General features: G+C 41.2%; 1 protein-coding gene, 1 long non-coding RNA gene, 2 other non-coding genes and 2 pseudogenes across 15 annotated transcripts; 4 read left to right on the forward strand and 2 right to left on the reverse strand.

The window, feature by feature from the left end:
- Positions 1 to 72305: 72305 nt before the first annotated feature.
- Positions 72306 to 223810, reverse strand: RNF144B (ring finger protein 144B). Of its 12 annotated transcripts, XM_036255222.1 has the most exons (12): positions 223626 to 223810; positions 220384 to 220611; positions 186323 to 186403; positions 138686 to 138769; positions 137602 to 137792; positions 134272 to 134471; positions 104270 to 104374; positions 92936 to 92996; positions 84344 to 84548; positions 82373 to 82517; positions 75237 to 75326; positions 72306 to 74122 (listed from the first exon to the last, which is right to left on the reverse strand). In XM_036255222.1, exons 6-12 carry the CDS (start codon positions 134434 to 134436, stop codon positions 73982 to 73984), a joined length of 912 nt encoding a protein of 303 aa, XP_036111115.1. In that variant the 5' UTR covers positions 134437 to 134471; positions 137602 to 137792; positions 138686 to 138769; positions 186323 to 186403; positions 220384 to 220611; positions 223626 to 223810; the 3' UTR covers positions 72306 to 73981. The 12 variants fall into 12 exon arrangements, with proteins under 12 accessions (XP_036111115.1, XP_036111124.1, XP_036111126.1 ...); XM_036255231.1 differs by lacking the exon at positions 137602 to 137792; XM_036255233.1 differs by lacking the exons at positions 137602 to 137792; positions 138686 to 138769.
- LOC118627468 lies at positions 79404 to 79536 on the forward strand (annotated as a pseudogene).
- On the forward strand, positions 136299 to 136402 carry LOC118627303. Its single transcript, XR_004959067.1, has one exon. It is a non-coding gene; the product is annotated as a U6 spliceosomal RNA (small nuclear RNA).
- Positions 217762 to 218368, forward strand: LOC118626036 (annotated as a pseudogene).
- Positions 223811 to 234519: 10709 nt separating the features above from the next.
- Positions 234520 to 234625, forward strand: LOC118627293. Its single transcript, XR_004959058.1, has one exon. It is a non-coding gene; the product is annotated as a U6 spliceosomal RNA (small nuclear RNA).
- Positions 234626 to 238342: 3717 nt separating this feature from the next.
- LOC118626909 lies at positions 238343 to 243186 on the reverse strand. Its single transcript, XR_004958960.1, has 5 exons — positions 243084 to 243186; positions 242748 to 243009; positions 242114 to 242175; positions 241664 to 241906; positions 238343 to 238593 (listed from the first exon to the last, which is right to left on the reverse strand). It is a non-coding gene; the product is annotated as an uncharacterized LOC118626909 (long non-coding RNA).
- Between the last annotated feature and the right edge of the window lie 1564 nt (positions 243187 to 244750).

Consider the following 244750-nt stretch of genomic DNA (forward strand, 5'->3'; position numbering starts at 1 on the left):
GCCAGGTCTTCCCTGGATAGCGGAAAATCCCTGGGTCTAGTCATGCAAAAATTAAAGTTTCCCTGAGTACAATGAGCCCAGCCTGTCCTCAATCACAAGTTCAAACCCTTACAACTATTTTGCAGGAAAAAAAAAACAATCAATAGTTAATGAGGCCTTGTTGACAAGAACAGTCCGTTATCAGCAAGCTAATGACCACTCAGGCCAAAGCGGGGCTGCCAGCCTACAATTAGGTCTGCAGTGATGTACACACAGAAAGGGACTCTAGTTATAATTAAACCTGATCCTTTGGCCCAATCACTCATTAGGAAAGAAAACAAAACAAACACAGACCCCACAACAAGAAGGTCTAAAATGGATACTTTGGTCCAGGATGAAATTCTAGGGCATCGCCGTATTATCTGTCTCTGAGTGAACATTCAAGCTTATGTTCTTATTCAAAATACTTTGTAATGAAGGGGGATTGTTTTCTGTTTCCTTTCTCAGCGATTTTTAAAGTCATGGCACATAGCATCGCAATAATCTTTTATTTTCTTCATTTTGCTTATCCGTACTTTCCAATTGTTTTTCTATGAATATGTATAACTTGTATAATTAAACATATTAAAAACATACTGAATCTTGGCAAAATCTCTTTAAGTGATAAAAATATGTAGGTATTAAATACAAGAACACATAAAATAACGAATCTTTCATAATTAGAAGAAAGCAATATGCTCTAAATAAACAGCAACATGATGTAAAAAGTCAGCGTGGGTTCTGGGTTCTGGAGCCAAACAGACCAGAGTTTGCATGGCACTTTGCTAGGTAATGCCTCTGGACACGTGTATAAAATGTTTAAGGAGGATGACTGTGATAAATGAAAGATCTATGTAAAGATCCTAGCAGATTTTTTTTAAGTGATCTATAATTATAGACTTCTTCCTCTTCCCAAAATGCTCCTGTGTTTCCATCTCTTTCTCCTAATAGTATCAAAAGTATGTCTAGCCCTGGTCAGTGTGGCTCAGTTGGTTGAGCATCATCCCATGCACCGAAAGTTCTGTTTCAGTTCCCAGTCAGAGCACATGCCCAGGTTGCAGGTTCAATTCCCCCGTTGGGATGCAAGTGGGAGGTGATCGACCGATGTTTCTTTCTCACATTGATGTTTCTCTCTCTCTCTCCCTTTCTCTCTCTAAAAATCAATAAAACATTTTTTTAAAAAGAACCTACTTTATTTTTATTTTTTAAATATGTTATTATTGATTTTTTTTTTTTTTTTAGGGAGAGAGAAACATTAATGTATGAGAGAAACATCAATTGGCTGCCTCCTGTATGCCGCTACTGGGGATCAAGCCCCAACCCGGGCATGTGCCCTGACTGGGAATAGAACCAGGACCTCTCAGTCCATGGGATGACACTCAATCCACTGCGCCACAATGGCCAGGTAAAAGAACTTACTTTTTTAAAAGAGTATGTCTACATCTAGAAAGACTGATGTCTTGCTGTGAAAGACCTGCCTGTTAATATTTAAAGCCTGTGGTGGCTGAAGAAAGTAGTAAGAAGAGGTGGAGAAAAGGAGGTAGGTGTTGACTGAAAACCGAGCATTGAGAAGATAGGAAAAAGTAAGAGAGTGAAGCTAATGACATTAGAAGAGGCTTGTTTTCTCCACGTCTTCCCATTTAGTGCCCTTTTTCCGATTGCCTTTTAGATTGTCCTAGGGAAATAAATGATGGAGACTTCCTTATGGCTGCCCATTCACTCTTCATCTGCACCTTCTCCTGCCTCCTTAATAAATCTGCCCCGTGCTCCTGTGCTTCCGCATCAATCTCGCCAGCATTTTCTGGAGCCATGTGTCATAAATTTTCTTCTCATTACATTACACTTTCTCGCACACTCCTTCAATCTGTTTGACTCTATTGGTCTCTTATCCATCTGTCTACAAACATTCTTACGTTTTCTCTATACTTAGTATTCAATCCTGCAAGCCCTCCGATTGCCACATTCTCCTTTCTGGGTAATAGGGGAAGCACTGTGAAGAATATATAATTTTTTAACTGGCCCTATGCTCAAGGGGCTTATATTTAGTTGTGGAGACAAGACTGCTACTTCACTAGAAACAGTGGTGATCAATAAAAGGAAGTATATAATTAAGTCCTAAATTGTGTTGTCAGGCTCTGAGTTTCGATAGCCTGGGAGATGCAGGGTGGGGGTGTTCACCAAGGTGGTGTGGTCAGGGATGGCTTAAAGGAAGGACCTGACCAGAATACTGCACCTGGCAATTAATACATGTTGGTGATTTGATTTTCATTTGATTTGATTTGAGATGAAGTGTTAGCTAAACCTTGAAAATAATTATACGATCATCCATTTGATAATTATCCTTATTCATTTAATTTAAGGTCCATGTTATTTTACATTTTAACAACTCTGACGCATGCAGCTTGTAATCAATATCAAATTAATTGGCAGTGCTTTCCTCTCTTACTGGTTTATAAGATAATGGTGTAGCTTATAACTGATGGCTTCTTAGACTCCATGAAATGCAATACTAATTGAGCATCTAGTATATTCCATGCTATTGTTCTGAACTCCAGGGTATGTGAACACCAAATGTAAAGTTTCTCTCTTCCAGAGCTTGCATTGTGATGAGGTAGGGCAGAGATATAATAAACAAGTGAACAAATATATAATCCACTGAAGCTAGGTACTGTGGTAGAGACTGAGCAAAAACTGGATTTAAACTTACCTCCCAATCTACTGTGTTAGAGAGTATTGAAAGGCAAATTATTAAAATTTCAGATTTTACATAAGGAGAAGTAACCATTTTGGAGGAATTGAATTGAATGTGATAATATAACATAATAGAATAGAATTAATACAATAATAGAATATAATACTGTGAACTGGATATAAAGATCCAAGTAGCTGATTTGATTAACGGAAAGACAGCAAACTTGGCAACTGTGGTACAGCCCCACACAGCCTTGTCTTATTCAGCAATTTTGTCAATGATTTGGGCAAATAAGAAATCACATTAGTATCCAATTCGCAGATGATAAATCTTGGAAGAATAACAAAGTACATGAGCTGATGGAGTTAAGATACAAAAAGATGATGACAGAATAAAACAATGGGCTAAACCTAACAATTAAAATAACCCTGAAGTTCTGCTTTCAGATTAAAATTTTCATTTGCAAAAGAATAGAATAGGACATATGTGATATAACGGTAGCATAGGTAAAAAGATTTGGGGATTTCTGTTGCTGACAAAATCTACATGTGATAAAAGTTCTGAGGCTAAATTTTTTCAAGTATTGCGTGTTAAATGCATCTTGTTGCATTTATACTGTTCTGGAGTCAACATTATATTCAGTTTTGACTGACATAACTTAGAGGTTCTTCAGCAAGAATCAATGGGCATAGATTTGCTTCAAAGAATCTATGAACCTCATAAAATTGTGTGTAACATTTTGTTTTGGAATGTGTGTCTCCTATGAAAGAATCTATAATGTCCTTCTCTGTGGAACAAACCATGTGAGAAAAGGTTGGGGGAGGATAAGAAGAAACGATTGAGAGGAGAAAGATAACTGTCTTTAAATACTGGAAGGATCTTCTTATTTAAGAGAGGCTGGATCTAGTTTACGTGACTCTGGTCAGTAGAACAAGAATGAAAAGGTAGAAGTCACTAAAGCATTTCTCATACTGTATAATCAGAACTATCCTAAAATGCCATTGGCTGCCCTGTTAGACACTGAGTTTCTTCCTGGATATATTCATAGAGATGAAACAATATTATATAAATTCTACATACCCTTTTCTTCTTGGAGATTTACAATGTGCACCATGCACGTCAACATATTAAGTTTCTGAGAAAACCTTTGGTAGAGAAGCTGAACATTGTCAACCCCACCTGACGCCTAACACAGTTTTAAAAAATGACTGCTTTAACTTTTACAACAAAAGCAGGAAAACATAGTATGGGTTGAACCCCTGATCTCAAGGGTCAGCAAACTTGTTCTACAAAGGGCCAGACAGTAAATAATTTCAGGTTTGTACATCATATGGTCTTTGACACGACTACTCAACTCTGCCATTGTAGCAGAAAGCAGCATGTTCAACATACACAAATGAGCATGGCTGAGTCCCAGTAAAACTTCATTTATGGAAGGAAACAGGACTCAGGGTGATTGGCTCTTGCTGCAGTTTGCCATTTCCCAGACTAGATAGCTGCCCCTAAACCCTAGAATTCTTTGGCTCTGAGATCTGAACCTAAAGACTATTTACACACAACTATATACAATATCCACACGGTACCCAGATCTTTAGAAAGGCTACAAAAGCAAACCAACAAGAATATGGGGTAGCAATGTGTATAGTGTACAGTGAGCGGGGATAAACCTATTTACAAATTTTTTCTTGAAGACCGAGAATGTACGCTCAGCTCAGCCTTCCAGACAGATTGGAGAATCCTGCGCTAAGAACAGGCCTTTTAAAATGCACAGGTAGGAGAGCAGGCAGGTGATTAGTGAGGTCTGTATCCTTCCACTGCGGTCAATTACACAGCTGGTTACAACTGTGTATTTGCACCTGTTCAAGCCATCAAGTGTGCTGATCTCACATTAATTAAACAACTCCTTAAAAACAGGTTAAAAACAAATTAGACTCTGCCATCCTGTGCCTAGCCCAGCCTTCCCTCTGTGGCCCTTCATCTACAAGGGATCATCTACAGAGGGTAAGGAGCAGTGTTTCTTTGTAATTAGGGAGGGGCTCGTTATCCCCCATCAATTAATGCTGCCACCACTTAGTATAAACAGTTGTTGGTACACAATACAAATTAGTGACTAATTAATAAGGGTTGATTAGCTAAGCTCCCTCACAAGGTAGAACAGGCAACAGCCACTGTCCACATGGGACCATTGATTGACTAGAATGGGGACATCAACAGGCTAAACTGAAAGACAGAAATGATAATGACCATCATCTTTCTAAATGGAGAAAAATATCCCCATTGAAGCCTTGGTTACTGGAAGTCTGGAGGAACAGAGACTTAGATCTCAGTATTTAGAGTCCTGTACTCTAAATGGGTTAAGAAATAGCAGTCTATAGCTAACCAGTAAATAGATCTTCCAGATGTAACATTTTCAAATGACTTGAGTTGTCAAGGATCTATGGCTTAGAATCAGTAAGAGGGAAGAAACCGGAACCATGACAAATGATCAAGGAGCTTGTCTCAAGAAGGTAGGAAAGGTGAGCTGATACACGAGATACTATAGAGCATACAATATTCCTGTTAATAATTTTGAATGTTCTTTTTATTAGGAGCATGGAATAGTGGGTGAAAACAGGAGACTGAGATTTGGGATCATATCAATTACAGATCAAGAAAAATGTTCATGTTTCTATTGTAGCAGTTACTGTATGTGTTATATGTGCATACATCACTTGTACACACAAGCACAGCTTCTCAGCCAATAGTCAATAAATAAATGTGATAACTTGCACATGAGGCACTTTCCCACCTTAATAACTACAATGATTACCATGATCCACTTTTTTGTTGCTGTTAATCCTCACCGGAGGATATTTTTTCTACTGATTTTTAGAGACAGTAGAAGGGCAGAGTGAAGGGGAGAGAAAGAGAGAGAGAGAAAGAGAAATATTGACTGGTCACCTCTACATGTGCCCCAGCTAGAGCTGGGGATCAAACCTGCAAGTCAGGTGCATGCCCTTGACCAGGAATCAAACCCGCGACCCTCTGGTGAGCAGGCCTGTGCTCTAACCACTTAGCACACTGGCCAGGGCACATGATTAATTTTTAAATTTTGAAACACTGTGATCCTGGAAATCAGATGGATTATAGCAGGTCTGTCATTCATTCTCTCCCTTTACCAGGTGCACCCCCAGAAAACATAAAGAAAAATACAGTCAGTGAGCACATTCTATGTGCCCACACTATGCTAAGCACAGCAGCTGACTCTCTTGGGTAGAGTTTATATAGTAGAGTTAGTGTAAAAAAAAAAAAAAAAAAAATTCCAGCCCTGGCCAGTTTGGCTCAGCGGTTAGAGCGTCAGCCTGCGGTCCGGAGAGACCCGGGTTCAGTTCCCGCTAAGGGCACGTACTTCGGTTGCAGTTTGTCCCCGGCCCTGGTTGGTTGTGCGGGTGGCAGCCACTCGATGTGTCCCTTCATGTCGATGTTTCTCTGTCTCTCTCCCTTCCTCTCTCTCATCCCACTCTATCTGTACAAAAAAAAATGGAAAAAAATAAAAAATAAAAAAATTCCAGACTTACATGTGTGTAGCTGCAAAGAGCAACCAAACAGCAAGTACAGGACTCTAAATACTGAGATTTAAGTCTCTATTCCTCCAGACTTCCAGTAACCAAGGCTTCAATGGGGATATTTTTCTTTATTAGATACCATTTGTACCTCTTAATTCTTTCTCTCTTTTGTCCTTTCTTTCTTCACCATTAATACCTTAGATCAGCAATTTTCAACCTTTTCCATCTCATGGCACACATAAACTAATTACTAAAATTCTGCGGCACACCCAAAAATATTGTTTTTGCCAATCTGACAAAAATGGTATAATTTTTACTCATTCACACCAGACAGCTATTGCTGTGTTGGCTGTTGTCATTTTTTTTATTTGAAACTCTAAGGGAAAAGATGTCAGTGCCCCTGACTAGTCAGAAATTACATGTTTTAGAAATTCAAGAGGAACACCAAGGTGCCTCTTGTGGCACACCAGTGAAATCGCTGCCTTAGTAACATTCATAGTATTTTATTATTGTCTATCGACTTGGTAATTAAAAAATTTATAATATCCAGTGTTGACAAGAGTATAAGGAGACAGGTACACTAATTCATTGCCAGAGGAGATGTATATTGGGGAACAATTAGAAAATATATTGAACCAGCATTTCTACTCCTAGGAATTCAGCCTTCAGAAGCACTTTCATACTATGCGGGAAAAGTTTATGAGGGAAAAGGTGTAAAGAGCACAAATGTCCTTCAATACAAAGATGATTAAATAAACCATCATTTATTCACACAGTGGAAAACTATGCAACTCTTGAGCACAATGATGTACAATTAGATGGGCTCACATAAAAAGATGTCCAAAATACTTACAGGGTGGGGCAAAAGTAGGTTTATAATTATGAGTATGCAAGACACAGAGTTAATAAAGCTATTGTAATCATCATAACCTGCATATCTTTTTTCATATAAAAAACTAAAAATCTACTTTTGCCCCCTCTGTACATAGCTAAGTAAAAAAAGCAAACTGCACAAGTGTTATTCCAGCCCTGGCCAGGTGGCTCAGATGGTTGGAATGTCCAGTACACCAAAAGGTTGTGGGTTCAATTCCCGGTCAGGGCACATGCCTAGGTTGCAGGTTCGATGCCTGGTCAGGGTGCATACAAGAGGCAACCAATTGCCCTGGCCAGTTTGGCTCAGCAGTTAGAGCGTCGGCCTGCAGTCCGGAGAGACCCGGGTTCGGTTCCCGCTAAGGGCACGTACTTCGGTTGCAGTTTGTCCCCGGCCCTGGTTGGTCGTGCGGGTGGCAGCCACTCGATGTGTCCCTTCACGTCGATGTTTCTCTCTCTCTCTCCCTTCCTCTCTCTCCCTCCCACTCTATCTGTACAAAAAATGGAAAAATATCCTCGGGTGAGGATAAAAAAAAAAAAAAAAGAGGCAACCAATTGATGTTTCTCTCTCACATTAATGTCTCTCTCTCTCTCAAATCAATAAATATATCCTCGAGTAAGGATTTAATTTTTTTAAAAAAGAGTGTTATTCTGCTGTAATACAAATAAGGATACTAATTAGCAACAGCAACATTAAACATTAATACATGCTCAGAAAAAAAAAAGAGTCCATAGAAACATATCTCAAATGACTGAGCATGGTCACCTTTGGAGAATAGTAATATGAAGGACTTCCTTTTTTTTTTTCTTCACCTGAGGACATTTTTGCGTCTATCTTCAGATAGAGTGGGAGGGAAAGAGGGAGGAAGAGAAAGAGAAAAACATTGATGTGAGAGAGACACATCGAGTGGTTGCCACCCATGCGACCCCAACAGGGGCCGGGGACAACTGCAACCGAGGTACATGCCCCTAACGGGAACCGAACCCGGGACTCTGGTCCACAGGCTGATGCTCCAATCACTGACCCAAACCGGCCAGGACAGGACTTCCACTTTTATGTTACTTGTTAAACAAGTTAATATTTGTAAATTCCTAAAACAGAGATTAAACCTACTACATGCTATATAAGGTTTGTTGAATAAAACAAAAACCGTAAGAATGTGAAAAATATACCCAAATAAACAAAATCAGAAACAAAAGAGGAGAAGTAACAACAGACACCACAGAAATACAAAGGATGTTAACAAATACTATGAACAATTAGACGCCAACAAATTGGACAATCTACGCAAAATGGACAAATTTTTAGAAACACACAGTCTCCCAAAACTGAACCGGGAAAAGAGAGAATAGACCAATAACAACAAAGGAAATTGAAGATATAATCAAGACTCTCCCAGCAAACAAAAGCCCAGGCCTGGATGGCTTCACTGGGGAGTTTTACTGAACATTCAAAGAAGATCTAACACCCATTCTCCTCAAACTATTCCAGAAAATCCACGAAGACGGAAGACGTCCAATCTCATTTTATGAGGCCGACATAATCCTAATTCCAAAACCGGATAAAGACATTACAACAAAAGAAAACTACAAGCCAATATTCCTGATGAACACAGATGCCAATATCCTTAACAAATATTAGCAAATCAGATCCAGCAATACATCAAAAAAATTATCCACCATGACCAAGTGGGATTCATCCCAGGGATGTAAGGATGGTACAATATTCACAAATCAATAAATGTGATACACTACATAAATAAAATGAAAGTTAAAAACCATATGATCATATCAATAGATGCTGAAAAGCATTTGACAAAATCCAGCACCCATTTCTGATAAAAACGCTCAGCAATGTGGGAATAGAAGGATCATAGCTCAACATAATAAAGGCCATATATGAAAAACCTACAGTCTACATCATACTCAATGGGCAAAAATAAAAACATTTCTCTTAAGAACAGGAACAAGACAGGGAAGTTCACTTTTGCCACTCTTATTTAACATAATACTGGAAGTCTTAGCCACAGCAATTACACATGAAGAAAAAATAAAAGGGATCCAAATTGGAAAGGAGGAAGTAAACTGTCATTATTTTCAGATGACATGATATTGTACATAGAGAATCCTAAAGACTCCATCAAGAATCTACTAGACTTCATAAATGAATCTGGCAAAGTAGTAGGATACAAAATTAACATCAAGAAATCAACGGCATTCTTATACATCAACAATGAACTCACAGAAAGAAAAACTAAAAAAACAATCCCATTTACCATCGCGGCAAAAAATTAAGATACCTAAGAATAAAATTAACCAAAGAAGTAAACAATCTCTTCACAGAAAACTACAGGTCATTGAAAAAATAAATAAAGAAATATATTAAAAAGTGGGAGCATATACCTTGTTCATAGATTGGAAGAATTAGCATCTTTAAAATGACCATACCACCCAAAGCTATATATAGATTCAATACAATTCCCATCAAAATACCAACGATATACTTCACAGAAGTAGAACAAATACTCCAAAAGTTTATATGAAACCAAAAAAGGCCTTGAATATCCATAGAAATCTTGAAAGAGAAAAACAAAGTAGGAGGGATCACATCACTAGACATCAGGTTATGCTACAAAGCCACTGTAATCAAAACAGCCTGGTACTGGCACAAGAACAGGCACATAGATCAATGGAACAGAACAGACAACCCAGAAATTGACCCAAGACAATATGCTTAATTAATATTTGACAAATGTGGCAAGAGCCTATCATGGAGTAAAAGCAGCCTGTTTAATAAATGGTGTTGGGAAAATTGGACAGCTACATGCAAAAAAAAAAAAAAATGAAGTTAGACCACCAATTTACACCATACACAAGAATAAACTCAAAATAGATAAAAGACTTAAGTGTGACCAATGAATCCATAAAAATCCTAGAAGAGCCCTGGCCGGTTTGGCTCAGTGGTTAGAGCATTGGCCTGCGGTCCAGAGAGACCTGGGTTCGGTTCCCGCTAAGGGCGCATATCTCGGTTGCAGTTTGTCCCCGGCCATGGTTGGGTTGTGCGGGTGGCAGCCACTCGATGTGTCCCTTTCACGTAGATCCATGGTTGGGTTGTGCGGGTGGCAGCCACTCGATGTGTCCCTTTCACGTAGATATTTCTCTCTCTCTCTCTCTCTCTCTCTCTCTCTCTCTCTCTCTCTCTCTCCATCTCTTTCTCTCCCTCCCACTCTATCTGAACAAAAAATTTAAAAATGTCCTAGAGTGAGGATGAAAAAAAAATCCTAGAAGAAAATGTAGGCAACAAAATTTCAGACATCATATGCAGCAGAATTTTCACTGATACATCACCTAAGGCAACAGAAACAAAGGAAAAAATGAACACATGAAACTACATCAAACTAAAAAGCTTCTGCACAGCAAAAGAAACAACCATCAAAATGGAAAGGGAACCCACTATATGGGAGAACATAGTTGCCAATGATATACCAGATAAGGGGTTAATTTCCAAAATATATAGAGTGCCCATACAACTCAACAAAAGGAAGACAAAGAACCTAATTAAAAAATGGGTAGAGGAACTAAAGAGACACCTCTCCAAATAGGACATACAAATGGCTAAACGACATATGAAAAAATACTCAACATCACTAATCATCAGGGAGATGCAAATGAAAACAAAAATGAGGTATCACTTCACACCTGTCAGAATGGCCACCATCAACAAATCATCAAAACAACAAGTGCTGGCGAAGGTGTGGAGAATAGGGGACCCTACTACACTGCTGCGGGGAATGCAGACTGGTGCAGCCACTATGGAAAACACCATGGTGTTACCTCAAAAGATTAAAAATTGCACTGCCATTTGACCCAGTCATCCCACTTCTAGGAATATACACTAAGAATCCAGAAACACCAATCAGAAAGAATATATGTACCCCTATGTTCATATCAGCACTATTTACAATAGCTAAGATCTGGAAACAGCCCAAGTGTCCATCAGTAGATGAGTGAATTAAAAAGCTGTGGTACATATACACAATGGAGTACTCTTATCCTTTGAGACGACACGGAAGGACCTGGAAAGTATTATCCTAAGCGAAACAAGCCAAGCAGAGAAAGACAAATATCACATGATCTCACTTATTTCTGGAATATAATGAACTAAATAAATTGATAAAGAATATATACCCAGAGTCATTAAAGTAAGGTACAGACTGACAATCCTCATAAGAGGGGTGGGGTAGAGATAAACCACAGAACTTATATGCATGTATGCACAACCGATGGACATAGACAACAAAGCTGGGGATGGGGTGGGGGTAGGATGGGGAGGAGGGTTCAATGGGGGGACAAAGGAGAAATATCTGTAACAAAAATAAATTTTAAAAAAATAATGTGAAAAATTATAATAATGTATTATGCTTGTACTAAAAACAAAAATGAAAAAAATAAAAGTGCTGTTAGATATCATATTTCTTTTAGTGGAAGACTGCCTCTTTAAATGACTATTTTGAATCTTTGCTAGAAATCCGAATTATTGCTTTCAGCTTATCTCTCTCTCCACTGAAAACACTGCCAACGTATTAAGAAGGCTTTGCACACCTATACCTTACCCAGGAAATGGTAGAACTCCAAGGAATGTTGTGAAAGGCAGTTACCTCACTGCCCCGGGATGCTTGCCACTCTTCTGCTTAGAAGTCATTTTGGAAATAGGGTAAAAACACTCAGCTTGTTCTCACTCAAACATTCTTTCATGGAAGATGTTCATGAACTTTTCCAGGCCAAAGACAAGTTCAATTTTGGGGCCAGGTAGATGACCGTGGACATGAGGAAAATGGATAGATTGTAAAACTCTCGAGGAGGTTCAAGTTAGCAGGATTTGTGTAACTTTGCAGGTTAGAAATAACCCTGGAGCCCTTGGGAAGCACAGGGAACCTGCCAAATAATGACAACTGGACCCTGACTGCAGGTCTGAACAGGTAACAAGAAGGAGGGAGGACAGAGGAAGGGGACGGGGAAGGGGAGGGAAAGAGAGATCAGGAGAGGGGCAGAGGAAAAGGAGAAGAAGGATCTAAAAGCTAGTGACATTTTCAGGAAAAAACAGCACTATTAGACATGCTTTCTCCCTATATAGAGAGACCAAACAAATGCTTCAACATTTTAAAAGATTATGAAAGAAAAAAAAAACAGAAAAAAAGTTGATGGTGTTCACTAACTCGGTTATCTATTTTCCAATGCTGGGAGATGCTGGCTGAAGAACCTGGGAACCCAGGAGTGTAACAGCAGGATTCTTCGGGTCTGTTGCTGAGAGCGAGCCAAGTGCAGGATTTCTGCTGGCATGCCTGCAGCCAAGAAATTCTTTCTCCTTTTCTTCCAGGAAAAGAGGTAAAGTGAAGTCAAGGGCAGAGAGAAAAAAAAAAGTTAGATGGCAGTTTGTAGGCCAAATCCCAGAAGGGTTTCTTATCATTTTCAAATTTCAGTTGCTCTTGTCAACACACTAAAAAGAAGGGAAACATTCCCTGGCGTCCTCGAAGGGAAACATTCCCTGGTGCTCCGGTGCAGCCGACAAAGGCGGTGCTCAGCCCCGAGCTCCCAGGTTCTGTGAAGGCAACTGATTTGATTGAAAAGTGCAACACCTGGCGTATCATGAAAGTGCTTGACACACGGTGAGAGTTTAGGAAGATTTTCAATGGTCAGAGGAAATATTTTGTGACATCTCTCTAAAGTTTTGCAAGCTAAATTATAGCAATATGGTTTTTGGCAATGGCTCCCAGATTTTTGTGTGAAAACCTCTTGAACATCAAAATACACTTTTGCAAATCCCCTAAGTAATAGTTCCCATCTATTTCAAAATATTTGTAATAAATAAATTAATAAATTAAGTTTTATATATGTGTGTGTACATATATGACACACCTTAAGAAAATGTATGCCAGCCCTGGCCAGTTTGGCTCAGCGGTTAGAGTGTCGACCTGCGGTCCTGAGAGACCGGGGTTCGGTTCCCGCTAAGGGCATGTACCTCGGTTGCAGTTTGTCCCCAGCCCTGGTCGGTCGTGTGGGTGTCAGCCACTCGATGTGTTCCTTTCACGTCGATATTTCTCTCTCTCTCTCTCTCTGTTCCTCTCTCTCCCTCCCACTCTACCTGAACAAAAAAATGGGAAAATGTCCTCAGGTGAGGATAAAAAAAAAAAGTAAAAAAAAAAGAAAATGTATGCCAAATGCATAGATAGTGCTTAAGAAATATTATGGATGAATGAAAAAATAGCATTCATATATGATATTGAACCTACAGACAGTGCTTGTAGGGATCAGCTCCCTACCTGTAGATTGGGCCCCGCTCCTCAGATGGGAACTCCTTTGCCCATCTGTCTATGTGTCAGAGCAAACCTGAAGCTATTACTGAGCAAGAGTCTGAGCCTTGCCTGGACTCCACCTAATTCCAAATGGAAACTGGGGAGCTTTCCACATGGCATGCGTCCTATTAGACTTCCCAACTTTCACAAACTGTTAAACCTACTCCCTACTTAGCTGTTAAGCATGTGGGTCTGCACTTAGCCTTCAGATATTACTGAAGGGATGGCCTTGAAGTCACTCATATGTAAATTTATCAAAACCTAATTAAGAGTCCAGCTGGTGTAGCTCTGTGGTTGAGCATCGACCCATGCACCAAGAGGTCACCGGTTCAATTCCCAGTCAGGGCACATGCCAAGGTTGTGGGCGGGATCCCCAGTGGGGGGCGTGCAGGAGGCGGCTGATGGGTGTTGCCTCTCATCAATGTTTCTATTTCTCTCTCCCTCTCACTTCGTCTCTCTCTCAAATCAATAAAGGAAAAAAAAAATTTTTAAAACACCTAATGAAGAGATTTAATATTTACAAAGGACTGTTGGGCAGTCTCTCTTTTCCTCTAGATATAAGGTTAATGCTCAGATCATTGATCTCATTAAAAGAGTCAAACTCAGAGAAGCAGAGTAGACTGGTGGTTGCCAGGAGCTGGGTGGCAGGGGAAATGGGCAGGTCTTGCTCAAGGGTACAAAGTTTTAGTCTTAGCAAGATAAGTAAGCTCCGGTGACTGTAGTTAACAATACCGTATTGTATACTTGAAATTTGCTTAAAGGTAAATTTTGTTTATTTTTTTAATTAATTAATTTATTTATTTTTATTACAGGTGTTTCTCCTTTTTCCCCCACTGATTCCCCCCTTCCCCTCCCTCCCCTCCCTGTCCCCAGCTTTGTTGTCCATGTCCATTGTTGATGTACACATGCATATAAGTTCTGTGGTTTACCTTTCCCCCACCATCCCCTCTTCTGGGGATTGTCACTCTGTACCCCACTTCCACGTCTCTGGGACTACCCCATTCCTCAGACTGTTATGTTCATTATACTCCACAAATAAGTGAGATCATATGATACTTGTCTTTCTCTATTTGGCTTGTTTCGCTTAGGATAATACTTTCCAGGTCCCTCCATGTCGTCTCAAAGGATAAGAGATCTTTCTTTCTTACAGCTGCATAGTACTCCATTGTGTATATGTACCACTGCTTTTTTATCCATTCATCTACTGATGGACACTTGGGCTGTTTCCAGATCTTAGCTATTGTAAATAGTGCTGCTACAAACATGGGTGTACATACATTCTTTCTGATTGGTGTTTCAGGCTTCTTAGGGTATATTTCTAGAATGGGATCATTGGGTCAAATGGAAGTTCAATTTTTAATTTTTTGAGGTGACACCATATTGTTTTCCATAGTGGCTGCACCAGTCTGCATTCCCACCAGCAATGTACTAGAGTCCCCATTTCTCCACACCCTCACCAACACTTGTTGTTTGATGATTTGTTCATGATGGCCATTCTGACAGGTGTGAGGTGATACCTCATTGTTCTTTTAATTTGTATCTCTCTGATGATTAGTGATGTTGAGCATTTCTTCATATGTATCTTAGCCATTTGTATGTCCTGTTTGGAGAGGTGTCTATTTAGTTCCTCTACCCATTTTTTAATTGGGTTCTTTGTCTTCCTTTTGTTGAGTTGTATGAGCACTCCATATATATTGGAAATTAACCCCTTATCTGATATATCATTGGCAATTATGCTCTCCCATACAGTGGGTTGCCTTTTCATTTTGATGATTGTATCTTTTTCTGTGCAGAAGCTTTTTAGTTAGATGTAGTCCCATGTGTTCATTTTTTTCTTTGTTTCTGTTGCCTTAGGTGATGTATCAGTGAAAATTCTGCTGCATATGATGTCTGAAATTTTGTTGCCTACATTTTATTCTAGTATTTTTATGGATTCATGAGTCACATTTGCTTGAAGGTACATTTTAAATACTCTTACCACACACACACACACACACACACACACACACAAAGATGCATAACAAGAGAATGGTAACCATGTGAAGTGACGGATATGTTAATTAGTTTGGTTGTGGTGAGATTTCAAAACATCAAGTTGTACATTTTAAATATATACAATTCCTATTTGTCAATTACACGTCAATAAAACTGTTTTTTATAAAAGACTTATGCTCACATCAATCTATTTTGTCAAATTGCTACTTACCTAGTCCCGATGCAATTGTTCGGTTTCTCACCCCACAGAACTGCTTTCACCAAATTGCATTTTATGTTTGAACCATTGGCTCACACTATGGATGTAAAAAGTGACACATTGACTTTAAGGATATTGTTGAGGACATTGTTCTCTCTACAGGGGCCAAGGGAAGAGTTTAAATCAGCACCAGGAAGAGTTTTACTTCTAGGCAATCGCTTTTTTTCTTTAAAGATATAGTAAAATTTATGTGAATAATGGTATTTTCCTACTGTGTTAAGAAAACTCAAGAGTCAATATTGTGACTCTGAGTTACCTCCACTACCTTAAAAAAATTGATGGTACACATTTTGTGTATTCACCTCTCATTCATTTTATTTTTTTTAATTAATTTATTTATTTTTGTTACAGATGTTTCTCCTTTTTCCCCCACTGGTTCCCTCTCCCCCCCCCCCCCCCCCCCGTCCCCAGCTTTGTTGTCCATGTCCATTGTTCATGCATACGTGCATATAAGTTCTGTGGTTTATCTCTCCCCCACCACCCCCTCTTTTGGGGATTGTTACTCTGTACCCCACTTCCACATCTCTGGGACTACTGATTCACTTTCATTGTATTTTTCTAATCTTTTTATTTTTCAATTTCATTTTTTATTTTTTTTCAATTATAGTATACATTCAATATTATTCTGTATTAGTTTCAGGTGCACAACATAGTGGTTAGACAATCATATACTTTATAAAGTATCCCTCCTGAGATTTCCAGTACCCACTTGGCACCGTACATAGCTATTACATTATTATTGACTGTATATTTTGGGCTGAACTTTACATCCTCATGACTATTTTGTAACAACCAATCAGTATTTCTCAATCCCATCACCTTTTTTAGCCACTCCCCCAAATCCCCTCCCCTCTGACAACCACCTGTCTGAGAATTTCTCCAATCTTTTTCATTAGCTCCAATTTCCAGGGATGTTAGGTGCTAGAAATGACAGAACTGGTGACTAAATCCGTAACTGAGAACAAGTCTCCAAGTAGAGCACATTCTAAGTTCTGGGGCTCACTAGGCACTTCGACCTCATCCATGAAGAGCTTCTTGACAGGAGCCAATTCAGCAGAGGTAGCACTAATGCCTCCGTCTTGACAGTCAACGATCCCTCTACTCCTGCTCCATATATTAGGAAGACTGGAGATCATCTTTTGAGAGAGTATAATATTTGGTGTTAAAAAAAAAAAAAATTGCCCAGCCAGTGTGGCTCAGTGGATTGAACATTGTCCCATGAACTGAGAGGTCCTGGTTCAATTCCCGGTCAGGGCACCTACCTGGGTTGCGGGCTCGATCCCCAGTAGAGGGCATGCAGGAGGCTGCTGATCGATGTTTCTCTCTCACATTGATGTTTCTAGCTCTCTCTCCCTTCCACTCTCTCTAAAAAAAGTCAGTAAAAAACATTTAAAAAACAAAACAAGCCTGGCCGGTGTGGCTCAGTGATTGATAATATAAACTGCTCGTTGTTGTACACTTTCAATTTGCCAAGCACAAATCTAAGAAATGTATATTTCATCCTGTAACCATATAATTCACATTTTACAGATAGAAAACCCAGTTAGGAACAGGAAGCCAAGATTCAGTCCAACTCTGGGATTCCATCTCTTAACCATGACTTCCTTCTATAATAACTATGACCTCATTACTCTTGACAAGTTTTCTTGGGATAAGTTTGATGCTTTATCAGAACTGTCCATGTTCTCCAGCTTACCAAACACCCTCCCCACCAAGGTTGAGAAAAGAAGTGAAAAGAGGGGTAGAAGAGAGAAAAAAAAAAAACCATCCTACTACCCAAGAATGTTAATCATGATACTGTTTTAAATAGAGAAAATTGCAATTAATCTTAAGGATTGATTAAATATATAGTATGAAATCATTATCATATTGTTAGTTAAAATAAGGGTTTCAAGGTCTGGGCCATTCTTACTAAATGCTATTCTTATTAAGCTTAAAATGTAACACAGCATGTTGCAGACCAGCTGTAAAAAGGCTGAGCCTGACTGGAACTCAAGGACAAATGTAGACAATTGCAAAGAAGAAATCAACATGTAATTGACCAAATAGTGTATCTAAGCAATGGCTAAGCTTCCTTTCAGGGAGGCCGAGCTTTGGATATGAATCCCCTCTCCTTTACTTGCTGCAAGTAAATAAAACTACCTTGCAACAACCACTTCTCAAATCCCAAGTGGGGAACAATATGATACCTCCAATATGAAATTATTCTATCCTGTGAAATCATTAAACAGTGCTTTAAAAGACTAAGAATATTTAGTGACACTGAAAATACTCCACTGGGATACTGTTTGGAATAAAATATCAGCAGGGTAATATAAAATACATGTATCATATGAATATTTAAAAGGCAGAAGTATATGATTCAAAATATTTTAAATGGCTATCTCTGGTGATGGAATTGAGGTGGTTCTTATTTTCCCCTTTGTGCTTTTCCATTTTAAAGGGAAAATAAACCACAACCTGTACAGCAATATATATTTCAGATGGATTAAATTGCTAAGTGTAAAAACCGTACTCGAGAGACCTAGAAGAAATACATGAGAATTTATAATGTAGCATTTAGAATACCTTTGTAAGTAAAATGCTGAAGGAAAAAAAAAACAAAGAGAAGAAAACACCATTTTCCTACATTTTGGCATATGGCTTCTTCACATCAAAACCACCATGAGTAAAAATTAAAGATAAAAGGAGGCGGAGGGCTTATACCACCTGACTTCAAAACATGTTATAAAGCTACGTTAATCAAAACAGTGTAGAATTGGTATAAAAGCAGACAAAGCAACAAATGGATTCATATGGAGCAAAACGTAAATACTTACGATTTTTTACAAAGGTTCCAATGTAATTCAAAAGAGTAAGATAATCTTTTCAATAAATGTTACTGGAACAACTGGATAGCCTTACTTCATACCATATACAAAAATTAAATCCAAATGCATCATAAATCTAAATATAAGAACTAAAACTATAAAACTTCTATAAGGAAACAGGAAAAAAATCTTGGCCTTAATTTGACAGAGTTCTTAACTAAGACACACACACAAACACAAAGAATCAATAAGTTGAATTTCATTCAAAGACACAATTTTAAAAAGCAGAAGTTAAGCAACAGATTGAGAGGAAAATCTTTGCAAAGCATGTATCTTCTAAAGGACTGATGTTTGAGATGTGTCAAGAATGCTTACAACAACATAATGTTTTAAAACACATGTGAAATATTTAAACAGATCCTTTACCAATAAAGATATACAGATGGCAAATAAGTTCAACAATATGTTCAACAATATTGGTCACTAGGGCTATTAGTCCAAAATAAAACCCCATACAATACCACTGCACACCCACTTCAATGGCTAGAGTTTAAAAGACTGACCATACTGGAACAACTGGAAATCTCATATACTGCTGGTGAAATGTAAAATGTTTCAACCTCTCTGGAAACAGTATATAAAAGTAAGCATCAGCCTGCTACCTGACCCAGCCATTCCACTCCCTGGGTACTTACCTAAGAGAAATGGAATCACATGTCCACACAAATTCATATGTGCATGTTCATAGCAGCTTTATTACTTATAATAGCCAACAGCTGGAAACAAGCTAAATATCCATCAGTAGGTAAGTAGATAAAAATTCTTACAATGGAATACTACTTAGCAATATCAAGGAATGAATTACAGATTCACACAACAACATGGAAGAATCTAGAAATAATTCTGAGTGAAAGACTCCAGAAAAAACAAGATTCCAATGACTTAAAATGTTCAAAAATGCGAACTAATATACAGTGACAGAAAGCAATGGTTGCCGAGGGCTAGGGAAGGGGCACGAGGAAATTTTTGCAAGTGGTAATTATACTCCTTAATTTGATTTTGGTGATGGTTTCACCAATACACATGTATATAAATATATATTAAGATAAGTAAAATATATATATAAATATATTTTAATATATATTTAAATCGGTGAAACCATCACCAAAATCAAGTATATATACACATAAGTATATACTTATATACATACCTCATTAAATTTTATATTTTAAAAAGGTGTAGTTTATTGCTTGTCAACTACACCTCAATGAAGCTGCAATAATAATAATAATTAATTAAAATCTATGGGGGGAAATGAGTAAGAAAATGCTCCTGCCGTCAAGTGAGACCACAGGTAATGACTTCTCAGTGTGGTTCACCTAAAATTAAAAGTCCTTTTGTCCTCAGAGGGGAACGACCTGACTAATAAATACAGAGGCGAACTGGGCCAGAGCAACGCCACTTCTATCACTAACTTGGTATGTTACTTAGCTCTTAATTTTCACTCTTTCTCACAGTTACCCATGGATATTAGAATTATGGATGCTCTTATTTTATTTTTTATATTTTTGTTACGTTCCAAGTTTTCCATAACGATCATATAATCCTCTTACAGTAAAGATGTCACTTTTTTCCCATGTTTGATGAAAAGACTAATTAAAAAGGTCTTATAAATACTAAAACATTGTAAGTATCAAATGCTTAATAATAGTTGAAAACTCAGGAAAAAAATCAGTGCCTAAATATTGACATGGCTATGCAGAAAGATTTTAGAAGAAACCATGCTAAGTCTAGAGGAAAGGGAATGAAAGAGAGCTTAGAAAATAGTTCGTTTTCTTTAATAATGCTCTCGATTCAGCTTTGATATCATCTACCACAAATCCTTGCCTCCTCCTAATATGGCATAATTACCAGGGGAAGGAGGTTATTCTGCTGCACCAGAGAAAGTCAAAGCAGCCTCTTGTAATGTACCCCCCCCCCCAAAAAAAACTCCAGGGTGCAGCAGGGATTAGTCAAGCAACTGCAGTCTTTGTTATTTGTGCACTGTTTTGTTGGGCACTGAGGGATGGCAAGGACAGTCTGACCTTGGCAGCAGGACAGGCACGCTCTAAAAGCAAGCAGCAGTGCCCCTGCTGCTCCCCAGCTCTGGGATGCATGAAGAATCTTCATTAACCTCTTGAAATATTATCACCCTTTGGAGACACTGCTGCTTTTTTTTTTTTTTTATACTTTCACTACCCAAGTACTGCCTGCAGACACAGCACAAACTTAATGACTCAATCAATTCACCTTTGAAGAAAATTCTGGCTCCATGAGATCCCACAAATCCCTCATTACAGAGAAGTAAGGAGGGTGCATGCTCCCAACACACAGCATTGCAGAACCTGAGCCATTAAAGGTGGGTGGGATCCATCACAGTCCCTTGGATCCAGGGATTCCTCCTCTCGTTTACATCTGCATGTGCCTGGCTACCCTCAGTATCCAGATATCCGTGGGAGAGGTGGGAGCAATGCCTCTGGCCTCGAGGTAACTACGACGCCAACTGGAATACTGAGACCCGAATTTCATATTTCCTTTCCAAGAAAGACCCATGTCAAAAGTTAACCTCACCTCTCAACAAATCATTACACCAACCTGAGTTTGCTTGACCACTTCTAAAACAGAAAAAGAAAAAAAAAGTACACTTCAAAATGCTAGAGATTAGGGAACCAATATCCTCTCTCCCTCACTCCCACTGCTCACAATTCTAACCTAGTTAACAAAGTTCACTGGCCCAAATGGCAAGTTTCATTAATAGGTAATATTTCATATCCTTTCAAAACATCAAATAAAAGCAGAGCGCTAAGGCCAAAACTGTACTTCCTTCTTGCATCTTCTTCTTGAAATGCAGCAGCCAGACCTGCAGTCAAGGTCACCTTGGTAAGTGAGGTCAGGTACTGGTAAGGGAGCTGGACCTGATGGTGAATCTGCTGAAGTCTTTCGTCATACAATAAGGCAGAACTAATCCCCTTTGCCCTTCTGACAGATTTGTAAGACAGGCAAAAAGAGAGCAGAGTCGGAGTCTTGCTTTGGAGACATAATAACTCTGCCACTGTGTTGTGCATGGCTCAGTAGAGTTACACGCACCAGTTAGTTATTTGTCTTGCTTTCAGGAGGGTGAGCAAGAGGCAGTCAGAGCGACAAGAACTACTGAGAACGGAGGTGGTCCTACCAATGACTGGAGGCCTGGTAGAACTGGGTGTCCTGACATAAATCTTAAAGACCTTGGCTTACTACGAGGCTCAAAGAAAACATTTTCAGCAAATGTTAATAGAGAACATCAAGCTGAGAAGATGCTAGGGGAGGGAGAATTCCCAACCCTCCTCATTTTCTGACAGGAGATGGGCTCAGGCTGGCGACAACGGTATTCCACCTGTCCAAGGAGACATCCTGCAGGTTGCCGGAAGGCTTGTCATTGTGAAATTCTAAATAATCGCTTTATGTGGCTGTGAAACTAACATTGGTTAGCCACCTCTGCTGGCTCGACCACCCCGTTCTCAGTGCATTGATGTATAACCCCACTGCTGCCGTCTTGCTTTATTTTCCAGGGACGTTACAATAAAAGAAGGGCAGTAACGTGACAGTTATGACATGGCCAGCCCTTGTCATTGCCCAGGTATCTATGAAGTCTAAGAAAAACTATGCATAGCAGACCTAGCCCCATTTAATCATCTCATTTTACAGATGAAGAAATCAAGGCAGAGAGTGGGTACAGAATCACACAACTTCTCAGTTCGTGTGTTGTAAAGGCAAAAATTGAACCCAGTTAATAAGGTTCCAAAGTACCTATCAACCGTAGCACTATGCTGTGTTTTAAAACTACCTATATACGTCTCTAAGGAAAAATACCCTATGCAGATGAAACCAAAGAGTGAGCTTTTCTTTGGTTAAAAAAAAAAAAAAGAAAGAAAAAATTAGCCTCCACTCATATTGCTACCTAAAACTACAAACTTAGAATTAACAAAAGTTTGAGCCATTATCTTGTCTAATCTCCAGTCCAGAGCATAAATCCTTTCTATAAAACTCCATTTCCTAGCACTGCACAAATATTACAACCAATAAGCGATAGTATTTATGGAGCATATACCCTGTGCATGACTCTCCTTCATTTAAGGTATCACAATCAGGTCCCAATCAGGTAAGAAGCACAGAATCCCTATTTTCGGGTTTTTAAAAATTTAAAGCTGAAAGGGAAAGCATTTGCCTAGGATCACACACCTTGTATTAGCAATATATTTCACATATTTAATAGATATTTAATGAACACCCACCATGAGCCAGCCCCTGCAGATAAAGCAGGAAGCAAAATAGATTTCTTTCTCTCCTGGAGCTTACATTCTGTTGGGGCAAGAGGAGAAAGAAGCATGCGAGAAAGAAAGAGGGACAGGGGTGTGCAGAGAAATAGAGAGAGATCCACATCTAAATATTTTTATCTATCCATCTATCTATCTGTCTGTCTATCATCTAGACAGACAGACAGACCTAGAGAGGGGTGGGGGAAGCTTTGGTGATGAGTGCTATGATAAGACAGTAAAGCAGGCTAGGAGGGATTGAGAGTGATAGAGTATAGGGAGGGGAGTTTGATATCAGATGGTGGTAAGGAAAACTTTGTTAATACAGTGAACTGCAAACAGAGTCTTTAAGTAGATATTTAATGTACTTTTGGGTCCTTATATCAGGGAGGGGATGGAGTCCATATGTCTAATTTTAACACCCCCAGAGAAGGGCCTACATATCTCCATTCATTCATCTTAGAGTATCTTAGTGGTTTCATTATGCTAGACTTGGTGGAAGACACAAACATGAAGAACAACAGTCAGCTGTCTGGACTCGTGTTCTCTGGCAACCAGACTCTGAGACTGAGATTTGAGTGCAGAAAGGAGTTTTATTGGGGAGTGCTCCGAGAACAACCCTGTAAGACAAGGGGAAGCAGCACTGTGCAGGGGGGCGTGTTGACTGGTCTTACAGGGAGCTCTAGAGCTGGGCTGGCTCTACAGGGGCCAGGACAGGACTCTGTCACCCAGTCATTGCAGCAGCCCAACCCCAAGGACAGAGCAAACCTGGGTAGACTGCTGCTCCCTTTAGCAAAGGGCAATGGGAGGCGAGGGACTCCAATAACAATAGCAGCCAACACTCCCAGCAACTGTGGAAATGAGTGGATGAGCGCCTTGGCGTCAGGAGGAGGTCTGGGCAGTGAGCCACAGCATCCACCACACTGACTTTGCCCAGTGCTTTCTCAGTAGGCAGTATCATAAGAGAGTTAAGGACATCTTCAGTGGGAGAGCCTGGGTAAATCTCGTCTCCACCATTTATCAGTGGTATGACTGTGGGCAAGTTATGTATTTTGTCCATGCCTACGTTCTCTCGTCTGTAAAATTAAGGTAATAATGGAGTCTATTTTCTAAGGTTATTCTTTTATTTGTTTAAATCCTCACCCACGGACATGGTTTCATTGACTTTTTAGAGAAAGAGAAACATTGATCAGTTACCTCCCATACATGCCTGACCAAGGATGGAACCTGCAACCTTTCAGTATTTGGGACAATGCTCCATCCAGCTGAACCACCTGACCAGGGCTTAGGGTTATTCTTAGAAAAGCACCTTGGTAAGCATCAAACAGATAAAAGATTATATGTTTTCTCTTTTACTCTCAGAACACTCCCTGTACATATTACTTCTGCCATTTTAACAAACAAGTTTAGATGGTTCACTAAAGGGACCCATGTATACTTGCCTACTCAACCTTTCTTTCCCTTCTCTGCTTTGCAATGCCTGAGGTTAGTAACAGGGCTGGTCCCACCCTCAAGCTATCATGGGCACGTGACTTGGGCCTGGTCAATCAGAGCAGTGTATCCCGGGTACACATCCTGGAATCAGCATCCAACCTAAACTGATTAAGAAAACTCTCGCCTGGGGCTTCCGGACTTTTGTGAAAGCTTGCTCTTTTTCCCTCGAAAACCCTATGCCTAAGAATCATGTGAAGATTCTGAAGTTTCTAGGAACCGGCTTCTAAATTTTGGAGAGAGCTGGCCTAAAAAATGAAGCCAACCCCGAAGGAATAATGCCTAATGACTGGGACTGGGTTCCTGAATCCAGCCACGATTGAAACCAGTATTGTGGGTTTTGTAAGAATATGAATCAACAAATTCCTTTTTTGAGTAGGTTTTGAGGTGGACTTTTTCACTGGCTATCCTTAGCTAAGTCAGCACAGCGGAGAGCATGACCCCAAGGAAGTTCAGTAGAGCGCCCTCTCCATCTATTCCACTCCATCCCTTCCACTCCATCCCTTCCGCTCCATCCTCCACTCCCTCCCTTCCACTCCTTCCCTTCCACATCATCCCTTCCACTCTAACCCTTCCACTCCATCCCTTCCACATCATCCCTTTCACTCCATCCCTTCCACTCTAACCCTTCCACTCCATCCCTTCCACTCCATCCCTTCCACTCCAACGCTTGCACTCCATCCCTTCCACTCCATCCCTTCCACTCCAACCCTTCCACTCCATCCCTTCCACTCCATCCCTTCCACTCCATCCCTTCCACTCCAACACTTCCACTCCATCCCTTCCACTCCCTCCCTTCCACTCCATCCCTTCCACATCATCCCTTTCACTCCATCCCTTCCACTCCAACCCTTCCACTCCATCCCTTCCACTCCATCCCTTCCACTCCAACGCTTCCACTCCATCCCTTCCACTCCATCCCTTCCACTCCATCCCTTCCACTCCATCCCTTCCACTCCAACGCTTCCACTCCATCCCTTCCACTCCAACCCTTCCACTCCATCCCTTCCACATCATCCCTTCCACATCATCCCTTCCACTCCAGCCCTTCCACTCCAGCCCTTCCACTCCAACCCTTCCACTCCATCCCTTCCACTCCACCGCTTCCACATCATCCTTTCAACTCCATCCCTTCAACTCCATCCCTTCCACGCCATCCCTTCCACTCCAACACTTCCACACCATCCCTTCCACTCCATCCCTTCCACACCATCCCTTCCACTCCATCCCTTCCACTCCATCCCTTCCATTTTATCCCTTCCACTCCATCCCTTCCACATCATCCCTTCCACTCCATCCCTTCCATTTTATCCCTTCCACTCCATCCCTTCCACTCCAACCCCTCCACTCCACCCATTCCACTCCATCCCCTCCACTCCACCCATTCCACTCCATCCCTTCCACTCCAACCCTTCCACATGATCCCTTCCACTCCATCCCTTCCACTCCATCCCTTCCACTCCATCCCTTCCACTCCAACCCTTCCACTCCATCCCTTCCACTCCACCGCTTCCACATCATCCCTTCAATTCCATCCTTTCAACTCCATCCCTTCCACGCCATCCCTTCCACTCCAACACTTCCACACCATCCCTTCCACTCCATCCCTTCCACTCCAACACTTCCACACCATCCCTTCCACTCCATCCCTTCCACTCCATCCCTTCCATTCTATCCCTTCCACTCCATCCCTTCCACTCCACCGCTTCCACATGATCCCTTCCACTCCATCCCTTCCACTCCATCCCTTCCACTCCATCCCTTCTACTCCATCCCTTCCACATCATCCCTTCCACTCCATCCCTTCCACATCATCCCTTCCACTCCATCCCTTCCACTCCATCCCTTCCACTCCATCCCTTCCACATCATCCCTTCCACTCCATCCCTTCGACTCCAACCCTTCCACTCCAACCCTTCCACTCCATCCCTTCCACTCCATCCCTTCCACTCCAACACTTCCACACCATCCCTTTCACTCCAACCCCTCCACTCCATCCCTTCCACTCCATCCCTTCCACTCCAACCCTTCCACTCCAACCCTTCCACTCCATCCCTTCCACTCCATCCCTTCCACATCATCCCTTCCACTCCATCCCTTCGACTCCAACCCTTCCACTCCAACCCTTCCACTGCATCCCTTCCACTCCATCCCTTCCACTCCATCCCTTCCACTCCAACACTTCCACACCATCCCTTTCACTCCAACCCCTCCACTCCATCCCTTCCACTCCATCCCTTCCACTCCAACCCTTCTACTCCAACCCTTCCACTCCATCCCTTCCACTCCATCCCTTCCACATCATCCCTTCCACTCCATCCCTTCCACTCCATCCCTTCTACTCCATCCCTTCCACATCATCCCTTCCACTCCAACCCTTCCACTCCAACCCTTTCACATCATCCCTTCCACACCATCCCTTCCACGCCATCCCTTCCACATCATCCGTTCCACGCCATCCCTTCCATGCCATCCCTTCCACTCCATCCCTTCCACTCTATCCCTTCCACTCCATCCCTTCCACATCATCCCTTCGACTCCAACCCTTCCACTCCAACCCTTCCACTCCATCCCTTCCACTCCATCCCTTCCACTCCATCCCTTCCACATCATCCCTTCCACTCCATCCCTTCCACTCCATCCCTTCCACATCATCCCTTCCACTCCATCCCTTCCACCCCATCCCTTCCACATCATCCCTTCCACTCCAACCCTTCCACTCCAACCCTTCCACTCCATCCCTTCCACTCCATCCCTTCCACTCCACCGCTTCCACATCATCCCTTCCACTCCCACCCTTCCACTCCATCCCTTCCACATCATCCCTTCCACTCCAACCCTTCCACTCCAACCCTTCCACTCCATCCCTTCCACTCTATACCTTCCACTCCAACCCTTCCACTCCATCCCTTCCACTCTATACCTTCCACTCCATCCCTTCCACATCATCCCTTCGACTCCAACCCATCCACTCCAACCCATCCACTCCATCCCTTCCACTCCAACCCTTCCACTCCCACCCTTCCACTCCACCGCTTTCACATCATCCCTTCCACTCCATCCCTTCCATTCCATCCCTTCCACTCCATCCCTTCTGCACCATCCCTTCCACTCCAACCCTTCCACTCCAACCCTTCCACTCCATCCCTTCCACTCCACCGCTTCCACATCATCCCTTCCACTCCAACCGTTCCATCCCACCCTTCCACTCCACCGCTTCCACATCATCCCTTCCACTCCATCCCTTCCACTCCATCCCTTCCACTCCATCCCTTCCACACCATCCCTTCCACTCCAACCCTTCCATTCCAACCCTTCCACTCCAACCCTTCCACTCCACCGCTTCCACATCATCCCTTCCACTCCATCCCTTCCACTCTATCCCTTCCACTCCATCCCTTCCACTCCAACCCTTCCACATGATCCCTTCCACTCCATCCCTTCCACTCCATCCCTTCCACTCCAACCCTTCCACTCCATCCCTTCCACTCCACCGCTTCCACATCATCCCTTCAACTCCATCCCTTCAACTCCATCCCTTCCACGCCATCCCTTCCACTCCAACACTTCCACACCATCCCTTCCACTCCATCCCTTCCACACCATCCCTTCCACTCCATCCCTTCCACTCCATCCCTTCCATTTTATCCCTTCCACTCCATCCCTTCCACATCATCCCTTCCACTTCATCCCTTCCATTTTATCCCTTCCACTCCATCCCTTCCACTCCAACCCCTCCACTCCACCCCTTCCACTCCATCCCTTCCACTCTATCCCTTCCACTCCATCCCTTCCACTCCAACCCTTCCACATGATCCCTTCCACTCCATCCCTTCCACTCCATCCCTTCCACTCCAACCCTTCCACTCCATCCCTTCCACTCCACCGCTTCCACATCATCTCTTCAACTCCATCCTTTCAACTCCATCCCTTCCACGCCATCCCTTCCACTCCAACACTTCCACACCATCCCTTCCACTCCATCCCTTCCACTCCAACACTTCCACACCATCCCTTCCACTCCATCCCTTCCACTCCATCCCTTCCATTCTATCCCTTCCACTCCATCCCTTCCACTCCACCGCTTCCACATGATCCCTTCCACTCCATCCCTTCCACTCCATCCCTTCCATTCTATCCCTTCCATTCCATCCCTTCCACTCCACCGCTTCCACATGATCCCTTCCACTCCATCCCTTCCACTCCATCCCTTCCACTCCATCCCTTCCACTCCACCGCTTCCACATGATCCCTTCCACTCCATCCCTTCCACTCCATCCCTTCCACTCCATCCCTTCTACTCCATCCCTTCCACATCATCCCTTCCACTCCATCCCTTCCACATCATCCCTTCCACTCCATCCCTTCCACTCCATCCCTTCCACTCCATCCCTTTCACTCCATCCCTTCCACTCCATCCCTTCCACATCATCCCTTCCACTCCATCCCTTCGACTCCAACCCTTCCACTCCAACCCTTCCACTCCATCCCTTCCACTCCAACACTTCCACACCATCCCTTTCACTCCAACCCCTCCACTCCATCCCTTCCACTCCATCCCTTCCACTCCAACCCTTCCACTCCAACCCTTCCACTCCATCCCTTCCACTCCATCCCTTCCACATCATCCCTTCCACTCCATCCCTTCCACTCCATCCCTTCTACTCCATCCCTTCCACATCATCCCTTCCACTCCATCCCTTCCACGCCATCCCTTCCACTCCATCCCTTCCACTCCATCCCTTCCACATCATCCCTTCCACTCCATCCCTTCCACTCCATCCCTTCCACTCCATCCCTTCCACATCATCCCTTCCACTCCCACCCTTCCACTCCATCCCTTCCACTCCATCCCTTCCACATCATCCCTTCCACTCCAACCCTTCCACTCCATCCCTTCCACTCCATCCCTTCCACATCATCCCTTCCACTCCCTCCCTTCCACTCCATCCCTTCCACTCCATCCCTTCCACATCATCCCTTCCACTCCCACCCTTCCACTCCATTCCTTCCACTCCATCCCTTCCACTCCATCCCTTTCATTCCAACCCTTCTACTCTATTTCTTTCACTCCATCCCTTTCACTCCATCCCTTCTACTCCAACCATTCCACTCCATCCTTTCCACTCTCCCTCAGGCTATGTTCGGTTTACTTCCTAACCTTGAGGAAGATGGTTCTTAATTTTCCTTTCAAACTCCATTCAGCCACATAATCACATCGTTGTTCTCAGAGGAGTTAGTGTGAACTGGTTTCTCTCCCTAGCCTACTTCCTTGAGTTCCCCCAGGTTCATACACACATTGCTCCATAGTTCTTAAACTTGAGTGTGCATCACGGCCTCCTGGAGGACTCATTAGAACAGACCACAGATTCCTACATCCACCGTTTCCAATTCAGAGGGTCTGAGGTGGGGTGCCAGAACTTAATTTCTAACAAGTTCCTAGTGCAGTACTTGTGAGGCAGGATAGTAAGAAGCTAGGAAAAGTCCTGGGCAAGTGAAATGTGGAAACTGAAACAATATAATTTAATAAGACCAAACAATCTGGACAACTTACAGACAGCTGGTGAATTGTAAGACCTTATCTTCCCTAACCAAGGGCACTTGAGAGCAAATGGTTTATACCTCCCCTCCTTAACCAGAGAGTCCGTAGCTTAAATTACTTTGATCGGGGAGACGGGTAACAGAGATCCAGTGAGTGCCATTGGTGCCAACTAAACCCAAGGACGGATGAAGCCAGGGGAACAAATAACAAACACCTGATTAGAGCCAGACAGACCCAAAATAAAGATAAAGCAGTGATGCCCGGCCGGTGTGGCTCAGTGGACGGAGCGTTGTCCATGGACTGAGAGGTTCCGGTTAGATTCCCAGCCAGGGCACATGCCCGGGTTACAGGCTCGATCCCTAGTAGGGGGCATGCAGGAGGCAGCCGGTCGATGTTTCTCTCTCTCAAGAAAAAAAATCAATAAAAACATATTTTTAAAAAGGCAAGTAAGGCAGTGAAGCTGACCAGAGAATGATCCCAAACTCCCCTACATGCTCATTTTGATACATCAACAAACATATTGAAGGACACACCTGGAAAAGTAATGAATATCCTGTTAACACCCTCCCCTGAGACCTTCCCTGGGACTCCTGCCACAGCAGAGAGATGAAAGCAGAGACAAAGGAGCCAGCCCAGACTGGCTCTGGAGAACACCAAGCCCTCTCTCAGGCATGCACTTTTACTTCCTTCTAAACTCTAAGGGTCCCTACGAGTCTTGCAACCAGGGGAGCAGCGTGCAGCAGCAGCTAGTTCTGGGTGAACCCCTGAACCTGTCTCCAAGACGCCCTTTTCTCTGACTTTCCAGTGAGTCAAAGTAGCCTGCCTGGGCTCACGTGATGGCACAGGAATCAAAACAGCAATTCTATGAGGGTGGGGAGAGAGGTGACCGTTTGACTTTTTTTAAAGTTTTCAAATTGGAGTCCCTTTTCTAAACACTGTATTATGGAGCTATTGGGGGGGGGGAAGCTTTGCAAATGCTTTTCAAAAGTCATTAAACATGCAAAACACAATTCTCCTTTTAACATACATAACTGCCTGCCAACAAGAAAACCAGAGGACACGGATTCCCTTCCTTCGGGAATTGGGGACATGTGCAAACCCTTGTGAGTTGATTTTCTTAATTTCTCTACATACAGGCCAGTCTAAACTCAAGATATTTCTTTTACATAACCATACATATTTGTTACCAACTCTATTCCTCCATCTTTATCTGACCCACAAAGTCCAGAAAAATCACTCCTCTTCTTCCTCTCTCTGTTTACCTCAATTCTTAGAAGAGAAATGGCCAAATTTGCTAAATAAAAGTTAGTATAACCCTGGCCGGTTTGGCTCAGCAGTTAGAGAGTCGGCCCGCGGTCCCGAGAGACCCGGGTTCAGTTCCCGCTAAGGGCATGTACCCCGGTTGCAGTTTGTCCCCGGCCTTGGTTGGGTTGTGCAGGTGGCAGCCACTCAATGTGTCCCTTTCACATCGATGTTTCTCTCTCTCTCTCTTCCTCTCTCTCCCTCCCACTCTATCTGGACAAAAAAACAAAAAAACGTCCTCAAGTGAGGATAAAGAAAACACAAGTTAGTATAGCCCTGGCTGGTTTGGCTCAGCAGTCAGAGCATTGGCCCATGGAGCAAAGGGTCTTGGGTTTGATTCCTGATCCCTGGCCCCGGTCAGGGCTGCACAGGGCAGCCAATCAATGTGTCTCTCTCACAGTTTGATTGACTTAGATGCAAGAATCAGTGCCACCAATATCTCAAATTCTTGGAGTCCGTCAAGCTTTTCCTTCTTAATATTTCTCTAACACTGCATCTGCTCAAACACCTTGATGATAGCTAAAAATATATTTCTGTTGAGTTTTTAATCATCTTTATAATTTTGAATATTTTAGCAGTATTCTTTTATTTAAATTATAACTTGTATTATTTCATTACATCATGGGTATAATAGATTTCAGAGGGTTTATCTGAAAACCTATTCATGATTTATAATTTTGTAAATAAAAAGGACATGCATTTTTGCCTTAATAAAGATCTACAAGCCAATCCATTTCTTGCTCAAGGACTAAATGAATTCCTATAATCCCTTAAACCTGTAACATGTATTTAACAACAGAAGCCCTTCATCTTGATCGACTTACAGATTATCAAGTAGAACCGTGTGATTATTTACTTTGCAAAATGATTCTTTGCTTTTCTAAAGAATCAGCCAGAGTTTCCTTTAACTAGTTACTTGTAAATGCATATTTTGATTCCCTCACATTTTCATGCACACAGCTGTTGCTAAAAGCAAATGTAAAAATGAAATAGAAATGAAGTATCATCACTCTTATTTTAGGCCTGTAGACTCAGCCTCATTAGATCTACTCCCATTTCCCAACAGAACATCTCAAAACATGTGCCTTTCCATGTGGATATTAGATTGAACATTAACAGATACTGCTACATAATAAGTAGCCAGATCAACAATAAGTAACCAGGCTAGATCAAGGGCCACAAACATTTGGTGATGTCTTACTCATAGGGTTACTAAGAGAAACAATTAAAACATCTAAAGAGCAAACTATTTGTTTCAGACTCTCTCCTCTGTAGCTTATCCTTAGGGGCGAGAGTCGTGTCTCAGGATGCCAGTAGAAAATGATTTCAAATTAGGGTCCATGCCTGCCCATCTCTCAACGAGGGTCCCTGACTCCTATCTTAATTCTGGATATTAAGAATGGGGACTATAAATGGATATTTAACATTCTCTCTGCTTTATGCCTTAAATGGTCTTATCATTTCATATGTCCTAACTGTCCTTTGAAAACAAAATGCAACCTTGTTTCTAGAAAAGGACCGGGTTAGTACTTGTCTCCTAAAGGTGAATGTCCTCCGTGCTCAGGCAACCTGATTCCGTGGAAATAAGCAAAAAATTTCATAACTCACTATCTGAGGGGACGGCTGGCCAGTGGAGTGTCCAGCTTCCTCATCCAGACCCCACTGTGCCTGAACGGCACCGCGGTGCGGATGGAATGTGTATTTACTTTTACCTCTCGTGCAGCAGGTGTTTGCTAGGCTAGTGGTATGCAGATGACCACCTTAGGCATTATCCGCAAGGGGTTCAGAGTGTGTTAGAGGGATCTTGTCTTTGGAATTAATTTTCTTTTCTTTGTAAACCTATTAACATGTACCTACTCACGGCGTAATTTATAACATAGCATGCTATGGATGGGTTCATCAGCTTTCCTTTCCTAAAGGATCTCTGGGAGAGGAAAAGTGTTAAAGAATACAATTCTCACAAACCTCTGGAAATAAATACAATGATTCACAGACCCCAGTTTGAGAAAAACTCAACTCTGATCTGGTAAAGGCAATTGGATAACCAAGAACCACTCATCTGCCATTACTTCAATGAAACACTAGATGGCACCAGAAAACTGCCACATAAGAGTAATTGCACAAGCATCCTTGGCTTTTTACTTTTTTGTTAGTTAGTTAGTAAGTAGTTAGTTAGTTAGTTAGTTAGTTAGTTAGTTATCCACACCCGAGGATGTTTTTTCCATTGATTTTTAGAGAGAGTGGGAGGGAGGGAGGTGGGGGAGAGAGAGAGAAAAAAACATCAATGTGAGAGACCCATGGATTGGTTGCCTCCCAAGGATGAAACCTGCAACCCAGGTATATGCCCTTGCCCAGGAATAGAACCAGCAACCCTTTGGTGCACAGGCTGACACTCTAACCACTGAGCAACACTGGCCAGGACAAGCATCCTTGGTTTGCATCTTCCTTCTCATCAAGGAGTCAGCACTTTATATAGAGAGCCTCAAATTTGACCTCAAAGTTATCTTTCCTCAGAGAAGAGTAAAAGAAACAAAAATTACTGATATTCTAACAAACGAAGCTCCTACCATTACCATTGTCAACTGTCTGATTTAATGCAGAGAACCAGCAATGTGGCTTTGAGCCAAGCCACTAAGTTCTCATTTCCTTGTATGCTAGAGACAGAATTTCACCTAGCTTCCCTGGGAGGAACATGTGAGAACCAACTGTCATGACGGATTGGAAAGCCCTTTGTAAATTGTAGTGGTTATTCATTCATTGCCATTAGCACACATTTTCCCCTCAGATCTGAGCTTGTCCCCAGGCAGCACAGACTGAGGAGGGAAAGGCAGTTTCTCTGCGGAAGGCAGGAGGTGTTCTGCCCGGGAACGCGGCGTTTCCACTGAGCGCGGCCAACATCCTCAATGGCATACAGTGAAGGAACAGAAGTGTTATTCAGTTTTGGGGCACCAGGGATTTGCTCTGCCCGCTCTCTGGCTAAATTATCACCCTGACTTAATTCCAATCTCAGGCAGAAGCCCCCGCACACGCATTCGGGTCCTCTCAACAAACTCCAAGTGAGACTGGCGGCTCAGCAAAATGGTGAAATGAAAAGTCTCTAAAGGCCCTCTCTTCTTCTATATCCGGATTTTAACTTTTCTTCCCCAGGTAATCTTGTGCCATCATTTTTATCCAGGCTGCCCCTGTCCAGTGAGGAAATGAACAGAAAACAGAATGGAAGGCTTACCATGTTACCCACTCCAGGAACATCTACATTTTAACTGAGAATGGTAACAAAAGGACAGCGGTTCACCCAAAGAAATAAATCTCTAATGGTTAAATGAGAGGCACCATGGTTGGGAGAGACTTTAACTTACCAACTCGTCTTACCAGAAAAGTCATCTCTCTTAGACTTTAATAGAAGGCCCAGCCACCTTTTCCTCCTTAGTTCCCCCAACTTCTTCCTTCTGGTCTATGCTAGTGACCACACTCTGAAATGTGCCTACTATTCTCTTTCCTTTGCTGTATGCCCCTCAGCAACCACGTGTTTAAATTTAGAGGATCTTTCTATCTGACCCTACGCTCAATGTTGAGGTGGTCTCTCCCTCCCTATACACACATACTCAACAGGAATCAAGCTAGCCACCATATAAGCACCAGAATTTAGCAATAATACTTGAAATCTCTGTACTACTGTATAATAGACATGTGTTTCCATCTAACAGGTAAAAGGAGGAAAATGAGATGCAGTAAATTGCCTGAGGTCACAGGGCTAACTGGCAGCAGGATTCAGACCAAAATCTAGAACCCTGACTCCAAGCAGCCCAAGGACTGTTCTGGGAGCTATGGAAGAGGAGCCTGAGGCACAGAATGATGCTCCATGGAAATGCCTGACGTGGCAGTCCTATACTTCCAGCTCACAGACTTCCCACGGGACTAAAACAAGTCATACCTACAGCCAGCACCGGTGACGTGGCTCTCACTGGGGATGGGGAAGGAGAGCAAAGACAGAAGTACTATGTCCACTGGCCGGTGTGGCTCAGGGGTTGAGCATCCACCCGTGCACCAAGAGGTCACTGGTTTGATTCCTGAACCGATGGTTCTCTCACATCCATGTTTCTATCTCTCCCTCCCTCCCCCTCTCTCTAAAAATCAATTTAAAAATATATTCTTTTAAATAAGTACTATCTCAGCACCTGACCACTTTTCTAACTCTCTGAGTCCCTTAAATACTTAAGACAAATTCTACCCTGCCTGCCCAGGACCCGGAGTACCATTCCCTTATCCAGACCCAACCTTGGAGCTTGGATTCCTTGAAAAAGCGTGAACTAGGGACGAAAAGAAGAGCTCTATAAAGCAAAGAAATGGGGCCAGTAAGCCACGTTCTTGATTCCAGATTTCTCAGTCCTCTCGGAGGACAGCCGCTGTGGAAAGTGCCCTCTAAGCTGTTGTAAAAGAAGGGACCCACCACAAACTTTTTGCATTTTTACTAAAACCCCCTACTATGACTTCATCTTATACCCACCAGCACCCTTTCCTCCCATTAGACCATTAGATGGTTCCTACCAGGGCTTCCTCTTTGGCTAACAGCAGAGCGCGGGGGCGGGGGGCTCAGACACAGTAACTCTTTGTGAGAGCTGGCATCCTGCCCCTCTGGAATGCCCAAGGCCTTGGAAGAGATGCCCTGACCTAAAATCTAAAATCAGGAGTGAAGCACCCAGACACATTTCAGTCCTGAGTGCTTCGGCACAGAGAAGGCGGTAGGTGGAGATCAAGAATGAAAGAGAGCCCCTGAGAAGGGCCACCCATCTCTGAGGGGGCACAGTGGCCCCTTTACGACCTCTTCTATCCATAGGAAGTGCTGTCACCTGAGAGCATGCTACCCTCCAAGACAGATCTCACACCTGGAGGCGAAGTCCACAGAAGGCAGCCAAGAAGCAGAGATGGCCTGAAGCCCAGTGATCAGCTTAAAGCGTATCAGGAAGCCTTTGTCAGCGCAAGTGCCGCTGCCGTTGCTGCCGCCCGGGACTGCGACACTGATGAGCGGTTTCTCTGCAGGGCCCAGCGCAGCCCTCGCAACCTCGCTTCCAAAGGCCCAGGGGATATACATATACGTATTTGTGTCTATGTGTGTACATGTATGTATGCAGCAGACCCTTGAACAAGAGGGGTCTGAACCTCCCAGTCCACTTATCTGGCCGTGGTTTTTCAGCAAATACAGTCCGCCCTTCCTGTCCTGTCCTCGCATTCGCAGATTCAATCAGCATGGGACCAAAAACAGTCTTCTCCCATTCCTAGCAGCAGGTTCCCAAACATGGGTTAGAAATACTATTTTCCATCCCATGTGGATTTTCAACTTTTCAGGGTCAGTGCCCTTAACTCCCCAAACTGTTCAAGGGTCCACTGTACACACACACACACACACACACACACACACAGTCCTTCATGTGTGTGATCCAATGGGACTACAAGGGAAAAAATAATATCCTACACGTCTATGAAACTTTCTCCCTTCATCAAAAACTTTCATCTATTACTATATTGTCTCATTCCTAAATTATGAGGCAGATTGGGCAGATACTATTATTAGTCCTACTTGGTTTAATGACATATCTGTATCACCCTGCACCTAACAGATATTTCTTTTTTTTTTCATCACTCGAGGACATTTTTTGTTCAGACAGAGTGGGAAGGAGGCAGAAGAAGAGAGAGAGAGAAACATCAATGTGAAAGACACATCGAGTGGCCGCCTCCCGCACGACCCAACAAGGGCCAGGGACAAACTGCAACTGAGGTACGTGCCCTTAGCGGGAACCGAACCCCAGTCTCTCTGGACTGCAGGCCAACACTCTAACTGCTGAGCCAAACCGACCAGGGCCTTACTCAAGGACATTTTTGCATTTATCTTCAGATAGAGCTGGAGGGAGAGAGGGAGGAAGAGAGAGAGAGAGAAACATTGATGTGAAAGAGACATATAGACTGACTGCCACCCACACAACCCCAACCAGGGCCGGGGACGAACAGCAACCGAAGTACATGCCCTTAGCAGGAACCGAACCCAGGACTCTCTGGTCCATGGGCCAACTCTCTAACTGCTGAGCCAAACCGGCCAGGGCAAGATATTTCTTAATAATTGTAAAATAGTTGTACATGGTGTACAGTTTTGGATATAAACTTACAATGTTTTGTAAATTTAAGCATTATTTTTGCTTACCATGCCCCTCCCAGGCTGCCTTTTATCTCTATAGCTGAAATCGAAGGAGAAATGAGCAAAAATTATTTGGGCACTACATATCTTAAAATAGCTATTTGTTCTACTATTCTCAATCTTACCTGCATATTAGGAATCAAGCGAGGATCTTTTTAAAAATATCCATGCCTGGACTTCACCCCTGACCAATTGAAGTGACTGTACTGGGGTGGACAGAGCAAAGTTTTTTAATTGTCACCCAAGGATATGTTTTTCATTGATTCTAGAGAGAGAAGAAGGGAGAGGGAGAAAGAGAGAAACATCAATGTGACAGAGAAACCAATCAGTTGCCTCCCATATGTGCCCTGACAGAGGGATCAAACCCACAACCTAGGTAAGTGCCCTGACAGGGAATCGAACCTGCTACCACCCTTCAGTACACAGGACGATGCTCCAACTAACTGAGCCATACCAGCCAAGGCACCTTCCAATACTTTTGAGGAATCCAGGAATCTTGCTCTCCTGGTTCATCTCACTCCAGATTCCTGCTGTTGCTGGTTTCTCAGTCTTATTTACCATCTTGCTTCTTGTAGACGCTCACCTGTTCCTTCATCCCAACCCCTCACCTTTGGCCACCACCTTCCCACCTCCCTTCAACACCCAGAGCAATTCTACCACCACTACTTCAGTGAACAGACTTTTGCTAAAAGTGTAGGTTTAATATAAGGAGACTACAGTTCCTAAAGAAAATGAACCACTGGGTGTTAGGCACCACGGTTCTTGAAGTTCTGTCCTCCAGAGCAGAGTCCCACCGGCTATTTTTTTCCTTCGCTGTCAGCAATTTCCTGTATCCAACTAGACTTCTTCTACCATGCTCCCTCCACCGGCATGCCAGGAGCCCTCACCAGGAGCCCTCGCCACCCTTCTCCCCACTGCTACCCAAGAAAGCGCTCATTCCCTCCACTTCATTACACAAAGCAACTTAGCACTTTGGACTCCATCTTCTCCTCCAGATCATCCCAGGAAATAATTATTTTTTGTTTTGTTCTGTTTTACCAAAATGGCCCGTTCAGGATTCCCCTAAATAAAATATTGATCATTTTAGAGTTTAATGGAAGCTTTGAAGAGACTGGTTTTCTTTAAGTTGGCATAGACTTTCATTGATCATGCTCTCTTCTCTCACCACTTTATTTATATATATTTGTGTATATGAGTGTGCATGTATATGTGATATATGTATGTATGTATGTAGATACACACTTACTCCAGGAAGCTCGGCAGTCAGACACTTCGCTGGGTACTTTTATTGCAACAAGCTTTCAAGACAGAGGATGAAAGAATTCTTTGGGCAACATGCTTTCCAGACATCCCATTCATTCCCAGATTACAAAATCTTTCTAATCAGTTTTTGGTAGGAGAAGGAAGGCAGCCTCCTACTCATGACCTTCAGGATGTTAATGAACAAAACTGGCAATTTTGGACTGTATGTATTAGCATTGCTTGCACTGTTTGGCAGAGTACACAACCAAATCAGAATGATTTCAAGAATGAGGGATGATCTCGAATTTGGGAGCTACAAGAGAACTCAAGAAATCATTTGATTCACCTCTTCATGACACCAATAAAGAAACCCAGGCCCCAGGAATCGATATTATTCTTGGATGATCTTGGCTTCTTAGTGGCACAGCTGAGACTACGTGGTCGCCTGTCTTCCTGTCAAAGGACTTATTGTAAACACACAACCTGTCTTAAAATGTAACCTTAATTCATCTTTATTTTCCTTATTAAAAGAAACCTTAAGATGTGAAATGGACTATATTTCAATAACAAGACCTTGATGGAGAAAAATAGGTTTCCTGACAAAAATTTCCCCTCTGGCTATACTGCCCACTTCTCTCTTCCTCCCTAATACCACACCCCTCCTCCATCACCCCACCGTCACCCCACGTATATCACAATGCCTGCAGACAGAGCGTCTCTACATACGGCTGCCCATGAAAACAGCCTAGGCAAAGGCAATGTTCCAATCTACCTCCGAATGAATTAATAACAAAACTCAGAGCCCTGAACAAAACGGCCTTAGTTTTGTTGACCTAAGAGATTTTATCCTGGAGTATTTTCTTTGTTTTCCCAGCATATTTTCTAAACTTTATTTATCACCTGCTACTTGCTCTGCTAAAGCGGTAAAATTCATGCTCACTTTGCCTGTTAAACCATGAGCTCGTGACAGTCCCAGCCTTTTGCTAAAATCAGGCAATACTCAGAGGAAGTCTATCTCAACCACACACAAAATTGCAAACACTTTCCAAGCTGGGGCATGGTGAACAGGGCAGTGAATTGAGGTCTACATCTAGGGCCAGCTTTTCCACTGACTGATACGAGACATACCGCCGTGGGCATTGCTTTCATTACCTGGACTAATAATCCCTGAAGGTCCCCCATCCATGAGTTTCTCCGACTCCGTATAATCATATGGAAGGAAACCTTCTGTGATATCCATAGTGATGTGACTTAGGCTGTGTCATCCAGAGGACAGACATGTCTTAATAGGCAACCTTGGCAAAGCATTGTAATAAACCGAATGTTGCTAAGAAAGATGAATGTTGAAATGAGGTATCACCTCACACCTGTCAGAATGGCCACCATCAACAAATCATCAAGCAACAAGTGTTGGCGAGGGTGTGGAGAAAAGGGGACTCTAGTACACTGCTGGTGGGAATGCAGACTGGTGCAGCCACTATGGAAAACAATATGGTGTTTCCTCAAAAAATTAAAAATTGAACTTCCATTTGACCCAGTGATCCCACTTCTAGGAATATACCCTAAGAAGCCTGAAACACCAATCAGGAAGAATATATGTACCCCCATGTTCATAGCAGCACTATTTACAATAGCTATGATCTGGAAACAGCCCAAGCGTCCATCAGTAGACGAATGGATAAAAAAGCAGTGGTACATACACACGATGGAGTACTATGCAGCTATAAGAAAGAAAGATCTCTTATCCTTTAAGACGACATGGAGGTACCTGGAAAGTATTATCCTAAGTGAAATAAGCCAAGCAAAAAAAGACAAATACCACATGATCTCACTTGTATACGGAATATAATGAACATAACAGTCTGAGGAATATGGTAGACCCAGAAACATGGAAGTAGGGCACAGACTGACATCAGTCAGAAGAGGGGGTGGGGAGGGGTGGGAAGAGATAAACCACAGAACTTATGTGCATGTATGCATGACCAACGGACATGGACAACAGAGCTGGGGACGGGGCGGGGGGGATGGGGAGGGGGCTGCCAATGGGGTAAAAAAGGAGAAACATCTGTAACACACACAAAAATAAATAAATAAATAAAAAAGAATGTTGAAAAAAAAAAAATAGGGTCCCTGTACTTGGAATTTTCCCAGGAGCGTGCTTTACCTGGAAGAAAAGCCGCAGAAGCCCAGTGGCCATGGCTCGTTATTGAGGTTGTGGGGTTTTTCCCCACAGCCCCACAGTGCCTTGCCCAGCACAACAGGGGCCTCTGCTGATTCTTGCTCAATGGGCACTCACCCCACCCAGCACCTCACAATCTGCTTTCCCTAGAACTTCCTTTATAAACACTTAATGACAGAACCAGGCCTGCTTATCTTGAATGTACCAGGCATGGTTCTTCCTGGTACAGAGCCAGAGAAATGAGGAGACAAACAGCTCGTGGCTACTTCATGGATGCCTTTCTGAGCCAGGAACAAGAGGCAGAGGAGACGGCTCAAATGGAAGATCTCATTGAAAATCCTGGGTGAAAGACCCAAAGGAGGGGGAAACATGCCAATAATCTTTGGTTATCATCAAGTCAGGATTAGGCAGGCAGGCAGTTGGGAAGGAACTGAGCACCTTCCTGTCTACAACGCAGATGTCAGATTAATTATGAAAGCGGAAAGGTAGGTTTCATGATTTGCCTAACAGAGTGCACATTTCTCAAGTGCATGCATTCAAGAGGCCTTAATACTCAACACATAATTTGGTGCATGGCACTGTGGCTGCCTTCCAACTTAACACTCAGAGCCGCAATTTCAAATATGACAAAAATGTTAAAATCAGTGTGGCCTTGAAAGAAGGGAACACATTGCCTGGCCGGTGTGGCTCAGTGGATTGAGCATGGTCCCATGGACTGAGAGGTCCCAGTTCACTTCCTGGTCAGGCACATGCCTAGGTTGAGGGTTCCATCCCCAGTGGGGTCATGCAGGAGACAGCTAATCCATGTTTCCCTCTTGCATCAATGTTGGTATCTCTCCTTTCCTCTCTGTCTCTAAAAAAATCAATAAAAACATATTTATTAAAAAAAAGAAAAAGAAAGAAGTGAACACATCAATAGATAGGTATAGAGTACTTAGAATTCATTCTCTCTGCAGCAAAGCTCAAAGGTGGCAGAGAAGATGGGAATTCTCTTATGCTTTTCTCTTTCTCCCTTTCATCACAGAACTGGAGCATACCAAGTATTATTGACTGGATGTTTGTGTCCCCCTAAAATTTATATGTTGAAGCTCTGATCCTCAATGTAATAATATTTGAAGGTGGGTCATTTGAGAGATAATTAAGTTTAGGTGAGGTGATGAGGGTAGACTTCCTATAATGAAATTGTTGTCTTTATAAGAAGAGGAAGATAGAGAGAAGACCTCTCTCAAAGAAGAGGTCATGTGAAATGACAGGTGCCTTCAAGCCAAGAGAAGAGACCTCAGGATAAAACCTACCTTGATCTTGATCTTCTTAGCTTCCCAAACTGTGAGAAATATAGATTTCTATTGTTCAAGCCACCCAGCCTACAGTATTTTGTTACAGCAGCCCAAACTGAGTAATACACCAAGATTCAGGACTCACAGTCCTTTGATCTAGTTCTTTACCCAGGCCTCCCTGAGCATGGGAAGTCTTGAAGCCTGAGTTTAATCAACATCACAAAGCAAGTCAATAAGTAATCCCGAGGGTCTCAGGTTACTGAGTAGAGATTTCCAGATAAACAGACCTAGGCAGCCTCCTCATTTCTCTCTAATTTCCAACGTGGAGTTTTCTCCACAGACCATGGAGCAAGTCTGAGCTCCTCTGACTAATCTGACCACTTTAGCTTTTCTCTCATGACCTGCAGCACGCCAATCAGCACCGAGTTATGTGCCATCAGGGACTTTTCACATTTGTTTCCTTTTTTAAATGTTGTTTCTCGAAGATCAATTTTAAGTGTGTGCTGTGCAGAGACTCCATCTCATTTGTTTTCATCCTCCACAAAGCCTGGCACAATACACAGTCTATACCAGGGAATCAGTGTGCGTTGGACTTGTTGGTCAAATGAGAAGCAACAACTTTTGTGGTCAGATGCGCCACAGTTGGTGACAGGTGCCACTTGTGTTGAGGAAAGGCCAGCCATCTTTCGTGGACAGGATGAAGAGCTATGTCATCACACCTATTGACAATAATTGCTCATATTCCTGCAGCTTTCATCCTACAAATCTGACTGGCATGGTCCTTGGAGGGGACCCTCTCAGTGTGGATGGATCATAAAGCCCACCTCATCAAACACCACCCACCTCTCTCCAATTCTCTCAAACACCCGACCACAAACCTCACATTTCAATGGTTAAAGAAAAAAAGTGCTGTTTTAAAAGTTCGATTTACCCACAGGTGGAGTCATAAAGCGGAATCTCTATACATGACCTAGACAATGAAAATAATTTTAAAAAGCAAACATGCCCCTTGACTGGGGGCTGGCTCCTGGGGGACAGGGGGTGACCCTACACACAAGTTAGAGCCAAAGTCTCCTGGAGGCGGGTAAAAGCTTTCACCCTACTTATTTTATGAACAGCAGAGCCAAATAGCCTTTATGGGAAAAATATGTCAGAAAAGGGTAACATCACATCCTTAGCCAGAAGGGTGTATGTAGAAAAGAAAAGAGGTTGTCCAAATTCTGTCCAAAGCTACAAACAAATCTTTTTGTTTTTGTTACACCCAAGGAGTGTTTCCACTGTGCAGGCCACCCCCAGCAGGAAGGTCAAGGCCAGCATTTTTTTTTTTTTTTTAATTGAACAAATGATACAGATTACTCCAATAGAATGACAGAGCACTTCGCACTTGGTAAGAATTGCTTCATGAAACTTTTGAAATGTTATCTATAAAACTGTACTGGGTCTTCCTGTCCTATATATGTCCTACTAAAGCCATGGACCAAAAAGCAGGAGAGTTTTGCCCTAGCAGTAACAAGGGTGCTGGTGGAGAAGTCGTATTTCCTGATATTAGTGCAATGAAAGAACAGCATTGTTTCCCTTCTGACGGAGCAGCGACCAGGCAGGGTGTGATAAGCCTTGGGTTCTGGCCTATGAATCATGGCCTGCATCGCTTCAGAGTAGATGGGCCTGGGGCAAGTTACTTAACCTCTCAGAGTCTGGGTTTCTTCATCAATGGATAGGGTTCCTGCCTACTTCATCCAGGAGGCCTGAGGACTAAATACAGACTGCCTACCAAGTACTTAGCACAGCGCCCCGTGGATGAAGATAGTCAATAAATGTGACTTCCTGCCCTGTCTACACCCCCACCCCACTCTTCCCCCCCCGCCACCCCTTCTGTAGGGTTTGTGGGATCACCTCTGCATTTTCCCACTTTTTTTAGGAGGGGCTTTGACAACCCTGAAAATGTTATCTAACCGCCCAACTGAGTCATCTCCAGAGGCAGTCACTGAATCAAAACAAGTTGAGTATAAAACTTACTCAAGTTTTCAGAAACACATGTCTCAAAGAATATCTGAAATCAAGGACTGTTATTTCTCTTGGCTGGCATAGGGGCCTAACATAAATGTTTTGTTAGGTGAATGGTTTTAGCACATTCAGGGTCTTTGGAAAACACCGGCATCTTATTTTAAGCAATAAAAGCCACTTCTTGTATCTCCTTCACCGGACTCCACATTCCTGTGCTCAGGGGGTTTCCACAGGGTCCAGGAAGGAGTCTCGATAAACATTAACTGAGAAAAAAACAAACCAGGAAAAACTCGATTCTTATTTTCTGGCTTATCTGTTCAATTCTGAAACGTTGGAGGCCTTTGTGATTCATCTGGAAACCTCTAACCAAGAAAAAGCAACTGTCCCAAATGCCAATACCCTGAGAGAAGCGACTCAATCATAGGTAGCCCCCTGATGTGTCACCCACCCTGGCAGAGTTTGTGTGGGGACATTTCCTCTCAGAACATTCTAGTTCCTCGCTGGCAACAATGCTGCCCCTTCTCGCTGCCTCTGTCTGTCTCTCCAGGTCAGTCCTTTCTGGAAACCTCCATGTTTCCGGTCAGAATACTTCTTTTTGTTTTAGCATCACCTATTTTGTGTGTACCTTTCCTGACACATGTAACAATGACTTAACAAGATGCCCATCCTGCCCCGCGACGGCGAGCAGCTGAGAGCGAGGACACCAGCCCTTCCCTGACCTTCACCTGCTACCCGGTGCCTGGCCCATCGCGAACGTTCAACACCGGCGGATGAACTGGCTTGAGCAGCGGCTCCTTAACACGTTAGTTGTTCATTTGTGCCTGAAACCAAGTCCCAGGGACTTCTTTCTTTGCTATGATATCAAGAGAGAGCATTTGCATTGGCAGGAAAGAAACAGAAGGGCCCGAGAAGAAAGGCAGCTGGAGGGAGAGAAGCCGGAGACGCTTTCTCCCGACCCCGCTGAGCCGCGCACCGGGCTGTGCGCCGCGCCACCTGCCGCCCCCGAGCTGCGCGCCCCCTGCTGGCCTTGAGCTGCACGCCGCGCCCCCTGCCGCCCCCGAGCTGCGCGCCCCCTGCTGGCCCCGAGCTGTGCGCCCCCTGCTGGCCCCGAGCTGCGCGCCCCCGGGCAGTGGCGGGCGGACGGGTTTGACCTGAAATGCTGCTCACTCCTGCAGGCGCTTTCACAGGCTTCCCGGGTCTCTAATGAGAATGACACTGCACTTCCGTTTAAAATCCTTCTTACCGTAATCTCAAACCATGTTCTAACTAAAGAATTAATCTTTATTGAAGGGTACGTTCAGTTGCCTCCGACCTGGAATTCCTGCCTCTGAGGTCTTTGGAGGCAGGCTGAGCTGAGACCTTGAAGAGGGAGAGGGTGTTCTGCAGTCATGACTGCTCACACTGCTATCTTGGTCCGTCCACCCTTCCTCTGGTCACTCGCAGGCTGGACCAGTGGCTGCTTTTGGCACCAGTTTAAAGCATGATGCGCCCAGAAAGCACTGCTGGGAGCCCTTGTGCAATGGCTGGAACAGTGTTTCTGACATATGTTCCCACGGCCGTGGCAATGATGAGGGCCCTGTCAATTCCCCTTGTCTCCTAGCCAGATTGGAGAGTGCTCTTCATGAGGCCTGGCTGATCACAGATGGACACAGGGCTCTGGGCTGCCTCCTGTGTCCCTCACCACCAGATGCCTTGGGCATTTGCATACAGGGAATCCTTCTGCCAGGCTCTTTACAAAAGCAAGAGAGGCATGTCTCCCTTCTGGGCTGACAGCGGCTTTAGCCATGAGAACATGTTCCATTAGCAACAGCAGCCAGAAGAGATGAGACAGAAAGACCAAGTGGTTATTTGAACAGGCTGTGTAGCCACAGGCTCTGTGGCTGCTCCTGAGTTTCATCTAGGGCTCTGTACTTCTCAGCACCAGTAGGATCCAAGGCTATATAACCTGGTTACAGACCCTTGCAGAGACCCCACCCTGACCGGAGCATCTTAAACCTGTGTGGGGATTGTCACCTCTATTTGGGTTCTCCTCAGTAAATATACCTGGAAAAATACACAGTACATCTCAGACTCCAACATATGTGTCCTCAAAATCAAAGGCACAGGGCCCTGGCCGGTGTAGTTCACTGGTTAGAGTGTCAGCTGGCACACCAAAGGGTCTCGGGTTCAATTCCTGGTCAAGGGCAGGTACCTGGGTTATAGGTTCAATCCCTGACCCCAGATGTGATGCACATTGGAGGCAACCAATTGATGTGTCTCTCTCACATCAATGTTTCTCTCTCCCCCTCCCTCCCTTCCACTCTCTCCAAAAAAAAAAAAAATCAATGGAAAAAATATCCTCAGGTGAGGATTAACCAAAACAAAAACAAAGGAGGGATATGCTTATTCATCCATCCTAGTGTGTGGTCCGCTATGCACCCAACAGCTGAACTAGAGCCCAGAAGTCATTCTGGTTGTTCACTTTTCCCATGTCCCCAAAACCCAGAGTGGGTTGATTCTACCTAAATGGCTCTCTCCCTCTCCCTCTCCCTCTCCCTCTCCCTCTCCCTCTCCCTCTCCCTCTCCCTCTCCCTCTCCCCTGCCCTGCTGTTGCTGGGCTACATCCAGCTGACAGTGTTGGGGTCACTGCTTTTCTCCTTGCTTCTCCCTGAACCCCTTTCTACAGAGCTGTCAGAGTAATGTTTCTAACATTCAGGTATGATCTTAACACTCCCTTGCTCAAAATTCTTCAGCAATGCCCCATTCATCTCAGAGATGAAAACTGACTCCTCCAGGTGGCTTTCAGAGTTGGACCCTCCCTCCCTGTCCATCACCCTTATGTCCTACCTTCTCCCTAGACTCCAGTGACCCTAAATGGCTGTGGGCTCAGCAAACCCACCAGGCTCTTCCATGCCTCCAAAGGTGTTCCTGTCCCTAGAATGCATCTAATTTTGGTTTGTTCCCAGTTTTCAAGACCACCCAATATTCAATTGACTTGCCTGATTTCATTCTGCTCCCCATGCCCAAACCAGGATACATGCTTGTCCATCCTTACGTATATGTGTTCCGTTTCTTTAACTGGCCACATTCAGTAGAAGTTTGAGGAGTTTATTTTCCCCACTTCACCATCCCCACGCAAGAAAACCTTAAACGCTGTCCCACAGGGTGGAATCTGACAGTGAACATGACCAAGTAGTAGTGAAAACAAAGAGGAGAGAGGAACTGGGTTGTTAGTAACGCTGAGTGATTGAGTCAAGCCCATCTGGAGCCCACTCTGTATCTAGACTTTTCAATTTCATCAGCCGAAAAATGCTCGGTATGGTTTAAACCTGTTTGAATTGGGTTTTTCATCTCTTGCTACAAAGAACCTTATCTGATACAATTAAAATTAATAGTATTCTCTCTGAAAGAAGCAGCTTTTCTTACAATAAATAATAAAATAATTTAAAAAAACAAAAAGGATCAATCAATACAGCATTGAATAGAATCAAGAAACTCTTCTATCTATGCATTGAGTCTATTCCTAGCAACTCCTTTCTTAATTTATAACACAATTGACAGTAATAAAGTCTGAAAAGATGTCACAGTCCGGGCTGCCGTAACGAAATACAGCAGACTGGGTGGCTTATAAACAAACAAATTCGTTGCTGGAGACTAGAGACCCAAGGTCAGGGCACCAGGTCCTGGTGAAAGCTCCCTTCCAGACTGCCGAGAGCCAGCTTCTTGCTCTGTCTTCACCTGGAGGAAGTGGAAAGCTAGCTCTCCAGGGTCACTTTTTTTTTATTAATCCTCACCCAAGGGTATTTTTCCATTGATTTTTTTCAGGTAGAGTGGAAGGGGAAGAGAGAGAGAGCGAAACATATATGTGTCCCAATCGATTGGTTGCCTCCCACACGACCCTGAACAGGGCCTGGAATTGAATCTGCAACCCAGGTACGTGCCCTTGACTGGAAATCGAACCCGAGACCCTTGGGTCCAAAGGCTGATGCTCTAACCGCTAAGCCAAACCAGTCAGGGCTTCAGGGTCACTTTTATAGGGGCACTAATTCCAGTCATGAGGGCAGAGCTCTCTAAGGCCCTGCCTCCTAATACCATCATGAATTTCAACACATGAATTCAGACCATAACAAAAGAGTTCTGCTGTTCCTTCATAATGCATTGTCAGTTAAAAAATTTTGAGCACTTACTATGTGCTTGGCAGTGAGTGTCACATACATAGCCTGAGACATTTTCTAGGCTAGCGTTGGCAAAGGATAGCTCACAGACCAAATCTGGCCCCTTCCCTATTTTTGTAAATAAAGTTTTATTGGAACACTGCTGCACACAGTGTTTTACATAGTATCTATAGCTGCTTTCACAGTACAACAGCAGAGTTGAGTAGTTGCCATAGAGACCATACAGCCTGCGAAGCCCCAAATATTTACTATCTGGAACTTTACAGAAAAAGTTTGCCAACCTCTGCTCTAGGCCATTCACCACATCTAAAGTTCTGGTTACAATAAACCTCCCTTCCCTGAAGAGCTGCAGGGAAATATACTTCACCAACTGCTGTGTAATACAGGCCCAAATATCAAATTAGACTCCTTAAAATAAGCATGAGGGAGAAAAAAAAATGATTTTAAACCTACACTAAATTTAATACATTTTGAGTTTCCAGAATTAACTGGTACCAAAGTGACACGTAGGCCCTGGGAACCACTGTTAGGGTCCTCCTTGAGAGACGGGCAAATCCATCTCAGCCGCTGTCAGCGAGAACCCAAGGGCGAGCAAGATGACTCGTCAACAAAGAAGAAAGGCTTATTTTTCATCTCCTCTCTTCTTTCCTCAGGTGAAGTTTACTTCTCAGAACGAAGATCTGATTTTAAGAAACTATAGCCTAGAACTAGAGAGAAAAATAAACATAGGCCCATTTTTATACAGTCATGAAAAGTTGAAAAGTAGAAATCAGGTCCCTGGCTTATTTTCTCTGTACGGTTCACGCTGAGTCACAGGTAAGCTTCTAACCTAACACCCCATTTCCACTGTGCACCAGAGGCTTTCTCCAGGCTCTCGGGTGCTAGAGGAATTAGCACCATGATGGCTCACACTGCTTACAGTGGAGTAGACCGCACACTGTCAAATCCAATCTGTGTGAATTCGTTTTGCCACTTATTGTTAATCCTCACCAGAGGATGTTTTTCCATTGACTTTTAGATAGAGTGAAAGGAAGGGAGCGGGAGGGGAAACAGCGATGTGAGAAAGACACCAATTGGTTGCTTCTCAAAGGCCACAACCAGGGCAGGGATTGAACCTGTAGCCCAGGGACGTGCCCTCAACCCTTCCATCCAAGGTCTGACACTCTAACTGCTGAGCCAAACCAGCCAGGGCTGTTTTGCCATTTATAATGCGCACAATATAGAATGTATTCTTTATCTCTGAACCATTATTTCCTCAACAGGATGCAGAATGCTAACTCCTTTTTCTAACTGTTAGACCATCGAATGAGGTCGCGTGTGAACGCATCTAACACTGTTGCAGGCACAGAGCTGTTTTTCAATAAATGTGGCATCTTCCCTCCTCCCTTCATCCTTCTATACCTCAGAAGATGACAAGCACACCAAAGTCTGAACAAGGGAATCACCAGCTCCTACAATTTTGAATCTTTCCTGTGGTAAAGAAAAAACAAAACTTAAAATTTGAGAGAGATAAAGAGATGTGACTGTGTTCTGGGGCTTTCTCCTCCCCATTACCTCAACTCCCAACCCCAAGATTAAAGATGAGAATAGGTTTCTATTTGCAAATGAACAGAACGCTGCAGGCATCAATCAGTAGTAACCACTAATGGAAACTTGGCCACTAGTACCCTCTCTGAGGCTGTCTGACACATTTGGATCTAATTGGCAGTCGGCTTCAGTGAAGCCAAAAAATATAGTGTCATACACATTCCAGATCAAAGCAGAGGCAAAATTGTTGGCGGCCCCGGGGCTTTGATTGCCAAAATTAAACAGGCAGGTCTGTGGGTTTTGTTAAGAAACAGGTAAATGTTCACCAGCTTATTTAGAGAAAACCTCTAGAAGACCCTGATTTAGCTAGTCTGGACCCTAAACATGAAGGAACAAGAAAGAGCATTCAGGGTAACTAACAGCCTGGGTGGTCAGAAGGAGAGACCAACGTATTTTTATCCTGCCTCCAAATACGATGGAAATTAATTAATATTCTCTTCTGGGCTTTGATGTAATAAGTGACATAGGCTTTTTGGTAAGAAATATGCCCCAGCCCCAGGCTCAGAAATGTCAATTATACTTTAAAACACTCTTAAATCCATCATTTGCAGGAGAAAACAAAATTTTTCCTTTTAGTAAAAACCAACAAAAAGAATGTGCTTCTCTAATTCCAACACTACTCACCAGAACTTAGTTATTTATTTATTTATTTTAGGTTAATTTATTTATTTTTTTTTTTTGATTAATTTTTGTTACAGATGTTTCTCCTTTTCCCCCCACTGATTCCCCCCTCCCCCTTCCTCCCTGCCCTTTCCCCATATTGTTGTCCATGTCCACTGTTCATGCATACATGCGTATAAGTTCTGTGGTCCATCCCTCCCCCACCTCCCCCCTCTTTAGGGGATTGTCAGTCTGTACCCTGCTTCTGCGTCTCTGGGACTACCCCATTCCTCAAACTGTTATGTTCATTATATTCCACAAATAAGTGAGATCATATGAAACTTGTCTTTCTCTGTTTGGCTTGTTTCACTTAGGATGATACTTTCAAGGTCCCTCCATGTAGTCTCAAAGGATAAGAGATCTTTCTTTCTTACCGTTGCGTAGTACTCCATTGTGTATATGTACCACTGCTTTTTGATCCATTTGTCTAATGATGAACACTTGGGCTGTTTCCAGATCTTAGCGATTGTAAATAGTGCTGCTACAAACATGGGGGTACATATATTCTTTCTGATTGGTGTTTTATGCTTCTTAAAAGTGGGATCACTGGGTCAAATGGAAGATCAATTTTTAATTTTTTGAGGTGACACCATATTGTTTTCCATAGTGGCTGCACCAGTCTGCATTCCCACCAGCAGTGCACTAGAGTCCCCTTTTCTCCACACCCTCGCCAACACTTGTTGTTTGATGATTTGTTGATGGTGGCCATTCTGACAGGTGTGAGGTGATACCTCATTGTTGTTTTAATTTGCATCTCTCTGATGATTAGTGATGATGAGCATTTCTTCATATGTTTCTTAGCCATTTGTATGTCCTGTTTGGAGAGGTGTCTATTTAGTTCCTCTGCCCATTTTTTAATTGGATTCTTTGTCTTCCTTTTGTGGAGTTGTATGAGCACTCTATATGTATTGGAAATTAACCCCTTATCTGATATATCATTGGCAATTATGCTCTCCCATACAGTGGGTAGCCTTTCCGTTTTGATGATTGTATCTTTCGCTGTGCAGAAGCTTTTGAGTTTGATGTAGTCCCATGTGTTCATTTTCTCCTTTGTTTCTATTGCCTTAGGTGATGTGTCAGTAAAAATTCTGCTGCATATGATGTCTGAAATTTTGTTGCCCACAGTCTCTTCTAGGATTTTTATGGATTCATGAGTTACATTTAAGTCTTTTATCCATTTTGAGTTTATTCTCGTGTAGGGTGTAAGTTGATGGTCTAGTTTCATTTTTCTGCAAGTAGCTGTCCAATTTTCCCAGCACCATTTATTAAAGAGGCTGTCCTTACTCCACTGTATGCTTTTGCCACCTTTGTCAAATATTAATTGAGCATATTGCCTTGGGTCCATTTCTGGGTTCTCTGTTCTGTTCCACTGGTCTATATACCTGTTCTTATGCCAGTTCCAGGCTGTTTTGATTATAGTGGCTTTGTAGTATAACCTGAAATCTGGTATTGTGATCCCTCCAACTTTGTTCTTTCTTTTCAAGATTGCTGTGGCTATATCGAGGAACCAGAACTTATTTATTTTTAATGTTTTTTTTAATTGAGTTTAGAGAGAGAAGAAGGGAGAGGGAAAGAGAGATGGAAACATCAGTGAGAGAGAACATTGATTGGCTGCCTCCTGCATGCTCCCCACTGGGGAACACGCTCACAACCTGGGCATGTGCCTTGACCAGGAATCGAACCGGCAACCTCTTGGTGCATGGGTTGACATCAACCACTGAGTCACACAGGTGGGGCTACCCAGCAGAATTTAAGTGATAAATGTTCCATTGAATACTGTTCATCTTTTTAGTATCAGGGACCCCTGAAAATTATGAAGACATCTTTCCAGAAAAATACACATACAACACAATTTTGCATACAATCTCGGTGCTGACAAACTTCCTGAGGTCCCCCCAGGAAACCGCTTGGGCTCTGTGCTTCCTAGGTTAAAGATTCCTGTATTAAATCTATTAAGTGGAAGGACAAATCATTTACTAAGTGACGGTTTACTTCTATAGGTACATCATTGTTTATATCTAACTTATACCTGTGTTAGCCAGTTGTCCATCCTACCACGACCTCCAGCTCACCAGTCAAAGATTACTACAGTCATCTAATATCTTCCAACTCTCTGAACCCCTTGAAATGTCTGCTGTGGAGAACTAGAAGGCCTATGGTACAAACTCCTAATTAATCTTAATATGAAAATATAAGAAGATAATGGAAAGCATTCAGATATGGGAATTATTCATTCACTCAGCAAATTCATTGCACACCTATTCTGCGAAAGACACTATTTAAGGCAGTAGGGGTACCAAATGAACAAGATAGCTATGCTATCTGCCTTCACAGACTTTTTTTACTCAGGTTCAAAACTTGGCCTGTATGTACCGTATCAACTTATCTGAATTTTGTAAGACTCGCTTCATTCATTAAAAATTATTTTTTTTAATTTCTTTCTTTTTTGTTGATCCTCACCCAAGGATATTATTATTATTATTATTATTTTAGATAGTGTGAAGGAGAAAAGGAGAGAGAGAGAGAGACAAACAGACAGACAAATGTGAGACAGACACACCAATTGGTTGTCTCCTGCATGAGCCCCAACCAGGGCCAGGGATTGAATCTGCAACCCAGGTGTGTATGTCCTTGACCAAGAATTGAACCCAAGACTCTCCAGTCTGAGGGCTGACAATCCAACTGCTGAGCCAAACCGGCCAGGGCACAAATACTGTTTTAAATGGTAATGCCAAAGCAGCTAGTACATAGTGGACATTCAAATATTATCCATTATAATTTTTATCATCACTAATATGGAAAAAATAAGATTATGTGGCAAGTATTAATTCTTCAGATTATGTATTTCTGCTGAAAGGTCTTTCAATATCCCCACTGTTACTGGATTCATACATATTACCAGAGAATTCCATAAGAATTGGAGAGAATACCAAAGAGAAAGTTTGGGCTCAATTCTCCCACCAGCCTTGTTTGGGTTACTGTTTCTTGAATGTGCTTTCATTGATCATTGTTGAATTGCCCCTTGGTTACAATGGTTCTTTCAGCATAAATGTTACTCTGTTTCTTCTCTAATGCTCCTGTGATTTCTCTTCTAAGACATCAATGACTTAGCCCCTATATTTGTTAAAGGAAATCCCTTTCATTGAGTTGCCAACTGCAGGTTCTCCACTTCCATCTCTCCATCACTGATACTAATAGAAATAAGGACATTACAAAGATCAGAGCAGAAATAAATGAAATAGAGACTAAAAAGACAAGAGAAAAGATCAATAAAAGAGCTATTTGTAAAAAGATAAATGAAATAGATAAATCTTTAGCTGTACTTACCAAGAAACAAAGAGCAATAACACTAATAAATGAAATTAGAAATGAAAGAGGAAACATTATAACTGATATTACACTAATACAAAGGATCACGGGAGACAACTATAAAAATTACACACCAAAAAACTGGTCATCCTAAAAGAAATGGATACATTTCTAGAAACATACAACTGCTAAGACTGAATCCTGGAGAAATACAAAATCTGAATCAGTTGTCAAAAACATCTCAATAAACAGAAGTCCAGGATCAGATGGCTTCACTAGTGAATACTACCAAACATTTAAAGAAGAATTAATATAAATCCTCAAACTCTCCCAAAAATTCAAGGAGGAGGGGAAACTTCCAAACTAAATTTATATGACAAGAATTACCTAGATACCAAAACCAGACAAGGACACTATAAGAAAAGAAAATTACAGGTCAATATGACTGATGAACATAGATGTAAAAATCCTTAACAATATACTATCAAACTGAATATAACAATACATTAAAAGCATCGTACACTATGATCAAGTGAGATTTTTCCAAGGATGCAAAGATAGTTTAACATCCATAAATCAATCAATGTGATACACCACATTAACAAAATAGAGGACAAAAATCATATGGTCTTCTCAAAAAAAAAAGTATTTTACAAAATCCCACATGTATTCATGATAAAATATCTCAATGAAGTGGGTAAGGAGAGAACGTACCTCAACATAATAAAGGCCATATATGACATACCCACAGCTAGCGTTATATTCAATAATTAAAAGGTAAAAACTCTTCCTTTAAGATCAGAAATAAGACAACATAGTACCAGAAGTTCTAGCCAGAGCAATTAGGCAAGAAAAAGAAATAAAAGGTATCCAAACTGGAAAGAAAAAAGTAAAACTATCTCTATTTGCAAATGAATTATTATTGATTTTTTTAAAAACCCTACTGACTCCACGAAAAAACTGTTAGAACTAGTCAACATATTCTGTAAAGTTACAGGATACAAAATCAACACACAGAAATCAGTTGCATTTTTATACACTAATAAAATATCTAAAAGGAAATAAAACAATCCCATTCACAATATCATCAAAAAGAATAAAATACCTAGGAATCCATTTAACCAAGGAGGTGAAAGAACTGTACACTGAAATCTATAGGACATTGATGAAAGAAATTGAAGAAGACAAATAAATGGAAAGATAGCCCATGTCCATGGATTATAAGAATTAATATTGTTAAAATGTCCATTACCCAAAGCAACCTATAGATTCATGCAATTCTATTGAAATTTCAATGGCATTTTAAATAGAAATAAAGAAAAAGAATCTAAAATATGTATGGAACCACAAAAGTCTCCAAATGGCCAAAGCAATCTTGAGAAAGAAAAACAAAGCTGGAGGCATTATACTTCCTGATCAAACTAAATACAGCTATAATAATGAAAACTGTATACTGGCAGAAAAACACATAAATCAGTGAAACAGAATATAGAGCCCAGAAATAAACCCATGTACAATATACAAGCTACGTGACCCCAATGCAAAAACAAACCCACTAGAAATTTGTCATATTTTTAAGGAAAAATAAAATATACCTGAAAACCACAGCCTATCTAATCACATCCATTGAGTAAAGATTAAAACCAACATGGTGATTATTTTGTAGAAAAACTAACAATGACAACATTATTTATTAAAATTCTTTGGATGCTATCAAAGTTCTACTGAAAGGAAAAGTCATAGTTTTAAATGCTTTTATAACTAAATAAGAAAGAATAAAAATCAGTGAAGTATTCAACCCAAGAAGTAAAAAAGAACAATGTAAAAAATACTAAAAAAAGTAGAAGAAAAGGTTAATAAATATTTTTTAATTAATGAATTAGAAAGAACGCTCAAATAATGGTATTAAATCCAAGGGCTCACTGTTTGAAAAGACTAAGAAAACAAATATCTGGCTGATAAGAAACAACTGAGGGAAAATGAGATAAAAGCATCATTCTGAGAATGAGAGATTGTGTGTGTGTTTTTAATTGATTTTTTAGAGAGAGAGAGGAAGGGAGAGAGAGAGAAACATTGATATGAGAGAGAAACATCTATTGGCTGCCTCCTGCACGCCCCCTACTGGGGATTGAGCCCTTGACCCCGGGCATGTGCGAGGACCAGGAATTAAACCCGGACCTCTCAGTCCATGGGACAACACTCAATCCAGTGAGCCACACTAGCCGGGCCAGAGATTGTTTTTAATTATGAAAGACTTTCCTATATGACTCAATTCCTCACTTTCTCAATACAACAGAAGTATTAACAGAATTGATGGAGAAATATTTGCATATCTCAATATCTATGGAAGAATTTAGAAAAAGTCTCCAAGCTTTTCTCCAAGTTTTACTTTTCCTTCCCTGATGTCAGGTGGTCAGCGTGCAAGAACTGTGGGGTACTGAGCTTTCCCTCCACTATTTGTTAAAGCAGAAACCGTGTTGGTTTCTGGTCATTACGTGCAGCTATTCCTTCTTTCCTCCTAAACTAATAGGTATTGGTTAACCGAAGACCCAATTGCCCAGAATTCAGTATTCCTCCTCTCTCGTGCCTCGTGTCTGTGTTCAGCTGTGTGAGGCGGGCCTCCAACAGCTACTGTGCAGACTTACAGAAAGCAAATGGTTTCCATGGGCAAAGAGCACAAGAATTTACTAATGAGAATGGGCTAATCATCAATTATAAAATAGAATCACCGAGTTAAGTGGTATTGCTACAAGCTTTAGTTCTTCATATACAAAATGCAAGGATATAACCTAAGATTACATCAGTTTATCTTATTAACAGACAGAGTGGCAGCGAAGTTAGGGGCAAGGCCCACCTCGTTTCACTTTCAAAGGGAATTCCTTTCCAAGTAAATTAAAACAACATGGTCAATTAACTTCCTCAAAGCACTTGCAGAATTCAGCTCCATTTCCGGTGTTTGTTAAGTTGGTTATGTGGTTCAGTGCTCCTGGCTCTCCTTAAAAAAAAAATGGTAGTTGGGTTGAAAGCATTTCTTAAATACTAATTAATTCATGAATATAAGAAACTCTCCTATGCCCCTATTTTCAAAAGAATTAACTAAAGTTATAAAACCAAGGAGAAATACATCTCCCATACAATTTTTCTGCATTCAATCTGGTTCTTTTCTCATGCCCTCTGAGTAATTTCATTGATTTTCTGCTTTGTCCCAAAAATGGTTTAGGGTAAGTCCTATAAGTGAGCCTCACAGTAACAAAACCCTGTCTAAGCTGACTCTAGGTAGAAACTCATCGCAAGTGTACAGCAATATGTTTAAGTAAGAAAACAACTGTATAATGGAATACTTTTAGGAAACATGTATTCTGTCGGTGCTATAACCACCAGAATGCTGTTAAATTATATACATGTATGTATGTAAGTATTCTTTTTCATTCACTTCTCTGCAGACACTATTCTGGACCAGGCCTTCATTGAATAATTCACTAGTGCCCTCACTGGTCATGCTACTTCAAGCTTTCTCCCTTACAATTCAACCAATATACTGCTGTCTACAATTAACCTCCGAAAGTGCACCTTTGCACATAACACTTCTCAAGCTCAGAAACTTTTTTTTTTTTATCCTCACCCGAGGACATTTTTCCTTTTTTTTTTTTGTTCAGGTAGAGTGGGAGGGAGAGAGAGGAACAGAGAGAGAGAGAAACATCGACGTGAAAGGGACACATCGAGTGGCTGCCACCCGCACAACCAACCAGGGCCGGGGACAAACTGCAACCGAGGTACGCGCCCTTAGCGGGAACCGAACCCGGGTCTCTCAGGACCGCAGGCTGACGCTCTAACCGCTGAGCCAAACCGGCCAGGACTCAAGCTCAGAACCTTTAAAGGGCTCCCCACCAGCTCCTGAGCCTGGCAGTCAAGTGTCTCTTTTCTGGTCTCGACCTTTTCTGGGTCTCCTAAGCCCTGCGGGTATTCCTTGCTCCCCAAGCCACCTTGTTCTCACCACGCCCTCTCTGTTGTAATGTCTTTATCCCCTTCTTTGTAATCACAGTCCTGTTTCAAAGCCCTGCTCCAGTTGAAACCAGACAATAAATGGGTCTGGGCCACCTGTCACTACTTGAGCCAATTAAGCAGAGACAAGGTTGAATCATATGTGAGCGTTTATTGGAGAGCAGTGGGTCATCCTGTAAAATCTGCTCTCCCCACCCTCACTTGCCAGCTACTTTTATTTATTTGTTTGTTTGTTTGTTTATTATTATTTTTTATCCTCACCCGAGGACTTTTTTGCATTTATCTTCAGATAGGGGGGAGTGGGGGAGAGAAGCATTGATGTGAGAGAGACACACCAAGTGGTCACTACCCACACGACCCCAACCAGGGCCAGGGACAAAACGCAACCGAGGTACATGCCCTTATCGGGAACCGAACCCAGGACTCTCCGGTCCACAGGCTGACGCTCTAACTGCTGAGCCAAACCGGCCAGGGCTATGCCAGCTACTTTCAAAGGGTAAAGAAACAATGACTACATGAGAAAGGGCAGTTAGGGGAAAAGGAAGAAAAATGAGTAAAATGGTTATAGGCAAGCGGAGAGGAATGTGGGCAGGGTTGTAAACGGTTTCGGGAAAGAGGAGGAGTGGGGGCTGGGGTTGCAAGGGCTGGTCGCCAGTGAGTCACAGTCACAGGTCCAGTGTTCTGATAATCAGGTTGTTAATCTTTCCATGATGTCAGCGAGTCCCCCTGTCCTCAGGTTAGGAGAATGGACAGCATTCCAGAGGTAAGTTCCCGAGGCACACGCCTCCTGGCCAGGTCAGAATGGGCTTTTCCTCAATGAGAACAAAACAACCACAATTCACATCGCAAAGGATGATCAACATTTCTTATAACTATGGCTAGTTAGGCCACTGTGATTAATTCTCTCTTCTATTATTCTCTCCCGCCCCTTTCACAGTAACCATCTCTGTAAAACCCTAACCAAAAAGTTCCAGCCATGTCTATCCTCCTCCACATCCTACTCTCCTGGAATTTATTGGGTATGACCTGGCACGGCTAGTCATCTTTCTATAGCCAGTGTGTTTCTTCTCCTAGACCCAACTAAGCCACTTTAGCCAACTCATTGCACACATTTGTTTCTACAAAGAGGGTACTGAATACATACTTCATAACGAGACCAGTCACCTAAAGGGACTTGCCTGATTCAGTGTGTTCTGCTAGGGGCCCATGCTTCTCAAACAGGCTCAGGTGCACCCCAGGGATACACTGTGGGTACTAGAGGAAACAAGATTAACCTTCTCTAAGAAATTAATTTTACTCGTGTAATTTACAATGTTATCTTTAAAATAAAATCAAAGTTATATGGAGATTATAATTTGTAGATAAATTTTAAAGACAAAATTAGAAAATAAAACAGGGTGATTCCAAAATGGCGGCAGAGTGAATGGAAGCTACACAGACCGTCACCCAGAACCAAACCAGAATTACAACTATAACACAAACAAATCGACAGGAAAAACCAACAGAAAAGCAGCTTGCGAGGACCATAGAACAAGGGACACTGACTCCATCCCGGTAGGCTTGCGAAGGCGCGAGACGGGGGCTGGGAGCCCACGGTCATCAGCTCGGCAGCGGCCTCAGCTGGGAGCAGCGCCCTCGGGTCACACTCCCAGGCGGCTCCACAGCACAGAGCCGGGACAGAGGCTGAAACAGCCACAGCCACTCACCTTGGGCTCCGGCAGAGGGAGGGCAGACTGGACTGGAGCTGTGTCAGGACACTCGGGATTTGGAGGGCACTCAGAGCTTTTGCTGAGTTGCTGCCACGCAGGACAGTGGCCATATTGCTCCTTCCCAGGGCTCTGGGGAGAGGCAGCAGCCCCTCCCTCGGAGATCCAACCCCACCCTGTGGGCCATCGAAATGCTAATTGAAGCTCATTAACAACCAGCATCTGCTCCACCCTCATGAAATCCCCTTGTGCCTAGCACCTGAGGGAGTTTTTCAATCAACTGAAAACCCAAAACTCATCAAATAACCTCAACTGCTAGCCTCCAGGCAAAAAGCTAGAGGATAACAGTACGTTTCCTGGGCTGGCAACTTTAACCAGGAAAGTAAGACTTGACAGTGGTGTTTAACGTGGGTCCTCCCTCACTCATCTAAACCCAGGAGAGGGAGCCACAAACAGCAGAACACCAACACCCACAGGGAAAACTTCACAGGCTCCAGAGCCCACTGTGATAGCCAAAATGGTGAAACACAGAAGCAGAAGCCAAATGAAAGAGCAAGAGACCTCCACCGAAGATGAGATCAATGTGGAGCAATTAGGCATGTTAACAGAGCTAGAATTCAGAGCCATGATCATGAGGAAGCTCAACAGCATGAGTAAGGACATAGAGATGCTGAAAATAAGCCAATTGGAAATTAAAAACCATCAAGAAGAGATAAAAAATGACATATCAGAAATAAAAAACACATTGGAGGGTTAAAAAAGCAGAGTAGAGGAAGCTGAGGACTGGATCAGTGAATTAGAAGACAGGGTAGAAAAAAATCAAGCAATCAGAAAAACAAAAGGAAAAAAGGATTAAAAAACAGGAATCCAGCTTAAGAGAACTGTGGAACAACTGGAAATGTAATAATATTCACATCATAGGAGTCCCCGAAGAAGAAGAAAATGAGCAAGGGATAGAGAATATATTTTAAAAAATAGTGACAGAAAACTTCCCTAATTTGGTGAAAGAAGAAGGCATTCAAGCTCAAGAAGCACAAAGAGTCCCAAGTAAGAAGAACCCAAACAGGCCCACAACAAGACACATAGTAATTAAAATGCCAAAAATTAAAGACAAAGAGAGAATCCTAAAGACAGCAAGAGATAAGCAACAGGTTACCTACAAAGAAAATCCCATAAGGCTCTCAGCTGACTTCTCACAAGAAACACTACAGGCCAGAAGGGAATGGCATGAAGTAATCAAGGTCATGAAAAACAAGGATCTGAATCCAAGACTACTCTACCCAGCAAGGCTATCATTCAAAATAGAAGGTCAAATAAAGAGCTTCCCAGACAAAAAAAAAAAAGGCTAAGGGAATACATTAGCACCAAACCAGCACTGCAAGAAATGTTAAAAGGACTGCTGTAATTAGCAGGAGAATTGGGAAGAAAAATAGAACCACACTAAGCAAAAATGGTAATAAATAAGTACATATCAATAATCACCTTAAATGTAAATGGATTGAATGCTCCCATAAAAAGACACAGAGTAGCTGATTGGATAAGAAGGCATTACTCATCTATATGTTGTTTCCAAGAGACCCACTTCACAACAAAAGATTCACATAGGTTGAAAGTGAAGAAATGGAAAAAATTTTCCAAGCAAAGAAATGCTGGGGTAGCAATACTCATATCTGATAAATATATTTCAAAATGAAGGCCATAACTAGAGACAAAGAAGGCCACTACATAATATTGAAAGGATCTATCCAACAGGAAGATATAACCTTGATAAACATATATGCACCCAATATAGAAGCACCAAAATATATTAAAAATCTTCTGGAGGTCTTCCAAGGAGAAATCGACAACAATACAATCATAGCAGGGGACTTCAACACCCCGTTGACAGCACTGGATAGATCCTCTAGGCAAAAAATTAGCAAGGAAACAGAGACTCTAAATGAAGCACTAGACCAAATGGATTTAATAGATATCTACAGAGAATTACACCCCAAAACTACAGAATACACATTCTTCTCAAGTGCACATGGGACATTCTCAAAGATAGACCACATGATAGGACACAAACTAAATCTCTACAAGTTCAAGAAGATTTAAATCATATCAAACATCTTCTCAGATCACAATGGCATGAAACTAGAAATCAATTGGAACAAGAACATGCAAAGACATTTCAACACATGGAGGCTAAATAGCCTGATATTAAACAATGAATTGGTTACTGAGGAGATCAAGGAAGAAATTAAAAACTTCCTGGAATCCAATGAAAATGAACAAACAACAATACAAAATCTATGGGATGCAGTGAAAGCAGTCCTGAGAGGGAGGTTCATAGCACTACAGGCCTACCTCAGAAACAAGAAAAATTTCTAATTGACTGTCTACCCTCACAACTTAAAGACTTAGAAAGCAAACAAAAGGAAAACCCCAGAGCAAGTAGAAGGAAGAAAATAGTAAAGATCAGAGCAGAAATAAATGACATAGAGACCAAAAAAACAATTCAAAGGATCAATGAAACAAAGAGCTGGTTTTTCGAAAAGATAAACAAGATCGATGGACCCTTAGCTAGACTCACCAAGAAAAAAAGAGAGAGAACCCAAATACACAAAATCAGAAATGAAAGAGGAGAAGTAACAACCAACACCACAGAAATACAAAAGATTGTTAACAGCTACTATGGACAATTATATGGCAACAAATTCGACAATCTATGCGGAATGAACAAATTTCTAAAAACACACAGTCTCCCAGAACTGGACCAGGAAGAGATAGAAAACTTGAACAGACCAATAACAACTAAGGAAATTGAAGAGGTAATCAAGACTCTCCCAGCAAACAAAAGCCCAGGCCCAGATGGGGGAGTTTTACCAAACATTCAAAAAAGAACTAACACCCATTCTCCTCAAACTACGTATTTCAAAAAATTCAAGAAGAAGGAAGACTTCCAAACACGTTCTATGAGGCCAGCATAATTCTAATTCCAAAACCAGAAAAAGACACTACAAAGGAAGAAAACTACAGGCCGATATCCCTGATGAACATAGACGCCAAAATCCTGAACAAAATACTAGCAAATCAGATCCAGCAATACATCAAAAAAATTATTCACCATGACCAAGTGGGATTTATTCCAGGGATGCAAGGCTGGTACAATGTTTGCAAATCAATAAATGTGATACACCACATAAACAAAATGAAGAATAAAAACCACATGATCATATCAATAGGTGCTGAAAAAGCATTTGACAAAATCCAGCATCCATTTCTGATAAAAACGCTCAGCAATGTAGGAATAGAGGGATCATATCTCGACATAATAAAGGCCATATATAAAAGACCTACAGCCAACATCATAATCAATGGGCAGAAAGTAAAAACATTTCCATTAAGAACAGGAACAAGACAGGGATGTCCACTTTCGCCCCTCTTATTTAACATAGTACTGGAAGTCTTAGCCAAAGCAATCAGACAGGAAGAAAAAATAAAAGGGATCCAAATTGGAAAGGAGGAAGTGAAACTGTCATTATTTGCAGATGACATGATATTATACATAGAAAACCCTAAAGACTACATCAAAAATCTACTAGACTTAATAATGAATTTGGCAAAGTAGCAGGATACAAAATTAACGTCAATAAATTGATGGCATTCTTGTACACCAATGATGAACTCACAAAAAGAGAAACTGAAAAAACAATCCCATTTATCATCACACCAAAAAAATTAAGATACCTAGGAATAAACTTAACCAAAGAAGTAAAGGACCTATTTGCATAAAACTACAGGGCATTGAAAAAAGAAATAGAGGAAGATATAAAAAAGTGGAAGCACATACCCTGTTCATGGATTGGAAGAATTAACATCATTAAAATGTCCATACTACCCAAAGCAATCTATAGATTCAATGCAATCCCCACCAAATTCCAACAACATATTTCACAGAACTAGAACAAATACTTCAAAAGTTCATATGGAACCAAAAAAGTCCCCAAATAGCCACAGCAATTTTGAAAAAGAAGAACAAAGTTGGAGGGATCACAATACCAGATATCAGGTTATACTACAAAGCGACTGTAATCAAAACAGCCTGGTACTGGCACAAGAACAGGCATATAGACCAGTGGAACAGAACTGAAAACCCAGAAATGGACCCAAGGCAATATGCTCAATTAATATTTGACAAAGGTGGCAAGAGCATACAGTGGAGTAAAGACAGCCTCTTTAATAAATGGTGTTGGGAAAATTGGACAGCTACATGCAAAAAAATGAAACTAGACCATCAACTTACACCATACACAAAAATAAACTCAAAAGGGATAAAAGACTTAAATGTGACCCGTGAATCCATAAAAATTCTAGAAGAAACTGTAGGCAACAAAATTCGGACATCATATGGAGCAGAATTTTCACTGATATACATCACCTAAGGCAACAGAAACAAAGGAAAAAATGAACACATGGGACTACATCAAACTAAAAAGCTTCTGCACAGCAAAAGAAACAATCATCAAAATGAAAAGGCAACCCACTGTATGGGAGAATATCATTGCCAATGATGTATCAAATAAGGGGTTAATTTCTAATATATATAGAGTGCTCATACAACTCAGCAAAAGGAAGACAAAGAATCCAATTAAAAAATGGGCAGAGGAGCTGAATAGACACATCTCCAAACAGGACATACAAATGGCCAAAGAGACTTATGAAGAAATGCTCAACATCACTAATCATCAGAGAGATGCAAATTAAAACAACAATGAGGTATCACCTCACACCTGACAGAATGGCCACCATCAACAAATCATCAAACAACACGTGTTGGCGAGGGTGTAGAGAAAAGGGGACTCTAGTACACTGCTGGTGGGAATGCAGACTGGTACAGCCACTATGGAAAACAATATGGTATTTCCTCAAAAAGTTAAAAATTGAACTTCCATTTGACCCAGTGATCCTGCTTCTAGGAATATACCCTAAGAAGCCTGAAACACCAATCAGAAAGAATATATGTACCCCATGTTCATAGCAGCACTATTTACAATAGCTAAGATCTGGAAACAGTCCAAGTGTCCATCAGTAGACGAATGGATAAAAAAGCAGTGGTACATATACACAGTGGAGTACTATGCAGCTGTAAGAAAGAAAGATCTCTTATCCTTTGAGACGACATGGAGGGACCTGGAAAGTATTATCCTAAGTGAAAGAAGCCAAGCAGAAAAAGACAAATGCCACATGATCTCACTTGTATACGGAATATAATGAACATAACAGTCTGAGGAATACAGTAGACCCAGAAACATGGAAGTAGAGTACAGACTGACATCCCTCAGAAGAGGGGGTGGGGGGTGGGAAGAGATAAACCACAGAACTTATGTGCATGTATGCATGACCAATGGACATGGACAACTAAGCCGGGAACAGGGCGGGGGTGGGTTGGGGAAGGGAGTGCCAATGGGGTAAAAAAGGAGAAATATCTGTAACAAAAAAATAAAATAAAAATTAAATTAAAAAAAATAAAACAAGGGATGTCAAGTAGGTTTCTAGTCCTCAGCAGTTCCCTTGTGCAATGCTTCCAGGTCATCTTCTCTTCCATCCGGGGTGAATTCATTGAGGATGTTTATGTGGAAACATTTTCGAACTACCTTATAGCTTGTGAATGGGTAATAGGGAAGGAATACATCATTTCTGTCTTTTTTTGTCATTTTCATTTTAATATACAATCAACATACATTTTCGTTTTTATTAAAATGGGTAATGGAAATTAAGACTGAAGATTTTTTTTTCAAGTCTTTGTTTTACTTCCTTGGTTATGATACATTTGTGACATCACACAAAAACACTAGAAGTGAGTTTTAGGATGATTACTCAAAATTAAATTTCTTCTCTGAAATGTTCAAAGCCCTAAGTGGAAACATTTTGTCACAAGTGAGAGCAATTATCTGTAAGAACAACTTATTGTGGGTTTCAAATAATACATGGAAAAGTAAATATATTTTAGTTCCAAAATCAAAAAGTTTTTTAAAGCATTTTTTGAATATTTTAATTTTACTTTTGTTGTTGTTGTTAATCCTCACCCGAGGATATTTTTCCATCGATTTTTAGAGTGGAAGGGAGAGAGGGAGAAAGAGAGAGAGAAACATCAATGTGAGAGAGACACATCGACCGGTTGCCTCCTGCACCACTGACCAGGACTGGGGATCGAACCTGCAACCCAGGTACGTGCCCTTGACTGGGAATCGGACCCTTCTGTCTGCTGGTTGACGCTGTGCCAAACTGGCCAGGGCTTAACTTTTACTTTTAATTTACTGTTTTTAAAATCTAGTAATTTTGTGTTCTACTTTTGAAAATAAAATGTATTAAGTCTGAATAACAATTTTTACCTAAGCAGGTGTGCCTATCCATACTCCCAACTACTCTCACACACACACACACACACACAGATGTATATATATGTATACATGTATATGTATACACACACACACACATACATGCAGGTCCCCTCAACAACAGGCTGCAACTAGTTAACTCAAATCCCTTGCTTTATCAGTCCAACTTGAGGGGAAACACCATCCTACACTTTAAACCAGCTTTTTAAAGGAGTTGTCCTTCTTGAATCCACCAAAAGATTTAATCCAATCCTGAATCTTCTCAAAGTTTGTTAAAAATAAATGAGATCAGCACTGTATAACGTATGTAATGGTCTAATCACTATGCTGTACACCTGAAATTAATATAATGCTGTATGTCAACTGTAATTAAAAAATACATTTTCAAAAATACTAGAAAAAATTAAATTAAAAAATGAGATCAAGTTTTCTCCTAAGTCCATTTGTGGAAATCTGTCTCATGTCAAGACCAAGTGTATCTCCCAAGGACACCAGCCAGAAGCAGCCTGGCTGCTAACACCTTGGCCATGCCAGGCTCAGTCGACACTTTAGATCAAAGCTCAATCGACACTTTAGATCAAAGATTTCCTTGTAGGAAGCTCGGTGTCACTCTTCCTTCTTCCCTGAGTTGGTAATTTTTGCTACATGATACTATCACGTCTGTAAACTGTTTAGCTTCACAGGGCAAGAAAACAGAGCAGCAAAAAGTTAAATTTCCTGTTGAAAATGACAAGCATAAACATGTTCCTATTAGCCACTTTAAATTAAAAATAACAGAGGTCATGTGGCAGAAGAGGAGGTCAAAGGTACCTGAAGTATGAGGACTTGATGTGGCTTGCAGATGTAGGGGCCCCATGGAAGGTGGGAGAAGGAACTGAATTCTGCCCACAACAAATGAACTTGGAAGGAACCCTGAGTCCCAAATGAGAATACATCTGGTCAACCCCTTGATCTTTAGCCCAGTGAGACCTGAGCAGAGAGTCCAGCCACTCATGCCGAACTTCTGATGTACAAAACTGAGATTAGTATAAATGTCTTGTTTAAAGCCACTTCAAAAAAATAAAAATAATGTTCAGAGGTCCTGAGCTGGCTCGTGCATCATGTAGGTTCAAATTCCAGCTTTGCCACTAACCCACTGTATGACCCGGTGCCATGTCACCTCGCCCTGAAACTCATCTTCCGTCTGTACAGCGGGAGAAGGGCATATTAACACCTACTTTCTAGAGTAGTTTGAAGAGCAAAATGAAGTGTGAATGTGCTTTGCACACCCTATGAAATCATGTAAATGGAAGTTTTATAGAAAACCTGTCCCCCAAATATTGTATTGATATGAATTCTGCATTTTTCTCTTCATATATCCTCCGTTTTAATTGAGCATAAAATTAACTAAATATGTTTGTGAAATACTCCTTCATGAAAAAAAGCAACATCAAGAAATCTTTTAAATCTAAAAAGCCAATATATTTACTGAGGTCATTCCTTCCTCAACACACTTTTACAGGTTTGAAATCTATTAGCTCCCCCTTCTCCTTTGGGATCAGTGTCTGGCTGAAAACTCATCACCCCACTCACCGCCACAGCACGCACAGCTCACACTGCACAATGCCCCTCAGAGCTGCAACGGCTCCCTCCCCCCACCTCCTAACAAACAACACTCAGAAGTACTGTGACATTTGTGATCTCATCCAGTCCTCCTCAGCCAGGGCTAAGACGGATGAAATGATGCTGTATGATAAATGGCTGGCCCTGGACCACACCACCAGTCAAGAGCAATGTCAGGCCTGGAACTGAAGTCATCTTATTACAAGCTGGGAGTCTGCCCCGCCCTGCCCCTGCCCCCTGCATGGATTAGCAGAGGAGAGGACAGGGAGGACAGAGGATGCTTCCTGCCTGTTCTGTGCCCAGGCTGACACCAGATTGGCCCGTGCTCTCCAACACTCTGTTCATGTGCCCTTGTGGTGCCAAAGTCCCAGGGCCAGGCTGGAATTCAGCACACACCATGCAGGGTGGTGTGTGGATCTCTGGACTTGTTTGCTTTTAGTTAAATAAACTGGCCTGGATACAAAAAATAAGTCCAGGTCGATCAATCAGCAGAAGCCCCATAACTCCCCTCAAGAAAACCTTCATGTTTATTTTATGTGAATGTGTTCAATGCCATTAATGTCAACCACCCATCTACTCTTTAAAAAGAAAATATAGACTGAATTTCCTTCTCACCAAAAGCCTAAATTTTAGTTTTAACACGCAAGAGGAAGATGATAAAATTGCACTGATAAATTAAAAAACATAAAAGCAGAAAAATGAAACTCAAAATACAACCTCTTTATATATATATATATATATACACACACACACACACATCAGAAATTCATTCAGTAAGTTCATTATTCAGAGCATTTCTTGCTGTTGACAGTCAGTCGGTTGATTTGATGATAGGCCAGAAATACACATCAGAGTACAAGCTGGAAGAAAGAATTTGGATCTGCATTAACACTTGCTGGACTGTAAACATCAAAAGGGACCTCTGAGAATGCACTTTGTATTTGTGTGGAAGAGGTAAACATTTTGGCATTTGAAGCATAATTCTAGTTCCAATATTAACAAGTCAGATTCACCCCACCTAGTTAGTTAATGAATCACCTTCCCTCTCCTCCTGCCCTTCTCCCCCAGCTGAGCCCCACAGTGACTGGTTTGATCTCAGGGGGTGGCCATCTGCCCTAGGCACCATGTCAGACACACCAAAACACAGAGTCAAAGTGATTATTCAACATAATAAATTATTCTTTTACATATACCTCCACTGATGCAAATAATTGAGAGGAAAGTGCATTCTCTTGGGACTCACAGATAGGAGCATAAAGGCAGGTTCAGAATTATTGATGAGTGTAAGAGCATTAAAGTACTTTCAAGGAGTCTGGCGTTCTTTTTCTGGCTGCCACTCATCAAAGCGTGACCCTTGGCAAGACACGCACACAAAACCATTGCTTTCTCTGTGAAATAGATCTGATCCCTTCATCTTATAGGATTGTTCTCAAAGTTCTTTAAAAGGCATATGTAAAATATATTAAAACATTGTAATTGCTATTAAATTATTTGAAGAAACATTTTTTTCTCATAACGTAGAGTTGCATACTATCTTTAGGGTCTAAAACACACACACACACACACACACACACACACACACAACCCTACATTTATTATCTAACAAATGGAAATAAATGAATTACAGAAAATCCTAATTATAATTCTCCAAATTCACTAGATTCATAATTTATATTGCGACGAGTCTGCTGGTTCGGCATTGATTAAAATCACTGCTGTACAAAATGATTCATTCAATAATTCTTTGGAAATGCAAATTCAAGTTTAGCAAACAATAACACACTTTAAAAATGAAATAATGTTGACATTCTAGGGAATGATTAAGCAAATTAAAAAACTATCACCCAAAATGTTTTAAAATGATGTTACTGATTTCCTCAAAACTAAAGGCTTAGAAAATAAAATTTCAATTTACAAGTCAATTATAAACCTTTGTACTCAGGTATATTAGAAGCGTAAAATAGTCGATAAAAAGCTATCAACACCACTATACAAATGTGAGCTTTAAGTTTTACAGGAAAACAAGTTCTAGTTGTTAACCAACTTCTGGCACCAGATTTAGGGGAGTCCTTCCTGCCTTGAATACTAATCAAATGGAAATGACCTCGCGTTGACACTCTAATGTAAATCCCGTTTTTAAAAAATCATAACAAGGAAGCACATTCCTCTAGCAAACTTTTGGAAGGTTAGAACTGACCTTAGAGAGCATGTAGTCCAACCCTTGTTTTACAGAACTAATGATTTTGATGCCTGGCAGCATTTTTTACTAGAATGATCAACGGCCTAAATTACTGGTTATTTCTCTGGATAAGGATCAATGCTTGTGCCCTGGCAGCGTGGAATATCACACATACAAGAAAGTCCGCAGCTAGTGAAGGCATTGCCTTTGCTCTCATTTCTTTTAAGAAATAAGGCAGCAAGAGTTACTTCCATAAATAGCATTGCAGATTTGGATCCTTGGTGTCAATTCTGGGCCTAGGATTTAATAGTGACATGGTTGGCACCTAGATGATGAAACTAAACATGTCTAAAAACATACAGCACCACAAGAGTTAACACAATTGTTTTCCTGCTCCACATTTATTGGGGCTAGAGACACAAAAACAACTATTTTCCTCTCACATAATTGGAAAAATATAATATGGCAGCAATTTCTTAAATACATAACAAAACTTTCAAGATTATGAATCAATATGAGATGTAATAGCCTAAAGATATCAATTGTGACAGCTTTTAAAAATGTCATTCACCAAAGGCATTCTGAAATTTTCTCTGAAGCTACACATATATACATGATTCTATACACATAAAGGCATCCATTCATGAACAGAAAGTCTTTTAGAAGCGCTGTGTAGGAAAGGCTAAAGAAATACATATAGTTAGAATCTGAATACTTTTTAAGAGTTATTTTGAGGTTCCAAGAAGCAGTGATTTACATTCAAATAAGCATTTCGATTTTTCAGACTTGGGTAGGTAAGATTTTTGTGATGCAGGCTACAAGATAAGCAACACTGTGAATTATTCATTTCTCAAAGACCTCCTGCAAAAGAGAGATTTCAAGCCCAGAGCAAACATCCATGGCATGAACAAACAGGATGCCTAAGATTCTAAAATTGCCTTCCACATGACTTTCCTCCTCACCTCCCTCCCTAGGAAAAAAAGAAAAATTCCTAGAAGGGGTGACGGCCAGATGCTATGCCATGACAAACCCAGGGGTGTTTCTGAATGGTAAGTTATTGCATCCAGATTACAATTTCAGTGAAGAATTTTTTAAAATTTCTATTTCAAACGGACTATATCACTCCAAACACAAAGGGATGTTGCCACAACATCCAAACACGATCACGTAGACTCAGATTTATTCCTAGTACAGAATGAGAATCACTAGGAAAGACTAAAGCTGACAGAGAGAGGAGACAAGGTTGAATCCATTCATGGGCAAATTATCCAAAATGATAACATCAGTCTCTGTTACAAAGTTGTCGGCTCTCTCCTTTATAAAGCAACTCTTGATCAGCATACATCTCAACCCTAATGCACCAGAGATGGACTTGGATTTCACCTACCAATCTGTTCCTGTTGCTTCTGACAATCGCACACAGGCCAACTCATCTACTTAAGGAAGAAGTCACCAGGTGCTTTTCAACATTTAAAAACTGAAATGCAGTTATTTCACGTCTGTTTGACAAACAACCCCACTCCTTACCCCCCACACCCCCCACACAAAGAGCTAATTCTGTTATAACAGTCTCTGTGAGAATACAATTCCTTCCATTTTTCCAAGGAAATAAGATGTTTTCTTCCACTTTTACCCCAAATTCAGAAGCCCCACCTTTAATAACACAGCCTTTTAGGTTACTTGAAATTAGCCCGTTTTAAGATCCTTTGTGGAAGCACACTTGAAGAGTTTACTAACTGAGGAGTACATTGCACTACTGACATTCTTGATACAAAAATTCAACTTCAGTTGAGTTCCTGTGATTCCCCTGAGCAGTTATAAATGCCTTTTACTGTAATGAGGCAGTGTAAGACAAAGCAAATTATTCAAATATATATACACACTTAAATTTATACTACTATGAAATACATTGATTGAAGAGAGTTGTTTGTTTGTTTTTTTCTGAAGTGTTTGAGCTTCAACGGAAAATAAAGACACTTAACATTGAGAAATTTCTAATCAATGATAAAAATGCTTTTGGTGGCTGCCATTCAAAAGTTTTCCCAGAGTTCTTGTCAATGTTCTATACAAACTGTAAATAAAAATATACATGACCAAAAGTACTATATATATAACAATATGTACGTGTGAATTAAAATTCCTTAAATATACATATCCCCACTGAGGATACATTCCATTACATAGGCAAAGCATTACTCTTTAAAAATAGGTCCAGGATAGCAGCAACTTAGAAATCTAGTTACCCAGGTACTTAGAACATATCCGGGTCCTGACAGCTCCTGATGTGGCAACCCGGCGCCACACACATTTCATACAGTGCTCAGGAGGCACCGGGCCACTCTGCTCACAGCGGTTCTGTCATCCTGTCATTGGAGAAACAAGTTTCTTTTCAAAACCCGTGTATTCAGACTCTAATGGTATAATGGGAAAAATAAGTCATTTTCTTCTTCTTTTTTTATTAATCCATACCCAAGAATATTTTTCCATTGATTTTTAGAGAGAGTAGAAGGGAGGGAGGGAGAGACGGGGTGGGGGGGACATGGATATGTGAGAGAGACACATTGATTGGATGTCTCCTGCACGACCCCCACTGGGGTTGGGAATCAAACCCACAACTCAGGTGCATGCCTTTGACTGGAATAGAACCTGTGACCCTTTGGTCCACAGGTCAATGCTCTAACGGCTGAGCAGAACCGGCCAGGGTTCATTTTATTTCTTATGTAATTTTGTTCCATCAGTGCCTTGTACATGCAGAAAAGTATTCTGGCTGCCCTGACAGATACTGAACTGCTGAGAAGACAGCTGCTCTGAACTCTGTTTGAAAATATGGAAATAACCTGGCCGAGTGGCTCAGCTGGTTGGAGCGCTGTCCCGTACACCATGAGGTCTCAGGTTCGAGTGCTGCTCAGAGCACATACCGAGGTTGTGGGTTTGGCCCCCAGTTGGGACTTATACAAGAGGCAACTGATTGATGTTTCTCTCTCATTTCAATGTTTCTCTCACTCTCTCTCCCTTCCTCTCGCTAAAACAACAACAAAAAAACATAAATAACATGATTATCGATCAGTACTTTTACAAACTGAGATGGCATGATGTCTTACTAAGTATTGTTTTAAAAGAGTTATGTTTATGAGTCTATACTTGCGTAAGTTAAGAACTTGCAACCAAAATTTATATATACAATATGCAAAAAAATGTTTAGGTTGATTTATAATAAACAAGATTAGTCACAGGAGGAAATAGAGAATGGCTTTTACATAGACATTTCTTTTGTGTGTTGCACTAGTGTGTGTAATACACTGTTATTTTGTGTGTCTATCCAGGCATGCCCAGTGGATAGTATTTCTAGGTAGGCAGCGAGATACATGGGTTCTAGATGTACATATGGACTTCAATACTCACTCTTCACGTGTACTTTTAGGTCTAATTCTAAATCTTGGGGGTGTATGAACAGAGCTCAAGAAGGGGCCCTGCTATCTATGACGAAGGTCTGAACCTCTGCCGCTCCACCCAAATACTTCATGTAAAACAAGTTTGCCGACAGCAGCTATTGGCTGCACGAGAAGAGTTTATCAGCTTAAAAAAGTTACACTTGCCAAGGCAGAGAGACTAAATTAGACCATATTGTTTTATATGTTGAAACCCTTTTACTGGGAAGGGACAACTTCCTCTGCACAGCAGTTTCTCCTGCTTGAAGCTGAGATCACACGAGGAGAAACCTATTGTGCCTCTGCCCGGTCCCCGTGGGAACGCTGGGCAAGCACACCCAGTAGCTGGCAGAGGTGGAGCCACCATATCGACTCCCGAGATAAGCAGCCTGCTTTATCAGTCTGACAAGAATGCTCCCTGAAATAGCCTTATCCACGGGGTTTCCCCCACCTCTCCCATGGTAGCCAAATCAACACAGCACAGACCCTGCTTCTCAATTATCATGCGTGTTGCCAACCATGACAACACCTTTATTATACTGAATGTCCACTCAGGCTCCTTGAATGTGGCTGGAAGTTGAACAGTCCCGTGGGATCCTGCAGATGATACGGCTGGGTTAGTTCCTTCCCAAGAACCCGAAGCTTCTGATGTGCTCCACAGACACAGGCTGGACTGCAGAACCCGATGCTCTTTACTCAGGAGTACACACACCAGTGCTTGGCCTTTGCTGATGCCACAGGCGGGCAGGCAAGTTCAAAGTCTGGACACAGAGGCACTTCCAAAATTTGGCAAGAAAAAGGAGGCGAGTTCACTAAGTGGGCTTTGTCGCTGTGCTGTCTCGTGTGTGTGGCACGCAGACACAAGCAGGGATCTTTAGGTTGTGGACGGGTCGTGCTTTTTCTTCTTGCCCCGACAGGACTTGCAGACACAGCAGATGATACACGGGGAAGCCAGAAGCAGCAAGGGTGAAGTCACCAAGGCAATGATGCCCAACCCCACAAGAATCCCAACCACCTGGAAATTTAGAAAACAGAAACAAGATGATTTTAGCAGTTAAATCTTCCTATATGTGTACTCTGCCATCAGCTATGGACGCAAAATTCATGTTGAAACCCTAATCCTCAATATGATGATGTCTGGAAATGGGGTTCCTTGGGAGGGAATTAGGACGTGAGGGTGGAGCGCCCATGAAGGGATTAGTGCCCTTATCAGAAGAGACCCCAGAGAGCTTGCTTCCGCTCTCTTCACCCTCTGCCAGGTGCGAACACAACGAGAAGACAGCCATCTGTGACCCAACAAGAGTCCTCACCTGAACCCACCCCGGCCCTGCTGGCACCCTGACCTTGAACTTCTAGTCTCCAGAACCGTGAGAAATAAATGTCTGTTGTTTTGCCACCCACCTATGGTAACCTGTTATAGCAGCACCGTCTCAGACACACAAAACAGTCACAATTATGGGACCTTTTATCCAGTGCCCAGCAATGGTCTGAACGGCATAAACCAGGGAGATACCAGAGGCTAAACCAAAGGTGAGCAGAACAAGCCAAACGCAAACTCGGGCTCTGGCACCAGCTCAGCATAATCATGAAATGTTGGTGTTGGCTCTCTCTCCACCTGAGTTTCCTCAACAGTCTCATAGGGATGTTAATAATGATTACTAGGCTATTAACACAGCCTCCTTCAAAAGGAACACAGCCTTTAATAAATATGAAACACTATTAAAAATAAACCAGGGCTCCCTTTGAACCTGCCACGGAACCCACAGGGCATGCGCAGAGGGAGCCTGGCTCACCGGGGGTCAGAGCACTGTCTTTCACAGCAGGGTGTGGGGAAAGCTTCAGGAAAGTCATTCCACTGGTTTGTTTTTTTTTCAGGAGGAGAGAACACCTGCCTTCATCTGCAAGTCACTGTTAATTACTTGCCTACTTTGGTGCCCGGCCTCTCCACCTCTCCTCAAGAGAGCTGTGCTCATGAATTAACTTCAGGCAATTGCTACACTACTGGCCCCGCCCCAGAACCTCCCAGGCTGGACTGGGTAAGCAGGAGTGAAGAGGGGACGATGAATGGGTAGCCTTCTCCAGCCATCGTGAGTCTGGTTTATCTCATGCCCCTTTTAAGGTCAGGGTACCTGTGTCCGGTTCCATATCACTGAGGCCCTTGAATGGCCGAGCTTGTTCCTACATGGCCCTTTGTCGTAATGTCTGAGGAAAATGTCGTTCTGAAAAACAAAGAGAAAGGTTTTGGTGAACATGTGATTTTGAATTGAGGGAGGGATACTAACCACATCAGATCACCTCAGAGGAAAGCAAAGGCTCTTTCTGGTGATATTAACAACGGCCTCCCGGAATCCCAAACCCGTGATCTTTCAACAATAGCACCGTGGTTGCATATATCACCAGGTGCAAACACATCCTCATCAGTGAGAGTCTTGATTGAGTCTAAAAGAGATCAACGGGCTGACCCATGATCCAAAGGCAGCTCTGCCGGAGGTGTGTGGTGGACGGAGAGCCGGGAGCGAGGCAGCCAGAAGGTGGCTGCAGTAGGCAAGGTGATGAAATGCCAGCGGTTGAGATGGAGAGGAGGAAAATACAATCGTGAGATATTAAGACGGTAACTAACCAGAGGGGGAAACAGGGAGAAATGGCAGATGAGGGGGAAATCACTGGGTAGAAGGTGGTGGCTTTGCTGAGAGAAACAACAGAGAGATGGACTGTGTTGGCAGGTGACGACCACAGTGTGGACATGTTGAACTCGAGAAACACTTGAGACTTCCAGGCAGTACTGTTTCATAGGCAGCTGGTTACACAGATGTGGATTTGGGAAAACAGACGGGAATCCAGGGGCACAGGGGACAAGAAACCACAGAAATAAATGAGGTTACCCAGGGAGAGTATAGACTGAGAGGCAAACAAGCCGTTGAACATAAACACGTAAAAATGGGTAAAGGAAGAGCTTGGAAAAGAAACAGAAGGGAAGCCTGAAGAGGCGGAATCTCTGAAGGGAGGTGGTCAAGATGCCCAAGGCCGCAGAGAATCTAGGTAAGACGAGGGCTGAAGTGTCCCTCGGATTTATTTGATCCAAAAGCAGTCGCTCGAAGCCTTGGAAGAGTATAGTCAGGGTGTGACTGAGCGGCCATCCGGGCACGCCAATGACTGGAGGTAAGTGTCAACAGCTCGAGGTGATTATGCTGTATTGAGGCCTGGCTGCTGAAGGGACAAGAGAAACAGAACAGCTGTAAGGAAAAGATGCAGGCTGGAGACACGTGCTATTCATTTTAAATGGGACACAGTTGAATGCATGGATAAATGAGCGACTAGAGAGTGGACAGCAGAAGTTTAAGAATACCTCATCTGTCCTGGCCTGTTTGATTCCAGTCAAGGGCGCGTACCTCAGTTGCAGTTCAGTCCCGGCCCTGGTAGGGTTCGTGAGGGAGGCAACCAACTGATGTGTCTCTCAAACATCAATGTTTCTCTCTCTCTCTCTCTCTCTCTACCCCCCTCCCTTCCTCCCACTCTGTCTGAAGATGAATGGAAAAGTATCCTCAGGTGAGGACTAAAAAAAAAAAAAAAATCTCATCCTCCCACCTTGGTAGCTTGCAAGACTGGAACTGTCTCAGCTAAATGTTTTAGATCTAATTAATATGTATCTGAGTGAAGCAATTTTTTCCCACATTCTCTTGATGTTAAAATTTAACCAGCATTAACAACATGGCAGAACAGAAGAGCGAGTGTGTTCAAAGATCAACACACTAGAACTTTTAAACACTCTCTCAAAGCCTTAAGGACTTTGTGAGTTGATCTTTTCTTAAACAATTCATTAGGTATTTTTGTTGTTAATCCTCATCTGAGGATATTTTTCCATTGATTTTTTTAGAGAGAGTGGAAGGGAGGGAGAGAGTGGGAGAGAGAGAAATATCAATGTGAGAGAGACACATGGATTGGTTGCCTCCCGCATGACCCCCACTGGGGCCGGGGATTGAACCTGCAACCCAAGTAGATGCCCTTAACTAGGAATTGAACCCATGACCCCGTGGTGTGCGGGCCAACACTCCAAACACTGAGCCACACTGGCTAGGGCAACAATTAGATATTTTAGATTAAGTAATCCACTGTATATTCTCCTCTCATTGCAGGTTTCTTTGTTTTTAGCCTCTTTTCTCTTCATTCGCTGCTGGAATGTTGCTTTCATAAAGGCTCAGTAGTGGCAGAAGACAGAAAACTCATCTGGGATTTTCCTGCTGGGACTGACACAGTCTTCTGATTAATAACACTTGTCTGATGCTTTCTGTGAGATAGTTTCCTTTAAGCTTCACAGATCCCCTGAGAGGCGGCTGCTATTATTCCTCGTTTAAGGTGCAGTCATTACCTGGTGAGGAGGGCAGAGGCAAGAGTCAAGTCTAGTGCTCCGCCACCCCACCAAGGTGCCCCGGGACCTTCTCACATGTCACTGGGCTGATCTAACCAGTTAATTGGTTGTGGCAAATGCCATATGCAACCTTCCCTGAGGCCTGGGAGGGCTTCCTGCAACTGGAATTTGTGGGACATGGACTAGACGACACCACTCAAAGTGTGGTCCTCACACCATCGGCTTCACTTGGTGTGTCGTAGAAATGCAAGTTCCCAGGTCCCACTGCAGACCTCTGAAGTGGGGTGTGTGGTATCTATGCTTTAATATGCCTTCCATGGGTTCCTTCTGTTCACTACGATTTTAGAACCACTACTTTAGAAAATTTACTTTAGAATGCCATGTCTCAAACTGTGTTCCACCGGAAACCGGGATCCTGGGATCCAGTGGTGGTTCTGGGTCCCTAGAAGGTCAAGGGAGTTCGGGGACAGCTGCTCCTTGAAGGTGTGGAATGTACGTTAGTATGTCCGTGGAAACTGTTTATTTAGTCTAGCGAGTCCCAAACACATTTAGATTATGGAGATTTTTTTTTCTTGGCAAAGTTTCCAGGGGATACTGTTCTAGGCTGAAGTGACTCTAGAACATCTCAAGCATACCTCTGAGAAATCAGAACGTAGTAGTGTTAGTTCTCGAATTTTACAGTTCACGTCTGCCAGGACGCTTTGGGGAAGCTTTCAGCGGGCGGCGGTGAGTGCAACCAATAGATGTCAACCTTGCTGAAACGCACGCTCTAGGAGATAAGTGCTTTTCATTCTAGAATTAGAATAGGAATAACTGTACCTTCTTAAATGAGACTGGTTTCAGGACAGCATTACAACTACTTTATATAACACTTGATAAAGTGTTAAGGGAACATAAAAATGTCATATTCATGGGTATTCAATCACTTTGTGAGATTTTGACCTTTCTTTACTTTCCTGTTTGGGACTTTTTTCCTTCTATATCTGAAATGATTGTAAAATAGATTTTTGTGGGAATTTGAAAAACTCTATCAAAACATTTTGGGGGCATTATAACGGTGCTTATAAGTAAGCCCCATTCACAGAAATGTATAAGAAAGCACACAAAATGCTATTAAGTTTCATTGATTTTAGTGCTATTAAGTTAATCAATTTTTGCTTGTCTCATGATTAATCTTTTTTAAAGTTTATACACAGGTTACAAAGTGTTGCTTTTTAAGGAACAAGAAGGGCGGTAAGCTAATTGTGGTGTCTGTTAAGGAGGATAACCAGAGGTAAAGAATTAGGATTCTGTCTGTGTGTCTCTCATCTGTCTTCAGCTTCCTGCTCCGGGTTCTGTACTCGAGTGTCTGTTCTTTGCAGATGCTCCCTTACCACTCTCCAGTCTGCGGACTGTACCTCATGGACATACCCTGATATCTGTGCATTATGGGAAAAGTCAAATTTTATAAGTTTGTGCTCTGCTAACTATAGATATTATTGCTCTATGAGTTATCTATTTCTGTAACCACCTGTGGCCGGTGATCTCTGACTAATTATGGTAATAGGGAAGGTGACATCCAGAAGAGATGCTTAATTTGTCTAATTCCAGCCAATCTGTGAATGTAAAAACTACACTATTGTCTTGCTATAACCCAATCTACTAGAATACAGAAAAATGACCTGTCTTGAAATCCATCCAGCAGGCGGAGCTGAGCTAACCTCCTTCTGGTTTGTCCCTGAACTCTTCAACTCTAACATGGGCTCTGGCGTCAGCCCAATGAGTGGGGAGGCACCAGCATGCCGAGGGCTCTTTAATTTTCCCACTAATTCTCATCTAAGACCTTTGACTTACATGTGGACTGTATTTATTTACACACTGTAAGTGGATATCACTTAAAAGCTTGGTTTAATAAACATTTAAACCCAACCTCCCCCAAAAAGGAATACCTAGCTTTGTGCAGGGGCAGTATCGTAGCCAGTGAGGTCTATCCCAGGCCTGATTATTGCTTATTGAAAAAAAGGAAGACGGCCTCATTCTCTGAAACAGTAGGGATGAGGATAAGGCAGGAACACATTTGATGCCCAAGCAATGCTCAAAATCTCTCTGTTTGGTATCTGTCTCGGGCCTGGCTTTTGGACAATCACTCTTCTCCTAGACCCCGCTCCAAAACGTTCCTATGAACAAGGATCAACACCACCATCTGCCACAGAACACTTGTCTACAGAAAAACATCATCCCCAACAAGCCAGTGTCCTTGGCTGAAACTGAGAAAACGAAGTCTCAGAAAACAACGATCAGAAAAAGATGCTGTGTGTCTGGCCCCCTGACATCTGTACCAGTTCCTCTCAGAACAGTGCAAGTAACAGGACAGTGTGTTCTTTGCAGTTCCAGACCACAGACACATTTCGGCCGGAGGATGGAGAGGTCTGGCGTGCACATTTATTCCCTTACAGTCCCGCTTCCTAGAGAGAACCTCTGCTTGTGGATCTGAACACAATTAATATTCTGGTGAAACCTAGAGGAAAACAAAACAAACAAAAGGCTTCTTCCATCTGTAAAGCGTGAGGGGTGTGCAAGCTGTCGAGTCCTCATCAAGAACATCACTTCATTTGGATTTAGGAGCAGTCTCAACTATCAAACATAATTTTAATTCAAGGGTTATAACAGAATTTTTAAGAGACAATGAAAACGTTTCTCTCAACCTGAGCTATTAAGCTTCTAGAGCAGCGGTTCTCAACCTTCCTAATGCCTGACCCTTTAGTACAGTTCCTCATGTTGTACGTGGGCGGACCCGTCTGGAGACAGACAGAGGAGCGGAGTCTCGGTTCCTAAGACCATGGGAAATATGTGTTTTCAGATGGTCTTAGGTGACCCCTGTAAAAGGGTCATTCGACCCCCAAAAGGGTCGCGACCCACAGGTTGAGAACCACTGTTCTAGAATCTAACATGTCAATTTTCTTCTCCTCAATTTATACCTTTTCTTGCAACACTGACATAAAACTGATTAAGATTCTTACTCAGAGATGCCATACTAAACAACTTACTAAATTTTCAGTTAAAAAACAGGCACACGGCCCTGGCCAGTTTGGCTCAGCGGTTGGAGCGTTGGCCTGTGGTCCGGAGAGACCCTGGTTCGGTTCCCGCTAAGGGCACGTGCCTCGGTTGCAGTTTGTTCTCGGCCCTGGTTGGGTTGTGCGGGTGGCAGCCACTCGATGTGTCCCTTTCACGTCGATGTTTCTCTCTCTTTCTCTTCCTCTCCCTCCCTCCCACTCTATCTGAACAAAAAATGGAAAAATGTCCTCAGGTGAGGATAAAAAAACAAAACAAAACAGGCACGTGGTGGCCAGCACACACCCCATGTTAACGGCACACTCACTCCCCAACTGGGTATGACAACAAGACTTGCCTATTGAACGGAAGCAAAAATGGAGCCATTAAAATGGACAGCTGGGAACAGAATGGCCACCTGTGACTGAGGGCTTTCCCTGGTATAGACATATTTCATAGGTCCAAACTGATAAAATAGAGAACCACTTATAAACTTAGGCTGCCTCAAACTTTAAAACTGCAATTGAAAACAGTAGAACTCTCAACAGGCCTTCACATCCCCTTTCAACTCTGAGATTACCATTAGCCTTAGCACGGGACTGAATGAAACTACACCTGGACTTGGGGAGACAGGCTTCATGAATGGTTAGGAAAAAGATCAGACCTCTTTTTCCAGAAGGGAAGTCTGACAAAACAGTAGCAATACCTCTGTCATGCCAATGATGAGATAGTTATTTGAGAGACACCACTGATGTGAATGGCTTTTTACTTTAAGTTCAAAAAGAGGAAAACAACCTACTTGTGGTGGGCAGGATCACTGCTCCCCTAAAGATGCCCATGGCTTTTCCACAGAACTTGTGAAAATGTTACCGTACGGGGCAAAAGGGATTTGCCAGTGTGATTAAATTAAGACCTTGAGATAGAGGAGATTATCCGGTATTTTCCAGATGGGCCCAATCTAATCTCACTGGTCCTTCACGGCAGAGAAGCTTTCCCAGCTGTGGTCAGAGGGAAGCTGTGACTATGAAGAAGGGTCAGACACACGTGATGTTGCTGCCTTTGAAGATAAGAGAAAGGGGCCACAAGCTAAGGCACGCAGGCAGCCTCGAGAGGCTGGAAAAGGCCAAGAAATGGATTCTCGCCTAGAGCCTGCAGAAGAAAAATGCAGCCACAAGGACACCTTGATTTTAATCCAGTGAGACCCACATCAGACTTCTAAGGCACAGAGCTGAACATAAGAAATATGTGTCGCCCTGGCCAGTTTGGCTCAGCGGTTAGAGCGTCGGCCTGCGGTCCGGAGAGACCCGGGTTCGGTTCCCGCTAAGGGCACGTACTTCGGTTGCAGTTTGTCCCCGGCCCTGGTTGGTCGTGCGGGTGGCAGCCACTCGGTGTGTCCCTTCACATCGATGTTTCTCTCTCTCTCTCCCTTCCTCTCTCTCCCTCCCACTCTATCTGTACAAAAAATGGAAAAATATCCTCGGGTGAGGATAACAAAAAAAAAAAAAAAAAAAAAAAAAGAAATATGTGTCATTTTAAGCCAACATTTTTGGTAATTTGTTACAATAGCAACATACAATGAATACACGAACAGCTGTTTACATGACAGATTGAGACAATGCCCCCAACGCAGGAAATGTCCCTAAAACAAAAGCTTTTAAAGCTAGAGTGACACGCCTAAGGTAATCAAAGAGAGAGGTTTTACAGATGTTCAAAGTATCAGGTTCAGGAAGTTTCATTCCAAAAAATAAATTATTTCACAGGGCAAAAGTGGTTCAATATTCTGAAAGAAAGGCTTGCAGAGGACCCTGCTGCCACACAGGGATGGCACAGAGAAAGACAACCCAGGAGAATCTTCCCCACGGAACTTACGTCCAGGTTCTGGAGACAGTACCAGCAAAACGTGTGCTTGCAGTTCTTGCACATCATCTGGGCACAGCCTTCATTGCGTTCGATATACACCCGGCAAACTGGGCACTGCTTGATGGGGGCGTCTGCATCTGCCCCAAAGAGGGCCCTAGAAACAAAGTGCGTGACAAATCGTAGGGTGGGGATGGAGAACGCTGCCTGTTTTTTTTTTTTTTTTTAAAGCAAGGACCTCAAGGCTGTACACTAACCAGAGTTGTGATAAGAGTGGGCTAAATATAACTAATAGTGAAATAGTGCCCTTCTAGATTCAACGTTCAGGTCAGCGATGGAATTCCTAGGGCTCCTGCTGGGTAGGTAGTGAACTTTCGGTTTTCTGTGCTTAATTCGCCCCCAGGGAAAAGGGTGGGTGTGAAAATAGGAGAGAGAGAAATTATTAGTTGTTCAGATAACTCAAGACAAAACAGACCTTAATTTATTTATCTTTGGCTTTGAGTGAACTATATAATCGGATTTTCCACAGTTGATTTAGTTCATTGTTTTGCCAAATTAGCGTTTCGTTCCCTGAGCACACACTGTCTGAATAAAAAGTGCAAGTCTCTACCCAGCAGAAAAACTAGCTCAGGATCTGCCGGGGCATAGATAACCCACCAAATGAGCTGTTCAAATAAACAAATGGAGGCTGTGGGGAGTCAATAATCAATACTTTACAGTAAATGCCAATGTCATTGAAAAGTCCTGCTCCAAACAGAGAGATAGGCCAATACAAGGCCAGAGCCTCGAGGGACAATAAACCATGGGGAAAGTGGGAGGGAAGGCCAGGTGAGCCATAGCACTGGGTTGAGCTACCATTCATCAAAACTTCCACCCAGCACAGAGACATCCACTTCACCGTGTTGTAAAGAAACTATGAGAGAATTTGGTACTCACAATAACCTATACAGCAGCGGGACAATTATGATTTTAATTGTTGACTTGCATAAGGTCACATGGATGCCAAGGGACAATGTCAGAACTCAGGCCTTCTCCCTGTGGGATCTTTGCACTGTCCTGTGACAGCCGGGGACCTCACTGCGGCGGCAGTGAAGACGAAGGGGGTACGGGCTTAAAGGGCACGTGCCTGCCATGTGTACTGGAATTTTTTTCCCTCCTGATGTGTTTGGTCTGAGATTCGAGCACAGTATCGTAGCCAGGGAGCTCTGCTGTTCCTGAAGAATGGTTCTACACACTCAGGGCACTGGGGGACGATGCCAACTGGACTACAACACTGGTATTTCTGTTCTCGCTGATGCAGAACAGCCATGGCCTCGGGCAAAGCAAGGGATCAAACACAAAGGTCTCTCACTCTGGGCCCTGCTGCTGCCATAAAAACCCTCCCTGCTGAAAGGTACAGATTTAATTGCTTCTCATCATAACAAAATCTCAACCTTGGCACCATCTTCTCAAAGCATAAAGTGCTGAGAGATAAGCGCTTTTCCTCTAGGACCTATGAATTTAGCACCACACTACACTGAAGGGCTGTTGTTTCTACGGCTGTATTCTCTCTGATATGATTGGCACACCTCCTGAGCTGGCAATTTAGTTAGGTTAAGAAAATAATTTCTGCACACTTTGCAAGCAGGAAGAATGAGGCATGTCAATAGTCGGTGGGCATGGTACCCAAGCCAATGGCTGTGGATGAGCGATGACTTCCAACCGGGAACCAGTGGGCCATGTGACTCTCTAACGAAAGAAAAACCGAAACTCACACCAACTAATTTCAGCAATCTCTGAAAGATTCTCTGAGGGAAATAACCAAAATCCCTCTAGCAATGCTTGCTCGGGTTATTCTTTGTTAACTTGCAACACTTCCCATAAAGTGCTGCAGGGAAATCATGAATCACTAAATTCCATCACAAGATGACTCCTCCAAGCAACAGATTTCATGTTTCGGAGAAAACCAGTGAATAATCCCAAATACCACATCTGTTCTCTTACCCGTGCTCCGTTGGCACGGCGATAGGCTGGCTGTCTCTGCAGGAGGCCTCGGCATGCCACGCGTCCTTGCAGCACGAGCAGAACTTCAGGTGGCAAGAAGGGCACTCCACCAGCACGGGCTGTCCTGGGTCGCCCGAGGCAACGGGGCACACTGTCTGGCAGTCTGCGACGGGACACCACGTTCGGTAGGGGTCCAGGTGAACTTCTAAAGTGTAAAGAAAAGGAAGGTGATGGTCTGTCTCTCAAACTCCAGGCTTTCTCCCCCTTCAGTTCTTCTCTTGTACAAGCTAACAATTATGGAAGTTTAGTACGATCACGGGCAGTGATTTCTTCACGATGGATCCAAACCTATATGGTCACTCAGCCCGTCACATTCCTCAGAGCAGGTGCGAACGGAATAGGCCACCACTGCCCTTATAAACAGATAAGCAGTGTTCCCATGAACCAAAACGTGCAGCTCTTAGAACAGTTCTCATCTTTCCGCACTCAAAGTAGGTAAAAATCTCAAGTCCCTTCTATTATTAATTTGGGTACTATCTTGGAGGAAATTGGACATCAAGAACTTACCAAAGCAAAAGAAAATAAAAATTCACACCCAGGTGGTGTGGCTCAGTGGCTGAGTATCGACCCATACACCAAGAGGACGCCGGTTCAATTCCTGGTCAGGGCACATGCCCAGGTTGTGGGCCAAATCCCCAGTGGGGGGCATGCAGAAGGCGGGCAATTGATGCTCTGTCATCGATGTTTTTCTTTCTCTCCCTCTCCCTTCTCTCTCTCTCTAAAATCAATAAAGAAAAATAAATTAAAGAAAAAAATTCACAAAAGATTTTGTCCTTTCAGGCACTGAGAAAAGGTCGTGAGGTTTCCTCTGCAGTTTAGAGAGACATTAAAGAGCAAGGAAGAATCAAGTAATTTAGGGACCTAACAGTGTCTGGCACAGCTTAGTCAAAAGTCAGACTGGCTGCCAACTAGGATCTTCTGCCACCTGACCAATATGTCACTTCGAGACAACTTGTAAAAGACCACATACTTGAAAAATCCAAAGGCAGAAACTTTTTCACAGACCATAAATAATAGTTTTGTCAGACACCTCAATGGCTAGATTCATGAGGCATGCAAGGGATTGGGGCCCAGATGACTGTCTGTCTCTCCATTCAAATGTTTACAAATTTTGTTCAGTCTTCCATTTTCTATACAATAATAGGCCCCATGTTTCTGTCATATAATATGAGCTTCAAGGGAACATATCACGTGAAAAATTATGTTGTTTCAGGGGCAGAATAGCCCCTTTTTCTCTGAACCAACATACAGGGTGGGGCAAACGTAGGTTTACAGTTGTACGTGAAAGTTTATTCTTGTATTATTATTTATTAATTACTGCATTATTTTCCACATGAACATAAACGGCAAGTTTCCATATGGTTCCGCCTCTCACTCAGATCTTTCCAGAGAGCAGAAACGACGACCCAGAAAGGTTATTTTTAGGACACCTTGGAGTGTCCTGGAGAAGAGCTTCCCCCAATGGAACGTGAGTCCAGACACACAAGTCTGGCCAGGTCACACTCGAAAGGCACCTGTCCTTCATATTCCCCTTCAACCCTGCTCCTAGAAGAGCAGCTATAAGTAACAGTCAATGGAAGCTAATAGAGTTGTTTTATTTAATTATTATAATTCTAATATGCCATTAATAGCACAATTCTGCTTTACCTACCTCAAGTAAAATAGTGTTCCACAACAGGGGCCTACAGGCCAGATTAGTCGAAAAGGAAAAAATGCTGAAGGGCCACCACACACTGGCAGCTCACAGCACTGCACAGAGCCCAAGCCAAAGGGGAACAGACTGGTGGACACCAGTGGTGGCCAAATCACGGAGCATGAGCAAGGGCAGAGCGGTACCCCAACTCTCACCTCCACACCAACCATCTGGGAGGAGGCTGAGGGGAAGGGGAGCCCCACTGGGTTAATGGGGATTTTCAAAACACTTTTTTATTACTAGTACGGTGAATTCAATTCTACCTCCTGCCTTTTGGCCTAGGAAACACAGTAATTGTGGAAATAAAATGTGCACTTATCCAAAACATTTAAAGTCTAGTTTCTTCCCCCTCCAAGTTTCTATTCCAAAGTTGGCTAAAAAAGAACGAATGCATATTCAACTATTGTCTCCTGCATTGGCAGTACTGAAAGCTTCGCATTGCTTTGAGACGGAAAAAAGTTCAGAAATCTAGAGAAAGAGAGACCAGGTGTCTGTGTACATCAGCCCCCAACTAACAGTGCCCCAAACACTTTACTATGAACACAATTTAAAAGGGATTATTGTGTCCTGGATGGTGTGGCTCAGTTGGCTGCACCTTGTCCCTCGCACTAAAAGGTTTCCAGTTCGATCCTGGTATGGGCTCGAGGGTGCAGGAGGCAGCCGATGGATGTGTGTTCTCACGTTGATGTCTCTCTCTCCCTCTCTCTGCCTCACCCTTCCACTCTCTCTAAAAAAAATCAATAAAAAAAAAAAAACTTTTTAAAAGTGATTAGTTGTAATATACACATGTCAGAGACGGACAAATTCACAGACCTGCCCTGCAGTGTACTTATGACAATGACAATGGATTACTGAAGCAAAGCCCCGTGACTGTGCGATCTTAAGGCTCTGCATGTTCTTGCAATTTTTGCAAGGCAGGCAATGCTATTTAAATTCTTTTCTACTTCTGTATTCTGACAATTATTGGGAAGTAGAAACATTCTAAAAAAAAATAGTAAAACGGCCATGAGACCTAAAGACCGTATCTGACACCAGTGACTTTTCAGTTTTCAAAAACTGAAGTCAGGACCCTGGGTTTGCCCACCTGGAACTATCAGCACCACTTGTGTGGAGTCTGTTTCTCATTCTGTAGTGTATTCTCTCAACTCATACGCGTGGCTTCTCTGCCATCCTCTACCACGGTGAGGCTGTGCCCGAAAAAGACATCACATGAATTTTTATTATTATGGGGAACACAATGCCCCCAAGCTAATTTAATTATCAGCTGAAATAAATCAAACTGTTTAATTTTTATGACCCACTGCATTTTTAATTATGCCAACGTTAATTTGTTTTCTGTTATCTCAAAGAAAAAGGTCTTCTGAAGATAGTTAAAATGCAATTAAATTACATGGATCAGAATTAACATCTGCTACAGGAAATGCACTCAGACAGAGGTGGCCATCGGCAGAGGGGCTGCTCTCAAGGTAGCTGAGGAGGGCCACAGCATTTCAAACTTGGAAACAACTTCTAGGTTATGTAGTCTAACATGGTTATGTCAGCACCCACAGAAGGCTGCATAACGGGGTTAGTGCACGTACGAGGGGATCCGGTCTTTTTCACTCCCAGAAAGCATTCTCCATGTAAAAACATCATCATGCTACTAAACAGATTTAATTTCCACCATCACCATGGGAACATTTTCTCTTCAAGGCAGCAACTTTGAATGCTTCGTCTCAGCAAGTCATGATCTTCCGGGAGGAGGTCATAGAAAGCAGATTCATGCTTGCAGTAAAAGTATACTGTAGGCCTGGCCCGTGTGATTCAGTGGTTAGAGTGTCAGCCTATGCACCAAAGGGTCATGGGTCCAATTTCCAGTCAAGGGCACGTACCTAGGCTGCAGACTTGACCCCTGGCACTCGCTGGGGCATGTGTGGGAGGTAACCAATCAATGTCTCTCTCTCACATCAACGTTTCTTCCGCCCCCGCCCCCACCACCACCCTCTCTTCCACTCTGTAAAAATCAATGGAAAAAATATCCTCAGGTGAGGATGAAAGAAAAAAGGTATACTGTAGGAAAAAAATGGATATGATAAGGTGGTGTCAAGGAAGTAGCACTGATTATTAAGTTTCCATACAACTCTCTAGCATCTAGGACAACAAGGATGGAAATGCTGAAAAAGATCTGAACTAAGCTGAAAAGAAAACAGAAGTAAAATTGTGCTACACACTCAGTCCAAGGTATGCTCTAGACTCTGGAAGATGCTTCCGTGGTTTCGCTGAGAAAACTGGAGAAGACGTAAGGTTTAGTGGTGGTAGTGATTCATAGCAATAACAGTAATGGCAGTGATAATTTACTGAACGCACGCTGCGACCGGCACACATTACTCACTCCCTACAACAGCCCTGTGATAATCATTCCATTCTACCCCCATTTTACAGATGGGGAAATAGAAGTGCACCCAGGAAGTGGCCCTTAACACTGTGCCTCTCATTCGAGCCCCCTTTAGAAAGCTCATCCCCTGTGCTGATAAATGTCTTTTCCTGCAGCTATTTTAGATTTTCCAAGGAAGATGGGAATATCTATAGGGTGCTATTTTAGGTTTAAAACTGACCAACGAGAAAGAACTGGATGGTAAAGAATAGGAAGTGTGAAGCTGAGGAAGTTGTCCTCACCCGAAAGCACAGAACAGCTCAGGGAGGAAACCCTGGACTTCATCATTCACTGACCACAAACCACCACAAAAGCAGGCTCAACAAGCAAACACACACACACACACACACACACACACACACACACACACTCTCTCTCTTTCTCTCTCTCTCTCTCTCTCTAAGAGCAGGCTTGTGATCAAAAACTATGAAAAGGAAGATGACTCAAGAGAGATGGGAGGTGTTCAAGAAACCAAAGACAAGGTCATTAAGTGTCATGGTTTTATAAAAAAAAGCACCGAAAGACCACAGATTACTACACAGGGAACTCTGGTGAAACCAAACCTTACTGAGCAGACACAAAAGATGTGGCGGGAGCATTCCACCAGGACAAAGAAAAGAGTGAGCCGGAACGCGAAGAGCTGTGTGATAAGTGTTAAGACTGGAAATGAAAGGAGGCTTGTGAAAAGTGCTGGTGACCAAAGGGCTCTCAAGGAAAGACGAAACCAGCTTCTGGAACCACACTTAGTACCTTGCACATAGTAGATGCTCACCACATAAAAAGCAGATACTGAACACATGAGTGATTACGGCAGGATTAGTAGATAACAGGAGAACAAGTTCCCATTTCAGCTCACTTATTTTTTTGTGTTCATTCGCACACGAGGATATTTTTTCCATCAAAAAAGAAAGGGAGGGGGATGAGAGAGAGAGAAACATCGATGTGAGAAAGGCACATTGATTGGTTGCCTCCCGCATGCATCCCAACCAGGGCAAGGGATTAACCTGCAACAGGTACATGCCCTTGACAACAAATCGAGCCCACAACTCTTCAGTACACAGGCAGATGCTCTAACCACTTAGCAACACCAGCCAGGGCTTACTTCACTTCTTTATGAAGAAGAACAATACAACACGTAAATATTTGTGTTTCTGCCCTGGCCAGTTTGGCTCAGCAATTAGAGTACAGGCCCAAAGACCAAAGAGTCATAGGTTCAATTCCCAGTCAAGGGTGCATACATTGGTTACAGGTGTGTGGGAGGCAACCAATTAATGTGTCTCTCTCACATTGATGTTTCTCTCTCTCTCTCTCTGTCTCTCTCTCTCTCCTTCCCTTTTACTCTATCTAAAAGAAAAAAAATCAATGGAAAAATATCCTCGGGTGAGGATTAAAAAAGTTTTAAAATTTTTGTGTGTGCTTCTAACCACTATATGATAATATAACCAACCAGAATAGACATGGTAACCTACCAAGGAAGTGAAGCAACTTGCAGTTGTAGTAAGTAAAACAGGGTCACAAAAAAAAAAAAAAAAAAAAAGCAAAAGTGCTTAAGGACTAGAGATGGCTAATCAACCCAATCTTTGAAAAAATTCTTCTGAAAAAGTCGATCCTGGAAACAAGAGTAAAGCAAACTTCTAGCATTAATCATCAGGCATGTGCTTTGTGAACCAGCAGAAAGCAAAGCAATGATCGCCAACACATGCCAAATTTAGCATTCCCTTTTCTTTGCTAATATCAGAAAGGGAAAGCCACAGACACAGCAGTAGCCAAGGGAAAAAGTCACAGATGGATGCAAAGTGGATTCACAGAATAACCAACCAATTCCAAATGGTGTTTCTCTGCTTTATATAAACAGAAATGATTTGGGCCCGCTCCTACTCCACAGATTTTTTTTTTCCCTCATGAAGACTTAGATGAAAACAAAGACATACGTAAAGTAAAGCAGATGACAGTTAAAACAACCGATGCCAAATTAAAAACTGAGAAAAGAACTCGGTAGGCGACAAAAACTGGACAAAACTAACAATGCTTTTTATAACTAAGACCTCAAAGTTGCCTAGCTGTAAGTCTTGAGTTTGAGGTGAACACAAAGTCTTGTATGTAACGATGAGGCACACAGCTTAGAGCACTCTGATCAAGCACAGTATGTAGCACTCCATTAACTTAAATTTGCTCTTACTTGAAATGTCTATTTTCTAATATAATTATTCTTCATTGTTTACATTTCAGGGACATACTTATTAGCTAAAATGTCTGTTTATAATTACGCAAATGGATGAAGTAGTGAATTTTATATTATATGTACTTTGCCCCAATAAAGAACTATAGAATTTAAAAATCTTTTCTAGATAAGGAAGCTTAGACACAGTCTATGCACTCCTAGGCAAGTTTCAACCTCTTCAATTGTAAGTTTCTGTGTCTATAAAATAGGAATAATAAAATCAGTTGTCAATTTATGGGGATCTCTTGTGAGGCATCTGCCTAGAACTTGTGAGAAAAAATAAGTTCCATAGTAAAATAAACACATGAATTTACTTTTTATTTTACTCTGTATTTAAATTCCATACATGAGTAAAACTATGAGATCACCTTACAGTGCATCAAAGCAGAGATGTGCAGGACAGTCTGCCCAACCTGACTGTAACCAGACTGAGTACATCATATCTGAGGAAAAATAAGCCAATCACAAGTGGAGATAAACACTACAAGAATATCAAAAAGTCCCAATCGCAAAGCAAAGTGTGGTAACATCTATCCAAGCACTTTAAAAATGATTTTATTGATTTTTAGTGAGAAAGGAAGGGAGCAGGAGAGAGAACATCTCGAGAGAGAAACATCAACGAGAGAGAAACACTGATTGGCTGCCTCCTGCACACCCCCAACTGGGGGTCAAGCCTGCACCCCTGGCTTGTGCCCTGACCAGGAACTGAGCAGATGACCTCTGGGTGCATGGGTCGACTCTCAGCCACAGAGCAACACCAGCCAGGCAATTCAAGTACTTTCTGGGTAAGAGTGAGAGTCTTGGCCAATGGGTTTTCATATAAACCTCGCCGATGGCCAGGATATTCCTGCTGTAAAGATGGATGTGGCAGTGAAATTCATGTTACTCAGTGAAAGAAGCCAATGGAAGAAGGCAGCCGATCAATGTATTGCTCTCACATCAATGATTCTCTCTCTCCCTCTCCCTCTGTCTTCCTCTGTCAAAAATCAATAAAAAAAAATTAGTCCAATAAATTATAAATCACATTGAAATAATACACTCAACCATCATTATAATTACAAAGTAGTACCAAAAGAACAAATGGACCCGACCAGCATGGCACAGTAGTGGATCATCGACCCAAGCACCAAGAGGTCGCCGGTTTGATTCCTGGTCAGAATACATGCCCAGGTTGTGGGCCAAAGCCCCAGTGGGGGACATGTAGGAGGCGACCAATCAACGTTCTCTCTTATCAATGTTTCTCTCTCTCTCCCTCTCCCTTCCTCTTTCTCTAAAATTAACAAAAAATAAATTAAAAAAAAAAAAAGGACAAATGGTAAATATTATAAGGAGCAGTAAAAAAAAATGTTTGGGTTGACTAATGTTTTATTTAGGGTGATCTTCATGAGTGAGAAAACTGGCAATAAAAAGCATTCTGAGGGGTCACTTTCTTTTGTAATAGCATTGTTATTGTGAAACTATCCAACTTTTGCAGAACCTCTCTCACATGAGCCAAAGTAAAAATACAAAATAACCAATATAGCCTTGGCTGGTTTGGCTCAATTGGTTAAGTACTGTCCCATACACCAAAAGGTCACTGGTTCCATTCCCGGTCAGGGCACATGCCCAGGTTGCAGGTTCAATCCCCAGCTGGGGTGCATGCAAGGAGCAACCAATCAATGTTTCTCTCTCATATCAATGTTTCTCTCTCTCAAATCACTAAAATAAATATATATCTTTATTTATAAATATATATATATTTTTTTAATCCTCACCTGAGGATATTTTTCTATTTATCATCAGATAGATTGGGAGGGAAGGAGAGAGAGGGGAGAGAGAGAGAAACATTGATGTGGGAGAGACACATCGACTGGTTGCCTCCCTTATGACTCAACCAGGGCTGGGGCAAACCACAACCAAGGTAGGTGCCCTTGACTGGAATCAAACCCACAACTCCTTGGTCCATGGGCTGATGCTCTAAACCGCTGAGCCACACTGGCCAGGGCTAAAAATATATAATAAAAAAAAAACAATATAATGAAAGTTCTATTTCCTGCTAGTGCGAATATTTTCTGGCTGTGGCCAAGAAAGTTGAAATTGTATGTTCCGATTACATTTTCCCCCTTTCCGAGCACCCTTGTTGACAGCCCACACCTGCCGTAGTCTTCCATGCAGATGACACGTGTAAAACCACATTCATCATTGGGATAAAGAGTGCATACATACCTCGTTCAAATTTTAACCGCTGATAAAGCTGAAACTGATCCACGGGTACCAAGCAGGCGATCTGAAACCAGACACATTGTAAAGATGAGACCAGTCATCACAGAGGCCCGAGTTACCCGCCTTTGATGATCTCTCCTTGTTTGGCTGCCTGTGTCTTCTCTATACGAGTTGTTTGCAAACTTCTTTGTCTCTGTACTGTCCACACAGTAACACAAGCAGCAATCCCCAAGTCATCCCTAATCATCTGTCACAGCTAGGAGTCCTCAAGGCCCTGGTGACAGAACTCACTGATCACCTTCCATTCTTCCATCAGTGGCTACGAAGACCAGACAATGTAAGTTTTAGACTTCCCAAATTATTTGTGTATTATGAAAGATGTTCTTTTTCTCTCTAGATTCATTTAAGAAATGTGAAAAAGATTATAGTTCTAGCTTTAGAACCCTTAAATACTGAAGTCAGGTAGACAGTGCCTCAGGAATTATGAATATGTCATTTGTTACCAAGAAAACAGTACCTTCTAAGCAACGTAAACATCATTTTTTCTGACAAAAATCACTTCAGGGGCCCTTGATTATCATGCACTGCCATCCATACCCTGGTAGAAAAGAAATGCCCAACATATTTCCTGTGGTTAGACTCCCATTTCCACTTCAGACAGCAATTTGGGCCAAAGGTGCAGAAACCACGATTCACACCTAACCATTTCCGACTGGTCACATTTCAGTGGCATTTCAAAGTCAGATGCAAGCAAAGCTAACTGCTCTTAAACTGGAATTCTAAAAAATAATAGTGCCCTTGACTTCAACAGGTAAGTATACTGACGTTGCTTAAAATATTGTTGACTGAGAAGTATCAAAGAATTTGATGGTAGGCTTCCAGACATTCAGCAAGTTGATACAGGACACACTTCGGCAATTCTGACTCTAACCCATTACATATTTTTTGGTATAAAACGTATCTTGGTGGAAGTTCTTGCAGATAACGGAAAGCAGGGTGCTTTGAGAAAACCAGAGTAAAAAAATGAGGCGGCTAACATTACACTTAACAAATATAATACATTTTAAAAGGTATTCAAAAATCTAATCTTCCTCTTCACAAAACAACAAATTTGTTTATTTTGTAAATTAATTAACCCAAGTTAGTTAAATATATAAAGAACCACAAAAATAAGCAAGTTCTATCTTCTCTATTTCCAGTAAAACATACATTGAATTTAATTGCAACCTTTTTGTCCAGCTGGGGGGAAAACATGCATTTTCACCTGGAAATTTAAGTAGAACCTCCTGCGTAGTCAGTATAAAAAAGGTATGGTTAATTTTGTGTTATGTGCATTTTACTATATATATATTTTTAAGTATGGTTACACATTTATGCTATTGAAAACCCGTTTTGTTTCATCTGTTATAATACTACCTGGACATCTTTCCTAAAAGACAACGGCACCTCAAATAAAATACACTTGGAGACAGAAGGTGCAAGCATTAAGGAATCAGAGTTCAGTTTCTGACTTAGTCAATGATTCATCTGAGGTGGAGGACAAATAATCTAACTCTGCTTTAACTTTCAGCCAAGGTGACTTGGGAAATGATAGCGTTTGGGCCCAAGAGAACTCAGTGATAGTCTATAAATCTATTTTTAACCACCTCCCCCCTCCCCCGAAATAAAGCTATTTGAGGTTTTTGATTCTGTGGGACAGTTCTATTCTCTTCTTACACCATCTAAAATTGTCCCTGCACTGATGAAGACTTTCTTCAAACCCCTCAAAATCAACCCCTAAAAATGTTGATGTTTTTCAACATTTTTATATAACAACTAAATCAAACACAGTTTATAAAAGACAAGGACAGCAGGAGATACATATTTTAGACACAGAAGAAAAGCTCATGTGGCCAATGACAGAAATCAAGGCAGTAAAAAAAAAGTCAACCACAGGAGAGATGGAGGTTTAATGTCAAATTAGAAAGACAGATTTCATCAGAGGACTCATTACTGCCAGCAGGAAAGTCAGAGGTCTCCAACATTTTTTGTCTTTCACTCTATTTTGACTCTCCTTCTATTTACATTTTTGAGGCTAAAGGTTTGTATGGAATTAGGCCATCATAAAGTAAATCCATTTTTCTATTGAAATGTGTGATCATGAGAAGGTCTATCACTTTTCACTCTGTTCGATACTTCTGGAATAAAGCCCCCAAACACACCATTCCCATCCCCACCCTGCCACTAAGACATGCCTCTCCTCCAGAGACTTGTTGACAGTCTGATATGGGTAAGACACTGGCTGGCGGCCTGGGGACATACACGGGCAGGAGGACACAGACACTGCCCTCAAAGAACCTAACTTACTGGGCAGGTAATAAATGTGCATACGTTTTCAAAAAGCTCTACTCCTTGATCTTATCATTTGTTGGATTTCACAGATTAGAGCTAATTTTCTGAAATGTTTCTATCATACTTTTGGCTTTAGATGAGAGAAAGCTGGATTAGATTAATGAAAAAAAATAAAATGATGATCCAAAGTATTAAATTCCCATTCCGTTGCCATCTGGAGCTAAGTGCTAAGTCGCTGTTGCTCAAGGTCTTTCACAATTACAGAACTGAAATAAATGTTTTAGGATGATTGCTGAAGGCTCAATCAAGCGACAGTTTAAAGGCTTACTCCTTTAAAAAAAAATGCAGGGCCTCTAAAATGAACTATGAAAATGAAAATCCTAGAGAATAATAAAGAGATTGTAAGAGGTATCTTATGGTATACAATTATCCTCTTGCTGCCAACAAATAAATTCCAAATCCTCCAAAAATCATACCAGGACATTCCTTTTTAACTTTTTTATTCTGAAGTAATTTTAGACTGGCACAAAGTTGCAACAATTAAACAGAGTTCCTAAATGCCATTCCCGAAATTTCTCTTCATGTTAACCCCTTACATAACCATAGTTGATTATTAAAATAATATAATTTCCATTGATGCAACATCATTAAACAATCTGCAGGCCTTATTCAAATTTCACAAACTGACCCACAATGTCCGGGTTTTTCCGCTCCCGATCCAGTTCAGGACATCACCTTGCATTCCGTTCCCTTGTCTCCTCAGCCTTGCCTAACCTGGGGCAGTTCCTGATCTGTGTTTGCCTTTCATGACCGTGGCATGTTTGAGAGTCCAGGCCAGTTATTTTGTACAATGCTCTCCCATTTGGGTTTGTCTGATGTTTTCTCATGATTAGATCAAGATTGTGCATTTTTGGCAAGAACATCACAGAAGTGGTATTGGGCCATCGGGAGGTAAATGAGGACAACCTGTCTCAACACTGGTGCTGTTAACTTTCTAACTCGGTTAAGGTGGTATCTGCCAGGTTGCTCCATCCTTTGTAACCTTGTAGGGAGATATTATGAGATTCTGCAAATACCATGTTTCTCATCATAACTTTGCCAAGTAACTTTTGTATCTACAGAAAGTTCTTGCCTACCATAATTATTACTGTGCTATTTGCTTAATGATGTTTTCCTATATCCATCTCTGTTTTTTCATTAGAATTCTCCTGTAAGGAAGGGCTGTCCCTTCTTCCCCATTTATTTGTTTATCCGTTTATTTATGTAGGTTGGTATGGACTACTGACATTTATTGTACTTAGTGGGTTCCAATCCATCACTAACCAAATCCATATTCAAACAGTACAAAGATATTTAAGTATCTTCCTAACTATCAAGAGACCACTTCTCTTAGATTAACTACAAAAAAATCTTTAACTTGATTTGATTATATTCTATTTCTCCTTTGAAATTTGTGCTAGTCTACCTGTTAAACAAAAATGTCTCTCTCCTCCAGTCCAAGCATGAAAGACCAAGTTTCCTCCTCATCATTCCAAAAATTTCTTTCCAAAAAGAAAAAAGAAGTGAATTCAAAGAGAAAATAAATTATTTCATTATAAAGGAAAAGCAATAATATCAGAGCAAAAACAACAAAAATGTACTAACTCCCTACGATCATCATCTTTTTTTTCCTTCTGCTAAAAATGAACCCGAGGATACTTACTAAGTAAGTTCCTACTCCGCTTTCCATTGCCCTCCTCCTCTAACAGAGCATAACCAAGGAAGTTATACCTACATGTGCTTTAAGTGTTACACACAACAGATAACTGATACATTTACGAATGAGGAGAAATGAAAAGGGAGGCGCACTCTGTTTACCATTAGTAACTATGATGATAATATCTGAGCAAGCCTCAGCGTCTACACTGAAACAAGCCCTTGGAAACCCACAGAAATCAAGGATGCAGACAGTGGAGCCTGCTTGCTAGGGAAGCCCTTATGCTGAAAGTGGTATGTGAGTTCCCATAAGAAATATTGATAAATACAACATATATTTTCTTTTTGTTAGGAAAACAAAATGGTTTAAACATAGAAGCTAGAGAAAGTCAGGATAGGAGGGGAAAAAAATAGCCCAGACTTTACTTAGGTTTGGCCCTTTAAATCATAACTCTACTACAGTTGTGTGTTTTTTTGTTAATCCTCACCTGAGGATATTTTTTTCCATTGATTTTTAGAGCATGGAAGGGAGAAAGGGATGGAGAGGGAGAGAGAGAGAGAAACATCGATGTGAGAGACACACATCTATTGGTTGCCTCCTGCATGTGCCGACCGAGGCTGGGGATAGAATCTGCAACCCAGGTACGTGCCCCTTGATGGGGAATCAAACCCTTGGTACTTCGGTGTGTAGGCCAATGCTCTAACCACGGAGCCACACTGGTCAGGGCTACAGTTGCTTTTAAACATTAAAAACTAGAAATAGAAGGGGGAAGAGGTGGTAGAGGAGGAGATATTCTTTTTTAAAAAAAATTAAAAACCAGGCTGAACATGAAATACAACGATCACTGTATCTGGAGATGGAATTGACCTCTCGTAGATCATGACAATATGTCAAGGTTTTGGCAAATCCTGAGGTGCTATGACTTGCAAAAATACTGGCAGGAGAAACAGTACTCGTCTAAGGTTAAGTGTCTGATCACAATAATACAGAAACTAAGAATGTTTCCTATCTCAACCCAGAAAATAAGAACTGTATTTCCTAACAGAAAAATGGCACATGCACCCATTCACCTGAGTAAACCACGCTCATCTCCTTACCTACATACTATGCATCAAATCCTGGTTGAAGAAACAAGAAGGCCTCCTTGTCTGAGAGCCAGGTGGTAGGGCCCCCTAGAAAAGTGAAGGATGGGGGGGACCTGGGATTGCCGGGCCAGTTTTCACAGTTCCCTGCAGAGGGCTGCGTTTGCTGTTCTTTTTCCACCCCTTCTGCAGGGGCCTCAGGGCGGCTTCCCACACCATCACCCGCCTTTCTCCTCCGCTCATCTAGGGGAGAAGGGACATGCCTGTGTGCACATCCACATGACACGTTCAGCCCTCAGCTGCTTCGTCTTTAGTTAAAGAAGCTTAGCCCTGGCCAGTTTGGCTCAGCGGTTAGAGCGTCGGCCTGCAGTCCTGAGAGACCCGGGTTCGGTTCCCGCTAAGGGCATGTACCTTGGTTGCAGTTTGTCCCTGGCCCTGGTTGGTCGTGCGGGTGGCAGCCACTCGATGTGTCCCTTTCACGTCGATGTTTCTCTCTCTCTCTCTGTTCCTCTCTCTCCCTCCCAGTCTATCTGAACAAAAAGTGGAAAAATGTCCTCGGGTGAGGATAAAAAAATAAATTAAAAAAAAAAATCTTTACAAAAAAAAGAAGCTTAGAAACATTATTCTCCACTCATGTGCAGTTTTTAAACAACTTCTTTAAATGTTCTAAACAAAATTCAGGTAAGAACCTCAAAAATGTCTATTAACTCTGGCATAGCAGATTCCTTGATCCTTCTCCACTTCAGAGTTTTACTCTTCTCCAGCCAACGTACATCGCAGCCAAAGGTTACCATTATAGACAGACTCCGCCCCTTCCCATCAGATCCCGAAGCTGAGTAACAGGAACGGGACCACTTGCCCGGGCATCCTCACTTTCCCTCTGCCTCAGCTCTGCACAGTGATAAGGGGAGGAAAGAGCGGTAAGAGATGGCAGATGGAGGCAGTGCCAATGGGTGACTGTGGGCGGGACCATTTGGATTTCAGTAGTTCCGCAGCCTTAACCAAAGCCACCTTCAATGAACATGCGATATGAGTACAAAATGTGTTTATTTTGCAAATGTAGCCCTGGCCGGTTTTGCTCAGTGGTTAGAGAGTCAGCATGCAGACCAAAGGGTCACAGGTTTGATTCTGGTAAAGGACATGTACCTCAGTTGCGGTTCGATTCCCGGCCCTGGTTGGAGTCGTGTGAGAGGCAACCGGTCGGTGTGTCTCTCTCACATCCATGTTTCTCTCTCCCTCCCTCCCTCCCATTCTGTCTGAAAAATCAATGGTAAAGTGTCCTCGGGTGAGGATTAAAAAAAAATTTTTTTTTGCAAATGTGGCTTCAAATTCCCTAGTGCTGCAACCCCACCCCAACCATCCCCCTTATCCTAGTTTTCCAGAGTGCCCCACCCTAAACCCCTCCCTACGGAACTCTGGAGCCCCTGGTCCTGGCAAGAGCAGCTGCACCCAGCCTTCCTCGGGTACATGCTGGGCACCAGCAGTAAAGGCAGGCTGGTCCCTCCAGCGCCCCAGGGCTGGACAGGAGGACTGGTGGGTGACCCCACCTCCACGGCCAGCTAGCAGTGACACCTTCTGCTTCTCAGCCCAGTCAGGGTAGGTACCACTCAAATGAGTTATGTGCTCGTCACTCAAATTTTACATGGTCCAGACTAATGTCTCAGGCTCTCCCAGCAAGTGACGATGGGCTCCTTTCCTCACACTGGAAGGGAACTGCTTAAAGCGGCCACCGCCTTTTTATTTAAATTTATTTTTTCTTTATTGAGTTTAGAGAGAGAGGAAGGGAAAGGGAGAGAGATAGAAACACCAATACCAGAGAACATCAACTGGCCGCGTCCTGCATGCCCCACACTGGGGATCGGGCCCACAACCTGGGCATGTGCCCTGACCGGGAATTGAACCGGTGACCTCTTGGTGCATGGATCAGTGCTCAACCACTGAGCCACACCGGCCAGGCCCACACCTTTTTAACAAGGCTACTTTCACTTCAAGCACAGCCCATGCCTGAGTGAAGTAATGCTATCAGGACAATCTGCGTCCTGCCTTCCATAGTTCCGTGTTGGACAAGATCCCTGGATCAGGTATACCAGAAAAGCCCCGCAGAGCAACGGCCGAAAGGACCCGATGACACAGGAAGGAGAACGTTCTCTGCCCGGCTCCAGTGGGGCAGCATCGCGGGCAGAGTCCCCAGGGGCCCGGCCTCCCGCAGCCTCCCGGACACGGAAGGGGAAGCTGCCTCTGCTACCTTCTCCTTCATAAGCAAACAGTTCTGCGACTGGGCAGTAAAGGCTCTGCGGGTGGAGCTCTTCTTGACAAGCGAGGCAGAGCCACGGCTGAGCCAACGTGGAAGCATTAAGAAGGCCGGCAGGACCCTAGGCCCGCAGGAGGCAGACGGCGGAGCACAGGCAACGGTGTGAACTAGGCCCACGCGGGGAAGCATTCGAAGGAAAGGGCTTAAATGTCCTTGTGTCCTTTGAAGATGAAGAAATGTTATACTTACAAGCATTTTATAAGATAATAAATGATAAAGAACCCCACATGGTAATATAAATAGCAGTGGGACAAAGGGAACTTAAGCCTTAACCAGAATTATTTTTAACAAGAAAGTATATTTATATAATACCTGTATAATTCAACATTTTTATCATTATTATCATTATTGTTGTTATTTTTTTTAATCCTCACCTGAGGATATTTTTCCATTTATCTTCAGATAGAGCAGGAGGGAGAGAAAGAGGAAGACAGAGAGAGAGAGAGAGAGAGAGAGAGAGAGAGAGAGAATCATCGATGTAAGAGAGACACATCAATTGGTTGCCTCCCACACGACCCCAACTGGGGCCAGGGACAAACTGCAACCGAGGTACCCTTGGTTGGAATCGAACTCAGGACTCTTTGGTCTGCAGGCCGATGCTCTAACCACTGAGAAAACCAGCCAGGTCTAATTCAACATTTTTAAAAGGCAGTAAAAGTAGTCATGGAGATAGAATCCAGTAAGATGTAATGTGGATAAGCCCCACTGTGATATATTCAATACTATTTAGATTAAGAGCTCTATATTATAACAATAACTACATATAAGGAAAGCTTGGTGTAAAAGCAAGTCAGAAGAGAAGGTAGTACAGTCCACGTTCACGTGTGCATGCAGTATGTGCTTTGAAAGGAGTAGTTTCATAGAAACTAATGAAGCAACCAATATCTCCAACATAACCTTCTATTCATTTCTCTATTCAAATGAGACAATCACCACTACCACCATCACAACACTTTTTTTTTTTAATCCTCATTCCAGGATATTTTTCCATTTATCTTCAGATAGATTGGGGGGGTGGGGGGAGAGAGAAATGGATGTGAGAGAGACACATCGATTGGTTGCCTCCCACATGACCCTGACCAGGGCTGGGGATTGGACCGCAACCAAGGTAGGTGCCTTTGACCAGAATCAAACCCAACACTCATTGGTCTGTGGCCTGACACTCTAACCACTGAGCCAAGCCAGTCAGGGCCCATCACATTTTTATTCTGGGGAAAAAAAACGTGGCAAGTTGGATAAGAACATGTTTACTGTACATTCCTGTTCATCTTAGTAAGACCAGTAAGTACAGAAAGGTCCATTCATGTCCTGGAGTATCTTCTTACTCATCTAATAGAAAACAGACTTCGGAGAATTTAATAAATACCATAGTTTCATTTGCAACATGTTTTTGTTCTTTTCTCCCCCAAATATCCCTTTCTAATTTTTAAGAGCACCATGGGTTTATTTGGTTTTAACATAGCCTAAAAGTCAAATTGTTTTTAGAGTAAAACTGGGTAAGTGAAATCAGAACTAGGAAAGGGTGAATGAGAATGGGTACAGTGGGGAAAGGGTAAGGATTAAAAAGAAGAGGACAGTCCTGACCAGTTTAGCTCAGTGGTTAGAGCATTGGCCCGAGGATCAAAGAGTTACAGGTTCGATTCTGATCAAGGGCACATACCTTGGTTTCAGTTCAATTCCCGACCCTGGTTGGGGTCATGCGGGAGGCAACCAATCCATGTGTCTCTCTCACATCCATGTTTCTCCCTCTCTCCCTTCCTTCCACTCTATCTGGAAAAAAGGGGGGGGGGGACAGTTGTAGGGAAATGTGTAAAGAAAATGTCTATGCCGAGAAAATCAGCAAGTCAGTAAGCTCTGTTCTAGAGAACTATGAGACAAATGATGGCCTTAATGTTTGATAGCCAGAGTGTTGATGGCTAAGGGCTACTACTCATATAGAAGTCTAGAACAACACTAGACAATTAAACTCTCTGCTGTGATGGAAATGTTCCATTCTGTGCTGCCCAATCTGGTAGCTACTAGCCACATGTGGCTACTGAGCTCTTGAAACGTGATTAGTGCAACCAAAAAAATGAGTTTATTTTCTCTAATTTTAATTACATTAATTATAAATAGCCACATGAAGCTAGTGGCCACTGGATTGGACAGTGCAGGTATAGAAATGGGGCTGTAATTCCAAAGCCTTGTTCTGAAGCTTCAGCAAATCATTCATTTCATTTATGTTGAATATAATTGGCACACGTGAACTAAGGAAGATTTCACATAAGACACAGCTCTCGTTGCCTGCTCCGTGCCATGCTTTTCACTTCTGGATCAGTTTAATGTCTCTCTGCTCGGTCAGAAGCTACCAGGAGGATAGAGAGCACTGACCTATCTCATTCACCTCCATCCTGGCGTGTACCAGGGCCCAGCACATTGTACACTCCGAATAAACACTTGTTCACTGATCAAACATCAGAGAAGTCAAAAAGGAAGCGTTGTTCTTGGAAGGATTAGGAATAGAAAGATGTTCCTGCATACCTGAATCTCACTTTTTAAACTGTTTCTGGGTTGCATAGAACAACGGTATTCTTGGTAACTAACCCAACCTTTCCCCACTATAATTTCCTTCTGCTCATTACTCACACAAAAGGAAGCAATGTTTCTCACCAGTTTTACATATTCAAGATTACATTTTTATTTTAAAAAATCAATTATTTCATGATTTTCCTACAATGAATCACTTCTAAGCCATTATAAGCCAGTATTCCTTTGATTCTTCCCTAAAAAAAAGATCAAGTTTGCTTGTACCACTTAGCTGATATTCCACAAGCTGAATAGAGGATCTCCGAAGGCACACTGATTAGAAGTGGTTTATAACATCCTCCTGACTGCTTTGCTTACAATGCAAAATATTATATGGAAGAGTATATATATTTGTAAACAAAGCATGTATATACACACCCATATCTACACATACATACCCACATATATAGCTATACACACACATGCACTATTCAGCTTCCAATTATCAAGTCCTTTATCACACATTCTATCTACCTACCTAGTTCTACTCTTACAGCCTTGTAACTATGGCGGTCAGAAGAACTACATTAGATTTCTAGCTCTTCCACCTTTTTAGAGATGTATGCACTTTGGGGCAAAGTACTTAAAGCCTCTGGGCTTCATAGGCTTGTTGAAGGGAGTAGACAGTGAATTAGCCACGAAAGCACCAGGAAGAGTGCCGGAGGCACGGCAGGTGCGCTGTGTGCTGTGTGAATGACTCTTGGCGTCTGTTTCTTGGGACCTCTTTGAGATGCTTACCAACTCCCTGCGAATGGACAAGAGTTGGTTATCTTCTGGGTTAACATGAGCAGGCTCTGAAGATTACAGGCAGATTTAAGGGCAAGCTCCTGACCAGGGATTGAAGAAACAAAGATATAACACAGTCTTAAGAAAATGGTGGAAGAACTCACTGAAAAAAGACATGTCTGCTGTCTGATACAGATCAAATGAAAGGCCTTTCTCTTTGTAAATGGTTCAACTCAGGCTACCTTCGTGGACCCAAATCCTAGTTTACTGTCTGTCTCTAACTGTGGCTAATCTGTTGTCTGTTTAATCTTCAAAGTAGGAAAGATCACAAAACCACTCACTAACCAGCCTCCAAACTTCACATTTGGTAAATCTGATTTCTACACCTCTTCCTATCTGTTTTACAGCTTCTTCAACTCTCAGATAGCATTTATACATAGAACTGAGGTAAATAGCAGCTCTAGCAGTTTGTATCAAGAATCCAGAGGTGTGTAGCAATAAAGCAGTCCTTTCAAAAGTTAACCTCTGTCTTTTATTTCTAGACTCCGTTAGGGAAGTACAGAGAGTCCAGATCCTAGGAAATAATGTCAAGAGGAAAGAGGGGCATTCACGGCCCTGAACCATACCTCCGCTTCCTGCAGGGTCCCGTGGTTTAGGCACACCATGTCAGGGCAAGTGATGGGAGACCCACATCCGTCTCGGATCGCCAGCTGCATGTACTGTTTCAGGCACTAAAGTGAAGAAGAAAAAAGACAGACAATTACCCACCTGTTACAGCAGCACAAAGGTTACAACCACCACTGCCTTTTCTTCCTTACTTGGCAGTTCTGGGGCACTGGTATTCAGAAAACATAAATTATCACAAGTCTGAATACTAAGAGCCATCACTTTGGAAAGAAGGCAAAGACGGCCCTGGCCAGTTTGGTTCAGTGGTTAGAGCATCAGTGTGCAGCCCAGAGAGTCCCAGGTTCGGTTCCTGCTAAGGGCACGTACCTCGGTTGCAGCTTGTCCCCAGTCACGGTTGGGGTTGTGCGGGTGGCAACCAGTCGATGTGTCTCTCTCACATCGATCTTTCTCTCTCTCATGTTGATCTTTCTCTCTCTCTTCCTCCCTCTTTCCCTCCTGCTCTATCTGAAAATAAATGCAAAAAATGTCCTCAGGGGAGGATAAAAAAAGGCAGAGACAGGCAATTTGGTATGACTTCATCCTAAGAATATTGAGTTTATTCAAAGCAACAAGTCAAATTCCTATAGGCTCACATTTTATCCATCATAGATTGGGAAAAGAAGAAATACTTTTTATTACTAATGGCAAAGCCTTCTTTCTACTTTTTTTTTTTTTTTTTAACTATGTGACTTCCAGTTTAATTTTTATCCAGTGGACCTCTCCCTCAAAGTTTGCCCAGAAGTAGAACTGTGACCCTTGTGCTGAACTAGCCAAACAGAAACAAAATGAAATTAAGGCACTGACTTTTCCAGGAACATCCTTAACAACAAATACACCTGGAAAAGGTGATGTCAAAGACAATTTGGGAGAAGGAGACCTTCCCAAAATTATGGGCCTGGGTGAATGCTATGAGGAGGAGGTTTGAGTAGAACCTGGAGTAAAGAAGAAACTGATAAGAAAGAGAAAAAAAAAAAAAAACCCAGAGAAGAGAAAAGGAAGAAGACCAAGGTCAAACTCGATCTACTCATTGCCTGTTGCACCTGGATCTTGGGCGGTGGGCGGAGAATTGAGTCAGACTGAGAAGGTAGGACAGGACAGACAGCATTATGGAGATCTCTAACTCCTCCCTTCCCCTTCCCAACCCACTCCACTTGCCCATAGGAAGATGGAGGCCATAGATTCAGAAGATAAAGCTCTTAAGAAATCTGTAAGTTGGTTTTTCAATTTCTACAAATCTGCTCATAGTTGGTCAGCTCTTTTCTATGATGAAAAACAATCAAGCTCAAATGTTTGAGAAAGACACCTCCAGAATACATAAGTTAGTTAGTGAATTGATGACTCTTCCAAAGCAATCTTATAATTGAGTTCAGATCTTTCAAATTTACACATTTATGTATCAACCTGCTACATGTAAAATATTTCTGTTGCGCCAACCTTTTATAAAAGCTTAATTACTAAACAAATGTTATGGTTTGAATACCAATGGCATAATTGTGAAATTTATTGCTTTCATTGACCATCTTTATTCATTTTCCCCATCTGAAAATAAAACTGATACCACAACTGTATTTCAGAAAAATAACCATGTATTTATCTGACTAAAATTACTGTTACAGTGTACTAATGAATCAACGATTAGGGTAAACCATTTAAACCACATTTGCATCTCTTCCAGTACTTAATAATTAATTCCCTTCTCCAAGGAGGCCATTTTTTTCTGTGATGTTCATCACAGCGAAAAAGGGAAAAAAAAGCAACCTGGAAAATAACCTATATACCCAAAATAGAAGAACACATAAATAAATTATGCTACATTCATGCAGAAAGCTGAAGAATCATGAAAACGATTTTCAAATGATGTGACAAGTGGATAAACCATGTAAAAGCCTGTGCCCCTCACTCTGCTCCTACGGACCTCTCAGACTTCCACCTGCCACACACAGTCACTGTTCCTGCCTTCATCTCTCCAGCTGCCACTTGAAAGTTAAGTAGAAAGACTCTGAAAATACACGGTCTCTAGGCTCAAGGGGAAGGTATCTGGGGAAGTGAACATCAAATCCTAATAGCTGGCCTTTAGCCCCAGCACCACGCTGTCAGGTGACAAGGGGAAAATGACTTAAATTATGACCCAGACATGCTTCCCTTAATTTTTAAAATGGGAACAACAGTACCTGTTATGGTTACCTCACAGGGTTTAAAACTAACTCACACACACAAACACAAGCCTGAAATTTTATGTATGGAAACAGTTTGAAAATTTGCAAATTACAGGATATTAGTCATATTTCTACTCTACCTCACCTGTCTTAGACTTTCTCTGAAAAACGTTGAGGGGAAATGTTAATCCTTTGACCTTCTCAGATGATCCTTTCTCCACTCCCTGCAGGGGACCAGTTAAACCATTTCTGTGGAGAAGTTCCACAGACAGAACAGATATTTGTAATAGAACATCCATACACCTCTACTTAAGCCTCCTTAGAACTACTTAGGTCTATACATAAAGCTTACAGTTAAATAGGAACTAAAGACTATATGAACCCTGGCTGGTTCAGCTCAGCAGTAGAGCATGGGCCCATGGACCAATGACTCTCAGGTTTAATTCCGGCCAAGGGCACATACCTCGGTTGCGGTTCATCCCCAGCCCAGGTCAGGGTTGTGCGGGAGGCAACCACTCGATGTGTCCCTCTCATATCGATGTTTCTCTCTCTCTCCCTCCCACTCTATCTGAAGATAAACAGAAAAACATCCTCGCGTGAGGATTAAAAAAAAAAATACTATATGAGTCTTCATAGGGAAAAAAAAATTCATTTCTATTTAGATTGCAGATTTGTTAAGTTGAATCTAAGCTTTCCCAAGAGTTCACAATAAATGCTCTATTTGCTAATGCAATGTTCTTAGGTACAATGCCACCACAATACATAAACCCAGTGAACGTTTATACTTCCCACAAGCACTCTCCTGGCCACAATATTACATGACCCGTGACTTTAGGAGAGAAGTCAGAGCTGTACACACCAATGGCAGAGTGTAATTATGTACATCCTATATAACCCCATTTTTAAATGCTAAGAAACACTGGTTCAAGAAAGGGATCTGTGAGCACACGTTGCTAAGTAATGCTCTGGCGCAGGCACCTGACACTCCATCACTAGGGGCCTGCATTTCTATTCTAAGGCAAAGAGAGAAAACAACCAGCTCTAGTTATTGCTTCTTATTAAATTTTCAAGTACCTCAGGTTCATGATGTGTCTTCTATTAGCTTGCACTAAAACTTGAGTGTCAAATGCTCCCTCTCTTCTTCAAAACCTCTAGCTAAAGCACAAAACACCTGAAAATATTCAAGTGAACCCCTGTGCATGTCATACAAATCAAACAATTCTTGAAGAAACTGGCATCTAGCTTGTACATAAAGACAGAGGAACACAGAAAGAGAAAGAGAAAAACAATCACCATCTAGTCACATTGAAAAAAAAATTACATCCTAATAAACAATAGCATTAACAAATGTCTAAATATGCAATTTTCAGAACAGCTAACAAATTCTAAGGGAAATGTTTCAAACAGAACATCTCAAATATCCTGATGACTAAAGAAAGAAAAAAACAACAACTTTTCTTTTAGATAGTCAACATTTCACTTAATTAGTTTGGTAGAACATAACATTTTTTAGGCCATGAAGTGTCATGTATAATAAGGATTGTTCCTGAAAATCATTTCACAATTCTCAAGGACTCAAATGGGATCTAACCAAGGATTTAACCATCCAACGCCCAGTGAACCAGATGATTTGTATTGTCTCTTCCAGCCCTGAGAGCCTATGGATTGTACAACAGAACTCTCCCAGAAAGAGGTTTTTCCTAGACACCTTTCAGAGGTGTTATTTTTCAGTGTACCAAAGGGCATTCTTTTTTTAAAAATGTTATGTATTTATTTGAGAGAGACAGTAAGGGAGAGCGAGAAAGAAACACCGACATGAGAGAGAAATACCCATCGGTTGCCTCCCAACCCCCCCGATGGGGGATTGACCTCGCAACCTGGGTATGTGGCCTGACCAGGAATCAAAAGCACAGGACAATGCTCAACCAACTGAGCCTCATCCAAAGGGCATTCCTCATAGGTGTTCTCATCTACTAGCTGGACAAGGCAAAAAGGACTACAACATTTAGATAACATTCCTAATAGATCCACCCAAAATAATATACATATGTGTACATATATATTTACTCTAAAGTTGCTCATTCTCTGTCACTAGATTATACCTTTCTTTAAAATTTGCTCTAAGGGAAAAAAACATTTTATGATTAGACAAGGGAACTGAATTCCAACAAAAGATTGAAGTACAAGCTCTAATGCTTTCCTTGGAATCTTGGGCAAGCCATTCAGGTCCTCAGCTACACTCCTCTCAATTATGAAAAGGGACAATACCACCTGCGGAGCCGACTCTCGCAGAAACGGAGATTATTCATGAAGGTAAATACATGAAACACAATGAAAAGTAAAAAGAAGTAAGTAAACGTAAAGTATAATTGGAGAACAGAATAGATGTTTCTGAAGTACAGGCAGGGATGCCGCAATGAAAGCCCCCACACAGATGTGACTCCGAGATTAGTCTCATGATGGTGAGGCAGGGAGGTAAAAAGAGAATATGTATTGTTGGGAGGAAGGAGGTAATGTGTACCATTAGTTGAAACTTTAAATTGATCCCCAGGCTCCTGGACGCTTCTGGATGCGGATGCTGGGGTTCGAGGTCCAAGAAGATCTGGCAGACCACCTGGACGGAAGCTGAGCTGGTGCACTATTGACCTCGGGTTTCTCAGTCCTAACTCAGCCATAGATGGGAAGTAAGGTGATGAGGGGGAAAGTACCTTGAGTACCTCTAAAAGTTTGCTTTTTATCATTCCTGGAACAACGATATACACTAAAATGAATATCTAATAAAATGTAGACCAACACTTCTCTGCCTCAGTACACAATTACATCATGTCTCAGGAGTGTTCTAAATAACCTTATATTTTAGGCCAATATTCTGCTTAGACTATGATCGCCACACATGATCCAAGAACAAAGACTTCTTTGTTGGATGCTGTTGGGTTAAATAATTAATAAACTCAAGATGGTATCTCTCACAATCCAAAAGTCTTTTAACATAACCAAAAGTATCCTGGTTTGAAAACGTATAATGGTTTAAAACTTTCAAATACATCAATAATCTGTAGCTGGACAGTACATCGTTTCCTGGTATAGTATGGTCCTCAAACTCTTTATCATACAACCCCTTTTAGAAATCCTGACTTTTTACAAAAATAAAATTACCAGTGATGGGCAGCACCTGCATAACCCTTAGCCAACCACAAAGGGCATCAGAGGGAGACAGGGAAACCTGGCACCAGGTGGTTAAAGAGACGTCCCAGATCAAACGACAGCCGTATGTACAGTTAAAGAGGGGCCGTGGTTTTACACTCCTTGTCCTGCAGCGTCTCTCACTCAGAAAGCCTTCCTTGTCTCATCCCCCGTCTGGCACACCACCCAGCCCATCTGCTCTCGCAGCACTCCGCCGCCCAGCCAGCACGGTACTTTGCAAGCCGGGTGCAAAGGTGTCTTCTTGGCAGCCCATGAGCGCTGCATGGCGAGGTTTTAATCCACTTTATGTTTATCTACTTTATGTTTATAACCATCTCAAGGAAAACCCCGTTTCTACTCTACGTCAATGCTCACACTTGTGCCTGTGGCGCAGTCCCCACGGCTCTGCCGGGTGGGGATGTTTTCATTGTCCCAGGCTGGGACAAGCTATGAAGTGTCCGGATCCAGGGAGAGCCGTTCAGGTCGAGATTCTCAGTGATTCCAACACGGAAGGGCAGCCAGAGCACGTGTGCTTGTACCTTGTATTATGTTTGTATAAATTTGAGACAATAATAAAAGTAATTTAAAAATAGCACAGTATGGGGGGTCCCAATTATTTTCCCCTTCAAAAGGAAACCCTACAAACCCCTCAAGAGGAGGGGAACACTGTGGTCCTCATCGGCAGTGCGGCTGACTGTATGACATTTTCCTTTGGGGACTTAGAGTATCAGACTATCCAAAGAGAATTTTATGAACTACACAAACACATACCCCTTCCCATCTCTCCAGAAGACTTGCCTTTTCCTCCCTACTTTCCAATATTTCCCTCACCAACTTGGGTAACACCAGATATTAACAATGGAAGAATGTCATACATGTCAACAGTGCGACACCTGTCACCCTGCACTGCAAGTGACTGTGAACGAGGCTGTCTCCCCAATAGCCCAGGAGTTCCTTCAGGGTGTGGATCATATCTTACCCCTCTTCATATCCCCTAGTAACATCTGTCACAGGACCTGGCACATGGCAGACACGCAGACTTCTGTGGGAGCTGGTAGCCTGAACCTTCCACTTACCAGCGTTGTGGGAAACTCCTTCAGCTCCGGTCAAGGAGACATGTAAACCCACTCCAGCTGCATCCTTCCTCCCTTCCTCCCTTCCTCCCTTTGACACATGGGAGCCAACTCTGCCTTCCAGGGCCAACTCCACCATTACCTAGTTTCCATTCCCTCCTGCCTTTCAGGATATTTACCCTATTGATTATCGAGTTCCTTTCTTAGGTATTAAAAATTTCCCCTATCCATTGGGTCCTTCTTCAACAGTTAATTTAAACATGTCCAAAACTTTCCTAATTAAAGAAAAAATATAATAATACAACAGCCCTCCCTTCCTCCCCTTCCTGGCTGGATCCTGACTTTTCATTCTCCTCTTCACTGTCAAGTATTTAAAAGAATTGTCTGCCCTCCTTCACCAACGTCATCACGGTTCCTTCCCTACCACTCAACGTAAGTGGCAGTCCAAAGGCACCAGTGACCTGCATGTCACTGAATCCAATACACATTTTCTTCCTTCCTGACCATCAGTCATAAGACACACTTAAGCACTCCCACTTCCTTGCAATTTTCTCTTCCCCTGCCTTCAGAATTCCACACTTCTCTGATTTTCATTCCAGTCTTCCTCTCTGGCCATTCCTTCTCAACCTCTTTCCTTTTCCTCTACCCAGTTTTTAAATGCTGACATTTCAGAATGGTATCTAAATTCTCTTCTCTCTTTGCACTTTTTGGTCACCTCATTAACTCGTAATCACTTCCCTGCTCTGCTCTGTAATACGGAGAATGTATTTCCCAGATTCCAGAAAGACTTGGCCAATGGGAGGCATAAATGAAACCAATTACCCAGTTGCTTAGCAAAAAACAAACAAACAAACAAAAATCATCCTTGAATTCTCTTCTCCTCAAACTCCACAACCAAAACACGCCCCACATCTAACCACCCCCACAGCAATTCAAGTCATCATCGCCTTTCAGGGACCCTGCAATAGCTTCCACGTGGGCGCCTGGCTTCTCCTCCACACAGCAGCCAGGGCACTCTATTTACATCTTTTGAAAATATGAATCATATCTTATTCTCTTGCTCAAAACCTCCAATGAATGTGCATCTCATTGAGATGGCCCCTCCAATTCCTTACCATGGCTTAAAGGAGCTACATTTTCTAACTACTAGCAACTGCTGTGAGTCCATTTCCACCACATTCTCCCTCACTCTGGGAATATGAGTCTTCTTACTGTTTCTTCAACATGGCAAACTGGCTCCTGTCCGAAGGCCTTTCTTGGTTGGTGCCATTTCTCCTCCCTGAGATGCTGTTCTCCTAGATAAATCCATCTTCATTCAGGCCTTCCCTGGCTAAAGGGGCCACCTTCCCTCCCCTATCAGGCCTCCTTACTTGGCTTTATTTCTCTTCCTAGCACTTACCACTACCTAATATTCCTTGTATATTGCCCGTGGCCCCACTAGAAGTTCAGCTAGAAGCACAGGGACTTTGCCTTGTTCTCTGATGGATCCCAAAAACCATGTAGAAGGCTCTACGAAATGTATTTTTTGTTAGTGTAGGTAGGTAGTTAGTATTAATAAAGGAATGGAGCAAATGAAATCAGACCTTAAGCTTGACTCACTAGGAAGCTGTAACATTCACAGCTCCCCATGGGACCACCACTTCCTCTACCTAGGGGACTTAATCCCTCCCAGCCAAACTGGGCTCCCCAGGGACAACCAGCTGTTATCCAGGATTAGGAGGGAGAGATAAGACAATGAAGAGGAAATTCCTCTGCTGGGCACATGCACAATAGAAACCAGGAGTCCTACTTTGAGGCGTATGTAGTAGGAGCCAAGATGGCAACTATAAAGGGGAGGAATCTAGGCTGGTAAAAAGACCAGACAGTTTGTGGGGAAGGGCCAGCACAAGCTCAGGAAGGACTGGGAAACAGACAGGTCTGTTTGAAAGCCCAAGGCAATGTAATCAAAGCTTAACAAAGGCCTCTCCCTCTCCCTCGGTAGTGGGTTTGCCCATGCTGTTCAGCAGTGTTCTCTCCGTAGCAGCCCTGTGGGCCTAGCAGCTGCAGGGCCCAAGCATGGGCTCCAAGGGTGGGTCCGAGCCTGGGTACCACAGTGCAGCGGTGGCTGGAGTGCAATCAGGAAGAGACTAAGCTAGCCAGGTGGGGACAGAGACTGAACTGGTCTACGCTTCGACAGGGACTGAACTGATGCACATAATTTTTTGGACCCTGGCTTTTCTACTGGGCTTGGTGAAGACAAGGCTGGACTTCTTCCACAATGGGGTGGAGCTGAGCCCCCTGGCTATGATGAGACACAGGGAACCTGGGGGTAGCCATTTATTTCTACCTCAATAAATCTTACCACTACACCTTATCCTCCATGTGTGGGTCCCTGGAAATCCTTTTATTGTGACTCTGTGGAAGGACCCCATTTCCAAGAGCAACATTTTTGCATGACTCAATAAATCCCCAAGTCCTATCAATCCCTTTCCTAAATACTGGTTAGGACTGTTCATCTCCTATCTTCTGCCATGACCCTAGGCTAGCTGCTATTACCCCTTACCTGGGCTTCTGCCTTAGCCCATTCACTGGGCTTCCTGTATCTGCCTTTCCTCTTTCTAATTAATTCTCCACACTGCAGTCAAAATAAATTTTAAAAGTCTAAGTCTGATCCCTTCTCTCACCTGCTTAAAACCCTTCCATGATTATAAGCACTCTTAATACTTATAATAATTAGGATTCAAAAACTAGGTGTATATAATTATGTACTCTCCAAAATCTCACTGTACACTCATTCCACCTATCAACATTACCAGTCAACCTTCAGATTTCTTTCATTAAAACCTTGTCTCTAGAATGCTCCTGTCACCATTCACACCAAAGTACAGCTAGAGGATTTAAATACAGGTTGGATACGCCAGTTCCCTAGCAGAGGGCACGGTCGTGAAAAAAAAACTATGTAGGACAGATGTTTTTATGGACAAGAAACACTGGAAACTATGGGATACTATTGGGAAGGGCAACTGTGATATAGTGATTTATAATAAAAAATACATATTTAGTCTTTGTCCCCATTTTAAAAAATTGTTTTTTCCTTTATTGACTTTAGAGAAAGAGGAAGGGAGAGGGAGAGAGACTGAAACATCAAGAAAAGAGAAGAGAACATCAATTGACCGCCTCCTGCATGCCCCCCACTGGAGATCAGGCCAACAACCTGGGCATGTTTCCTGACCAGGAATCGAACCAGCGACCTCCTGGTGCATGGGTCGATGCTCAACCCGAGCCACACTGGCCGTACTGTCCCCATTTTTAGCATGAAGCTTCTAAAACCCTTGAAATGTCTTAAGTGGTAAAATGTACAGAGGTGTCTTTTACTATGTTAGTGAAGTAACTTTTGAAATGCCCCAGGTAACCAAACTGGGAGCTGACAGCCTGTCATTAGAGGGCTGGACTTTTAGTCTCACTCTTGGACTGCCAGGGAGGGGAGAGGAGCTGGAGGTTGAACTGATCAGCAATGGCCAATGATTTAATCATTCATGTCTCTGTAATAAACCCTCCATAAAAACCCAAAGGGATGGGGCTCAGTGAGCTGCCTGGTTGGTGAACACATGAACATTTGAGGAGAGTGTGCACTGGGAGAAGGAATAGAAGCTCCACACCCTTCCACATACCTTGCCCTATGCATCCTTTCCATCAGGATGTTCCTGACTTACATGCTTTTATAACAAACCAGTAATCTAGTCTGTGAAATGTTTCTCTGAGTTCTGTGAGCTGCTCTAGCAAATTCTTGGACACCCTACTAGTGTCTGAGAATTGCTACCCTCTATATGCACACTGAAACCCAACAGAGCAGCCTTGAGGGAGGGCCGTGGGCAAAAAGAAGAGGGGAATTTCAACAAAGCAGTGAACTTCAAAGATCCATTCACCTGCCTCATTGTTCAACTACCTTATTGACAGTGCTTCTCAAATTTTAATGTCCATTCGAATCACTTTAGGATCTTGTTAAAGATGCAGATTCTGATTCAGTAGATCTGGGGTGGGGCCTGAGTTCCTGACCTTCTTATAAGCTCTCAGGTCTTGTTGCTGCTGCTAGTATACAGACCACACTTTTGAGTAGCAAGGTCTAGGACAAAGACTCTCTATACTGGATATTTAATAGAGTCATCTGGGGAGCTTTCAAAAAGCCCAATGCCCAGGCCACACCACGGACCAATTAATTCAGAATTTCTGAGGAAAGGACCAAGCATCAGTATTTTATATACACATATATGTATATGGGCATATGTGTGTTTTATATATATATGTAAAACAGTGTTATTGATATGATTCACTTATCATATAATTCATCCGTTTAAAGTGTACAACTCAATGATTTTTAGTATATTCACTGAGTTGTGCTACTACATCACACATCAATTTTAGAACATTTCATAATCCTCAAAGAAACGTCATGCCCAATAATAGTCACTGCACATTTTCCCCTCAAATCTCCCTTCCTCCCCAAGGTTAGGCAACCACCAGTCTACTTTCTCTTCCTATGTATTTGTTGATTCTGGACATTTCATATAAAATGAATCATACAATATGTGGTCCATTGTGACTGGCTTCTTTCACTAAGTATAATGTTTTCAAGGTTTAACTATGTAACAGCATGTATCAGTATTTCTTTTTATTGCGGAAATATATGTAAGTATGTGTGTGTGTGTGTGTGTGTGTGTGTGTGTGTGTGTATAAATCCTCACCCAAGGATAGTTTTTCACTGCTTTTTAGATAAAGTGGAAGGGAGAGAGAGAGAAACATCAATGTGAGAGACACATCATTCGGTTCCCTCCCCCATAACATCCATTGGGGCCAGGAATTAAACCTGCAACTGAGGCATGTGCCCTTGACTGGAATCGAACCTGTGACCCTTTGGTCCACAGGCAATGCTTCAACCACTGAGCCAAACCAGCCAGGGCTGAATAATATATTTTATTTATACTATATTGTGTTTGTCCATTCATCAATTGAACATGAGTTGTTTCCATTTTTTTTTTGTTATGAATAATGCTGCTGTGAACATCTACGTACAAGTTTCCATGTAGATATATGTTTTCATTTCTCTTGAGTATATACTTAGGAGTCAATGGTCAATGTGGTACATAATATAACTATATTTGCCTTTTGAAGAACTGCTAGACTATTTTCCAAAGCAGGTGTATCACTTTACATTGCCACCAGCAGTGTAGGAGGGTTACAATTTCTTCAAATCCTCACCAGAACTTGTTATTGTCAATCTTTTCTATTCTAGCCAATCCTAATGCATGTGAAATGGTATCTCACTATGATTTTGCTTTGCATTTCCCTGATGGCTAAGGATTTTTTTTTTCTTTATTGATTTTAGAGAGAGAGGAAGGGAGAGAGATACAAACATTGATGTGAGAGAACATCGATTGGCCGGCTCCTGCATGCCCCCCAATGGGGATTTGGGCATGTGCCCTCACTGGGAATTGAACCGGCAACTTCTCAGTGCTAAGGATTTTGATGGCTAAGGATTTTGAGCATCTTTTCATGTGCTTATGGCTAATTACATATTTTCTTTGGAGAAATATATATTCAGACCCTTTACCCATTTTTCCTATCCTCATGCAAGGATATTTTTCCACTGATTTTATTTAGATAGAATGAAAGGGAGAAAGGGAAACAGAGAGAGAGAAAAACATTGATGTGAGAGAGACACATCTATTGGCTGCCTCCCACATGACCCTGACTGGGGCTGGGGATCGAACTTGCAACCCAACAACATGCCCTTGACTGGGAATCAAACCCACGACCCCCCAGTCCATGGGCTGACACTCTAACCACTGAGTAAAACCAGCCAGGGCCCTTTACCCATTTTTTAATTGGGTTGTATTTTTATTATTGATTTATAAGTGTTCTTTATATATTCTAGATATGTCCCTTATAAGATATTATTCACAAATATTCTCTCCCATTTTGTGGTTTATCTTTTCAATTTCTTAATGGTGCCCATTTAAGTATAAAGGTTTTTAATTCTGATGAAGTCCAATTTATTTTTTGTTGTTGTTGTTCATGCTTTGCCTAACCCAAGGTCATGAAATTTTTATCTATTGCCCATATTTTCTTCTAAGAGATTTATAGTTTTAGCTCTTACAGTTAGGTCTATAATCCATTTTGAGTTAATGTTCCATGGTGTGAGGAAGGAGTCCAACCTCATTCTTTTGCAAATAGATATCCCTTTGTCCCAGAACCATTTACTGAAAAAACTATTCTTTCCTCTTTGAATTGCCTTAGTATCCTTGATGAAAATCAAGTGACAATAAACATGAGAATTTATCTCTGGACTCTAATTCTATCTGTCTATGCTTATAACAGTATCACAAAATTTCCATTACTATAGTGCTATGGTGAGTTTGAAACCAGGAAGTGAGTTCTTTTGTTTTTCTTTTTCACAACTGCTTTGGCTATTCTAGGTCCCTTAAATTTCCATATAAATTTTAGGATCAGCTTATCAATTCCTGCAGAAATGACAGTTGGGGTTTTGATAGGAATTGTGTTGAATCTGCACATCCATTTGGGAAATATTGCCACTTTAACAATACAAAGTCTTCTAATCCATAAACATGGGGTGTCTTTCTATTTAGTCTTCTTGAACTTCCTTCAACAATGCTTTATACATCTCAGAGTGTAAGCTTTGTCCTTCTTTTGTTAAATTTATTCCTAAGTACTTTATTCTTTTTTATATTATTGTAAATGAAATTGTTTTAATGATATTATATTATTCTTTGCTACTGTATAGGAATTTAATTGACTTTTGTATACTGATTTTGCATTCTGCAAACTCACTGAACTGGCATCAGTATTTTTAAACTCTCAAAATGATTCTAATGTAAAACTGAGTCTGAGAATCACTAGTTCAATACCCTCCATGCCCTCAAGCTAATCAAGGGAGATATGTCCATCATCATTGCCTTAGAATCACTTTGTAACATTCAAAGGCATGATGTCCACAGGAACAAAATCGTGCTGTTACTTTTTCTGGATAAGGGTACTAGATTCACCTTGTAAGTTTGACAACAGTCATTCAATATGGGAAATTAAATCTGGGCCCCACTCAAAAGTACTCCAGTTCCCACCAAACAAGAGTGATCAAACACTTCTATCTTTATCTCAAGTGATCATGAAACTTCTAAATTAAGAAACTGGGTGACAGAAATAGTTGTGAAGAGAAACCCATTGGAAATGTTGCAGTCTTCTCCAGTCCTCATAATGACGCCAATTAAACCTGCTAAACTGGAAGAACATTTCCATCAGAGCAGGGAGCAGGCACCAGCAAGGGAAAGATCTGCTTCCAACACAAGAGTGACTGAGTTCAATAACCTGCGACTGATCTTTCAGAGGCTTTCCCTTTTGTCCCACCTCTGCTGCCTTTCTTGGAGTCCCCAATTCTTAATTCTTATACAACTCCAAAGAGATCCTTCTGTGCCAGGTGCTATCTTATGACACAGTATACCGAGAAAAACAATGGACGGTTCCAGGAGAACGAAAACAAGAAGTCTTGCCAAGTTTACATCCTTCCATTTTCTTCAAAGAAACATTAGACCTCAGAACTGCCAGCCTTCAGCTGGCCCCAAGGCTCCAGCCAACAGGCCCAGGACAGGCAAGGAGAGTAAACACACAGCAGATTAAATGTCGGCAGATCCCACTGAGCTCATTTTCCACTTTCTTCCTCCTCCTTCTGTGTACCTAAGGAGTCCCTATTTGAACTCTCATGCAGCCCTTCTGATTCTTAGAACACATATAAGGTTTCAGCAACAATGAAGGAACAATCCCCAAATCCCAAATTAATGAAGGGTCAAGAAACTCTTTCAGCCATGATGTAGGACTATGCAAGTTATCGGCATAAAATATGACCCACCCTTCAACCAATTTGAGCAAACACACTGGGGAACGTAGTACTTAGCATTTTATTAGAGAATTCACAGTGAGTATTTAAAACTATACCATTCAGCCCTAGCCCACGTGATTAAGCATCACCCCATGCACCAAGAGGTTGCCAGTTCAATTCCCAGTCAGGGCACATGCCCAGGTTGTGGGCTTGATTCCCAGTGGGGGCATGCATAAGGCAGCTGATGGATGTCTCTCTCTCTCTCTCTCTCTCTCTCTCTCCCCTTTCCTCTCTCTCTCAAATCAATAAAAACATTAAAAAACAAAACAAAACAAAAAAACTATACCATTCAGCCTGGCCAGTGTGGCTCACTGGTAGAGCATCGACCCATGCACCAAGAGGTTGCTAGTTGGATTCCCTGTCAGGACACAAGCCCAGGCTGTGGGCCCGATCCCCAGTGGGGGGCGTGCAGGAGGCGGCCAATAGATATTCTCTCTGATCAATGTTTCTATTTCTCCTTCTCCCTTCCTCTTTCTTTGAAATCGATAAAGAAAAAATATTAGAAAAAAAGAAAAAAGAAAACACTATACCATTTAAAGGATAGACAAATAAATGGATGGATAGTTATGTGATAAGGCAAGGAGAGTAAAAATTTAATGTAAGAATCTACGAGGAGGTAGAGAGTCATTGTTAAAATTCTCTCACCTTTGCTGTATGAAAAAAAGAAGTCATAACAAACTGATGTACAATTTTTTTAAGCTAAAAAGAAAAAATTACACCACTCCCCAAATCTCATATTTTAATGTCCCTTAAAGCAGGAATTGTCTGTATTTTATATTTTATATAAAACCCCAATATCTGTATTAGTATATAAAACAGAGCTTAAATAAATTACAGTGAAATAAAATCTTATTAATTAAAAGTAATGGTAGCAATATTGATTCATGATTATCTAATTTTTTGAAATTTTAAAGAATATGTTACACTGTATAAATGAGAAAAAAAAAAAGAAAAAAAAGCTGACTCATTATTAACCATATTTTTTTTCCCAGAGGATTTTTTTTCCTATAAAGCCAGCATGAGAAAGAGCTCACATCAGTGACAATTGGACCATAGTGATGCTGTTTGTTTCCACAAAAGGATATTGTTTCCCCATATGGATGATAATTAGGAACCAAGTATAATCAGTTTAGAATAGACATAAGCCTTAAGCAAACGTCCTCCTTGGCTACATTTACAAAGAGAATTTATTACATTTAAGAAAAGTAGAAAAGATTCAACAACGATGAACAGTGACTACATTGAATATGAGCAATCTTGTTTTACTCAAAATTAATTTGAAATTATTTTATTCAATTACTCCATAGTAAAATCAGAATATCTTCCTACTTATAGATGGAACAAAATTGTAACTATTCCACACCTCATAATTTCCCTCCAACACTTTATACTGAAAAAAAAAATGTAAATGTTTCAAAATTTTCTAAAAAGCAAGTTTCTAGAAATCAGGGAGTTTTATCTGTGGTGCTTATTTTTGTTAGTTTGTTTTAACTGCCATCGTTTGAACCAATCTTCCTCTTCTTTCTCTTAGTTAAATCAATAGGCTGATGTATCTGAGACTGCTCCTAACTCTCTTGTTAAACTCTAACCCAGTTACTGTCCTTGAACCACCACTTTCCAAATGTTTGGAGTTAGCACCAATATTTTAGCAAATTCAGCTATCAAGGCAAAGCTCCTAAGTCAAAGCCAATGACCAGACCTGCAGAAATAAGTGTCCGCGATCACAGAAGAGACAGTGAGGACATATGTATTTCAAAGCACATGACGGTAGTGACTAATTCACATCTGCTCCACCAATACAGTGCTCTGCAAACACCTTAGACCAGTGCATCAGATCTCCTGAAGGATTACCTGAAACCCAGGTGGTAGGGCCCATCCCCAGAGTTTCTGATTCAGTAGGTCTAGGGTGAGACTCGAGAACATAGAACTCTAATACGTTCATAGCTGCTGCTGCTGCTGCTGCCACCGCCGGTTTGAGGACCACACTTTGAGAGCCATAGTCCTACAACTAAAATGGTCATTATAGAAGAGCTGGGAAAGAAGGAGATGACAGGAATAAAAATATTTATCAAGTTCCTGTGAAAGCTATGGTATGTGTCATAAAATGTCATTTAATCCTCATAGCAACTCTGACGCAGGAATTACCCCCATTTCACACAAAGCAATTCAGCAACTTACCCTAAATTCCCACAACCAATAAATATAGGAGTTAAGGTTTAAACCAAGATCTAATTGAAACACAGTCTTGGCTTGTTTTCTTACCACTTCAGAGTAATTTCCATGCTGTCAGAACAAAAGCATGACAAAATGCTGATATCTTTACAACTTAGAAATGCTACTTTTTTTTTTCCTTCTGAAGGTTATCAACACCATAAACTATAAAGTTTCTCAAAGACAAGACATCATTCCATATTAAAACAACCTGTATTTAACACACTTCCTGGAAAAAGCAGATTCTACGGCTATAAAATATTCTTTTCCAGTTGCAATAAACATCTGGGTGCTTTCAAGTCACTCATTCAGTAATTACCCTCAGCACACAAGAATCCTTGAAAACAACTGTCAGACTGAGGGTCCTCTTGTGAACGCCAGTAACTTCCACACACACGATGCATGTAGGGGGTGGGAGAACACCAGTCTCTGGACCAGGAAGTCTGGGCTTGAACCTTGACTTCAGTTTCAACATCTGAGTATATGCTAAGTGCACTGGGAGTTCCCAGGTGTGGAAAGCTGACCTCAATCTTGCAGCCCTTGGTTTTATGAGTAACCTGCCAGAAGTCACACAGCTGAAAGTTCATAGCACACTGCTCACTCCTTTCAAGCTGGGGCTATGGCCGCCAGTGTATTCAGATGACATACTCTCTGGTCTCTGGAAAATTCCTTGGATTTTTTAAATCAATTGTTTCTTACATCTTTGTATTGACTAAACTTTCATATAATTAAAACCAGTTGTCAACAGTGTGGTGATTATTGGGGTGGGAGGGAGTGGAAGAGGGTATAGAGGGAATAAATGGTGATGGAAAAAATAAAATAAAAATAAAAACCAGGCCCTGGCTGGTTTGGCTCCGTGGTTAGAGCGTCGGCCTGCAGTACAGAGAGACCCGGGTTCGGTTCCCACTAAGGGCGCGTACCTCAGTTGCAGTTTGTCCCCGGCCCTAGCTGGGTTGTGCAGGTGGCAACCACTCAATGTGTCCCTTTCACGTTGATGTTCCTCTCTCTCTCTCTCCCTCCCACTCTATCTGAACAAAAAATGGAAAAATGTCCTCGGGTGAGGATAAAAAAGAAAAAAATAAATAAAAACATTAAAAATAACAACCAGTTGTTCGTTTGCATTACATAAGCCATTGTCAAGCTTTAAAAAATATAGGTAGGATCATAAATATGAGGCTCATCCACTGTTATGCTAACAAATGAAATGCAGAGAACACATACTATGTATTAGCAGTACATTATGTATTTTTATACAAGTTGTTCTTTTTTTTAAGTGTGAACCAGAAACTTTATTTATTTTTTTTTCTGATATTTTGTTCAGATAGAGTGGGAGAGAGAGAGAGAGAGAGAGAGAGAGAGAGAGAGAGAAACATCGACGCAAAAGGGACACATCGAGTGGCCGCCACCCACACGACCCAATCAGGGCTGGGGACAAACTGCAACCAAGGTACGTGCCCATAGTGGGAACTGAACCCGGGTCTCTCCAGACCGCAGGCCGATGCTCTAACTGCTGAGCCAAACCGGCCAGGGCGAGAAGTTGTTCTTATTTCATCCCAACAACTCTATGATCCAGGAATTAAGAGTATGGATCTTGAGCAAGTAACTTAATTCTGCATTGTTTTCTTACCTATAAACTAGATAGTTAAAGGGGAAAAAAAGTAGTACTTTTGCATAATACATACTACACAGCAGGTACTCAAATGCCCTTACTTGTCCTTCCTTGATTTTTTTTTTTTATTATTTATCCTCACCCGAGGACATTTTTTCCCATTTTTTGCACAGATAGAGTGGGAGGGAGAGAGAGGAAGAGAGAGAGAGAGAGAGAAACATCGATGTGAAAGGGACACATCGAGTGGCTGCCACCCGCACGACCAACCAGGGCCGGGGACAAACTGCAACCGGGGCACATGCCCTTAGCAGGAACCGAACCCGGGTCTCTCCGGACCGCAGGTCGACGCTCTAACCGCTGAGCCAAACCGGCCAGGGCTGATTTTTTTTTTTTAAGTAGATGAACAAACTGAGGGTTAAAGAAATTCAATATAAACCCTGCATTCATGTGGTTAATAACTCACACACACTTTCCAGGAGTCCAACCAAAAGGACCTCCTCATTGGGGATGGGGAACAATTCACAACCACTGAGGCTTTCGGTTAACACAGAGCTATGTATTTCCATGGAAATCAGGCATGGACAGCGTCTGGCCTGATTCCCAGAGGCACTGTGCGGATCTGGATTCCGCAACATAACCCATTCTTGATGAACTTAGCTATTCAAACACGGGGTTTGAGAGTTAACTGAGTTTTCTAGTTAGCTCACAACCTCTTCAGCTTCCACTTACCTACATTTTTTAAAGTTCCTTTTCCTACTTGTCATTGAACATAAATTTTGTGACAACACATGTCATACAGCCTGAAGACCACCATTATGAACATTATTTTTCCATTCATTCACTCTCCTATGTGCAACATACTTTTCCAGATGGGGCCCATCTTTCTAACTTGACAGGACTGTGAATAGCAAGCTGTAAATTCAGCTGAAACTACTGGCACCGCACATATACGGAGCTAGAGAAAGATTCACAAGAGGTGTTGGTTTTGCTACAACTTCCTTCCTCCTTAAAAGAGTAAGCATGGCCCTGGCCAGTTTGGCTCAGCGGTTAGAGCATCGGCCTACGATCCAGAGAGACCCGGGTTCGGTTCCTGCTGAGGGCATGTACCTTGGTTGCAGTTTGTCCCCAGCCCTGGTTGGTCGTGTGGGTGGCAGCCACACAATGTGTCTCTTTCACGTGGATGTTTCCCTCTCTCTCTCTCTCTCCCCCACTCTATCTGAACAAAAAATGGAAAAATGTCCTTGGGTGAGGATTAAAAAAAAAAAAGAGGACGCATGAATTAAACAATGAGATAAATTCTATTCATGTATCAGATTAGAGAAGATGAAAAATTTGCAAATACCCAGAGTGTCAAAGAGGGGGGCTTTCCTGCTCTATTGAGGGGCATGCTCAGCTGGCACAACAGTGTGGGAAGGCAATCGGGCAATGCATACTGACTTAAATGCACTTACCTTTTGATGAGGCAATTCCACTTCTAGAAACTTATCCTAGAGAGATATGTTTTCACATGTATATAAGTACAAATATTTTCATTTATTTATTTATTTTATTATTATTATTATTCTTTTAATCCTTACCCGAGGATATTTTTCCATTGATTTTTAGATAGAGTGGAGGCATGAGAGGAGAGAGAAACATCGATGTGAGAGAGACACATTGATTGGTTGCCTCCCACATGTACCTGACTGGGGCGAGGAATTGAACCTGCAACCCAGGTATGTGCCCTTGACCAGGAATCGAACCTGGGACCCTTCGGTCCATGGGCTCACACTCTAACAGCTGAGCCAAACCAGAGTTGCCTGACTGCCTTTCCACACTGGTGTACCTGCTTAGCATGCCCCCCCAATAGTGCAGGAAAGCCCCTTTCTTTGACACTCTGGGTATTTACCAATTCTTCATCTTCTCTAATCTGATACATGAATAGAACATATCTCATTTTCATTTATTATAGCAAAAACTGGAAATAACCTTAAAGTCCATTTATTAGGAGGGGCCTAGTTAAATAAATGTTGATACAGCCATATCACAGAATACTACACAACACTTAAAAAGGAAGGTAGGGAAGGCAGGTCTGTATATACTAACATAGAAAGATGTCCATAATACACTAAGTTTGTAAAACTCAAGATAAAAAAGAGTATCTATACATAAAGATCTCATTTCCCTATTACAGGTTGTATATGCATACTATTCCATGCACACGTTTGTTTATTTATACAGAGAAGAGTCTTGAAGGGGGTACAGGTGAATTATTTATATCATCAATACTTTGGAGATTTTTGTTTTGGTTTAAAACCAGAATGTATTACATTTATAATTAAAAATTAGTCTTTAAAAAGGAAGAGAGCAAGGAAAAAAGGGGTAAAAGGAAGGGAAACAAGTAAGTGAGGTTTCCCTACATTTCTAATTAAATTCCATACCCTCATCAGCATACATGAAACTGGTCACCAAAAACTCTGCATTGAGCTAAAGCGTCAGTCTCGGACTGAAAGCCATTCTCGGTTGGCAGTTAAATTAGGGACGAGAGGACTGAGCCATGGAGCCTTTTTGACCCTTCTGCTGGGAACCTTCATTTGCCTATTGGCTTCCTGTTTCTGCATAGAGACAAACAGAGGAACCAAAACCCTAACCAACTCACCCTTAAATTACTGCAACTTTGAAGAAGTTGCTGAAGTTAACTAGAGCAGCTATCTGGTGCAGGCATGGCCGTCCCTGACCATCCCACGTTATTCGTGGAAATTGGCAGAGGTGAATGAATGATTTGCTTGGGATGGCCGAGTGGGCCTCGAAACATGAACACACAAGTCCCAATCATTGTTACATTAGTAAAAGAGTAACTGCTGTATATCTGCTAAATGACCTTTAAAACAGGAATACTCTGTAAAGACTGATTTGGGTCATTATATGGATGAAAATGAGTTAAAGTACTTAGAACAATACCTCCTACTGAATAAATCAAACAAATGCTTGTTGCTATTATTATGACAACAATAATAATTAGTGATACCTAACTGCTTTCCTGGGTTTTGCCCTCAGTGAACTTCAAAGTCTACATGGGAAAATAAAATGAATTTCTGTCAAACAGCTGGAATATAAGGCAATACAGATATTTGTATAATATCTATTTAATTAGATTTTAAATGTTAAATGCTTTCAGAGAAGAGATGATAATTTTACCCGAGGGTAGTCAGTGCCAGCAGGATAAGGATGTTTGAGTTGATTACCAATAAATCCCCCTCCAATGAGTACTCTGCCTGTCAAAATCAGTATTTGTTGGCCCTGTTGGCTCTGGCCGGTATGGCTCAGGTAATTAAGCGTCATCCATGCAGTGAGAGGTTGCTGGTTCGATTCTCAGTCAGGGCACATACCCGGGTTGTGGGCCCAATCCCCAGTGGAGGGCATGCAGGAGGTGGCCAATCAATGTTCTCTCTCATCGATGTTTCTATCTCTCCTTCTCCCTTCCTCTCTAAAATCAATAAAGAAAAAAAAATTTTTTTTTTAAGAAATCTGACTTAGTATCTAAATGGAAAAAAAGGAGAAATTGGAAGCATGAAAATAGTTTCAATATTTCAGATCTCAAAATTGCAGTCTACCATAACAAATATAGTAGATGTTGATGAGGATGTTGTTCTTGGTGCTCTTATCACCCCCTTCTTACTTCCTGCGGGGCTGAAACCAAAAGATGAGTAGGAGATTGCTTGGTAGTGATGTTGGTGGGGCCATGGATAGGAAGAGTGCAACATTATCATCTTACTCCAGTTTTGCCCACTTTCAGATCATTCTCCACCCTATGTCAAAGCCATCCTCCTACCCCACTCCCAAATAAAGCCCTCCAGTGGCCCCGATGTTATTAACATGACATACAAGACCCTCCATCTAGTCTCTGCTTGCCTCTCCAGCCTCAGGCCCAAGCACACCCGTAATTCCACCAATGTTCCAGGGATGTCCTTTAGCTTGGTTCTTCAGCAGGCCACCCTTCCCTGGTTCTGTGCCTTCACATGGCTGCCCTTCCTCCCTGTTGCACTCTTCCTATCCATGGCCCCACCAACATCACTACCAAGCAATTTCCCTCAGGCAATCTTCGCTGACCTCCTCAGTCTAGTTTAGGTGGGTTCCTATATGCTCACCTAGCACCCAGTGTCTCCTATCAGAGGGTCTGCTTCCCACATGAGAGCCAGTCTGGCTATGCATTATATACACAATTAGCACAGGGGCCGGTCCATAGTGGTACCAAACAGAAGAGCAGAATCTGGACTCAGATGAGAATAGACTTAGAGAAAATTGGAATAAATATGCATCTTCAAAAGAATACATAGCTAAACCTTGGTGATTCAGTGGCTGTGAGAGAAAGTTTTCCCATTATATGCCCACGTTCCTGCTCTCTGGTTATGGTTTCCATGTTTGGACGCCCTATTGCATTCTGATAAATGGTTTGAAGAATCAAATGAAAAGCAAGGTATGCTTCAAAACAAGTCTTCACAACATATAAACACAGATTACTAACATACCATCTTTTTGTAACCTTCTTTGAGAAAAATAAATTGTGTTTCTTATTACAGTATCACACCCCTTACCCTGATACCAAATGCTTTTCTAAGAGAATACAGAAAAGCCTGAAGTACTTGTTCAACCTATGATCAAAGTCAAGAATGTTGTGTGAATGAAAAAAAAACTGTCAACAGAAGGGGCGAAGGGTGGAAGAATAAAGTTCTACTTAGAATATTCCCACATCTAACACAAAGAGGGAAGCCCCTCTCCTACAGCACTCTCTATGCCAGTCCCCAGGCTTTGTTTTTCCTCAGAGCACATGCTGTCTGACTCCTGGATTTACTTGTTAATATCTGTACCTTGCACTAGAAGTTGAACGATCTGAAAAGCTGGCCTTGATCTGATTGTTCACCACTATCTCTTAACCATCAGAACTATGGGTGATAAGTATTTGTTGAATAAGTGAAGCCCAGGAAACCAGATTTGAGACCCATTTCGTAAATGCCAAACCATACTGGCATCCAGGAAAAGGCCTTCTTTCATTAGGAGGGTGGGGGGATTGGAAGAGCTAAGGTCCCTTCCAATTCTAGGACTATGATGTGATGACAGTCACTTGGCCTTAAAAGCATGGTTTTCGTTTGCTGCTCTTTCCTCTCTTGCCACATTCTACCACTTTCCCTGAATAAGTAGTGAGCATCAGGCATGGATGAGATCATAGGTCCAGGAAGCCAGCTCCTCTTTGAGTCACCTCTCATCCATTTCTCATGCTGTTACAATTTGCTCCTATTTCTCAGATGCTATCTGACCTGCAGCAGCTCAATCAGCAATGGAAAAATATAGTGTCAAAACTTTATTTTAAACCAGTGACTTGACTAATAAATACAAAGCCATCATAGCATTATTGTAAAACTCTTAACAAGTGTGAACACTAGTTAATAAAAGTATATAGGTTTCAGGTGTACAGTTCAACAATACATCATCTGTGTATTGTATTGCATGCTCACCACACCAAGTCAATAAACTCAATCAAAGAAAAGCAAGTACAATCAATAAATATAATGAAGTCACTTACAAATAAACAAAGAGAAACTTAAATTCACTGACTCAATGTTGAACACCCAAGGAGAGCATAAGGCTAATACTGCAAGCCAATCTATTTTAGTACCAGCAACCAGCAGAATGAGAGAGGGCTTTGAACTGGCAGAATTACTTCTGTCCATTTTATAGTTACTAGAAGACATGGGAATGAAAACAGCTGGAGAATTTTAAAGCTTCAGGAAGGTTGGCAGATCATATGACCAGAAGAGGAGACAAAAAAATTGTTCTGTGACATTGCTGAAGCAAAATTCCTTATTATTTCTTGTAGTTACAGAGAGTTACCAATAAGAAAAACCCACACACAATGATACTAGACTGAACATATCAAGCCAACAAGTAACTATATTATTATATTCTTATTGGGGGTAAACAGCTCTTAAATAAATGGTAGCTTGAGACACTCTTCCATCAAAATCTTTTACAGCCATCAGAAATGTGCTCATCTGTGCACTTTCAAGGTTGTATTGATTTTTGTTTTTTTTCCCCTGTAAATCCCACTTCAAAATTTTCAGTTGAAACACCCAACCATTAGTCTCTTTTAGACAAATCCAACAGAGAAACTTCTCTCTATCCTAATTGCTAGCCTGTGGGTATTTCAGAATAGTATTAAGGTTGAAATCATCTATATAACTTCCTTTTTATAGAAGGCTAATGAGGAAGCCAGATGAGTTTTTTATAGGATTTTCTTTCTCTAAACATTTTTTAAAAACAGAACAGTTCAGTATGCTGATAGAACTTAGGAAATAAAAGAATAACACACCCATTTACTAGGGGCTTGGCACTGTGCTAGTTGCTTTACTGGAATTCTTATTTGATGCCTCCTACAACACTCTGAGATAGATATTACCATCCCTTACCTCCCTCCATCCTACTGATGACAAAACTAAGGCTCAAAAAAGCCAAAGATTTTCACACACCATTAAAGGGCCAAGCCTAAACCTGAGCCTGGGTCTCCCTAGCTCAGTGTCTGCACTCTTAATCACCATACTCTGGGAGAGAAGCAGAAAAATGGCATCCCTTTCACCTAGTAACAGGTATCAGAATCCAGAAATGAACCAATGCAGATTCTCTGCTTCACTTGAAAGCTGCCAACCACGTGGGTGCACAAGTATACATGGACATACAAACATACACACACACACACAGAGCTGATCTTCCCAAAAAATGCCTCCCAGGCCATCTGTGGGCTTTTCTTAAAGGTCACCCAACAGGCCCAAAGGAAAAGAAGGGCTTAGTCTGAAAACTTTTATATTTCCTCTCACTTTTTTTAAACATTGGAAAATCCATTTGGCTCAGAGAAATGAATAGTAAAAGGAGTTCTAACTACTCCGAGCCAACAAAACGTAATGGAAAAAAGGCAAGAGTATGGCTGGACTTTATTTTCTTTTTGCTCAGCACATCCTGTCTTTAATATGAAAGGTAAATAGGCCATGCCCAACATACCAACTCTTTCCAGGTGAAATTATCTAGGTTATAAAAACAAGCAACAACTGTGTTTTCATTATTCTTTAATTCATAGCTGACAGAAATAGCTTCCAAAATAAATCAAAGAAACAAATATTGCTCACAAGGGAGCAAACCCACAAATTTGCCCTCCTTTGATAACTGGCTTTTGTGAATTTTTCTTCTTTCACTTAAATTACAGTTGTGTGGAGTTATCTAAAAAAGTGTGTTGCAGATGCCAGAAGAGGAAAATTTGAATGTTCATATTTGGGTTATTTAAATCCACAGGGGAGAGAGAGAGAGTTTTTGCATAACATTAGTAGACTAACAACCCTGAGAAATTACAAAAACCTTCAATTACAGAAACAAGAAATTTTGCAACGCCTCTCTCCAGAACTCCCAAATATCCACTTCCTTGGCTATGTAATACACCTATGACCTATAAGTTTAGTCATGCTAGTGAGAGTTACACCCATTTTTGTCCTGTAAATTCAGTTTCCCTTGCTTTGTACTACACTTTCTTCTCTATAGTAAAGCTGAGCAAACAGTTTAACAAAAAACATCTTCACAAATAGAACACGGAAAGTTTCCTTTTAAAAGAAATTTGATATATTGATGGATTATTTAAAGCAATGTTAATCGCATTCCTTTCTCGAGATGTCATTTAAATCAAGACTTACCTACATGGCATAATTTAAAGCAGCGTTCTTCAGAGCTCTAGTTGTAGGGAAGTTAATAGGAGTTTCACTAAAAAAGGCGGTATGATAAAATGGAAATGCTTTGGAAGAAGTTAAACAGGGTCCCCTTGCTTTCCTCTTAGCCACAAGATTTCACAGAGCCTCTAAAATGCAAATATGCATTAGGTCCCTTCAAGAGAGGTAGAAAGCACACACCATTTTCTAAGCTAATTTAACTATGAAACGCTTTATTCGAGGAGCATCTCTGGTTCACAGAGCTGGAGGTCCATGGAACACACGGGTTATGAGATGCCTATTTAAAGGTCAGATCTCCCACCCCGCGGGTGTGGCTCAGTGGACTGAGCATCATCCCATGGACTGAGAGGTCCCGGTTTGATTCCTGGTGAGGGCACATGCCCAAGTTTCGGGCTCGATCCCCAGTGGGGGGTATGCAAGAGGCAACCAACTAATGTTTCTCTCACATCGATGTTTCTATCTCTCTCTCCCTTCCTCTCTCTCTAAAAACTCAATAAAAACACATTTAAAAATTAAAGGTCAGATCTCCCTAAAGCTAGGAAATGAGCTGGCTAACACAGAGTGATCAAGTCAGACACTCCACATCTGTCCATTCTGCACTCCCAAAGCACACTGATCTTGGAAACAAAAAAAAAATTAACTGCCCTGGCTGGTTTAGCTCAGCAATAGAGCATCGGCCAGTGGACCAATGAGTCATGGGTTTGATTCTGGCTAAGGGCACATACCTCGGTTGCAGTTCATCCACAGCCCTGGTAGGAGTTATGCGGGAGGCAACCAGTTGATGTGTCCCTCTCACATCGATGTTTCTCTCCCTCTCTCCCTCCTACTCTATCTGAAGATAAATAGAAAAATATCTTCAGGTGAGGACTGGAAAAAAAAAAAAGAATTTAATCTTACAACAAATGTTCAGGAATATATGTTAGGGAAAACAGGACTAGAATAGAATGTATGAAGAGCTTGGTTACATCTATGAAAATATGTAAGTGTGACACCATCTCTACACTTGGACATTTCCCTAATGAGGGGGAGGGAGGGTCTACCTTAGCAAAACCACTTATTTTTTTTAATGTCTTTTGTTGTTGTTGTTGAAAGTATTACAGGTGTCCCCCTTTTCCCCCCCAATGACCCCTTCCTTCCCTCGTAAAACCACTTTAAATATATGGTCTTTTCCAGCCAATAATTGGGAGACATCATCCAATCCTATTTAAAGGCAGAAATTAGTAGTATATGCCATAATAAAAAAGTCACAAATTTCTTTTCAGACTTGCAAACATAAAACACATTTGACAGCTTCCATTTGAGTGCCAATAAATATCTGAAAGGATTCGACACATTTTTAAATCTTTTTTTTTTTTTAAAGAAAAAATAAAAGCTCCAACAATAAAAAGTTACAGTAGTATTTCAGGTGAGTGTGGCTTCAGCTGCAAAGCTGCAGACACTAATGTAGTCAAACACATGCAGCTCACTCTTTCAGCAGATCACAGGAAGTGGGGTATCAGGAAGCCAGGCAAGGTTAACGTTTATACGTACAAAAAGTTCCCACGTTGGAGGGATACCAAGCCATTTGACTTTCTGCTTTCGAGCACACTGCAACAATAAGGAAGTACAAACCTAGATGACAGAAGAATCTAATTGCACTAACTCCTACCTCTAAACTGCTGAAGGAGAAATGAGAAGCAGTTGTTTTTCACTGGGAACTAAGACCGACTGAAACCATATGTCAGTGTCAGCTCCTTCTGAATATGAAATAACCACCTTTGCTTGTTCACGCCTGGCCCAACGCGGACGTGCAAACTTGAATTCTGCACTATTGCATCTCATAGCACAAACTACATTCCATATTCTGCTTTGAAACATCAGTAATGCCTGAGCCAAAATTTCCATCCTGCCTTTAACCAAATGTTGCTTCTGACTGATAAGTTTCAAAGATTAGCCAGGGTCCGAAACATATGTGAAAAAGTCAGAGAAATAACCGTTTTGAAACCCAGCCTTCAGAAACAACGCAAGACCAAAGGAAACTAAAGCTGCCCTGAGATGACCAGGCCATTTCCTCACTTCCTAAAAAGCAAAGCTACCTGACAAAACAAAACGAGAAGGAACCAGCACAAACTGTCGCTGAGTGAGGCCTTCTCCGGACCACGCTACTTGAACTTAACTTCCCCGCGCCCCCCCACTCCTCACCTGTTGCTCAATTTTTTTTAAGCCCTTATCACCCAATCCTATAACTTATCTGTTAATTATGTTTATTGTTTACATCTAACTTGCTTTCATAAGAGCAATGATCTCTGCTGGGTTTTGCTTTTTTAACTGATAAATCCTGGTGCCTAGAACAGTTTCCGGCACACAGAATGCTGCTCACTAGATTTTTGTTGAATGAATGAACAGACAATACTATTCTTTGCTATCTCTGGATCCTAGAGTTCAAAACATAAGGAAAATATTTTAATCCTTTTTCCTTTTCACCTAAAAGTCAGGCTGAGGCTTCTCCCTACCCTAATCCACAACAAAAAAAAAAAATTTTTTTTTTTAAGAAAATTGGTATGAACTAGCTTGAAAATGTGCCATGTTGATTACATTAACAAAGAAATTCGGGATACATTTTATTTTACCTTAACTAGTCTGTTAAAAAAACAATGCTTAGTAAACTTTAGTAATAAACATACCTCTTTATAAATGATTCTACTTCCTAAATGATTCCTTTTTCTTTATTCCCCTTGATTTAACCAGTGATCGTTGTAGCTAAATTATTCAATTTCCTTCACAAATCAGGGCATTAAATCCTCATATGTCTGGCAATTACTGTGCTGACTGTATAATAAATATTAACAGTCTGCCCACACAAGGCCTATCAAAGCAGAGATAAATGGTAAATAATGATTTTAGATATAAGACCCTCCCCTCTGCCATGTGGAGATGCCAACACTCTTCCTGTCTTACTCTTCACCAAACCCATCCTTAGTTTGAAAGTGCGGTGGATTCTAATACATACAGGAGAGAGGCAGATACATAAATGGAGGAAGAATCATGAAAAATTTATAAAAAATTTTTATTTTAAATTTCCCAATAGAAAAAAAAAAAAAGTATTGAGGTCTGATGTGCTCCATGGGTATCCGTTTGCAATCTCTCGTTAAAAGCCTCAGCTCAGAGATCACTGCCACCCAGAAACCCCTCTCACCTCCTGCCCCGAATGGGTGAGGTGCTCCCATGGTGTGCTACGTGTAACCACCCCTGGTTTCCCCAGACACTAGTAGAGTTCCTTCAACGTGGCCATCTCCCCTGTGGAAAGCATCTTATTCATCTTTATATTCCCAGCGTTCAGCAGAGTGCCTGGAACATAGTAGAAGCTCAAAAAATGTCTGAATAAATGAAAATTGAGTAAGACCACCTAGGCACACACTTCTAGTAGCCACTTTGAACTCATCAGTCTATTTCCTAGCTTTATACCTTAACCAACCAACCTCAGGGAAACATGCAATAAAGGTCATAAGCATTGATACCACGTGTCAGACTGAAAGACACAAGCCCACGCCTGGAGATTTATAGTGTTTCTCTGTTATGAGGACTATACACAGCCTTCAGCAAATTGTGAAAATAGAAAAAAAGAAAAAAGAAAGAGGAGATATGACAGACAAAACAGTTGTATGCCATGTGCCTTGTTGGAGATGAGCAAATATATGAAAGAAAATTCAGTAAATTACTCCTGATTTCTCCATCACTCAAAATATCCCCTGAGCTTCTTAACAGGTGATAGTTAAGTAAGGCATGTTAAAAACATCTCTATTTTGCTTCTTAGCCAGAACTTTAAGAAGAAAAAAAACTCTGCTTATTCAACAAATAATTAAATTTCACACACACACATTATACTCTTCCTAAAAACCAATAAATACGGAACTTGCATTCAAGGTACTATTTGGAAACAGATCCAAGTGTGGAACTGCTCTCCAAAGTACGATCACATTGCAGCAAAGCCGGCTTCTTGGGAAGCCACAGAAATGTATCCTATACCTTTACAATTCTTCTCTTTGTATTTTCTCATGATGAAAGCATCAAGGAAAACTTACAGCTGTGCAAAAGATGCACTGGCATTCCTGAAGTGTGGTCATCTTGTCCAAAGACTGTTCACACAGGCAGAGTTTGCAAGTGACAAGAGGAGCCAGAGCCAGGTCTCCAGGCGCTGGATTTTCGGCAGTCATGGTGAGATAATGCAGCCTACCAACCGAGCCCATCAGACTGTCTTCAGCCTCTTTAGTTGCCTCAATCCCTGCAGAAAGGTGTAAAGCATAAAATATTATATCCATTGATACAACCAATACATTGGGGCACCAAAAGAGCAAATCCTCACCCTCAATGATCTCTAAGCGTACAGTGAATACATTTCTGAGAACCAAGGGCTAGAGAGTTTGCCACCTTGGCAAGATGACTCTAGAGTCCTAAAATTTAAGGTGACCTCACTGTCCTGACTCATGTCATGTAAACTATGAGAATTAAATGACCACCATGAACAAACACTCCATTTAGGAGGCACACCACTACAATAAATTCAAGAAATACTTAAAATTAGGATGTCACCCAAAGAATTACTATACGATCCAGCAATTCCATTTCTAGGTGCACACCCAAAAGAATGGAAAAGGGGACTCAAACAGATAATTGCACACAAATGTTCATAGCAGCATTTTTCACATTAGCTACAAGTTGCAAATAATCCAAATGTCCATCAATGGATGAATGGGTAAACTAAATGTGCTATAAACATAAAATGGAATATTATTCAGCCTTAAAATAGATTGACATTCTGACCTATGTTACAACATGAATGAATCTTGAGGCCATCCTGCTATGTGAAATAAGCCAGAGACAAAGAGGCAAATGAGTGCATTTATATGAGGTACCCAGAGCAGTGAAGTTCATGGGAACAGAAAGTAGAAAGGTGGTTACCAAGAGCTGGGAGAGAGGGAAGTGGAGAGTTATTACTAAATGAGTAGAGTTTCTGTTTAGGATGATGAAAAAGTTCTCGAAATGGATGGTGTGATGGTTGCACAATACTGTAAACACACTTAATGCCACTAAGTGATACACTTAAAACAGCTGAAATGATAACTCTTATGTTATGCATATATTACTCCAATAAAAATTTTCAGTAAGGTACAAGTATTAATTGTGTTCCTTCGCATACAATATTTCATTTATTGTTTTGCAACCATGATGATGACTGCCTTCATTTTACATTAGAATTGAGGTTCTCAGAAGTTAAGTAGTCTGTCAAAATTCTCAGAGCTTGTATAGGCCAGAGCAAAACTTAACCTACAAGCCCAGTGCCTGGTCTATTATAAAAATAGAGCCGCCTCACAAGTACATATTATGTGGTCGGATGGAGCAGGAAGAGAGAGAAGTAGGGAGGGGGAGGGGCAGAGGGAAAGAGAGACGCGACGTTCACGACAACAGCTATCAGAAGTTCACTGACAGTGTACAGAAGTAAAACTTGTCTCCACACACAGCATAACTATAGGAAAGAATATTTCTACACTGAAAAGTAAAAATGATAACTAAAGTTCTTCCCCTAGATTGTTTTTATTCAGAGTACCTTTAAAAGAGGTAAAATAACTGTGAAAATAATCTTCCTGCATATTCACAGTTTAGAGCTATCATATCATGTTTTGATTAAATAAAAGCAAAATCCTAAAGTTCTTACTATTTTAAAAGAGTAGAGCCCATTCTAATAAATTCTTCCATAGAATTAATTGTAAATACCCTCTCCCCCTACAAGAACCAAACTTTTTCCTCCCAACTTTTTGGCAAAACAAATTATGTGTTCGGCATTTGCTACAAAGCCCCACAGTGGCATAAGTCTCAATATATAGGTAAAAAATAGTTAAACAATAGAGGAGGAAACAAACAGGACCTGCTGGATATCAAATTCTATGCTTTCTAACTGCACTGACTTTCTTAATACCAGAAATTTCAGTAAGGTATTAGTATTATACCAGAAATAGTTAAGTTACTAACTCTAGTAACATGAACTATCCAAGGTTCTTCCCCTACTCCCTGAGTGGTAGTAGAAGTCATGATTAAAAATAAATAGGATGTTGTGCTCGCTTCGGCAGCACATATACTAAAATTGGAACGATACAGAGATTAGCATGGCCCCTGTGCAAGGATGACACGCAAATTCGTGAAGCGTTCCATATTTTTAAAGAATATATGTATTCCCATGTTTGTAGCAGCACTATTTACAATAGCTAAGATCTGGAAACAGCCCAATTGGGCTGTTTCCAGATCTTAGCTATTGTAAAGTGCGTATCAGTAGACGAATGGATAAAAAAGCTGTGGTACATATACACAATGGAGTACTATGCAGCTGTAAAAAAGAAAGATCTCTTATCCTTTAAGACGACATAAAGAGACATGGAAAGTATTATCCTAAGTGAAACAAGACAAACAGCAAAAGACAAGTATCATATAATCTCACTTATTTGTGGAATATAATGAACATAACAGTCTGAGGAATGGGGTAGTCCCAGAGATGTGGAAGTGGGGTATAGACTGACAATCCCCAGAAGAGGAGGTGGTGGGGGAGAGATAAACCACAGAACTTATATGCATGTGTGCATGAACAATGGACATGGGCAACAAAGCTGGGGACAGGACAGAGAGGGAGTGGGAGGGAGGAATCAGTGGGGGGGAAAGGAGAAACATCTGTAACAAAAATAAATTAATTAATTAATTAATTTAAATAAATAAATAAATAAGATGTTAACCAATGACTGGGAAAGACCCAATAAGATTCAAGACAGAGAGTTCTTTTTTATTTTTATTTATTTTTTTATTTTTTTATTGATTTTAGAGAGAGAGGAAGGGAGAGGGAGAGGGAGAGATAGAAACATCAATGAGCGAGAACATTGATTGGCTGCCTCCTGCACACCCCACACTGGGGATCGGACCCACAACTTGGGCATGTGCCCTGACCGGGAATTGAACCAGCAACCTCTTGGTGCATGGGTCGACTCTCAACCACTGAGCCACACTGGCCGGACAAGATACAGTGTTCTTATTCAATTAACTATGAATGAGTTATCATCCAAGAGCAAATGAAATTCAAATCAACCTGTATATCAAATTCGGGATTTTGAAGTTTAAAAAAAAAATCTCTCTTTAGGGCAATTTAGGGGTTAAAATGAATGCTTTTACTTCTCCCCTCTTCCCAGCTTATGCTTAGACAACTTTCACAGATTTGTTCCTCCAAGACTCCCCACAGCACATAGAGGCTCGTCAGTCTCCCCCAACTGCTGTCTTATCATCTCTTTTCCTAACACTGCTCACACAACATATTCTGAATTATCTTTCCCCCAAAAAAAGACCAATCCCAAGTCAAACAACAAGAAGAAATGTACCCTGTAAACGCTTCCTGAGTGGGGAAGATGAGAAATGACAAGGGCCAGATCATCCCACACCACAAACGTCCACCACAGCTCTGAGCCCATCCGAGGGAAACTGTTGTGAATAGATAAGTCCTGCTGTTTCACCTAACAAGAGATCAAGGTATTCTTCAAGAAAGTCGATTATTTCTCCATCTCAACCTATACTATTTGGAGACATTAAACAAGACAAATTCTTAATGTTCTCAAAAAACAAAGCCACAATCTAATACCTTTTAGAAGGTATATCTTATAAACAGCTTTCTTTGGAAGGCAGACCTAGAAACTATGTTCATCAAGGCCATCTAAAACATAATCTTGTCTCTTACCATTTACTTAAGGTTTCTCTCCTTAGGTTGTGAGTTATATGTCTATAGTATAAAATCAAAGTTATAAAAATATAAATATATCCATCATCTCCAAGTTTCCTCCAGCCTTCTTTATTTATCATTGTGTGTGTGTGTGTGTACGTGTGTGTGTGTGTGTAATAAGAACATTGAATATAAGATCTACCCTCTTAGCACATTTTTAAGTATACAATACAGTATTCTTAACTACAGGCATTACTTAGTTCCACGGGTGCTTACTTATCTCCTAACTCATCGAGTTGCATACATGAAATATGTATAACTTTTGTCTGTCAATCATACCTCAATAAAATGGTTTAAAATCTATATAAATTTTAAAAATGTATTTTATATGTAAAAATATTTTATGATATAAAAACTTTTTATAAATTGGAGAGTTTTGTTTAAAAAAAATTCCAAGCATTCCAATCGTTATAATTCTATTATTTGTGACTCCGTGAGAGAGAGGAATGAAGTCACATATTCCATCTCTTTGAGATGTGAACAATCCAAAATAACTCTTCAAAAAGAAGTGATTTATTTTTCTGTGTACAATAACACCAATTCCCTAAAGTGAGGGTTTTCAAATGTTTTTAAAGCAATGGGATTTTATGAAAACAAAATCTTAAGTCCGCCACCACTGTATGAAGCAGATAAGGTGCACGGATGCGAGCTGGAGCAATGCCGGGAGGGCCCGGCCGGGTCCCACTGACCTTTCCCTCCGCCTTCCAGGCACCATCACAGAAGCTGGAGGCTTCACCATGCGAAGTTGGGAAACCAGCCCTTTGGTTTTCACTCTGAGTAAAATCAATAGTGAATATTTTTTAAATGAATGACACGTTAGGCACTTCATACAAAAAAAGTATATCAAACAAGAAATCCTTTCACCATTAATTCATTAGAAATCAAGCTCTTCAAGCAATAATCAGGAGAATCCTGATTTCTCTAATGAACTGCCCCACACTGGAGATATTTGAGAATGGCTGGCTCCAGTGTCCTGGTGTTTCTTCATGTTTGTCTTGTTAACATTCACCAGTCTCCACAACAGGAAACCATCAACAGTAGAATCTCACCAACAGCACAAACACTGCTAGTAAATGGCATGAGATTCAGAAGAGTTGCCCACAGGAAGACTGGCAGCACCTCACCACTCCTCCTGACCGCTTCTTGAGACCACACGTTCAAAGGCGCACTGACAATTCACCACTCCCCTCCAGTTTGCAAGAAAAGTCTTCCTTCTAGGAACCCATACTCATTCTTGTTCAACTTGTTCGGCCTCATACTTCATGTTTTACCTACAATAAGAGTCACTTGAATGTTCTACTCTGCTGTTTGATTTAAAACAGTAACAATTATAATTATTTTTACCATTATTACAAATGTGATTAAACCTCTTATTGGGTATGAAGAACCCAATGACAAAAGAATTTTTGCAGAGAATGAAAAAAAAGAAAGGAAGAGAGGAAGGGAAGGAGGGAGGGAGGAAGGAGAAGGGGAAAAGAAGGGAAGGAAAGGGGAGGGGAGGGAAGGGAAAGAAAGAGAAAAGAAAGGAAAGGGAGAAAGGAAGAAAGATACATGACAGCTGCCTTCAGGTTTAAACTTGTAGGATTGGGGTGGGGTGGTGAGGGCAGACTTCACCCAAATTGTAAAAGTGTCACTTGCTTAACTATAATTAATCACAGAATAGGACAATGACTGGGACATGCAAGGAAGAAAAACCACTCTAAAGCATCTGATTTTGCACTAAGTATCCAGGAAAGGGGAGTCGGCAGTTCCATCCACTCTATGAGTGTCTCTTGCTCTAAAAGTGTTCGTTATATGAGAAGCAATACTATCTGGTAGGAAAGAACAGGAAAGCCACTTTTTCCCTCATGTATTTTCATTGGAATTGCCAAAGAAAGGAATACTTAAGAAGCAGTGTTGGAAGCACAGGATGTATAAGACATTTGTCTGAAAAAGCAATCTGCTCCAAAAATGCAGAGGGTGAGACAGCCAATATTCACAGTATTTTTACCTAATGTATTTGTGCTTGTATCATTACCTAAGATTATAGTAGTTATTCCACTGCACAAAAAGATCATGTGTTTGCAAGAGATTTTGTTTTACTAGGATACTCATATAGTTATTTATAATTTTTTAAAAATATGTTTTTATTGATTTGAGAGAGGAAGAGAAAGAGAAACACCCATCGGCTGCCTCCTGCATGCCCCCTACCGGGGATCAAGCCCACAACCTAGGCATCTGCCCTGACTGGGAATTGAACCTGTGATCCCCTTGGTGCATGAGATGATGCCCAACCGAGTCACATGGGTCACGACTAGTTATTTGGGAATGTTTACACCCTTCTGCAAAACTTTAGAACTTAGATAAATTGATAAAGCACAATTAAAGAGATGACAAGAAATAGAAAGCTACCAAAATTAATCAACTGGATATTACTGATGTATGCAAACATATTACTGATGTATTAATGTATGTAAAAATCCAGTTGAGCTGTGATGAGATCTTAGTTTCAGGCTATGCTATGAAAGTCTAAGAGTTACTCAAGAACAAGGAACAAAACAGAAGGGGAGATACACGAACACTCTCAAAATGTCTACATGCCCATGCAAGACATTGAGTCCTCCCTGTGAGGTAGCTAGAATAAAAGATATGAATGCACCCTGGCCAGTTTGGCTCAGTGGTTGAGCATCAGCCCAAAGACCAATGAGTCGCGGGTTCGATTCCGGTCAAGGGCACGTACCTCGGTTGCAGTTTATCCCTGGCCCTGGTCAGGGTCGTGCGGGAGGCAACCAGTTGATGTGTCCCTCTCATGTTGATGTTTCTTTCTCTCCTTTTTTTCTCCCTCTCTCTCCCTTCCATTCTATCTGAAGATAAATAGAAAAATATCCTCAGGTGAGGATTTAAAAATATAATAATAATAATAAAATAAAACAAAAGATACAAATGCATGACTGCAAGAGGGAGCTAACCAAGGGAAGTGCTTTCAGGAAGGGCAGGTGGTGGGAAGGTATGGCTTTAGTGTCACCTTGCATAATCAGATTCTCAGGAAGCCAGTATTCTAATAGAGCAGAAAGAAAAACAATCAAAAAGACCTTGTTAGGAAAGCTCTCCCAATACCAACTAAGAATGACATGCCAGGCAACCATCTTCCACTCAACACAATCTGAAAATTAGAACTATGTTCACCTTGGCACTTCTGCCCAATACAGTGATTTATTTAGCTACTGGTTTATGTTCTTAACAGAAGCTATTAGTAACTAAAATACTCACTGAGTCTAGTAGAGTGCTGACATGCATGAGCCATTTGCTGAAGTTCTACTCTAAATACCGTCTGGAATGGAAGGTAGATCAGCTGGCTGGTAGAGTAACAAGGGCCATGGGGAGCACTGGTGTTCAGCAAGGCAAGTTCTTACAACAGAACTCCGTACTGGCCGGTGGTGTGGTTCTACTCCTAGCTTATATCTTTCACCCATTCTCTGGTCATTCAAGGACTAGATGAACCAGTGCACATCCAAAAATATCAGAAAAACAGTTGTAACATGTGCCCTGAGAGGGTAAGAACAAATGGGGACATCGCCTCACTAGTAATCAGAGAAATGCAATTACTCAAGTATGTTTTATATCTATTAAATTATTTTTTAAAAGAACAACGCTCAAGGCCAATGAGTAGGTACATGGCATCACACATGGGACACTTTGTCATTATTTGAAAAAGGTAAAATAGATCCAAAACTATTCTCCAGAAAATGCTTAATTCTTAGATGTGATAGAAGTAAACCTTCACCTACTGAGGCTTTGTGAGGTAGTAGCGTTGTTGAAAAATGCTGTTTATCACCATGCCTCACGTGATAAAAAGGAAAGTCTGTTCTTCCCCACTGTTTAAAACCTTCATTTAGAGGAAATTAAGAAATGAAAAAATACTTCAGTCTTTAATTCCTTAGTTTTAACATCTTTGTCTCATCCAGGATGACAATAAGATTATAACTTTGTAACCTGAAGACCATTATCTTGTAAAGTGGAACTGGGATGCTAATAAATCTTTATTAACTTGTCTTGTGGATGAAAAGGACAGACACTCCATTACGATGGGCATCTTAAATATTGGCGAGAGCTGTTTTCTAGACAGTCTCCTTGTTATTTGAAATCAGGATATGAATAAAGTCTCTTACAAACATTTTAATAAGATCTATTTTTTCCCAGTTTTATTTAAATATAATGGATACAAAACACTGTATGAGTTGAAGGTATGCAATATAATAATATATATATATTTTGTGAAATGATTACCATAATAAAATTAGTTAACACATCCGTCACCATCTACAGTTGCAATTTCTTTATGGTGAGAATAATAAGATCCAAGTTTTATATATTTTTTCCTACAAAATATAGGTAAAATATATGGAAAGAGATATGTGATTATGGACAACGAAGAACATGACATTCTGATAAACTAACTCTAAACCCTATAAAGCGCAGAGCATCTGGGATGTCAAGTTTTAACAAAGGCAAAATGCTGATCCTTTTTCTAAAAAGCACATTTCTTTTTTCTTGCTTTCTTCCCATGTTCCTTACCACTACAGGATAAGGCCCAAGAGAAGGAAATCCATTCTGAGCTCTCCTAACAATAAAAACATATCGAAGAAGAGGAGAGTGAATTTTAGAATAACAGGTCAATGATATTCTTGGCATTGGAATTTTACATTCATAATAGCTCCCTCCCTCACACCACCATGTGCCCTGCCCACCCCCTTTTCAATCAGAGGTTCCCTTGCTTCCCACAGTTATTCCTACAGCCCTGCTGAGTAATTTTCTTCCCCTGCCTGGCATAACAACAAAGCCCAGAAGCAGGAAGGAATGCCACTTAAAGGCAGGTCAGACAATGATGTAATTAACAGATCAAGGAGAAGTATTATTTCAGGCAGGCCCACAGAGCAAGAGGAGGGCTGATTTCTTGGGTCATGACATGACCAGCAAACTATAGTTGCTAAAGCACAAATCTCTACATCAAATTTTTTTTTCTCCAAATGAATAAAAGCATATGTAACTATTACCCTCTCCTGTGAAAGTTAAAAGTTGCATATAGAAATTTTAATTAGAAACCAATTTAAAACCAGTTTAGAAGAGGAAGCTCCTCCATCCCACACTAAGTAAAGTGCAGGGTGTGTACTTTTGTATGTCTTTGCCAAATCAGTTTCTTAAGAAACCAATAATACAGGAAACAAAGGCAACCCACCAAGAACTGAATTCTATAGATGTTAGGTGCTAAAGATGCAGAGATGATTAAATCCAGTCCCTGCTTGTAAAGAGTAAGATGGTTGAGGGGGTTGTCAATGGTTACTTTCATGTAATCATATACAGGACAGTTTGCAGGTTTATAGCTTCAGCCACAAGTCCAGCAAAGAGAGAAATGAGATGCCTTGTTCTATCTTTCCAAGAAAGACAAAGAACCAGTTGTCTAAAGGTCTGGGACTCAAACTCATGACTGCAGAGGAATTAGAAACTAATGAGACATGGCTTTCCAAGTATTTTTTTTTTTAAATAATTATTCTTTATTGATTTTAGAGAGAGAGGAAGGGAGAGTGAGAGAGATAGAAACTTCAATGAGAGAAAGCATGAATTGGCCACCTTCCGCATGCCCCCCCCCCACTGGGAATCAGGCCCACAACCTGGGCATGTGCCCTGACCCAGGATCAAACAGGCAACCTCTTGGTGCATGGGTAGATGCTGAACCACTAAGTCACACCAGCCGGGCTCCAAGTATGTTTTTGTTTTTCTTTTTTTAAATATTTTTAATATATTTTTTTTAATCTTCACCTGAGGACATTTTTTTTTTTTTTTTGCATTTATCTTCAGATAGAGCGGGAGGGAGAGAGAAACATCGATGTGAGAAAGACACATCAAGTGGTTGCCACCACACGACCCCAATCAGGACCGGAGACAAAATGCAACCAAGGTACGTGCCCTTAGTGGGAACCAAACCCGGGACTCTCTGGTCCGTGGGCCGACGCTCTAACCGCTGAGCAAAACTGGCCAGGGCCAAGTATGTTTTTTAACATACTTGTGACCAGAAGTAGCTCCAGCTATGAATAAGAGAAGTTCATTCCACCTAGGTTGTTGTGTCTTCAATTCAAGTAAGGGGTCTGATCACAGATGAGAAGTTTCTCTTTCCATGTTGCAAAAGCATTGGTCACTTTTACTCTCCTTAATGTACTGTTTTCTATTTTTAAATGACTACTACAGTATGATGCATTGGGCTAGGAAATACTCATTGACCAAGTAAATAGCAAATTCCAAAGTTAATAAAAATAAAACATTAGTACGAGACCTCCCACATATGCCTAAAAGTGAAAAAAAAATTAAAATAATTAAATAAATGGACTTAGACGTTGTTATGACTCTTCAAATTACTGAATGCTCAGGTGACATCAGGGAAACCATGGTTGAAATGACAAACCTCAAAATATTTTTCATGCTCAGGTAAAACAACACAAATTGAGAACTCCCAGGCTAGCTCAAAGACACTTCCAAGCTTACGTGAATTCCTTCGGGACAGAGACCACATCGTATACATCGTTATACCCTCGGCATCTAGCACACAAATGACAAACAACAGGCACTCAGTACTACAGTAGGTAAGTTTTCTTGGAGAGAGAGAAAATATTTCTCTCTCATTGTAGAGAAAAATATTGAAGGCCTGGTTCTCATCTGTATGCACTTCCAGCAATTCCAACACTGAAAATACAGATTATTCACTGTAGTTAAGGGACTTCCGTAAAGAAGGCAGGCGTCCCTGCAAACAGCTGCAGCATCCCGGAGCGGTGGCTGCAGATACCTACGCCGCACAGCCCAAAGTGGAAAGTGTGACTTGTCCGGCAGCTTGGCCCCTTTCCCATATCCAAAATAATCAGTTGCACAAAGTAAGTTTAGTCCCCAAACTGTTTGGACTTTGTTCCTCCATCAACATCTGGGTTCAGCATGATTCCTGACCTCTACCTCAAACTGGTGATTTCAAACACTACACACCTCACTTAACAAGAAAGGAATGTCATTAGTCAAGGCCAGGGGCAACACACAACCCCGAATTAGCAGAAACACTACAGAGAAATGATTCTGTTGTCCTTAGAAATGTTTCTAAACATCTGACATATTGAAACAGCTTTTCAAGAAGAAAAATGTAAATATGCTTTCCCAGATTTAATGTATTCATATTATGGAAGCGAAAACTAGTTTCCAGGAAGCTAAATGGACTTACTGTATACATAAAATAAACTATTTTTTTTCTTTCTAGATAGAGCATAGCTTCTCTCTCTGCTGTAGAGTTAGGCTGAGAAAACTTGGTTCATAATCTGGGAGACACAAAAACTAATTATTCAAAAAAAAAAAAAAGATGTCTTAAACTGGCCTAGTTTGGAAGCCTGGATGCCTTTATATTGCCAATGAACTGAAACCATTCATGAGAATGAGGCTTTTGAATGCCGAGAATGTTCTTGGGGCTCAGCACAAAGATATTTGGCATAGATGATTGTAAATATTTGTAAAACTCTGGGTTTAGACAGTGTTTGACCACATTCAAACCTCATTTCCAGCATAGTAGTGTAGGAGCAAGTTATCTAGGGTGATCGGTTTGGGGGGGTTTTTTGGTTGAGTTTTTTGTTTGTCTGTTTGTTTTAAATAAAAAGCCAAGCAACCCAATTCTGCAACTCAACATCTTTTTTACATTCTCTGTATATGTTTAGAGTTTCAATCAGTCAGAGGCTACTTTTTAAACAAGACATTTTCTTTCCTATTTTTTGCAGTGTATGCCCACTACAAAGAATAAAATACCAGTCACAGGTGTGCAGGGGTAAGGCAGGAGTTGGGAGAAAGTGTGGCCTCTCTCCAGGAGGCTGTGTGGACCTGCTATGGCTATCATTCTTTTCTCCCCCTCTCTTGTCCTCCAATAGTTTCAAAAGTACTTAGGGGACTGCTACCCATACAAAAGACTAAGGTTGGGAAGGGAGGGCAGAGTAAGGAGGAGGAGGAGGAATTAGATGTGAAAAGGATCAAGAGGCTCAGCTCAGTGAAAGCAGCAGCAGCCTGATATTTAATGAGCCAGCAACACAGTGAAGCCTGGCTGGGTTCCTTCTTCCTCTTACCCACACCCTAAAAATTGAGTCATCTCAAAGTTCATTTATTTCGCTTCTGCTTAGACACCCCCAATCTACTGCTTCAGAAATGTTAGATACATTTTTCTTTAATTCATACCTGACTATGTTCAAATAAACATCCAGAAATGCCAAGTTAGAAGAACATGGATAGTCCTACTGGGCGTCCCAGCTAATGTTTAGATGGGTTCTTTTCAGGTTTATTTTTAAATTTTTATCTTTATTGTTGAAAGTACTGCAGATACCTCCCCCTTTCCCCCCACTGACTCCCTCCACCCCGCTCCCCAGGCCATCGGCACACCTTGTCTGTGTCCATGGGTTATGCATATATGCACATAAATTCTTTGGTTAATCTCTTCCCGCCATCCACCCCCACCCGCTTCCCTACAGTAATGTTTTGATAAGATACCTGAGCAGTAGAAATAAGTACAAGACTATAGTGGAAGAATGAAGACAGAGAACATTTTTCCAGAAAGAAGAATTCATTTCTGAGAAATCTGAATGTGAGAAGTATATCTATCCATCAGGAGTAGGCTTACAGCAGAATCACTGAAACTAACAACAAAAGCAAAAGGCACCCTGGAAAGGGTGAGCTAAAAGACCTTTTCTCTGCGGAAACAGCAGGAATCAGTTTCATTTTACCTTAAATTTGAGAATAGCAGTATAAGATCAGAGTTTCACTGTGTTTTATCAGCAATAAACTGACAAAATAATCAGCATAACGTATGGCCAAGAGCCCACGGACAACCTAACATCTTATTCATATCTATGTGTGTCAACATACTGCTGTGCATTTCCAAGTAACAGAAGGTAAACAGCTGAGGTTATGCCAACTTTTGGTCTCCCTTTAAGACATTGGGAGGTTTGATCTAACCTTGAATTTTCAATACATTCGGTGGAGACTGTTCTAGTAGAAATTAAACTCGTTTCTTTCTACCTTTACAAAGGCATCTATTTTTTAAAAGTTAACAGGTGTTTAAGGCATTCCGAATGCATTCAATTCTGTATGCTGGAAGCACAAGACACAGAACATATGGCTAAAAAACATGGTATCATAGTTTCTTGCCCTTTTTTTTCTTTTCTCAGTCCAACACCATTCCCGGCTTGCAATGCCTGCAGCTTTTAAAAAGCTTGCTAAACCTACCTGGCTGAAGAGCTCTGTCCTTCCTCCGCCGCCCGGGCTTCTCAGCAGCCTCCTGCTCGCACACCGGGGAGGAGGGGCTGTTCCATTCTCTCCCTCGTCCTCCGTGCTCTGCAGCTGACAGCTTTGCGCTTTGCAGGACTGGAACAGAACTCGGGCTCGCAGAGCGCTGGTGCCGGAGGAGGAGGACCTAGACCCAGCCGCCTCCGCCTGGGGAGCTGCAGCGGCGCGGAAGCCTGCAGAGCGTGGGGCGCAGCTCGCCAGCAGCGGCGCCGGGAGCCGCGCGGTTATTTATACAGGAAGCGCAGGCGCGGCACTTCCTACTTCCCATCCGAGCCGCACTTCGATGCAGGTGATGGTCTTAACCCTGTCCCGACCGGCAGCCTGGGCCCCGGGCAATCCAATCCTCCTCCGCGGGCTGCACTTGGCAGGACCTCTCTCTTGTCCTTCTGGGACGGCTGCCGCAGGGATCCAGGGCAGGGTGTCCAGCAGCAGCCCCTGGTGTCCTACATCATGCCCAGACAGGGGCAAGCCACCTCTTGGCCTTAAGTGCTTGCTGCTTCCCTGCACTGTGTCCTCCCGGGGCACCTTTGTCTCCCTCATCCCCAGCCTTTTAAATGTTTTTCCTTCTACCTCCAACAGCCCAGACCTGCCTTCCCATTTTGCCAGAAAACTGTATTTATAAATACTTTCCATGCACATCTCATCAAAAACACCTTGTACCTAGTTATTAGAATATTATGGACTATATTCCCTATGCTGTACTTGACATCCACATGACTATTCTGCCACCGCCAATCCATACTTCTCAATCCCTTCACCTTTGTCCCTCATCCCCTCAACCCCCCTCCCATCTGGCAACCTTCAAAATGTTCTGCTTGTTTACTTCGTTTGTTCGGTAGATTCAATTGTTGATAGATATGTATTTATTGTTCATATTTTTTATCTTTTTCTTCTTTTTCCCTTTAACATTTCATGTAACACTGGTTTGGTGGTGATGAACAATGTGTTAGATGGGAACAAGATGTATGGGGATGACCACTAAGTTACATAATGTCTAATCACTGTGGGTACACCTGAAACTGATATCATATTATATGTCAACTGTAATTGAAAATTTTTAATGATTTAAATAAAAAAAAACACTCTGTACCTGATTTGTCCTTTTGTGTCTAATAATAGAATGAAAAGGCAGGCAAATGAAATCAAGACTTAGTTTACCTCACAAAATACTGGCACACATTTATGCAAATGATTTTGCTTGAAATGCTTTGTCAATAAATTATGTAGGGAACACTTGCCAACCTAACAGGTTGTACTCTCTATTAAAGAAACGGTAACAAAGTAATCTGGGAGCTGTGGGGAACTATGATGTGCCTTCCTCACTCCAAAACCTTAGACACTTAATTTGTGTAATGTTTATAACAGATTATGTACCGCCTTGCTCCCCACCCCCCCCCTACCCCAGAGGTCACAATTACAGTCCCAAATCTGTTGCAATTTAGAAATGCCTTTACTCTGAAACAAGAATCTTTCTGTGCTCACTCTGCAACTTCCCTCTCCTTTTGCAGCTGCACTCAGGAATGTGCTTTCTATAAGAAAGGACTCACAGACCCTTGGAAGGGATCGGTGTGCCAGTGAAGGAAGTGCACACTGCAAACTGCTTCTCAGCTCTCTCGTGTTGAAGGGTCAAAGCCAGGTGCTGAAGAATGCAGTGTATCTGTGTGTGTGTGTGTAGGACAGGCAGGAGGACCAGTCCACTAGTGGGGGAGGAAGGGAAAGTGGACAAGGGAAATAAGACAGAAAGAGAATTCACAGTGGTGACCCAAAGTAATGGAATCAGAGGATACTGGAGTTTGGAAAGTTCTTTTAGCTAATTTAGTTCAAATGCTTAATTTTAAAACTGAGGAAACTGATGTGCAGGGAGATTTAAGTGGTTGACATGAACCAGAAAGGGGGTTGAGCTGGACTGAGACCTAAATCTGTCTTAGATGAAAAAGGTACATGTTAATGAAAATCACCCCACAATGTCTAACTTCAAATTTAGCAATAGCTTAGGTTCTGAGATAATTAACCTCAAGGTATTTTCTTGATGTACTGACCATTGTTGATGAACAGAATCAAGAAAGATAAATAAAGCAACTTCTAAGAGATTAGCTTATTCATTAGTGTTGATACAAAATGTTTGGCACCTTAAACCAAAGTTCAACACAGAGTCCACTTTTTAAATTACTATGAAGTTGAATTATAATCTCTTATCAACAGGATAAGGGAAGAAGCTGCCAATATGAATGAAAACATGTGTTAAGCAATAATCAGGCCGTCTGTTGTTATAAATGGCAGGGGAAAGAAAAAATATGTTGTATAATTTAAAAACATCAGCATTGCTCAGCCAGTGTGGCTCAGTGGTTGAGCGTCGACCCATGCACCAAGAGGTTGCTAGTTTGATTCCCAGTCAGAGCACATGCCCAGGTTGTGGGCCAAATCCCCAGTGAGAGGCATACAGGAGACAGCCAATTGATGTTCTCTCTCATCGATGTTTTTCTCTCTCTCTCCTTCTCCCTTCCTCTCTGAAATCAATTAAGAAAAAAAAATTATTTTATAACAATAAAATAAATAAAAACATCAGCATTATTTTCAACCATGCAAGTTTATAAAAATTGCATTCAAATTTTAGTGGAACTAAATAAACAAACAGAACATTATAGTATTATGTGAACAATTCTTTCCGATCAGCCTAGAGTACACTGTGTGTGTTCATTCATTCCTTCAAGGATTTATTGATCTCCTCCCAGAAAAACTGCTAGATGCTTGGAAGACAAAGATAAGTTGGATGTATACAGTCCCTGTCCTTGGAGGCCTCTCAGTCCAGGAAAGGAGTCAGACAAGCAAATCAATTCTCAGGGTATTCTGATGAGTGATAAGATAGACGTACATATGACATGCCATGGAAGTACAGAGAAAAATAATTTAACTTAAGGAAAGGTGTTGACGAAAAGAATCAAGGATGGCATCCCTGGGAAAGTAACTTAAAGCTGAGTCCTCAAGTAGCTGATTGGGGAAGGTGAAGAAAGATAAACCAGTCAGAGGCAACAGCCAATGCAAAGGCTAGAGATGTGAGACTTTAGGCGATGCTTTTTATAATTCAGACAGAATGGAGGCATTCAGAATAAAAGAATGAGAACCTCGCCCTGGCCAGTTTGGCTCAGTGGTTAGAGCATCGGCCTGCGGTCCAGAGAGACCCGGGTTTGATTCCCACTAAGGGCACATACCTTGGTAGCAGTTTGTCCCTGGCCCTGGTTGGGTCATGCGGGTGGCAGCCACTCGATGTGTCCCTTTCATGTCGATGTCTCTCTTTCTCTCTCTCTCCCTCCCTCCCTCCCTCCCACTCTATCTGAACAACAACAACAACAAAAAATGAAGACCTCAACTACCAGGAGTGACAAATGGCATGAAAAAGAAGAGAACAAATGGAGAGAGCTTTCAGAAACAGAATTAATAAGACCTGATAGATCAGATCGGATGTATAGGGTAAGGGAGAGAGGAGAGCCCAGGCTGTTGGTACCACTAACTGAGATTGGGAACAAAGGAGGAGCAGTTGTAAGGAAAATGATAACAATTCCATTTTATTTGTGCAGAATTTGAGGTGCATCTGGGACACAGTGGGAGACTTCTCTAGTAGGCCAGCAACAGAGAGAGATCTGGGGTAGAGTAGAGAGTCTTTTAGGAATTACCATCATTTAGGCTGTGGCCATGGATGAGATGACCAAGAGCTGAAATCACCCACAAAAGGTGGCATGCTGTTGAGAGAACAGAGGCTTTGGAGCCATACAAACTCTATCACCCATTCATTATTACGTAAACGTAAACATGTTTTTAACATACCCCAAATTCAGTTTCCTCATCTATAAAATAGCAATGATGATATTCATCTCATAGGTTGCTGTGAGGTTAAATGAGAGGTTGCACACTAACTAGCACAATCTAAGTCTTGGGGGAGGTGTAGCAAATGCCACCTTCTGGAGCTGTGTGGTACACAACCCACTCAGCTGTCCAGCATGGCCCTGTCCTGCTACACAGTAGGAAAGCAGTCAGTGTGATTCATCTAAGAAGGAAGAAAAATAAAGGGATCATAAAAGAGAACCAAAGGAACCAGTATTCAAAGGGTAAATAAAGAGGAACCCTCAAAAATCTAAGAAGGAACAACTTCTTTTAAACTGGAAAAGTAAATGTAAGATTTGATATGACAGACTGAGACGTAGAATCTAGCCACTACAGTCTATAAAAGTGTTTTTTATCATCCAGGCCGGTTTGGCTCAGCAGTTGGAGCAATGGCCTGCAGACCAAAGAGTCTCAGATTGGATTCTGGTCAAGGGCACGTACCTCGGCTGCGATTCAATCCCCAGGCCCGGTTGAGGACCTGCGAGGTAGCCAATCAATGTGTCTCTCTTACATGGATGTTTCTCTCTCTCTCTCTCTCCCTCTCTCTCCCTCCTTCCCACCCTCCCTCCCTCTCACTCTATCTTAAAATCAATGGAAAACTATCCTTGGGTGAGGATTTTTCTTTAAAAGTGTTTTTTATCTTTCTAAGTAATAATAGACATATTACAAATTGTTCACCAGAGATTATAGTTGTGTTGACCTTCATCATAATAGAGAATTATTTCCTAGTCAGAATTACAGACCTTCCTAAAGAAAAGGCAAATGAAATCTTGACGTGAATGGTAAGTAATCCAAACAGTAGGAATTGTATTAACTTATAATATACCTAAAGTTATAGAGAACAAAACCAAAATAAACCCAAAGCATACTTTAAACTTTCTTTGCATATGAGGCAAAACTATATAGAAATATATCCAGATTATTAGATATTTGTGTGTAAGATACTAATATAATAATATATGCCATAGTATATAATAGATAATAGAATTATACTGTAAAATGCACTGTAGTCCTACATACAAAGAGAATCAAGAAGTGGGATTTCTGTTTTGGAAAAGTTTTCTCTTTAACATAAAGAAAAGTAAAGATTCATTCTTGTGCTATTGAAACTAACCTTCTAATCTACCTTAACATGTAAGCTATGTAACTTAGATGTGACATCCTGTGTTAAAACATAAAATTTTTTTAATGATTTGTTCAGTTTCAAGAAATCAGATGACAGAACACAAGTATTGGGAAACCAGCTTCTGCAATAGGTGCAACTCCTTCTCCACAGGAAAAAAATTTAAGGCAAAGGTCATGGTGTTCTGCCACTGACAATGTGGTGATTTCTCATTTCCAAACAGCTATAATTTCCTTTGCATTTTTCTGTTGCATCTAATACATTCACTTCAACTTTTATCAAGGGTATTTAGTATAGAACTAAGAGTAAGACACAATACAAAATGAAACTAAGAACATTATAAAATTATGTGATAGAAACTATGCCAGAGATACACTCAGGCTACCATGGAAGTCAAACTACATGGAAAGTCAAAATATGACTCAGATATGATCATCCAGTTACCCCAGACTTCCTAACAAGTTCTCCAAAAGCTGCGGACATGTCATTTGGTTCTATTTCATACATACAAGAGCATTCAACATCTCACAGAGCAAATCACAACCAGCTGGGCCCCGATGAGAAAAACCTGACCAGAATACAGTCCTGGGCTACATAAGATGTTTTAGTCAACAACTGACCACATTTGTTCATGGATTATAATAGGGCTGCACTGAAAGCAATAAATGAACAAACATCACAAAGAAACAAACAAAAACTCGTAGACACAGACAACAGTATGGTGGTTACCAAGGCAAAGGGAGGTGGGGGGAAGTAGTAAAAGGTAAAGGGGGTCAAATATCTGGTAATGGAAGGAGAATTGATTTGGGGTGGTAAAACACAATGCGATATACAGATGATGTGTTATAGAATGGTACAATTGAAACCTATACCATTTCATCAACCAATGTCACCCCCAGTAAATTTAATTTAGGAAAATACATTAAATGCTACATTATGAAAAACTGAAATGTATGTAATACTTTTTTTAAATGACTTTTATTTTAACTGGTGACAAATAAGTTTAAAGAAAAGTTAAAATAATCAATAAACTCGACAGTATAAATGCTTTAAAAAAAATAATGGATCTGAAAAATTCCTATTGCCTTGTAACACCGTAGCACAACATAGTTCTCTGTGTTTGTGGTGATGCTACTATAAACAAACTTACTGAGCCACCTGTCATATAAAAGCACAGCACATACAATTATGTACAGTACATACTACTTAATAATGATAATAAATGACTTTTATTGGTTTATGTATTTACTATACTATACTTTTTTTTTAATCCTCACCTAAGGATATTTTTTCCACTGATTATTTTAGACAGAGTAGAAGGGAAGGAAGGGGGGACAAAGAGAGAGAGAGAAAAACATCAAAGTGAGAGAGACACACTGATTGGTTGCCTCCCTAAGGACCCCGACTGGGACCCGGGGCCCAGGTATATGCCAAGGGTCTGCGAGCCGACGCTCTAACTGCTGAGCCAAACAGGCCAGGGCTATATCACACTTTTTATTATTTTAGAGTGTACTCTTTCTGCTCATAATAATAACTTTTTTAAAAAGGTTGCTGTAAAACTATGCGGAGTTGGACCAGCAGCGGCCTCATGCCTCTGGTGTTTACCCTATCTCTTGATAGCAACATTTTCTCTTGTGCTTGATTTAATCTCATGCAGTTTTTTTACAGTAACATGCAGTATAGACTTGTAGCCTGGAACAAATGGAGTGTAGTTAGGTTTACGTGCACTCTATGATGTTCACACAATGACCAAATCACCTAAAGATGCATTTCTCAGAATGGCTCCCGGCTGTTAAGCAGCTCAGGACTCATCCCAAACTGCCATCACTGGTTTGCCGCAGGGGAACCCACCATGACCCAAGATGGAAAGCTGAACGAGAGAGCAAGATGCCAAAGGATTCAGTTGTTCGAGAATCTTAACATCCCACATACCACACCACGAGCAAGCTGCAATGACGAGCCCACTGAGAAAATGAAATTCGGCACTCTTGTTCAACACCTAACTCTAGAGAAAATGACTACAGTAGCCCTGACTTAAGATTCTCCACTAGAAAGTCAGGTGAAATAGTCTTGAGAATCCTTCCTGTCTGCAAAGTTTGCATTAATCCTCCTCCTAATACTATTCCCCTCTCCTCCAAATTCATTTCTATCAATCCATGAAAAATCATCCCCAGCCTGGCCAGTGTGGCTCAGTGATTGAGCACTGACCCATGCACCTGGAGGTTGCTGGTTTGATTCCCGGTCAGGGCACACTCCCAGGATGCAGGCTCCATTCCCAGTAGGGAGCATGCGGGAAGCAGCAGCTGTTATTTCTCTCTCATCAATGTTTCTAGCCCTCTCTCTCTCTCCCCCTTCCTTGCTCTGAAATCAATAAAAACATATATATATATATATATATATATATATATATATATATTTTAAATCCCCAAATAATGTTCTCATAGTTGTCACCCCAGACAATGTCCTACTTGGTATACAGGACAAAAGAGCTCAGTACCAGCCCAGCTGGTATGGCTCAGTGGTTGAGTGTCAACCCATACACCAAGAGGTTGCCAATTCGAATCCCAGTCAGGTCACATGCCCAGGTTGTGGGCCAAATCCCCAGTGGGGGGGGGGGGGGCATGCAGGAGGTGACCAATCAATGTTCTCTCTCATCAATGTTTCTGTCTCTCTCTCCCTCTCCCTTCTTCTCTATATAAAATCAATAAAGGAAAAAAAAAAAAAAAGCTCAGTACTATGCATCCTACATGATACAGAGGACTCTCCTGAAGTACAAGTCAAACTATTTCCTGGCTTAAATCATGAGGAACTTCATTCTTCAAATTAAAATTCTATTCTACAGGGACCAAATTACTCATAGGTGGGAATATAATGGATGTTAATTTTCCAGTAGAACTTTATTTTAAAGGCACCTCAAACACACAGATGTTCGATTCCCTTCTTTTCCTGCTTTCTCCCTTTCACCCTTCTTGTCCCTCTTCCTCCAAAACAGTGAATCATAAAGTCCCCAACGAAATCAGAGCCAGATAAAACCAACAAATACTATCATCGGCAACAGATCAAAGAAACCAGAATTAAAAGCATAGAACCCAGGGCTAAATGAATCCTGGATGGGAAATGCAGGTGCCTTGAGAGGGAGGGATCCTATTCTGTATTCTGAGAGAGAGGGAGGGAGGGGGAGAGAGAGAGAGGGAGAGAAGCCTACACTTGGAAAATCTGTTTTCTTTCCACTTAACCACTTCTCATCTGAATCCTCCAATCCTCCTCAGAACATCGTAAGAAGGTTGGTTTGGCATAACTCGCCACAGCACATGCCACAGGACAGCCCTCACAAGGAGACTTTGCTATGTATTAACAGCTGTGGCAAAAACCACAGACTCTGTTCAGCAATACTTGCGTCACCAACAAAAGGGAATCTCAGAGAGATCTTTCTTATAAATCAGTGTTCCTCAAGTGGGTCCTTCTCATTCCCATTGGCCCCTGGAGAAGACTCATAATTGAATGAATATATGACAATCAGTGTAGATTAAATATCTGAAGATCAGTTTAAATAAGCAGTCATTGCAGTCATGTGGATATGTCTTTGCAAAGTACCTTTTTCCAAGGGCTTCACAATAATTTCTAAACACATACTGTGCCTGACCCACATAACTATATTTATCTCATGGAAGTCACTGTGTCACTAGTTGCAATTAATTAATGATCTGGTAAGACCAGAACTAAAGAAAAAAAGTTATTGCCCAGAGTCATTTCTTTTCAGATACAAAGGCCTTTTCTTCCTCTTCTAACTCAGCTCTCTCTTTATTCCTCAACTTTGGCACCTATGGAGCACTCTGTTTACATGTCTGTCTCCCTCAGTAGCCTGGGAGAAGAGTGTCGTAATTTTCCTTTCATTTTCCACTCACATCAGCCCTCACTCACTCATGCACCGAAGTTAACAGCCTGCGGTGTCTTCTAAGCATTTTTCTCTGTGTCCATTTAGTCTACTGAGGTATGCTAACACACACACACCTTTACCTTAGCTCTGTGAATTGTCTTTTCATATTTTTTTGTCCACTGTGCTATAGTATAGTTTATATTTTTCCTATTTATAAGCGCTCTTTATAAATATAAACACTTGGCTACAAAGCATTTTACAAATATTTTTCCACACCTCGCTGACGTCTACAGGTTTATTTTATGTTACTATTTCCACAAAGTGGTTTTTGATTATATATGTTATGCTATACCTTCCTTTTCATATGTAGCTTCTAGGGGTCCCAGTCTTTGGGAGATTTTCCAAGCTTCAGAATGCACATGTGTGCTTTCCTAGATAGTCTTGTGAGATGTTAGCTGTTACTTTTTAAAAACATTTGTGTTTCATCTACCAAGGAACTGTATTTAAATGGTATATGATGAGTCCTGTTATATTTTAACCAGGTGGGGAACTACCTATAACAGAACAATTTATTAAATAATGTAGGGTTTTATTTCACTGAATTGAACTGTAACATGTATTAAATATTGGGTTTTCTGTATTTTCAGTGATTTATTCTGAATTATCTACTTCTGAATCTACTCTGTTCCAATGATCTATTTGTCATTTGCTAGGTCAATATCATGTTGATTATAGTGACTTAACAGAATTCTTATTTTTTCATATTTCTCTTGGATGTTATAGGATATTTCTTAATCAATGTAAAATTTTATGATCACTTTATGCAATTTTTAAAAATCCATGCTTCGAAATAATAACTCCCCTAATCAAACGACCTGATCTCATGAGATCCATCCTATCTGGCATATATAATTGATCAGGGCATCACAGAGGTTACTCTGGCTAATAACCTAAGTGATTTTTTATTTTATTTTATTTTATTTTTATCCTCACCCGAGGACATTTTTCCATTTTTTTGTTCAGATAGAGCGGGAGGGAGAGAGAGAGAGAGAAACATTGATGTGAAGAGACACATCGAGTGGCTGCCACCCGCACGACCAACCAGGGCCGGGACAAACTGCAACCAAGGTACGTGCCCTTAGCGGGAACCGAACCCGGGTCTCTCTGTACCGCAGGCCGACGCTCCAACCGCTGAGCCAAACCGGCCATGGCTAAGTGATTTTTTAAATTGGCACAAAACTCAAAGTAACATACAACTTGCCGACCTTTTTACTTTTATTTATTTATTTATTTTTAAATCTTCACCCAAGGATATTTTCCATTTATCTTTAGCCAGAGTGTGTGAGGGAGAGAGAGAGAGAGAAACATCAGTATGAAAGAGACACATCGACTGGTTGCCTCCCACACGACACCGACCAGGGCCCAGACTGAGGTACGTGCCCTTGACCAGAATCAAACCTGTGACTCTTTGGTCTGCGGACCAACGCTCTAACCTCTGAGCCAAACCAGCCAGGGCTTGCCAACCTTTTTAAGTTCATCTTCTTCCCTGATTTACTTTGCATCTAAGTTCCAGACACACTAAACTCTTTTGGGCATCCAAATTTCTCATTCACAAATTCCTCTGCTTCTCTATTTGCCAGGCCATTCTTCCTCACCCTTTTCATCTAATGAATAGCTGCTCATTCCCCAAAACATCTCTCAAAGTATATCTTTCCTGGGACACACCCTCTCTACTTTCTTCTCTACCATGTGTTTAGATGGCCTCCTCTGGTCTTCCTCCCTATACAATGCCCTTACCCTATTACAGCACTCATGCCTTCATTCAGCAAACATTTATTAAGCACATATTATCTACCAGCTTCTATTTGGTGCTGGGAACACAAAGATAAATAAAACATAAGACTTCAAGTGGTACAGGAAAGGACGCTCATGGAAATAAGTCAGAGCAGAGCTGTACCTGATCCAGGAGGGCAGCTTTGTGAGCTCAGCCCTGCAGGGTGGAGAGAGTTTAATAGGTAGAAGTGTGCAAAGCCAACAGGAAGAGGCTGGGCAAAGGGAGCTGCATGAGCAAAGGTACAGAGATGGTTAACACGTAGGCTTTGTTGATGGCAGAAAACAAATCTTTCCAACCAAGGCATTCGATTAAAAAAAACAATACTTTAAAACTACTCAGTTACAAATTTTTTCAAGATACAATAAAAGCAAAAATAATCATAGAAAGTCAACCCTCACTGTATTTCTCATTGTCAGTAATATCCAGTGCTTTCTTAAACTCAATGAGGCTCATTAGTGATATATGAATACTTTTAGATTTTATCTAAGCACAGAAAGGGTATTTTATAACTGCTCTGATAAGCATTAGTGAACAAAGATACATAGTTCAGTCGTGTGAGACCTGAGAAATGGGGTGAGGAGGAGAAGCTCATTCACCTCCCCAGGTAAAGATGAGAGCAAATCAAGACAAACGATAGAAACTTTGGTGTGAGGCCTCTAGGCCATTCTATGGGGACTCGGGGGCCCTCTCAAGCATCTGTCTCCCTTTCCTATGACCTAATACACACACAGGCTAAAGCTGGCTAAAGCTCTCCTCCTCGGTGGCTATATGGAAAATCGCCAATCCAAATTGTATTCTCTTTGACCCACAGAGCAAAAAACTTTCAGAGCCACAAATGTTATTTTATGTTGTTACTTAAATTCTGGGGGGGGAAATTGCAATCATTTCCGCCTGCAATTGCTATACATACTCCCACAGGACCTTGGACAACATAATGTTGCAGTGCCTACCTATGGCTACAAAAACTGCAGATGACAAAGCAGATACCACCATCCTCAAAAGAATGCTATAACCTGGAGTGGTTGGCTGCCCAGCTCATGCTGTTTCAGTTCAACAGTTCAGATTGCTCAAGATGTTCCTTTGTCAGCACATCAGTTTATGCCTCTTAGCAGAAAGCATGACAACGTCAAATGAGCAAGGTGGAGATATTCTGAGCCACATCCGGACCTGAATTAGGCTGTGCTTCATTTTATACCTCATTCAAAAAATCAAACGGAGGATGAAGGGACAAGGGTGTGAATATTATTACCACTATTCTGCAGGAACAGAACACTCTAGGTTTACAGTAAATAAATCTGTAAGTGAATTACTCCTTGCTCATTATAAGTTATGTTGTGAAAGAGGAAGGATAGTTCTAACCTCTGAAAAACGAATCAAAATTTATGTTACTAGAGCCATGCTACTTCATCTGGGTGCTTTCACAAACATCTCATTGAGTACTCACAACAACCTTCCAGTTAAAGTTTTATTACTCCATTTTTACAAATGAAAAAACTGAGCAGTGAAAAATGAACTATCTTTCCTGAGGTCAAACAGGTATTACTCACACAGCTTGGACTAGGTCTTAATAACCAAGTCCAGTGACTTTTGCTAGAGTACCCATGCCTCCCAAAATAAAGTTATAGGTGAAATCAAGCTCTCCTCGTTCTCATATCAGAACCTTTTTTGGAAGGAGGACAAAAATAGAAGGTTGATGCAAAACTTTTAATTCTATTTTTAAACATCTACTTAGGGCAAAAGTCCAGGTGTTAGGCCAAAACATATTAGACAATATAGCTACCTTAGCCAAAGCCCAGTCTTGACCAAGAAGAAGAATATAAAATATACATTGGGAAGAGACTCTAACAAGTCTGAGTACATTAGTTCTCAGCAATGGCCTTCTACAAGGAGGAAGGGGCAAGTTTCCTGGAAGAGTCAACAGTCAAAAAGAATGACTCAAAGACTATTTTAGTACAAGATCCTGTTTCAACCTTGTTGTCTGTCCATCTGTTTGCTGAGAATGTAAAGTCATCTGGGTCCAAGTCAGCAAAGGGGATGAAATCATCCACTAAAGCCACATATGCAGGGGCTGCGATAACATTACACAGCCACATGATTAAAGACAGTACACACCTACCCTTTACTAGGCTGGACTGCTGTGCAGTCCTGGAACCTTGCCCCAGAGAGGTGAGTTCAGGGATTCAGCTAAACAAACGGGGAATGCTGTAAAATTCTTTATTCATTTACTGCAAGCTAATCTAGGGGGAAGAACAACTCAAAGAACTGCATGCAAGGAAAAAAAAACAAAAACAGTTAATAAATATTTTAAACACAGGCAGGCATTGACAATGGCTATTTATCAAATGGTGCAGCCGTCCTTTCCCTCCCGCTCCTCTTCCCCAGATTTCCCTTCTCTCCGATGGGATTCACTGAGCACATCAAACTCACTGCTCTCTACTCTACCCTGCCCTTCCTGTTGTGGCATCTCGAACCCCCGCATCTTTCAATACCTGGAGCCCACTTCTTCATTCACCTGCACACCACTTCCTCCCTCCTTCAGAGTGAGAGAAAATGGAGCTTCCAGAGAGTACCAGACTTGAGAGAAGTTCAGTGGGATTAGTATTCAGGAAGCTAATGAATTAGGGCTTTAGACACAGAAGAGTCGAGACCCCAGTTTTAAGGGCAAGAACATTTCAAGGTTATAATTACCATATCAGCTATGTTGCAGACCAAATAATATTTTGTAGTTTGGCTAGAAACCTAACTTAGCAAATATAACATTGTTTCCATAGTAAAATTAGTTCCAAATTCTAAACAACTGACCTGAAAACAAACTTTTGGAACACAATGTTCATCATAAATTCAGGCCACTTACAAAATCAATGTAACAACGTGACTTTTCTCCTTAAGTTTCTTACTTTTTACAGCTGCAGAAGAATATAGAAAGTATATGTGAATATAACTGGGTGCTGAGCTTTGACCGTCTTCCTCGGAAGCTGCTTCAGTTGAAAAAGTTGGTGACGACTATCTGTTCCTAAGAGACCCTCGGTAAAGTTATTCTTCCCATTATGCCCAATGAGAGTAATGGGGCCCACTTCTGGATAAGTAATGGTTATTGGGGAAAGAACTCAGTATTACCATAAAGAGATAGAAAGGACAACAGGTGGGGAGGGTTTTACTGACTTTTATTAGCAAAGGGAGTCAGTGGAGTTGCTGCTACAGTAGCCCCAGGCAAAAGCTGAACTCTAAGGATGCAGGAGACAGGTGGTTTTTTCTAAGCAGATACTATAAAGCATATTCCAGGGGGAGGGGTGTGTGTGTGTGTGTGTGTGTGTGTGTGTGCGCGCGCGCGAGCGCGCAATCAACCTGTAAGGAGTAAGGCTGTACTTCAAAAGGGAAAAACTGTTTACATAACAACATATTGGCCAAGCCTGTCCTAGTCTTGTTTTCTCTTCAAACAGCTATAATCATGGGTCAAACCTGGAAAGAAATCCTTAGATTTCTAACAATTAAGAGTACCCAGAATGGGTGGTAGTCAAACCAGATGAGTGACAACCGGCAAAAGTCAGACATCCTACCAGTAAAGGCTGGTGCCTCCAAATCCCAGGCAGCCATGTTTAGACAGTGTAGTTCTGCCTCCTTAGCTGAAGCCGTTTGGACCCAGAATGGATGTTGGTCTGACATAGAGCCAGTCGGATTTTCTACACGGAATTTGGAATTGAGATTTAGGGACAGCTAATCTCTGTTCTTGGTTGAAGCTGTGCAGCATATGATGTCATCTATAGGAGCAGCAGAAAAAGCCAGAGAGAGAACAGAGCCAGTGTGCAAGAGAACAGGCAGATGAGAGTCAGAGAATGATGTTAACAGTTCCCAGTTATCGTTGCTTCCAGAAGTCACCTGCATTCCTATCTTTGAGCTCCTCAAGACGCCCTTGCCTTATAACACATTTTTGTTAAAGCTAGCTCGTATCGACTTCATTTATTTGAAATAAGAAACACCAAATTAAACCAATTACTGTAAACCAGCATCATGCTACAAACAAAGCATAGATTTTTGTTTGTTAATCCTCACCCAACGATATTTTTTCCATTGACTTTTAGAGATTGGAAGGGAGGGAGGGGGAAGAGGGAGAAAAGAAGAGGGAGAGAAAAAGATATACATCAGCATGAGAGAAACACATCCATTGGTTGCCTCCTGAATGCTTCCAAACCAGGGCCAGGGATTAAACCTGCAACCTGACTACTGAATCTGCCAACGCTGGGTGCAAATCTTGTCTCCACTCAACCAAAAGCTGTCTCACCTAGAATAAGTTTCCTAGTCTATCTGAGCCTTGATCCCCTCACTACAAAATATAGATAATAACTGCCATGTATAATGTTGTGAAAATCAGAAAAATATGGAGAGAGCCTCTGGCACATAGTAAGCACAAAGTAAATGATACGTTCTAGTAGAGTTCATTGGAGTGGCAGTCGTGGTAGCCCTAGTGGTATTGCCATGTATATCTCAATAGGAGGGCTCTGTGCAAAACCAGACTTATGAACACAGAAGATGTTTTTCTTAAATTCTGTACAAAATAATTCAACCCAAGTTTCTTTACTGAGATACTATATTATATGCAAAGTATGGCTGGATTTTACAATACTTTTTTGTGTAGCATCTACCACAGATTACTTCTGTATTTATGGGGAAGGCCCTAGTGAAATCCCGACAGCAACTCTAACCTGAGGACCACTTCTTTACCAACTCATCTGCCTCCTCCATCAGTTTACACATTAAAGCAATGGTTCTAATCCTTGTGGAAATCGTAGAGCCTTTGAGGAATATGATAAAAGTCTGAGCTCTCACTTCAGAAGATACACACACACACACACACACACACACACAATTTTGCATATTTTCCAGTGTACATGATGCAGCTGAACCTCATCCATGAATCCTCAAGGACTGAACAGTTTAATAAACTTCTTTCTTTGGAAGTTCCTTAAAAAGTCTGTGTCACAATGCACCCCTAGGTATGATCCACAAATAAGAGATCACCTGCAGTAAACTCCCCACCCCACGCTAATATTCTTACTGGAATGCAATACAGTAGGTATGCACTTGTCTGGGAGGGGGACTTGCATGTCTCTCATACCAAAATATGAATGAAGACGGAACGTGTGTCTTATTTCTAGGATTATGTTCCATACAATAAATATTCAATAAAAGATAGACGTGTAAAGTTTTGGAAATGCAAGTTATGATTTATGCTTGTCTTTACTTAGGAAATAGAAAATTCAAGATAGTGTGCAAGCAGTAAAAGGATTTTAATCGATTTCAGAACACTCCCTCCACCCCCAATATAATTTCCATAACAACCTTATCAGAACTGAAGGAAGTCTCTGCTTGGTCAATTCTAAATAATTAAATTTTTTGGCAATGGAGCTTTATACAATGCACAACTTCTGGTTTTCTTTTATTCTCTTCTACTCTAAGACATTTCTAAAATATACTCCACCACACACTCAAACATGAGAGCACACACGTTAAAAACAAGTGTCAGTTACCACCTTTGCATACAGATAGACCTAGACCCCAGTTAATGGCAAAAGTCATATATTTCTAAAGGACATCAAAAATAATCTATAATTTGAGTGACAAAAGAAAGTAGTGTTGGGTTATAACCAGAGCATAAAATAAGCATTTGTGAGTTCATACTGATATAAATAAATGATGGAGAAATGACCAATCTCCCAAACAGAAGAATTCCAAATATTTGATGTAGATACTCCACCCTCCAGCACAACTCTCCGATTCTTAAGTGTGGATAATACACAGTCACTTCCTTCTCAAGAGTATTGTAGGGAAAGGGGGAGACAAGATTAACTTTAAAATGGAAAAACCTGATGAACACTCCTCAGCCAGGTGACCAAGGTCAACATCAACAGTGTCAAGTCATGCTGGTAGTGTGCACCCCTGATATGATGTTTTAGTTGTGATGTCCTCGTGAAAACCTATAATCCCAGCCTAAACATGAGGGAAAAAAATCAAACAAATCTCAATTGCAGGACAGTCTCAAAATACCTGACCCATATTCCTCAAAGCTGTCAGGTCATCAAAACCAAGAAACGCCTGAGAAACTTGGCCAAGAGGAGCCTAAGGAGAGATGATGACTAAACAGAATGTGGTATCGTAGATGGGATCCTGGGAAAGAAAAGGACATTGGATAAAAGCCAAGGAAGTCTGAACAAAGTATGGGCTTTAGTTAACTTAAAAGTACTATACAAATTATACATCTATACAAATGTACCCTCTATAATTTCAACAAGTGAGGCTCCTCTCTTCACCGCTGCAAAGACTCTCAGAAGCTGCTGAAGTCCTAGCTGGCTGCCAAGCAGCGAGAGGAGCATGCTCATGTAGCTGGAGAGGAGAGTTCATGGTAGGGCACATACCAGAATGAAATGAGTCCCATACAGTTATCTGAGGCAACTCGTAGCGGTGTCAGTGCTGAAATTAAAAGACAGTACAGCCCTGGCCAGTTTGGCTCAGCGGTTAGAGCATCGGCCCGCGGTCCAGAGAGACCCGGGTTCGGTTCCCGCTAAGGGCGTGTACCTCGGATGCAGTTTGTCCCCAGTCCTGGTTGGGTTGTGCGGGTGGCAGCCACTCAATGTATCCCTTTCACATCAATGTTTTTCTCTCTCTCTCTCTCTTCCTCTCTCTCCCTTCCACTCTATCTGTCCAAAAAATGGAAAAATGTCCTCAGGTGAGGATAAAAAAAAAGACAGTACATAACAAAAAGGGAGGTCACCTGAAGAAGGCCAACTGGCCACCCAGTCAGTGACATTCCCTTGGTGAATCCACCTCTGCTCAGGATCAATTCTCAGCCTTGCAGGTTCAGCAACTAGTTACTTCATCGGTATCTTGAAGTTACTCAAACTCATAGATGCTGACTCACACTAACTAAGCATCAGTGAGTATGTTATATAGGAAAACAGAATGACACACTGTCAGGCAAACCCAACACACTGGGCTTAGTAGGGTGAAGCCTGAGAGGCTGCATTTCTAACAAGCTCTCAGGTGACGCCAATCTTGCTGATTCAGGACCACACTCTACACAGCAAGGGTCTAGTAAAGCTACATGGAAACCAAAATATCAAGTCTATTGGTGAGCTGAATGTGAATTAGATCACAGGAGAGGTGACTGTCTCTTCATGCCATCAGGCTTTGACTGCCTGATGCATCCATCTCCCACTACTAGCACTTGGTGGTGGCATTATCCTTGGCAGTTCACTCTTCATCCTGGACAGGCCTCCCATGAGTACTGCCAAAATGCAGCTGCAGAGACTTTTCTTTTTTAATTTTTTATTTATTGATTTTAGAGAGAGAGAGGAACATCGAATTGCTGTTCTACTTATTTATGCATTCATTGTTTGCTTCTTGCGTGTGCCCTGACCAGGGATCCAACCTGCAACCTTGGCATATTGGGATGACACTCTAATGCTCTGAGCTACCAGGCCAGGGCAGAGACTCTTCTTTTGATGCTTCCACACTTAATCTCCTGCCACCTCCAGTGGGAGTAACAGATTATTTATACATGCAAAAAAAAAAAAAAAGCCTTCAATTAGCTTATGGGCTGGTTTTGCAGACCAAGGAGTCATTCCCTCCAAGAGGACCTGATAAATCTCTACACTGACCTAGTGCATATAAATGTCCTAGATTAGCCTCTAACATTTTTTCCCCTTAGTCTTAATGGAAGAGGGGAAACTGCACTTACACTGTTGCCGCAGTAGAGATGACTCTCATTCCTAAGCTATTTATGGAGCCCTAACTGAGTGCCAAACACGTGCTGGGCATGGGGAAGTAGTGGTGAGCAAAAGCAGACAGGACACCGGCCCTGATACAAAGTGGCCATTTGAGCAAAGCATGCTTTCTGTCTTCAGAATGGCTACATAAACATTTACTCTTATAAACTTTTACTTTCTCCTTTCAGTCAGTTTCACCTTTTTCAAACCCTTGGTTTAACAGCCTATGCTGAACTACAAACCTGCTCAACCAGTCAATTTAGCTCTACGGCACATTTCCCTGGTTTCGTCATCCAACCTGTAATGTTGGTGTGGCTATGCAAACACCCAAAAATAACTCCCAGAAAACTCGGCCAGGTCAAATCAAACCATATTAAAAATTAGACCACTATCTAGAAACTCTATACCAATCAAAGGGGAGCAACTAATGAATTTACGAACAGTACATGTGTAAGCATATTTCTAACAGATTGGTTTAACAGAAAGGAAATCATGGTTTCATTCATTCAGTCACTTTCACACATGCCTGCGAAGGGAAAACATTGTTCAGCAGTCATTCTCAAAGGATAGCATGCAGAAGAATCACCTGGAAAGTCTCTTTAGACTGCAGATTCCACGGTCTCACACCCCCGTTTACGCCAAAACGTCAAAACAATAAAATCAGAACGCCCAGGGCATGCGACCCAGGCAGCAGTGTTTTTCCAAGCTTCCCGGGGGAGGTGGAGTGTTTGGTGTTACTGTTTGTCTGGGTTGTGAGCCATCTCTAAGGTCCTCCCTGATTCTGATTCAGGCAGTCTGCCTGGGGCAAGGCCTTCGAGTCTGTGTCTACCAAGTGCCCCCTGTGATTCTTACAATGGCCTTTGAGAAATGTGTCTGGCTTAGCCCAGTCAGAGGCTCCCATCCCCAGCAAGGCTGCTCCAATGGACCTTTCACCCCAATTTGGAGCCCCCATTCCACGCGTTCTGCTCGTCTGACCTGGGTTTTCCCAAACAGAGAGTGGGAACTCGCCTTACCCTGGGCTGTATAGCAAGGAAAGCCCATGGCTTTCTACCACAATGACCTTGGTAGCCCCCCTTCTATCACTAACACAACAGGATGTTTCTCCCCCTTTCTTAACAGTGTGTACCAGAGACATGGTCTTACCAGTACCTAACATAATAACTAATTTAACCTTCACAACAATATTAAGAATAGGAACTCTTAGTACTAATCCACTGATAAGGAAAAGAAACAAAGGCACAGAGGTTATGCAAATTGCCTGTTACCCATAGTCACTTGAGATGATGAATTTGGACCCTCACAGTGGGATCAAGGCCCACTCTCTTACTCACAACACTACAGAGGCGCCCACCAAACATGAGTTGAAGAGCCTGCCTACACACTGCTCGCTGCCAGAAAAATGATGTAGAAAGACTCAAGGAACTAATGTTTACTGTATCCCTACCATGTGTACCAAGTGCTGGGCTAGGGGCTTTATGTATATGATTTCATCTCATCCAAGAGTCAGATACAATCCAAATGGTCATGGACACACTAGACTGCCTTATTCAGTGATGTGAAGCGTTAATGGTTGTAAAGCATTGTGGAACAAAATAAAATAAATCAGTCAAAGAAACCTTCCAAGTGGACCTAGCAGGCTGCGTGCTGAAGAGCCAGCTGTGGGGATGCGTGTTGGGGGGAGAGGAGGCTGAGTGGAGAGAGACTGTGGAGGGATTCTTGAAGGAAGGGAAGCCATGGAGATCTCTGGCTCAGAAAAAGGCCTGGGCTTCCCAAGGTCTCAGGAAGGGACAGGAGTTTATTCAGACACACTGCTTCTCAGGGCAAATCTTAACACGTGAGGACAAATGGCGGAGATCCACCCCCTCTGAGGAGGGACATGATATGCCTCTGCCTTTAAGACAAGCCAGCGTCTCCCACTTCTTCAGAGAAACAAAACAGCCATTCCTTTTCGTCCTGTCCTGAAGAGGGGTAGGAAGGGAGAAGTGCGTTGCTAATCCAATGCCTTGCACTCCAAGGACCTTAATTAAACATTTGACAAGTGGGCAAGAGAGACTGCCTGTGTCTTTAAACACTGGTGACTGGCTGCTAAGTGCCACCTTTTCCCCAATTCTAACTGTTTGGAGGTCATGCATTGCCAGTCCCATAGAAGAAGAGCCACAAGGAAATGTGCCTTGCCTCCCGGGTACCAGAGGTCTGTTGCTATTTGCCAGGCCGCAGGGCATATTAAGCCTTAACAATATGGAGACTCTATGCTAACCAGCTGAAAAAAAGGCCTAAGAAACAGGGACTCGGATTCACAGACAAGCCCCAGAGACGTTGGCCTAGGCTTGCTGGCAAAGGACCTGTCCCAACAGCACAAGCCTTCGGGATGGACAGCTCTCATCCTAGAAGAGGAGGTTCTGTCTTTCCGGGGGCTATGGGCTGCTCTGTGCCCAAAGGCATGCACTGGAACTGAAAGGCAGGCAACCTTATGCAGGTGGATCCCATTCTTATCTGAGGCAGGAGTGAAAAAGCAAGGATTTCTGTGAGACGCGCTCCCATCCAAGGCCGAGAGCAGCTGTGCTAGGTGTACGAGCCGCAGGGTCACCGGAGGGAGGAGAGTAGTAAAGAGGGGTTGTGTAATCAAGTCTAAAACAAGGGCCAGTGAACAGAAGGAAACACAGGCAATGATCTTCACTGAAGGCAATGAATGATAAGAATAATAAGTACACAATTAAAATCATTCCATATTTCCCTTTTTATGTACTCCTACCATGATCTATTAGCAAATTGGACAAAACAAGCATTACCAAAAAATAAATAAATAAAGCCTAATTAAAGCTGATTGAAGCCTTTATTTAAAACCTTCAACTTTGTGTTGTATTCCCCCTGGGCCTCTAGGGCTGAGTAGACTATATATATCAAGCAGACCGGAATTAATGGTTCGAGGCTTTTTTCACCTCCTCCATCCAAGAAATAATAGCTGACAGCACTTACAATGTAACATTGTTTCAAGGCAGACTGCACTCACATTTCCCACCTTTAATGTGTTCCATTTAGAATCCACACCTCTTGTTTTCCCTCTGTACATTATAACATCGTAATCTCCTGTATGTGCTACGCTGAAAATGACTTTGGTGGCAAACAGTGCAGTACCTGCTCGCAGCCCACTGAACCTTGACGGCGAGCACCACCGCCGGCGCTCAGCACATTCCCGGGCTGGGCGTACCAAATGAAAAACAAGCCTATTGTTTCTAACAAGTACATGCTGTGTGCGCGTCCACAAGCAACAAACCTCCAAAACAATACGCTTTTGAAGACACCTGTTGTATTAAGGAAATCAACCATACCTCAAATTGGACAAATCCCCATGAGAGCAGATAGCAATTGGTACTGTACAGATCTCTTTGTCTATGTTCTCACTTAGCTGTCAGGTCACCGGGTGGGGACTTTGTCCGGTTTTCCACCCACTGTGCCTAATATGCTGTATGAAACATAACAAGTGCTTCATAAACACTGGTTAGAAGAATGAAAGTTGCCTAAGGTTAAAATAAATAAATAAATAAACGCTATGCATTTATGAAATATCCTTGGCTAAAACCATACAAAATAAAAGAATTGTATTTGATTAGGCTCTCAAGCAAACACCTACAGGTTTTTCTATATTTACATTCGCTTTATCTGATTGAAAGGAAGACCCTGGAAAACCCTGGAGCGTGGTATTAGGATTCTGATTGCGCATCACTGTGGCTTCCCATTCTAACTCTGGTTTCCTAGGAAATTTCTTGACCTTTCTAAGACTCATTTTCTTCATCTGTCTAATGGGATTACCTTATAAGCTTTCTATGCGAACTAATATGGTGATAGTAGCTAACATTAATTGAATACTTACTATTTGCTAGAAACTGTACTAAATTCTTCTTTCTTTTAATCCTCATTTTTCCATTGATTTTCAGATAGAGTGGGGGAGAGAGCGAGAAAGAAACATCGATGTGTGGCAGGCCAACACTCCAACCACTGAGTCAAACAGGCCAGGGTCTAAATTCTTTATATGTATATTATTTTATATTTATGTATTACATAAACCTATAATCTAATTTAATCTTCGCAACCCTACGATTATTCTCTCCATTCTTCAGATGAAGAAATGAAGGTATTTATTTATTTAATTTTTTTTATCCTCACCCGAAGACATTTTTCCATTTTTGTTCAGATAGAGTAGGAGGGAGGGGGGAGGGAGAGAGAGAGAGAGAAACATTGATGTGAAAGGGACACATCGAGAGGCTGCCTCCAGCACAATCCCAACCAGAGCCGGGGACAAACTGCAACTGAGGTACGCTCCCTTAGCAGGAACCAAACCCAGGTCTCTCTGGACCGCGGGCCAACACTCTAACCGCTGAGCCAAACCAGCCAGGGCGAAATGAAAGTATTTAGACACAGCTACTTAGCTAAAGGTCATGCAGGTAGCAAATACCATAACCAGGCCTGAAATGCAGGTCGTCTAGTTCTAAAGCTGGTGCCCCCAAGCTCTACGTTATTATCTGCATCTATGGGCCTAGATTGTCTACACACACACACACACACACACACACACACACACACACACAGTGATAATATTCTTGCCTTCCAGGAGAACTAGGAGTCTAGGGTACAGAAGGGACACTTTAACTCAATACGCCCTTATGTATCCCTTGAACTTTAAACTTTATGAATGTATTCCCTACTCAGAAAAATAATATACTAAAAAAAGTTTCTCAAAAACAGAATTGCTACAAGAATTGACAAATCAGCAAACAATGCTACCCTTTGTGTAAAGAGTTGGGGAGGGTATCATTTCCACTATTTAGCGCTAAAAGCATTATGAAGTTTTATTATCACACAAAGACCCACCCATCTAGGTATCTGTTTAATACATGATGAAATTTCTAATCTAATCATTGTATTAGTTCTTTTCTCCACTTATAAAGGTTTCATTGACTGTGCTAGGAGTGTACCCACCTCAAGGCCTTTGGACTTGCTGTTTCTCCAGCCAGGAGCCTCCATCCCCCATTCATCCGGAGGTTTCTCACTCACCTGCCTCCCTCAGGTCTATGCTTAAATGTCATCTTCTCAATCACACACGCTAAAAACCTGCAATTCTTTCTTTTTCTCCATAGCACTTATTCCCATCTGACAACACACGAGGTTGTTGCTTATTAACTTGTTGTATGGTGTGTCTACTCCCTGGTCCCTTAGAGTGCTAGCTCCATGAGGACCTTCAGTTCCCTGCTGTTTCCCCAGCCCCTAAAGAGTGGACCCTCATTTAACTGTTGAATGAATGAACTGACTGTGGCCTATGAAATCCTCCTAAGTTGACATTTTGAAATTCTTAATTTAATATGTATTGCATTTATTTCACAGGGCCTGCTTGAGGAAAGAACGCAGAGTGACCTATATAGGATTTGAAGGAAGAGAGATAATCCATTTGTCAAAGTGTCACCATAAGTAAAAGTCTACCTTTACAAATTCATTCTTTGATGTTTTCAAGTGGAAGAAGGGGTGTGTTCCAGTAGGCTTGCGCATTTGACCTGAGCTGGTGAAGTAGAAAGACAAGAAAGTTGAATTCCGACTACAGGTTTCCATGTCAACGTGCCCAGCAAGGTATTTACCCTTCCTACACCTCAGTTTCCTACTCTATAAAAAGTTGAGAATTGTAACATGCTTAACTTTATAAACATGTTGGGAGGCTTACATTGGTTTAAGCAAGAGTGAAGCACTTGGTAAACTGTTAAAATGTAATTATAGCTAACTAAGTGTAACCTCTTAGGAGAATCATAACTGTTTCTCTCAAAGTTACTACCAAAATATGTTTAAAATCCAAATAAATGTAAAGAATAGAAGAGAAAGTCAAATTTGGTAGAAAGTATAAACTTAAAAAGTCACTTAAAAACAATCAAGGCCAGGCCTTGGCTGGTTTGGCTCAGCAGTTAGAGCACCAACCCGCAGACCAAGAATGGTGGGTTCAGTTCCGTTCAAGGGCACCTACCTCAGTTGTGGTTCGGTCCCGGGCCTGATTGGGGTCATGTGGGAAGCAACCAGTCAATCTCGATCTCGATCTCGATCTCTCTCTCTCTCTCTCTCTCTCCCTCCTCCTCCTCCTCCTCCTCCTCCTCCTCCCCCTCCTTCCCCCCCTCTTTCTGAAAATGGAAACATATCCTTGGGTGAATATTAAAAAAAAAAAAAAATCAATGCCAATTTACTTGAGCTTTACATTTTTAAGCTTTGTGAAGTAAATTTGTAACAAACCTACAGAAAAATAGTGTGGTTTGGCTGCCAGCAGGCACAGTTTAAGAATTTCCAGGGCGGGGTTAACACAGCACATTCTATCAGAGCAAAGCACAATAACTCTGAGAAGCCACCCAGAAAAACTCAACTGAAACAGCATTTATTTAACTTCAAAGAAGTAGTAGTGACTTGCCGGCTGGTAAAGGGGGGAAAAATGACTGCAAAATCAAATTTCTCTTGCTGCCTTTTCTTCCCATTTATAAAAGTTTAAGCGACAATCTTCTCGAGGACAGTCAACCTTCATGTAAAGGCTACGGAGTGACTGACAGGTAGGTGTTCAACAGTCATTCAGTAGTTTGGATTTGCATTACAAATCAGAGCATGTGAGGACAGAGCATGTCTGAGGCCTGGTCCAAATCCCTCATTTTATAAAGAAAGAAACTGACACACAGGCAAATTAAATGATTTTTCCAGCTCTCATCTTCATTCATTAAAAATAGTAATACTTTCAATAGTAAAGGTAAATTAAGAAAAAAAAAAAAGGGAAGACACCAGTCTAAGTGTTTTAATTAATGTGGAAATTAATTTTTTAAGGAGAAAAATAATTGTCCTTCTTAGTCCAAAGAAATTAAATTAGTAAATAGCCCAGATCACCATCTCAGGGTCTTTTTATCAAAGTCTACTGAAGTCCGGCCGGTGTGGCTCAGTGGTTGAGCATCACCCATGCACCAAGAGGTCGCTGGTTCGATTCCTGGTCAGGACACATGCCAGGTTGTGGTCCCAAACCCAAGGGGGGGCATGCAGGAGGCAGCCAATCAATGTTCTCTCTCATAGATGTGTCTATCTCTCCCTCTCCCTTCCTCTCTCTCTAAAATCAATTAAGGAAAAAAAATTTTTTTATAAAGCAAAGGCTACTAAAGCTCCTTAATATTTCAATTAGGGTTTTTCATATAAGGGAAAGTAATAGCCTTTTTCTCCTTCTCAAGTTGCAAATCCTGAGACTGACCATTTTAACATATATCCAAGCTATAATTGTTTGTCTGTCTTGGGTTAGTTGCTAGACCCGCATATGTAAATGGAAGAGACTCATCCAAAATATTTTCTTACCATTATTATGGCCATATATAAAGTCACTCCCACATTCAAGAGGCAGACTTTGTCCCTCTTTCAGAGAGACGCTCCTGCCTACAACCGAATGCATCATCTCGCAAACCTTCAAATTACTCAGTGATCAGCATCGCGTTTACCAGAAGAGACGCCCATAAATTCAGAGATCACTTAAGAATAATAAAACAACTACATGAAACAAATAATAAAACTACTATCCAGACTAATAATTTCCAAATGTCTGGGTACCATTTTCTATTAAAAGGGTTTTCCTGTTTCTAACACTAAGGAAAACCTGTGCTTGGTGTCAGCTATTCAGGCAGAAACTCACACATAAAAATGAGGCTTCAGAGAAGCCAAAAAGGGAGACCACTATGTGCTAAGTATGACTACCATCCGTTATCCCTCCTAATCCAAATTCCCATTGGAATGATCATTGTTTTGGAGATGAGAAAACAAAGTCTCATAGAGGTCAGTCATTTGCCCGAGTTCACCTAGGTAATAGATTAAGAAGCCAGGAATTATACCCTTATGATATTAATGCTGAAGCCGGAATTCCTTTTTCAGAAATACCATGTGACTTTTCCCCCACCATCCTGAAATTCACCTCATTGTTTGCTCTCTTTAAGTGTCTTCAGGAAATGTCTTTTTTTTTTTTTTTTTTGGTCAGAGACAGTGACATACTCTTTGGCTAATAATGCATTCAACTCAGATGAGCACAGCTGTTTAACAGTTACTGTCATCCAATGAAAAGTAGACTCTATGGGAAAAGACCAAAGGACAGGAAGGTTTTGAGTCAAACAAAGCAGAGAAAATTAAAGAATTGTGGCCACAGAACAGGTGGTGGCTGGCCTCTGACAGTATGACAGTGATGTCCAGGTGGCAAGCCACCCTACCATAGGTATCTTTTTCATATTCTGAACTAATAAAATGCATTATAGAGAAGTTCATCCCAAACCATTCTATTTAATGCACTCTGAAAATACATTTGGGAAAACTCATAAATGAATATACCTAGGCCTGTGGGTATGAAAAGACTAAAAGAACATGCTGCTACCCCATAAGAACAGTAAGGGACATTCCGAAATGCTGACTGTTAACATGAAGTCTGAGGTGCTCATTCATCTAACTAATATATTCAAGCACATATTATGTGTCTGTTCCCAGATATAATTTCCATCTACCATGACACCAGGCTGCATCAGGAACTCAAAAATGTCTTCATCTTTAGCCTGAATGGTCCATGGACTGTCTTTGGCAGGGAACTTTTTGCTTTTTCAGTTCTAGCTGGGTAAGGAAGTTGGCCTGTGATGTCCGAGTTACAGGAAACAGGGTCTGTAAGACAAGGGAGGACTGTGAAGCTGAAATAAAGTTGTTTTGAGGCTGAAATTAGCTATGCCTCTCTTAATCAGAGCAAGAAGTAGCGTGGGTGGGAGAAGCATCTAATGTCCTTTGTGCAGAACACAGAATACACCTTTATGGGTATTTCCTGCCTCTCTTTTAAGAGAAAAAGGGAGCCCAGCCAGTGTGGCTCAGTGGACTGAGCATCATCCCATGGGTCTGAGAGGTCCCTGGTTCGATTCTCAGTCAGGGCGCATTCCTGGGTTGCAGGCTCAATCCCCAGTAGGAGGCGTGCAGGAGGCAGCCAATCAATGTTTCTCTCACATCGATGTTTCTATATCTCTCTCCCTTCCTCTCTCTCAAAAAAAAAAATCAATAAAAAACATATTTAGAGAAAAAAGGCAAATGGGTTGTAAGCATGCTGAAAAGGAAATAGATAACCTGTATGTTCTAGAGAATATATTTAAAATATCTCTGTTTTCCAAAGGTTCTAATCACATACAGGCTTTTCAGGAACATGTTATATGAAAGCTGTGTATGCCTATTTGACTAAGTATGGAGTACGAGGAATGTTACTAGAGATGATAAAGTTTACATGGAAATTATTCCAGAAGCAATGACATACCCAGCAAATTTGATCTGGAGTAAATCATCTAACACTACCATTCTCTCTGTGACAGAATGTATAATTGTAAAATGGGAACAAATAATAACAAGGGCCAGAAAAGAAGCATAAGCAGAGATGCTTTTATTTTACTTAATATACATAAGCATACCAACTAAAAAAGATAAAGGATAAAAATGAAAATAAAAAAGATTGCCATTCAAAAAAAGGAGAACTTGAGGTAGTGAACACACAATACAACGTACAGATGATGTATTATAGAACTGTACACCTGAAACCTATATAATTTTATTAACCAATATCACCTGAATAAATTAAATATTTTTAATTTTTTTCTTTATTGATTTTGGAGAGAGAGGAAGGGAGAAGGAGAGAGAGATAGAAACATTGACTAGAGAGAATACTGATTGGCTGCCTCCTGCATGCACTGGGGATTGGGCCCACAACTTGGTCATGTGCCCTGACCAAGAATCAAACCGGCGACCTCCTGGTGCATCGGTCGACACTCAACCACTGAGCCACACCAGCTGGGCAAAATTTTTTAAAAGGGAGAAAAGTAACAGACCAATACCTTTTAATTATTTTAATGTATTTTGGGGTTAAAGAGAGAGAGAAAAAAAACATCTATAGACTGGCCTATTAGAGTAACTGAATAAGCTAATTTCAATAAAAAGGAAATATCTGAAAAAGTTACTGTTTATGGTAATTACTAAATTATACTGATGTAATATTGTATTTTCTTGTGCCTTCTTTAATTTTAAACAAGGATTTAGAAAGAAAAACAATGATGCTATTCAAATTCAAGAAAATGCCATGTGTAAACTACAATTTACACTTACAAGTAACAATTGCACCCCTTACAATTTGCACTGTTTCACCGTTTCAAATTTTAAACACAAAAAAAAAACCCCACATGGTCACCGACAGTGACAGAATTGAAGGAGGTAGATTTCTTCATCTGCACGATCACTGCACTTTCATTGTTTATTTCAAATCTTCTGTTTAAACATAGAAACGTACAGTTCCACGAGGGTCAGAGACTCAAACTACACCTGGAGGGAGCTCAAACAATTCTGAACTTGCAGGAATTTATTCTCAAAAGGGATGTCTGTGGATTACTCACATTGGGGAAAGCCAGAAACCATGCTGGTCAGCCCCGGGGAGAGGCCTAGACAGTTAGGAACTGAGGCCTCCAACCAACAGCCTTCCAATGTCTGAAGCTGCAGCAGCACCTTTGCTGCAGCCTCATGGAAGAGGCTGACCCAGACTCTAGTCCCAAAGCTGCTCCCAGATACTGACCCTCAGATACTGTGATACTGTGTGAGAGAAGAAATGTTCATTTTTTTAATGGCATTAACCAATGTTACTCCAATACATTTTTTAAAAAGTGAATATATAGCCCTGGCCGGCTTAGTTCAGTGGTTAGAGCGTTGGCCTGCGGTCCAGAGAGACCCGGGTTCGATTCCCACTAAGGAAATGTACCTCGGTTGCAGTTTGTCCCCGGCCCTGGTTGGGTTGTGTGGGTGGCAGCCACTCGATGTGTCCCTTTCACGTCGATGTCTCTCTCTCTCTCTCTTCCTCTCTCTCCCTTCCACTCTATCTGAACAAAAAAATAAAAAAATGTCCTCAGGTGAGGATAAGAAAAAAAAAAAAGTGAATATATATATTTATATATATATATTTCAGTGGTTAAGTGAGTCTCCAAATTAACTTCCATATGGAAACAATGTTTATAAGTAATACAAATGTGCTCATTTATAGCTTAACTATATATTATTAAAACTCAACAGTAACCACAGCAGGACTTAGAACTTGGGCCAACAGAAGAGTTTTTTCAGGGAAGTATTTTATCATTGACATTTGTTTCGAATTGTCATCTCGTGGTGATATTAAAAAGCAGACCAACGTTTATTGGTTTTGTTTTATAACTAGGCACAGACAAGGCACCCCTCATTGGGTTCACCCATGGCAGGCCACTCTTACTGTCCTACACTTGATAGGTCATGGTCAGGAAAAGAGGAGCTTTAAGTCAATCCTTGAATAAGATAAGAAATCTAGACTTACTGAATGGACAGTAAAGAAGTACAACAGACAGAAGAACATATATTTAAACTATATCACCCCCTCAAGAATACCGACGTTACTAGAAAGGAATCAGCACTTAAAGTGCACCCTATGCAGCGATGTGGCAGTGTCTAAGGATGGCTCAAACATAGATATTTTTCATATTTCAAGATGTAACTGTCAGTGTTATTTTTGACTGCCACCATACTGGAATAACTTATTCCCATTTTCTCTAGAAGGACACCGAAGGACAGAAAAGTAAACCTGTGTCTCAATAGAGGCTACCGGTAAAGAGATACCCCTACTGACAGGTTGAAAACTCGAACAGTCTCACTAGGAAAACCATGACACCAGAGCACGATTCCTAAGCTTGTCTCTGAGCCCTTCTTCCCCACTGTCACAACGGCAATCTTGCCACTTCCAGTAGGTTGAATGACCTGGCTGTTCACATCCCAAAGGACAGCCAATCCACTTGTGGAGCCTTGCGCAACCTGACACCTGTTGGCAGCTGCATCACACCACGTGGTTCATCTGCAGTGACCACCGTGGTCCTGAGCAGCATCAAGTGTGATGTGCCATCTGGTGCTAAGCTGAGACTGGGGTCCTGCGATCAAGAACAAGGCTGTACAATGAGAAATGGTCGTCTTCCGCATGGCCCTGTGTTCTACATGGTTTTTTATTTCATTAATCCAATCTATTTCAGTCCAAGTAATATCTACGCCAGGTCCTGCAAAGGAAACACAGAGGTAAGAGCCACCTAGCAGATCGAGGAAGGTTACAAAGAACTACCCAGCTCTTTATAAAGGACAAACAGGAGTTCACAAGGCAGGAGGCAGGAAAATTGCCTCCAGTTACATCAGTATTTGTCAATTTACCTTGTCTGTGAGCACCTTTAATACTGAAGACAAAACCCATCATTCTTATTTCAATTAGACAGCCACAAAGAAATTTGTAATGTTTGTTTCTCTTGGGATGCACATGACAAAATATTTGTGAATAAATACACTTATGAATAAATAACTCCTTTGCTGAGAACTTACCTTGTGCTAGACGTCACAACAGTTATTTTAGTTCCACAATATCCCCTAAACATTATGTACAGTATTATCTTTACAGATGAACACCCCTTACTTAGATCGTCATCGGGCTAGTCAATGGCTGAGCCAGATTTCGAACCAGGTTTGTCGAATGCCAATGGCTCTAGTCTTAATTACCGCTCCAGAGTTCCTCTTTTATAAATCATATACATACCTGAACCAAGCCCTGTTCCTCTATTTAGTAAGAACCGCCAAGTTGACATCATTATGTTCTCCTTTTCTCGGCTGTGGAACCAGACCTAAGTTTCCCTCTCACAGTTGCTTACGCCAGAGCCGCTCCCTTCAGCACGGACCACATCATAACTCAGATGGCGAACTTAGACAGGGAAGTGGAAGAAAGTTTACTTTGCAGAATGTGGAGCGCTCTCAGCTTGGGGAGTCCCTGCTTCTGAAGCCCCCTCATTTTCTGAGTCGCAGAAGTAAGAGAAACTCTGCAGCTGAAATGACTCAAGAAGGAACTTGAGATAATTGAATACCTCTGCCTGCTTCATTCCACTGAACGTTCTTCTGATGAATACAGTGTGGAAGCACAGCAGAACGAAATGGACCCAGTGAGCTAAACCCAAAGAAAACAGCTTTCCAGAGCTTAAAGGGCATGCAAATATTACCTATTCTTTGAATGCCTGTTTTGTTGTCGTCGTCGTTAATCCTTACCCAAGGATATTTTTTCCATTGATTTTTTAGAGAGAGTGGAAGGGAGAGAGAGAGAGAAAGAAACACTGATGTGAGAGAAACATATAGATTGATTGCTTCCCACACGCTCCTCGACCAGGCCGGGGATTGAACCTGCAACTCAGGTACGTGCCCTTGACTGGGAATCAAACCTGCGACCGTTTGGTACTCAGGCCAATGCTCCAACCACTGAGCCACAATGGCCAGGGCAATAATGCCTGTATTTTTTTAAAAAATGAAAAGAAATGAGGGAGGGAGAAGAGTCCACATAAAAACAAAGACCTACTGAAATGCGAAGGTAAAAATGAAGAATCCCACCCTTGCAACTCTCCCTCTGAGCTGATAAGACTCACCCGTTTTTCCCAGCCCTACTTCTATTACTTCTGACCCTGAACACACGGGTTTGAACTGTGCCGGTCCACTTATACACAGATTTTTTAAAAATAAATATTTTCTCTTTCTGATGATTTTCTTAATAACATTTCCTTTCCTCTTGCTTACTTTGTTGTAAAAATACAGTATGTACTACACAATATGTGTTAATCGACTGTTTATGTCATCAGTAGGCTATTAGTAGTTCAGTTTGGGGGAGTCAAAAGCTGTATGTGAATTTTTGACTGTGTGGGAGGCCAGCATCGCTAGACCCCGTACAGTTCGAGGGCCAACTGTGCTTATAAAAGAAAATAGTACATGGTGGTCCACTTAATTTCCCCGTCATCTGAAATGGCTCCTAAACAACTAACTCTAGGATCTTTGACTGTGGCACAATTTTCTTGCTTTTTAAGGAAATTAAATCAAATTGTGGTTGGAAAAAGAACTGGCTAAGCATTCTTTTAAAAGTTCAGAGCAGTCTAAATTACCGGTTTGGACACACAAGAAAAAGAAAGTTTTGTTTTGTTTTAATCCGATTTTAAACCAGGCTAGTTGAGGCCACTGAAAAGATGAACTATATAATTACAGCAATTGATGCAGATAATACAAGGCAGCTACAGCGAAGAAATACAGGCAAACCCAAGGGCTGAGACCTAAAACCTTTTCTCCCACTTCCTCCATGGAAGTCCCTTTTCTCTTCAATAACAGAAAAAAAGGGAAACATAAATATCGTATTGCATATTTAATGCGCAAAAACCTACTGACATTACATTTAAAATTGTATTTCTTACAATATATAAATTTCATCACTTCTTGTAAAATAAAGGTAGCCTTTTATGGAGAAGGGGGAATTATTCCTTAAAGGGTTGCTAAGTATATTTATTTACATTTAATATAGGTTTCACACACATAAACAGTCAGGCGCCATTTAACAACAGGAATATATCCTGAGAGGTGTGTCGTTAGGTGATTTCTTTGTTGTGTGAACATCACAGAGTGTACCTGCACAAACCTAGCTAGTGTGGCCTACTACACACCTGAGCTGTGACGTACCCCGTTGTCCTAGGCTACACGCCTGTATGGCATGTTACGGTGCAAAATGACATGAGATTAAATCAAGCACAAGACAAAATAATGCAATCAAGAGACTCAGAAAATACAAGGAGGGTGATTAAAGCAAAAAGATTAAGTTGGCACATTAACTATTAAAGTGTGAAGAACATGGCTCCTTTAAAGACTTGACAGTAAATGTTAACTTATTCCTCATATGAGTCAGGTGTAACACCGCGGTGTTTATAATATCAGCAGCAACGCCGCTGTTTGAATACTAAGCAGGCAATCATGCCTTAAAAGAACAAGCCTTAAAAGAACAAGAACAAGCTTAAGCAGGGAATTTTCAAGTGCATAAAAAATGTGGTAAGGAAGTAGAAAATGGGACATGGAAAAATTGAAAGTAGAGAAAGTAATTCCCTTACCAGGAAATGATATAAAAATAATCAACTCAATGAAAACGTAATGCAAAATGAGGTCAACAACACTGAAAACATAATACAGAATTAGGTCAACGACACAGACCTAGAAACCTCCTTCCTGTCTCCCGACTCTGCATGCACTTCATCCGGTCACTGCTAGCCACCTTTCCACCCTCCAATCCAGTGCTAAGCTCGAACAGCGCTGAGATGGAAGAAGGAGTGTCCACGTGTGTGAGCCCACGCGGAAGCCTTGACACAGCCATGGCCACAAGATCTGAGAGCTGGAAGTGAACGTGTGAGTACAGCTGAAAAGAACATAAACTGTCTCCACAAAGAACTTCTGTTTTGCACTGCTTGACCCAGAGTCAGCCTCGGAAACTTCTTCATGGCTCCAGCACCAGAAAATCTGCAAAGGAGGGAGGAGAGGAAACTGCAAACACAGCTCTCCCCATGCCCTTTCAAGACTCCAGGTGGGCTGGGGCCCTTACATGTTTTACATGACAGCTGCTGGGTGGGCCATGGCGGTGGGCCACCTAGTCCCTGTTAAGACTGGCACGAGCAGGACTGGCTCCTTTGCTCTCCTCTGGATTCCAGGTTCTTCTCTCCTTCCTCCTCCCCAGGTGCCTGGAACTCAGATGATAGCTGAATAAGCTCATGTATCTCCAAAGCTTCAGCCTTACTCTCCTGTGCACTCCAGCTCCATAATTCCTACTCGCCTAGTTCACCCAGGAGTGCTGGAGAATGAACCAATGACACGAACCCACATCAAAGTGGGAACAACTGACGGGTCTTCCCCTCTCAACTCCGTGTGCTCTCGCTGGGAAACCAAGTCAATCTCCTAGTCCCTGTATTTTAGGTAATACGGAGAAGGAATCTGGGGCTAGGTTGGGGGTGAGACGTTTGTTTCTCTGTAGCCCCATCCATCACAACACTGGCTAGCTTGGAAAGTGACAAGGAAGCAGCCAGGTGCCGACTGGGAGCTCCCTCAAGGGCAGGGGGACCGCAGCTCTGGGCTGCTTTCTCCCAGCCCCCCACAGAGGGCAAGCCCAGACCACCTCATGCCATCTCCTCCCGTCTTCAACTTTAACAAAGAAATGAAATTCTAACACATGCTACGACATGGATGAACCTTGAGCACATTATGCTACATGAAAGAAGCTTGTTACAAAAGGACAAATAACTGTATGATTCCACTTATATGAGGTGCCCAGTGTAGGCAAGTTCACTGAGACAGAACGAGACTAGAGGTTGCCAGGGGCTGGGGAGAGGAGGAATGGGGACTTTCTATGTGAAATGATGGAAAAGTTCTAGACAACTGGCATACCTCGGAGATACTGTAGGTTTGGTTCCAGACCACCACAATAAAGCAAGTCTTAAATTTTTTGCTGGTGGATGGTCTTGCCTTTACTTTGTAAAAACTGCTGCATCTGTGACGCTCAATAAAGAGAAATGCAACAAAACAAGGTCTGCCTGTAGATGGTGGCGGTGGCTGCATGGCATTGTGAAGGTACTAATGTCACCGAACTGTTCCCTTACACATGGTTCATTTGATGTCGTGTATATTTAACCACAATTTTAAAACTTACAACAAAACAAAATACCCTGGCCAGTTGCTCAGTGGTTAGAGCGTCAGCCCATGGACCGAAGGGTCACAGGTCTGATTCCCGACAAGGGCAGGTACCTGGGGTTGCAGGTTTCATCCTGGGGGGGTTGTGGGAGTTGGAGGGGGGGGGTGCGGGAGGCAACCAATCGATGTGTCTCTCTCACATAAGTGTTTCTCCCTCCCTCCCTTCTTCTCTCTCTAAAAACATAATGGAAAAAATATCCTCGGGAAACTGGTGCAGCCACCATGGATACAGTATGAACTTTGTTCAAAAAAATAAAAAAATAGAACTACAAAATAAATACATAAATCCTCGAGTGAGGATTAACAAAAAAAGAGGAAAAAATTAGCAAAGGGAGACAACCACACACATGCATCCCCCACCCCACCTCCCCGGCCCCTGATGCCATTCTACTCCTGGCACTTCAGCGTGGGACTGTGTTCTCTGGTCAGGGTCCAGCCAAGGAGGTCTGGCTCCCAGAGCAGGCACACAGAGAGGCTCGAGGGCTCCTGATCGGCTGTCACAGAACAGAGCCGGGAGGGTGCTCAAGCAATGTCTCCTTGCGTTTTCCCTGTTCTCTCAGGAAGTGGTCCCCGTTCTTGTTCCCCTTGCTCTCCTATGCTATCCCTGAGCCAAACTCCCAAGGGTTGACTCATGGGTGGCCTTGAACCCACAGTCACTATTTCCAGGTAAGCTTTGCTGTGACCCAGGCAAGTCCATTCCCCACCTTGAGTGGACTCTGCTGGACCCTTGAGAGCTGGGCAGATGCACCAAATGACTGAGCTAGCCGCTGGGAAAAATATGGAGTTTCCCCTCTTCCTTTCTTTATCATGTTCTTAGTATCTTTGTAATACAACAGTTATTCATTCACCAGATATTATTCACTAGTTATTATGCCATGTAACTGTGTTGTACAGCATAGGATGGAAGACAAACTTCTGTGCAATGGTGCATGACCCTGGGCAGTCTCAACTCCTAGTGCCTCAGTGTCCTCATCCACAAGGTGGAGATAATGTCTAGCTCATAGGATTTGTATGAACATTAAATGTTACACATAAAAGGTTTAAGGAAAATACCTAACACGTATTGAGCACTCAAAGTCAAGCATTGTTCCTGTTGTTATCTGAGTTCATCGAACACCCTCAATCTTCATTGCTCAAGCTGATGCATGACATTGTTTGAATGGGGTGACTTACTTTTTTTTTTATCCTCATCCAAGGACATTTTTGCATTTATCCTCAGACAGAGCGGAAAGGAGAGAGGGAGGAAGAGAGAGAGAGAAAGATCAATGTAAAAGGGACATATCAAGTGGTTGCCACCCACACGACCCCAACCAGGGCTGGGGACAAACTGCAACCAAGGCACATGCCCTTAGCAGGAACCGAACCCAGGACTCTACAGTCCGCAGGCTGACACTCTAACCGCTGAGCCAAACCGGCCAGGGTGGGGTGTCTTTACTTTTTATTTTATAATTCTTTCTACGGTTTTTTATCCACTTGTACTACAGTGGCCAAAATTCCAGGCAGCCATCTGGCACATGCTAACCGAACCACGTTAGGAATCTCAAGAAAGAGACTGTTTTTTTAAACTGTAGGATCCAAAACTATAAACAGAGGGGAACAGAGATAAGGGGTAACATTTGAAACTCTGGTCCAGATATTCCTGTCTCCACCCCCTTGACTTCTCAATTATATAAACCCACAAGTTCCCTTTTTTGCAAAGTCTAGTTTGAGTGGACTTTCAGTCACTTGCAACTAATAGAGTCTTGACTGAGAATCTTGAAAATAATGTCATTAAAAACTACAGTGCAGCCCTGGCCAGGTAGCTCAGTTGGTTAGAGCATCATCCCAATACACCAAGGTTTCGGGTTCAGTCTCCAGTCAGAGCATATACAAGAATCAACCAATGAATGCATAAGTAAGTGGAACAACAAACAACAAATCAATGTTTCTCTCTCTCTCTGTCTCTCTCTCTGTCTCTCTCTCTGTCTCTCTCTCTCTCTCTCTCTCTCTCAAATCAATAAATAAAAGTGAAAAAAAAAACAATAGTGAAAAAATTGATACCCCTTTAATCTCTCTCTTCCTCCAGTGTGGTTTCTGACATGCTAAGTGACTGAGGGATTATTGCACTCCTTAAATAAATGAAGTATCCCTAAGACACAACAACAAACAGAAACAGAATTCACTGTCTTGAATTCAAGCCAGCCTGTTCATCAAAGACTTGGAGTGTTAACAGAACCAGACGTCCATCTCTTACAGGCATTTCTGCCTTCCCCAACATGACCGTGCCAATCACACTGCACAAGGATGGGGGTTCATGCTCCCTCTAAGCACACCTTGAGGTGCTGTCCACCAGGGGAACCCTTCCTTGTCTCCCTTCAAAGACACTGCCTACATTGCATCCTCAGTGAGGTCTTCTCCTGCCCACCCATATCCTGAACTCCTGGGGCACCCATGGCACCCCTCTTAGCATTTATGATTTTATCATGGTTTATTTCTACATCAGTTTTACCTGCTAATCTTTAAAATGCTTGAGGGAAGACACCTCCACATTTATTTCACCAGTGGTAGTCCCTGGCACAAACTAGGCACTCCATACAGGGTTGAGGAATAGCAGACGGATCGGATCCTCCCGACACGGACCTCCTTAGGCTTCCTCTTGTGGTCTCCTTGCAGACTTCCAAATTGTGCACCCCCCTGCCCAAGTTCCCTGGGGTGAGACCCATCGGGACCCCGCCTCACCCTGCCTTTTTGTTTAGCCTCTGTGGCCTTTCCTCCTCTACTTGCTTGCTGCTCCCAAGACTCAGTTCAGACCTTTGAGCCGTGAAGAAATTATCAAGATAGGAAAGTTCCCTTTGGGATCTCCTTAATTTTTATTTCACCATCACAGACAGGGAACTATAAAGTGTGGAGAAACTTTCGAGATGTACAACAAGTTATCATCCAAAAGTTACTAACTGTAATGAATGGACACTTGAAATATGAACACCCAGAGACACACCTACAGATACAAGATATGCAAAACATGCACACAGGTGCACACACAGACACTCCCACAGACACATGCAAAAGATGACTGAACAGCATACAAATTTAGAAACACTTCTGTGTGTATATCGCAGGAGTTCTACAATTCCACCAACCAAATTATTTTCTTTCCGACAGACATGAATGTTGCTAACATTTTATTTTCCCATGTAAAGCGTACACCATTCAACAATATGTTTGTTTTATAGGGAAAACTCAGTTAACAATGTCAGAGCATTCTTCAGCAGTTAAAAAACTGTGTAGCAGCAATATTAAATCAAACACCAGATCACTGAACAGTCTGGCCTCAATTATATGAGGGCAGATGGGGCTTATATGTATCTGGCAAAAGTTTTTCTCATCTGTTTTCATACTAGACTAATAAGACTTGATTTAAAATCTCACATGTTTTTTGGCCTCTCACATTTTATATTGTCTGAATCCTAGCCGGAAAGTCAATGAAATATAAACACTTTTTAAATTACATCTTTATTGCCTGGCCGGTGTGGCTCACTGGTTGAGCGCTGACCCATGCACCAATTTTGACTGATTCCTGGTCAGGGCACATGCCCAGGTTATGGGCCCAATCCCCAGGGGGGGGCTTGCAGGAGGCAGCTGATTGATGTTCTCTCTCATGGATGTTTCTCTCTCATGGATGTTTCTCTCTCTCCTTTCCCCTTCCTTTCTCTTTAACAGCAATTAAAAAAAAATGTTTTTTAAATAAAATTACATGTTGTTGAGATTTACCATGAAATATAAACATTTGACCATCGTTTTTGCTTCAAGGGAAGTCTGAGGTTGGGCAGCAGTGCTGGAGTGATATTTTCCAGCAGTTGACCAAAGCTATCCGTTTCTAATGCAAAACAAGCCACTTTAAATAACTTGATAGGAACCACCTACCTCTCCACTTTCTTCAGATCCAGATGTCACAGTATGCCAGGCTTCATCATTTGAGTTGAAGGTAATTTCTAGGCATGACACCTATATGCAAATGTACATTGAAAACTAATCAAAGTTAAGTATAAAACTCAAGAAGTCAGGATTGGGGAATTTCAGACTTAAAAAAGACTTAGCAGTCATTTAGTTCAACCCCATCACTTCATTAACAAACACACCCAGATCAATGATAAAATATGCCCGAAGTCACAGAGGAGGGGACAGAACCGCAGGCTCTATGTCAGATGTCAGGTCAAACATTTTCTTCCAAAGTTGACACCATTTCCCTAAACACTAGAGTATCTGTCTTAATAATCCACTCTTACTTGTCAACACTTATAAGAACAATGGGTGCCACGTGTGTGTAGAACAATATCATTAGGTTCATCTCAAAAGAACAATGCTGGCCCTGGCCAGTACGGCTCAGTTGGTTAGAGCATCATCCTGTGCACATGAAGGTTGCAGGTTCGATTCGCAGTCAGGGCACATACCTAGGTTTTGGGTTCCATCCCCAGTTGGGGACACGTGCAGGAGGAAACTGATAGATGTGTCTCTCTCACATCGATGTTTCTCTCTCTCTCTCTCTCTCCCTCCTTCTCTAAAATCAATTAAAAACAAAAAGAACAACAACAATAATGCTGTAATTGTTTTAATTGGCTGTATAGCACTCCCTGCCCCACCATCCCCCCAAGAAAAAAGTAAATGCTCAGTTAGTGAGGCAAACTGCAACCTGCTCTTTAACCCTAAGGCACAGCTGAAATTTTTTTTTTATGAAAAATAAAAATAGAATTTAGGGTGGTAAACCCACAATACAATATACATATGATGTATGATAGAACTGCACACCTTAAACCTATATCATTTTATTTATGTCACCCCAATAAATTCAATTTGTAAAAAATAGGGTTGTAACTTTGAGCATGGGGTGGGGGTGGGGGAGTGGAAACACACCAAAACATTTGTATTAAATGTTTTCATGTTCTTGGAATATCAAAATCACCTGATATGAATTTACCATTTACTATTTTGTTGTTATTTTAAAGGTTTTTAAATTATTCACCATTTAAATTTATTAACATAAATTTGGTACTGAATGTATTACTTTGTGCAAATTAAAGCAGAATTCTTACAGTCTAAAGCGCCCTCTAGTGTTCCTGTGTAAAAACTTCCTTTCAGGTAAAGTTATTTTTTTCTAATAATGGCTGGGGTTCCTTTTGGCCCTGGGCAGTCCTGGTTTAGGTCTATTGTCCCACCATCCTGTTTGGTTTAACATTTGCCTTGATATTTTCACTTTAATGAAGAATTACTATTAATAGTCTCATTTAAAGAAGCTGGGGTTGACTGAGTAGCCCTCTATTTTGTATTTCCAAGTCTCCCCCATGGTCTTGTCCCGTGCTGTGGACTGAGGTTTCTGTCCCCCACAAAAGTTATATGTTGAAGTCCTAATTCCCAAGATGGTGATATTTGGAAGCGGGGCTTTGTAGAAGTAATTAGGTTTAGATGAGGTCATGAGGGTGGAGCCCTCACAATGGGATTAGTGCCTTCCTAAGAGGAAGAAATCAGAGCCACCGCCACCTGCACCCCCCAACCCCACCGCACACACACATTAAAGTAAGGCCATCTGGGGCCATAACAAGAAGACCGCTATCTGCAAACCAGGAAGCAGGCTCTCACCAGATACCGAATCTACTAGCACCTTGGTCTTGAACTTCCAGACTCTAGAACCATGAGAAATATCTGATGTTCAGGCCACCCAGCATATGCTACTTTGTGATAGCAGCCTGAGCTAAGCCAGGCAGCAAACAGAAATGTCACTCTAAAAAAGGATAACCAGCAATGACCCATTTCTATTTTCCCCAATCCTTTCCAGACACAACAGAACTACTACTTCCTTTTCAGGAGAGCAGGACATTTGCTTACAAAAGAAAATGCATTCAAACAGCAGCTACCTGGACAGCAGACCCCGCCAGTCTCTGGTGGTGGTGAGAGCACACTCTAATGCCCTGTGTCCTTGGATTAACCAGCGAGGGGGTGCCTCAGGCCTCGAGGATGTACAGAACTGCAAAGGCACAGCTGGTGGGTCAGCGGGAGAGGTGGGTTAGGGTCTTCAAAATATTTTCAGGGAAGAGGACTAGAGTGCTGCCTTAGAGGCTTATAGTGACTCATCTGGACACTCTAAACATAGTGATTTGGTCACTTCTTGCATGATGTACATCTACAATGACTATGTTATTATCTGGTGATGCTTTTTTATTTTGAAATAAGCTCAAAAACGGAAGTTTGCATTTCGTAAAATATTAAGCGCTGAATGTCCGGTTCTCAAGTAAGTTGATGAATGTGAAATTGCACAGAATGTTAGCATCTGCCACCCCACAGCCAGGAGGGACAAAGTGACGTCAATAACCCAGTGAAAAATCCCCAAACACAAATCTGCGGAAGGAGCAGTACAATGGACATCAAAATTAATAGCTATTCTGAGACCCTGTACTTGAGGTTTACAATTTATTACATGCAGCTGTAGAGGTGCTCACACACATTTACAGTTGGTGATTGTTCTTCTAAACTCACTTTGCCAATTTTTTTTCACATTAAAGTTCTTAGTTTATTAATCCTCTTATGAAAAATCTGCACAAGTCCCTGGAGAATTTCTATTCCTCTGCTGTCCAATCTCCAGCTCAATTTCATCAGCACCAACACTGCCTTTGCAGCCCCCCTGACTTTCTTCCACCTGTTCTTGTGTTGCTTGTGCTGTTTACTTGAGTCTTCTTCTCATACAGGCCATGTCTCATAGGTCTACGTTTGGTTCACTTTTCTTTGAGTCATCCAAGGAATCATAAATCATGCCGAAGCCAGTTGTTTGACACCACCAAAATGGGTTCTGAATCCAAATACAAAGGTGACATCTGCTGTGGTCTTACACCTTTTGGCTAGTTTTTCCTGAATTCCCGCCATAGGTACTGATGCCTTCCCAGAGTGAGGGACGTCAGTGACCATTTGTTTCCGCTGAAGTAGTCTGTTGGTCATGAGCCTCCCAGTCATGAACTTCCTGTGTGGTTCACAATGAAGGTTGATGCTCAAGCAACCAGGGAAGAAAAAAACAACTTTGCCAGTTTTTTATTTCAAGATTTTGTGTTCATGTACAAAAAGTGAAGCAAAAGCTTTAAAGTGTTTGGTAATGAAAACAGAAGGATTTCTATAAACAGTTATATCAAAGCTTCACCTAGAAAGATCAAATCCAAAAATGGTTAGATTTTTTTTAAAACTAATTCATGAAATCAAAGCAATGCCTAGAACTTGTCTTATTTAAGATGAAATACCTGACATTGTGAATCTTCCTATAAGTTTAGTGTTAAAGTTAGACATTAACTATAAAAACATTTGTGATAATACTGTATAATTTTGGTGGAATGTTGTGTCCACAGAAAAACAATATTTTACTAATTTAAGATGTCTAATTTTAAAATTGATTATAAAGCAGAAATGTACTTTGAATTGGTTAAAGTGTAAATGTAAGTCATAATTTCACTAAAAAAACCTGATTATACCAATTGAAATAGAAGCTGTATTTGTTCAAATTTACAAATTTTGAATATACCCAGTATTAAACTACAAAATTTTTGTAATGAAGCTGATGTTGATTTTTCAAAAAACAAAAAAACATTTTAGCATGGCCACACTAAACTGCCCATCATTAATTGAAAATATTTATTAAATCAATCTGTGTCCTATCAATGGTATTTAACTTTTTAAAAAATGAGTGTATTTGGGGTGTATTTGTTCAATAGTAGTTAGAAAAAAAAATTTTTTATTTGCAAAGAAATAATTTTATTGATGTTTTTCTCCAGGAGGTGGAAATCATAACAGCATCATGCAATGCAGGAAGCCGTTGCTAAGCAACCATTTCAGTGTTAAAAAAAAAAAAAAATCCAAACAAACCTTTCTTTAAAATGTCTGCAGTTTGTGAAAAATTAGACAAACTCTTCATAAAAGTTTAAGCAAACTCATACAACCTACAAAAATTATGTCATCTTTTTTTTTTCCAAGAGCAGTTAGAAATTTTAATCAAAAAAATTTGCCCTGACCGGTTTGGCTCAGCGGTTAGAGCGTCGGCCTGCGGTCCGGAGAGACCCGGGTTCGGTTCCCGCTAAGGGCACATACCTTGGTTGCAGTTTGTCCCCAGCCCTGGTGGGGTCGTGTGGGTGGCAACCACTCGATGTGTCGCTTTCACGTCGATGTTTCTCTCTCTCTCTCTCCCTCTCACTCTATCTGAACAAAATATCAAAAAATGTCCTCGGGTGAGGATAAAAATAAAAATAAAAAAAAAAAAAATTCAAGGAGCACCAGAAATCTTCAGCTATTGAGGCTTTTGGAGAATTACAATTATTGGAAAACAAAACTTGCAAAAAGGAAAACACTGAAACATCTCAACCCTAGCAAAGTGAATAAATTAAATGATAGACACTCAAGTCACATCCAAGGTTTAATACTGAAATTCCATAATTGCTCTTTGGAATATATCCACTTGTGGAAAAACTTTTTATAATGCTCAATGAAATGGAACAAAATTAGGAGTGCCTTTGATTTTGTAGCATCCCAGTTAGGGAAACATCAAAAGAAACACATCTGGAGATCATTTATTTGATGAATCTTGTCTTCCAGAAATGTTTGTCAAGGAAAGGTACTCTGAATGGAGGCCAAAAAAAGAACAGTATCAAGGTTTATACTTTCGTTGATTGCTTACACATTTTAATACAAAAATATTATAATAGAGAATATTCTCCATTTCACAGAATTCACTCAGTTCTTGTAGAGAGGTAATGTTTCTCAAGTAAAAATATTACGGTTTACAGAAAAGAGTTAATTGAAGGTGTCAATCTCAATTTTATTACTATAACGTGCAACTTCTAAAACAATTGTAGACATTATGAAAAATAATATGTCTACATTGGGAAAAAAGGCATTCTTCAGAAAAATGCTAGTGATGTAATACTAGAACCAGATATGACTAAAAAGCTGATTTAGTATGTAAATATTTAACAAAAATAATCATTCTGCCCTGGCCAGAGTGGCTCAGTGGTGAGAGCATTGGCCCAAGCACCAAAGGGTTGTGGGTTCGATTCCTGGTTAAGGGCATGGACCTGGATTGCAGGTCCCATCCCTGCCCTGTTTGGGGTGCCTGTGGGAGGCAACCAATCAATGTTTCCCTCTCTCACACAGATGTTTCTCTCTCTCTGTCTCTCTCTCCTTCCATTCTACTCTCTCTAAAAATCAATGGGAAAAATATCCTCAGGTGAGGTTTAACAAAAAATAAATAAAAATAAAAAATAATCATTCTACTTATTTTTAATATTCAAATAAGACAATATAAAGGTTTCATTTTTTATTTTGCTTTAAAGTGCATAACTTTTTGTGTGCACGGCGAAGAGTGTCGGGCAAAGGATGTCATCAAGAAGTACTTCAAATGCAAGAAATGAACAAATAAACTTGGCTTTTGTTTCTCAAAAAAGAAAAAGGGAATTCATTACAAAAATGTTTAAATACAAATATTCTGTAGACCTACCCATATAATAAAACTAATTTTTCAGTGACTAGAAATTTTTTAATGTATAACATATAAATTATATACTATGTATCATTTTAGTACATTCTTTCCTTTTTGAAAGTGTACTGGTTTGGACAAACAGCTACCATTTTCCAAGAGTTTACTATCTATCAGGCACTGTACTCACATTGTTTTATCAATTTAATTTGACACATACCCTGAAGGGTAAGAATCATTATCTTCATTTTATCTGGTGACAGTAAGGGGCAGAGTGCAGATGCGCACCCAGTCATGTTCTCTGCCTCTCTTCCTGCATTACAGGACACACCGCTGACCGCCCCCCCCCCCCCCCGACCAAGAGTGTGCTTCTAGTTAATGACCATGAATTTGGTTGCATCATAACCTCTGATCCCACAGACCCCTTGGCCACGGCAGTACATTCTTGGGATAGTTGGCACATTCAGGGGGCCAGACTACAGCTGCAAATCCAAGCAATCAACTCTTCCCTGTAGAACCTAGGAGGGTCACACTTAACCCGTGTCTTTCCGGGCACGGGTGACTTTTGCATGCGTAATCTCTAGTTCTACAAAAGCTTTTCTTTTATGTCCAGTGGTATCCTCTACACAAGGGGTGATCCATCATGAAGAGCTCATATATTAATGTGAATTAAGTGGTACAGTAATGTGCCACATAACAACTTTTGGGTCAATGACAGACCAAATATACAATGGTGGTTCCATAAGACTATAATGGAGCTGAAAAATTCCTGTCATCTAGTGACACTGTAACTACTGTGACATCATTGCACTACCTGCTCACAAATAAATCTATGACAGAATAAACAAACCAAGCCAACCACCATGGATATACTTATTTCTGGAAAGAGTGACGCCTCCTCAAGAAGAGCCTCAGGCAGGTCCTGCGGGTGTTCCAGAAGAAGACATCATTATCAAAGGAGAGGACGGCTCCATGTGTGTTCCTGCCCTGAAGACCTTCCGGTGGGACAAGACGTGGAGGTGGAAGACAGTGATACTGACGATCTTGACCCTGTGTGGGCCTAGGCTAATGTGTGTGTTTGTGTCTTTGTTTGTTTTTTCCTTTATTGATTTTATAGAGAAAGGGACAGAGAGAGAGAGAGAGAGAGAGAGAGAGAGAGAGAGAAACATCAATGAGAGAGAACATCGATTGGCCGCCTCCTGCATGCCCCGCACTGGGGATGGGGCCCACAACCTGGGCATGTGCCCTGACCAGGAATCGAACCAGTGACCTCTTGGTGCATGGGTCGATGCTCAACTACTGAGCCACACCTGCCGGGCTGTGTCTTAGTTTTTAACAAAAAGGTTTAAATAATAAAAAATTAAAAGTAATTTTAAAAATAGATAAAAGCTTACAGAATAAGAATAGAAAGAAAATATTTTTATACTGCTGTGTTTTGTGTTTTAAGCTAAGTGTTATTACAAAAGAGTTGAAATTTTTTTAAAAACTAAAAACTTTATCAAGCAAAAAGAGTTTTGGTAAGCTAAGGTTAATTTATTATTGAAAAAAAATGTTTACAAATTTAGTGTAGCCTACATGGACGTTGTTCATAAAGTCTGCAGTAGTGCACAGTAAAGTCCTTCCCAGTCACTCACCACTCACTCACTCACCAGGAGCAACTTCCGGTCCTGCAGCTCCACACATGCTAAGTGCCCTATATAGGTGCACCATTTTTTATCTTCTATACCATGGTTTTAGGGAACCTTTTCTATGTTTAAATATGTTTAGATAAACAAATACTTTTCATCGTTACAACTGCCTACAGTATTCAGTACAGAAACAGGCTGTATAGGTTTGTAGCCTGGGTGCAATCGGCCATATCATACAGCCTAGGTGTGCAGTAGGCTATGACATCCACGTTTATGTAAGTGCACTCAGTGATGTTCATGCAATGATGAAATCACCTAGTGCATTTCTCAGAATATATCCCCATTGTCAAGTGGTATATGACTCTATTTGACCTCAAACCTCACCTTCACTAAAACTGCAAATTCTTTGTAAGTCCCTAGCTATCCTATAATATAGAAGATGGTATAAAGAGCAACAATAAAAGTATAATTATAGGCTTGACCAGTGTGGCTCAGTTGGTTGGGCATCGTTCTGTGCACCAATTGGTTTGGTTCCCCGTCAGGGCACGTGCCCAGGTTTCGGGCTCGATCCCCAGTAAGGAGCGTGCTGGAGGCAGCCGATAGATGTTTCACTCACTCTCTCTTCTTCTCTCTCTTAAAATCAATTTTAAAATATTTTTAAAGTATAATTAGAAGTTTAGTCACTAAACTTAGCACTTGGTACATTCTGCTAGCTACATGTCACTATTGAGACTGGAAACCTAAAATACGATCTTGTTTAAATTACTTATTTTTCTGATGCTTTTATTGTCTTTTAATTGTTTCAGTCATGTTTTAGTTGTACAAAAGCTTTCCCTTAGAAAAAGGGGCATTACTTAGTAGATAATTAACAATATGTACTACCAGATAATGAAAACATACAGGCATGCCTCCAAGATACTGCAGGTTCAGTTCCAGATCACCACCACAAAGCGAGCGTCACGATAAAGCAAGTCGTAATCATTTTGCTAGTGAAGGTTCTTGCCTTCAATTTGTAAAAAATGCAGCATCTATGAAACACCATAAAATGAGGTATGTATGCCTGTATAATGTACAGTGGTCCCCCCTTATCTACAGTTCTGCTTTCCTTGGTTTCCAAAGTCAATAGCAGTCCAAAAACAGTCAATTTCCCCACCCAACCATCGATTATAGTTTGCTCCTGACAGTTAACCATTGACATCATCATGGTCAATGATCCGAGATCACTCAAAGCAGATGACCTTCTTTCTGATGTATCATCAGGTCAGTAGTAGGCTAACACTACCTCACGGTGCCTGTCATTCACCTCACTTCACCTCATCACACAGACATCATATCATCTCACATCATAAGAAGATGAGGACAGTCCAATAGATATTTTGAGAGAGACCACATTCACATAACTTATTATTACAACATAATTGTCCTATTTTATTGTTAGTTATTGTTGCTAATCTCTTACTGTGCCTAACTTATAAATTAAACTTTATCATAGGTATGTATGTATAGAAAAAACCTAGTATATAGAGAGCTTGGTACTACTTGTGGTTTGAGGCATCTGCTGGGGGTCTTGGAACATATCCCCTTGAATAAGGGGAGGACTACTGTTCCTGTTGAGTGAATTAAACCAAGAAATTTTTCTAACTACCAAGGATAATACATTAAAATAGAAAGCCAGAGGTTTGTTTTAGATTAGGTATTCCCCAAAGGGGTTTGGTTTGATAAGAGACTAAGATTTGATTGCAAATAGTTCTTTAGGGAGGTTCAGGCATTACTGGGGGACATGGGACAGCAGGGAAGGGAGGGCAGCTAACATAGGCTGGGTTGTTAGGCCATGACTAGAACCTAACTCACAGGCCTTAGCAATCATCCCAGCCAAAGAGGGAGGGAGCTAGAGTAATTACACCCGAACTCCCACTAGCCACTGACTGAATGCTGAGGGTTGCTGTTAACTCCCCAGAATGTCCAGGTCGTCAAAGCTGAAGTGATAAGGTCTTTAAGTGGGCAAGGTACTGACAGTACAAATATACTAATATATTCTTACATCAAATAATTACACAAATAAGATGCTAACTGACTGCCCCCCCACACACACACACACACACATCAATAGTCAACATCTAGCACTGAGGGTTTAAGTAATTATAGACAAGGAAAATAATTGTAAGTTTAAACATCCTTTCCCAAACAACAAAAAAAAATCCCTAGAATATCAAATAATATCATTACATGCAAATAACAGAAATAATTTAAACTTCCATTAGGCTTTGGGTTGCAGAATATTTTGAGAAAAATCTATGAAATTGGTCCTACTAAAATATAACAAGGATTTCTCAGCCTAATCAGATCTCAACACAGTATCAACAAATGGTTATTAATTGAGCTGGAGATGAATAGAGACAACTAGAAATGCAGTTCAGCTGGATATTTCAATGCTTCGAAGAAGGGAATAACTTGTCCATGGCTACCTAATCAATCCAATTTTTTTAAGAGAAAAATTGTAGTTTTTTTTTTTTTTTTATCCTCACATGAGGACATTTTTGCATTTATCTTCAGATAGAGCAGGAGGGTGAGAGGGAGGGAGAGAAAGAAAGAAATATTGACATAAGAGAGACACATTGACTGGTTGCCACTCACATAACCCCAACCTGGGCCGGGAACAAACTGCAACCAAGGTATGTGCCCTTAGCAGGAACTGTACCCAGGATTCTCTGGTCCGCAGGCTGATGCTCTAACTGCTGAGCCAAACCGGCCAGGGCAAAATTGTAGTCTTTCATTTGTTGTTTTGTTGGTTGGTTGGTAGTTTCAATACAGGTTGGAGAACAGCACTGTTGTATGATATATATATATATATATATATATATATATACATATATATATATATATATACATATATACACACACACACACACACACACACTTTTCTTTGCATATACCACTATTGCCATTTCTCACCTCTGAAATCTAATGCCATCTCCTTACTCCTTTGTCCAAAACTGTCTTATATACCCAATGTTGCCTATCTTTGGAATTTTCATGCTTATGTGCATTGCCCATGCCCATATATTAAAACTTGCTTTTCTCCTGTTAATCTGTCTCTGTTCATTTGATTATTAGCTCAGCTAAAAGAACTTAGAAGGTGGCTGGAAGAGTATTAGTATTTTTTAGCCCCCACCATTTGTTGAACCAGCCAGGAGAATTCACTGGCTGGGACACTTCTGCTCCCTGGATTGCTGTAGCTGAGAGATCATGGATGTCTGACCACCGTGGGCAGAGGCGGTAAGCATTTTGCCCTGTCAGCCTCTCTGATCTCTTGTCTGCAGGACTCAGTGGAAGTTGGAAGTGGTGAGTCTTTTTCTCTCTTCTAAATTTATATCAGCAGGAGAAAATATCTGTGAAACTAGTTTCTTAGGCAAATGAGACTGATGAAAACTTGTTTCCGAGTGCTCTTGTATTGATCTCCTTCCTTCCAGAGATAGTCTATTACCTCTGTCCGCTGGAGGATGCATATTGTTTGTTTTGAAAACATACTGATTTTACTTGAGTCTCCAAAGCACTGGCCATCTGAGGCTGCCCCAACTTCAGGCAGATCAGTATTCTGAGAGCTGCTCAAAAGACTGTAGTTTTCTCTGGATAGCAGATGACACTCCTACAATCTGTTGAAGAATGTTTCACCTGGTTTTCACCTCTGTATATAACTCACCAATTTTACATCTATGCCCCCCCCACCCCCACCCCCCCACACACACTCCAAAAAAATGACAAGCATTCCATGGTCACATCCTGGAAGGATATTAAAGAGTATTGGAAATAGCACAAGCAGCTGTTAGCTTCTACAAATACACAATCAAAGGCATTTAAATGCCCAGTCTGCAAGGCTGGCAGCAAAAGACAAATATAACAGTTACTTTTTTTTTTTTTTTTTTTTTTTACCAAAGATAAATGGCAGATTATGCCTGAAAAAGGCAGGCTCAGTTTAACTCTTAAGCAGAGAAGAATAGCACCAATGTCAATGGGAGAAAAAGATTTCTGGGAAGGATGCACCAACTCAATTAATTGAAGGTCTTTTAAGGGACAACAACTTGGTTTTGTTAAATTTGGAAAGAAAAATATTGACCTCGGTTGCTTTTTAAAATTAAGTACAATATTCTATGGATAAAGATATGGTACATGTATACAATGGAATATGACTCAACCATAAAAAAGAATTAAACTTTGCCATCTGCAACAACATGAATGGACCTAAACGGTATTGTGTTAAGTGAGATAAGTCAGAGAAAGACAAATGCCAGATTATTTCACTTATATGTGGAATCTAAAAAGCAAGCTAAGCGAACAAGCAGAACAGAGACAACTCATAGATACAGAGAACATTTTGACGGTTGCCAGATGGGAGGGGATTTGGGGGGATAGGTAAAAAAGTTGAAAGGAATAAGAAGTACAAATTAGTAATTACAGAATAGTTAGGGGGATATGAAGTACAGCAGAGGAAATATAGCCAGTAATATTTTTTTAAGCCAATATAAGCTTTAAAAAAAATAAATAAGAACAAGATTTTTAAAGTATATACAACAAAATGTTAGCTCTGGATGATGGAATTTCAGTGATTTTTTATTTCCTTCCTACATACTTAAGTATTATTTAATTTTTTGACATGGATATGTACTATTTTTAATTTTTTATTTATTGATTTGAGAGGGAAAGGAGAAGGGGAGAGAGAGAGAAACATTGATTTGTTGTTCCACTTATTTATGCATTTATTGGTTGACTCTTTTATATGCCCTGACTGGGGATCAAACCCACAACCTTGGCTATGTACTAATTGTATAAACTAGTTGATCTTTTTAAAAATGAGGAAAAGACAAAATAAGTAGAAAAAAGATATAGAGAGAAAATGTAAGGATGTAAACTCATTCCTTCATTCAATCATTTGACAAAGAAGTCTTGTCAGATACCATGCTAGGGCACAATAATTATAGATTGTGGTTGTTGTTATGGAAACAAATAAAGGGCTTAGACAAGGGGCAAAGAGTATGATGCATGGAGTGGTCAGAGAAAGCCTGTCTGAAGCAATACTTAAGCTCAGCTCCCAAAGAATCAAAGCTAACCCTATGAAAATGGTGGGGAAACAGCATGTGCTAAGGCCCTGTCGCAGGAAAACCCCTGCAGCTAGAATTCAGAAAGAGGTAGGGTGGAATGGGGGGAGGGGGGTTAGAGAGATAAACCAAATCAAAACCCAAGATAAGAAATTTGTATTTTAATCTCAATACAATGGAAGCCATTGAAGGACTTTAAGCAGGGGAGAGGTCATGTGATTTACATTTCAAGTTGATCAGGCTCACTGCCCAGTGGATTGAGTGGAGAAGAGGAGCTAGTTGTTGCAGTAATACTAATATTCCTGTCACTTTCACCCCTGCATTTGCAGCCTTACATCCTACCTACCTGGCAACACTGCCCCACAAAAGTCAGTAGACATTGTTAGCTGTTCACTCCCAGACATCACTGCAACCTGTACCCTAAACCCATAAACTTGTCCAAACCAATGCCCCCACTCTGGTGCTCCTGCCACCCAGACTCCCCTGCTCCTGCTCTCCAGCTTCCGTCTGCAGCCCTCTTAGGGATGAAGCCACAGCCACCCTCCCCTTCACTCCTCTACTTACTTTCTACTGCAAACTAATGCCACCTTCTGGTTCCTGGTCCTAGGTGTCATTGTATTTTCTTTGCAAATTACTTTATTTCACGGGATTGTAAAATGCCTGCAGTTGAAAAGGACTTGAGAGGCCTGGCAGGATTAGAAGGTCTCAAAGTGTAGAGTTCCTGACTTCCCATTTAGAGTTCCTTGCATAATTTTAAAGCAATTTGTTTAAAAGAGCACTTACAAAGTGCTACATGTTTTACAAACTGCTTCTACATACCATCTCACAGAATCATTGCAGCCCCCAAGTCACAGATATAATGAAGCTGAGAAAGCCGGAGGTCGGAGAGAGTGGCTAAACCAGGCTTGGACCGGTCTCCAGGCTCCAAGTACAGCAGGCATTAACTACAAAAATGTCCGTATAGTTAGATGAAGTTAGTCCAGGGGCATCGAAGTTAGAGGTTTCCTATTTCTGCTCATTATTATTGGTTAATTATACCTTTGTATAATACCTGTATGTTCGTTTTACATCCCTTCTAAAGATCAGATTGTTTACTGTGGTTAAGGAGAGACTTAATCTAATACTGGGGGTTTATTGGAATGAGGGTGAAGGCCTCTGGGCAGGAGAGAAATGTTAAAGAACAAGGAAAACGAAGAAAAGGGATGCAAACGTTGCCAAGTGCATGATCTGACCTAGGACTGGATGTGAATGCAGACCCAGTGCCATATGGCAAATGCCATTGTCAGAAGATGCTCTCTAAGACTGGATTCCTTATTCTAAGTAAAAGTTAACACATCACTATGCCCATATGATAAGAGAATGGCTTCATGGAGTTCATTCTTAAAATATTTGTACATGTCTTGTTTGTTGGGGGTTGGAGGGGAGGCAGCAAAAATTATACTCAGAAACTGAGTGTGTCTTTGCCTTCCATTTATTTAGCAGAGGTTTATGGTAGAAATTATAATAATTTCACAAGCCAATAGCATACAAGATAATGTCTCTGACTAAGCCAAATAAAGAAATAACATACTCCAAATAAATGACATATTAATCACATTACTGTTTCAGGCAAAAGGAAATGAGAGAAATAAAGTCCAAATGTAATACCTTTTTACACAAGCAGGTACTCGGGAAAATCGATGATTAACCAAGAGCTGATGATTTCCAACTGCCAGGGCAGAAGTAAAAGTCCCTTGTTGCTAGAGCACGTTGCTAGGGAACTAAGACTCTAATGTTGGTAGGGGGTTTGGTCTCTTTCACAGGACCACTGCATTGTTTGTCACCACTGTCTACAAAGAGTATCTTGCCAAGACAAGAGCAAATGCTCCAAGGGATCCAATTTTTAGGGTTAGTGAAGAGTCACCTCACCCAAACCAAAACTCAAATAGTCCTCACAAATTCTCAGTTTTGCAGTCTAAATGTCCCCTTGCCATAGCTGCTTCTCCACATGTTCTCTATCAATAAGTTGTTGACTGCTTATCCACGACAGCGGAGGTAGAATAATGACATCCTACTGTGACTTACTTCATTCATATTTATATCAAAGCAACATGTTTTTATCTTTGTCCTACATGAGCGGATTAAAACAACGAATCATAAACAAGTGGGTGTGAAATAATATTAAACCAATACACAGAAGTATATACAAAGCAGACTATTTGTACTATATATTTTTTTTAGCACATTTGAGGTTCAGAGATTCAAATCCAATGTCAAAGAAATTCTAAGTGACAGAAAAATATGTCCTCAGTTGCTTTTCAGAATAGGAAAGAGAAGACGGCTTCGGGGTAAATCTATTTTGGAATGCATTGCATCTTCGTGCTACAATTAGTTCTATTCTTGTTCTGAAAGGGGAAAGGGGTGAGGGGGCCCCGCATAACTGACACTCAGCAGCAGCAGCTGAGGCAAGCTGGGCACCCGACACTCACCCAGGAGCCATGGCTCACTCTTGCCCTCAGAGCCCAACAGAGAGAGACTGACAGAACATTTATGCAAGAATTAGTGCCTCCTTGCTCTTTCATTTGTTTTTTTGTTTTTGTTTTTTATCCTCACCCAAGGACACTTTTTCTTTCCTTGTTCAGATAGTGGAAGGGGGAGAGAGAGAGAGAGAAAGAGAGAGAGAGAGAGAGAGAATCATCGACTCGAAAGGGACACATTGAGTGGTTGCCACCCGCACGACCCAACCAGGGCAGGGGACAAACCGCAACCAAGGTACATGCCCCCAGCGGCAACTGAACCCAGGTCTCTCTGGACCTCAGGCCAATGCTCTAACTGCTGAGCCAAATCGACCAGGGCTCTTTCATTTGCTTTTACTTTAATGGATGCAAACTTTTCCCCCCCAAATGTCAAAGTCATTCTTGTCAACATCCCCTTAGGTATGTAGGTACAGTTACTTAAGTGTGTTGTAAAACCTCTCAAGTGTGAATGAAAAAAATCTGCACTGACCTCAAAGGCCAAGTATGTAAGAATACAGCTCATTCCCTTTGTGAACATTTGCTGAGCTAAGAGGAATCTTATGGGTCTTTTAAGTGAAATCACAGAGTAATGTAATTATTAGGATTTTCTTAATTGGACCTAGAGAAATGGCTATGACAACAAAATCAAGCAAACAATACTCCTTGTTTTTTGTTGTCAAAGATACAACTGTATTTAAGCACAAAGACCTAGAAGCAGAAACAAGGACAGCAGCAACACACATAATCCCAGAGTCAGGAAATTCTTCATGGCTCGTGTAGGGAAAAACAGTCCATGCGTGCATTTTTTCAGCCTCTGCTTGCCACTTAAGAATGGGCCCAAAACGCTTCCTTACCAAAATAGAGAGAGCTCCCACAGCCCGGGCAGGCGTACTGCCTTTGTCCCGAAATATCATTCACTGTCAGGCTCAGTGTGCCCGCCTTTGTTCTGCTTGCGTGTGTGTGTCAATAGCCCTCAGACACAACCCCAGCTTTCTGCATTTCTGACTCCTTGAGGAAGGGATCAGGTCCTTCTGCTGTGACATAGGAGAGCACATAAGGCCAGCTGCATCCACTGGCCTTGGGGGACAGACGTCCACCACTGGAGCTGAATTTGATCTTTTTTTTTTAACATTTTCTTATTGAATTTATTGGGGTGACATTGGTTAATAAAATTATATCAAAGGCTAAGAAAGGTCTAAAATATCAAGTGTTGCACTGAAAAGAATCATGCAAAACACACATCCCTCTCATACCATCAAATCTGAACACATTCCAGGGCATCCTCCGTGTTACTGCATTCCATCCAGTTCACACTCCTCACCAATTAAGCCACCCAAGTTGTGACATGTGGAATCTGGCTTAGCTCAGTTGAGAGCTGTGAGCCTAGTGGCCTAGAGGAGTCGGTAAAATACCTCCCCCTGCATACCTCTCATACCTATCCAGAGACCCCCAAAATTGTGGTTCACAAATATACAGAGAGCTTCCAGTGCGCTCCCTCCACCTGGGGCGTGTGCATTCCTCAGAGCTAGCTGCTGTCTGGAGGTGCGGCCACCTTTTCTAACACTGCCCTCCACTGTGAGGAGCCAGTGCTTAAGAGCAGGAAAGATGACTAGTTGAAGATGATAAGATGGTGCTGCTAAGATCACCATTTCCTAACTTTTTAAAGCACTGAACGGTGTTTTGTTTTTTGTTGTTGTTAATCCTCGGTCACCCAAAGATATTTTTCCATTGGTTTTTATTTTTTAATTTAATTTTATTTAAAAAAAGTTTTTTTCTTTATTGATTTCAGAGAGTGAGGAAGGGAGAGAGAAATAGAAACATCGATACGCGAGAACATCAATTAGTCGCCTCCTGCATGCACCCCATCAGGGATCTGGCCCACAACTTGGGTATGTGCCCTGACCAGGAATCGAACCAGTGACTTCTTGGTACATGGGTCGATGCTCAACCACTGAGCCACACCAGCCAGGCTCCATTGATTGTTAGAGTGGAAGGTAGGGAGGTGGACAGAGAGAGAAATATCAATGTGAGAGAGATACATCGATTGGTTGCCTCCTGAACCCTGACTGGGGCTGGGGATTGAACCTGTAACCCAGGTATGTGCCCGTGAATGGGAATTGAACCCATGAACCTTCAGTCCTCGGGGATGACACCCTAACCGCTGAGCCAAACCGGCCACAGCTGAACGGTGTTTTGTACACAGGACTTTATAAGCTCTACCAATTCTTGCAACTGAATAATGTTTGTATTTGTGTTATTTTCATTTCTCTGGGTCAATGCACTGAAACTGTATTTATATTTAAGATTCAGATGAAAGCATACAATAAAAATAATGTTTTAGAAATACAAAATAAGTAACAATACTCAAATGTCACGTCTGTTTTCTTAAAAATCAAGTTTTCCATAAAAAGCATTTTATTTGCCATTGAATTAACACACGGTGCCGGGAGCTCAATGCAATAAGCTTGTATTTTTAGGCAGTTTCTGATTCTTAGCTATATGTCTTACAAGCAATAAGAATGACAATCATTATGGGTAACTTTTTCCATCATTAATATATCTCTAAGATAAAAGAATACAATCCCTGACCAGGTGGCTCAGTTGGTTAGAGCATCATCCCATACACCAAAAGGTTGTGGGTTCAATTCCCAATCAGGAAGAGTACAGGAGGCAACTGATCAATGTTTCTTTCTGTCTCTTCCTGTCTGTCTGTCTACCTCTCTCTCTCTTTCTCCTTCTCTCGTGAAAATCAATAAAAACATATCCTCAGGTGAGGATTAAAAAAAATACATGCTACAATACTAACGATATTAAACTGCAATACAATAAATAATAAGTAAAAATGAACAATTCAGAACACTGTCTGCTTAAAAGCAAACAACTAAACTGGCCTGCATAAATCACTTAGTCCCTTTACTGGCCCATCAGGGTAATACATAGGTAATTACAATGAAATTAATATACCTTCAGTGGGCACCTCCCAGGCAGGAGCTACGGTTCTGCAGCCAGCTTACCTTTGGCTCTGAGAAAGCAGAAGTCAAAAGCCAGAGAAAGAAACCAGTGACACCACATCCTCCATTAAATGGACACATAGCCATTGATCCTAAAGGTTTGTCACCTGAGCCTCCCATCCAAATTGACTACAAACAAAACACTCTGAGGATCTGAGAGCTGGACCTTTAAGTGCAGCCACCACTGCACTTCCACCCAGAGGACAGAGTGATGCTGAGTCTCAGCACTCTCCCAGGGTCTTAGAACTCAGGAAGAGGACAGCAAATTTAGATAAGTTGACAAATCTCATGAAAAAGTGTTAAAGATCTTGGCATCCACCTCTCTATAAGAAGTTGGAGAGATTAAAAAAACAAATTAAAGAAAGCAACACAGTTCCACTACATCCGTGGGAACCTTTTTCTGAATGGCAAAGTAAAAAAAAAAAAAGTTCTTAAATTCAAAGAAAATACATTTAAATATCAAAAAACCTGGAGAAAAAAAATATTTATCATGGATAACACTTACAAAAGAAATATGACTCTGAAAGTACAACAGATTGTGTTTTGGGATGGTTCAAGATTTAGATGACTTAAGCATCATTTATTCCTTGAACGGCTATACCAAGATATACTTTGACCTGGTTCTTATATTTAAAATTGTGTTTAAGATCCCCAGTCCAAAATAGCTAGCAGCATGTTACTCTAATTTCCTGGAATTACAGATCAACAGGGCTAAAAAGATATTCAAATGATTTGTTCCAACATCTATTTATAGATGAGTGCCCTGAGACCGGACAGCATGGAGGTCATAGAGTGGCAATATGCTAATTATAACCCTGATTTCTTGATTCTTAGTTTAATTTACTGAATCCTGGTTGCAATTTATAATGACAATAATTCAAAAGATGTTGAGATTGGTTGCAGCAGTCATTCTCTGCATAGTTTGCTACCATAGGTGATAAAAAATAACCAAAATGGAGAATGAAGATAATAATACAGAAAATTCCTAATTGACTTTCTAACCCTACAACTTAAAGTACTAGAAAGTAAACAAAAAGAAAAACCCAGAGCTAGTAGGAGGAAGGAAATAGTAAAGGTCAGAGCAGAAATAAATGACATAGAGACCAAAAAAAAAAAAAAACAATTCAAAAGATCAATGAAACAAAAAGCTGGTTCTTTGTAAAGATAAACAAGATAAATGGACCTTTAGCCAGACTCATCAAGAAACAAAAAGAGATAAACCAAATAAACAAAATCAGAAACAAAAACAAAATCAGAAATGAAAGAGGAGAAGTAACAACTGACACCACAGAAATTCAAAGGATCATAGAAACATACTGTGAACAAATATACGCCAATAAGTTGGACAATCCAGGAGAAATGGACAAATTTCTAGAAACACACAGCCTCCCAAAAACTGAACCAGGAAGAGACAGAAAACTTGAACAGACCAATAACAACAAAGGAAATTGAAGGTGTAATTAAGAAACTCCCAGCAAACAAAAGCCCAGGCCTGGATGGCTTCACGGGGGAGTTTCACCAAACATTCAAAGAAGATCAAATACCCATTCTCCTCAAACTATTCCAAAAAATCCAAGAAGACAGAACACTTCCAAACTCATTTTATAAGGCCTAATTCCAATAATCCTAATTCCAAAACCGGATAAAGACACTACAAAGAAAGAAAACTACAGGCCAATATCCCTGATGAACACAGATGCCAAAATCCTTAACAAAATATTAGCAAATAAAATCCAGCAACACATCAAAAAAATTATTCATCATGACCAAGTGGGATTCATCCCAGGGATGCAAGGATGGTACAATATTTGCAAATCAATAAATGTGATACACCACATAAACAAAATGAAAGATAAAAGCAATATGATCATATCAACTGATGTTGAAAAAGCATTCGACAAAATCCAGCACTCATTTCTGATAAAAATGCTCAGCAATGTGGGAATAGAGGGGTCATATCTCAACATAATAAAAGTCATATATGAAAAACCTACAGCCAACATCATACTCAATGGGCAAAAACTAAAAGCATTTCCTTTAAGAACAGGAACAAGACAAGGGTGCTCACTTTTGCTACTCTTATTCAACATAATACTGGAAGTCTTAGCCACAGCAAGTAGACATTAAGAAAAAATAAAAGGGATCCAAATTGGAAAGGAGGAAGTGAAATTGTCATTATTTGCAGATGACACAATATTGTACATAGAAAACCCTAAAGACTCCATCAGAAATTTACTAGACTTAATAAAAAAATTTGGCAAATTAGCAGGATACAAAATTAACATCAAGAAATCAACAGCATTCTTATACACCAATGATGAACTCAAAGAGAAACTAAAAAAACAATCCCATTTACCATCGCAGCAAAAAAAAAATTAAGATAGGAATAAACTTAACCAAAGAAGTAAAGGACTTCTTCACAGAAAACTATAGGTCGTTGAAAAAAGAAATAGAGGAAGACATAAAAAAGAGGAATCACATACCTTGTTCATGGATTGGAAGAATTAACATCATTAAAATGTCCATACTACCCAAAGCAATCTATACATTCAATGCAATCCCCACCAAAATACCAGTGACATATTTCACCAAACTAGAACAAACACTCCAAAAGTTTATATGGATCCAAAAAAGGCCCCAAACAGCCACAGCAATCTTGAAAAAAAAACAATAAAGTAGGAGGGATCACATTACCAGATATCAGGTTATACTACACAGTCACTGGTACTGGCCTGGTACTGGCACAAGAACAGACAGATAGATCAATGGAACAGAACAGAGAACCAGAAATTTACCCAAGACAATGTCCTCAATTAATATTTGACAAAGGTGGCAAGAGTATACAGTGGAGTCAAGACAGTCTCTTAAGTAAGTGGTGTTGGGGAAATTGGTCAGCTACTTGCAAAAAAATTAAGCTAGACCACCAACTTACACCACATGCAAGAATAAACTCAAAATAGGTAAAAAACAACAACCAACTTTAATGTAACACATGAATCCATAAAAATTCTAGAAGAAATGGTAGGCAACAAAATTTCAGACATTATACGCAGCAGAATTTTCAATGATACATCACCTAAGGCAACAGAAACAAAGGAGAAAATGAACACATAGGACTATATCAAACTAAAAAGCTTCTGCACAGCAAAAGAAACAACCATCAAAATGGAAAGGCAACCCACTGTATGAGAGAACATCATTGCCAATGATACATCAGATAAGGAGCTAATTTCCAAAATATATAGAGTACTCATACAATTCAACAAAAGGAAGACAAAGAACCCAATTAAAAAATGGGCAGAGGAGCTAAATAGACACATCTCCAAACAGGACATACAAATGGCCAAGAGACATATGAAAAAATACTCAACATCACTAATCATCAGAGAAACAAATTAAAACAACAATGAGGTATCACTTCACACCTGTCAGAATGGCCGCCATCAACAAATTATCAAACAAGTGTTGGTGAAACTGTGGAGAAAAGGGGACTCTAGTACACTGCTGGTGGGAATGCAGACTGGTGCAGCCACTATGGAAAACACTACGGTGTTACCTCAAAAAGTTAAAAATTGAACTGCCATTTGACCAAGTGATCCTACTTCTACGAATATACCCTAAGAAGCCTGAAACACCAATCAGAAAGAATATAGGTACCCCTCTGTTAATAGCAGCACTATTTACAATAGCTAAGATCTGGAAACAGCCCAGGTGTCCATCAGTAGATGAGTGGATAAAAAAGCTGTGGTACATGTACACAATGGAATACTATGCAGCTGTAAGAAAAAAAGATCTCTTATTCTTTGAGACAACATGGAGGAATCTGGAGAGTATTATGTTGAGCAAAACAAGCCAAGCAGAGAAAGACAAATATCATATGATTTCACTTATTTGTGGAATATAATGAACTAAACTAACTGATGAACAAAACTGACCCAGAGACATAGAGGTAGGGTACAGACTGACAACCCCCAGAAGAGAGGGTATTGGGGGGGGAAGAGATAAACCACAGAACTTATATGTATGTATGCACAACCAATGGACATAAACAACAAAGCTGGGGAAGGAGCGGGGGATGGTGTCAATGGAGGAAAAGGAGAAACATCTGTAACAAAAACAAATTAATAAAAATAATTTTTTAAAAAAGATAATGATACAGAAACATTCCACCCTAAAGATAATCCCAATAAGAAAAAGAAATTGCCCGGCTGGTTTGGCTCAGCAGTAGAGTATCGGCCCACAGACCAATGAGTTGCGGGTTCAATTCCAGCCAAGGGCACTTACCTTGGTTTCCACTCGGCCCCGGCCCTGGTCAGGAGGCAACCAGTAGATGTGTCCTTCTCACATCGATGTTTCTCTCTCTCTCCCTCCCACTCTATCTGAAGATAAATAGAAAAATATCTGAGGATTAAAAAGAAAAAACAGGTCATCGGTTTGATTCCTGGTCTGGGCACATGGCCAGGTTGTAGGCTCGATCCCCAGTGGATGGTATGCAGGAGGTGGCCCATCGATGTTCTCTCTTATCGATGTTTCTATCTCTCTCTCCTTCTCCCTTCCTCTCTCTCTAAAAATCAATAAAAAAAAAAAATAAAAATAAACAAAGTCATGTATCTCACTCTTTTTGCCCTAAATCATCAAATGTGTTACCTAAAGTCTTCATTTCCCTTTAATGCTACAGCTTAAATTAGAAATATTTTCTTTCTTAAAAGAAAACACCTTGTTAGCAGGTTTGTAACCTGAGTTTACAGATAAACCCCAAATCTCAGGGCTCTAAACAAAAAGGTTTTTTTCACTCATGTGATGTCTATTCTGCTTCAGCAGAGGGCACTGCATGTCATTATGGTTCAGGGACACAGGCCAATGGAGTAGCTACCATAGACAGATCCCCAGAGGGTCTCATATCATAGATTAAACATTCTCCCTCAGGAGTGACATATAAACCTGCTCAAAAATTATTGATCAAACTGGTCACACGGTCCCATCCAACCACGAGGGTCAGGAAATGCAAGATGGAAGGCAGAAAGCCAGAAATGTATGGAGAACAGCATTACTACATACCTTGTATTTCTGAAATATGAAAAACTGGACATTGACCTTTGATTGAATACACAAGTTTAAGTACCTAATTTTTTTTTTATCATAAGCAAAAAGAAGCCAAAAAGAATGTCACTAAGAATCAAGAACCTTCATCAATAGCCTTTGTTCAACCACAAAATAACCAATGACCCTGGCAAGCCACATCTGATTTCTCATTAGTAAACAACAGGTGAGAAAGGACGACTAGTTCTAAGGTCCCCGTCTAGCCTTATAAGACCTAAAATCCTAACTTACTGAGTTTCTGAGTATGTATAGGAGGTCTTCTCACTAGTTGTATTAGCAATGATAAAATGCAGCATCCAAATATGAATATCTTACTCTCAAAAAGCCATACAAAAATGGTGATTACTTGGTTGTTGTTTTTCTTTGTGTGTGTGTGTGTGTTGTTGTTGTTGTTTTTTCCCAGAAGTAGAAAAACTTACTTTATTCAAGGAGTTATGGAATGTAGCTTGCATAGGGTTTGTTCCAAAGAATTCTACGGCAATATCTAGTGGTTTTCTGTAATCAAAGAAAAAGTCTTCTTTTCATTCTGGACCTGACTATGTTTTATCAGCTTAGATGCACAATCATTTTATTTATTTATCTCTGCTCATATTTGTCCCTCATAGGGTTGAGAATTCTACAAGGCAATAATGTAGCATTGATACTTTCTCTTACAGGGATCAGCCCATGATGTTTTACCTGAACTAAGGTCATTTAGTTCAACCAGTTGAAGAGATATGGACACTCATATTTACTCCTGATCATTCAACACAATCTTAATAGAAGAAAATAATTTACTTCATATGGTAGAAGAACAGTATAAGCTCTTCTTTGAGCAAGAAAAATATGAAACTAGAAATATAACTCCCTTTGAAAAGTGTACCTGTTTTAATAAAAGGTAGATTATAAAGCAAATCACTTGAATCCAAAATACTTTATTTGGATGATATGTTATTAAATATCTTGATCTATGCTGCTAAGGAAGCTGAATGGGGGGAGCGCTAATGAATGAAGAGAGTCCTGGTTAACTACAGGCCAACTATGGTGGATGGTCTCAACTAAAGTTAAAATTAACCACCTCTTTCCTCTTCCACAAATGATAGATTCTGCCTTGGGTTTCTTTTCCAACTATCCAAATGTAAGGAAAAGATACTCTTGCTCTCCTGTTGTCTCCTGATTTACCCATCTAAAAAAGCAAACTTTATATTTGTATTAACCTCAAAAATTGTGAAATCATGTTTCAAAGTTATTCAACGTGACCAGAGTTGGAGAGGACGTCAAATCATAAATCACTTCAGAAACATATGAACGCAAAATAAACTTAGTGGGTTTTTTTGTTTTTTTTTATTTTTACCTGAGGATATTTTTCCATTTTTTGTTCAGGTAGAGTGGGAGGGAGAGAGAGGAACAGAGAGAGAAAGAGAAACATCGACATGAAAGGGACACATCGAGTGGCTGCCACCTGCACGACCCAACCAGGGCTGGGAACAAACTGCAACCGAGGTACACGCCCTGAGCGGTAACCAAACCCAAGTCTCTCAGGACCACAGGCCGATGCTCTAACCACTGAGCAAAACTGGCCAAGGCTAAACTTGCTGGGTTTTAAAAAGTTCTTTTCCAGTCTAGAGCTGAGTCTTGGTTCCATAGACCCTGGACAAACTTTAGTGTGGCTTCAGCCCAGAACCAAGCAGCTCTGTCTGCTCCCTCCCTGCTACAGCTGTTTGCAACTAACTTGAATGACTATCATTAGCTCCTCACAATTTCTAAACCCAAAACACAGTGCAGAACATTGTTCATTCATCTACATTATAAACACACACACACACACACACAGATTTGTTTTGAAAATAAAGATCTACCTAAAGCCCCAAGCCATTAAATCAGAAACTAAATTGCGAGTTGATGATGGTGAAATATGAGCTCAGAAAGAACTGGAGAAACAGAATAATTAAGGTTTAAATCTTCCAACTACCCAGGTTAACCAAGACAAGCTTAAATTGGAAGTATTTTTTCTTCCTTTCAAGAAAGCTCTTTCATCTATACCATTTTAAGGAGTTAGTCTAGAGAAATGATTCTTCACCTGAAACCCACACCAGATTATCTAGGAAACTTCCAAATGCATATACCCATCCACAACCCAAACCTACTAAATCAGAAGGCAGTATGTGTATTTTGAAAATGTTCCACAAAAGGATTCTGTTATGTACCTTTAGTTTGTAAATTCTCATCTCTGAAGGCTCTTCTGGTTCTAAGTGCTACATTTATAAATGGAGCCAATGAGACAATAGCTCTACAAGCAATAATGATTTACCAATTACGTGGTGGCATCATGGTCAAAAAACTGCCCACAGTCTCCATCTTGTAGTACAGCTGTTGAGATGGCTTTAATATTAGATTTTCATTTCACAGTCTTGTGTAGAGTAGGGATATGAATATGCATTGACCCAAGTTCAAATTATTGCTTCATCACTAACTGGGTAATTAAACTCGCAACTAGTTACTAAACTTAACTAATTTGAGCCTCAATTTTGTCATACATCAAATGAGAATAAAAGTCCCTCTGTCACACGCTCAGAGTGTCTCAATTAGAGTTTGACCAAAAAAGTGTGTGTGTGTGTGTGTGTGTGTGTGTGTGTTTGGGGTAAATGTTACTTCCAAGCCTACCACATTTCTCTAAAGATAAGCCTTTTCCTGTGTTTTAAAAGACTATTCTTCTTATAAAACCAATAAAACATTTTGATTTAAAGAGAGAACTGTGCAGTCTTAATTATTCATGCCAGTGATGCAAAGGTATGTCACAGATAGATGAAATAGTATACTCAGTAATCTACAAACCTCAGTTTATTTATTGCTATTTCCTAAGCCACACACCTCACTTCAGTCATTTCTATCTCCAGGACAAATCCTCCACTTTTCTAAATTTAGCAGGTCCTGGAATAATGCCATTCAACATTGTTTCATTATACTATTGACGAATGGCCATAAGAACTTAACTCCTGTTTGTACCAATCATCTATAGCAGTGATTTTCAACCTTCTTCATCTCATAGCACACATAAACTGATTACTAAAATTCTGCAGCACGCTAAAAATAAACTTTTTGCTGATCTAACAATAAAAATATAGGTATTGCCCTGGCCGGTTTGGCTCAGCGGTTGGAGTGTCCACCTGCGGTCCGGAGAGACCCGGGTTCGGTTCCCGCCAAGGGCATGTACCTCGGTTGCAGTTTGTCCCCGGCCCTGGTTGGTCGTGCGGGTGGCAGCCACTCGATGTGTCCCTTTCACATCGACGTTTCCCTCTCTCTCTCTTCCTCTCTCTCCCTCCCACTCTATCTGTACAAAAAATGGAAAAATGTCCTCGGGTGAGGATGAAAAAAAAATAAAAAATAAATAAAAATAAAAATATAGGTATTAATTTTAATTCATTCACACTGGACAGCTACTGTTGTGTTAGCTGTTGCCATTTTTTGGGGGGGGGAGGGGTTTTGTTTGGTTAATTCTCACCAGAGGATATATATATATTTTTTCACTGATTCTTAGAGAGTGTAAGGAAGGGAGGGAGGGGTTGGGGGGAGAGAGAGAGAGTACATGAGATATCAACTGGTTGTCTCCCGCATGTGCCCTGCAACCCAGGTATGTGCCCTTGCCCAGGAATCAACCCAAGACCCTTTGGAGCTCAAGCTGATGCTCTAACCACTGAACCACACTGGCCAGGGCTGCTGCTGTCTTTTTTTTTTTTTTATCCTCACCCGAGGACACTTTTCCACCTTTTGTTCAGATAGAGTGGGAGGAAGAGGAAGAGAGAGAGAGAGAGAGAGAGAGACAGAGAGAGAGAGAGAGAGAAACATCTACGTGAAAGGGACACTTCGAGTGGTTGCCATCCTCACGACCCAACCAGGGCCGAGGACAAACTGCAACCGAGGTACGTGCCCTTAGCGAGAACCGAACCCGGGACTCTCTGGTCCACAGGCCAACACTCTAACCGCTGAGCCAAACTGGCCAGGGCTGTTGTCATTTTTTTATTTAACAATCTAAGGGAAAAAAGGTCAGTGGCCCCACTAAATAGTCAGATATTGCATGTTTGAAAAATTCTTGCAGCACACCAGTTGAAAATCACTAATTTATGATAAAATTGGTTTAAGTTGCAGAACCTGTGGAGAATGCTAAGTGAGGACTTACTATATAAGGTACTGGACAACTCACTTTATCTTGTGGCACTCAGTTGTGTAAAGGACTTATGCTAATATCTTTACCAATTCACCATCTGAGAATGTATATCAAATTTACTTAATGTTTAATATTATGCAACTTAAGGGAGGTGATTATATAGCAACTCTGAACCTTTCACGAGGCTTGTCAAAATGCAACAAATTTGACTTCCTTTTACTCTCATTTTCTTTCTTCATTCCCATATTACAAGGGAGATGGTACAAACAAAAACAAAACCAACCAAATGTGGAGGTATATTTACCTAATGAATATGTTGATTTGTAACCATAATACCACACACAAGTTCCAACCTCAATAATGGATATCCTATTTGTCATACATGAATTTTACTTTAGTAAATCACATACTTAGGCTTTTGTATTTCCTACAAGCTCCCTAATGTATTCTGTGGAATCATGATTAAATATATGTATAAGACTTTATAGTTTAAATGTTTTCCAAAATTGAAAAACAATAAGCCCTGGCCACCGTGGTTCAGTGGTTAGAGCATTGGCCTGCACACCAAAAGGTCTCAGGTTCAATTCCCAGTCAAGGGTTCAAATCTGGGTTGCAGGTTTGATCCCTGGCCCTGTTCCAGGTGTGTGTGGGAAGCAACCAATTGATATGTCTCTTTCACATTGATGTTTCTCTCTCTTTTTTTCTCTCTCCCTCTCTCTCCCCCTCCCTCCCTCTCTTCCACTCTGTCTAAAAATTAATAGAAAAAATATCCTTGGGTGAGGATTAACAAAAAAAGAAAAAGAAAGAAAAGAAAATCAATAAGAAAAATAAATAGCAAAGGTGACATTTTCTAAATGAGCACATTTTAATATAGGGGGGTATTTAATATAGGAGGCAAGGCATACCAGAATTACCAAAGGTAACAGAATATTGTGGCCCAGAAATCCCTAATTGTATTTTAAAATCTGCTCATTTAAACTTGGTTGATTTGGAGATTCCTCCTTCGATTCTTGTATTACCCAACATGTCATGCCATGCATCTATTTTTTTTTTTTTAGTTAAAAGAAATAATAAATTCTCACAATATTTTGCAAAATCTTTTAAAACTGAGAGTGCACGAAACCAGGGGAGACAGTTATTATGTTGTCAACAGAGGGCGCGGTCCCAGAGTTTCCACTGACGCCTGGACAAGGCCTCTTCAGGCACTTAACATTTCTGTTGTGTCTGGTTGACTTTGCCCATATCCTAGCAATGAAGGTCACTCAGCTCACTTAATGTCGGTTGCTTAAAGCTGAGCTCCCCAGTCTAGCAACAGACCTAGGTTCCCCAGTTCCCATCTTTCAACCAACGATTTTACAAATCCTGATTCTGGCATGCATCGAGTAATAAAAACATACATTTAATTTAATTTAGTGCTCTGTTAGCAATTACTATTTTTATTTACGCTTCAAAAAGTTTTACTTATGTGCATTTTGATAAATAAGTATTTTAAATTTTGGAAGTATAATATATTAAGACTAAATTTATAAATGGAAATGTTAAACAACAATTATGTATTCCAGTAAGTTTGTCACTTTATATTCACTAAGCAATTGAGTTAAATAATAGTAATTAAACAGTTCAATCAAATTAAAATTATAATGATTAATTTGCTCATGGTTATTCAACAAGCCAGGGATAATACCTAGGAATAAAGTATAAAACCTAGAACTAAATTTAATGATAAGTATACAGTACCCTTTTTTTTTTTATCCTCATCGGAGGATATGTTCATTGATTTTTAGAGACAGAGGAAGATAAGGGAGAGAAACATCAATGTGAGAGAAAAACATGGATTAAATAAACATCCTGTATGCACCCCGACTGGGGATCAAACCTGAAATCTAGTTATGTGCCCTAACCCGGAATTGAACCTGCTACCTTTTTGGTGTATGGGACGTCACTCAAACTAACTATGCCACCCAGCCAGGGCAGAACCTATTTTTAATTGCACAATTTCAGTAGGACATTAAAGAGAAGTCTCAAATAAATGCTGAGATACATGTTAGAGTCATAGAAAGATTCAATATCATGAATATATAAGTTCTCTCTCAATTGATCTATACATTCAATATAATTCCAATAAAAAATAAAATAAAATTCGAGAGTGGAGAAGTTACAAAATGACCTTAAGGACTTCTGGTCAAGAAGGCATGTTGGGATTCAACGCAATCCCCATCAAAATACCAACGGCATACTTCACAGAATTAGAACAATTACTTCAAAAGTTCATATGGAACCAAAAAAGGCCTCGAATAGCCACAGCAATCTTGAAAAGGAAGAACAAAGTTGGAGGGATCACAATACCAGATATCAGGTTATACTACAAAGCCACTATAATCAAAACAGCCTCGTACTGGCACAAGAAAAGGTATATAGAGCAGTGGAACAGAACAGAGAACCCAGAAATGGACCCAAGGCAATATGCTCAATTAATATTTGACAAAGGTGGCAAAAGCATAGAGTGGAGTAAGGACAGCCTCTTTAATAAATGGTGCTGGGAAAATTGGACAGCTACTTGCAGAAAAATGAAACTAGACCATCAACTTACACCCTACACGAGAATAAACTCAAAATGGATAAAAGACTTAAATGTAACTCATGAATCCATAAAAATCCTAGAAGAGACTGTGGGCAACAAAATTTCAGACATCATACGCAGCAGAATTTTTACTGACACATCACCTAAGGCAATAGAAACAAAGGAGAAAATGAACACATGGGACTACATCAAACTCAAAAGCTTCTGCACAGCAAAAGATACAATCATCAAAATGTAAAGGCTACCCACTGTATGGGAGAGCATAATTGCCAATGATACATCAGATAAGGGGTTAATTTCCAAAATATATAGAGTGCTCATACAACTCCACAAAAGGAAGACAAAGAATCCAATTAAAAAATGGGCAGAGGAACTAAATAGACACCTCTCCAAACAGGACATACAAATGGCTAAGAAACATATGAAGAAATGCTCATCATCACTAATCATCAGAGAGATGCAAATTAAAACAACAATGAGGTATCACCTCACACCTGTCAGAATGGCCACCTTCAACAAATCATCAAACAACAAGTGTTGGCGAGGGTGTAGAGAAAAGGGGACTCTAGTGCACTGCTGGTGGGAATGCAGACTGGTGCAGCCACTATGGAAAACAATATGGTGTTACCTCAAAAAATTAAAAATTGATCTTCCATTTGACCCAGTGATCCCACTTCTAGGAATATACCCTAAGAAGCATAAAACACCAATCGAAAGAATATATGTACCCCCATGTTTGCAGCAGCACTATTTACAATCGCTAAGATCTGGAAACAGCCCAAGTGTCCATCAGTAGACGAATGGATAAAAAAGCAGTGGTACAGCCCTGGCCGGTTTGGCTCAGCGGTTAGAGCGTCGGCCTGCGGTCCGGAGAGACCCGGGTTCGGTTCCCGTTAAGGGCACGTACCTCGGTTGCAGTTTGTCCCCGGCCCTGGTTGGTCGTGCGGGTGGCAGCCACTCGATGTGTCCCTTTCACATCGATGTTTCTCTCTCTCTCTCTCCCTCTCTCTCCCTCCCACTCTATCTGAACAAAGAATGAAAAAGTGTCCTCGGGTGAGGATAAAAAACAAAAAAACAAAAACAAAAACAAAAAAAAAGCAGTGGTACATATACACAATGGAGTACTACGCAGCTGTAAGAAAGAAAGATCTCTTATCCTTTAAGACTACATGGAGGGACCTTGAAAGTATCATCCTAAGTGAAACAAGCCAAACAGAGAAAGACAAGTTTCATATGATCTCACTTATTTGTGGAATATAATGAACATAACAGTCTGAGGAATGGGGTAGTCCCAGAGACGCGGAAGCGGAGTACAGACTAACAATCCCCTAAAGAGGGGGGTGGTGGGGGAGAGATAAACCACAGAACTTATATGCATGTATGCATGAACAGTGGACATGGACAACAATCTGGGGAAAGGGCAGGGAGGGAGGGAGAGGGGGGAATCAGTGGGGGGAAAAGGAGAAACATCTGTAACAAAAATTAATTAATAAAATTAAAAAAAAAAAAAAAGAAGGCATGTTGGTTGAGCTGATTGGGGGCCCACTCCATTCCCACCCCTTGCCACCCCAACCTATGCTCTTCTCTGCTAACAAATAAGCTCCACAAAAAAATACAACAAATTATTTTTAAATACATAGCTGGGATGAAAGCAAGAAAGGGAAATCTCCCAGAAACAAAAAAGAAACTCTAAACCTACAATGGTGAGTAGGAATTGAAGACCCAGTAGCGAGCCTTAGGGCCCGAGGAAAATCGGAGGACGCAGTGACTGCTGGGAGGAGAGCACAGATATGCATTATTGAAACATGGTTTTTTAAATTTTTTTAAGACTCAAGATGGAACATCATGAACCAGATATTGTCAAGGAAAGCCTTTTTGATATTATAACCAGAAAAATTAACCAACTTCCAGAAGCAGAAAGGAATCTACTTGAACATGGATCAACACATGTTGGATTTAATGCTGCTCTCAGTGGCCTAAGAGCAGTCTCTTTCGGCGCATCTTATATGTGACACAGGCTCGTATAGCTGCTGCTTTTCCAATGGCAGTGATCCCGTTTTTTGACAGCGGACATATCTTACAGAGGTTTTATACGTTTACCGTTGAATACAGGTGATCTGAATCGTGAAGCCTGTACTATGACACGAGCTGGATTGATGGGACTTGTTTTTGGTGGACTGTACCCTGTTTTCTTGGCTACACCTGTGAGTGGTGGCCTAGCAGCCAGGTATGCCTCAGCCCTGCAACCAGAGAGAGGAAACATCTTAACCTACTGGACCAGAATTTCTAAGCCTATCTTTAGAAAGATGTTATTTCCCATTTTGCTCCAGACTGGGTTTGCAGCATACCTTAGTTCTAGACAATATAACTACTTATAAGGGCTCTTCAATTACCTGAACCTGGCCTAGAAATTCAGTGATTGTTAAGCAAAAGTGTATACAAAAATAAAACTGTAAGAATAAAAAAAAAAAAATGAATAGACTATTCACCTTGGAATATGGAGTTTATACACCATGTAGGGCTGGAAATAAGGACTTACATAAAGTCAGGAGCGAGGCTTGGAGGAGGACAAGTAAAACTCTATCCTCTCAGAGGGGACACAGTACAAAAGCATGCCACTGGACTAGAAATGCAAAAAGAGACACCCACGAGAAATGAGAGACTTAAGTCTGCTCAAGGCTCGGGAAGGAGTCCAAATGTACTCTAACTACACAGGATCGGAAACTGGATCCCAAACTGAAGAAACAGGCAGACCTCAACACATGAGATGGATACATGGAACTCCAATGTTGAACTTCCGGTCAAAGATAACAAGGCACATGCGCAAGCAAACCACCAGGAGAAAGATGAAATTAGCGGGTGATTCAAAAAGAATTTACTCCACCAAACATACAGATAATGGAGGATTCTTAAGAATTTCAATGTTTTTAAGATGTATGACAAGATAAATGATGAAATTTAACACACACATTAAGGCCAAGGCATTATAAAAGAATGAAGAGATTTCAAAAAGAGTCACTTTTGCTTTGTGATATTACCTATGGATAGGTTTAGGCACAAATAGCCTTAGAATGAGAATTTCTTTGGCCTGAGTAAAATGAAGGACAACCATGTTATATATATATATGTTGTTGTTTTGTTTATCCTTACCCGAGGATATTTTTCCACTCATCTTCAGATAGAATGGGAGGGAGGGAGAGAGGGAGAGAGAGAAACATCAATGTGAGAGAGACAAACTGAATGGCTGCCTCCTGCATGACTCTGACCAGGGCCAGGGACAAACCGCAACCCAGGTACATGCCCCTGGCTGGAATAGAACCCACGACTCTTTGTTCTGCAGGCTGACATTCTAACTGCTGAGCCAAACCAGCCACAGGCATGTTATATGTTTTTAAGGAAAACCTGGACACATATACACATGTGGGTGTGTTCATCTTTCTTTTCCAATTTGTTTTCTAAACCTTTGCTTATACAACTTGTATGTATTTGTATGTGGCAGTGCTGAGAGATGTGTGTTTATTTCCAATTAGCCTATTTGTAGGCACCTCAAAGGTGTAATATGTCAAGTTTTCTGTCATTGTAGTTTTTTTTAACAACAATAGAATTAAACATATTGTTAATGAAAAATCAGACCAATTTAATATACTGACTGTATTGTTGTTTAAGAATCTTCTCCTCACCCTGGCTGGTTTGCTCAGTGGTTAGAGCATCAGCCTGTGGACCCAAGGGTTGCAGGTTCAATTCCCAATCAAGTGCATGCACATGGGTTACAGGTTTGATTTCCCCGGCTCTTGTAACTTTACATCGCTCTTACATTGATGATTATTTCTGTCTCGTTCTCTTTCCCTCCTACTCTATCTAAAAATCAATGGAAAAATATCCTTTGGTGAGGATTAACAACAAAAACAAAATGTTCTTCTTGCCTTCTCCTGGCAAAGACTCTTGCTTTCCATGTTATGATGCCAGGCTTGGCCACTGACTTCCAGTTATGAGCAGAGGTTTTAGGAAGCATTGCAAGTCTCAGCCAGCCCTCTTGCACATCATGTGAACCTCACATCCCAGAAAGGGGCTACTCTCCTCCTGTCCAATAAACTTGATTCACCACCTGGAGCAGAGACACTGCACCCAACCCGCAGCCACGGACGTGCAATGTGAGGAAGAAGAGATGCCTAAGACACTGAGGTTTGAAGGTTATTATACTGCACAAGCAAAAGCTAATCAATGCAGCCACTTGAAGAAAGAATTAGTGAAACTAAAGATAAATCTGAAGAAAGCCCAGGACACAATACAGAGAAAGAAATTTAATGGAAAATATATGCAGTTAAGAGACATGAAGACAGAAGAATTTCCGGCATATGCTTGTAATAACTCTGAGAATATAGACTAGAGAAAATGAGGAATGTATTAGTTTTCTATAGTCATGAAATAACGTACCACAAATTTAGTAGCTGCTCTAGGGTCCTAGTCACGTGGTCCTCTAACAACACAGCAGCTTGCCTCTTCAACACCAGCAGGTGACTCTCTCCAGTCTTATACCATGTATTGTTGTCACGGGAGTAACTTATTCCATCATCTTCACAGGCTCTAGCCACACTCAATAGGAAGGAATTTACAGGGGTATATACCACGGGGCAGAATCTTGGGGACGTCTTAGGATTTTGCCTACCACTGGGAAAAAGCACTATTAGAAAATATATCCCCATAGGAAATCATTGCCCTGAAGCTGGTGTATATCATTCTATGCATATTGTTATACTTTTTTAGTGCATTTCTGGAAATGTTACTTGGTAGATGTTTTAGAATAGATAGCATCTGCTGTACAAACTGTTTTGTTCTTGCAACTACCTATAATGTGTTTGTTTTAAAAATCATTTTTATAAAAATTTTGTATCATTTATATAAAGGGAATAGTATTAATATACTGAGTTTCCTCATCCACATCATCTATGGATAACTGTTGAAGCCGAGATGATCTGTATGAAAGCAGATATTGAGTCTAACTTTAATGTATGTTTTTAGTTCTTAAATTTAATTTTTAAAATCAACATAATAATGCATGCACATTGTAAAAAAAAACTTGCACATATTTATATGAGCATATAAATATGTGAAAGTTCTTTCTTTTATGTATTCTCTTTCAATCTCTTACTAATCCTTTTTCAATTGTATGTATTCTGAATATCTTCTAGTTTAAATTTTCTTTTCATTTTCTTTAAGGTGTCTTTTGGTGAATAAAATTTTTAATTTAAAAAAAAAAAAAAAAGAGCCCTGGCCAGTGTGGCTCAGTTGGTTGAGGGTCATCTCATGCACCGAAAGGTCGGTTTGGTGGTTCCGTTCCTGGTGAGGGCATATGTCCATGTTGTGGGCTCGACCTCCAGTCAGAGTGCGTACAGGAAGCAACAGATCAATGTTTCTCTCTCTCCCTCTCCCTTCCTCTCTCTCTAAAAATCAATGAAAACATATTCTTTAAACAAAGAAAGATAATATGCCCCAGGTCATACCCCTTCTATAGCTTTGGCTCTCACCACTAATCTCAAGAAGTCCACATAGTATTTTTACACTTTTTTTTTTAATCCTCACCCAAAGACATTTTTGCATTTATCTTCAGATAGAGTAGAAGGGAGGGAGGGGGGATGAGAGAAAGAAACATCGATGTGAGAGAGACACATCAAGTGATTGCCACCCACATGACCCCAACCAGGGCCAGGGACAAACTGCAACCGAGGTACATGCTCTTAGTGGGAACCAAACCCGGGACTCTCTGGTCTGCAGGCCAACGCTCTAACCGCTGAGCCAAACCAGCCAGGGCAAACCACATGGTATTTTTAACAGGGCACTAGAGCAACATAGCATTGCCCTCAGGATCCTAGGGGTACAGCAGGGTTTCCTCTGGAGCTGTGGAGACTGACTGGAGACCCCATGCCAAGTCATCACTGTTTTTCCATCTTTCAGGTCAATCTAATATCCTGCCTCTGGATCCAAAATTCCACTTATATGGAACAAACTGCACTTGTTCTCTGCCCTTGTGAATACTTTATGTGTATCTCAATGTGTTTTTCTAGTTGTCTTTTCAACTTTTAGGAACACATTAATAGAAGTGTTGTTTAGATTGTCCCCTTGTCACTCCTTTACTATTAAAAGGCTTTGATTGAATAACATTGCAAATTCTAGGAAGATAATATGGAAGCTAATCATTTAAAGCCCTTTTAAAATTCCCCAAAGCTGAAAAGAGAAATCCATTAGCATTCTGTTTATTCTAGAGTTTATGGGCATCATCTTTATTGTTTTATAGGAACACACACTTTTTTTAATTGATCAATGTCAGACTACAAATGGTGAACAATTAATCTTAGCTGTTTTTGCTTCTGTGATTCTCTGGAAACAGAAGGTAGAAAATGTCTTATGTGCTTATTACACAAAGGCAATCTCTCAGCTCATTTCCCCAGCTGTGGAACAGATTGCAAACCTTGTTTTAAAATTACCTAATGTATATTTTAATTGATTAATTAAAAGTCTGCTAGCATTTTAAGATATGAAAACAGTTATCGTGACATTTCTGTGAACAGAATAAGTTTAGTTTCTATAATAACATCTCTGTCCTTCCCTTCTATCCTGTCAATTATATATCATTGAAAAACTACAGATGGTTTTACATGTGTGACCCTTTATAATGAACAAGCAGGACTCATGGGATATAATCAGAAAATTACTTTATCTGTTTCCTATATAGCCTCTTCAAGTTTATCATGTGGGGCTGGTTTTCCCTTGTCCTTGGATGAAACTCAGGACAGTTGTCATAACTTTTCTAGTCACTCTTAAATAATGAAACACTCCAAGTCCAAAAATCAATCACAGTTCTGTAATTAATGTGGTCCATCTAATACAGCCCTCAAACTCTTTCAACTTCCTGTAAAGTTAAGCTTTTCCCCTCCTGCAGCTATGGTCTACTGAGCACCAGCCACTTGCATTGGGAAAGGTAGATAGGGAAAGATTCTTCTCTCTTTAGCCAAATTGCTAATGCAGGTTACCCCACTTTCTGATACAAAAGCAGGGAGGAGGTAGGGGGAAGGAGAGGCAGCAGCTATGTTCTTCCATGACTAATACAGATATGACCTAATGCTGGTGATTTATGAACTTGGTGGGCATTTATATCTTACTTTTTCTCTCGAGCCAATGGTGAGATGGTGATGAGAAAAACGGGGTTGAGAGGTAAACAGCCTCCACTCCAGCCTCATCACTGGGATCTTTCACCTACAGATCTGTTTTTCCAGATGATTACTTAAGGCTTTTCCCTTAGTTTATCCTGTTAGGGTCCAGGTGGCCCTTTATACATGACCTGAGATGACCCCTGACTAGCTCACTCTCCAGTGGTCTATGTTTGGTCCTCTGTGCCATCAAACTCAGTGTGGTCTACCTTTCATTCTCTGTGCTATCAAACTCCACACAATGCAGCTATATCTCTTTTGATCCACCATCAGAGGACCTAGCCAGCCAGTCTCTTGTCCTTTAGATTTGTCAAGCATGAATCCCTGATCTACTGTGCCTCTGAGTCTGTATGGTATACACATTAAACACTCCAAATGATCTGCAGAAAGCCCTTCCTCCAGACTTGAGATAAAGGGTCAAATACCTCACACACTTCTCTCACGGTGGCCAGAGGGGGCACTGAAACTTACCACTCTCTAAATATTGTCCTCTAATCCTTATTTTCTTGATCTCCCCAGACTGCTTCGTCGTCCAGAGGTGGCAGATGAGCGGACTGCGAACAATGCTGAACTGGTTCTCCTCCACCTCTTTTCCAGTCTGCACTGTGGACGTACACCTGACTTTGGGGTGTGGTCTCTACTGTCTGCAGCCACAGCTAAAAGTGAAAACTAAGAAGGTTCCATTTTACCATCGTTACATGTGCGCTCATATTTCTATCAATTGGTTCATTTTTATTTTTTTCCGGTAGAAAATACACAGGTTCAGTAGATTCACAAATTCCTGCCAGCACACTTTGAATTCCCAAGGGTTACATAACTACAGAAACTACGATTTCAAGTCCAGCCTTGAGGGATGAAATGACAATGGCTGAGGTGAGGTGTGGGGATGAGGTGGAGGCCTAGTTAGAAGCACACAGGAACAAGAGTCAAAGATACAGGTGGAGTTCCCAACCGATAAATCCTCCTGCACACTGAACAGAGTCCCTGAGTGTTTCTTCTCCCTGCCCTTCTCCTCTGTGACAGCACCATGGAGCACAGTCACCCTGGGGGTTATCTTCCATTCCTCCCCCTCTCTCACCTGCCATATCCAATCAGTCACCAAGTCCTATTAATGCTATTTATAAAATATCCTTCCTATCTAGGCCCTCCCCATCTCCTCTGCCACTGCTTTCATTTAGGTCCTCATTAACTCGTACCCATGTTTTTAAGATAGGAGATTGGCACATACTTGCTAATGGAAAAGAGTCTGTAGAGAACAATAGATTGAAAAAATTTGAGAGAAGACCTCTGGTGAAGCCAGACCCTTAAAGGAAAAGGAGGGATGGAACCTTAAACCTAGGAAAAAAGATAAATCTTGGACAGGAACATCTTCACTATCTAAGATACTGACTTACTCATAAAGCTAAATTGATTCAGCTTTTTTTTTTTTTTTTTTTTTTTTGGTGGCACCTCCCCCTAGCGGGAACCGAAACTGGGACTCTCTGGTCCACAGGCTGATGCTCAACCTCCAAGCCAAACTGGCCAGGGCTTGATTCAGCTTTTTAATGTTGATATTTTCTTCCTTTTCTGGAACAAGAATAGATAGTATTATTTTTAATATCCTTACTTGAAAAAGATTTTAACTTGGCAAATTTTCAGTCCCTACATTAAAAAAAAAATTTGTTATGTCTTCAAGTCCAAATCCAATTCTGCAATCTTGAGTATCTGTCTAGCTATGGACTTATCTCTCTCCTTTCCTATCTTGCCTGTATCCTAAGGGATAAACTTTTTATTGGCTGTTTATACTTTCCTGTCTTCCTGACTCTCATTAATCATTCCACTGCAGTCTTCCTTCCAGCTGCATAGTTCTTCTGAAACTGCCTGTGGCGAAGGTCACACTCATCTAATTGCCAAAACCAATGGCCACTTCGTTGTTCTCATGGCACTAATGAGAGTTCCTTCCATCTTAAATTTCTAAGCTCCCTTTGATTGCCCTATGTCACTCTCTCCTGATCTTTGTCCTTCACTCTGGCCATTGCTTCTCAGTCTGGCTTTTCCTCCATGTCCTCAGTTTAATTGTTGAAAGCCTTGCTCCACACTCTCCAAGGGCCATCCCATCCACACCTTCTACCACCATCTGTGTTCTGATAACCCCTCTATAATTATCTCATGAAATCTGTATCACTCTATGAGGTAAATATTACCTTTTCTAGGGGAAGAAAATAAGGCTAAGAAAACTAAAGTAACCTGCAAAGTTTCCAACATTAGTGGTAAATAGAATGCATGTAACCCACAACCTTTTGAATCTGAAGGCCATGGCCCTTTGACTCTAAGCAATAGTGTTAAGGATTAAAAAAAAAGGTAATATATAAAATGTTTAAAAACTGAGCTAGCCCAGCTGGTGTGGCTCAGTAGTTTATGGGCATAAATCTTAAATACAATGTTAAAAATAATTCTTTAGCCTGGCTGGTGTGGCCCAGTGGATTGAGCATCATCCCATGCACCAAGAGATCACCAGTTCAATTCCTGGCCAGGGCACATGTCCAGATTGTGGGCTCAGTTCCTGGTAGGGGGTGTGCAGGAGGCAGCCGACTGATGTTTTTACCTCTCCCTCTCCCTTCCTCTCTCTCTAAAAAAAAATCAATGAAAAAGTATATTTTTTTAAGGTAATTCTTTTTTTTTTTTTTTTATCCTCCCCGAGGCCATTTTTGCATTTATATTCAGATAGAGCAAGAGGGAGAAAGGGAGGGAGAGAGAGAGAGAAACATCAATGTGAGAGAGACATATTGAGTGGTTGCCACCCACACGACCCCAACCGGGGCCAGGGACAAACTGCAGCCGAGATAAATGCCCTTAATGGGAACCGAACCTGAGTCTCTCTGGTCTGAGGGCCGAAGCTCTAATCCCCGAGTCAAACTGGCCAGGGCTAAAAAAAAAGTAATTTTTTAAACAGAAAATAAATTATTTCAGCATTTATCAATAATAATTTTATTTTAATAATCATAGATTATATCAACAAAAAGCTGGGAAACAGAGGAGCTAAAGAAAGAACAGTAGTAAAAAGTTCTCATCTTACAGAAAGAAAGATAATAAACACCATTTCTTCCCTTGATTAGGGAAAACAAGCATAGCTAGATAGATACACATACACATACACACACACACACACACACCGACAACCTTAAAGGCAGTAACAGTTGGATTTTTTAAAATATAATCCACACCTTTCAATCTATCAGAAGAAAAGTGAGCAAATAAAATATAGTCCAGACAGCTAGTAACAATTTTGAATAGCATAGGCAGGTCTTATGACATTGTTATATTTTTTTAATGTAAAGAAAAACAATGCACAGAAAAAAATCTTAATTCTGTAACAATATTCATATGCATAAATGCCCACATGCATAGTTAAAAAATTTGAAAAAGTTATGCCAAAATGTCAGATGTGGTTGGGTGATAGGATTAGAGGTGATTCTGATATTTTTCTTTACACTCCTCTGTATTTTCCAAAACCAAAATGTAAAATTAGTCAATTGTCACACATGCTCTTTAATCTTTTTTTTTTTTTTTTTTACTAAAATATTTTTTCTTTATCTATTTGAGAGAGAGATAGAAACATCGTTGAGAAACTACATCAATTGGCTGCCTCCCGCATGCCCTCCACTGGGGATCAGGCCTACAACCTGGGCATGTGCACTGACTGGAAATTGAACCAGCGACCTCTTGGTGCATGGGTTGATGCTCAACCACTGAGCCACACTAGCTGGGCTCTTTAGTCTTTTTCATAAACCTACTTATAAACTTAAATATATTCATATGCACATTTATATACAGTACTCCAATTCTTACCTCTTTCTGCTCACATGGTTTCTCAGAAAACATTTAAATAGTAATAATGTACTAAAGTATACTAATGGAGGGTATGATTTTAAAAATTAAAAAATCTAGCTTAATTAATTTTATGGGAAAGAAGTATTAAGTTACAATAACTTACTTGAAATCCTTTTCCATTTAAAAATTTTTTTCAATTACAATTCACATTCAATATTATTTTGTATTAGTTTCAAGTGTACAGCATAATGGTGAGACAGTCGTACACTTTACAAAGTGGCCCGCTGATATTTCCAGTACCCAAGTGGCACCATACCTAGTTATTACAATATTATCGACTGTATTTCCTATGCTGTACTTTAGACTCATGACTATTTTGTAATTTCTCAATCCCTTCACCTTTTTTACCCAGTCCCTCCAAATCCTCTCCCCTCTAGCAACCATTAGTCTGTTTTCTGTATCTATGACTCCTGTTTCTGTTCAGTTTTTTCTTTTATAATTTGGAATTTCATGAGGTACTTCTACCCTCTCCAGGAGGGGGCAGAAGTGAGGAATGGGGCAAACACTGCCTGAATTGCTCACAGCAACATTCCCAAACTGCAGACTAGAAAACTGGGATTTGCCAAGGGTTGGCCAAAGGACAATAGTTCTATGTACTAGGTCTGGCAGTGGAGTCTTTCAAAGAGTTTGCAAAGATTTTCTATGAACCAACTCATTCAGAGAATAACCTCTGCCTTTGGGGAAATGGAAGGAACTGCAATGGAAGGATGGCGATGAAAGAGGGAGAAAGCCCTCTCCAAGTACAAAGACTCTCTCGGGGTAGAAGCTTCAAGATTAAACTTGAAGGAAACTCTTCCCCTTTTGATGTAAGGCTTAATATTAATCAAAAGCCAAAAGAAACTGATTAAAATATGTAAATTCATGAAACTAAAAGTAAAACATTTACTGCTAGTTATATTTGTATCAGATTCAGTAATGTTCTTTATTTATTTTTTTTTTTTAAATATTTTGTGTTGCCCTGGCCGGTTTGGCTCAGCGGTTGGAGCGTCGGCCTGCGATACAGAGAGACCCGGGTTCGGTTCCCGCTAAGGGCACATACCTCCGTTGCAGTTTGTCCCTGGCCCTGGTTGGTCGTGCGGGTGGCAGCCACTCGATGTGTCCCTTCACATCGATGTTTCTCTCTCTCTCTCTCTTCGTCTCTCTCCCTCCCGCTCTAGCTGAACAAAAAATGGAAAAATGTTCTCGGGTGAGGATAAAAAATAAATAAATAAATAAATAAATAAATAAATAAATAAATAAATAAATATTTTGTGTTGATTTTTTATTTTATTTTATTTTATTTAGAGAAAGAGGAAAGGAGGGAGAGAGAGAAACAAGGAACAGCGAACCAGCAACCTCCTGGTGCATGGGACAACACCCAACCAACTGAGCCACACCTGCCAGGGACAGTAAGTAATATTCTTTATAGGGCAATGGCTCTCTACCCTATCAAACTAATGCTCATTTTTTAATGATATTTTGTAAGTTACCCCTTTACTATCTTGAAGTGAAATTCATAGAAATTATAGCCCAATTACATACATACTTTCTAAACCAAACAAATATAATGTCCTAACTGTAATATAAAGGAGACATAAAAGAAAGTAAATTTAATAAAGTAATACACATTTTAACTTACACCTGCTCCGGTAGGATGACACTGTACAACAATTTCTAAAAAGCCTTGAAGGAATTGGTACCATACATTGGAGAATCGCTTATAGAGAACAATGGATAGTGTGTCAGATTATTCATATTATAGATATCTTATGAACCACCAAAATTTCATGGCATTATAAGGAAGATATATTTTTAAAGACACCCTGATTGTTAAGAATACCACATATTTTTAATGTGGTGATTTATTTAATCATTAAATCAATGCTGGAATGTTGAGCTTTATACACTAAATACACCTAAGCAGAAATATAAACACATCTGAAGACTTCAGAATTAGGAAATTTGTCAGATACCCCCAAATAAGCATACTATCATCTACAGATTCAATCAACATCTTGTACTAGTTAGGGAAGCAGTGTGAAGTGTTGTGATGTGTGTCCTTGGTGAGGATGCTTAACTTCTCTGAATCACAGATCTATGTAAAGGGATAATAATGGCCTCCTGTCAGGGCTGTAAAGAGGTTTTTTGTTTGTTTATTTTCATGTATGCAAAGTACCTCAATAAATAAATGGTAGCAAATTGAAGCACTAGCAAGAATCCTTCCCTAGATTCTATATGGTTTCTTAAGATTAGATGCAATCTTTTTGGTGCATACATATCAGGACAAATTTTTTGCAATTGGTGACAAAAGAAAAACGTCTTCAAACAAGGATCTTGGGAAAAGAGATCTTTTAAGAAAACAAAATCTTGACAGACAAACATCAAGTGGGACTTCCAAAACCAAGCCTTAACTCAGTAAGATGTTGAGGACTAGAAACTCCAATAATTGTTTGCATTATTTCAGATGGAAATCTCTAGGGAGGGATCTGAAGGCCAACCATTCCTGAAGGATTTGCTGATTTAGTAGGTTATGCTTTTCACACGCCTCAACACCTTATTGTTCTCTGTTTATACTCATCTTTCTTAGTGTACTCCTTTTCTTGTGTCAGCCAGCTGAAGTAGTCCCTTCCAACTACTGCAATGAAAACCTAGGATGCTAGTTTAGAACAGTTCACCGCCTTTGTAAATGACCTATATTGATTGCCTTTAACATCACAGTTTCAGTTTCACTGGAAATTTAGCTAAGATTTGCAATGTATTTTGCTGCCATTCCTGCCTTATTGAACTCGTATATAAATTCATTTAAAATGAGCAAAATCTACATTACTACAAGAACTGGAAAGAATATAAAACTTAATGGGTAGTCTCAAAGTATGGATTATGACTATGAGTGCTTCAATATTCACCTGTAGAAAGAAATGATTAGAACCTAGATGACTTCTAAAGTGTCTTTCAATTTTAATACTCTATGACTATTATTTCTACATAGTTGAGTAACTGGAAAATTAACACAGCAATTAAATAAATCAATTTGTGATCTAGGCCTCACTAAGACTACTTTCTTCATAGCTAAAGGTATTTCTGAGAATACTGAGCTAAAAATAAAACTGTATTCTGCAACCAATGCAAACATGTTCCAATTGATGGGAGGGGAAAACATTCAGCACAGAGTGCCTGCAATTCCTCTGTGAGCTAGCGTGGCAGGGAGAGTGTGGGGTCAGTGAAGCATCAAGTTACAGACCAAATTAAAGGTCTGGGGAAGAGTGGCAGGGTCTAATCATCCACTGTCTAAGCTGCCAAAATTGGGTCTACCACCCTTACTGCTCACAAAGGACTGATCCACATATCCTAAGACGAAGGGCTTCAAACATGTCTTATTTAAAAGGCCTTCAGTTCCAAATAGATCTTTATGGAATTATTTCCTTGAAGTTTTTAGTTCTGTCATATTAAAACTTCCATGAAAAATTAATGAAAACCTAATGCTTACAGTGTTCTGCCACAATGAAAAATAGTGGGTTTTTGTTCCTACTAAAAACATGTGTTACATATATATACATAATTATGTAAGTCCCAGACACACATATACACAAAAAACATTAGGGGAAAAAATGATAATAGTTTTGCCCAAGCCAGTAAAATTCATAATATCATTTGTATTCTGTCCATAAGTTCCCTCATTAAGCCAATGCTTTGAAAAGGTCAGCAAGCAATGATTATTTCTGCATATTTTGTGACATAGGCCTCAAACACTAGATCTATACAAAAGAATTAAGGTCACTTTTAAAATTCAAACAGTATTTTCTGGATGTGGTTAGCTGAATCGTGTGCATCTGCACTATTTTTCCTACGGGAAAGTTAATTTTAGAAAGAAGAAAAAGTTTGCCAGGGAAACAATCCCACTGGCTCAATACCCAGACAGTGACTCTTTTCCTAAAGTTCAAAATGCTTTACAGAAAATCTCCTACTTGTCCTTAAAATCCTTGAAAGCAGGTACCAAATACCATCTCTATTTCATAACAAGCACCTCATTTCATTAAAAGTTGTGTGATTTCATTATACCTACTTTATGATATTTTTAAAAGTTAGTTCTTCACTGCAGTTTCCCAAAAGACAAACAAAAATCTTTTTTTTCCCCCCGGTAGTTCCATTCTGAGAGTTTGCTAGGTTCTTAGAATGGCTCAGGTACATATGCAAATATATATGAAACACAGCAGATGTACATCTATAATAAAGTGCAAGATGGAGATTCATTTAGTTATTTGTGTAAATTCTAATACAATATAATTTACAGACACTAAACAATTCAGGGTAGAAGAGCTTAGTTTAAATAATTAGGAATGTAAACAGGATCCTAATTAATTTATATGATCATTCCTCCTTCTGTTTACTAGAGATAAGAGCCCATTTGGAGTTCTAGCCTTAAAGTAGCCAACATGTAAAAATGCCAGTAGTCACTGGCAGAAAGTCAGTTGATGCAAGAATGTGAAGGAAGATTTTCTGATTCCCACCAGCAAAGGCCTCATTCCTTTCTAATAGCCAGAGTACTTGGGAGGGCATTTTTACTTTTCTTTTTAATTGATGTTTAAAAGCTAACTCTTTAATGAGGGCCCCTTAAACGTGGTATTTCTCTCCACCCTACATCCGAGTTTCAAATGAACTTTAACCCTCCCTTCTCAAAATTGTCATCTGTGAACCAATGGTATCCCACCAAATTCACCAACTTGAAGGAAACCAGCTTTCACTCCGTTTTTATTCTCCATGCGCACGACTATTTAGAGAGCATCGCAATCACCTAGAGCGCTTAACACACAGAAGCCTCCGCGCGTGCACACGTACACCCACACCCCGAATTCTGAATCAGGATCTCAGCACTGGACTAGGAGCTATTGCTCTAGGCTATGATAAACTTCTAGCATCCTAGCCACCCAGAAAACCTTGGAAACTTATCACAGTATTTGATATTGAGGAAATTAAACTCCAAACACCCTCAACCTATTGTTTAGTACAGATACAAAAGATAAGACGCTATACCTACCTTGACCAAGAGTGAATACCACCCTCCCAAAGTTAGGATGGTAAACAGAAGGCGGGGACAGGTATATTTTAGATTTAGAAGAGGAGTTGTGATATTTCATACTGGAAATCATTGCAGACTGGGGTGGGGGGTAGGGGGGAGCCAGCGGGTGCCGGTGTTTGCGCCCCACACCTGGTAGGGTGGACGACCTCCTGCCTCCTCCCTCAGAACCCGAGATTCGGGGTTCCGGGAGGTGCCTGAGGTGGAGAGGAAAGTGAGAATAAGAAGGAGACAGGGGTTCTACGTGCCGCGGGGTAATAGCGGGGATTGTGGGGATTGTCCCGAGTCCCTGCGGGCAACCTGCCCAGGGCTCCCAGGCGCCAAGGAGACCGGGAAGGGGAGAGGGAGGGGAGGAGGTGACAGACTGGGGATGCCGAACCGCACCTGGTACTCTGGCCGGGCTGCGCCTGGGGGAGGATTGCACCCCGAGCCCCTCCTTACCTTGCACTCGAGGTCGGAGTGAGGAGTAGGGGACCCGGGAGCGCAGGGCTCCGGCGAGGGCATGCGCCGCTCGGGGTTCACTGTCAGCTCCGCCTGGCAGCCGCTCCGAGTCTCCGAGGCATTTGGGTCTCCTGCAACCAGCACCCGAGTGTGCCTCAGCCCCCTCCTCCGGCCCTGCCCCTGCCGCCTGACTTCTTTCCCCTCCGGCGGCCCTCAGCCGCACTCCCCTTCTCCCCCTGCTGTTTATTCCGGGGAGCGGTGGCCCCCTCTCCGATCCTGCCCTCCCCCGGCGCGTGCACGCACCACCTCCCCCAGTAACGCGCTCTCTTAGCAAGGAGGCAGCGACTAGGGTCCTTGAAATTCTGGAGCTGGGCAATTTCAGAAAATCATTGTAAAATCTTGATCCGCCCAGTGAGGCTGAAGATAGGCACCAGTTCCATTCATCCTCCGCCTCCGTTCTTGGTTGTCTTAACCATAACATCACTTAACACTTGATATTCATATGGACTGTGCCCTGAGAATCTCCTGCCAGTCATTTAAATTTTTTCAAAACAACTCCTTCTGTTTTATTGTTTTTAAAACGAAGACGTCCCCACTATTTAAACTTAGGTTGCCAGGACATTAGATTGGCCTCGCGGGGAAAAATAATATGTTCAGCTGTATGAAACAAGGCAAGTCTCTTTTGCCAGAATTGTCCATGCCTGCCACCTGTTAGGGCTCTGAGTCAGGGCCAGAGCAGTTAATTACACCTGGCTTTGTTTATTGAGTATGCCCTGAGCCTCTGTTCTCACTTAGGAGGGATGCTGTTCCCAAGCCAAAGTTCTAGAAAGGAACAGGTGGATGTGCTCAAAGAGAGTTCTAATAGCCAGAGAACTGGCAAGGGGCAGAGCATACTGGGTAATATAAAAGCTAACGATGTAAGGGGATCCTTGAAAACATTGCTGTTATCACTAATATGCCGGAGCTGGAGTGACATAATCCTTACTGGGAATGTGGAAAGGGACTAGTTAAATTGCTTTTCATTCATTCACTCACTCACTCACTCACTCACCTATCCATATACTATATCTTTATGGAGTGGGTTAGAAGCAGTGTAGCATTATTCATAATCAGCCATGATATAATTTAAAGATTGTTAGGAATTAACATGAGAAGCAACCAGTTTATTACAGATCATGCAAATACCTATTAAATATTGATCAGATAACTTCTAATCCGAGGGCTGGAAAAAAGGGAATACCTACTAGAATTATCAGGTTTCTCTATTGAACAGGAAGTGGGTATTGGAAGATAAACTCATCAAACAAGTTATTGCAAAGGACCAGCTTGGATGATGTAGGAGGAGGAGTAGGGAGAGGTTAGCACAAAGACTCTGGCCTTCTTATTCATTCTGTAAATATTTATTGAGTGCTTGCTAGTTTAAGACACTGCTAGGTGCTAAAGATATAAGAGTTAATAAGAAAAGCAACATCCCAACCTCACCAAGCTGAGAAGGGGGCTAGACAAACACACAGGCTGCTAAAACTAGACAATCTGTTGAAGGACAGCACACAGAGAAGGCAGTATACATGAAGCCCAGAAGAAGTTACTTTTACACTGAGACCTGACGAGTGAGTGTAATTTGGCCAGGGACAGGAGACTAGGAGGAGAAAGAGTTTCCAGTAGGGGGTATAGCATTGAGAGAGAGTCAAAGGTAAGAAAGACATGTCAATTCAAAGAATTTAAAGAAGCTTATTCTGGTTGGAGGATTTTTCCATGGGGGTGGCACAGTGGGAGTGGCTGGGAGGAAGAATAGGGAGACAAGGCTAGACACCAGATCATGGAGAGCCTTCTAGGCCATGTTTTCAAAAGTGCACTCCATTCCACAGACAATGGGGGAAGCATTGAAATGTCATAGGCAAAGTAATAGTGAGATCAGGTTTTTGCGGGAGAAAGATTACTGGCTCCAGTAGTAGTCTTTCTCAGATGAAGATGGGGTTAGTGATAAAAGGGAATCAGGGAGTACTCCCTTCGCAGCACATATACTAAAATTGGAACGATACAGAGAAGATTAGCATGGCCCCTGCGCAAGGATGACACGCCAATTTGTGAAGTGTTCCATAGTTTTTGTGGTATTGGTCTCTACAGCCATGGCCTTGGGAATCGTGAGGGGGGACATCCCTTGGCCTCTCTGCTGCGTCTGCCTCCTACAGGTGTGCACCTCCTAAACTCTAAGGGACCCCACAAGACTTGCAACCAGGGGATCAGTGGGCATCGGCAGCTTGTCCCAGGTTTACCCCCTGAACCTGTCTCCAAGCCCCCCTTTCTCAGACTTCCTAGTGAGCCAGAGCAGTCGCCTGAGCTCTCCTGGTGCTGCTTCTTCCCTAAGCCCGTCCTTGTGCCCATCTCTCCAGCTTAGTAAACAAACGCCCCCCCTGCAACAAAAAGAACGGGAATCAGGGAGAAGAGCTCTAGAAGGGGCATAAAATCCGAGAATACCAGAGTATAGATCCTCCTGCCTTTGTGAAATCTAAGTTAAAGTCCATGACATGTCCCTAGAGAGATAAAATTTTCCTGAAGGAAGGTATGGAAGGAGGAGAGTCAGTGGAACAAAAGAGGTAAATAGAAATTAGAGATAGAAAATGGTTTGTTTGATTGTTTTTAAACATGTTTTTATTGATTGTTTTAGGGAGAGAGAGACAGTAACATTGATGTGAGACAGAAACATCAATCAGCTGCCTCCTGCACACCCACCACTGGGGATCAAGCCCAAAATCTGGACATGTGCCCTGACCAGGAATCAAACTAGGACCTCTCAGTCCATGGGATGACGCTCAATCCACTGAGCCACACTTGCTAGGTGGTTTTTTGTTTGTTTAGTTTTTTTAATGAAATAATATATATATATATACAATAACTATATCATACAGTTCAAGGATAAAAAGAATGTTTATTTGTAAATGAATAGTGGAATAAATTAATGGAAAATTTGATGCACAGGAATCATTTTGATATATATCCCAAATTTCCTACTGCATGACAATACGCTCCTACCCCAGTTTCCCTCTCCTTTTGAGAGTTATTTCATTCCTACTATCTTTTGCTCCTCCCATCTAATCATTTTATGACCTTCCTCAATCTGGACCCATCTGTTCATGCTACGTCTACTAGGCCATACTCTCTAGATTCACTAAGCTCTAGACATGTATGGCTGCAACTGGGAGTTGAATTACTTTGCTATAACCATGGTGGGTTATAAGCAGAAGATCTCATGGAAATCCTGAGTGCCTGGGCAAAAATACTCTGAGGCCTCCCTGCAGGATCCTCCTGCCTGATTCTGAGAAAAATGGGCAAAGGTGAAAGCAAGGGGGAAGGGCTGCCTGACCTTAGGACAGCCACACATTTTACCCCTAGATCATACTCTTCATTGTTTTGTTGTTGTTGTGTTAAGATCATTTGCTGCTCTGGCCAGTTTGGCTAAGCAGTTAGAGCGTCAGCCTGCGGACCAGAGAGTCCCAGGTTCGGTTCCTGCTAAGGGCACGTAACTTGGTTGCAGTTTGTCCCTGCCCTGGTTGGAGACCTGTGGGTGGCAACCAGTTGATGTGTCTCTCTCACATCGATGTTTCTCTCTCCCTCTTTCTCCCTTTCTCCCTCCCTCTCTGTCTGAAGATAAATGCAAAAATGTCCTCGGGTAAGGAAAAAAAAAAAAAAAGATCATTTGCTGCTTTCTCTTGTTCAGTTCAGTTCTATTTGTTTCAATTTTTCCATTCTATTTCACTTCTCTTTTTATGATTTTTTTTTTAAATCCTCACTGGAGGATATTTTTCCATTTATCTCCAGATAGAGTGGGAGGGGGAAGGAGAGAGAGATAGAGACAAAGATAGAGAAACGTCGATGTGAGAGAGGCACATCAACTGGTTGCCTCCTGTATGACCCTGACCAGGGCCGGGACCAAACCACAACCCAGGTACGTCCCCTTGACTGGAATTGAACCCATGACTCTTTGGTCCACGGTCAAATGCTGAGCCAAACCAGCTAGAGCTCTTTTTTTATTTAAAACGTCTCATCACTTCTTTTTCCTTCTTTCCTTTCTCCCTTTTATCCTTTATTCATTGATCCATTCCACAAATATTTTTATATTTAGTATCTATTTTGTATCTATGTAGTAGTATTATGTTACTGGGGGAGTTGACCAAGGCAAGGTCCTTATCCTTGAATCCATAGTCAGTATGGACTCTATGGTTGTAAGTAACAGAAATGCAGCCAAAACAACTTATTGAGTGGGGGTGGGATATTTGCTTAAAAGGTAACAGGACTGCCACCTGGAAGCCCAAGGGATGGATACAGTTAAGCTTCCTCTACAATCTGGAACTGAGACTTGAACACAATCATGAATCTCTATTCTTCTCTTACTCTAATTCACTTTCATCTGCAATCTGCCTCAATTCCAAATTCGCAGGGAGGGAACTAACTGGCCTTACTTGATTCAGATGCCTAGTGAAGGACAGGGTGTCAGGGTCATGATGTAAAAACATGCCTACAAGAGCTCTTCATGTATGGATGGTGGCTCACAAAGGATTGGGGATGAGGATGAAAAGGTATCTGAGGAGGTTGGGAGGAAGGCAGGTCTTCAGAAAGAGTACTCTAGGCAGACAACTTAAGTGTCTCCTAAAAATGTAGAGATATAAATAATTATAATTTTGTAAGTACTATAATAAAGATAAGAACACAGTGCAAGGGGGAGGAGTAGAAGTCTCAACTTCAGAGACATGAGGAATGCTTCATGGAAAAGGCAATGGTTTGAGTTCTTTTTTTAATAGGATTTTCCAGCTGACATTCCTAATCTTTCCTTTTTATTAGTTGAGCCCTTTTTGTTGTTTGTTTTTTGTTTTCTTCTTTATTGATTTTAGAGAGAGAGGAGGGGAGAGGGAGAGAGAGATAGAAACATCGATGAGAAAGAACATCGATTGGCCACTTCCTGCATGCCCCCCACTGGGGATCAGCCCACACCCTGGGTGTGTGCCTTGACCAGGAATCAAACCAGCGACCTCTTGGTGCATGGATCAATGCTCAACCACTGAGCCACACCAGCTGGGCAATGGTTTGAATTCTTAAACGATTAATCTGTTTGTCAGGCAAACACACTAGCTAGTCTATAGGATTTGCAAGATTATTTCCTATTTGGTGGACTCGCTTTTCAATAATCACAAGACTTCAGGGAGAGAACAATAAGGAGTCTATTACAACAGTTAAGGAGAGAGCTGATATGGCCTGAAAGAAAAGGAGATATGTATGAGAGACAGAGGTTTAGAATTCAGAGGACTTGATGTGGGTTTGCAAAGAGGAAGACATCAAAGATGACTTCAAATATTCAAGCTTGAGCAACGGGGTAGACAACAAAGTGGTTAAATAAATCAATGAAAAAGAGGAAAGAGCCCTGGCCAGTTTGGCTCAGTGGTTAGAGCGTCGGCCTGTGGTCCAGAGAGACCCAGGTTTGATTTCTGCCAAGGGCACGTACCTTGGTTGCAGTTTGTCCCTGGCCCTGGTTGGTCATGTGGGTGGCAGCCACTCAATGTGTCCCTTTCATGTCGATGTTTCTCTCTCTCTCTCTCCCTCCCACTTTGTCTGAACAAAAAATGGAAAAATGTCCATGGGTGAGAATTTAAAAAAAAAAAAAGAGGAAAGATTTGCTAGAGAATGAGTTTAGTTTTTAATATGTTGCTTTTCAGATATTTATGAGATATTCAGTGAAGAAATCTAATAGGCAGTTGACAAGAGTACGACACTCGAGGAGAAAGTAAATGGCTAAAGACATAGATTTATATTTTATTAAGCTAGAGGTCATGATACCATGGGTGTGGATGAGAACACCCAGGGAAATCGTGCATAAGGAAAAAACCAAGGGCATAAATAGATCCCTGAAGAACACCAACATTTTTTAGGCCAACAGGCACAGGACAGCCAGCAGAAGAGTAGGAAGTTTAATGTCATGCAGGTGAAGAGAAAACATTTTTGAAAGAAGGGGATGGTGCCTGGCCTGGGTGGTTCAGTGGACTGAGTGTCGCCTCATGGACTGAGAAATCCAGGTTTGATTCCCTGTCAGGGCATTAAAAAAAAGAAAAAGAAAGAAGGGGATGGTAAATAGTGTCAGATGCTGCATAGAAACTAAGTATTATTATAGGACTATTTAAAAGAAGCCTTTAAATTACATAGGATATTATTGTTGATCTTGCCCTGGCCGGTTTGGCTCAGCGGTTAGAGCGTCCGCCTGCGGTCCGGAGAGACCCGGGTTCGGTTCCCGCTAAGGGCATGTACCTCGGTTGCAGTTTGTCCCTGGCCCTGGTTGGTTGTGCGGGTGGCAGCCACTCGATGTGTCCCTTTCACATCGATGTTTCCCTCTCTCTCTCTTCCTCTCTCTCCCTCCTACTCTATCTGTACAAAAAATGGAAAAATGTCCTCGGATGAGGATTAAAAAAAAAAAAAAAAAAAAATTATTGTTGATCTTTATAAAACCAATTTTAGTGGAACCCTGTGGAAAGAGAGTACATTGCATTATATCAATGTTTTTCAATCTCAGCACTATTGATGTTTTGAACCAGACAATTCTTTGTTGTGAGGGCTGTCCTGTGCATTATAGGATGGTCAGCAGCATCCTGGGCCTCTACCCACTAAATCCCAGTAGCACCTCCCCAGAGTTGTGACAACTCAAAATGTCTCCAAATATTATCAAATGTCCACTGTGGGCAAAATGACACCCCTGCCCCCCAGTTGACAACCACTGCATTGAGATGTAGATGGGAGACACAACAAATGCATTAAAAATATATGTGTGTGTGTATGTGTGTGTGTACATACATATATATATAGATATATATATATATCTCACCACCTTTTATTTTTTGAAATGTTTTTATTGATTTTTAGAGAGAGATGAAGGGAGAGGGACAGAGAGATAGAAACATCGATGAGAGAGAAACATTGACAGGCTGCTTCCGTATGCCCCACACTGGGGATTGAGCCTGAAACCAGGGCATGTGCCCTGACTGGGAATTGAACTGGCAACCTCTTAGTGCATGGGTCAATGCTCAAGCACTGAGCCACACCAGCTGGCCTATATCACCACCTTTTAAAAATCTTTTTATCCAAGGTTAGGGATTGGGCAGATGAGAGAATAGGAAAACAAAGGGCACAAAAAACTTTTTGGAGGTGACGGGTATATTCCTTATCTTGATTGTGGTCATGGTTCCATGATGTATACATATGTCAAATTTATTAGATAGTATTTTTCATTACATACATTTTATTTCATACTAATTATACCTCAATAAATTATAAAGCAAAACAAAAAGAAAGAAAAAATAGGCTGATTATATGAATAGCAAGGAAGAATAAGTGGGGAAGCTAGACAAGTAAGTTAGGGCTCAGACTGTCATACAATTTTTTGCAGGTTTAAATGCTGTCCTATGTGTAATGGGGAGCCAATTGAGACTGTTGAACATGGGTGTGATCTAGACATATCTATTTTCTTTTAATTTTTTTCTTTATTGATTTTAGAGAGAGAGGGAGAGATGGAAATATCGATGAGAGAGAACATCGACTGGCCGCCTCCTGCATGCCCCCCCACTGGGCTTAAGCCCACAACCTGGGCATGTGCCCCAACCAGGAATCAAACTGGGGACTTCTTGGTGCATGGGTCGACACTCAACCACTGAGCCACAATGGCCAGGTTAGACATATCTATTTTCTAAGATAACATCCCAGTTTGATAATCTTGTCAAAATGTTGAATATTTCTAGCCAACTTGCAGTGGAGAACATATTACTAACTCTGATGTTCTGATTCAGCCAACAGTGGTGTCATTAAATGTAATCTAAGCATTAAATGTAATCTAAGCATTAAATGTTAGTCCATATGCAGAAGCACCCCCTTCAACAGAGATGATGTTATTTTACAGTGGACAAAGGAAATAGATGATACCAAAGCTCTATGCTTCTCTATTTCTTGGGTCTCATTCCATGGAAGAGTTGGTAAGAATGTATTATTGATATGTTACAAATTATACTTGCTAAATTTAGAGAAAAATTGGCCTTAGGGCCCCAAATTGGTAACCACTTATCCTTTGCTCTCTGACTTTTATAAGTCTCACCACCATTTCTCTCATTTTCTCCTACTGATCACCCTGAATAGTCTTCCCTGGCCACTGTCAGACAGAATATCCAGTTTAGCAACCAACTGGACATTGCTGCATTCACATATTTTCAACCTAATCTCAAATTACTAAATTGTGTACTTTAGTTAATTCTTTCTACCAAAATAGAGTATGATATCTTGTTTTTAGAAGAACCAAGTGTGTTACTATATTTATATTTATGAACAGGTTTAAATAAGAATTCAGTCCTCAGCTTACTCAAGTCACTGAGTTGATATTGCTGGAAGGTCTTTAAATAGCATCCAGACAACAGACTGATGCCACTGTCTAAGAACTAAAAGGGGATGCATTTCAATCAAACACATATTTTTGAGGTATCTGCTATGTGTTAGGCACTGTGCCAAGTACTACAAGAGAATAAATAGCATGAACATGGTCTCTATCCATGAAGCTTATGAAGATTATAGTCTGGGAAAAATAGATATGTGTATGTAAGAGCTAGAGATATATGTATGACAAAGACTGATATATATATATGTGCAGTGTATATAAAAACTTCTCAAAGCAAAAAAAAAAGAATCCAGGTTTTAGTACAGGGTAGGGCAAAAGAAGGTTTACTGTTGTGAGGATGAGAAACAGAGTTTATTCTTATATTATTATTTATTAATTATATTATTTTCCATAGGAACAATTATAAACCTACTTTTGCTCCACCCATATTTCTAAAATAAAACTAACAGATATGCCCTGGCTGGTGTGGCTCAGTGGTTAGAGTGTCAGCCTGAGCACCGAAGGGTCACAGGTTTGATTCCTGGTCAAGGACATGTACCTGGGTTGCAGGTTCAATCCCCATCCCTGGTCAGGGTGCATGTGGGAGGCAACCAATTGATGTGTCTCTCTCACATCCATGTCTCTCTCTCTCTTTCCTTCCTTCCTCTCTTCCACTCTCTGTAAAAATGGAACAAAAAATAAAACAAACATATTTTCAGGCACATTCCCTGTTCACCCCAGTTGTACCTTATCTGATTGCAGTTATTATCCCCTTCTGTGCAGAGACAGCAAAGCTCACCAGCTATTCCATGTGTGCCCCATATTGCCTAGATTCTTTGCAGTTAGGTGGGGTCATATGACTGATTTGGCCATGACCAATGAGCAGAATCATAGAAGAGCAGGAATGAGTTCTCCTCCTGTTGTTTTCCCCTACCACCATGAACACCAAGGGCCTGTGTTGAGATAGTGGATCTATAAGATCAAAGGAGCCTAAAGAAATAAATAGACCACATGAATGGAAGCCCTGGGGAGTTGCCTGAACCAACAGAAAGCTTTACAGAGAAATAAACTTCTGCTGAAATAACCCGTCTTATCCTAATATACCATCTCATTAAACAAGAAATGTCCTGAATCTTCATAATAAGAGTTTAATAAGTTGGTTTGCATTCATTTGGCAAATATTTACTGACCACTTACTATGTGTGTGGCCCCCACTTCAGGTGTTGAGAATACCATGATGAATAAGACAGTCCCTGCAGCTATAAGGAATTGACTGTTTTACCAGACAGACAATAACATTTTCAGGTAGTTATAAATGCAACAAAGATATAAAGATCTTGCTTTGTGATCTTGCTCCATTTTCACTAAGTCTCACCTCTCTCATGTCCTTACTTTCCTCCCTATTCAACTCACATTCTATGCACTATCATGTTCACTGTCCTGCCCATATACTCAATGTATGTACCCTTCTCTCCTGCCTTCACACTTACCTGGCAAAATCCTAACCTAATTAAATCCAAATCTCTGCCATCTTCACACCTAGTCCTGGGTAGCTGAATATGGCTGGAGAAAAACAACAATCCTGACTGGTCTCACTTTGACTTCATGGCCACTATTCTCACTGGGTCTGCCTTGCAACTTCCTGGCAACCATATTACATTCCCTAATCCATCCATCCCCCATTCTCCTACCAAACTAGCTCAACTTCCCACAGTCCTCTCCCACATTCACTCACTGTCAATGATTTTGCTCCTGATTTCACTGAGAAAGTTAATGGAATAAGGAGTTCTAAACTCCACTACATCTGCCCAACCCCACCCAGCGCTGGTACCTGTATCCTCCATGTTTCCTCTTGTTACCCTGTAGAAACTGTCCACTGTTTCATCCAAGGACAATTCCTCCACTTGCACACTAGATTCTGTTGCCTCTTATCTCCTGTGGTAAACATGGAAATGTGCCGCCTAGATCTCCCTTCAAGGAAGGGCCTGCTGCCCAGTGGCAGAGCCTGCAGTCAATGGCCTCCATCAGCTTCTTCAGGGTGTGTTACAGCAATGGAGTCACTTCACCGGAGGTCATGTCCTTCCTGGGATAGCCTGCATACAGTGACTAAGTAAAGTTGGAGTATAAAAGCCCAGCCATGCAGAACACTCAGAAGAGGAGTACTCACTCCAGAGCTCTCCACAGGGCTGGCTGAGGCTTCTTCAGGTCTGATTCACAGTTGGACTTCTTCCTCTGTCCAATCCTGCTTCTCCTCTTCCTTTCACAGGTACTGATCCCTAATAAATACCCGGCACCTCAAATTCTGCTTCAGCATCTGCTTACAGAGAACCCAACTGACACACCTACCATATGTAAGTCACTCAGCTCCAGCTACTGCCCCTCCATCTTTCATCAATTTCCCCCTCTCTACTGATTCATTCCCATCATCCCATAAACATACAGTAATATCTCCCTTAACACTAAATGCCCTTTGAGCTAACTGCTCCATTTCTCTGCCCCCCTGAACAGCAAAATTCCTGAAAAGAGTGTCTGAATTCATTCCTCGCCACTTGTCTCTCTATATCTCCACCCTTGGCACCTTCATAATCCCTACCCCACAGAAATAGCTGTTGTCAGTGTCACTGACAACTCATCATTGTTACATCAGATGGTCAATTCTCAGTTCTCATCTCCTGTGACCTTTCAGCAGCTTCTGCGCCAGTTAATCACCCTCTCCCTCTTAGACACTTGTTCATATTTGGCTTCTGAGACACCACTTTCATTGGATTCTCCTCCCACTTCACTGGCTACAGTTTCTCCTTCTCATCTCCTTTGCTGCTTCCTCCTCCTCTCCTGAACCTCTAAACACTGAAGAGCTCCAAGGTACAATCTCAATCGACGCTTTCATCATCTCTACCGATATTCACTCTGTTAGCAATCTCATCCGGTCTCAGGGTTTTAGATACCATCAACAGGTTGACAACTGCTAAATTTATATCTTGAGCTAGAGCTTCTTCCTCTGAATGCCAGACTCTTATATCCAGCTGCCTATTCTGAATCTCCTTTAGATGCTAACAGGAATCTCAAACCTTACATATTTGAAACAAAACAGCTGAACCTCTTCTTCATCACCCATTCCACACCCCTCACCCCAAAACCCTACATGGTCTCCCCAACTCTAAGGTCTTCCTCGTCTCAGCAAATAGCTACTTGATTCTTCTGGTTATTGAACCAAAAATCCAAAGTCATTAACTTCTCTGTCTCTTATAGCCCCCCATCAATACTTGGTAGAATTCTTTAAAATATATAATCTTTCTTCACTGCTCTCCTATACTTAAGATTTCTTTTCAAATGTCATTAACAAGATGTTCCTTAGTCCTGCTTTCTAGCTTCCTAGTGCTGAGCAGAGAGTAGGTGTTCAATATAAGTTCTGAATTAATACATGAATGAATGAAAAACAATAGGAAGGGAACAGTGATGGTACTAAGTAAGGAGAAGCACTTGAGCATAGAGCTAAATTATGTGAAGGTGCAAATCATTTGAAGATTATGAGGCAAAAGCAGTTAAGCAGAAAAAAGTAAGTGGAAAGTAAGTAAGGGTAGGAATGAGCTTGGCTTTATGGAGAAACACGTAAGAAGGCTTGTGTGGCTGAAATAGCCAACTGTGTTGGAGAGATGAGATCAAGACTGTCAGCCTGAATTACGTAGTACCTTATAAACCAGTGTATTTTGAATTTTATTCCAAGTGTGATGGGAAGCCTTTGGCGAGTTTTGAGCAAGAAAGTACCCAATCTAATTTAAACAACACCTTGGCTGATGTAACTCGTGGGTGATGGGGATGACAACGTGGAAGCCG

This window comes from Molossus molossus, unplaced genomic scaffold, assembly GCF_014108415.1.
Source record: "Molossus molossus isolate mMolMol1 unplaced genomic scaffold, mMolMol1.p scaffold_m16_p_12, whole genome shotgun sequence".
In the NCBI taxonomy this organism is placed as follows: domain Eukaryota; kingdom Metazoa; phylum Chordata; class Mammalia; order Chiroptera; family Molossidae; genus Molossus; species Molossus molossus.

Excerpts from the sequence above, each read along its gene's own strand:
- RNF144B (XM_036255233.1), bottom strand. The coding sequence starts at position 134,436 with ATGGGCTCGGTTGGTAGGCTGCATTATCTCACCATGACTGCCGAAAAT. Across the intron at positions 104,375-134,271 it reads AGTGCATCTTTTGCACAGCT|TGCCTGAAACAGTACATGCA; the intron begins GTAAGTTTTCCT and ends TCTTCACTTTAG. Across the intron at positions 92,997-104,269 it reads GGACCCTGCAGGAAGCGGAG|ATCGCCTGCTTGGTACCCGT; the intron begins GTATGGTTCAGG and ends GTCTGGTTTCAG.